Source organism: Osmerus eperlanus, chromosome 1 (genome assembly GCF_963692335.1).
Source record: "Osmerus eperlanus chromosome 1, fOsmEpe2.1, whole genome shotgun sequence".
Classification (NCBI taxonomy): domain Eukaryota; kingdom Metazoa; phylum Chordata; class Actinopteri; order Osmeriformes; family Osmeridae; genus Osmerus; species Osmerus eperlanus.
The window spans coordinates 24,471,155-24,680,860 of NC_085018.1; the positions used below are offsets into that span (position 1 = coordinate 24,471,155).

Genomic DNA, 209,706 nt, shown 5'->3' on the forward strand with positions numbered 1-209,706 from the left:
ACCCAGCAGAGCGGAAGAACAAGGGTCTTCACACAAGATACAGGTCTTCACGTCCTGGATGGTCTGCAGATCCTGATGAGACAGCCCTGACAACACGCAGCGATCAATAGGGATGTTTAAGAGGGCACTCATGCTGTCAGCCGAGGCCAAGGCCAGACCAGCGAACCTGAAGTGACGTCCTAAAAGGTTATACCCCAGAGAGCCTGCCTGCCCCGGGTACCCTCTCTCTCTCTCTCTCTCTCTCTCTCTCTCTCTCTCTCTCTCTCTCTCTCTCTCTCCTGCAGTAATTAAATCCCTCTCCTTCTCACCTGGCTGGAGCTCGACCTAGCCTGAGAGAAGAACACACCCACCCACCCCCCCTCCCTCCACCCCCTCCATCCACCTCCTCCCCTCTCTCCCCTCCCCACCCCCCTCCCTCGACTCCACCCCCCCTCCCTCCACACCCGACTCCCCTCCCTCTACCTCTTCCCTCCCTCCACCTCCTCCCTCCCCCCCCTCCCTCCACATCCCCCTCCCTCCACACCCCACTCCCCTCCCTCTACCTCTTCCCTCCCTCCCTCCTTCCCTCCACCTCCTCCCTCCCCTCTCTCCCTCCCCACCCCCCTCCCTCCACTCCACCCCCCCTCCCTCCACACCCCCTCCCCCTCCCTCCACACCCGACTCCCCTCCCTCTACCTCTTCCCTCCCTCCCTCCACCTCCTCCCTCCCCTCCCTCTCTCCACACCCCCCTCCCTCCACCTCCTCCCTCCCCACCCCCTCCCACCCTCCCCTCCACCTCTCCTCAATCCCACTCCCACCCTCCCCTCCACCCCCACCCTCACTTTTTCTGCTGTCCAACTGCGGACACTGTGGAGGAGAGAGCATTTATCTAGTAATGACTCTCTCCCTGTGGGGAGTGTGGGGCTCCAGCTGTGCGGGGTGACCTCTATCAGCCAGACAGGAAGTCAGCTGAGCTGGAGGCCCTGTCGGGAGGGGCTGGAAGGAGAACCAGTGTCAGGGTCAGACTGGGACTGTAAACATCCCGGGACTTTGAAACAAAGACTGACCCTCGACCCCCAGCATTTCTCAAACATGTTTTCTTTTTGTGCAGCCGGTTTAAACGTGAACACTAGGATGACGCTGTGCCATGGATGGTCACGATAAACTGTCAAATTTAGGAAGTGAGGACTTAACATTGCAATTTCCATTCATTCGTTTCATTATTAAATCCAGAATCAGGCAAAAATGCTCGAGGTGCTGGGGAGATTACCCTGGTCCATTCTGAAGAGAGAGGAGAGGTAGAACAGAACCCCCCTCCCGAGAGGGGGAAATAGGGGAGAGTGAGACATGGAGGGAGAGAGACAGAGAGAGAGAGAGAGAGAGAGAGAGAGAGACAGAACAGGGAGAGGAGGGGCGGAAAAGTAGGAGAGGGAGGAGAGAGAGAGAGATGACTAAGTCAAAATAAGAGGGGAGTGTAGGTTGTCTCAACCCCTCCCTCCTCTCCCCTCCCTCCTCTCCCCTCCCTCCTCTCCCTCCTCTCCCCCTCCCTCCTCTCCCCTCCCTCCTCTCCTCTCCCTCCTCTCCCCCCTCCCTCCTCTCCCCTCCCTCCCTCCTATCCCCCTCCCTCCTCTCCCTTCTCCCCTCCCTCCTCTCCCCTCCCTCCTCTCCCCTCCCTCCTCTCTCCCCCTCCCTCCTCTCCTCTCCCTCCTCTCCTCTCCCCCTCCCTCCTCTCCCCTCCCTCCCCTCCCCTCCCTCCTCTCCTCTCCCTCCTCTCCCCCTCCCTCCTCTCCCCTCCCTCCTCTCCTCTCCCCTCTCCCCTCTCCCCCCTCCCTCCTCTCCTCTCCCTCCTCTCCTCTCCCCCCTCCCTCCTCTCCCCTCCCTCCCTCCTATCCCCCTCCTCTCCCCTCTCCCCTCCCTCCTCTCCCCTCCCTCCTCTCCCCTCTCCCCATCCCTCCTCTCCTCTCCCCCCTCCCTCCCTCCTCTCCCCTCCCTCCTCTCCTCTCCCCCCTCCCTCCTCTCCCTCCTCTCCTCTCCCCTCCCTCCTCTCCCCTCCATCCTCTCCCCTCCCTCCCTCCTCTCCCCTCCCTCCTCTCCCCTCTTTCCTCTCCTCTCCCTCACTCCTCTCCCCTCCCTCCTCTCCCCTCTTTCCTCTCCCTCTCCCCTCTCCCCACCCTCCTCTCCTCTCCCTCCTCTCCCCTCCCCCTCTCTCCCCCTCCCTCCTCTCCCCTCCCTCCTCTCCCCTCCCTCCTTCCTATCCCCCTCTCCCCTCCCTCCTCTCCCCTCCCTCCTCTCCCCTCCCTCCTCTCCCCTCCCTCCCCTCCCTCCCTCCTATCCCCCTCCCTGCCCCTGCTCTGTCCTCTTGGTTATTCACCTGGAAAGGACATCACTCAGTACAGACCTCCCAGCATGCGATGTCCCAGCTGAAGTTTCACACCAGATCAGAACTAGACCAGACCACACCAGACCAGAACCAACTAGACTAGACCAGACCACAGCAGACCAGAACCAACTAGACTAGACCAGACCAGACCACACCACACCAGACCAGAACAGACCAGAACAAACTAGACCAGACCACACCAGACCAGAACCAACTAGACTAGACCAAACCACAACAGACCAGAACAGACCAGAACAAACTAGACCAGACCACAACAGACCAGAACAGACCAGAACAAACCAGACCAAACCAGACAACGACAGATCGCACCAGACCAAAGTTCGGGCGGACAAATACAGGGGTGGTTTGGGTTCTGACACAAATCAGAGGGTGTTCTTTTTTGGGGAGCAGGGAGGGAGGAGAGCGGGCACTAATGGAGCTGGGGTGAAGTGGAGCCGCCACCCAGACATGGTGAACCGCTACCCGGAGGAAGAGAGGGAGGAGAGAGGGAGGGAGGGAGAGAAGGGGAGTAGGGAGGATAGAGGAACGGAGGGCCGTGAGGTAAAGAGGGGGGAGAACAGTGGGAGACAGAGAGATAGAGATATATAGAGGAGAGAGAGAAGAAGGGAGAGATTTCTTTTTCGTGATTTATTTTTCTATGGGTCTCTCGATGCTCTCTTTCATGCTCCGTCTTTCAATCTCTCTTTCACTCTCCCCCTTTCACTCCCTCTTTCACTCTCTCTTTCACTCTCCCTCTTTCACTTTCTCTTTCACTCTCTCTTTCACTCTTTCACTTTCTCTTTCACTCTCCCCCTTTCACTCCCTCTTTCGCTCCCTCTTTCACTCTCTCTGTTTCACTCTCTCTCTTTCACTCTCCCTCTTTCACTCCCTCTTTCACTCTCCGTCTTTCACTCTCTCTGTTTCACTCTCTCTCTCTCTTTTAATCTCTCTTTCCCTCCCTCGTTCACACTCTCACAAACATTTATCAGCATCTTTCACATCTGCAGAGTGTGTGAATGTCAGCCTCACCTCCAGCTGAGATATTCTATTACATTTACCCCGAGCCCACCAGGCCCCTGTGTCTGTGTCTGGATCTCCCCCCTGTCTCTCAGCCAGCAATCACAGTGCAAGGTTAAAGACATTACTCTCACCTTGGACTATTGAAAAGCACTTTAGACTGGAGCTCCTCTCTAGTGGTCCACGCCTCTTCCTCCAATATCCTCCACAATCATTTAAATGTATTCTTTACATTCAGACAACACTCTGAGGGGAGGCTGAGAGAGCAGGTTAAAGCACTCTGTGGCCGGACACGTATAGTCCAAACACTGACTGACTAACTAGATAAGCAACTAACTAACTAGATACTGTGCATACGTACTTAACTAGCTAATGTTACTAGGCTAACTAATCACATAGCCAAACTAATTTAGATAAGTAACTAATCTGACAGCACCATTCATCACTGCATCGGCACAATTTACACTAAGAGTAGTTCGATAGTTGTAGATTTACAGCACTTCTCTCTTTCTCTCTCTCTGTCTCTTTCTCTCTCTCTCTTTCTCTCCCTCTCTTTCTCTCTCTCTCTGTCTCTTTCTCTCCCCATCAAATTCTCATTAGTCTCCTTTCTCTAATTGCTTTCTAGTTGATCGTGTTAGTCCCTGTTACTCTCATCATGGCCCTCACAGGAAACATCAACCATGCTCTCATCACTCACAAGTCCACCAACGACACAATCGTCAAACTCAAGTAGGCCCAGATGCTTAACAACACAGAGTCGGCTCCTTTAATGGAAATACCAAATTAATGCAAATGAAGGTCAAGGCAGTCAAAGCTACTATGTATATATGATGTTATTAATATTCCATTAAGTTGTAGGAGCATCCTAACATGGAAACTGAGCGTAGGAGAGAGAAAAGAACAGAACACTTTGGGTGTAAGAGGTGACAGAAGGAGGGAGGTAAGGAGAGAGAGGTGAAAGAAGGAGGGAGGTAAGGAGAGAGAGGTGAAAGAAGGAGGGAGGTAAGGAGAGAGAGGTGAAAGAAGGAGGGAGGTAAGGAGAGAGAGGTGAAAGAAGGAGCGAGGTAACAAACGATGAGGCAGCACCCTCTCGATATTAGAAGAGGCGTTACTCATCACTCTCTCTCTGTCTGTACATTCTCTCTCTCTGTCTCTCATCTCTGTCTCTGTACATTCTCTCTCTTCTCTCTTTTCTCTCGCTCATCTCTTTCTCTGTCTGTACATTCTCTCTCTCATCTCTCTCTCTCTCATCTAATCTCTCATTCTCTGTCTCTGTACAATTCTCTCTTTTCTTTCTCTCTCCCTCTCCATCTCATCTCAGTCTGACCTTTGACCTTCTGCCCACACAGAAAGCCCGGTTGGCCAGGATAAGAATAGCCAAGACAGGCAGCTCCAACGCCTATCTGCAGACCAAGAGGAATGGCCTTTTCAACGAGCAGCTGGAGCTCACGGTAAGATGACCCCTGACCCAGCCCTGACCCCTGACCCAGCCCTGACAGGCTACAGCGTGATCATAAAGTGTACCGTTTGTGTCATCAATAAGTCCTGGATCATGATTGGCTGGTCACAGGGAGGGAAGTAAGGAAGGAGATAAGGAAGCTGAGAAGAAAGGGAAAGGAGGTTGTCTGACAACTGTCACAGGTTTGATTGACAGCTCATCTTGAATGCTAAGCTATCCAATCGGAACAGGAGGCGGGAGCGAGGAAGGGCGCTCTCTGTTGGTCAGTCTGTGCATGGGCAGCGATTCAGGCAGCAGGGTGAATGACCCCCTTACTTTCCTCTTTCTCACCTCAGGCAGAAAAGGCACAGAAAGGACAAATGACATCAGACAGGGACAGAAAAATACACTTTCAGAGTCGCTTGTCACATGATGAGACACTAGGACGTTTCCTAGTCTGGAGAAGGATGTGAAGTGATCATTTTTACGTATGTCCTTGTGTGTTAAATGAACCTGTACGAGCAGGTTGAACTCTTTTATGCTCTCTCTCCTGTTTAATCCCTTTTTCTCTCTGGTGTTCTCTCTCCTCTCTCGTTCTCTCTCTCTTGTTCTCTCTCTCTTGTTCTCTCTTCTCTCCTGTTCAATCTCCTGCTCTCTCTCCTTTTCTCGGTCTCTCCTTTTTGCTCTTTCTTCGCTTCTGTTCTCTCTCTCTTTTTTTCTCTATCTCCTTCTCTCTCTATCTTTCTGTCTCTCTCTTCTCTCTCTCTCTGTTCCCTCTCTCTCCTTTTTTCTCTCCTGCTCTCTCTCCTTCTCTCTTTCTCCTTCTCTCTCTCTCCTTTTCCCTCTCTCTCTGCTTCTCTCTCTCCTTCTCTCTCTCCTTTTCCCCCTCTTTTTCTCTCTCTCTCTCTCTCTCTCTCTCTCTCTCTCTCTCTCTCTCTGTCTCTCTCTCTCTCTCTCTCTCTCTCTCTCTCTCTCTCTCTCTCTCTCTCTCTCTCTCTCCTTCTTCCTCCATGTTCTCGTCTGTCATACGTCTGTGCGAGGAGGAGCCCGGCCAGATTCACTCCCATGTGAGGAGGTTCTCACAGCTAATGAGTCATTAGTCATCGTTGAAATGGCCTGAGAACAGCAACCACAATCTGCCTCTCTCCGCTCCTCTCTGGGGCCGCCTTGCTCTGCTGTCCAATCACGTGTTAGACGCTCGCAGGGCCGAGGGGCCCCCAACGCTCATCACCCGTGCTGTCAGAGACGCTCACTGCAAAGCCAGTAGATCAAGGTCCCTCTGTGTGTTTCTCATTACTGGGTTGTAGTTTAGAAACGGAAAATTCCAAACTATTCCCACGTTCATGTTAGCCAACTGTTTTTGCGGCCGGTTTGCGGCTGCTCTGACTGAAATCCCCTGGCGTCTGCCGGCGTCTGGCTGCGGTCCAGGGAAGCAGCGTGTGAGCGCTGGTGGTGACAGGTTCTTCACGGATCCTCTGGTTAGGGTGGCTTTAGCAAATTATAACCCTGTCACAGCCGTCAATCAGACAATTAGCCAGTCAGTCAGCAAGTTAGTCATCTAGATCCACAAGACAGGTTCAGATCCACAGGTTCAGACTCATGTTCACATGCAGAGATGGCAAAAGGACAAACATGCTTCACTCAAGTAGGAGTTCGGATACTCATGTTTTAAAAGACTCTGGTAAAAGTTGAAGTACTGACTACACTTTTTCACTCAAGTTAAAGGAAAGAAGTATGGACTCTGACAGGTACTTATGTAAAAAGTAGCCATTACTATTGAATTACTGCTACCTGTTTTAGTAAAAAGTACTTTTGTACTTTGTTACTTCCCATCTCTGCAACAGTCTAATGATCGTGTTTTTGTTTAGATTTTCCCAAAATTGGCTTATTAGATGAACAGCAGGAAGTTGTTATATTTATATGTATGTGTTATATTTACTGTTTGTCAGCTAGTCTGTTTGCTAGGTTGTTCAATTGTTACATTAGTTTGAGTAGTTTCCTGGGACAGAAGGTCTTGTGGAAATATCTCCAATTTCTGTTGGTAGATCAAAGCCTGCTGAATTGGAAAGACCAAACAATTTTCTTTGACTTCACAAGTCACTCGTGATGACTAAAATGATTCATAAAAGAAGTGTAACGATTCTTTTCCTGTTATTATTTTCCTGTCTCCTTCTTCCTTCCATTCTTCTGAAACAGCCACCATGCAAGCAAAACCATTTTCTGGAGGTATTTAAGCAACTGCCACATACAAACATAAAATCTAAAATTTTAAGTTCTGCATAATCTACATTCTGTAAACAAACTGTCCCAAGCGGGAAGACTTAAATCTAATTTAAACGTATTAAATGGGAGGTTCATTCATTTTCACTATGTTTTCTTTCTTATCTTTTTATATCTTTTTCAAGACAATTGGAAGTGTACTTAAAATGTATCGATTTTTATATTCAGATACTTGTTCACATCTTTAATATATGTAAGTATTTTATTTATTTTGCTATATAAATAAAGTGCCTTGCCTTATACATCATAAGTATTCTTTAGTTCAAAATGTTTTCACTTGGGACCTCAGTTCTGTCAGACTGTGTGACACTAGACTAAGTCACATGCTTTTTGATTGTACTGGGACTGGGAAAAAAAACACACAAAATAACTAGATTTGACTACAGATTAAACAGATCACCCCTGCGACTAACATGCGTGTTTTACATATGTGTATCTTTATGTGTGTGTGTGTGTGTGTATGCCTGCATACTTGTGTATGTATGTGTTTACGTGTGTCTTTGTGCCTGTGCACGCACGTGTGTGTGTGTGTGCACGTGTATGTATGTATGTATGTATGTATGTATGTATGTATGTATGTATGTATGTGTGTGTGTGTGTGTGTGTGCGTGCCTGCCTGCCTGCCTGCCTGCCTATCTGTCTGTCTGTCTGTCTGTCTGTCTGTCTGTGTGTCTGTGTGTGTGTGTGCCTGCCTGCCTGTCTGCCTGCCTGCCTGCCTGTCTGTGTGTGTATCTGCCTGCCTGCCTGCCTGCCTGCCTGCCTGTCTGTCTGCTTGCCTGCCTGCCTGCCTGCCTGCCTGCCTGCCTGCCTGCCTGTCTGTCTGTCTGTCTGTCTGTGTGTGTGTGTCAGGACTCAGGGCAGGACGACAACCAGAAGCTGAGCCAGACATCGTCGTGGCTGGAGAGCCAGCACCACCTGCTGCTGTGTCTGGAGAAGACCACGGTGAGTCCAGGCCTCTGCTCAGCCTCTGCTCACTGTAAACACCCTGCTGTGAGTCCAGGCATCTGCTCACTGTAAACACCCTGCTGTGAGTCCAGACCTCTGCTCACTGTAAACACCCTGCTGTGAGTCCAGACCTCTGCTCACTGTAAACACCCTGCTGTGAGTCCAGACCTCTGCTCACTGTAAACACCCTGCTGTGAGTCCAGACCTCTGCTCACTGTAAACACCCTGCTGTGAGTCCAGACCTCTGCTCACTGTAAACACGCTGCACAGAATGATAAGGTCAAGATGGATATTACAGCAAGTGCTGTAACTACGGTAACCATGTATTGTGTATGAGGATGTGTTATATGGCATCAATGCACTGTACTTTTGAGATGATTCAAATACAAACATGTTTTGACCGCTGACCACACCCTCCCCACCCTCCCCACCCTCCCCACCCTCCCCACCCTCCCCACCCTCCACATCTCCAGGCTCATGAGTTTGTGGACGAACAGGCGTACGAGCAGAACTTCCTGGAGACCGCGCTCCAGAACTACCCCCCTGCCTCGCGGAGCCCCTCCCTCTCCAGCCAGGAGAGCACCTGCTGCTCCCACAGGAGGAGCAAGAGGGCACTGCCTAACGCCTCCCCCTCGCCCTCCCTGGCCCTGCAGGTCACCCCCCTGGCCCCCCAGGCCCCCCTCCAGGAGCTGAGTGCCAGCCACATCCAGCAGAGAGGAGAGCAGCAGCTCCACTCCTCCAGGTCAGCCTCACAGAGCCAGGACGGCCCCCCCCTACAGTGGTGGTGCTCTTGCGTGCAGTTCTCAAAGCAGCCTCTAGAGTGCGCTGTAGTGTTATTGTTGTTTACATGTGGTTCTGTTGCGACAAGTGTGGAGGCCGTAGTGAAGATTTCTTCTTCTCTGTTTAGATCTCTGGTTGTCGTGCGTACAGACTATAAAGTGCACGCACATTGAAGTTAGTTTAAAGACTTTAATAGATTTTCTCTTGCTCTCTCTTTTTCGGTCTCTCCTCCTTCCATCCTCAGTCGTTCCAGCCTCAACATGAAGCCAGGGGAAGTGGGCAGGATCAACTGCAAGGGAGGTCAGATCACCACGGCGATCATAAGCATCCCCACCCCCACCGCCCTGACCCCAGATGGAGACGGCCTCCACGGGCCCGCCCAGCGCCAGCCCCCCCGCCCCGCCCCCAGCGCCCCCCGGCCCCCTGGAATCCCCCAGCCCCCCAGCGTTCAGACCACCAGCTCCAACATCGTCAAAGTGTCTGCTCTGTGACTGACTGACTGACTGACTGACTGGCTGGCTGAATACCTCACTGGATGTGACTGGCTGGCTGATTGACTGACTGGCTGGAAGGCTGGTTAACTGGCTGGATGACTGGCTGGCTGGCAGGATGATTGTTGTGAGCAGCAGACCAGAAGGAGAACCTGCTCTGATTTGAAGAACTCTTGACTGTCCCTGGCTGTGTGAATAGGACTTCACTTCCTGTTGACAACAAGGTCAGGAAGCACTTCCTGTTAGCAACCTATTAGGAAGCACTTCCTGTTAGCAACCGGTTAGGAAGCAGACAATAGGATGATCCTAGAACGCGAGTTCAGGCCGGCAGAAGTGCATCATGGGAACAAGGAAGTGAGACTGTGGATGTAGACGTTGTGTACTGTTTCCTGTAGACTTGGTCACGGCGTGGATATGTGTGGATCTTTATAACTCTGGAGAGGAGAGGGAAGTGGACTATCTAGCTTGACGTCACTTTGTGGTTCTAATTTGTGTTATGTGTTGTTTTGTCTTAAATAGTTATTACACGTATGGATTCGATTTGGGAATTTTAGTTTTTGGACATCTGAACGTGTGTGTGTGTGTGTGTAGGCTTGATGTTTTGGATCACAATGGTTCCTTCACTGTTGTTCCCAACCTTCATAGAGTGTTGAACCACTATCGCCTGACTTTTTCCCCCTCTTATTTCTTTCTACCTATTCTCTCACATTCTCCCTCTTCTCTCTCTCATTCTCTTTATAGTTCCCCCTCCTCTCTTTCCTCCCTCTTTACCTCCCACCTTCTAACCCTCCCTTGTATCTGTCTGTCCCCTCTCTATCTCTCCCTCATTTTCTCCACCCCCACACTCTCTCTCCCTCTCATCTTCCTCTCCCTCTCTCTCTCCCTCTCTCCCTCTCATCTTCCTCTCTATCCCTACCTCTCTCACCCCCTCCCTCCCTCTCTCTCTCTCTCTCTCTCTCTCCCTTTCTATATCTCTCCTTTTCTATTGATCGACTTAGTCAAGGTCCATAGCTTGTGACCTCAACGTGTTCAGTAAAACAATAACAACAAAAGAACGTAGTTTTTAAATGTAAATTATTCATTTTTATCTGTATGTTTCAATATGATATATTTTGCGTTGGCTTTTATGTTTAGTGTGTGTTCGACCAGGTATTAAATAGAGCTGAGGTTGTTTTGAAAAGGATGCGATGAACCTGTGCTCAAATGTAACTGTGGATGTCCAACCTGTCACGTGACACATCACATGATATTTAATATCACATGGCAGCTCTCGTCGCACAACATATATCACATGATGTATCAGGTCACATGACATATCACGTGACATTTCACATCCCATGAGGTACGAGCAGGACAATAGCAACGTGACACACTATCGTACTAAACTCACTGTCCATGTTAGCCAAGATTCTCTCAACACACCTGGTTTGTTCTTAAGAAACAACTAGTAGTTTTTAACCTTTTAAGGAGTTCTAAATATTACCGACGCTTCCACCAGAGTGAGTTATTTTTCCAAAACGGAAGCTAGCTAGTTTTAGTTAGCTTCCGTTACCTAGCAACCTAGCATAATACTCGTAGCAATGCTACTACCTGCTAGTGTTACTTGTTAGCCTCCTAATTGTAAATTTTGAAGCCGTACTATAGCGTTTGTCATATAGTTTTTGTCTATCGGAAAATAGTCGGTTGGAATGTTCAGAATCACACGTGTGACGCTACTCCTTAACGGGTTAAAGACTGCTACTGGTCCACTTGGTTTACATGATACCGGGATGCCATTTTTATACTCACTGAAGTAACTGTAAGTATGAGAGGGAAGTCATCTCTCACTCTGCACAATGGGGGCTGTGGCATTAGTTTCGTTGTACCAGGTGAATCATATGAATCAAGTGCTAGCCCTCATATTTCACAATGCTGCGTTCATGAGAAAATTAGGTTCTCTTTTCTTAACCCTTGTGCTGCCTTCGGGTCACATGACCCGAAGGTTCGCAACGAACCATCGTTGTGTTTACCTAATTTTACCCAATACAAAACAAATAAAAAGCATTTTCTTTTAACCTTCGCGATGTGGGGGGTCTGAGACAGCCCGACGGTTAAAAGAAAATGCTTCACTTTGTTTTTGTATGCGGTAAAGTTGACGCAATACGACGGTGGGTCACAATGACTGATGGGTCACAATGACCCGAAGATAACACACAGGTTCAAGAGCACTTACTGTCCTCTGGCTTGGGAGAGCAGCCTAGCAATCTAGGATGTTTCTATGTAAGGTATTTATTTAGCAGACGCTTTTTTCCAAAGCAATGTGCAGTGGGGGAATTTAGCCTGCAACCTTTTGATTTACAGCCGAATGCTCTAACCGCCGAGCTTCTCATCCCATTCCTCCTCCTGCATTGTGGGATACCATGGGGCAGCTGGTTCTACGCACTTCCTTCAAGTGGGGGTCGAAAACGGTGACTTCCTGTGCTCTGTGTGTTTATTTGTTGACTTCGTCCCTGTTGACTTTCACCTTCTTGTTCTTTGTAATCTAGCTTTTGCGTCCGCGGTGTGTATTATGTCATGTGGATGTGTCTGTTTGCAGTCTGGTGTCATTTCCTGTTCTGTTTGCAGTCTGGTGTCATTTCCTGTGGCGTGTAAAGAGATAAAGACAGTAGAAACAGCTGGCCTGGTTTTCCTTCAGAGGCTGATACAGACCTCTACAGTGTGAATGAGAAATGTAAAACACAATCATTTCCTCACACACACACACCCACAAAAACATGACAATGACTCACACACGTACAGCACATGCAGCTCAGACAGTCTGCCAGGTAGTGGCAAGAAGGTGCAGGGTTCGATTCCTGCCTGGGGTGTTCCTGTTCGATTCTCAGGTGGGACATCTCCAGGCTCCGTGCTCACCTCTGCAAAGACCCCCAGTTAAAACATGCAGAACCAATCTCTCCTCTGTCCATGTCGGTGGCCTGAGGTGAACACTTGGACGTGTGTCCCCTGGTCACATGACCCCCGGTCTCATGACCTGGCAGATCGCTGCTCCTGGCTTCCCCTCAGGGGAAGGGTTGGAAACTGTCATCAGGTCACACCTGTGCGTGTGTCGTTACTGAGTGATAAATATACGTCTCTTCTTCATTTACATTTTAGTCATTTAGCAGACGCTCTTATCTAGAGCGACTTACAGTAAGTACAGGGACATTCCCCCGAGGCAAGTAGGGTGAAGTGCCTTGCCCAAGGACACAACGTCATTTGTCACAGCCAGGAATCGAACCGGCAACCTTCTGATTACTAGCCTGATTCCCTAACTGCTCAGCCACCTGACTCTTCAGATTGAACCTGTTAGAAAGACTGAGAATCATGGAGGGGTTGGTCAAGGGTGAAAGTGAATATTCAAAAGCATTCCATTATAATGAGTTTGATACACACAACAACCAAAGCAAAGCTATAATATGCAGTAATCTAATAAATACGCAGTATATAAATGTGCAGTTATACATTCAACAGCATACAACACAGTTAAAATATAAATAACATATAAATATGCAGCTTCAATGATAAATAATTGATATGAATATGCAATTGAAGCCTGGATCAAAAGGAATGCTGGCTTAGAGCTTTCTGACACAGCTGAATCCAGCAGTGATGAAACTGAAGCTGAGATGAACAGTGACTCGTCTTGTCTGTCACGCACTAACAACCAAGACCTTAAATACCCTTTTGATCTATGATGTCCTCTCGGTTTCTGTCTCTCTCTGTCTGCCTTTCTGTCTTTCTCACACACAAACATGCACACACTCTTAGTCACACACACAAACACACATTCTCACACACAGTGGTGGTTCTAGACAAATTTTACTGGGGGGCCAAGGGGGAGCCAGTGTTTAATCAGAGGGGCACATTAAAAAACGGAAACATATGATATTTAAACATTAAATACTTTAATTTTGCTTTACATTAAAATCATACAAACGGCTCTGGCTCTCCCTCTTCCAGCTCCTCAGCTCTCTCAATACCTTGATATTTCTCACTCTCACTTGTTTGTTTACTGGGGCAAAAAAGGCTGCAATGTCTCTTCCTCGTTTCATGATGACTACTAGAAGAAGAAAAAGTCAGGTCAGGGGGGCCACAGGGGGGCCAGGGACATTTTTACGGGGGCACTGGTTCTACACTAGGCCCCCGTGTAGAACCGCCCCTGTTCACACGCAAACTCATTCACGCATTTACAGACACACACTCTTTATGACTCAGACACACACACTATTTTTGACTCAGACACACACACTCTTTCTGACGCAGACACACACAATCTTTCAAACTCAGACACACACACTCTTTATGACTCAGACACACACACTCTTTCTGACACAGACATTCATCAACACCTCCTCTGTGACCCACAGTGCCATGCACTGTGCTGACACTCCTGGTGGCCAAGGGGGACTGTGTGTGTGTGTGTGTGTGTGTGTATTGTGTATGTGTGTGAGTGTGTGTGTGTGTGTATGGTGTATGTGTGAGTGTGTGTGTGTGTGTGTGTGTGTGTGTGTGTGTGTGTGTGTGTGTGTGTGTGAGTGTGCATCTGTGACACTTGTCTAAGGTAACACGTTCCTCGGCTGTTAAACGTAACAGTGCAGTTACATGCATCCACCTATAGGTGTCAGTGTGGCTACATTTGACGCTTGAGCAAAAAGGGATGCTTGCAAGCAGGTAAGGTCCTAAATAACACCCCATATAGGTCAACACACACAGTCCATACATACACACAAACGCACCCACACACAAACACACCCACACAACAAACCATGCACACACACATTCTACCAGGTATTAAGACACACTTGGCCTCTGTTATGCTAAATAATAGTGTAAGCTTAAAGGATAACAGCTTGAACATCCAAAAACCCAAACATCGTTCACTCCTCCTGCACTGATCTATAATCTCCTGAACTGAAGTGTTGATCTTCTCTGAGCTCTGTGTTGCTCCTCAGGGGCCAGAGCTCTCCCTTCATTCCACATGACTTCCTGATTCCTCACTGATTGGATGAATTGCCCAGTGCACCAATCAGGAGGCAGTGGCTGTACCGTGCTTCCTGGTCCGATCCGATTGGAGGATCGAACCAGCAAGGGCGCTGGGAAGGAGGGAGGGAGAGAGACTGAAGAGAGAGATTTAAGGAGAGAAGAAGGGATTGCCTAGCAAACCTACAGATCCTCTTTGATCTAACCCTTCCTGCCCATGGGAGATCTTCACCTCTGATGTGTGTCTGAACGGATTCACCAAGCAGGAGCTTCCTGCCAAAGCGGCGTATGAAGGGAGGTTTTGAACCTGGGATGTCTTGATCAGAGAGCAGTCAAATGCCCTAACCACTGAGCTATACCTATCTCCTTTGATCTTGGATCGCTCCTGCTAGACTGATGACTATATCACTTAGAAGACGTGCTACACACCAAGCAACAGACAGCATGTGAGTAATAGAATATCAAGGATCAACCGTGCCTAAGCTCTAACCGTATTTCAATAATCAGGTAGTGAAGGACGAGTCAGTATTTACCAGCAACATAACCACATCTCAGCTACCAGACACAGTGAACAAGTTTCTCAACTAAAGTACTACATAGTACAGTTCAGCAAAAACAGCCTCATATCTTACAGCAGACAACAGCAGCTGCTTTATAAATACATTTACATTAACAACACTCTGCCTAATAAAGACATGTACAGTAACAGATGCATTATTAATAAAGACATGAGCAGAACTGCATTTTGTCCTGATCCCAGACTGGCGTAGTCTGTTCCCAGGTGACGGATGGTAAACAGTTGGTTCTGTGTGTGTGTGTGTGTGTGTGTGTGTGTGTGTGTGTGTGTGTGTGTGTGTGTGTGTGTGTGTGTGTGTGGTCTGGACAGTAGACATTTCCTCAGGCCACTGTAGTCATGACGACAGCTGAAGGGAAGTGGGCCCAGGCAGCTGCAGGTTGGAGGTCAAAGGTGGAGCGAGATTCCCTCCACCAGCCTCCAGACAACTGGACATTACTCACTAATATGAACATGTCATCACTTTATCCCTCTCTTTTCTCCTTGTCTTCTTTTTAAATATCATTCTCACTCTTTACCTCTCTTTGCCTGTCTTTTTCTCTCTCCACCTCTCTCAATATCTCCCTCTCTCTTTGTCCTTCTTTCTCCCTCCTTCTCCTTCTTTCTACTTCTCCCTCCTCTTTATCTCTCTAGGGAGTCAGGTGGCTGAGCGGTTAGAGAATCGGGCTAGTAATCAGAAGGTCGCTTGTTCGATTTCCGGCCGTCTCAAATGACGTTGTGTCCTTGGGCAAGGCACTTCACCCTACTTGCCTCGGGGGAATGTCCCTGTACTTACTGTAAGTCGCTCTGGATAAGAGCGTCTGCTAAATGACTAAATGTAAATACAGCAGAGAAGATGGGGGGAGGGAATGGAGAACAGGGGGGAGACAGGAGGGGGGAGGAATCTCTCTCCCCTCTCCTTCTTCTCTCTCACAACAAAAGCCTGCTGCTCAGGTGCTTCCTGCCCTGACCTCACTTCGGCTGCGTCCCAACACTCTCACAATGCCTGTCCTGACCTCACTTCGGCTGCGTCTCAACACTCTCACAATGCCTGTCCTGACCTCACTTCGGCTGCGTCTCAACACTCACAATGCCTGTCCTGACCTCACTTCGGCTGCATCTCAACACTCACAATGCCTGTCCTGACCTCACTTTGGCTGCGTCTCAACACTCTCACAATGCCTACTTCCTTCCTCCCTTATTTCCTTGCTACCTTGCTCTCTAAATCAAGCAGCTGGTCACATGACGTTCCCTACCACACAGTTACACTAATCTAGACCATCCAGATCATGGAACACACATGCAAACACCCCCACACACAAACACACACACACTAGTAGTTTTAACACACCCTGTTATAAAAGCAGTAAGAGTGAAAACGAGTTCAGGAACGTGGCTTTTGCTGACCCTTTTGAAAAGAATCAAAATTAATCTTAGATGTAATCTTACTTCATTGTTGCTGTGACATTACCATTGAGGGAGTAATCGTTGATTTAATTGGCTACATTGTTGGCCTACACCTTTTCATGACCCGCTGTAACTTAATCTTAGAAAAGGTCCAGAGACATGAATATTTCATTTCGGTTCAAACAGGGTCTACAGTGGGCAACGCTGGGTTCAGAGAGCAGTTCATTGGACGAAATTGAGTGTTCAGCGTAAGCGCTTTCACTGAATGGGGAAAAAACCCGCATGCACACTGAGCAGCGAGGAAGAGTGACAAGTCACGTTACCGACTGCCTAGCGTGCAGACCACAGAAATCAGGATTTGAAATGATCTAAAATCTTAGAAAACATTTTTTGGGGATGAAGCGGTAAAGAGAAGAGTTGAAAGGTTGCGTCGAGCTTTCACGTCCTGACGAGACGCGCGCATTCCAGAACAACATCCGCGAGTTTTTTCTCTCTCTCTCAAACCGTCACATCACAATGAAAGTGATGTGTTCCGTTTGACAATTTAATGGCAAGTGGGGTCATTTAGTTAAAAAAAAAGAAGAGAAACACGTTTTAACAGTGAACAACTAGACTGACTACTTTAATTGAAAGACGAGATGGAGCGACCGCATCTCTCCAAATCAGAGCGCAAGAATATGGATACTTGCTTGAGACGATTGAAGCAGGAATTGGTATGTTTTTATCATTATGATTATTAACTTTACGCCAATGTAACAGTAACGTAACGCGTGTAGATTTTGTAAACTCCTGTATGGGCTTACGTGCATGCACCTGGTGATCCAGTCGACTGCACGTTTTGGGGAAACTTGAGCTTGATCTGGAGCAGACAAAGAAGTAGACATATAAAATAAAAATATAAAAATACAGATATTCCACCGTCATCGATTTACGTCGAAGATACGAACGGTAGACACATTTCACATCAGTGAATTAACTAATAAAGCACGAACGTGATAACCCACTGTCTCCGATTTTAATAGAAACGATTGAATAGTATTAATTGTATGAATTAATATTTATAAATTACAGTTATTTTACACAAATAATGGTTATATTTTAATCGCTAAGCATGGAAGTGCTTCCTCGCAAACCCCACCCCCACCCGCACATCTGTGACAGACGTTCATTTAAGCTTAATGGCTCAAACTAATGAACGTTTTCTTTAATCTCTCATGGCAATTCTTGTCTTTTGGTGTGTGTGACTGTGTGTGTGTGTGGGGGGGGGGGGGGGGGTGTCTTTATCTTGAATGAACTAAAGTTTTTTCTCCGAACAGTGCAGCATTTTATGGACTCTATTTTGGACTTCAATAATCAATAATTCTGGATGTTGGTTTAATGTTCACCATAGTCTCCAGGAATCAATCTTACCTCCTTAAAAAAAGAGCAGTCTAGTGCCTTTAGGTTTATTGGTCTCTCGTTCTCAATGTTCTTAAATACAGCTTCCTGTCCTAACGGTTTAGGTTTGACAATAACAAACGGAGAGATCCAGAGTTGGTCTCCACGTTTGAAATGTTCGAACACAATCCTACAGGGAGCTTCGCTGTCACATCCTAATCTTTTGGCAGCTGGCCGAACCGTGTTCAATGACTGCCGCAGATTCTTCTGGAACGATCTTCAAAGGCACGTTCGTTCGCCAGTCGCTACGGGGGCTATGCAACATGAGGACTGCTGGTTGTGGGCTGGGCTGTCGGCGCCGAATTAGCTTCGCGTCTGTCGGTTGGCACTGGTTACCAGGTACGGCCGTGGAGGGGCTGCATGGTGTCGTCGTTTTGCCATCTAAGAAGCTCTGAGAGCTGAGAAACATCCAGAGAGCAGATGCCTTTTTATTTCTGCTTCCCTCTCTTTCTTTCTCTTTCTCACTTCTACCTCTCCCTCTCTCTCTTCTCCCTCTCATTTCCCCCTCTTCTATTTCTCTTTGTCTACCTCTTTTTCACCCCCTTTTTTCCACTCTTTCTAATTCTCTTTCCCTCTCTACTTCTACTTCGTAAGTCGCTCTGGATAAGAGCGTCTGCTAAATGACTAAATGTACTTGTTTCTGTCTCTCTTTACCTCCCTCTCCCCTCTCTCTTTCTCTCCCCCTCTTCCTGGCTCTCTCTCTGTCACCCCCCAATCCACGTTCGGTGCCATGTGGAGCCCAGTCTGTTGGGTTCAGCGTTGCCAACGCAGTCACACATCCCCTAACCTTGCGTCTTGAGTCTTCCTGGAAGGAAGTTGGCAGTGGTCTCTTCAGACAGGAGGAACCCGGTCAGGAAGACTGGGGTCACACAGGGCTCTTTTGGAGGGTTTTCCTCATCGGTTCAGACTGAGATCTGGAAGAGAAGGAAGGTTGTGAAGGAAGAAAATCAAGATACATTTTTACAGTCTGACATGGTTTGCTATCTGGTGATGTCGTATCATGTAGAAATGTGAAACTGATGTGAGGGAGGGGTATGTTCTCATAGTTTAGGAGAAAACTCGTTACTATAGATGTTCTGCCAGATTACCAGCCAGCATAGATCCATCATATGGGGCTTCCCCTCCCTGATCTCCCCTCCTCCTCCCCTCTCCCTTCTCACCCTCCTCTCCTCCATTCTCCTCTATTCTCCTCCCCTCTATTCCCCTCCCCTCCCCCCATGGTAGTGCTGTGGGGAGGTGCAAACAGTCTGGAGTCAGGAGGCTCTGTCTGTGTGGGGCAGGGTCAGGTTAGGCCGAACAGTGAACTTTGACCCCTAGTCTATATCTATTACTGCTGTGCACTGCTGCTCAGCACAGTCCCAACACAGTCCCAGTCTGGTGTGTTTTCACGACCTGCATTTCTCCGTTCATGGGCCGGAAGTTGATACAGACGGTGAAATAGCGAACACTTTGTAGACTGAGGCTGAAGATTCGGGTCAGTGTTCGATTTCGGGTGAATTCCGGGCACAAAGAAATGAGTGGAGTGTCGGATGCAAGTAAACGCGTTGTAGTTGAACGCAGTGAAATGCTGTTTAAGAAAGTGCGTTCACATTGTAGACGCCGGACTTGAGTCCAAAGTCTTGTTATCTCTACGTGAAATATGTTGAATTGGCTGCTATGTCCTGCTCTCAACACGATTTCAAATCCCACACAGATGACTGAACATGTTTAGGACTCGCTACATTAAGGATGTACATTTTACCCAGGCCTCAACCAACCTCAGCTCCATCTGACTCTATTTTGTGCCTTGTGACGAATGGAACATTTCTTATATCCAAACCCACCATCCACATGCTTTAACATGTGCATGACCCCCCAGGGAAAACGATGACCCCCCCCAGGCAAAGTGGGAGAGAGAGAGACTATAAAAATGTCATATAACCGACCTCGGTTGAATCATTGCTACCACCCTAGAACATGAGTCAAAGCTGAGTGAAAATGTAAATAGCAATGCCCTCTGCCATCTCTCCCCTTCCCCCCTTCTGCTATCTGTTCTAGAAGGTTCCAGACCACATTGATGTATACGTGAGGGCACACCTCTGGGATCCGAACATGACACGATCGTTTGATAGTGATACTGGTGCTTATTTCACTATTGTGCCCTTCTATCTTTCTAATGCCTGAAGTCATGTACACATAACTGTCATCTTGGAATGCTTTTCAAAAGCCACTGTGCATGAGCTCATAGAACGCTGGGAAATATTTGAAATTGTAACTGCCACTGTGGTTTCTGTCCTCAGAGCTCTGTGTGGTGGTGCCGTGAAGAGCAGCTCTTCTTCAACTTTCAGTGTCATGTCGCCAAACAAATCTCACCAGAAGTTGCTATTGGCTGTCAGAAAAATTGCTAAAAGTCGCTAGATTACGTGATGATGTAAATCCATTATTTGTTGCTAGGGAAGGTGAAAAATCACAAAATCTAGCGACAAAGTTGTTAAATTGGTAACACTGCTAACTTTCTCCACACTTTGACAGTGAAGACAGGAAACATTTCTGGTGTAATTTTCTCCTGTGTGTGTGTGCTGTGTGTGTGTGGTGTCAGTGAGTGTGTATGTTGTGTGTGTGTGCTGTGTGTGTGGTGTCAGTGAGTGTGTATGTTGTGTACGTGTGTGTGTATGGTGTGTGTAGACCCCCACGGCTCCATTCTCCAGCCCCCGATCCTTCCTTCCTGCCTGCTGGAACCAGCCTGGCTCAGCCTGGCAGCTGTGTGGGGGAGCTGGGAGGCTGTGATGACCTCACACACTGTCTCTGTTTACGCCTCGCAGATAGAGCATGCACAGGAGACTGGATGAAAGAGAGTCCCAGTGCGCACCTTCCTACTGAACACACACTCACCATGTTCTGCCTTCACGCTAATCGACGCGCTAATAAAAGATCTTGGATCGGCTCGAGCTCTCGTCGTGTAGCAGTTCGGTGAAAGAGCGCTCGGTGATTAGCTAAGTAGCGTCGGTCTGGAGTGCTGACGTCTGACGAGGAGTTTCATCAAGCGTATGACGGGTTCTGGGAGTCTCTGGAAGAGGAGAGTAGGCTGGTGGGAGGAAAGAGGAGAGGAGAGGAGGAAAGGATTTACTATTTGTACTGGGTAAACAAAATTAAGGGCAATATTTGCAAATAGTGTTTGTGTGACACAAACGCAGCCTGTATCCCCCGGACACAGAGCGTGATTCTGCCCTTGGACGACACAGGCCAGCATTCATACTTAATGAGCAGAAGAGGTAGGGTGGGAGTGGGTTGTGCACACACAACCCTCTCTCACACACACACACCCCTCACACACACACACAACCCTCTCTCACACACACACACCCCTCACACACACACACAACCCTTCTCTCCCATATACACCCTCTCCCAACACCATAACTCCCCCTCTCCTCCGACACACACACATAACCACACAACCCCGCTTCTACTACACACACACTCTCTCACACACACACTCACCCCTCACACACACCCTCTCTCACACACACACATCCCTCACACACACACACCCTCTCTCACACACACACATCCCTCACACACACACACACACCCTCTCTCTCTCACACACACGCACCCTCTCACACACACACACACACCCTCTCTCACACACACACACCCCTCACACAAACACTCTTGCACGCACACACATCCCACACACACCCTCTCTCACACACACACATCCCTCACACACACACACACCCTCTCACACACACACACTTCTTCATGGGCACAGGCTAGTGTTTGATAACCTTGGCCTCTATATTTCCTCATGCTGTGGCCAACAATAACAACAGTGAATAGGCTTTGTGTACGCCGCCTCTGTACCTCTTGTCTGGAGGAGGTCGCTGGGTTCACACCCAAAACGACCTCTGAACTCTGTATGTTTATGTTTGTTTATTATCATTTATATTATATTATTTGTGTGCGCTATTAATCCTGTTAAAGTGCCTCAACATGGTTCTCGAAAGAGAGCCTGCATTCACATTTGGAAACTCACACACACACGCATACACAAACACCTCACACACACAACACCACATACACACTCATTTTCACACACAAACTACACCCGCACACACACACGTTCTGTGTGACTACACACACACACTGTGCAGTCAGAGAGAGGGGTTTAGAGTGAGGGGCTTGTAACTCCTCCTGACTGAGAGAGACCACATTAGAGAGGCTCAATCTCAACTCACAGCAAAGATATCCTGTTGATTTATTTATGCTAAGTGGGATTTAATTCAGATTCATGCATATTAAATGATTAGCAAGAGTATTGATGCTGGTTTGATTGAATGAACACTTAGGCCTACTGGGCTTTCGTCTGCTCTGCCCTTCACTTTGACTCTGTCGGGGTAAGACATAACATCTCAGTCCAAGGAACAGAACTTTTAATGCTCACTTTTAATAACCCTTCATTTAAAATTGATTGAAGACAGCGAATGTATTAATCTCCAACCTTGACGTTTTCGAGTCTGAAGTGTGTCACCGATGAAGATAGATGGGTTGTCTTTTAATAACGTATTCATCCAGCTTCCTCTCGAGCATTTCTTTGTTCTTGCGTGTTACGTTAAGAAAAAAACGTAACACGCAAGAATGTGGCAAGGCCTACTTGTCTGCACTTGGGAGAGGTCGGAAAATCAATCCTTTAATAGCAGATAGCCTAAAATGTTGTGCATTTTTACAATAAACTTTAACTTGATGTGTAACAGCTTAGCTTAATAGCAAATATCAAATTGGAAACATCCTAGCTACGTTCAGTAACATACAGAATAACCAGTGACTGATAATTTACTGTAGCCTACTGAAGTTACTGTAATATCCAGTCTGATTTAACTGGAATAAACTGCAGTATCCAGAGCAGTCCAAGACCAGATTCTCTTAGGAACCGAACGTTTTGTCTAATCTTTTTCACCAGATTAAACTGAACCAATTCCCTTAAAAGACGTTAATCAAAATCATTATAAAAATATGTTCTTCCTTCGTTGCAAGACCAGAGGATTTGGCGTAGCCTACTGCAAAGCATGTCTGTTACATCTCCTGTCACGTGTTAACGGTGACTGTCAGCTAATAGCGGGGGATCTAATTAGCAAGTTTAGTTTAGTTAGTTTATAGCCACCTCCGAAAAATAGCGCAGCTGCGTGAGATGCTGGTGTGTCGAGTCTGGCAAGGCTTGACATATTTAGGCCAGCGAGTTTTAGAGGCTAGGCAGTGACGACGGCAAATGGGTCTAGATAGCTAGCACAGTCAGGTCAACAATATGACTAGGCTCATTTCTTCGGGGCATGTTATGAATTATTAATATCTGTAGAGACTGGGAAGTGGGGTGAATACTGCTTTTGTACTGTAGCCTATCGTTTGGTTGGAGATTCATGTATTTTGGATGAGAGGAGAGATTGCGAGTCGAGGTTTGCGTGTTTGAACGAAGCAAGACACCGAAACTATAAGGTGGAAAATGTAGGATATTTCGAAACAACAGGATATAAAGCAGTCTTTGGAACAACGTTATTCCCAAAAAACCTCCTTGCCCGAGGCGTCAAGCATGTCACGGCCTTGTCGACAGCAGCCAAGCTATGCGCCTCTGACGGTGCGATATTGTAGCTCAACTCTTTGAACTTGTCCGTGGTTGAAAGTAAACAGTAATTACTCGCGGTTTCCCAGACCGTAAAGTCAGCCAATTACACCTAATGAAGTCAGCCGTATGTGTGTGAGACGGGAAAGTAGAGACAAGCTGATGGTGCTTAATTACCTAGCCGGCGTGTTATCACGAAATACCAGACAATGGCCTTTTGTCTTGCAGAGTATGCATGGCCAGGCTTATTAGTATGACCTCGCAACCGGCTATTAAGATCTCCACCGTTCCATATGCTAAGCTACAGGCTTGTCTGATCTCAGCTCTACTTTCTATTGGAGATTTCGACTGCGTATGGGTGAACATATTTAACATGCGGGATTGTGTGCTCTTAATAGGATTAATGCACACCGCTGCCAGCGGCTGTTTGGAAAGGTGGACGGGAGCTCATGCACTAGTTTCACTAATACAACATTAATAACTACCTTAAATAAAAACAACATGAATGCATTATTTGTATGTCGATGTAGATCAGTGTCTGCAAAATGAATACAAACTTCAAATAGGCCTACTCTCTAAAATACAAAGGTGACGTGTTAGAATTGAAAGGATATCTTTCACCCATGTCCCGTGTGTTTTAGCAGTCGCCATCAGGACAAGTTCTCTAGGAGATTATAATTACATCTGAGCTAAACTTCAGATAAACCGTTCCCACGGCATTAGCGTGTTTTGTGTGACGCTACTGTCAGACACAGTTGCTGAACGTGAACCTTTCCCATCTTGTGTGGTGTCAGTCTGTGATTGAGCTGGGGGTGTAGGAGGAGGAGGAGGAGTGCGGGGGTACTTTCCAGTATTACTGTCGCCCTCCCTCCTTCCATCCTCCATGTGTTCTAATGGTGTAATCCTTAATTGAATCCATCAAGAGTCCATCTATCTATCAGCCATCTAGACATATGGCATGACCCCCCTCCAGCCCCCCCTCCTCCCCCTGCACACTGCTGTCACCCCCTCCACCCTATCCCCATCCCACCAACACTGCTGTGACTCTTACTAACTCTCCCTCCTCAATCCCCTTCTCCCTTTTTTTTTATCCATCTCCCTTTCTCTCTCTCTATCTCTCCATCATTTCACTTCTTTCTCTCTATATAACTGTTTTTCATCCTCCCTGTCTTTTCTCTCTACCTCCACCCTCTCTGTCTCCCTCTTTCCCTCATTACCCTCATTACCCCTCTCTCTCTTTCCCTCCTTCACCCCCCCCCCTCCCCCTCTTTCATTGTCATTACTGTGAGCTTGACTGAGCAAACGCCCACCGTTAGGGATTAGTCTAGACACATCTGATTGGCTGCCAACTCACAGAGGCCCCCACTCATTGGTGAGCGCCTCATATAAGGGTTGTCAGTCTTCTGGGTTCGAAAGGTGACTGCCGTCAATCTCAGCCTGACAGGACACGGAAGAGCAGAGAGCCCTGGATCTGTTAACACAGCAAGGAGGTGAGCTGGTTCTCTCAACTCGGTGGAGGTGGGGTAGAGGGGTGGAGGTGAGGTGGGGTAGAGGGGTGGAGGTGGGGTGGGGTAGAGGGGTGGAGGTTAGGTGGGGTAGAGGGGTGGAGGTGGGGTAGAGGGGTGGAGGTGAGGTGGGGTAGAGGGGTGGAGGTGAGGTGGGGTAGAGGGGTGGAGGTGGGGTGGAGGTGAGGTGGGGTTGGTAACGGTCAAGGTTCTCATTGCCTCCAGTGTTACTGTACAGACTGTAGTGTTGCCTCCAGTGTTACTGTACAGACTGTAGTGTTGCCTCTAGTGTTACTGTACAGACTGTAGTGTTGCCTCCAGTGTTACTGTACAGACTGTAGTGTTGTGAAGCAGAGGTGACAGTTGACATCCAGTTTAGTGGATCAAGGAGATTGAAAGCTGATCAGTAGTTCTGTACTTCCTCAGTGTGTGTCTGGTTGTGGTGGCAGGGATGCTGCTGAGAGCTTCATCTCTGTGGGGCTACGTTAGATGTCCTTGGGCCCTCCTCAGAAATATCTAGACGACTTTTATCTTTTTTACCTCTTCCTGGTTTAAAGAAGCGAGAGGAGGGCTGTCTCCTGGGTGACACGTTGTCACGGGTGACACGTTGTCATGGGTACCACGTTGTCACAGGTGACGTGCTGTCATGGGTAACGTGTGTTTTTATATGAAGTGAAAAGTGTCTGGAGGAAGGACAGGAGGTCAAGTTGTTCCCTTAGGGTTACTGCCTGCTGGTTACAAGACCATGATTTGTAGAGAGGAATGACTGAAGAGAGGGAGGAAGAGTAGAAATGGGAGAGAAAGATTGATAGAAAAGGTGAAAAGAAAAAAGATAGACCAAAGAGGAGAATGGGAGAGGGAGGGGAAGAGAGAGTGTGCATGTGTGTGTGTGGGGGGGGGAGAGAGGGTGTGTGGGGGGAGAGAGAGAGTCGGGGGAGAGCCCCCCCCCCATCTGTCCTGGTCCCAGATCCTCTCTCACACGCAGCACATATGGGGGGAGCTGTCACTCAAAACTGATCACGTGACCTAAAACAAAACATGGAAAGCCTCGCGGCACAACGGCCAACGGTGCATCAAAGTAACGACATGTGGTCATCACAGTACTATAGACAGACATGTGGTCATCACAGTACTATAGACAGACATGTGGTCATCACAGTACTATAGACAGACATGTGGTCATCACAGTACTATAGACAGACATGTGGTCATCACAGTACTATAGACAGACATGTGGTCATCACAGTACTATAGACAGACAGTGAATAAACGGATTCCTTTGTGTTTTCCTCAGTCCTGATGTTGGCATGTTATTGTACTAAGCAATGCTGTGCTGTTGTTGTGACAGGCCTGAATGTAAAAGATTACGTGGTTGAATTGATGAGTTTAGTTAAACTAACTGTATATTTCCTCACCTTCTTTCTGTATTTTCCTCCCCACCACCTCCTCTCCCTCCTCCCTCCTCCTCCCCTCTTCACCTCCTCCTCATCCTTGGCCTCCTCACTTCTCTCCTCCTCCAGCTGTCTATGAAGGAGGCAGGTGATGGCCTCCATGCACAGATGAACTCCATGATGGGGGCTCTTCAGGAACTCAAGCTCCTCCAGGTCCAGACAGCGTTAGAGCAGCTAGACGTCTCAGGCCGGCCTGTCCCAGCAGCCCCAGCCCCCCCGGCTCCCCAGCCCCCTCCCCCAGCAGCAGCACCCATCTCCGGCCTCCTCCCCAGCCTCCAGACCCCCAGCCCCCGGCCTCCTCTGGTCCGGACCACAAGCAGAGAGTCCCAGTCCCAGAGCCAGTGGCAGAGCTGGGCTGACCAACACAGGAGCAGTTTGGACACCTCTCCCTCCTCCTCCAGCCTGGAGAGTGAGACCCTGAGCCTCCCCAACCCCAACCTCCACCTCGACCTCCACCCCCAGCCCAGGCCTCTCCCCAGGAGGGTGTCAGGCTACACCGCCCCCCAGGTGGACTTCTGCGGCCCCCGGCTCAGCCCCCCTCCCCCGGCCCCCGCCCAGGCCCCCCCCCAGCCCCTGGACCTCCCAGGTATCCTGTACAGTCTCTCCAGAGAGGGCCCCTCCCTGGACAACGACTTCTCCCAGGACAGCATGGACGATTCCAGCGACTGGACCTCCTCGCTCATGAGCCGCTGTCGCAACCGTCAGCCCCTGGTCCTGGGGGACAACGTGTTCGCAGACCTGGTGGGGAACTGGCTGGACCTTCCCGAGCTGGAGAGGGAGGGCCGGGGGGAGGGAGGGGAGGCGGGTGGGCGGGGCTCCGACAGGCCTGACTCCCCCGCCCACCCTCTCCGTCTGAGCCGCTCGCAGGAGATCTGCAGGAAGTTCTCCCTCACCACCAACATCTTCAAGAAGTTCCTGCGGGGGGTGCGTCCGGACCGGGACAAGCTGCTGAAGGAGCGTCCAGGCTGGGCGGCGGCCCCGGAGACAGGGCCCGAGGGCGGGCTCTCCAAGAGGCCCAGGAAGGCCCCGGCCTCCAAGGCCAGAGGCAGCTTCTACCTGCCCTTCTGGGCAGCGGGGGCCCCTCAGGGGAAGGGTCGGCCGGGGATGCCTGCCCTCGCGGAGCCAGGGAACCCCAGGCCCCTGTTCTCTGGGATCCTCCTAGACCGGAGGCTGACTGAGGGCAGAGTGGAGAGGACACAGCCCTTGTTTGACTATAACACGGCAGTGTGGGTCTGACAGGCCTCCTCATCCTCTCCATCCTCCTCCTCCTCTCCTCCTCTTGTCCCCTTCCTCCTCCTCCTCCTCCTCCATGAACACTGCCAGCCTGGAGACAGGTGCTGCGGATTTGAACAGAGCTCAGTGTGTGTGTGTGTGTGTGTGTGTGTGTGTGTGTATCAGACTATGAACTGCGAGATGAACAGAGCAGCCAGACTTTTTCCCGGCACGGGGGAGGGGGGTGGGGATTATCAGGGCGACTATTTGTTCGACAATCCTGAAGATCTGTCTGTGAGAAAGAGACAGAGAGGGAGAGGGAGAGAGAGACAGAGAGAGGGAGAGGGAGAGGGAGAGACTTCTCCAGACGGCTCTGCCTCAGCGACCTGCGATCTTTCTCTCTCTCAACGTCACGTGCCCTGGACTACACGACAGATGGTACCTCCATACGGACTCACGCACAACCACAGATTCTCCTCCGACTGAGGTGTCATAAGTTTGTTTATTTTTAAACGTTATGGGATTATTATAGACATTTGTTGTCTATAATAATGTTGTTAATGATGTTTCTGGTGTGTATTCTGCACTGTCGTACGGACCACAGTGAGTGTTCTTACTCTAGTGATGAACAGAGCTGGTCAACTGCATGGACACAAACCCTTTCTACTACTACCTTCACAAAAACAGTTGTCACTGAACTGACACAAATAATAGTTACTGTATGCTGTTTAATCAGCCACATAGTAAATTCACATATACAAGGATTTACTCTGTTGATGTCCGGGGTTTAGCTCGCGGGTTAACGCATCTTGGGAACGTGGGTTGGATCCTGTGGTCTGTACAGGCTGCTAACATCATTCCATCGCCTCGCTCAGGAAATGTCCGGTTCTTGGTCACCATCACAGACAAAAAACTGCCAGGAGACAAAATAAAAAAAAGATAAACACACTGTATTTTATGTATGTTATGTTATCTAATGCGGTTTAATTAATTTTTACTGTTATCTTTTCGAGGGCGATGTGTGTGTTTCTTTGTGGGAGGGTGAGGACAGGGAAGGGGCAGGGGTACCGCTAAGAATTTTGGTCCCTGCGAAGGCCATAACCCATGGTAGTTAGTCCTACTTCCCCCCCCCACACTTTACTGCCCCTGCAAAGGGGTAAGTCCCCCCCATGGAGACTCATGGTGGTGCTGTTTAAGACAAACCACCGCTAACCTGCGTAATCAGGTCACACCCACGGGTACATGATGGCCCTCAGGATCCACAGGTTCACATACAGAACTGAGAAGAAAATTGAGGTTCACACTTGAAATACGATGATGTCAGCCAAGTTGAGCAGCAATAACAAAAGCAAAAACCAACATCTTCAGGAGCTAACTGACGTCTCTTTTATTTATTTTTATCAATTAATTTACTGAAACCAAAATTTACAAAATAAAAAATGAATAAAACGTACTTTCTAGCCATAACAGTTAAATTGAGTATCTTTAATTTGAATCTGTTGTCAGACTAATCGGGGGCCGATTGGATTATGGAGATATCTCTCCTGGTGTTTGGGGGACGGTTACTTCATTAAAACGAGCCAGAGAAGGTCAAAGGTCAACTCAGTGGATCTGAGTCTGGTCCTCTAGAGTTTGACAAAAAGGAATATGTGAAAAATGACAGGCTGGTCCAGAACCTGCCTAACGATTCCAACAGTCTCCTGCAACAAGCTACTTCTTGAGGGAGAATCAAGTATATAACCTGGTCTGACAAATACAGCATCACTTCACTATTTCTGTACTTCTGAGGGAATTTTTTTTTAAATTAAAATAAAAACATGTTGTACAGATGTTACAAAACTACCAAATAAAAAATAAAACCTTGTTATGCAAGTACAATCTTCTGCTCTCTCTAACTAGAGATACCTATCAGGAAGTTGAATTAATGTGAGACAACAAGTCGGTTGATCCATGCAGGGATCAGGAGAACTGGCTGGCTTCACCCTCCAGCCTGCCTGGCCATCTGGTGCTGCATATTCAGGTCACATCAGATCCAGGGAGGGGAGATGGCCTGTCACACACACCCTGACAGGACTTTGTAGATTTGAGTTTACTTTTTACTTTGTTTTGTTTGGGTTTCTGTGACTCTTAAGTGGAATTCTAGCAGGTTTTGTTGTTTTGTTGGTTCTGCGAACCACCGTGGTTTTGAGTTTGTCTACGTGCACCGTAAATCTGTGACAGATTCTGTACGTTAATAATAAATAAATAAATAAATAAGAAAGCCATCACATCTCTGCCTTTGTTCTGGTCTGAGAATCATTTAGTGCGCATCCACTTTCTCCTTCACTAGACACAAGTTCACTTGCTTCCTGTGATCATTACAGTTGTTTCATGTTTCGTCTGTTCATTGCGGTTCAGTACGTTAGCAGTCTTCTCTGCGTCTCCAGCCTGGTTTAGAAAGCTGATGGAAAACAGGGAAGCTCAAAGAGCTAACCCAGCCCAACAACAGGGTCTCGCTTCTACCTGACTGGAAATAGCTGTTTGTAAATCAGATCTGCCTGCCAGACTCCCGTGCTCAGCCCTGAGTCTCTCTAAGTGCTGCACCCAGAGAGGCTGAGAGGAGGGCGTCAGGACGAGAGGATCTGGGGCTGTGAGAGTGTCTCCGCTGAAGCCAGAGTGACTCTAAATCTGGATGGGAGCTCCACTCCTCGTCTTTAATAAGTAAACACGTAAGTGTGACGGTAAGTAACAGACGTAGCCACGCTCCGTCACAACAAGTTGTCGTTCCCCACTCGCTGGGCTCGAACGCACAACCTCTGACTTGCCAAGCGCGACCACTACCAGCTACGCCAAAGAAAAGCTAGCTATTTGTTGACGCGGGTGGCCTTTTACATACCTGAGGAGTGAGTTTCACAGGTTCACACCCGTTACATAAGCAGCAGTCTCTGGGGCCTGGCAGGGTGAGGAACTCTGCTGCCTCCACTCACAGCGTGACGAGGCAGTGAGTTAACTCACAGTGTGTGAATTAGTGTGTGTGTGTGTGTGTGAGTAGGTAAATAAGGGAGAGAGAGGGTCCTGTAGCCTTGTTTGGGTGATGGAGGTGTGTGTGACTTTTAGTATTCTCCCATGTTGCATTCTGGGAAGGGAAGCATGTTGAAATATTACACAACACTCTAAACAGGCCAGTGAGCATTCCATATTCAAAACACCAGGGTGCCCAGAGGCAGGCTAATGTAATCTCTGTGTGTAGAAACCCCAGGAAGGAGGGAAGGAAGGAAGGAGAGAGGGTGGAGGGAGGGGATAGAGGAAGGTAGGATTTAGGGAGGGAAGGAGAGAGGGTGGAGGGAGGGAGAGAGGATGGGGGGTGGGAGTGAGAGAGCGAGGCAGAGAGAGGGAGAGTGGAAGTAAGGTGGGAAGGCAGGAAGAAGGGTTGAAAGACAGAGGATGGAGAAAGGCAGCAGTCTACAGGGGAGAAAGGAGAGAGGGAGGATGGAGTTTAGAAGGAAGGGAGAACATGAGGTAAGGTAAGAGGAAGAATAGAGGAAGGAGGGAGGGAGGGAAGGGAGGACTGAATTCTGGAGGGAGAGATGAAGTGAAGAAGAGATTATAGTGGTGCTGTTACCAGGTGCAATGCTGTCTTGGAAGAGAAAGGCTCCATGTGTGTATGCATGTGTGCGCGTGCATACGCGTGCGTGTTAGTCAGAGGACAGCTGCAACTGTGTTCCCTTTCTCCCGGCTCAGTTTCCCTCCGGGAGGGAAATAGATGCTGGCTTTGACCACTCCCTCCACACACACACACACACACACACACACACACACACACACACACATACACACACACACACACACACCCTCCTACCCTCATCTCTCCTGCTCCAGCTAGGCAGCTGTTGTTCTCTCACAGACCAGGCAGGGCTGCACAGGCCTTAATCCTTTCAGACTGCTGCCTCTCCTGCCTCTGCTGCCTCTCCTGCCTCTCCTGCCTCTCCTGCCTCTCCTGTCTTTCCTGCCTCTGAGACGCTCCCTCAGGTAGACTCTGGGGGAGGTTAAGTCATTGGGAAAGAAGGAAGGAGGGAAGTTAGGGGGGGAGTGACTGGGGAGAGAGGAAGTGATGGTCCTCTTCCTCCTCCTCCTCCTCCTCCTCCTCCTCCTCCTCCTCCTCCTCCTCCTCCTCCTCCTCCTCCTCCTCCTCCTCCTCCTCCTCCTCCTCCTCTTCCTCTTCCTCCTCTTCCTCTGTGTTTCAGCCCCTCAGCTGTGCTGGTAGGAATGGGCTCCTCTTTCACTTCCACCAGCTCAAAACCACCAATGCTGCTGCTCTGCTCCACACCCACATGAAATCTGAGACACACACACACGCATACGCAAACACTCACACACACACACACTGTGCACACACACTGTGCACACACTCATAACACTGTGCACACACATGCACACATACTGTGCACGAACAGACACAAACACACACATACGCAAACACTCACACATAAACTCACACACTGTGCAAACCCACACACACATGCTGAGCCTGGTAAAGTATAGGTCATTCATAACAGCATGTCAAACATCCATCCCACTCCTAAACATGAAAGCCTTGAGCTGTGGCCACAAAGACAAATTTAGGGGGGACAGAATCTCGGGTTAAATCTAGGTCAGATTATTTAGGATTGAACATCTGCCTTTAATGTCCACAGTGCTCCTGTTACAACAAAATACGCTAAGAGCTGCTGAAGCCCATATGTAAATCCTCATGGACATTTCCAAACATGTCAACATGATTTAGTAGCTCCTTAGTTTGTTTTCTGGGTTACTGGTGTCTGGTAGAGGAAACACAAATGCAGGAATTTAAATGGGGTCAAAGTTCAGATTAGGAACATGAGGTCAGATCAGGGATCTCACCCGGGTCTTTCCCAACATCAAAGGACTACCTTCAGACCAAGAGGAAAGCCCTGTGACTATAACTGCTGTGTCACATCAGCAGGCTGGCCCGAGGACGGCCATGGGGACAGCGTCACATCCGAGGACGTTGACGAAGACCGTATTACTGAGCCGTGAGGTATTTATAATGTCTGAACGCAATGAATGGAAGAACATGGTTTGAATCCAATTCAGTTCACTAACAGCTTTTCCAGAGTGTCTCTATCTGGAACAGAGTTCCCCAGCCTCCCTTGTCTGGTGCCGGCGAAACACACGTCTACGTGAAGCAACGTTGGCGTTTTTGATTTGTGTCATCAGAGCTGCTTCCTGATCACCTGATCCTTCTCGAATACAAGCAAGTGCACAGTCGGGTTCGAATCCTGTTAGTCGCTTTGGATCAAAGCACTCGAATGAAGACACAAACTGCACCATTTTAATTTGACTGTCGCATATTTTGGGGTGTGCTAACCCTAACCCTGACGCCGTGCGATGAAATCAAACGGTGGCCAGCAAATGTACCAGAAGCCGAACCTGCGACATAAATCAAACGTGCCTCAAATACAGTAAAAACTCAGAACCTCACAGCACCAAGCCTGACCCACGGTGGCAGAGACCAGGTGATCTGTTTTCACGGTGACGGGGGAGGTCATGGAGGTCAGCAGGTGGCCGGTAGACAGGAGGCGTTCCAGGCATGTGCAGGTGCTTTGATCTGCTCTCGTCTCTCTGGAGCGGAATGACAGGAATCCTGCTGGTGTTTGCACACATGCGGGGTGGGCGTCAGTTCTGCTGGAGGTGTGTCTGGTCAGGAGTGGGCTCTTGCAACTCCCGCTGGTTCCTCCTCTTATTGAAGTCATCTCTTACGTGTACCAGAGAGAAAACAGAGAGTCCTCTGTTGTGCTGGACGTCTGAAATCACGTTAACTTGGGGGGGGGGGGGGGGGGGGGGGGGCAATCATGGATGTTGTAACTGTGAAAATACATTTGCTCAAGTGGTTTTCTTTCAGTGTTTTGGATTTTCTTTATACTGTTTCTAAATTATATTTGTCATTTGAATCCTCTTGCATCACACACAAACACACACACACAAACACACACACACAAACACACAGATTAGAGGTGCCCTCTGTGTGGCAGCTCAGTGGAGTCAGTTCAAAGCTGCCCTGTTGCACCAAAGCACCAGTTAACACTACACCCCCCACAATGCACCTCCCATTCTATTCATCCCCACCAAAGCAGAACCCTAATTGAGCTTCGTACTTAGCCAGTCTTATCTCTGTAGGATGTGAAGCCTCTCTGAAGAGGCACTTACACACTGACACACTCAGACACAAATGCACTCTCTCTCTGTCACACACACACACACACACACAAATACAATGTGCACACTAATCCTCTCTCTCTTATTTCACACACAGACAGACACACTTACCCTAACACTAACACACAAATACACTCTCTCACTCATGTGCACACACACACATACACACACACACTTATACACACCAAAACACACTCTCTCTACATCTCTATCTCACACACACACCTCCCATTGGACCTGGTGGGGTATAGTGACCCTGCCTGGCTCTGGAACAATAGATGATCTTCTTCCTGGTTGCCAGTATAATCCAGGACCCAGGATCCACATCTCCATTGTTGGCTCTCATTCTCCACCATGCCCTCTCGGCCCTCTCACCTCTTCGCCCTCCTCCTCCCATTCCTCCTCCTCTTTCTCTCTCCCTCTTCCGGCATCCTGTATCCTGTCTAGGGAGGCTTTTAGAGGATGTAACTGGAGAGGCAGAAATGGGTGATGAGGGGGGTTTATTGAACTTGATGACGTGGTTGTGGTTTATTTCCAGATTGACGCTAAGTGCTCCAGCAGAGGAAACAGGCAGAGTGGAGGCTGGAGGCTGGGGGCTGGAAGCTGGAGGCTGGGGGCGGGGGCTGGGGGCTGGAGGCTGGAGGATGGAGGATGGGGGGCTGGATGCTGGGGGATGGAGGCTGGGGGCTGGAGCCTGGAGGCTGGGGACTGGGGCAGGAGACTGGGGGCTGGAGGCTGGGGGCTGGAGCCTGGGGCTGGGGGCTGGAGACTGGGGGCTGGAGGCTGGGGGCTGGAGGCTGGGGGCTGGGGGCTGGAGACTGGGGGCTGGAGGCTGGGGGCTGGGGGCTGGAGACTGGGGGCTGGAGGCTGGGGGCTGGAGGCTGGGGCTGGAGACTGGAGATTGGGGGCTGGGGGCTGGAGGCTGGGGGCAGGGGGCTGCTGTATGGCAGCAAATGCTAGTGTTGTTGGTTAAACTTGACATTTGGTGCTGAGGAAATGTAGGCCACGAAGGCTGATTGGGAGCTCTCTCTCCCTCTCTATCTTTCTCTCCATCTCTCCCTCTCTCCCTCCTCCTCACTCTCTCCTCTTCTGACTCAGCTTGTCCTGAGGCCTCAGCTGTGGCCGTTTGGAGAATCTGACCTTCTCTCTCTCTATTTAGTTGTTTTCTTTTGCCTCTCTCTTTATCCTCTCCTATTTCCTCTCTCTCCTCTTTTTTCTCCTCTCCTCATGTCCTCCTCGCTCTTCCTCTCTCTCCACTCTCCTTCTCTTCTCCTCATGTCTTCCTCTCTCTTCCTCTCTCTCCACTCCTGCTCAACTCTCCTCCTCTCCCATCCTCTCCCATCCTCTCCCCTCTGATTTCTTATCTCCTCTCCTCTTTTCTCCAGTCCTCTCTCCTCTCCTCCTCTCCTCCATTCCTCTCCCCAATGGGGGAGGTCTTTCTAATCCTGTCCCAGATCTAAATGGTGTCACTTCCTCCAAGCTGCAGAGCGTAATCCTCACGCATGCAGCAGCACGCAGGAGTGTGTGTGTGTATCTGTGTGTGTGTGTGACGTACATACAGCAGGCATGGCTGGCATTTTGGGCAGTGTGTGTGTGCCTCGCTTGTCCCGCTGGCTCACGGGGAACAGGATGGATTCCTCCACATCCCACATCACTGACCAGTCAACCGCTACGGGTTCACAAGTGGTGGAGGAGGAGGGGGAGGAGGAGGGGGGAGGGTGGGGGAGGAGGGGAGAGGGGGGTGGGGGTGGAGTGGGGAGGAGGAGGGGGTGGGGTGAGACTGCAGGCTGGACAGGGTAATGAAAGGGAGTCAGACTACATCAGTGTGCCAGTCTGTCATTAGCCCCCCTGACAGAGTCAGATTAGAGATGGAGATTCAGCCTTCAGACCCCAGCAGGGCAAGGCTGGGGGAGGAGAGGGGGAGGAGGAGGTGAAGAGGGGGGAGACTGCGGGAGGCTGATGATGTGGTACCTTTCCCTTCCTCCTCCTCCTCCTCCTCTCCTCCCCTCCTCATGTTGTACCATGTCCTGTTCTCCGTTTCCATGCTGCACTCTCATTATCTGGAGCGCTCTCGTCTCTCTCTCTCTCTCTCTCTCTCTCTCTCCTTCTTGTGTAGTCACTCTCTCTCTCTCTCTCTCTCTCTCCTTCTTGTGTAGTCACTCGCCCTCGGCTCTCAGCTCAGAAGCTGCCATCATTAAACATTTAACTGCTGACTTTCACTAGTTTCTCTGAGCAACAAACTCCTGTTCCCTCCGCACATGAATATGAAAGGAGTCTGCCCTTGCATGCAGGCAGGAGGTAGGAGGGTATTCTTATTCTTATATATATTTTAGTTTATATTTAAATTGTTTTATTCTTAGATTGTTTAGTTCTTAGGAATAGTTAAACTTCTGTACCTTTACTTAATTTAAGATTCGTATATGTTTAGTGTTTGCACCTCCCTGCCACAGTAAATTCCGTGTTTGTATAACATACATGGCGAATAAACCGAATTCTGATTCTGAAGAGAGTAGTAGGTAGGAGAGAGGAGGAAGGAGACAGGAAAAAGGAGGTAGGACACAGGAAACAAGAGGGAGGAGGTAGTAGTGGATCAGAATGGTGACCAGAATACAAAGAGAAGCACAGATGTGGCTCAACATTGAGCTGAAGCAAGCAGACCACTCACCCCAGATGGAATCCCTGAAGGGTTTAACCATGATTGAAAGCTGTGGCCTTGGTGTTGATGGGAGGGAGGGGAGGAGCTTGGAGGGAGGGGAGGAGCTTGGAGGGAGGAGGGGGGCGGGGGGGTGTTGAGGGAGGGGCAGTTGTTTCCCAGGGTCAGACACAGAGAGTCCATGATGATATAATTACAGACTACCTTGGGTAGTCACAGTCCCTCTGGGTAGACCACTCACTCACACACACACACACACACACACCCAGCCCTCAGCAACCAAGACACTCTTCACAACCCCTCACCAACCAAGACCCCACTCCCCCCCCCCCCCCCCACACACACACACACAGTGGGGGGGGCAGGGGTGTGTGTGTGTTCTTCAGGGTGAGACCATGCTCTAGTAAGCACTGTGTGGAACTCTGTACAGACGTATGTAGTGCAGCTGGGGATCTCTCTCTGCTCCTCCCCTCTCTTCCTCCCCTCTCCTCTCCTCCTCCCCTCTCTTCCTCCCCCCTCTCCTCTCCCCTCTCCTCTCCTCCTCCCCTCTCTTTCTCCCCTCTCCTCTCTTCCTCCCCTCTCCTCTCTGCCCCTCTCCTCTCTTTCTCCCCTCTCCTCTCTTCCTCCCCTCTCCTCTCCTCCTCTCCTCTCTTTCTCCCCTCTCCTCTCTTCCTCCCCTCTCCTCTCCTCCTCCCCTCTCTTTCTCCCCTCTCCTCTCCCTCTCCTCTCCTCCTCCCCTCTCTTTCTCCCCTCTCCTCTCTTCCTCCCCTCCCCTCTCCTCTCCTCCTCCCCTCTCTTTCTCCCCTCTCCTCTCTTCCTCCCCTCTCCTCCTCCCCTCTCTTCCTCCCCTCTCCTCTCCTCCTCCCCTATCCTTCTCTTCTCTCCTCTCTCCTCCCTCCTCCTTTCACTCTCTGCTCTCTGCTTTCTCTCTCTCTCTCCTGTAAAGAGAAACTTGGGGGGAGAGGAGATTCTCTGTGATCAAATGCCAGTTGGACAAGATCCTCCCTGCAGCCCCCCCCCCCCCACACACACACACGCACACACAAGCGCACACACACAAGAACACATACACAAACACACACATGCCTGTCTACATGAAGTCAAGTCTATTCTCTGACAGAACGTGCTGAACATGTGAAACAGCTGAAACATCAATAAACCTTGATTGGAATGAAGATACTTGAGAGGGAGAGTAAATTGCTGTGTGTGTGTGTGTACATATTTGTACACATGCATTTGTTTGTGTGCGTAGCAGGTATAGGGTAGAAGGTAATAGGCAGAACTTCACGGTTCAAGCTGCTTCCTCTCTTTTCAAGAGAGGCCTGCCCCCACCCCTCTCCCCCAACTGTCCTTCCACTAATTTAGCGTCGGTCCACAAACGTGACTCCACACACTCCTATCTGTCTGTCCCAGAGGACTGTCTACTTGGGGCACACACACACTCACGCACACACACACTCACACACACTCACGCACACACACACTCACACACACTCACGCACACACACTCACACACACACACACACACACACACTCCTATAGTTTCATCCCTCCAGAGGAGAGCGTCTACTGGGGAAAATACCACAGGGATAGGATTTCCTCTGATGAAAGTGTGAGTGTGTGTGGGGAGGGTGGTCAGTGTGTGTGTGAAGTGTGCCAGCTCAGACAAGGAGGAGGAAGGAGGAGGAGAGAGGCAAGGAGGGATTGAGGAAGGGGTAGAGGGTGGGAGGGACAGAACCAGGGTTGGAGGGAGGGAGGGAATAAGGGGTGGCAGGAGGTGGAGGGAGAGAGGTGAAAAGAGGGTGGGGGGGGGATGGCCAGAGGGAGGGAAAGATGAAAAGAGGGATGGACCTGTCCGTCACCCCAACGCTGCACACTTTCACACTTACACAAAAGAACAGACATCCTGTACACACCACACACACACACACACACACATAAACACACATCTAGAAAACAAATACAGGAAATCAGAAAGAGCGTGAATGTTCCACAATGTCTCTGGTTGGGCGGCAGATATACCACAGTGTGTGTGTTTGTGTGTGTGTGTGAGAGAGAGAGAGAGAGAGAGAGAGAGAGAGAGAGACAGAGAGAGAGAGAGAGAGAGAGAGAGGAGAGGGAAAGGATGGATGCAGAGGGGAAGGAAGGAGGGATAAAGGGAGGGAGGGGTGAGGCAGTCTTCAGAGTGGACCAGGCACCAGGCCTTGAAGGTGATGAAACCCCGGTAGCATCACCACACACACACACACACACGTCCACACACACACATATATGTTCATAAACACACACTCACATTCATGTTCTCACTCTGGTCTACTATGCAGTGTGCTGTGGGGGAGAGTCAGAAGTTCACGATGGGTGAGATGCAGTCTAATGAGCTATTGACATTTAGAGAGAGAGGAGGAGGGACACGGCCACATCTGCATGCATCCCCAAGGTCCTAGTGCTCGACAGAACAAGCACTCACTCACACACACTCACACACACACACACACACACAAACACCCACCCACGCACACCATGAGATTGCCTCAATAATGAAGGGTATGCTCAATTATTTTTTTTATTATTATTGATTATCATTAGCGGTATTTATGAACATTATTGTATTAAATATGAAGTCAGTTGTGATTCTGCATGTAAAACACAAGGCTGTTGACATACTATTTGATTGTATTCGATAATATTAACAGGAAGGGGCCTGGTGTGTGTTATTGATGGGTGCCACTAACAACAGAGCAAAGAGAGACTTTGGATGAATGCATCTGCTAAATGAGTACAATGTAGAGAGAGGGGGGAGGGGGAGAGAGGGTGGAGAGGAAGAGAGAGAGGGAGGGAGGGGGAGAGAGAAGGAGGGAGGGGTACAGAGAAGGAGGGAGGGGTAGAGAGGGGGAAAGAGAGGAGGGGGAAAGAGAGGGCAAAAGAGGACAGGGATTGGATGGCATAAATGGGTATCGGTCGATGTCACATCACTCCGGGAGGGCAGTTCACCCAGAGGTGGCAGGGTAACCAGCAAGGGTGAGGGAGGTAACTGATGGGGACGAAGGTAAGGTGTGGATGAAGGTGAGGGGGAAAGGGGGTGGGGGTGAGGCATGGGGGTAGAAGGACGTGGTTAGGCTGGGTGCTGTCACACACACATTGGAGGCTGGGGCTGGAGGTTGGAGCATGAACACCACCTTAGAGGGCCAGAGGCTACTGAGAGGCCAACACCAGCCCAGCACCCCTCCCCCCCACCCCGTCAGAGGCTGAGACAAACTGCAATTAGCTCCGTTTAGATGGTGTTGAACGCTCTTGAGGAGTAATGGACTGGAATGTGAAGGAGGAAGACCAGGGGCGCCGGACACAGCTCAGTCTGCTGACTCCTGAAGACATTAGCATCGATTATTCTACACTCTGCTTTCAAATACCACAGCTGTGAAACAGGAAGCCAGGGTGCAGGGAGCGGGAAACCAGAGACGGATCGTGTAACAGCAGCATTGCGGCTCCATAACGTGGCGTCTCGTGTTCGTTTGGCATTTGAACCGGGGATTTTTCTGATCCAATCTTCATCATCGTCATCATCATCCGCTTATTCAGGGTCGGGTCGCGGTGGCAGCAGGCTAGGCAGGGTATTCCCCCACGTCCATCTCCCCGGCAACCCTTTCCAGATCCTCCAGGGGGCTCCCGAGGCATCCCCCAGGCCAGATGATCCCTCCAGCGAGGTCTGGGTCCACCCCGAGGTCTCCTCCCAGCTGGACGTGCCCGGAAAACCGATAGCGTTGCCTTCTGGCTCAGCGCCCAATTCGTCTCTGCTTGCGCAGGTCACCCAGATCCACCCGTCCATCTCACACTCCTTCCTGCCGTCACCTCGTGAACGAGATCTCGAGATCCTTGGACTCCTTCCCTTGGGGCAGCAGCTCCCCTCCCAGGGAGCGCCACCGTATCCCGGCAGAGAGCCACGACCTCAGACTTGGAGGTGCCGTCCCTCATCCCGGCTGATTCACACCCGGATGCTAACCGCCCCAGTGCGGCTGAAAGTCCCAGTCTGATGTAGCCAACAGAATCACATCACCTGCAAAAAAGTCAGATTGTTGATCTGTGGTGAAACGCTCCACCACTGAGGTATGCTAATCACTGCTGTGATTAAAGTCCTGGTTGTTTAATCAAGCTGGCGTTCCGTTAACTAGGTACGTGAACACCTTCACTATCTGTGGGGGGAGAGGGGGGGAGGGAGGGAGAGCAGGAAAGACAGAGACAGAGAGACAGAGAGAGAGAGAGAGAGAGAGAGAGAGAGAGAGAGAGAGAGAGAGAGAGAGAGAGAGAGAGAGAGAGAGAGAGAGAGGGACTTCACACCTACTGCAGAAGCATTAAACACACACACACCTACTGCACAAGCATTCCACACACTTCCACCTCCATCCATTCAACACACATCTGTAGGTTTGTTTCTCCCGATGAGGCAGCACTGGTATGGGGTACAGATTCTGCTAGCTCCTGTACTGTCACCGGTCTCTACTGCTGGACAGAACGGACCTCCACGAGCTGTTAGACCTCAAAGATTAATAAATTCCAACAGTAAAGATATATAAACAGTAAAATAACTAGGAAGTTGTAGTCTAGTATTTAGTTAGACCACACAGGTTGAATATGTTGTAGAATTATGTGCTAATAGATCTGTGTATGAGGCGTTTTAATAAAACTATTCTTTAACAGAGTAGCCTGATTGAGCTTGCTAAAGATGGCGCAGAGGGTGGAGATTAAACTAGCCCTAAAGCTATTTATACATCCCGAGAGAGCGTTAGCGTTGGATGTGAACGGTTCAAAACAGCAGATGTGGTTTTACCTGCTTCTCACGACTAAAACGATTAAAGGCTGATCAAGGCTGGTGTCAGGATAATATATAAATCCCCTAAATAAGCTTGCTGTCAATCATACATCACAGAGACTGGCCTGGCAAATTAGCCTCCTCCTATCTCTCACACACAAACACACTCCAAACAAAGACATAACTAAGGCGCTATGATGAGAGGAAATTAGGATGCGGAGGAGGTAATGCGTTCAGCACCTTTCGGAAACTTCTAAGTAAACACTTTGAATTCATTCCTCGGTGTGAAACAGAATGTTGGCTAGCCTTTTTATATTTCAGCAACCAGTTTTATAAACACACGAAAAAAATTGACTCATTCATTTGAAGTAGGAAGAATATTTTATAAGTTGCGTGCACTAACTCTGAAACTAGCGCTAGTGTCAAAGACCCAGACCAGCATCACCAAAAAAAACTTTAATGGAGTTTCTCCATTAAAGGGGAACAGCGTTGTAATCGAGTCTGTTTGATCAGTAGGCAATATGAGGACAAAAATACACAGCCTACATAAATCAGTAAGGGTTAGGCTATTTTGGAATCTTCGGGCTTGTCTACTATACTTTTTGGCCGCGTCACTGACAGCGCACGAGGATCTATTGAACAGTTGTGATGGAAACCACAGACTTTTGAGAACAGTTTGTCTCGTGGAAGGAGAGCATGTTAATTTTATCCACATTATATAATATTCTTTGGGGTATCCAAGTGTGATGTTGTCGAGAAAGCCTGTCTCCAATTTACTTCTATTAAACTAAATCATACTGTCCCCTGGTGGACGCTCCCTGCACTTGACATAATACAGAACTAGTCTCCAGTTTAAGCGAATCTTATATAACATTTAAGTAATAATCTTTGCAACGGTGTCACCTTGACAACAAAAAATCACTAAGTAAAAAAAAGAATAGAAAAAAAAGAAACTACATTGATCGATTGACTCAGGACGACAGGAAATTAAAATAAAAATCAAGCGGCGTGTTCCCCGTTTTTTATAATACATGCAGCTAACCGTCAGATGTAGAAATATTATATAACATCCCATTATGATGGGAACTATGTTCTCTCTCAACCTTCTGTAACTGTTAATACTTTTTATTTGACTCGTTTCCCCTTTTCTTAGAAGCTAGTTTCACTTGTAATGTTACTGTCATCCAATGGTGTTTACTTCTTCTTCAGGAGACAAGACAAGAAAAAAAGATTATTCAAAAGCGCTAGAAACCGGAAGCAGAAGGAACATCACCAACTGCTACTGGATTCCAAGGAAGGTTCAGGGTTCACCATCACGGCCGCATGTGCGCCAGAAGTTAAACACACAAAATACAAATGACCAAAATAATGAAAATGTACTAAAATTTAATAATCCATAAAAGCTGGAACATCATTTGACAGAAAAACACAAGAAGCATTATTAGAGTTGGTTTAGTATAATATATTTCAGCTTCAAGAGCCATAGAAATCAATCCTATTTTCCCCATATTCGTTCTATAAAAGACCAATTTTTTTCTGAAGCATTGTTATGCAAAAAAATGGCATTAGAATATATTGTGGGCACTATGAAATCCCAGTGACTGATTATAAAATTAAGTCACATTTGAGAAACTTACAGGAGAGTAAGGTCCATGAACATTGGGAAAACAAAAATACACAAGGACCTTGATCTACCACCACAGACATGACTGGTGTTTCCACTAGTGAAGGGCTTTTAAAAACAGCGCTTACTTCCACACGATTTCACTTGAAACATCTACGCTCAATAACTGCTGTGGCCATGCTTGGTTGGAGACATGTAGAATCATACAACTAAAGTAGCCTCTCGTCTTCATATACGCTAGATGGCAAAGATGGAAAATACTGTGGTTTTGTTTTTTGTTTTTTTTAAACCTTTTTTGGATTTTTTTAAGATCCTTTCTTAAATTGTTTTTGTTGTGTTTTTCGATTACTTTCAAAAGGAGCACTCTGACAGATGATGAGACAGAGTTCTTGGTGGAGGGGAGGGAGGGGGGGGACAGTCCCCTCGGTGGGAGGGGACAGTCCCCTGGGGGGAGGGGTTAACTCGAAGTCCAAAGAGAAGGAAGATACGAGTCTTCTCACTGGACATGCTGATCTTGATGGTAGCCAATCGGATCATCCATTTCACTGTTAATGGTTGCTGCTGGGGGAGGGGGGCGGGGACATCGGAATGCTGGCACGGTCCAATCAGAGCAACAGTTCTTCATTACAGCATTCTGAGAGAGAGAGCGAGCGAGATAACAGGGAAACCAAATGAGTTCAGCTACATTCCTGCTGAACTATGATTAGATGTATACTGCTCTCTTGTGGCTTGCCGGTGCAAACACACACACACAAATCACTCCCCCCTCCCCTCCCCCCCCCCCCACACACACACACACACACACACACTCACCTGGCTCAGAGCTGCTGCGGCAGGGAGGGGAGGGGGGGGGGGCGGAGGGGGGGGGGGGCTTAGAGGACGACACAATTCGATTTCTTTTTAGCCTTTTTCTTTTCCACAGGTGTTTTCCTATTGATCTGTCTGACCAGGTCATAGAAGATCTACAATGCAGAGACAGCAGATGGATGAGCTGACCTGGCCAGCACAACTGTTACAGACACTCAACACAGACGCAAGATTGACTCTCTACTTTAAAAAAAGCGGGACAGCAGTAAAACATTTTGAGGCTTCACATCCCTCAACCTCCACAATCTTCCACAATCTGACGAGTAGTAACTCACACACCTGCCATTCAGAGTATTCAGAGACTCGTGGGAGGAGAGAGGAGTGAGGAGAGAGGAGTGAGGAGGGGTGAGGAGAGAGGAGTGAGGAGAGAGGAGAGAGGAGGGGTGAGGAGAGGAGTGAGGAGAGAGGAGAGAGGAGGGGTGAGGAGAGGGATGAGGAGAGAGGAGGGGTGAGGAGAGAGGGGTGAGGAGAGAGGGGTGAGGAGAGAGGGGTGAAGAGAGGGGTGAGGAGAGAGGGGTGAGGAGAGGGGTGAGGAGAGAGGGGTGAGGAGAGGGGTGAGGAGAGAGGGGTGAGGAGAGGGGTGAGGGGTGAGGAGAGGGGTGAGGAGAGGGGAGAGGGGTGAGGAGAGGGGAGAGGGGTGAGGAGAGGGGAGAGGGGTGAGGAGAGGGGTGAGGAGTGAGGAGAGGGGTGAGGAGAGAGGGGTGAGGAGAGGGGTGAGGAGAAGGGTGAGGAGAGGGGTGAGGAGAGAGGGGTGAGGAGAGAGGGGTGAGGAGAGAGGGGTGAGGAGAGAGGGGTGAGGAGAGAGGGGTGAGGAGAGAGGGGTGAGGAGAGAGGGCTGAGGAGAGAGGGCTGAGGAGAGAGGGCTGAGGAGAGAGGAGTGAGGAGAGAGGGGTGAGGAGAGAGGGGTGAGGAGAGAGGGGTGAGGAGAGAGGGCTGAGGAGAGAGGGCTGAGGAGAGAGGGCTGAGGAGAGAGGGGTGAGGAGAGAGGGGTGAGGAGAGAGGGGTGAGGAGAGAGGGGTGAGGAGAGAGGGGTGAGGAGAGGGGTGAGGAGAAGGGTGAGGAGAGGGGTGAGGAGAGGGGTGAGAGGTGAGGAGAGAGGGGTGAGGAGAGAGGGGTGAGGAGAGAGGGGTGAGGAGAGAGGGGTGAGGAGAGAGGGGTGAGGAGAGAGGGGTGAGGAGAGAGGGGTGAGGAGAGAGGGCTGAGGAGAGAGGGCTGAGGAGAGAGGGCTGAGGAGAGAGGGCTGAGGAGAGAGGAGTGAGGAGAGAGGGGTGAGGAGAGAGGGGTGAGGAGAGAGGGGTGAGGAGAGAGGGGTGAGGAGAGAGGGGTGAGGAGAGAGGGCTGAGGAGAGAGGGCTGAGGAGAGAGGGGTGAGGAGAGAGGGGTGAGGAGAGAGGGGTGAGGAGAGAGGGGTGAGGAGAGAGGGGTGAGGAGAGAGGGGTGAGGAGAGAGGGGTGAGGAGAGAGGGGTGAGGAGAGAGGGCTGAGGAGAGAGGGGTGAGGAGAGAGGGGTGAGGAGAGAGGGGTGAGGAGAGAGGGGTGAGGAGAGAGGGGTGAGGAGAGAGGGCTGAGGAGAGAGGGCTGAGGAGAGAGGGGTGAGGAGAGAGGGCTGAGGAGAGAGGGGTGAGGAGAGAGGGGTGAGGAGAGAGGGGTGAGGAGAGAGGGGTGAGGAGAGAGGGGTGAGGAGAGAGGGGTGAGGAGAGAGGGGTGAGGAGAGAGGGGTGAGGAGAGAGGGGTGAGGAGAGAGGGGTGAGGAGGAGTGACTCTTCGGTACTCACGTCGAGCACGTTGATCTTGGACTTGGCCGAGGACTCTAGAAAGGCACAGTGGTTCCACTGGCGGGCCAGGTTCTGGCCCTGCTCCATCCCCACCACGCGCTCCTCCTCCAGGTCACACTTGTTCCCCACCAGGATCATCGGCACCTGGGGGGGGGTGGGGGGGGGGGGGTGGAGACATTTAGTCATTTAGCAGACGCTCTTATCCAGACCGACTTACAGTAAGTACAGGGACATTCCCCCCCGAGGCAAGTAGGGTGAAGTGCCTTGCCCAAGCACACAACGTCATTTTGCACGGTCGGGAATCGAACCAGCAACCTTCTGATTAATAGCCCGATTCCCTAACCACTCAGCCATCTGACCCCCCAGATGGCTGGAGAGAGAAAGAGAGAGAGAAGGAAAGCGAAAGAAGAAGTGGAGAGAAAGAGAACGGGCGGGGAGATGACTGGAGGGCGCACTGAGCCAGCGAGAACAGAGCCATGAGAGTGTGTGTTTAAGACGAGAGAGAGAGAGAGGGGAGGGGGAGGAGAGAGGGAAGTAGAGGGAGAGAGACAGGGGGAAGGGAGAGAGGGAGTTGCGTGTGTGTGTGTGTTGTAGACAAGAGAGAAAAGCGTGTGTCTCAGCATCACCACATCATATCTAACTCTGACAGACTTTCTGCCCAGTCAGTCCTGTTGAGGTTGGAAAACCACTTTTTATGGCTGGGGTGGGGTGGGGGTTGGGGGGGCAGGGGCTGCGGTGAAGACGACAGGAAGCTGAGATGTTTGGTCGAGCTCCACAGAGCTCCACACTGCGGGTTTGATCTCCACACACCTCAAGGACGGAGGCATGGAGGTATAGTTGGAGGGATGGATGGAGTGATGAAAGCCATATCTCCCCTCCATCCACCCCCCCCTCCTCCCTCCCTCTCTCTCCCTCCCTCTCTCCCTCCCTCCATGTAAATGGTGCGTGGCATTCCTACACCATCAAACCCCCATCCAGTAGATTAATCTACAACATCTAACTCTTGCGTTCCACTTTCCCTGATAACCAGACATAAAGTATTTCCTGGGGGGGGGGTCCAGCCAGAGCCCCGGGGTTAGGGTGAGGGGGATCACAGCAGGCGTCACCAAGAAGCTGGCCCTGGTGGTCACATCATACCGTGAGTGAGGAGGAACTGCATCACTGGAAGAGACAGTTGCCCCCCCCCCCCACACACACACACACACACAGCCCAACTTGTCTTCTTTTGAGGTTTTAAGTTGGTTATAGTTCAGACTGGTTAGTTAGTATAGTTGGATCCAAACATGTTTTTGTGCGGTCTAAACGCTTTCCAGGCCATGGTGAAAGCTGCTGCTTCTCTCACAGCTTTCCAACATGGCTCTGTGAACTGAATTTTGTTCCTTGTCTGTTGTGCTAGCACAGGGTGCCCCGCAGGGCGGCCCATGCATGTTGAGCTCCAGAGAGCTGCTTGTTGACGGCTGAAGGCGAGAGCGAGCGAGCGAGTGAGCGAGCGCGAGAGAGCGAGAGAGCGAGAGAGAGAGAGAGAGAGAAGGGTTTCTGATGAGCTTGGACTTTCACTGCAGATCATCCCTGACTGTCCAATCAACCACATTCACTGTGCCAAACCACACACACACACTGCCAGACTACCCCCCTCACACACACACACACACACACTGCCAGACTACCCCCCTCACACACTGCCAGACTACCCCCTCACACACACACACACACACACACAATGTCAGACTAACCACACACACACACACACAATGGGACTGGCCAGTGAGGGGACAGAGTGACAGACACTGAAAGGCCAATGAAAACAAAGTCCAAAGAACCTATTGGCAGTCAGACAGACAGCTTAGCCCCGCCCTCACATAGGGAGAGGCTGCTGGGTCAGAACTAAGAAGAGCTGGCGAGAGAGGGGGGGGAGGGAGAGAGAGAGGCTAGAGGGAGGAGTTACACTAACTTTCTCTCCAGAGATCACCAAAAAAGGGCATGGTCCTTACTGCCGGGGACTACGAGTTCACTCAGGACAGGGAGGAGGAGGGAGGAGGAGAGATGATGGAGGAGGAGGGAGGGAGGGAGGGGGAGAGATGATGGAGGAGGAGGAGGGAGGGGGAGAGATGAAGAAGGAGGAGGAGGGAGGGGGAGAGATGAAGGAGGAGGAGGGAAGAGGGAGGAGGAGGAGAGATGATGGAGGGGGAGAAGGAGGAGGAGGGAAGAGGGGGAGGAGGAGAGATGGAGCAGGAGGAGATTAAGAGGAGCGAGAGAGTGAGAAAGGGACGAGAAGGAAGACAGGGATGAGGAGGGAAGGTGTCTGATCATGAGAGGGTGATCTGTGCTTGGCTGAAGGTGTCTGATCATGAGAGGGTGATCTGTGCTCGGCTGAAGGTGTCTGATCATGAGAGGGTGATCTGTGCTCGGCTGAGTTGGTCTACTCACGTCCTCTGTGTCCTTGACTCGGAGGATCTGCTCTCGGAGGTCCTGCAGATCGTTGAAGGTGGACTGAGCCGTGATGGAGTAGACCAGAGCGAAGCCCTGACCGTTCTTCATGTACAGGTCTCTCATCGCTGTGAACTGCTCCTGGAGGGGGGGGAACACACACACACGCAGACACACACACACACACACACACAGCATGAACTCTGCCCTGGCTCTGAGGAGGGCTACTCCAGTGGATACATCCTCACGCTCAAAAGGTCAGATTAATCTGTTAGATTACATTCTGACTCAATCCTAATCTGACTGTATTCTCATGATGTTATGACTGGGTTGTGAAATCCTGTTGGCGACCAGACTTGACATGAGTCACCAGTAAACTCCACTCAGACAGAACACGGCAGGCTGGAGTGTCTGGGAGTGTAAGGAGACGAGCAGAGGGACTTACTGTGCCTGCCGTGTCCAGAATCTCCAGCATACACTGCTGACCATCTACCTCCACTTGCTGCAGGAGAGAGACATGACAGGGTGTTAGAACCACAGAGAGGAGAGGGGGATAGAGGAGGGAGGAGAGATGAGGGAGGAAAAGGGGGAGGGAAGAGAGGGGAGGAGACGGAATAAAATAGTAAGTAGGGAGAGTAAGAAAGAAACTGAGACAGCGAGAGATGAGTGGTGAGAGAAATCACATACAGAGAGAGAGAGCGAACGAGCGAGAGCGACAGAGGGAATGAGGAACCAGAGCAGCTGTTGTTCCCTTGCTCAGTACGGAAGGCCAGCTCTCCTCACCAGGGAACACCCACCTTTCTGTACGAATCCTCTATTGTGGGGTCGTATTTTTCCACGAAGATTCCCTGGACGAACTGAACTGTCTGGGGGGAGGGAGAGAAAAACAGTACCACCGGGTCAGAACAGCACATATACTCAGGAAATAACCAGGTGGACCATCTCAGAGGAACGTCTCATGACGTAGGCAAACAGGGCTTATTATGAGAAGCTAGAGAATGTTCTGGTGTTGCTGAGGAAGAACTGTTTGTACGTTGCTTGTAAATGAATACATGTTATATGTAGTAAGTGGTGATGCCACGGAAACACCGTGGAACTGATGCTAGGTCTTCTGCTGTACATTCTACATGCACTTATGTCGCTTTGGAGAAAAGTGTCTGCTAAATGAATAAAGTATAAATAATGATAAGATAACAAGAAGACATCGGATAACCCTCGTTTAGTACATTTAGTCATTTGGATAGAAGAGTGTAGTTTCTATCCGAGGGCCATCAGGCTTCTGAATAGACACTGATACATTTCTCACTGGTCACTTTACACACTGTCACTTTCAGTTCATTATTGCACTAACTTACCCCACTTGTCTTAGGTTACTATAGGTCTTGTCTTAGGTTAGTTTGGTCTATAAGGTTAGTATAGGTCATTATGTGTATTAGAGGTCTATTATATAGTATATTGCATACTATTTTGTATATTTATTATTATTTTATTTATATTATATTTTAGCTTATCATAGATGTAATCTATGTTCTTAGTACTTATATGTTATGTTATGCCAGGTTGCTTGCGTTGTCTTGTTCCAAGAATTTCAGTGCCCAGTCTGACCTTGTGTTGTTCTGTGCACCTGACAATAAAAACTTGAAACAGGTGAAGATGAAGGAGGGAGAGGAAGTGAGGAAGAGGAAAGAGAGGAGGAGGAATGAAAGGAGGAAGAAGAGGAGGAATGAGAGGAGGAAGGAATGAGAGGAGGAAGGAAAGGAGGAAAGAGAGGAGGAAGGAGAGGAAGAGGAGGAAGGAGAGGAAGAGGAGGAAGGAGAGGAAGAGGAGGAAAGAGGAGGAGGAAAGAGAGGAGGAGAAAGGAGAGGAGGAAGGAGAGGAAGAGGAGGAATGAGAGGAAGAGGAGAGGAGGAGGAAGGAGAGGAGGAATGAGAGGAAGAGGAGGAAGGAGAAGAGGAAGAAGGAGAGGAGGAATGAGAGGAAGAGGAGGAAGGAGAAGAGGAATGAGAGGAAGAGGAGGAAGGAGAGGAGGAGGAGGGACACTCACCAGGGCTGACTTGCCCACGCCTCCCGAGCCGAGCACTACGAGCTTGTATTCACGCATGGCGGAATTTCTTCACCGGACAGCCCAACAGTCTGCACCCAGAAACAGGAGGAGAGGTGGAGAGAGCGAGACAGAGCGTTAACAGGAGAGAAGGAGAAAGGAAGTAAAAGGAGAGACAAAATAAGCTCATTGTTTTGTTTTCTTCAGACTCCTGTGAGAACTTTCAGGATCGTAGCGAGCCAGGCTCCATGTCCTTCCCCCGGACAGGGAGCAGCCCGATAGTGAACACCCAGGCCTGAAGCTCCAGGGTGGGGCAGGTGAGGGGTGCACGACCCCTCTCTCTAAACACGAACCAGCTGTGCGGTTACAATGGAGATGCATGGTTTTTGGCTGCTTGTGCCATGACACCATCCCTCTGGCGTCCTGCACACAGAACACCATGTCAGAACCACTCTGCAACGCTGCTGAATGTGAAAACTAGGCTCCAGTTTAACCCTTGTGCTGCCTTCGGGTCACATGACCAAAAGGTTCATAACGAACCATCGTTGTGTTTACCCAATTTTACACAATACAAAAACAAATAAAAATAATTTTCTTTTAACCTTTGCAATGTGGGGGTCTGAGACAGCCCAACGGTTAAAAGAAAATGCTTCACTTTGTTTTTGTATGCAGTAAATTTGTCGCAATACGACGGTGGGTCACAATGACTGATGGGTCAGAATGACCCGAAGATAACACAAGGGTTAATGCAGTGAGATCTGGTTTGAGATCTGGTTTGGGAGAAGCCCTAGAAGAAATGAAATTGGCTTGACCACCACAACCCCCAACTCTAACCGATGCACAGCACAAACAAGGGTGTTTTGTGATGTATGATGTGGTCCAGTTGACCAACATAGCTCTAGTTACAGGTGTGATAGCTGTGCACTGAAATTAACCTTGTCTGTGCATCAGGAGAGTTAGGGTGGAGGAGGGGAAGCTATCTGGGTATAGAGGAGGAGGAGGGGTAGTTTTCTGGGTATGAGGCAGCTCAACTTGACTGGTACAGTGCTACATCAGCTAAGATGAGAGGTTCTCATGCACAGAGCAGTCTGGAGGTCTGTCTGAGGTCAACACCAGCCCTGACACCAGACCCCAAGTCCCCATATCAAGACCCACAGGTCCCTACATCGGTTAAAAAAAACAACTTGTTCTTGAAATAATGCTCTGCTCCAAATATTAAAATGTCCCAGAACTATGATTTATCTCCATCTGTGCCTGGAGCTCTCTAGAAGTGAAGCCCCAGGTCACAGGCTGGGCCAACACGATGCAGAACATCGCTGGTTGGGTCGGATCCCCCATGGTCACAGATCACAAGCTGACCTTTCCTGCACATGTCTATCTGATGTCGACGTCCAGATCTATAGCTGACCTGAAGCCCCTCCCATCCCAGAAGGCCCATGGAGAGGACCCATCACAGGGCACGCCAGCAATGGAAAAAAGTTAACGAGCGATGAGATCTACACACACACACACACACGCTCCTCACACACGCACACTTCTCACACACACACACAGCCATGTAAGGACATCTGTTTGAGGGGGGGGGGGGGGAATCTAAGAAACTTGCTGGCTCTGGCTCCGCCACCCATTTAACAACAGTGTCTTTCCTGACAAAACAAACTAGCCTTAAACACCCCCCATCACTCTCAATCCTGCCAACAAATAAGGAGACACGCATCGCAAACGGGCCTGCCATTATGACATCACTCACCCACTAAGGACGGAGGTATGTCTCCATGTAAGGCAGGAGAGAAGCAGGAGAGGACCGCAAAAGAAGCCACACAGCCCAGACCCCGGCCAAGACACAAACTAAGCAGCACTGAGGAGAGACAGGAGAGGGAAAGAGGGAGGGAGAAAGAGAGGAGGAGACACAGCGAGAAAGAACAAGCGAGCGAGCGAGCGAGAGAGAGAGAGAGACAAACGACCCAACAACCGGGGTCAACCTCACCATCAAGACTACGTAGATAGGGTTTAATACAGAGCCGATACGGATGATATGCTCTGGTCTCCATCCAGGGACAGTCATCATCACTCAGCCATCACCCGGCCTGAGTCAGCAAAGCTTTGAGTGACAGGCTGCCTATCTCCCTGGCTCAGTGTTGCCAGCAGGAAGCCACAGCCTTGTCAAGCAGGCAGTACTTATGCCATCCTCTCCATTTCCCTTACGAGTCATACAAAACGAGGGGCATTCCACTTTCTTCACCAAACCGCCTGCAGTCTAGGTTTTGAGAAAAGGGTGTGAAACCAGTGAACATTTGGGGCGAGTCAAATTGATACTTGCTCACCCAAGCAGGATGTGTGGTTCAACACTGGTCTCGTGTAGTGTCCCACAGTGTCACTCAATCAAATATCTTTCAGGAAGTCTTTCAGAGTAATTACACAGTTGAAAACCAGGTGAAGGATTCTATCAAATCTATAAAGACTACAAGTCAGCATCTAAATATGATCTAATTATTAGCACTATTTTTGTATTACTGCATATCTATCTGGTTCGCAGACTATTCATTTTAGCTGTTTATATCACTGACAACACTCTTGCTCAGGACTGTTTATTCAAAATCTATCAACTTATTAGTAGGGCCTACAATTGTACACAAATCTTGATTCAGGTGTCCAAAGAGCGCCAATTTGCAGCACTAAAACTGTAAATTAGGTTGTATGATGACCTATAGACACGACTACTGAAACTAGTTGAGAAAGATGCTAACGACACCAGTTAGAAGAGAGGAAAAGATTCCCAACTGTCAGAAAAAGATGTAATCGCTTCCTCTTTCCTGACTACCAATAATCAGGCTGGTATGACGGAAAAGTATGCCTAAAAAAAGATCCCAGACCGCATGCTTGCTGTGAAGGGTAGTGGATTATAATATCTGAGTTTGCCTACATCTCATCACCATGAAAAGATATTTTGGACACATGGATATAACATGGGCCTCAGACAGGGGTGGAAAGTGGAAGCCGTTACACCTACAACCATAACAATTATTAAAAACTTGCTGGCGTGACACTAGTTTAACCTTTCTTTGAAGTGACTGTCCTGTTATCTAGTGAAAAAGCTAGCACCGACTAAATTCAGATGAGCAACACTCCATCCGTACAGTAGAAACCTGAACTGTTACCCTGATTAAGTAACGTTATATGTCTAAAACGCTGGCTACACCTGGTTTGAATAGCTCTAGGCTACATAGCCACGAAGCAACTGACCCAATCACCACAACCACAACATTGAACAACGAAACAGCACTCGAAGCTAGGCTAATCGATCGAAACGACTGCCTAGCCAAGTAGTGTAGGCTGGCTAGGCAGCAAAATAAATATTATTGTAACTTCTTAGCTACCTAACTACAAGCTTGATGCTCAGGAATAACATCAGTGCTAGCTAGCTACAGACAGTACCAGGCCACTTCTGGTCATGTAGACTAGCAAGGCTAATTAATTGATCTTTGCTAGCACGCTAGCAATCTCGCCTCGCCCAAACTACCTCCGCCACCCCCCCCCCCCCCCCTTATTAAAAAAAAAAACTAAAAACGTAGCTAATATAATAAAAAGCATATTCCACTCAAAACATTGTATTGTATAGCTAGCTAAGACAAAGTAGTTGGCTAGCTAATAAGGATAGCAAGATAACCTCAGTGGATACCCTAATAGTTTAATTAGCTGGCTAGCTAGCATGTAAGCTAGTGCTACATTAAGTTATAGTTAGCAACCCAAGTTAGCTAGTAGCTACCTAGTTAGCGACCTAGCCAAAAATGTGAAGGGAAATTACCTTTTATGAACAAAAATGAAATAATACTGGAACGTAAATGAAGGTTCGTATGTTTTTAAAGGTCTTCTTGGATATAAGCTCCACAGAACCATTTCATTTGTATGATTTCATCGTTTCATGGCATGGAACTTATTTCCCAACAATTACACGGAGCCCAAACACTTCACAAGCTACGAAGCCGACACATTCTTGCGCTTCCATGTACGATTGTAACAGGCAGCAACATACATTTCTGACCAGACAGTAACATCAGTTATTTTGCTATTGGCAACACAAGGGTACATTTAGAAAACGGACTTACCTGCCAGTCGTTCTAAATTTGCTAAAGCATTAGCCTGCCCTTCCGTCTGGCCTTGACTAAAAATGGGAGTGCATACACACATACACACACAGTGCTTCAAACGCTTACTAGGAACGCATTCCTTTATAAACTGGTCAAACAAACCATCACACATACTGCATTTCTTCCAAGGTAATACCAATACGCTTCTCTGTTCATTTTATCGCAGGCGACTCTTTTTTTTTTTTTTAAGACAAATTAAGTTTACTTGCTTGCCATTTCTACTCACCGTTTGTCGCTCTCACTCCACACTCCGCCAGTGTCAATTCACCCCCCCACCCCGGGTACACGGTGCGCTGTAGACGTCACCTCCAACTTTTTCTTATTCTTAAAAGGGCACAGACACATTTGGCGTTTTATCATTGTACAGGGACAAAAATAATTAAAACGCGAATAAATTAAAAAGGGAACTGATAAGGTTGAGTTCATTCACAGATTAGCCTACTTAGTTCACTTATTAGTATTACGTGTGAAAGGACTTATAACACACGTATTGGTTCCTCATTACAGCAACGGTGACAACAGCTCTGGTAGGTGTAGGTAGCCTATTAATAAACATTTCAGTGAATGTTTCAAAGTTCACGGCAAATGATAAAGGTGTCCACCATTTTAAAACTTATCAGTTCACCTGATGGACAACGCCTACGGCACTACGGGTGTGTTGCTGCTGCAAATATTGCTCTTAGACGTTGAATGTTATCTCTTACCACAAACTCTTACTCTTACTTAGTAATAGGCCTTGCAGTATATAAATTCTAAAACTAATACATATTCTTTAGCCTAGCATTTAATATTAAAAGATCGAATTAATATTATAAATGTGAGCTAGCAAAGATATCCTATTGATTACAGCTAGGTTATGTCAAGAGTAAGCCTACCCATTCTTTTTTAACATTTCTGGCCCCTTATACAGAGTCGACTTTTATGAACGAAGACAGAATCACTGCAGTCAAGGTTGTCCTTTTAAAAGTGGATAGCATTCAGACGACTACACTATTAATGATTTTCAAGCGATTAAATCATGACGAGCAATTTCGGAACATTTTCACACACAGCATACCACTAACGAGGCATAAGTGGTTTATTATAGACCTACAAACAGGTGTTTGTGTTCCTCCAAGAAGTCTATAAAAGTTACGCTGACGGCTCAACACCTACAACCGCAGTTAATTACTCACAACAAAAAACCGGAGTCAATTAAGAGAAGTCTTTCAGGGTAGTTATCAGGTGAGCGGCGCCCCTTAGTGGACACAAGCCGTCTGTTATAGCCATAACCCTATCCCTAAATCTAACCTAACCCTAAATTTAAACATTAGGTTTGGGAAAACGGCTGACCTTAACCATAAGCCAACGACATGGTTACGTTGAGGTGAGGTATAGCAGAACCAAGATCAGGATTAGTTATAGCAGGGACGTGCACAGACATTTGGAGGGGCTATTCCTCTAACATGAAAAAACAACAGCTCATACCTGTGCACGTCCCTGGTCTGTTCCTACAGTGATTGACGTGAGTTAAAGATGCGTTACATTAATCGATTAATGAAACATACAATCTAACATCTAATTCCAAACAAGAACTTCAATATAAACATGGGACATTGTTTTATTCTTATATAATCCAATCTGTTATACAGATTATAATGTATATCAATCCCTTGCAAAACAGCTGTTGAGGTTCGAGCAAAAGATCGCTACTTTCCACTTCATTCAAATTATTTGCCAATACCAATTTTCTTCTTCATCAAACACATCCAGTTTACCCAGCCAACAATACCAAATAAATAACCCACTATAAAACTAAATATTGTAGGGACAGCATTTAATATTTTCTTTCACCTTTGAAACCATTAAATAAAATGGATCATAAAAATGCCAGCCAGTTTTACTGTAATTTACAAAATGGCCAGCACAAGCAGATTTTACCGTAAATATTAAGGCAAATAAGCAATACATAGTGTATACATGCGAAAAGCCTTTTACTGTATATACACAAAGACAAATGATACATCAGATGGGTGTTGTATGCTTGAATCAACTTTTGCCTCAATTTAATTGTCTATCCTGCAGTTCAACTCGAGTGTGTATGTATGATCATAGACACTCCACACATACATACACAACTCCACAAGCCAACAAATGACAATATTGTGATCTGATCTCTTTCTAACCAATTAGGGGTCAACTAGATGTAACTGACAGGTTGATGATGGCAAAAAGGCAACTCAGCATATGGTTCTGGCGTGGGGGAAACAAAGTTGCTCTGCCCTCTAGTTCAGTCCATGACGTTAGGAGCAACTGCAGCTGCTTGTTGTGTAGTTCTCTTGTCCCTTTCCCCAGTGTAACTTCTGCAAGGAATTCAAAAGGCCTAGTGGACGAGAGAGTCCTCTCACTGGTACTGCCGGTAGTCTCCGAAGGATGGGGCTGGCATGGGGGCGGGTTCCTCAGCAAACTGGGGCCCTGGAAGGAAGGGGAGGGAGGAGTTGAAACATGTTTATCGCACTGGTCAGCCATAAATCCTTCCAGTGCTCCGACACAGTTGTGATCAGTCTCTGTCTCTCCATAGTATTAATTAGCAAATACAAGGCTTCAGGCGTTTAAAATGAGCACTCACACAAGCATACCGTGTAACCCTATGTCTCACAAAGAACCCCACTGCCCCCCACCAGCCTGATCCCAGGTTAGAATTAGAGCCTGACCGATAAAGAATTTTTAAGGCCGATACCGATACAAATATTTTGTGATTTAAAAATCCAATCTTCCGATATCGGACGATATTTTTGGTTATTTTAAAAATCCAGAACCGCATAACAAAACAAACTGATTTCCCTAACAGTAGTTATTTTTAGTTTACATTTAGTCACTTTCAGCAGAAGTTCTTATCCAGAGCCGATAATATCGGCCCGCCGATAATATCGGCCCGCCAATATATCGGCCGGGCTGTAGTTAGAATCCCAAATTATCATCATGGTAATGATTATCATTATTATATGGTAGTGCAGCTATCAGGGACCAAGCTGAAGCCATTGGCATCTATGACAACTCAGATCAAGAGGCCCCAGCACAGAGCTGCACCAGGGGGACACAGATCAAGAGGCCTCAGCACAGAGCTTCACCAGGGGGACACAGATCAAGTGGCCCTAGCACAGAGCTGCACCAGGGGGACACACGTACCAGTAGGAAACTGCGATGAAGCGAATCTTGTGAGCAGGATGCCGGCACCTTCTATCAAAGCCAGCAGTATGCCTCCCATCGCTGCAGAGCCCACCATGGCCACTGGGCCGTCTGCCGGGACAGAAGAAGACATCACAACATGAGTACAGCATGAACTGACAGCAGAAGAAGAAACACAGTAGATTAACTTATGTGAAGACAGTATTAAATGTACTTTGAAAGTAGAGTAGAACACGAGTAAATAGAGGATCAGTGATGCCATTACAAACTCACTGGTCACAGCTCAAATAAGAGTGTTGACAGACAGGTGATCACTGTGTTTATGTTATATTACCACCAGTCTACTGATAAACAGACTAGTATAGACACTGATTCAGATCAGAGAAACAGTGAGAGTCACAGAGAGGGGGAGAGACAGGCAGAAAGTGTGATACAGAGAGCGACAAGAGAAAAAGTGATACAGAGAGTGAGTGAGGCAAAAAGAGTGATACAGAGAGAGACAGAGAGTGAGACATAGTGATACAGAGAGAGGGGGGGGGGGTTCTGAGTAAGACAGACAGCATAAGAAACAAAGTGAGAGAAGTTAAGAGAGACATGGTAAGAGAGAGAGAGACAGTGTGTGAGAGGCTGACAAAGCCACAGAGAGAGAGAAGACCCATCCTCCCCAGCAGGCTCCTGCCAGTCAGGGATCCAGTACTCACTCCTGGCTGCCAGGATAGCTCCAGTCATGGCCCCACTGGTGATGGAGTTCCAAGGATCCTCCTTCCCTCTCACCTTCACCAGGCCACAGTCGATCATGGAGAACAGCCCGCCCCATACTGCAAAGCTGCCTGCCACACAAACACCGCAACACATCACATACAGCTACCTAGCAACAACAGCCTTCTGATTCCATACCAAGACGATCACATTATTAAGCGTGTAATCTGCTTACCTCCTAACTGTGGGGCTCTGGTTTTGATGGCCGTCATGCTACCTTTCAATCTGTGGTTCATCCCCTGAAAGAGGAGAGAGGGTTAGAGGGTAGGCTACAGTCCCCAATCCCTGCATGTCTCTCTGGCGCTCTGTACCACACGCCAGGACGCTAATCAACAGTCATGACATTTGTGAGCGGTGGAGAGGAAATACAGGATGATTTCATCGGGTAAGAACATTGTTTCAGGCCGACTGGAGCATGGCGCATTAGCGGTGTTGCTTGACTTACTGCCGGTGAATTTCTGAATCCTTTCACTGCCTGGAAGATGCCTCCTCCGATGGCGCCCATAGTGAAAGCGCCCCCACAGTCATCCACTATCCTCCATGGGCTAATTAAATCAAGTTCAGATAAAATGTTTACATTTCCTGCAGTTCAATAACAATCACTGGTATTGATTTTTTTTATTTTATATATATATGCTTCTGTTTACAAGTCACAAGTTGGTAGAAATGACGTATAATTTCGTTGTATACAATATAACTAGTCTTATGATTATAGATACTTTGTGTGCATTTAAACATGGTCATAAGAACATGTCAACCATGTAGATCTTATCTGACTGAGTTTGAGAAACTCTTCCACAGACCACCTGGCTTGTTATCTCTGTTTATCCAAATTAAGTGAAGGACTGACTGATGACAGCTAATAATCAGGTATGCTAAGCTAACATTAGCCAAATTGGATGTTTAGGCAGGCGCTTGTGACCATAAGATAGTAAGCAACTGGTGAAAACTGCCTGTGGCCATAAACAGCTAGACAACGAAACATTTGAGACAGCGTGGCTAGCTATCAAATCCAACATTATGGGAACAAGAGTCAGATGAGTCAGACAAGAGCCTTCTAGAAGTATAACTCGCTCGATGGCTTCTTGCAACAAAATCGATACTTCTGGCCGACTGGTATAATTTATTAAACGTAGGAAAGTGTAGTCTAACTTAAAACTATTGTCCGTGAGTAAACATGTCTGTAATAAAAACATTCACGTCCTAAAAAGCATAGACGATTGCTTAACAAGGTCACTAGCTAGCAGCGTGAGCTAGCAACGAAGGGCATCTCTGGGCCGGGTACAGCAGGCACACGCTGCTGCTAGTAGCAGGCATGCTAGCTTGGCAGCCAGGACGAGTTAGCTTTAAAGCTAGCCGGCTAGCTAGCTAAAACGATCTGTCAGGACGAGGGACAGCATGATAACGATGTTGGTTGGGAAAAAACATCGAATCAATTCTACAGCATTGTGAATCGTGTTTAACTCCTTTAACTGACTTGATTGTTGAATACAATATTTGTTAAGGCTTACCATGGTTCCCTGGCATATTCCTCCATTTTGTTCTCTCACTGTTCCTTCTTCCCCTGACGTAACATGCTTGAGCAACACTTTACGTGATGACGTTTGACATCCAAAGCGTTTCCTATGTGAGAATAAAATAAATAAAGATTATGAAACCTTTTTATTTTTTTATTTTTTTTACACCTCAACAAATCCATCTGTGCGATCAACTATATATCACAAAAACACAGAAGGTAACTAAAGCTTTCGGAAAATAAGACAATGAAACGTATGTAAACATTTACTTGAAATGGAAATGTGTGAGGTTTTGAGAAGTACAATTTCTCCACGTGTTTAGAAAAGAAAACAAAAAATAAAGTGATAAAAATTATAATCAATCCCTACCCCTACCACTCCCACCCACCCCCTCTCTCTTCATCTCTCTCTCTCTCTCTCTCTCTCTCTCTCTCTCTCTCTCTCTCTCTCTCTCTCTCTCTCTCTCTTTCTCCCTCTCTCTCTCGCTCTCTCTCGCTCTCCGTCTAAAGATCGTCCTGAGTTCTTGGTCAGAGCCAGACAGACTCCTGGCACCCTTCCCATTATTAGGAACAGGAAAGGAATGAATTGCAGTGCAAGTCTTCATTGAGAAATGACCAAATATAGGCATTTTGTAGATGCAGAGTCCGAGGCTGAGCAGAAGAAAACATAAACGACCCTGGCTGTTAGTAACCACTCTTTCCCCCGAAGTCTCCAACGCTTTTCAAAAGCCTTGAACAAGATGTATCTTAGTTCAACAACGTTACGTAAACACACACCACTCTCATCTCCGGTTGCACTCTGAAGCTTGGCCTCCTAAAAGCAAACCTCTTAAACTCGCACTCACTCTCGAGAGACAACACTGTTTCATTTGTTGCAAATTAGCTTATTTTGTGTCCCCAACTGTGGATACTTATAACAATGGTCTTTGCATACACTATACGTTATTATCAGAGTGACTGCTGGGATTAGACAGCCAGCCTAGTTACCTGGGGCTGATCACTATGCTGAGACAAACCAGATCGATTACTTAGCAACTAGCAAGCAATAACCTATTAACCAGCCATCAATCAGCTGTTTACTACTTATCAACTAGCTGTTCATCCTCTCTGATCCTCTATGGCACAGGCGATTCCACAGTAACATCATTCTGCTGACCTTGCCGACTGTGACCCTGACCTAGCCTAACCCTAACCCTGAAACAGGGTGTTTTTGGGGTTAGGGTTAGAGTTATCTGGGACCCTAAACTTAACCCTAACCCTGCTACCATACCTCACTATATCCTTCTTGTAGGATTAGGGTTAAGGTCAGCTGTAACCCTAACCCTATAAACATTAACCCTGTATCTAGGGTTAGGGTTAACTAGCTTCTTCATTGGTTTCAAAATAGTGAACATCTATTTAAGTATTATGTAGGCTGTCATATTTGATAGGTTTTAGCATTAAATTTCATGTTTTTGTATTTTCCCCTGAGGTCCAGAAAGATGCATCTTGCCTTCGCATTTGAAAAGATGTATATAATTTGTCACGCTGCTGTTGATCTCTCTGTTGGCCTCGATGAGTCAGTATCCTATGCTCCTGTTGACGTCTCACAGCAGTTTCTAAACAATCCAAACAAGCAAAGAACATTCTCTACAGATATAGTTTCATACCATGTCTGAGGAATTACAACTCAAAGCATATTTTAGTTTGAACTTGAATAAAAGTTATGGAAATTACAGTTAGATAAAGTAGATTTCCCTTTATTCTTGCATTATATTTAACAATTCAACTAATACATTTCAACAAATATAATCAATACGATCATATTACATATGCCATTGCAAACATACCAGTCAAATATCTTTATAAAAACGTATACAGGCTTTGTATAAAAGCCTTGTGTTATTCAACAGAAACCAACGATACGCATCAATTTATAGTCACTTTAAAGCAGAGGGCCACTTGTAGAATATAGCTGATCACATTAAGATATTCAGAGTTCAGAAATTATATGTATTTGTAGGATGACAAGGTTGTTAATAAAAAGTCTGGGATCTCCTGTAGGGATAAGCCATAAAGTTTGACATGATGCTGTAGGCTACCATTGAACATTGCAATGGACCACCCAGCATATTATAGTAAATCACATCTAAACAGGCCTCATGAAGCCATTACTGCCTGGCAATGGTGGTTCGAGACCCTTTCAACTAGGAGGGCCAAGCTGGGGCCAGTTGTACTGCTACAGGGGCCAGTTACATTAAACATGAATGTTGTCATGTCGTTTTTGTCACTGCATTAAAGGCACGAACAGGCAAAAGACCATGTGTACAACGATTCAGACTCAACATTTAAGGGGGACACAAGGGGGTCCAAGCTTGTTGTCACGGGGGCACTGGCCCCCCCTGCCCCCCCCCCCCTAGAACCGCCCCTGCTGCCTGGTAGGCCTGGATTAGCATTCTCTCTGAGCCTGTTTATAAAGACTGGGATTCTAGGTTGCTCTTTATGTGGTAAACCTTGCCTGAGATGTCAGTTGAGATTTGGCAATAACACACTTAGTTACAAACCACTTCCCTCCATCCTTATTATTTTGTTGTTGTTGATTGATTAAGTCAAAACCAAATTTTAATCCCTGATATTATGTCAAAGAGAATTCTGTACAAGGACAAAACTCCAAGTGACCAGCGTGAAGCGGATTCCTTCTTCACAGAAAATAAATAAGATGTCGAATTGCATTGTTCAATACTGCATTACTGATCATATCGTTTTACATACTTTTTTTCTCTGTTACAAAGAGCTACTTTCTGAATTTGCTTCCACGCACTCCCACACTTACATAATACCTACATACACTTGCCAACATACCATATGGACAGCCTTGTAGAAATCTAGTGCAAATGACAGGCGAAGCATCAATATGGACTAAAGACAGACAAGCAGAGACTTGCTACAGACCCCAGGACCTGCCCCTCCTCCCTGTGTGCCTTTGGTCAAGTGTAGAGGGCGAGGAGAGGAGGGCGAGGAGAGGAGGGCGAGGAGAGGAGGGTGAGGAGAGGAGACAGAGGAGGGCGAGGAGAGGAGGAAGAGGAGAGGAGGGAGAGGAGGGTGAGGAGGCTGAGGAGAGGAGGGCGAGGAGAGGAGAGAGAGGAGGGAGAGGGGAGAGAGGAGAGGAGTGCGAGGAGAGAGAGGAGGGCGAGGAGAGGAGAGAGAGGAGGGCGAGGAGAGGAGGGAGAGGAGGGCGAGGAGAGGAGGGAGAGGAGGGCGAGGAGAGGAGGGCGAGGCGAGAAGGGAGAGGAGGGCGAGGAGAGAGAGGAGGGCGAGGAGAGGAAGGAGAGGAGGGGAGGGCGAGGAGAGAGAGGAGGGCGAGGAGAGGAGAGAGAGGAGGGCGAGGAGAGGAGGGAGAGGAGGGGAGGGCGAGGAGGGCGAGGAGGGCGAGTAGAGGAGGGAGAGGAGGGCGAGGAGAAGAGGGAGAGGAGAGGAGGGCGAGGAGAGGAGACCGGGGGCTAGGGGTTCCTCTGGGAATCTCTCGTTTCACTCTGCAGCCTCCCTCTCCTCCTAGCACAGTAGTTACAGTTAGACTGTGTGTGTGTGTGTGTGTGGGATGTCCAGGGCTTTGATCCTCCTCAACACCTGTGAGATGTCCGACCCCCTCCTCCTCTTCCTCCTCTTCCTCCTCTTCCTCGCGGGCCACCAGAGGGTTACTGCAGTAGCTTCGGCACAGCGACCTACGGGGGAGAGAAAGGAAGAGTCTCTGGAGATGTGCAAATATGTAAACAAACATAATCTTCTATGTGGGAGTGTGTATATACAAACATAATCTTCTATAGGGAGTGTATATTAATAAACACAACCTTCTATATGTTGGAGTGTATATATACAAACATAAACTTCTATATATGTGAGTGTATGTTAAAACACATAATCTTCTGTAGGGAGTGTATATCAATAAACATAATCTTCCATATATTAGAGGACTAAACTAGTTGTGCGTAACCATGTGGAAAGCCTACCTACTCAGATATACCTACTGTTCACAAAATAATCCAATCAGTTCAACTACATTCAATTCAATTCTATAGTATTTTATTCAGCTCAACTCAACTGACTACATCCATATGTAAAATGTGAAATGTGAATAATATGAAATAGGTAAAAATCCAAAGTTAAAACTCACCTTTTTGAGTTTCATCTTCGTGCTGTCCCTGATGGAGGCTAGCAGCTGGTCCCTGGAGTTCCTCCCCCCAGCTGCGCCCCCTGCCTTCCCCTCCACCCTCCTCTGGGACACGGGGGTCAGGGAGTTCTTCAGGGAATCCATGTCCAGCAGGGGGGCAGGGGGTGGGGGTGGCGGCGGGGGCCCCCCCCCAGGGGGCGGGGGCGGGGGTGGGGGCCCCCTTCCTCTACTGGTCCTCTTGGGGGTCAGTTTGGGCGACGGCATGGGGGAGGCCAGAGGCGAGGGTTTGGGGGAGGGCATGGGGGAGCCCCTGAGAGAGCCTGCTCCACCTGTTTTGGGGACCTCCAACGTGCCCTTCTTGTCCCCGTTGGCCTGGGCTAGCTTCTGCTCCTGCAGGCGGCGCTGGCGCTGACGGTCCATGTTCCGGCTCAGGATGTTGGTCATGGTCATGCGAGGGCCGGCCAGCTCAAACTGATAGCCCAGCTTCAGCAGGGTGGTGTTTTCCTTCAGCACCTTGTTTCAAAGTCATAATAACAATAAAAACTATACTAATAATAATAACAACAATAATAATAATAAAGTGACGCTTTTAACAAAAATAACATACATAGGGGGATTTGAACCTGCAACCTCTAAATCCATGGTCTTACTGTAGCGTTCCAATCTAAACCTTAGGTTAAACCTACAATATATGCAATAAAAAAAGATGAAACAATGAATGATACTCGACCTAACAACTAAGAATAACCTAAGGCAAGCATAACCACTGAGAGCTCAGAACTGAACGACAATAAAGTGGGGCTAGATGGCTGAGCGGTTAGGGAGTCGGACTATTAATCAGAAGGTTGTTGGTTCAATTCCCGGCCGTGCAAAATGACGTTGTGTCCTTGGGCAAGGCACTTCACTCTACTTGCTTCGGGGGGAATGTCCCTGTACTTACTGTAAGTCGCTCTGGATAAGAGCGTCTGCTAAATGACTAAATGTAAATGTAAATAACGAGGGTCACCTTTGTCATCTCCATCTCGGTCTTCCCCCCGCAGATGTGCCTCTGGTTGTGGAACCGCAGCTCCGTCAGCGTATCGTTGTGCTGCAGGGCGTGGATCAGAGCGATGATGCCCTTGCCAGTGAGATGGTTGGAGTCCAGGTTGATGCTCGTAAGGGTCTTGTTGGTGCGCAGGGCGCCCGCGATGGCGTAGGCTACGTGGTCGTCGGCGCGGCAGTTGGCCAAAGCGAACGCCTTGATGTGGGTGTTGCCGTGCAAGGCCTCCGCGAACTGGATGAGCGTTTGGGTCTTGATGACTTCGGAGTTGTTGACGTTGATCTCCGACACCGAGGGGTCGTTGTTGCGGACTTGCTCCATGAGCTCGTCGAACATGCTGGAGTCCTCCTCGTCCTCGTCTTCTTCTTTGGTTTTGCTGTTGGAGTTCTTGTTATCCACACAGTTCTGGCCTTCCTCCTCCATGGCTGACCCAGGACCGGCCTTCTGGCCTGTTCCTCTGCTCTGCTCGTTTGTCTTCCTCTCTTCTGGATCTTTCTCCTGCACCCTCTTCCTCCCCTGCTTCAGTTCAGTATCCTTAACCTTCTTTTTGCTCTCCTCGTCATTTTCTCTCTCCTTCCCTTTCTCCTTATCTTCCTCCTTCTCTTCCTCCTTCCCTTTCTCCTTCTCCTTTTCCCCTTCCTCCTTCTCTCTCTCCTTGCTGCATTTCTTATCCACCTGCACGTCGCTCTTACCTTTCTCGAGAGCCGTCTGTCTCTGCAATTGTTCGTCCGTCTGGTCCTTCTCCTCCTCCTTCGTCTTCTTGTTCTCTGCTTTGCACTCCTCCACCTGGCTTTGTCTTTCCAGCATCTTGGACACAAGTCCTTTGGTCTTAAGGTCTTCTTTTCTGTCTTTCTTCCCATCCTTGCTCTGTTGGAGTTTGGAGATGAGCTCCTTGGTTTTGCTGTCATCCCTCCTCCTGCTCTCCTCCTTCCTCTCCTTCTCTCTCGCCTCGTCGTTTTTCCCCTGCAACTTGGAGATCATGTCTTTGGTCTTACTGTTCATGCTCTCCCTGTTCTCTCTCCTCTCCTTCATCTTGACGTCCTCCTGTTTGTCTGTCGTCTCCGCTGGCACTCTGATGTCTGATCTTCTGTGGCTGCTGGAGACCCCGGGCCTCTCCTCCTTAACACCGTCTGATCTGTCGCTCGTTCTTCCCCCCGGCCGGGTGTCCTGGTCGCTGGAGACGCTGGCCTGTCTCTGCATGGGGCCGTCCCGACCCTCCTGACTGAGGCCCATCTTCCTCAGATACTCCTGCTTGCGGCTCTCCTTCTTTGGTTCCTGCAGGAGGACGGACGTGTAGCGTCAGAGTCATGGCACTGTGCACGTCAAGCCTGAACTCTCACTGCCTCACGCTGTAGAGCAACTTAGAACATCTAACATGAAGTCCTCACTGCCTCACGCTGTAGAGCAACTTAAAACATCTAACATGAAGTCCTCACTGCCTCACGCTGTAGAGCAACTTAAAACATCTAACATGAAGTCCTCACTGCCTCACGCTGTAGAGCAACTTAAAACATCTAACATGAAGTCCTCACTGCCTCACGCTGTAGAGCAACTTAAAACATCTAACATGAAGTCCTCACTGCCTCACGCTGTAGAGCAACTTAAAACATCTAACATGAAGTCCTCACTGCCTCACGCTGTAGAGCAACTTAAAACATCTAACATGAAGTCCTCACTGCCTCACACTGTAGAGCAACTTAGAACATCTAACATGAAGTCCTCACTGCCTCACGCTGTAGAGCAACTTAGAACATCTAACATGAAGTCCTCACTGCCTCACACTGTAGAGCAACTTAGAACATCTAACATGAAGTCCTCACTGCCTCACGCTGTAGAGCAACTTAGAACATCTAACATGAAGTCCTCACTGCCTCACGCTGTAGAGCAACTTAGAACATCTAACATGAAGTCCTCACTGCCTCACGCTGTAGAGCAACTTAAAACATCTAACATGAAGTCCTCACTGCCTCACGCTGTAGAGCAACTTAAAACATCTAACATGAAGTCCTCACTGCCTCACACTGTAGAGCAACTTAGAACATCTAACATGAAGTCCTCACTGCCTCACACTGTAGAGCAACTTAAAACATCTAACATGAAGTCCTCACTGCCTCACACTGTAGAGCAACTTAGAACATCTAACATGAAGTCCTCACTGCCTCACACTGTAGAGCAACTTAAAACATCTAACATGAAGTCCTCACTGCCTCACACTGTAGAGCAACTTAGAACATCTAACATGAAGTCCTCACTGCCTCACACTGTAGAGCAACTTAGAACATCTAACATGAAGTCCTCACTACCTCACACTGTAGAGCAACTTAGAACATCTAACATGAAGTCCTCACTACCTCATGCTCAGGAAACTAAGAGAATACCTACAATGTGGTATATAATAACATGTATAACATAACATGCTTGCATATTATATATTTTTGGTGCAGAGCATAGTAATGACTTTGTTTTGAAGCTTTATAGATCGTTTCAGTTAAGGAAAACACTCTATCCCTCCTGCTGCACCGACCACATCCATCGAACACACAAGCATGTAAATATAAACTTGACATTAGATACTGTGTGTTTACACAGAGCATTGAAGCACAGGGGAGACCATTTTATAGGCCAGAAATACATAAGCAGTGCTGCTAAGTGTTTGATTTGTAATCCCCCATCTGTTTCACCGTGTACGGAGGAGGCCCTGGCAGACGTGGCCTTAAAAGGCAGCGAGTGAAGAAGCAATCAACCAAAGAATTCCATCAGGCCAGGATTAAGACTCCACAGGGCCTAGTCTCGATCATGTGAAGTGGCTTCCTATGAACATGGACAACTGCACACTCTCTGGATGGCTGGATAGCCTTTCATCGACCAGGGCGGGCCGTACAGTAAAAGTAAGATGTGAATTGCGTAATGTACAGGGCTGTGTATGTGTATATATATATAAAAAAAAAGCTTTCCTCGGTTTGTGAGGTGGAGAGGTATGAGGAAATGAATCGTCTGTAGGAATGTCCTGGGGGGGACAAGCGTTATTAACTGCACTGATACAGTTAATAACGCTTCAACAATACCAAGATGGACCACATTCATGTTTGTCAAGCAGTATTTGTGTTGTGTTGACCCTTATGGCCGCCGTGTTACTCGACAGGCACATCAAATGGGGAGGCTAGACGTGAGAAAGACACTTTAAACCTGTCGCTATGAAACCTCCGTCAGGGAAACATCCCTAAAAACAAGCACATTACAACACCAGAAGCAAGCACAGGTAGGTAACTGATTAACTCAGGGACCCCACTGAGACTGACAGTTAGTTCCTCTTTAGAAAACGCTTCATCAAAGACGCGAACGGGTGACTCACGGAAGAAACAAAAGAGTGACGTTAGAGGTATTTCTGGGACTCGATCATCGTACCTCAGAACAACTTTCTCTCTGGCTCGGTCTCTTGATCTCCCGCTCTCTGCTGCTGCTAGCATCCTGGATGTTGTTGGCGGCTGGAGGTGCCTTCTCATGCGCCTCCGCTCCCAGGACCAGGAGCCGGCCCTCACCAGGGTCTATGTCCGGGACGGTCATCACCTCCTTCTCCAGTTCCTCCATCTCCTCCGGGGACAGGTTGGACAGCAGGTTGTCCAGGTCGGGGTCCTCGCTCACCTGACGCCCGGTCCGGGTCAGCCCACGCACCTTCCTCCGAGACATCCCGATTCCTGACGGAGACACTCACGCCTCGAACATGTGAAGCCTCTCGAAAACCAGACCCAGATTCGTTTTTTGTAATTGTCAAATGATTTATTTTTCAAAATATTATTATTTTCTTCTTCTCTTTTTGTCTGAGTGCCACCTCTCCTCAGATTGACCTTATTCCGTGTCCCTCGGGGGGTTTATTCCCAGAAGATGCTCTCCGAAACCCCGCCAGAAGCTTCAGCCCTGACGCAGAGATGGTAGAGGAGCCTGGCTTGCAGTACGGGGCACCAGCGGGGAGCGAGTGTCTCTGCCTCTCATCCCAGGCGTCTTGTGAGGCAAGGGCATTCTTCGAAATCTTTAGAAACTGCATGTCCATATTTAGTCCAGTGTACACAGTCCTTTCAAGGCAATGGGATGGGCTGAGGTTTACAAAATGCCAAAGTACACTCTCTCAGTTCCTTTTATCACGTTCACGGTTATTTCTTTAAGTTAATGCAAAAAAAGAATTATGTATTTGAACTTTGCTGAAAGCTAACTTTGAAAACTTTTATATGTCGAATTAACTGTGGAATTATATGCTTTTATCTTTTGCTGGTCTGGTGAAAAACATCTTAACAGAAAACAAAAATACAAATTTGTAATGTTAAGATAACCATGATAGAAAGGAAAGAGAACCATAGGTATGGTTAAAGTCACAGGATGATTCTAGGTTTGGAGCGATATAAGAGCAGTAGTCTTTTACATTCCAAAGTTATACTTTATTGTTATTAGAAAAGAAGACTTCACATACTATATATTACAGCGTCATACTAACCAGCCGATGACAGACAACCATGAAACCAGTTCCAAAAACAGTTATATCCTGTTATGAGATAGATCTTTAGTTGAAAGAAAAACATTTGAGCAAATATATGTTCAAATCTGTCAGCAGTTCAAAAAATTCCAGTTTTCAACTTCTTATACTGTACATACAGGGATCATAATTCTGTACATATGGACAGTTAACATGACCAATTCAAGTTCAGGACTACAGCCGTAAAATTTTACAAAGATAGCTCTTTCACTGCTGAACCAATTTGTGCTTAAAAACATACCGTGGTTGCCTGTAAGGACTGTAGAACTGATTCAGAACATCATTATTTTATTTAAAATCTCTTTGAACAGCTCTCGGAATCCCTTTAAACATCAGTGTAATCTCAGTTGACCAGACTTGAACCTTTTGCAACACATTGCACTATAAAGTATCAGAATCAGAAAAAAGTGCTTCTCAGGTCACCTACAAGAAGTAACTACTGTACAACACATGCTGAACACAGAAGAATTCAAACTTCTTACAAAGTTAGCTTGCAGTTGCAACAATGAGTCTAAACAGTCATAACAGCAAACTTAAGTTCTAAATAAAGTTTTTATGGTTGTGGTAAAGTTCTGAAACGTATTCCAGTATTCCAACATTTCAACAATTTTAATATTGTTAAAATTGTAAACTCTTACAATATAGTAAAACATTAATCTGTATTCCTTTACAAAATAGGTGAAAAGGGTTTCCACAATGAGATAAGGCAGGATATGCTCTGTAAAATGGGACAGCCATTGGTTTGAGACAGGAAATGAGGTCATGTATTCGGAGAATAAACTTCCTTATGACAGCTAGACACAATGACAGAGCTACCTGACAAAGATATCAAGAGATGCTCCTGACCTTGGTTTCACGATTAAAGTTAATGGCGGTTTGTTACAACGTACAGACTAAGCTGAGCTAAGTCGCTTACCTCAGTGTGTTAACTTGCAGTGAGTATTGCAAGCTGAAAGGTACATGTATTTATATTGTGTGTGGCATGAGGGAGGTACTGTCTACAGAGACTATGCATCATATTCCATCTCCATGGTGATGTGACACACAATGCCACTGTGACATCACACACCTACACGTCTTAACTCCTGTCCTTCACCACCACTCAGGTGTAAACGAACAAAAAGATAAATAGTCACATTTTATGAGGCTGTCACATTGTGTTGAGGGAGGTGTCGAGTGAGACAGCTAGAAGCTGTACCTTGGAGCCCCCTGTTGGTGATGTAATGCTGCTGGCTCACTCACTTAGGATACCTGGGGTGTTTGTGTGTGTCTGTGTGTGTATGGGTCGGTGTGTGTAGTTTGGTGAGTGTGTGTGGGTCGGGGTGTGTGTGTGTAGGTTGGTGAGTGTTCCGATATCCACATGAAAGAGTCAGTATGAACCAAACGTCCGAGGGAGTCATTTAACCGACGCGCAGCTCTCTCTGAAGAACATCAAAATAAAACATGGATTGTTTAACCACAATTGTTGCTTGTGGTTAACCTCCTCAGACCCAGCCCACCGGACACACAGAGCTAACGCCTTCAGGTGCAGTCCCTCCTCTTCCTCTCTCGGGCCTCGTCGCGTGGAGGCCTTCCCGTCAGTGCCCAGGGTACTGGGGGGGAGAGTAAGGCGGGGGAGCTGCGACAGGAGGGAGGGAGGGACGGACAGACAGACACAGAAAAAGCTTGCATCATTACAGTAATTTAAAGTGAGGAACGCTTGTCCCATGAAATCTAAATTTCCTTGTTGTGACAACGTTGTAGCCTCAACCTTCATATTTCCAACCAGTAGACGCCCGAATGCACTACACGTTCGACCATGCTGATATACTCAACCTAGACTAGGGTGACGATGTTGTCGCCTTGTCACTCAGAGACACGCGTCGGCCATCTTACCTCCTTGGTTGTAACCAGGGTCTGCAACTGGATACGGAGGGTAGGGCCCAGGGTGCATCATGGGATACGGCTGGGCCATGCCGGGGTACTGAGGGGCCATTGGGTATCCATGGTGTGTGTAGTCGGGCCGCATGACCAGGGGCTTGCCGTAGGCATCGTACAGGGGCTCCACCGGGTAGCTGGCCATGGGGATCTGGTGGGCTGAGAGACAGGGTGTTAACCAGGGGTGGAGGAGGGAAACAAGATGGCTGCCGTGCCCAGGAGATAACATATGTGGACAATGTGTGCATATGTCAGGTGGCTGAGCGGTTAGGGAATCGGGCTGGTAATCAGAAGGTTGCCGGTTCGATTCCTGGTCGTGCATAAAAAAATGAATGTGTCCTTGGGCAAGGCACTTCACCCTACTTGCCTCGGGGGAATGTCCCTGTACTTACTGTAAGTTGCTCTGGATAAGATGACTAAATGTAATATGTGTGCTTGTGTGTGTGTGTGCTTGTCTGTGTGTGTGCTTGTGTGTGTGTGTGTTACCATCGTAGGGCGTCCGTCCCCGAGGCTGACGGCGCTGGTACAGGTAGCAGCAGGAGCAGAGGAAGCAGCACACCATGGTGGCGATGACGGCCACGAACAGCAGGATGGACGAGGCGATGCCCGCGATGGTGGTGGGGCTGGGGGCACACCGTCACACACACACCACATACATCACACACACACACACACATGCAACATGTCACACACAACACACTCTTTGCTATGTTTAAATTTAAACTCAATCCAATCTGTTAAACCAAAGACAAATTTCCAGAACTGGATGATAAAACCGCAGTGTCGATTAGTCTAAAATAGACATACAGACACTAGACAAGCATCTGTCTCCTAACAGACATACAGCAACCAGACAGGTGAAACAGGCTCGAAATAGACACTTATTTTTAGTTTTCCTATAATTGAACAACAAAAACATTACCATTATGGTTATCTAGTCCATTTCCATGGTTACGTGAGGTCTCCAGACAGAAGTCTTCCCATCCAGGACATACTAAGTATCAGATCCCACTTTCTTAACATCTCTGTAACTGCCTCTCCACCCTGTGTCTCTCTCCAGGTACAATAACCATCAGAAGTATAATCATCTACAATATTAAACCAGGGACGAGCCGTGTCCCTTCTGATCATCGTTTCACTGTGATCCAGTCCACCCCCCTGAACTGTTCCATACCCTAGGTACTGTTCTACTAGCCTGGTCCTAACCAGACCCTCGTACATTTCATTTGTACAGAGGGTCTGGGATTGCTCCATTGACAAGCGTTAACTTCCTTGAAGGCGGGTACTCTGTCGCTAGCGTTCGCCTTAGCCAACTCCTTCACCACTACTGTAACAGAGCTAGCTGCCATAGCTGGAAAATCAAACTTTTCCCGAACCCTGTGGGGAGGAGGGCCACAACATCATGGCCACCAACAAAACTCAGTAAGGATTGTTCTTGCTCCAGCTTTAACTTAAGGATATTCGGCAGCGTTGCCACAACAGACCGAATAGCTTCGCTCACATCTTTCTCCACCGCCATTACTGAACTACAACTCAAACTAGTGCACGACATCAACGTCATCGTTCTCAGCCACTCCCTCTGTTCGCTGATTGGACCTACAATTTTTTTTTTCCGGAAAACCGACTAATACACCGAAATCCCAGACCTAGTACAGAAGCAAAAACAAAATTGAGCGGAAGTACGTAGGAGGGCAGAGCCAGGCTACTGTTCTACACCCCCATAATTGAAGTACACCCCCCCAAACCCTTCTACACCCCCCTGAACAGTTCTACCCCCCCCCCCGTCCCGTTATCCCGTTACCGTCCCGTTATCCCGTTACCGTCCAGTGCCTACCTGAACTGGAAGAGCATGCATCTCTTCTGCTCCCTCTCCGTGATCATCTTGAAGGCGTCCAGGCAGCAGTAGCGCCGGTGGCAGTTCCCACAGCAGAAGGTGATGAGCGGGCAGTCGAAGCCGTTGTGCCACGTGCCATTCTTGTCCACATACCACAGGCAGTCCTCGTTAGCACTCGCTGCAGATTTCAGAGCACATACACTGATACAGCATATTACACACACACACACACACACACACACACACACACACACTGATACAGCATATTACACACACACACACACACACTGATACAGCATATTACACACACACACATACACACTGATACAGCATATTACACACACACACACACACACACACTAATAGTGTAGACTCACACACAGAAGTATATCCAAAGACTCACACACAAGATGCATTAATTATACACACACACACAATGGTATGTTATGTTCACTGAACAACAGGAGATTCACCAATGGTTTAACTTTATAGAAAGCAGAACAAACCACAATAAAAAAAGGCCTAGGCTATGTTGGACAATAGATTATAGTCAAGTTTCAATCATGATAGCCTACAAATCGTCAAGGTGACTGACCAAACATCGGACAAGGCTGAGGCAGGTACGGTGTTAACGGTGTATTTACATTTCACAGCTCACTGGGTTAACGGGCCTTCTGTTCAGGTGAGCACTGAACAGCTCCAGTCAAACTAATATTTACATGGCGAGTTGTAAATATTATTCATGGAACGTTTGCTTGTTGACGCTGTTCTTCAACAACTGTCTGTTTTAGATCATTTTACGTGAAATACATTCGTTCTGGACATTCAGATACACCGCTTGAACGGGTATAGTGCTAGCACACATGGGCTATGTTACCAATAGCTAATCTTGACCCTCTTCGAATTAGTCCTATACAGTTACATTCAAATATTTAACGTGGTCGTATCAGATATCTCTTACTATCCGGGCGAACATGAGATTTGCTGCCCTGAAAACTAGACAACTAAACGTTGCCAATGGATTTTGCTGGAATAGCTTTTGTTAAATATAGCTAACAAACCGTGGGAAAGGTTATATAATTGTACCTATCATCTATTCGTAAACGCATAATCAAATTGTATGACTCGAACGTTGTAACTGTGATTTCAGCTACAGTCTATGTAACATACAATTTTACATATGGGTAAATGTAGCGATACACTTATTCCTACTGAAGTGGTGCGGCCTACTCCAATGGGAATTTTTCGCTGCAATCTTACCCTGCCAGGCGGAGAGAAGGATGACCAGCACCGGCAAAGCCATGGCGACGAGAGACATTTTACCTCCTTTAATAAACATGGCCTAACTATTCAAAAAAACGATTTAAATATAAATAAATGATGCTTGGGAAAGGGACTGTATTTTTCTGTTCTACGACCGAGTAGAAATGGTATTCGATGTCGTCGAAGTCATACTCCATCCGAGCGTGGAACTACATGCCAAGCGGGAACCGGGTTCGTGATCAACAGGATCTGTGGAGAATGACACATCGCTTGTGACGATGTTCACCGGGGGTCGGATGAGACAAATAACGGTTTCCTAGCACCGCCCGTGCACCGCGACGGGAAGCGGAACGTTACATACCCCAGATTCTAACGGGCACTTGGTAGAATGTTTTTTCGTCTTTTTTTTCTGGACAGGTTTACGCCTAGTCTACGTGTGTCAGAGACGAGATAAAATAAAATGACAAAACCCTGTCTTTAAATGGAATACCAAGGTTTTTTTTTTTAATCCTTCGAATTCTGTTCAACAGATTTCTGGCATATATTGTAGCACACATTCAACTCCCACACAGCAACTGTCATCTTCATCGGCCTGATATATGCTAAAGAAACGACACTGAAATATCTGCTGCACATAGAATAACACACACTGAAGGATCGAGACAGTGGGTTATCAATCTCCTGTTAACTTGTTTTTATTTATTTTTTATCCAAAAGCGACATAGCCTAGAGGGGAGGATTTGTAGCTGCGTCAACTCCAAAATAGACAAATGCTCCAACCAGAGACACTCCCATTCCCCAGACGGAAGAATACAAAAATGAGAGAATCGGAAAATGGTGTCCTACAAGGGCTTTTATTTATATTTCATCCAAAAACTCCAGCAGGTACAAGGAAATGACGAGGCTGTGTGAGTCACCATGACAACAGTGTGAATCCTTCATACCCACCTAGAAACCGCTGAAGTAAAAGTCCTCCTTCCAATCCGAAAAGTCAACTCTTTCGTAAAATAAGGCCCCCAATGTTTCTCCTCAGCTCGGAGAGTCAAGATTCTCCAATCGTCCATCAACATGGTCTCTTTTTGCCTCTTGGTGGAAGTTTGTCTTTTTCGTGTAGTTATTTTTTCACAGAAGCACAAAAATAATGGGCCAAGATACAAATGGGACACAGAAAGTCATCGTTGGTGGTTCGTGTCCCACAGCAGATCTCCAAACCCTTAACAGTGCTCCTCAGGTTTGAGGAGACACACGCCACAATGCCCTCGTCCTCTAAGAGCAACATGGATCTCCCTCCTTCTCCACCTTCACCTCCTTCACCTCCTCTCCTGTCTTTCCACCCTCCTTGTTCAAGCTAGGTGGAGGAGATGGGAGGAGGTGGATAAGTGCTTGTCTGCCTCTTTCACATTTACTCCTCTGTCACCCCCTTTCAGCAGTCAGTCAGAATCTCAAGGTTCGGAAATTCATTGGCAGGAGAGACTTAGGGATAGGGTGTGTGTGAGAGAGAGCGAGAAAGGATCTGGGTGGGTGAGGGATAGGGTGGGGGTCTGGGAGGTCAAAGGTTAGATGCCGATGGACTGCAGGACTCTCCTCTCAGACTCGTTGAGATGACCTGAGAACATGCTGTAGCAGGGCTGCTGGGCAAACTGGGTCAGGAAGTCTGTCAGGTAGGCCTAGAACACAGCGACAACAAGAACATCAGGTCTATCTGGTATATGGAGTCCTACCTGGAGGTCTATCTGGTATGTAGAGTCCTACCTGGTATATAGAGTCCTACCTGGAAGTATATCTGGTATATGGGGTCCTACCTGGAGGTCTATCTGGTATATGGAGTCCTACCTGGAGGTCTATCTGGTATATAGAGTCCTACCTGGAGGTCTATCTGGTATATGGAGTCCTACCTGGAGGTCTATCTGGTATATGGAGTCCTACCTGGAGGTCTATCTGGTATATAGAGTCCTACCTGGAGGTCTATCTGGTATATGGAGTCCTACCTGGAGGTCTATCTGGTATATGGGGTCCTTTAGAGCATCTGGATCTTCTTCATCATCATCTTCATAGTAGTCCTCATCTAAGGAGACAGTACTGGAGGTCAGGTGACAGTTGTTCAGTGCAGGGCTTCTAAAACTTTAGTTTTCATCAAGTCAGAGCCCTCCCCCTCCTCCATCCAACCCTCTTTCGAAAGCAAAATACTTCCTGCCTTTCCTCTGCTCCCCCTATCATACTGCTCATCGCCAATCTCTCAACATCTCACCATGATTGTTGCTATATACAACGGTCCAAATATCCTTTCCCCTCCTCCCCCTCTCCATGCGGTGTTTGTAAGTTCATCAGCTCACCATACTTGTTGGAGGCGATGAGATCCGACAGCAGCTGTCCACTCAAACCTTGATCTTCCTCATCCTCCTCCTCATCTTCCTCTTCCTCCTCCTGGTCCTGCTCCTCCCACATGCCACCGGACTCTAAAAACCCAAACATTCGTCATTAGTCATGTGAACCGTTCCAGGGTAGCAAAGCCCATTTTCACAAGGTCAGAGGTCGACAGGTTCAGAGGTCGACAGATTCAGGAGGTCAGGGTACCTTGACTCCAGTCTGCTGCTGCGCTCCTGGTTGCGTTGGCCTCGACGACGGACGACAGCTCGTTGACAATGAGCTTGAACACCTTCACCAGCAGCGGAATGTTGGTCCAGCGCTCGGGATCTGGGAGGGTGAGGAACATCGTCACTGTTGGTCTCGAGCATAGATATATATAAAGGGTAGATGTCTCGTCCGCGTTACCGGACAACGGAGTCGAACGTTCGCACATGGCGGCCATCTTGCTACAGTCAACTCGCTCACCCATAACATTGTGTTGATGCTACATGTACTTTTTAAATGACCATAACTTGCTCAATTTTCAACCGATTTTTAAACGGTTTGGTTTGTTATCAACGTCAGAGTTGCCACTGCATACTTATGAATAATTATTATTTTTTTTTTAAATATAGAATAGAAGTATGCAGTGGCATAACGACATCTCTGACGTTGAAAACAAACCAAACCGTTTAAAAATCGGTTGAAAATTGAGCAAGTTATGGTCATTTAAAAAGTCTAGACTCCGCCATAAGACATCTAGTCTTTATATATATATATATGGTCTCGAGCTTCAGAGATGGGAAGTAACAAATACTTTGTTACTGTACTTTACATACATTTTTCTGGAAACTTTTTAGTTACACTTAACATTTTTACACAAATATCTGTACTTTCTACTTGTTACATTTTCAAGCCAGGCTCATTACTTTAGTTTGGCTTGGCGGCTTGATCAATATTATTTCTTGTCATTGCACTTATTTTTTCATTTCCTCGCTATCATCACGCACAACTAACGTAAGCTAGTCTACGAAGGCAGAAGGCCTCATATTTCCCCCCCCAAATTTAGAATCTTTATTGTGTCTTTATGTGTGGGTGAAAAAGTTTATTTTGAAAAAACCCCGTTTTGAACTCTTTTTTTAAACTGGTTTAAAAAAAACTAATCGAAAAAAAAGTTTCTAAAAGGTAGAAAATATATTTTCGAAAAAAGGATTTACAAAAAAAGTTTGTAAAGGCAGCACATTGGGGAAAAAACTTTTGAAACAAACTCCTCTCCTTTCACTGTGTGTGAAAAAAAAGTTCTGAACTGTTTTTTTGGAACTGGTTGAAAAACATATTTTCGAAAAAAAAAAGTTTCTAAAGGTTGAAAATATATTTTTGAAAAAAAATCCTGTCCTCTCCTTTCACTGTGTGTGAAAAAATAAGTTTTCAACTGTTTTTTCTAAAGGTAGAATTTGTTTTTGTGAAAGAAAGTTGCTAAAGGTAAAAAAAAAAACTTGATGAGGACTCTACTACACAGCCAGGAATCGAACTGGCAACCGTAAGATTACTAGCCCGATTGCCTAACCGCTCAGCCACCTGACTCCTAGAATCTCTGATCTTCCTAAACTCCTCAACTATCTTGTCTTCCTAAACTCTCTGGTCTTCCTAAACTCTCTGGTCTTCCTAAACTCTCTGGTCTTCCTAAACTCTCTGGTCTTCCTAAACTCTCTGGTCTTCCTAAACTCTCTGGTCTTCCTAAACTCTCTGGTCTTCCTAAACTCTCTGGTCTTCCTAAACTCTCTGGTCTTCCTAAACTCTCTGGTCTTCCTAAACTCTCTGGTCTTCCTAAACTCTCTGGTCTTCCTAAACTCTCTGGTCTTCCTAGACTCTCTGGTCCTCCTAGACTCTCTGGTCCTCCTAGACTCTCTGGTCCTCCTAGACTCTCTGGTCCTCCTAGACTCTCTGGTCCTCCTAGACTCTCTGGTCCTCCTAGACTCTCTGGTCCTCCTACACTCCTAGACTCTCTGGTCTTCATAAACTCTTTGGTCTTTCTAAACTCCTAGACTCTCTGGTCTTGCTAAACTCCTACACTCTCTGGTCTTGGTAAGCCCCTAGTCTCTGGTCTTACTCTTGGCAGACTTGGATCGTGTGCGTATGCCCTCCTCTGCGGTGAAGATCTCCTCTCCCTTCACCATGATATCCTGGAGCCGCTTGTCGTTGGTGTTGAGGCCGTGCTGCAGAAGCTTGCACAGCGCCACCGTGCTGCCGGAGGACCACACGGCAGTCAGAGGGAACAACATACTACACACACACTATGTATAAATACATACACTTTGTTATAGAACAGGCTACATACATATGACAGCTTTTAGCAGGAATAGTAAAAAAGCTTGAGATATATAATATACACTCAGTTATATACTTATCTAAATACTAGTCATTGGATTCAAACATACATACACTATCCATATTTCTATCCATCTATCCACTACCTATGAAAAGGTTGGTCCAGACACATGAGGAGGAGGCAGAGGAGGAGGAAACAGCAAAACACATTCAGCTAACCCAGCTGCAGGTGTGGTTTCTGGGCCAGGCTGCAGCTCACCTGACTTTGCCCTCGTACTGGCCATAGAACAGGTGCTGGCGGCCCATCCACTCAGCCATGACGAACTCCAGCGCAGGCTTCCCTGTGGGGCCGGGGAGGCTGCTCAGAAACTCCAGCAGAGGATCCAGCTGGGAGTGGACCAGGTGGGCAAACACCATGATCAGAGACTGGAGGGAGGAGGAGAGGGGAGGGAGGAGGGGAGAGGGGAGGGAGGGAAGGGAGGGAGTGGAAGATGGGAGGGGAGAGGGAGGGGAGGGGAGAGGGGGGAGGGAGGGAAGGAAGGGGAGAGGGGGCAAGGGAGTGGGAGAGGAAGAGGGGAGGGGAGAGGGAGGGAGTGGGAGAGGAAGAAGGGAGGGAGGAGGAAGAGTGGAGGTGAGAGGGAGGGAGGGAAGGGAGGGCAGAGGAGAGGGAAAGGAGAGGTGGGAGGGAAGGGTGAGGGAGAGAGAGGAGAGGGGGAGGGATGGAGAGGAGGTAGAAAGAGTTAGAGAGACACAGACAGTTTCACTAGACTTTCATTGAAGGAGTAAAAACATACCATGAAGGAGTAAAAAAAAAAAAAAAAAAAAAAAAAAGAATTAGGAGAAGGGGGGAAAAAAGCAGGAAGAAGAAAGAGAAGAAAAGAGGAGTATGAGTGTGTCAGGAGGAAGAGGAGAGCAGGGAGCGGCGGACGCCTGTCTCCACCTGCATGACGCTGAGAGTCTCGGCCTGCTGCATCTTGCTGAGCACGGCTCTCAGGATCTGGTCCAGCTGCTCCCCCAGCTCCGTCCCGGCCCGCCAGATCAGCGTGGACACCAGCCGGCCCACGAACGCCGCCGTGAACTCGGAGGTGCGCGGGTCCAGCAGCTGGCTGACCACCTGCATGACGTACCACAGCCCGCTGTGGCCCTGCTCGTCACGCCAGCCCCCCACCTGCTCCAGGGCCACCGACACGTACGCACGGAGACACTCCCCGCCGTTCTGGAGGGAGGCACACACAGACACACAGGGAGGGAGGGACATGCGCACACACACACACAGGGAGGGAGGGACATGCGCACACACACACACAGGGAGGGAGGGACATGCGCACACACACACACACACAGACACACAGGGAGGGAGGGACATGCGCACACACACACACACACACACACAGGGAGGGAGGGACATGCGCACACACACACACAGGAAGATTTCTTCAGGACCATAAAGTCTACCGACTGATATTGACCAGATAAACCAGTATTACTAATAATTTCTTTCTATTTGTCTTTCTGTCCTAAATCCATCCCTCTCTCCCCTCCACCCTCCCTCCCCCCCTACCTGCATGGTGGTGTTCCCTCCCCCCTCCCTACCTGCATGGTGGTGTTCCCTCCCCCCTCCCTACCTGCATGGTGGTGTTCCCTCCCCCCTCCCTACCTGCATGGTGGTGTTCCCTCCCCCCCTCCCTACCTGCATGGTGGTGTTCCCTCCCCCCTCCCTACCTGCATGGTGGTGTTCCCTCCCCCCTCCCTACCTGCATGGTGGTGTTCCCTCCCCCCTCCCTACCTGCATGGTGGTGTTCCCTCCCCCCTCCCTACCTGCATGGTGGTGTTCCCTCCCCCCTCCCTACCTGCATGGTGGTGTTGTCGTCGGTGCGCAGGGTGCACTGGGCCACCACAGGGAAGGCCTGGCAGACCAGCAGCTCTGACAGGGGCGGCTTGGAGTGACGCACCACCGTGGTCAGGATGTCTATGGCCGTCTGTGGACCAGCACAGGTATGAAGGGTGTGTGTGTGTGTGGGTGGGTGTGTGAGTGTGCGGAGGGGTAAGGGTGTGTGTGTGGGTGTGTGTGGGGGGGGGGGGGGTAAGGGTGTGTGTGTGTGTGTGTGTGTGTGTGTGTGTGAGTGAGTGTTTGTGGGGGGTAAGTGTGTGTGTGTGTGTGGGGGGGGTAAGTGTGAAGTGTGGGTGTGTGTGTGTGGGGGGAGTAAGTGTGTGTGTATGTGTGTGAGACTCACGGAGCAGAGTCCAGCAGGGATCTTGTCGGCCGGGGCCTGCATGATGCTGACCAGCGTGGGGATGAGTCGGAGCTGCATGGGGCCCTGGCAGCCCTCGATCTGAGCCAGCTCCTTGAAGATGTCCTGGGCCAGGGACGCCACCACCGGGTCTGGGGGGGGAGGGGAGAGAGATGGAGGGGGAGGGGGGAGGAAGAGATGGAGGTTTTAGAGATAGAGAAGGGGAGAGAAGGAGGGGGAGAGATGGAGTGGTGTGAGAGAAGGAGGGGAGAGAGATGTAGAGAGGTAAGAGGAGAGATCCACCTTGGAACTAAACAGCCTGACTCAGAGAAGGGGAGAAGGAAGAGGAGGAAGGAGGAGAAAAAGGAAGAGTTACCGTTGTTGTATTTGAGCAGGATGGCGATGGTGAGGGGGCAGATCTTGTTCTCGGCGCTGGTGGTGAAGGCGGGGTCGACGGTGCAGACGATGCAGAGAGTCTCCAGCACCAGGGTGAGCACCTCGGAGCTGAACTGGGCCGCCAGCTGCACCAGCCCCTCCAGCACGCTGGGGAGGAACGGCTGCAGCACGTGGGTGCTGTCAGACAGCTTCAGCTGGTCACAGTACCTGCAGCACACACACAGAGGAAGACACACACACACACACACAGAGGAAGACACACACACAGTCAGTCCTGCTACCTGAACTGCCCTCCTATTATAGTCAGCAGTAGAGAAAAGTAGAATATAGCAGATAGAATAGACTAGAGAACAGAAGAGCAGAGTATAGCAGAGAAAACTAGAGTACATATTAGAGAGTGTAGCAGAGTACAGTAGTGTTTTACAGAGTGTAGTCAAGCAGGGCAGAGTGCAGTGGAGTACAGCAGAGTTGGTCTCACCCCCAGATTGCCCTGACGGCAGAGATTCGTACGGAGGGGGGCTGGGAGGTGTGCAGCCCGCTGACCGTGGCCTGGAGGAACTGCTGGATGAGCTCAGGAGACATGGCCGCCGTGAAGCGACTTGCCGCCCACAACGCCCGGCCCAGCAGAAAGGGGGAGGCCGCTGGGGGCAGGAGGGGGACAGTGAGGGCAGTAAAAAAATAAAAAAAAGGTTTAATGAATAGCCTGGATTTTTTTTCTCAAATAAAATCATAAATACATTGCATGGGATCTATGGGATTTATCAGCCATTCTGATCATGCATTGTGTCGGATCAAGCCCTCGTAAAATCATGTGACTGCCTCATCCACATGCTCAGGGGATGAGTCTCAGGGAGGTGGATGATAGACTCACCGGGCAGGTTGAGGTCTGCGAGGATGACTCCGGCTAGGAAGCCGTGCATGTCGACTGGATCCTCCCAGTCTTCACGTTCTCCGTGATGACGGTCTTAACGGAGCCCAGCGCCAGCATGCACGCCTCGTGCACCTTCCACCTGGGGGGGTTACAACCATTCTTAGGCGTGTGTGTGGTGTGTGTGTGTGTGTGTGTGTGTGGGGGAACTCATGAATGTGTTTATATGTGTGTAGGTGTGTCCCTGATGAGAGTGTGTAGGCGTGTGTCTGGTGTGTGTGTGTCTGGTGTGTGTGTGTCTGGTGTGTGTGTCTGGTGTGTGTGTCTGGTGTTGTGTGTCTGGTGTGTGTGTCTGGTGTGTGTGTTGGTGTGTCTTGTGGTGTGTGTGTGTCTGGTGTGTGTGTGTCTGGTGTGTGTGTGTCTGGTGTGTGTGTGTCTGGTGTGTGTGTCTGGTGTGTGTGTGTCTGGTGTGTGTGTCTGGTGTGTGTGTCTGGTGTGTGTGTGTCTGGTGTGTGTGTGTCTGGTGTGTGTGTCTGGTGTGTGTGTGTCTGGTGTATGCGTGTGTGTGTGTGTACCAGTGCTCGTTGCCAGTGCTCCTGGCCTGCTCTGCCTCCTGCAGGTGTCTGGTGGCGGCTGCAGCGAGAGCTGCTGCACTCTCATTCTGGAACTCTGTAGCAACCGCCTGGCAACCACACCAGGAGGCGGAGGAGGGGGGAGGGAGAGGAGGAGGAAGAGGAGGCGGAGGAGGAAGTGGAGGGGGGAGGGAGAGGAGGAGGAAGAGGAGGCGGAGGAGGAAGTGGAGGGGGGAGGGAGAGGAGGAGGAAGAGGAGGCGGAGGAGGAAGTGGAGGGGGGAGGGAGAGGAGGAGGAAGAGGAGGCGGAGGAGGAAGTGGAGGGGGGAGGGAGAGGAGGAGGAAGAGGAGGCGGAGGAGGAAGTGGAGGGGGGAGGGAGAGGAGGAGGAAGAGGAGGCGGAGGAGGAAGTGGAGGGGGGAGGGAGAGGAGGAGGAAGAGGAGGCGGAGGAGGAAGTGGAGGGGGGAGGGAGAGGAGGAGGAAGAGGAGGCGGAGGAGGAAGTGGAGGGGGGAGGGAGAGGAGGAGGAAGAGGAGGCGGAGGAGGAAGTGGAGGGGGGAGGGAGAGGAGGAGGAAGAGGAGGCGGAGGAGGAAGTGGAGGGGGAGGGAGAGGAGGAGGAAGAGGAGGCGGAGGAGGAAGTGGAGGGGGGAGGAGGAGGAAGAGGAGGCGGAGGAGGAAGTGGAGGGGGGAGGAGGAGGAAGAGGAGGAAACATTCAGGTTAAACCCATGCACCAGAGGGGTATTCCAGAAAGCAGGTTATGTGACATACACGGGTAAGTTAACTCCCCAGTGACACCCAGCGTTGTAGCAACATTGCCAGTAGGTTGCTGCAACATTGTGAATCAGCTGGTGGGTTAACTTACACAGTTATGTTGCATAACCTGCTTTCTGGAATACCCCCCAGAAGCCAAGAGCACCATTCAGGAGAAACAAGCCTGGGACACTGTAGCTCAGCGGTTAGAGCATTTGACAGATGATCACAAGATCATTTACAGAAGATTTAGGATTATAAAGGATTATGAGCATTTATATATGACTTAAATCCAGATCAGTTATATCAACTTGTTAACATCAAACACCAGTCTGCTGGGTAGTGTTATGCAGACATCGATACCCAGGACCAACTAATTCTCTAACTCTGACTGCCTCCACTTCACAAGCAAAGTCAGCTAGCGTCAGTGACTAAATCAGTTCGACTGCCTTGTTTCTATCGGAATTAGGGATGCTCATTTTGGAGAAAAAAATTCCGATAACCGACACTCGTTAACGACCGGTAACCAACACGATTCAAAATGTAGAATGGAAGAGTGTCTGTGACCCATAAAAAAAAAATAGCATACAACAAATGTTGTAAAAACAAATGTTTTTTTCAGCACAAATGAACAAAAGTAAACCATTGAATCCAAGAGCGTGGCTGTGCCAACATGATTGGTGGTTATAACAACAGGGAAATAAAATTACATTTATTTTGCTGCTGCTCAACAACTAAAACAGATTTCCAAAGTAGCAGAAACTCGTTAGATATGATTTCTTGTCACTATGGAAGGTGAAAAGTTGCTAAATCTAGCAACATTGTCGCTAAATGTGAACCGTTTACCGTACTTGTCGGACGCTGTTCCTATTTATTTGTTGTCGCTCGCGGTGAAAGCACAACATGCCTGAGGAACATGGTTAGTTTACACAACGTAACAAAAGGAAATATGACAGGTTGAGTTTGGAGCGAAACCATTCAGGACACCAAGCCCCATAGCAGCAGCGACGCCACACACAACTGAATGTTTTTAATGTTTGGTTTTTCTGTGACGTGTAATGCTGTGATTTCTTAGGTGTCTGTAGACTGACCAGCAGCAGGTCCTGGGCGGAGATCCTGACAGAGTAAGAGAAGGTGTCGTCATCCTCATCCTCCACAAACTGCTGGGGGTTCGCTGTCCACGCCTTGATCTGCTCACACACACACACAGGATGAGGAACTCATGCTAAAGGGCACATGCACACACGCTCAAAACCTCAGACACACATACACCCCCCCCCCCCCACACACACACACACACACACTCAGACTCTCACACACACACTCTCAGACCCCCCCTCCCCTTGGGGTGCAGTGTGTACCTGGTCCTCTGTGATCTGCATGTACAGGATGATGTAGTAGATGAGGTCAGGAAGGGCTTTCTTCACTGTGCTCTTGAACTTGCTGTTCTCCAGCAGGGTGTGAACAAACTCAAAGATGCTGAACACCAGGTTCTCAAAGCCCAGAACCTCACCTGGAACACAAACACGTCAGGTCAGACCCTTGGAGGGAAGGGGGGGGTGGACAGGGGGGGTGGACAGGGGGGGTGGACAGGGGGGGTGGAGAGGGGGGGTGGAGAGGGGGGGTGGACAGGGGGGGTGGAGAGGGGGGGTGGAGAGGGGGGGTGGACAGGGGGGGTGGACAGGGGGGTGGAGAGGACAGAGGATCTGCAGGATGAATGAAACATAAACATGTCCATACCATCAGAGTCCACAGGATCGTCCACCTCCTCTGTGTAGTTGACCTCTGTCCTCACATAGGTAACACCGGGTTAAGGTCATCCCAGACAATACCACATCAACAAGCTGGCTTCCATCCATCCTGGCCTTCAGTACTGAATGGATAAAGTTTTAAAACTAAAACAGGCTTTGTGAAAAGCCTCAAAAAGGTTTTCAGTTCTAAATGAGCACAACTCCAGCTCTGGGTTTTTCTGCTTCCTGATGGTTTCTTATCAGACTGGGTGACACAGACGTGAGGGAGGGAGAACAAGAACAATAGGGAATGGGAGAGAAAGAGAGAAAGAAAGAGAGAGACAGAGAAAGAGAGACAGAGAAAGAGGGAGGGAGATAAAGAGATAAAGAGAGAGGGAGGAAAAGCGAACCAAGGGACAAGAGGGAGGAGTCAGAAGGATATAAGGCGGCGCTCTCCGTCAGGGTGTTCCAGACGATGGGCAGAATCTGCTGCATAGACGACACCATGGGCCTGGGGAAGTTCTTCACTAGAGCCGTCACTGCCTGGGGGGGGAAGGGAGTGGGAGAGGAGAGAAAGAACGAGGAGAGGGAAGGAAGCAGGGAGGAGAGATCAGGATTATGAGTATCACAATTTTCCCCCCTCCCATCTACACACCCAGCCCCTCGCACACACGTCAAACACTCCCAGACAGGCCCCAGGCTCTGCTAACCAGACAGATAGCCTTCTAGGACTCCATCTCCCAGGATTCCCTGCGGCTCACCTTCAGCACCTCCATCTTGAGGCCGCTGTCGGAGGAAGCTCCATCGGGCATCTGCAGCGCCTGGATGAAGGCCTGCGTGAACTGCTGCACCACAGGGAAGATCAGTGCCTTGGCTGCCCCCTGAACACACACACACACACACACAACAGTTTAGTTATAAAGACAATCCCTCAGATTCATAGAGTGTGTGTGTGATGAAGTGAGACAGTGTGTGTGTGTGTGTGTGTGTGTGTGTGTGTGTGTGTGTGACATCACCTTCTCCAGCTCCTCGATAGCACAGATAAGGTTGGCACAGGTGGTGAAGATCTCCACGGCCCTGGCACGCGTACGGATACTGTAGACCTACAACACACACACGGCAGGGATGACATCACACACGGCAGGGATGACATCACACACGGCAGGGATGACATCACACACGGCAGGGATGACATCACACACGGCAGGGATGACATCACACACGGCAGGGATGACATCACACACGGCAGGGATGACATCACACACGGCAGGGATGACTTCACACACAAAACACCATTTTCCTCCACACACACAGCTCTGGACCACCTACATCAACACAGTATCACTACACACATACAAAACACAGTATCACTACACACACACACACACACACACACAGATCTGGACCCGCACCTCAGCCATGGTGAAGATCTTGTACATCTCTGGCAGTATCACCGGGGCAACCAGGGGCATCTGCGTGTCTGTGACCTCTCGGGTGAACTCTGCAGAGACAGGTGTCACTCAGAACTTAAAACTACTTATTTACTCCCATGTGTGTGCACCTATGAGGATGTGAGTGTGTGTATACCTGTGTGTATACCTGTGAGGACCTGTGTGTGTGTGTGTGTGTGTGAGGACCAGTGTGTGTGTTTGAGGACCAGTGTGTGTGTATGAGGACCAGTGTGTGTGTGTACCTGTGAGGACCAGTGTGTGTGTGTGTACCTGTGAGGACCAGTGTGTGTGTGTGTACCTGTGAGGACCAGTGTGTGTGTGTGTACCTGTGAGGACCAGTGTGTGTGTGTGTGTACCTGTGAGGACCAGTGTGTGTGTGTGTACCTGTGAGGACCAGTGTGTGTGTGTGTACCTGTGAGGACCAGTGTGTGTGTGTGTGTGTGTACCTGTGAGGACCCTCATGGCCCCGTGCACGGCGTGCACGTCCCCGCTGACCAGCATGTCCATGAGCAGAGTGAAGAGCTGAGGCCAGGCCTCTGGCCAGTCCCAGTGGGCGATGGCCGACACGGCGTAGGCCACGCTGGAGCGCACCTTACTGATGGCCTCCCTCAGACCCCCGGGGAGCAGGTCCCTGATCGCTGCCTTGGCCTGGAGGGGGGGTGGGAGGGCAGTATTACAGTGGAGCAGGGTGAGAGGGTGGGAGGGCAGTATTACAGTGGAGCAGGGTGAGAGGGTGGGAGGGCAGTATTACAGTGGAGCAGGGTGAGAGGGTGGGAGGGCAGTATTACAGTGGAGCAGGGTGAGGGGGTGGGAGGGCAGTATTACAGTGGAGCAGGGTGAGAGGGTGGGAGGGCAGTATTACAGTGGAGCAGGGTGAGAGGGTGGGAGGGCAGTATTACAGTGGAGCAGGGTGAGGGGGTGGGAGGGCAGTATTACAGTGGAGCAGGGTGAGAGGGTGGGAGGGCAGTATTACAGTGGAGCAGGGTGAGAGGGTGGGAGGGCAGTATTACAGTGGAGCAGGGTGAGGGGGTGGGAGGGCAGTATTACAGTGGAGCAGGGTGAGAGGGTGGGAGGGCAGTATTACAGTGGAGCAGGGTGAGAGGGTGGGAGGGCAGTATTACAGTGGAGCAGGGTGAGAGGGTGGGAGGGCAGTATTACAGTGGAGCAGGGTAAGAGGGTGGGAGGGCAGTATTACAGTGGAGCAGGGTGAGAGGGTGGGAGGGCAGTATTACAGTGGAGCAGGGTGAGGGGGTGGGAGGGCAGTATTACAGTGGAGCAGGCTGAGAGGGTGGGAGGGCAGTATTACAGTGGAGCAGGGTGAGAGGGTGGGAGGGCAGTATTACAGTGGAGCAGGGTGAGAGGGTGGGAGGGCAGTATTACAGTGGAGCAGGGTGAGAGGGTGGGAGGGCAGTATTACAGTGGAGCAGGGTGAGAGGGTGGTAGGGCAGTATTACAGTGGAGCAGGGTGAGAGGGTGGGAGGGCAGTATTACAGTGGAGCAGGGTGAGGGGGTGGGAGGGCAGTATTACAGTGGAGCAGGGTGAGAGGGTGGGAGGGCAGTATTACAGTGGAGCAGGGTGAGAGGGTGGGAGGGCAGTATTACAGTGGAGCAGGGTGAGAGGGTGGTAGGGCAGTATTACAGTGGAGCAGGGTGAGAGGGTGGTAGGGCAGTATTACAGTGGAGCAGGGTGAGAGGGTGGGAGGGCAGTATTACAGTGGAGCAGGGTGAGAGGGTGGTAGGGCAGTATTACAGTGGAGCAGGGTGAGAGGGTGGGAGGGCAGTATTACAGTGGAGCAGGGTGAGAGGGTGGTAGGGCAATATTACAGTGGAGCAGGGTGAGAGGGTGGTAGGGCAGTATTACAGTGGAGCAGGGTGAGAGGGTGGGAGGGCAGTATTACAGTGGAGCAGGGTGAGGGGGTGGGAGGGCAGTATTACAGTGGAGCAGGGTGAGAGGGCAGTATTACAGTGGAGCAGGGTGAGAGGGTGGGAGGGCAGTATTACAGTGGAGCAGGGTGAGAGGGTGGGAGGGCAGTATTACAGTGGAGCAGGGTGAGAGGGTGGGAGGGCAGTATTACAGTGGAGCAGGGTGAGAGGGTGGGAGGGCAGTATTACAGTGGAGCAGGGTGAGAGGGTGGGAGGGCAGTATTACAGTGGAGCAGGGTGAGAGGGTGGGAGGGCAGTATTACAGTGGAGCAGGGTGAGAGGGTGGGAGGGCAGTATTACAGTGGAGCAGGGTGAGAGGGTGGGAGGGCAGTATTACAGTGGAGCAGGGTGAGGGGGTGGGAGGGCAGTATTACAGTGGAGCAGGGTGAGAGGGTGGGAGGGCAGTATTACAGTGGAGCAGGGTGAGAGGGTGGTAGGGCAGTATTACAGTGGAGCAGGGTGAGAGGGTGGTAGGGCAGTATTACAGTGGAGCAGGGTGAGAGGGTGGTAGGGCAGTATTACAGTGGAGCAGGGTGAGAGGGTGGTAGGGCAGTATTACAGTGGAGCAGGGTGAGAGGGTGGTAGGGCAGTATTACAGTGGAGCAGGGTGAGAGGGTGGTAGGGCAGTATTACAGTGGAGCAGGGTGAGAGGGTGGTAGGGCAGTATTACAGTGGAGCAGGGTGAGAGGGTGGTAGGGCAGTATTACAGTGGAGCAGGGTGAGAGGGTGGGAGGGCAGTATTACAGTGGAGCAGGGTGAGAGGGTGGTAGGGCAGTATTACAGTGGAGCAAGGTGAGAGGGTGGTAGGGCAGTATTACAGTGGAGCAGGGTGAGAGGGTGGTAGGGCAGTATTACAGTGGAGCAGGGTGAGAGGGTGGTAGGGCAGTATTACAGTGGAGCAGGGTGAGAGGGTGGTAGGGCAGTATTACAGTGGAGCAGGGTGAGAGGGTGGTAGGGCAGTATTACAGTGGAGCAGGGTGAGGGGGTGGTAGGGCAGTATTACAGTGGAGCAGGGTGAGGGGGGTGGTAGGGCAGTATTACAGTGGGTGAGAGGGTGGTATTTGTTGTGTATTTGTTGTTTGTTGACGTAAGGACAGCTGCTGGTCTCTTACCCTGTCTGACGTCTCTGGTGGACGGTACTTCTCAGACTGGGAGCACCAGTGAGTTTCCACATACTGCTTCAGGATGACCGAGGCCAGCTGAAGAGGAGGTAGGGAGGGAGGAGAGGGATAGAGAGAGGGGAGGGAGGAGGAGAGGGATAGAGAGAGGGGAGGGAGGAGGAGAGGGATAGAAGAGGAGAGGGGAGGGAGGAGGAGAGGGATAGAAGAGGAGAGGGGAGGGAGGAGGAGAGGGATAGAGAGAGGGGGAAGAGAAGGAGAGAGAGAGAGAGAGAGAGAGAGAGAGAGAGAGAGAGAGAGAGAGAGAGAGAGAGAGAGAGAGAGAGAGAGAGAGAGAGAGAGAGAGAGAGAGGATAGAGAAAAAGAATATTTGAGACAAGGGTGTCATGGCGTCGCTCGTCAGTATCACTTCCTCCACTTGCCCACACCTGGGTTCGAACTAGGGTCCTCTGACTCGCACGCAACGACCACAGACCTGCAGTGATGTTGCGCTCGCCTGAAGGATAGCTAGCGCTAGCAGGTAAGGTTATGCTGCGCTCACCTGAAGGATAGCTAGCGCCAGCAGGTAAGGTTATGCTGCGCTCACCTGAAGGATAGCTAGCGCTAGCAGCTAAGGTTATGCTGCGCTCACCTGAAGGATAGCTAGCGCTAGCAGCTAAGGTTATGTTGTCCTCACCTGACGGATAGCAAGAGCTCCCTGCGGATCCACAGTCAACTCCGCTAGGTGGACTCCAAACTCTGCAACACATTAACCATGGCAACAGAATCAGCACAGTGTCAGTGATGGAGAGATGAGACTGTAGAGTACACACACACACACCAAACAGGACAGAGGTGCCATCGCCCTGCCCAGGCATTTAAAACAAGTGTCCAAGTTTTATCATGGTCCAGCCACACAGATGTAAATCACGGCTTTGGGACATTTCTATAGTCAAGAGAGCAGGGGGAGAGAGCAGGGGGAGAGAGAAGGGGGAGAGAGCAGGGGGAGAGAGCAAGGGGAGAGAGAAGGGGGAGAGAGCAGGGGGAGAGAGCAGGGGGAGAGAGAAGGGGGAGAGAGCAGGGGGAGAGAGCAGGGGGAGAGAGCAGGGGGAGAGAGCAGGGGGAGAGAGCAGGGGGAGAGAGCAGTGGGAGAGAGCAGTGGGAGAGAGCAGGGGGAGAGAGCAGGGGGAGAGAGCAGGGGGGGAGAGCAAGGGGAGAAAGCAGGGGGAGAGAGCATGGGGAGAGAGCAGGGGGAGAGAGCAGGGGGAGAGAGCAGGGGGAGAGAGCAGGGGGAGAGAGCAGGGGGGGAGAGCAGGGGGAGAGAGCAGGGGGAGAGAGCAGGGGGAGAGAGCAGGGGGAGAGAGCAGGGGGAGAGAGCAGGGGGGGAGAGCAGGGGGAGAGAGCAGGGGGAGAGAGCAGGGGGAGAGAGCAGGGGGAGGGAGCAGGGGGAGGGAGCAGGGGGAGGGAGCAGGGGGAGGGAGTGGGGGGTAACAGAGGGGAAGGGGGCTGAGAGACAGAGGGGCGAGACAGAACAGGGAGAAGGACAGTGAGATTCATCCCTGTGCCATTACTCTCAGTCAGTGGATTAAAGAGAAGGTGACATCACAGCCAGGGAGACAATGCTAATGCTGACGACCCCATACATCCTTCCTCTGAAAGAGACCAGGGGACACCCCAGTATAACCAGACAGCATGCACAATCAGCCGTTTAGCAGCACCAGAGAAAAGTTTGGGACAAAAGCACTGCATACTGTCCTTATGGCCATGCCATAGGCCATATTATACAAGGATGTATTGCGTGACTGAATGACTACACACACGATCGAGACGAGCTGGCTAACCTATGACTATACAGCTAAGCCGACGGTTCTTGAGCGGCCACAAATGAATTAATTCATTGATTCGTACTGGATTTAATGTGGGTAATAATCAGACAATAGACATGTCATCCCAAGTTCAGTGTGGTGCCGTCTGCAAGGCAGTAGGCTGGAAAGCCACCCACGAGGACAGCGGGAGCCGTCTTCGCGGGAAAAGTGTCCATCCTAATTTAGTGGTTGTCATGACGACAGTATTTCTGACCTCGCACGAGCGACGCTAGCAGCCACTGTTTTTAAAAAGCGTACAAGAATGGTCCTGTTTTAATTTTAATAAAACGTCCAGGTTTGCTGGGAGCAAGTGAGCCAGCACACATTCAACTGTGAGGGTGTAGCCAGCAGTTTCAGTGAGTGGGATCCGCATGGATGGTAGCTAGCTAGTTAGCCAACCAAGCTAGCCGTACTGTTGCTTGAAGTTACAGTACTAGTAGCTAGCTAGCCAATATAACAATTACTGGACAAACTCCTGTACACAACACACACTAACCAGCTGTCCAATAAGCCAGGTAGCTAGATAGGGTAATGATGACGGCGTCAGTCAACTTGCATTAGCTACTTGGCTAGCTGTGGAGCATAATCACATAAGAGCGAGCTAGTTATCTACAGTATTAGTTTGAGTTGTACTAGTGGTAGTTATCCATATAGTTAGACTACAATAGTGGCTAGAATATAGCCAATTAAATAAAAACGATCACGCATGAAAGTATTTATATGTGTCGCCATTCCTAAGGCCACAATGTACATGCGAAGCTTGCTGCTGTCATCCTACCCTCTCGCTGAAGTTAGCTCGCTCTTACCCTCTGTCACTTCCAACACTTTAATTTGTTCTTCTGCTGCGGCTCGCGCTTCTTGCACAGGCGACAAAATAGCCGTCAGGGTCTCGATTAAAGCTTCCTTCAGTCCTTGTTGGACCGGTCCAGAAGCCGAACCCGGCCTAGGACCCGCCGCACTCATGCCTGCCATATTGTCACCCGTACAACCTGGGCAGCCCGTTTCGGTCTACCGGGGAGGGGAGCAGTAAACTGGAGCGCGCCAATGGATGGAAGTTTGCAGAGGGGAAGACCAACGGAAGAGGATGTTCCGTCGGTCTCGTGCATCTGCTTCACAGATTAGCTCCATCTTCTGGGTTGGGGGGGCTTTAAAAAAACACTTAATATTTTCTAAATATGGCCAAACACCCCGGCCTTCTCTATCTGAAGCTGTCTCGCCAATGTTGCATTATCTAAATAAAAGCAATATCCAGCCCGTCAGGCGTGCAATGAGGCAAGTCCGTTTTGTTATTGATTCAGACTTATTTGTTTGTTTTAATGTCATGTTATTGATGTGTTTCTATGTAGGCTACATTTCTTTGCATTTTTTGCGTTTTTGCTAAATTGACCTTGATAAAGCTATCTTCTGTCGATGTTGCCACACGTTGCCAGATATCCAGCACGTTTTAATAAAAGTTAGACGTTTCCCCTAAATGGCCTAAACATAAAACAGTACAATAACTTTCTAATAGCTAAAAAGCCGCTCATTCTGGAGAGTACCGGGACACAGACGGCATTTGACCCGTAGAAAAATGCCGTATCTCCTTAAGATTCTTCGATGGCCTTCTCTCTGTAGGGCGACTCGAAGCACAGTCAATGAAAGCACTGTGGTGTATAATGACGCACTTACACGGTGTGTAATATAGGAATGTTGCTAGCTGGCACAAAGACAATCTTATATTTGTATTACCTTTCCTATTGTTTCACCTGGTCAAATTCGTAATCTCAATTAGCATACTCAGACAGTGTTACACTCTGCTTTTATAGCTGTTATTTGAGTCTTTGTACAAAATGTACAGGAGTTGTTAGACAAATGGAAAAAGCAACAAACATTTAAAAAACAAAAAACACAATGCAAAAATAGAAAGAAAAAAAAAGGTGTTTTTTGGTGCTAAAATTACACTCACTTATTGCTGCAGCGAGTTTGGCCAGGACAACAGGAGAGCGAGACAGGTGTTTTAAACAAATAGTTCTCCGTCAAATCTGTTTTTTTCCAACGTAAATATTTTGAAAACGGAAACACCCTTCATGCAGTTCACTACACCGTAAGAGTTAGGACCTGGTTTGCTCTCTGTTATCCAAAACGGATTTTTTTTCAGGACACATAAATATATAAATATCTGGATTTTTGAATTAAATTGTCATTACGTGACACAAACGCCTGTGCAGAAGCAGGTGACACAGGCTGATGTCTAAAGAGAGAGGAGGAGGGAGGGGGGTTGTAAAGTTATCATCTGCATGGTGATGAAACTGGTTCAGTTGGAATTTGGAAAGTGGGTGAGCCCAATTATTAAAGGGGTAAATCAACTCTGTCTGGGTCTATAAGATACATGAACCCACAGTACCCACCCCCATACAAGCCCAGATGGTGTAAACCTAATGGTATAACTAGCCTCCATGATTCAATTCCAGTCCGACATGGAAGTGATTAGTAGCATGGAGGTGATTGCTAGGTGCGTGGAGGTAATGAGTGACATGGTGGTGATTAGGGGCATGGAGGTGATTAGGGGCATGGAGGTGATTAGGGGCATGGAGGTGATTAGGGGCATGGAGGTGATTAGGGGCATGGAGGTGATTTGGGGCATGGAGGTGATTAGGGGCATGGAGGTGATTAGGGGCATGGAGGTGATTTGGGGCATGTAGGTGATTAGGGGCATGGAGGTGATTTGGGGCATGGAGGTGATTAGGGGCATGGAGGTGATTAGGGGCATGGAGGTGATTAGGGGCATGGAGGTGATTAGGGGCATGGAGGTGATTTGGGGCATGGAGGTGATTAGGGGCATGGAGGTGATTAGGGGCATGGAGGTGAGCACATAGTTGGAGGTGTGAACCACGGGAAGGAGACACTGAGCCACACAGCACAGGATGAAAGAACCTAACACTTCAGAGTCCAAATTATTTTTCCTCAATTGTTTGTTGTATGTGGAAACAAGGCATGTTTTGCATATGGATATTTGCCCCCAGTCTTTAAAGAGTTCAAATTAAGATGTGAATGAGAGAGTACTCCCTCTCTCTCCTGGAGGTGACAAACTGCAAAGAAAATCTGAGGAGAACTCCCAGGTGAGATATATATACGTGAAATCGTGTGAGGGTTCAATACCTTCAACTACACAGATTATGGGTGTGTGTCCGCTTTTGTATTTTTTTTTTTCATATTTCTTTTTTAAAATCTTCAAACCCTATTTTTCATGAACCAGAGGAGACTCAACCAATGAGTCAATGGACGAACTAAAGAAGGAAAATGAAAACTTAGCAACAGACGGCCACCCTGACCCCAGCTGGGGCTGGCATGGTGGGGAGGATACAGCGCAGTGAAACATACCTCACATCTTAGCTCATTTTACACGTACAGTCGTGATCAAGGCACAGGGGATCTTCTACAAGTTTTTTTTTTTTTTTCGATAAAGTTGTACAAAATAAAACATTTTACAGTCTGTACAGGAATAACAATCCAGCAGTAAAATAAAGACAGACATGTTGAAAGCCAGGAAGGGATTGAGGAGCGGTTTGGGAGAGGAGGGGGAGGTGAGGGGGGGGAGGTGAGGGTGGGGGAGGAGGCGGAGGTGAGGGAGGTGAGGTTGGGGGAGGTGAGGTGAGGTGAGGGGGGGAGGCGGAGGTGAGGGGGGGGGGAGGTGAGGGGGGGGAGGCGGAGGTGAGGGTGGGGGAGGTGAGGGGGAGGTGGGGGTGGGGGGGAGGCGGAGGTGAGGGTGGGGGAGGTGAGGGGGAGGAGGAGGTGGGGGTGGGGGGGAGGCGGAGGTGAGGGTGGGGGAGGTGAGGTTGGGGGAGGTGAGGTTGAGAGTGTGGGGGGGTTGTATGAATCCAGACGCGTTCATAGTAAATTTTTGCATCATCCACCTTTTTACGTTTCATTTTTTTCTTATTAAATAAAGCAGCTTTCATAATCTGCCTGTTCTGGAGTTGATGTTTACTGGTCTGGAGTTGATGTTTACTGGTCTGGAGTTTGGCGAGGGAGGGAGGGAGGGATGGTGCACATAGGCCAATCACACACACAGTGTACACCACCACACAAGAAGGGGGGACAAAACTTAAAAGTTGACTTGTGTTATTACAGGAATATAGAATATTTATATATATTTATATATATATATATACACATATTTATATACACACATATATAAATATCTATATATATAGCTTGGATTTTTTTTGCACTGCATTAAGTTCACTGTCTGCATCAACGTATGCATTTGCTCGTGGATGATTGAAGAGCCGGTGGTGTTTCATGTTCCGAGTCCGTCAGTTCTGCATGCATCTGTCCTTAGGCAGAATAGGCTCACGTCTCTCTCCTCCGGACTGATGACATTCCCCGTCTCTCCTCTCCCAGTGTCTGTCGCCTGCCTGCCAGGGTCCCTCTTCACAACGCCTGCCTGCCAGGGTCTCTTCCCCTCAACGCCTGCCTGCCAGGGTCTCTTCCCCTCAACGCCCTGCGAACCCTTCCAGGACCGTGAAGCAGCCCGAGCCAGGGCACCGGCACTTTAGCTTTCCAAGATTGAAAACAGTGGAACGTGTTTACGTAGGCATATCTGTGTGTGTGTGTGTGTGTGTGCGTGTACAGTATGTGTGTGAGACTGCGCACTGATAATGAAAGTGGGTTGTGTGTGTGTGTGTGTCTCGGAGGAAGAGGAGGGCCTGTGCTGTTAAACGGATTCGAGTCCAGAGCACAGGTACCATGTGCTGTGGATATCAGCACTGCAGCCTGGCTGAAGGTGAACCTGGGTGCACTAGCAGCAGGTCAGGCCTTCGATACCCACAACAGTGTCCTCAGAACGGAGTCTTCTGGTCGGGATGAAAGGGGAGCTGGGTTGATTGGCTGTCTGGTTGAGGAGAGGGCTAACTGGTCACCGATTGGCTTAACACGGGGAGTCTTTTTTTCCCTCCTCCAATCACAAGAGCTCGTACTGGCGGAGATGCATCCTCTGGATGATGTCTCGACAGTCGTTGAAGACGCGCCGGATGTTCTCCGTGTCGACGGCGCAGGTGAAGTGAGGGTAACAGTAATGTCTCCCGTCTCCACTCGCTGTGCTGATCCTCTGTGAGGGAGGAAACAGGACGTGACATCACTAAAACAGGATGTGACATCACTAAAGCTCACGAACATCGACTTCCAACACTCCGCCCTGCGCCTGGTAAATACTAACTTGACTCTGCATAGCTCTACCAAATGGTAGAGCTATGCACTCCTCATTTACATTTAGTCATTTAGCAGACGCTCTTATCCAGAGCGACTTACAGTAAGTACAGGGACATTCCCCCTGAGGCAAGTAGGGTGAAGTGCCTTGCCCAAGGACACAAGTCATTTGACGCGGCCGGGAATCGAACCAACAACCATCTGATTAATAGCCCGATTCCCTAACCGCTCAGCCACCTGACCTCCAAAAACCTGACCTCCTCATCCTCGATGTTGTGCATATTCACTACTTGTAGGCTGCTTTGGATGAAAGTGTTTGTTGCACATGACATACATGGTCAAATTAATCCTGTGTTTACAGTTCTAATAACTATAGTCGGATAGGCAGAGCCGTAGATCAAGCAGGTTTAAATCCCTTCCCCTGTACGTGTCTTTGGCTAAGAGTCTGATAAAGCACTGCCTCACAATAGGTAACGGCAAGCGAATGTCACAGCCTTGCACCAGGACGGAGAATAAAGCATGTTTAGAGATTCAGGTAATGGTACCTACCAAGAACTCGTCTCGTATGAAGTACTTTGCTCTTGTGACACGAGAGTCTTCCCCAGGCTCTGGTGTTGCTGAAGGAGAAAGACAGAAGTCTTAAAACGAGAGCATTCCTTGACTTTAAAGACTAACAACACAATTTCAGTCTCAACCCACCCACCCATTCCTATATATATATGTATATTAATTTGGGGTCTTTCTCAAACTAAGTGATGGGGGGGGTCAGACACAACCCTGTGAGAGCTCAGGGAACCTGGAACAGACACTCACACATCACAAACTGCTCACAAAGTGCTCTTCTAGTCCTTGATTATCAGCCGCACTTTCCATGAGCCCTTTCCTTACATCGCTTTGGACAAAAGTACAACAAGAACCCTAACCACTGTTTGTCCACATTTAACATGTGACTGTTGATGCTGACACAAACACTTATCATGGTGCCGTCTGTACGAGGACCAGCCTAAGCGCTTCTCACCGTCGTCAGGCGTGGTGTAGCGGGCGAACTCTGGGAAGTATTCCTCTATCTTCGACTTCCCCGCCAGCACCTTCTCTGCTAGCAGATCCTGCTTGTTGAGGAAAAGGATCACCGATATGGTGCGTAGCCACCTGGAAGAATGTAGCACACAGGAGGTTAGGAGACAAGGTTAGGAGATAGGGACAGGGTTAGGAAACAAGAACAGGGTTAGGAGACAAGCACAGGGTTAGGAGACAGGGTAAGGAGACAGGATTAGGAGACAGGGTTAGGAGATGGGGACAGCGTTAGGAGACAAAGTTAGGAGACAGGGACAGGGTTAGGAGACAGGGTTAGAAGACAGGGACAGGGTTAGGAGACAGGGACAAGGTTAGGAGACAGGGTTAGAAGACAGGGACAGGGTTAGGAGACAGGGTTAGGAGACAGGGTTAGGAGACAGGGTTAGAAGACAGGGACATGGTTAGGAGACAGGGACAAGGTTAGGAGACAGGGTTAGAAGACAGGGACAGGGTTAGGAGACAGGGTTAGGAGACAGGGTTAGGAGACAGGGTTAGAAGACAGGGACATGGTTTAGGGCCAGAGACAGCAGCACACCTGTTGTTCCAGATGTTCTTGAAGAGGTTTAGCGCCTCCTGCAGGCGGTTGGTGTGGTTGTCCTCTCGGATCACCATGTTGTAGCTGCTGCTGGCCACCACAAAGATGATGGCCGTGACGTCTGGGGGCAGGAGGAGGGCAGGTTACAGGGGGGACACGCGAGGACAACATAGCTGTCTCTCACAGGGATGGGTATAGCTTAGTGGTTAGAACATTTGGCTGTGGATCGAATAGTCTAGGCTAGCTAGCTAAGTAGCTTCAGGTTGCCTGAGTTTTCCGACTTTGCACTATCAGTGTTTTTGTCAATCAGGTAATGTCTGTTGTATTTATACTGCTGCAGTTGGACAGTAAATGACTTCAAACTTTATCATCGTTATTTCCAAAAGAGCTACTGCACTTGTACCTTATATTACCCACATTAAATCCTTTCATTTTGTAGCAGTCTGTTATTTTATTTATAAATGTATCTGTAGTCCTGTGGGGAAAAAAGCTAGCCATGCTAGAATGCAAAATATTTTAAGGGATGTCTCGAAAATTACTCAACTGATGTGTGTACCTTCTTGCAGCAGGTTAGTCGTGTGCAAGCCCTGTAGTACACCTACATTTAGTAGACGCTCTTATCCAGAGCGACTTACAGTAAGGACATTCCCCCTGAGGCAAGTAGGGTGAAGTGCCTTGTCCAAGGACACGTCATTTTGCATGGCCGGGAATCGAACTGGCAACCTTCAGATTACTAGCCCGATTCCCTAACCGCTCAGCCACCTGACTCCTGGGTAGTACTGACAGAAACTTACCATTGAAACACTGAATCCATTTCCGCCGTTCGTCCCGCTGTCCTCCCACATCGAACATGCTGGGAGAAGAAAACAGAGATGAGGTTCTGCTCTGGGCAATGGTGAGACAACAAGATCACTCAGAGCTAGCATCGGGGTTAGCATTGGGGTTAGCATCCAGTTTAGCATTAGGGTTAGCATCCAGTTTAGCATTGGGGTTAGCATCCAGTTTAGCATTAGGGCTAGTCTCCAGTTTAGCATTAGGGCTAGAATCCAGTTTAACATCTGGGCTAGCATTGGGGTTAGCATCCAGGTTAGCATTAGGGCTAGCATCCATTTTAACATCAGGGTTAGCATCAGGGATAGTATTTGTATGTCGCTTTGGACGAAAGCATCTGCTAAATTAACAAAATGTCAAGTCTTCGTATAGTTATGCCGGTTTTGTTTTTTTTACTCACTGAAAATTGACTTTATCCACTTGAAATCTGGTTTCAAAGATGCCAGAGGTCAATACTCGGCATCGTAACAAGTCCTAGGGGAAAGACAGGAAGGAATGTGAGAGAGAGTATCTGTTATGAAAGATCAAATAAAACACTCAACAGAGAGACAAACCTCCTTTCTCCTCCGTGTACCTACCTGATCAGAAGGGCTGTAGTCATTCTGTTTCACCATGTCGATCTTGTCTAGAAAACTACAATAAAAACAACAACAAAAGCAGGTGTTTAGCAATGATGCTCCATTTCCAGTGCTCGGAGGCGCACTTCCACCGACCGCCACCGGAGGGAGTGCCTGCTAGTTGTGAGGTGCACTGGAGAGCCAGGCTGTGAGTCATCGCCAGACAGCTCAGCCTGGCGCTGGGCTGTAGTCAATGGGGCCGCTGTAGTAGTAGTTAGAGGGGGCGGAGGGGAGGGGGGGAGAGGAGAAAGGATGAGGGAGGGTGAGGTAGAGGGAGAAAGCGAGGCAAGGCTGAGGGTGAGGGAGAGGAGTCGTGAGGGAGAGGGAGGGGTGAGGCAGAGGGTGAGGTAGAGGGGGGCAGGGCAGAGGGAAAGGGTGAGGGTTTCACAATAAGACAAAGACCTGCTTCTTTAATCTGACTCGCACCTCGCAGGCCACACAGGTCAGAGACAATGGGGGCTGGAGACTACGGAGGGGGCCGACCCAACACACCCAGAGAGCCAGCCTCCTCCTCCAGCCCAGGGGCCCGGACGCCCGGACTGGGTGGGGAGTCAGAGCTCACAGCAGGTCTAGGGGTCAGTGCTGATCCACTGGGTCAGACACGGCTTAGACACGTAGCTAGGGCTGCACTATGATGGAGAGAGTGATGAGGTCTGTATGTAGGTGGGTAGACTGTATAGAGAGGTAGTTATGGCTCTGTAGAGAAGTGTCTATCTGTCCGAATAACCAACCCTCAAAATGGAGCAGAGCGCTGGCTGGCTGTGTGGCTGACTAGCTTGCTGGCTGTCTGGCTGGCTGACTGGTTCTCATGGCTTAGCTATGTACCCCCTGAGATAAGCAGGAATGTGACACGCTAGGGTGAAATGTGACAGGAGGACTGCAGGTCACACACTCTGCACAGCAATGGACAGGCAGACAGATAGACAGACAGACAGACAGATAGACAGACAGACAGACAGACAGGCAGGCAGGCAGGCAGGCAGGCAGGCAGGCAAGCAGACAGGCTAATAGAACTGTTCTAACCAACCATTATTTCAGTGTGCCCTCAGATCCAGTACAGATACATATTTAGTCCGTCTCACTATTAATAGCCCGGTCTAATAATACGTGTGCCTAGTAGTCCGACCACATAATAGAGCTTGCCCCAGTAACAGAAGGGTTATCTATAACGCCTCTATTCATAGAGAGACTAAAATACGTTGTTATGTTTAGTTTGTATTGTGTGATGATGTGGAGATGCATATAGCTCAGTGGTTAGAGCATTTGACTCCAGATCTAGAGGATGCAGCTCACTGTGAAAAGGCGTTATTCCTGTAACGATATGCGCACAACCACGCAGGTTCGAATCCCGCCCCAGGGGGTGAAGTCTGCATCTACCCTAGCCCCCCCAGCCCCCACCCCCTACAGAAAGAGAGAGAGAAGAGAGGAAAGAAAGGGAAGGATAGAGGAAGAGAGAGCAGGTTGTGTCTGACATTACAGAGCTGCTCTGAAAATAGCTTCCTGGCACCCTGGCCTCCAGCTTGGTTGTCATGGTGACAGAAGCACAGGCGCTATAAATAGAATATCAGCTCCAAGTCTTGTGTGACTGGAGTGGGGCCAGAGAGAGGGAGACAGAGGAATAAACAGGAGGAGTAGAGAGAAAGAAATGCAGAGAGTGAGAGGGAGGGAGTGAAGGGGGAGGGAGGGAGTGAAGGGGGAGGGAGGGAGTGAAGGGGGAGGGAGGGAGTGAAGGGGGAGGGAGGGAGTGAAGGGGGAGGGAAAGGTGGAGAGAGGCCAACGAAGGGAGGGTGAGAGAGAGAGAGGAAAAAAAAACTAATGTTGAGAACATGCTTAGGAATGGGACAGGGAGTTCTGCAACATCGCTAAGCATGATGGGACATGGAGTTCTACCCAACATCACTGAGCATGGCAAGAGAGGACTGGCTAACTACAGCCACCACATCACAAATACTCTCTGTATTCATTCATCAGACCCTTTCATCCAAAGCAACGTAGAAATGGTTCACGTAGAAAGTTAAGCAGAAGATCAAGGATCAAAAGTGTTTCGGTCTAACAGTATTTTGGTGTTCAGAGAGTGAGAGATGGAGGGAGAGATGGAGGGAGAAATGGAGTGAACCCAGAGTAGAGAAAAGAGGGAGAAAGAAAAGAGACAGGGGGGGAGAGAGGGGGGGGAGGAGGAGGGAGATGGGGGGGGAGGAGGAGGGAGAAAGTAGAGAAAGATTAGAGGATTTAAAAGGCTTGTGTTATGACTGTCAACACTGTTGTATCGGCACACAAGGGACACAAGCAACCTGGAGGAAAGCATGACATCCCTGTATCGCTACTGTCTCACTCCAGCATGTTAACTGAGTGCACTGGGCTTCAATGCTATTCCTTCCTACGTATAAGAGCATTTACCTGTCTACCTCTCTACCTGTCTATCTGTCTACCTCTCTACCTGTTTACCTCTCTACCTGTCTATCTGTCTACCTCTCTACCTGTCTATCTGTCTACCTCTCTACCTGTCTACCTCTCTATCTGTCTACCTCTCTACCTGTCTATCTGTCTACCTCTACCTGTCTACCTCTCTACCTGTCTATCTGTCTTCCTCTCTACCTGTCTACCTCTCTACCTGTCTATCTGTCTACCTCTCTACCTGTCTACCTGTCTATCTGTCTACCTCTCTACCTGTCTATCTGTCTACCTCTACCTGTCTACCTGTCTATCTGTCTATCTGTCTACCTCTACCTGTCTACCTCTCTATCTGTCTTCCTCTCTACCTGTCTTCCTCTCTACCTGTCTACCTCTCTACCTGTCTACCTCTCTACCTGTCTACCTGTCTTCCTCTCTACCTGTCTATCTGTCTACCTCTCTACCTCTCTATCTGTCTACCTCTCTACCTGTCTACCTGTCTACCTCTCTACCTGTCTACCTGTCTTCCTCTCTACCTGTCTACCTCTCTACCTGTCTACCTCTCTACCTGTCTACCTGTCTTCCTCTCTACCTGTCTATCTGTCTACCTCTCTACCTCTCTACCTGTCTACCTCTCTACCTGTCTACCTGTCTACCTCTCTACCTGTCTACCTGTCTACCTCTCTACCTGTCTAACTCAAACCTCATAACTGGAGCCCCCCTCCCTATCTGGGAGAAGATGTTTCCATTTGCAGCTAGCATCTTTATCAATGATACTAAAGTTCTCACTCTCTCTCTTATTCCCTCTCTCTACCTCTCTTTCTTGCGACCCCCCTGCTCTCTCTCTCTCTCTTTGTCTCCCTATCCCTATCTCTCTCTCTCTCTTTGTCTCCCTATCCCTATCCCTATCTCTCTCTCTCTCTTTGTCTCCCTATCCCTCTCTCTCTTTGTCTCCCTATCCCCATCTCTCTCTCTCTTTGTCCCCCTATCCCTATCTCTCTCTCTCTCTCTCTTTGTCTTCCCATCCATATCTCTCTCACTCTCTTTGTCCCCCTATCCCTATCTCTCTCTTTGTCCCCCTATCCCTATCTCTCTCTCTCTTTGTCCCCCTATCCCTATCTCTCTCTCTCTCTTTGTCTTCCTATCTCTCTCTCTCTTTGTCCCCCTATCCCTATCGCTCTCTCTTTGTCCCCCTATCCCTATCGCTCTCTCTTTGTCCCCCTATCCCTATCTCTCTCTCTCTCTTTGTCTTCCTATCTCTCTCTCTCTTTGTCCCCCTATCCCTATCTCTCTCTCTCTCTTTGTCTTCCTATCTCTCTCTCTCTTTGTCCCCCTATCCCTATCGCTCTCTCTTTGTCCCCCTATCCCTATCTCTCTCGTCCTTCCCCCCCTCTGTCTCCCTCTAACACTAACTCATTCTTCCTCCTTCTGCAGCTAGCCTGAGTTATAAATAGCTCTCTCCCTCTCTCCCCCCCCCTCTCTTTTTTCTCCTCTCAATCTCTTTTTGTTCCACTCTTTCTCTTTTCCTCTCTCCCTCTCTTTCATCTCTCTCTCTCCCTCTCCTTCCCCGTTTACATAAGTCGAGGGAGGGGAGAGCAGCTCTTCCGGTCTGGTCACCCAGTCGAGATCTGATCCACAACACACCCCGCAATGCAGGAGAGCCCTCTTTCTCCCTTTCTCTCTGCTCCTTCTCTTCACTCTCTCTCTCTCTTTCTGTCTCTTCTCCCACCTCAGTATTTCTCTCTTCTCCCTCTCTCCCTTTTGCTCTCTTCTCTCTCTCCCCACTCTTCCTTTCTCTCTTCTCTACCTACTCCCTCTCGTCTCTCCCTTTCTGTCTTTTCTCCCTCTTCACACCCCCTCTCTTTCTCTCCCTCTTCACCCTCTCTCTTTCTCTCCCTCTTCACCTCCCCCTCTCTCTTTCTCTCCCTCTTCACCTCCCCCTCTCTCTTTCTCCCCCTCTTCACCCCCTCTCTTTCTCTACCTCTTCACCTCCCCCTCTTTCTCCCCCTCTTCACCTCCACCCTCTCTTTCTCCCCCTCTTCACCCCCTCTCTTTCTCTCCCTCTTCACCTCCCCCTCTTTCTCTCCCTCTTCACCCCCTCTCTTTCTCTCCCTCTTCACCTCCCCCTCTCTCTTTCTCCCCCTCTTCACAGCCTCTTTCTCTCCCTCTTCACCCCCTCTTTCTCTCCCTCTTCTCCCCCTCTCTTTCTCTCCCTCTTCACAGCCTCTTTCTCTCCCTCTTCACCCCCTCTCTTTCTCTCCCTCTTCACCCCCCTCTTTCTCTCCCTCTTCACCTCCCCCTCTTTCTCTCCCTCTTCACCCCCTCTCTTTCTCCCCCTCTTCACCCCCTCTCTTTCTCCCCCTCTTCACCCCCTCTCTTTCTCCTCCTCTTCACCCCCTCTCTTTCTCTCCCTCTTCACCCCCTCTCTTTCTCTCCCTCTTCACCTCCCCCTCTCTTTCTCCCCCTCTCTCTTTCTCTCTCCCTTCACCTTCCTTCTCTAATCCTCACTCTCTTCACCTCCCCTCTCTGACAGTCTATCCATATCGATTTATCTCGATTTATCTCCATTAGTCTGTCTGTCTCTGCCTGACAGCGACATTAAGGCCCAGAAAAAAACAAAACATAATTACATTTCATTCTTCCTTCAAGGGAGGGTATTCACGATCATCTTGCTGGGAGCTTGTTTTGCACATGCGTGCACGTATACCCACACATATATACACTCACTCACTCTCACACACTCACATATACACTCACAACACATATCCACACACACATATACATTCACTCAAACATATACACACATATATACATTCACTCTCACATACACGCACACACACACACACACACACACACACACAGAGCACCACCAGGGCCTCTGCATTCCAAGAAGTGGATTCATGTGTTCATGTGTTCACTGCATGCCTTTAAACACAGGCTGATAAGCGGCTAAGAGAAGTACGCCAGAGAAGACAGAGAGGCAGCTGGGAAATGGGGAGGAGGAGAATGGGGGAGGAGGAGGGGGGGGATGGGGAGGAGGGGGAGGGGGGAGAGAGACAGAAAGAGAGAGACAGAAAGAGGAGAGAGACAGAGAGAGGAGAGGCGAAAGAGAGAGACAGAGAGAGGAGTGTGTACTCACTACTGTGCACAGTCGATGAGCTGGTACTCGTTGGACCTCTCGAAGCAAGCCTTCACACCCTCATCCTGCCAGAGGGTCTTAGCATGCTCATAAAACTCCTGCCCGAGAGAGGACACACACACATATACGCACACACACACATGCGCACACACACACATATACGCACACACACACACACACACACACACACACATGCGCACACACAGACACACACACAGACACACACACAGACACAAACACAAACACACATAGACACACATACATACAAGTAGTTTAGGGAAGGTAACAGACAGAATGACATCACTGAACAACCGTGGACCAATAATTTGTGCCCCTACTGTTTAACCGATGGGAAAAATACTTTCAATAAATTGAATGTCTTTGACTCACAGGTTGTATAGCCAACTGACTAGTAATGGCTAACTGACACGATTATTCAGCTAATTGTTATTTGGTTAGAAACAGAGAGAACATGAGAAAGCACATTCTGTTTGTTTAATTTGAAGAACTAGCAACCAGTCGCAGTCTGTAGTCAACCAAGGGCACTGCACTAGTGTAAATAAAAACATGAAAATGACAATGCCATATTTACAAAGAGCAAACACTGATCTCCTTTCCTGGTGTCTTCCCCTCACAAACTTCCTGTATCACTCCCACCCTCCAGTCTTGTCTTCTGCTGTCTCTCTCCCTCTATACATTTACATTTAGTAGACGCTCTTATCCAGAGCGACTTACAGTAAGTACAGGGACATTCCCCCCGAGGCAAGTAGGGTGAAGTGCCTTTCTCAAGGACACAACGTCATTTGGCACAGCTGGGAATCAAACCGGTAACCTTCAGATTACTAGCCCGACTCCCTAACCGCTCAGCCACCTGACATCGCCCTATACCTAAATCTCTTTCAGCCTCTCTCTTTCTCCCTCCCTCCCTTATACTGCTTCCTACCTCCTTCACAGCTACACTCCCTCTCTTTCTGCCTCTCCCTCTTCACTCTCTCATTCTGTTTTCTCTTCCGTCTTACTTTCCTCCCTCCGTTCCTCTCTATCCGTCACTCCTTCCTTCCATGCTATTCTCTCTCTCCCCCCTCCTTTTCTCTATCCCTCCCTTTCTCAATCCCTCCCTTTCTCTCTCTCGTTCCCTTTCTCTCTCCCTCCCTTTCTCTCTCTTTCTCGTTCCCTTTCTCCCTCCCTCCCTTTCTCTCTCCCTTAAAGAGAAGCAGAGTTAACCAGTCTGACTGGTTCGCAGCAGGCCCTGGGGCCTGGTGGGGGTGGGGAGGCCTGGGGGCGGTGGGAGTGGGGAGTGGGGGGGTAGACGCTAGCCTATCAGATTGTCTTCTCAACCCAAACACAGTAGCCCTCAGTGATAGCAGCTAACCGTACACTAGCCTGCGCAGCTAGGTCTTGTATATCTAGCTAGCCTGGATAGCTAGGTCTGGTATAGCTAGCTAGCCTGGGGAGCTAGATCTGGTATAGCTAGCTAGCCTGGGGAGCTAGGTTTAGCCGAAAAACATTTCACTCCATGCAGGACAGTTCAGTCTAGAAATAATTTTTTTCTTCAGTAATACCACTGACTGTGACACCAGAAGCTAAATCAATAGACAACAGCAGGCCCATCTCTAAAGCAGCCAACTAAGCCTGACACAGAAGTTTCAGGGCTGGCCAGCCAGATCCATGGGCAGGGTTAGGGCTTGGTCTAGTTTTAGGGATAGGGCTATGACTAGGACTATGGCAAAGATGGGATTAGAAGAGCCTGACCCAGGGTGAGGGATGGAGCCAGACCTAGGGCTGGAATTAGACCCAAGACTAGGGTCAAGACTAGGCTAGCCTGTCTATCTGTACGCCTGATTGCCTTCCTGTCTGTCTGTCTGCATGTCTTTGTGCCCTATTGCCTGTCTGTCTGTGTTTCTGTCTATAGTCTGCCACTAGTCCTGTAGTTAGCAGTCCCTAGAGGTCTCCCCCTTGAGGCTCCAAGTCTCTCTGTCTCAGAGGTGAAGCCCCACAGGAGCCATTATCTAGGTCATTAAAAACAATCAGAGCAAAGGGACTGACTGCATCTCTCAGGTGAGAAAACAATCAGAGTTAATAAACTGTATGTCTCAGGTGAGGGCCTGGTTGTACCTTCCCCCTACCAGGGCCTCACACCTGCTCACGACCAATCACAATGCTGGGCTCAGGGCCTCCTAGCTGACTGGCTGGCTTTCAGTCTGTAGTGCTGTCGGTCTGTAGTGCTGTCAGTCTGTAGTGCTGTCGGTCTGTGGGTTTACTTGAATTAACACTAGATGTTGCTTACACACAGGCATGTCTTCCTTCATGGGAATCCACACAACACAAAACACAGGCTGTCCCCAACAATCCCTCAGGAAGATGTGGAGCTAATCCTCTAGGTAGGCTGGAAACGGGACTGGGAGCAGGGCTGGGCGTAGCTCAGTGGTTAGAGCATTTGACTACAGATCTAGAGGTATCAGATTCAAATCCCCCTGTACATAGCTTTTGATAAAAGAGTCTGCTAAATGAGTAAGATGATACTCACCGAGGTGAACTCAAAGTCCTTCTGGTTGGCTATGTTGAGGATGTATTCGATCCTGAACTGGTGAGCTGCACATGCCAGGTGGACAGGTGGGGTTAGAGTGGTCATGGCAGCTACTATCGTCTGGAAGGAGAAATACAATCTTGTTGTTATGAAACCACAATGTTATTGTTACACTGTGCCTGATGAATACAGACCGTTCCTTCAATCGAAAGAATACACATGAAATGTAAACAAACCTTATTAAGAATGACGTTTAACAGTCTTCATTTTTAGACAGTCTGGAGTGTTTGTTAACGTGTAGCTAAACTCAAGTTCGAGGAAGCCCCACAATGAACATTCATGAAAACCCTAAACCCACAATTTTTCACTAGAAAGCGTTATTTAAGGGGTGAGATGACGCTGTAAATAGTGCGTTTTGTTACACTTTACAGCTTTTAACCTTCACAGCAAGCTAATGCACACGTGAACATCCTCCAAATGTAGACATCACCATCAGACAACAGGCCCACATACCTCTATAGCTTCTTTTATGTTGTTCTTTATGTCATGAATCTTCTGTTTTTTCTCCCTGTGGGGTAAATAAGACTAATTGAAACTCACAACGTTAGGTGAACAGGAAGACAGTCTAGAGGGCAACATCCTAATCAGCATTTTGAAGAACTGGAGAGGAACATGAAGGATTAGAGGATTTTCTTACACGGACACCGACCTCCTGTCCAACCTCCTTCTGACCTCCTCCACCCTTGTCTACATCAGTTATTTTCCCCTCATCCCCCTGTTCTCTTCCTTGACTTTACTTCTCTCCCATTCTCCTTTCCTCCTCCCCTTCTCTCCTTATCCTTCTCTTCTCTCAACCTTCATCCCATTCTCCTTCTCTTCTCCTATCCACTTCTCCTTCACCTCAGTCTAGGAGCAGTCCCTGACCTTTGACCTTCCTGCCCTCTACTCCCCTACCTCGCCCATCAGATGGAGGAGAAGTATGACTATAACTTTAACTCCTGTTTTACATTTAGTCATTTAGCAGACGCTCATATCCAGAGCGACTTGCAGTAAGTACAGGGACATTCCCCCCGAGGCAAGTAGGGTGAAGTGCATTGCCCAAGGACACGTCATTTTGCACAGCCGGGAATCGAACCGGTAACCTTCAGATTACGAGCCCGACTCCATAACCGCTCAGCCAACTGACTCCCTCCCTCGTTTTACCATACAGGTCCTGATGCACTGCATCCTCTACCAAGAACACTGTACCAGTCTGACAGTCACTCAGTAGCAGATCACTCAGAATGACATCTTATGTACTTTTTACATGCTTTTTTCCTATGTAATGTGATCTTTTAGAAGGCTTTTTTCCAAGGCAGCCTATAGGGGGAGGGGGGATTTGAACCTGCAACCTCTTGATCTGCAGTCAAATGCTCCACCACTGAGCTAGACCCATCCCCCATTTCTCAATAAGAACATCTATTTGGGGACATTCTAGATTCAATCAGTCAATACGACAACATTCCTGGTGAAGCACACAAACGGGAACATGCACTTAGTTCAGCAAATTTACGAGTTTAGATATCCTGAAACTGTGTTAGCCTTTAAACGACGTTAAACCATTTTGGATTGAGCTGCTCCGTTTTATAATATCTTACATAATGACGAGGTGAAACAAACACTGTTGTGAGTTTTCCACTGTGCTTTCTACATGCACCATTTGCACGTCGCTCTGGATAAAAGCAGATCTGCTAAATGAATACAGTGTGAATGTTGTGTGGTATGATGTGGTTTAGAAAGAGACTCACTCTGCGTTGAAGCCGTTCACATGCAGGATCCTCATCTGCTTTACTATCGTACTCTTCCCAGACTCCCCAGCTCCTGGGAGGGGAGGGGACAGATGTCAGACAGGTAGACAGACAGACAGACAGACAGGTAGACAGACAGACAGACAGGTAGACAGACAGACAGGTAGACAAACAGACAGTGCCTACAGTCAAATTTTCTAGTTCTGTTGGCAGATAATTTTGCTTATTTTAAGCAATATTCACTTAATTTTGGTACTTTTTTTCTTGTTTTTTAAGCCCGCTTTTTGCAGTGTGTAGCGTACGGTACCAGTAAGGCCTACAGTAACATACCAGTAGGGTACTAGTAGAGTACCAGTAAGGCCTACAGTAGGGTACCAGAGAGATAGCCTGGTAGTTGAGATGCGATACTTTGCACTGTGCCTGGTACAGGCCTACAGTAGGGTACCAGAGCCTGGTACATGACTACAGTAGGGTACCAGAGCCTGGTACATGACTACAGTAGGGTACCAGAGCCTGGTACAGGCCTACAGTAGGGTACCAGAGCCTGGTACAGGCCTACAGTAGGGTACCAGAGCCTGGTACAGGCCTACAGTAGGGTACCAGAGCCTGGTACATGACTACAGTAGGGTACCAGAGCCTGGTACATGACTACAGTAGGGTACCAGAGCCTGGTACATGACTACAGTAGGGTACCAGAGCCTGGTACAGGCCTACAGTAGGGTACCAGAGCCTGGTACATGACTACAGTAGGGTACCAGAGCCTGGTACAGGCCTACAGTAGGGTACCAGAGCCTGGTACATGACTACAGTAGGGTACCAGAGCCTGGTACATGACTACAGTAGGGTACCAGAGCCTGGTACAGGCCTACAGTAGGGTACCAGAGCCTGGTACATGACTACAGTAGGGTACCAGAGCCTGGTACATGACTACAGTAGGGTACCAGAGCCTGGTACAGGCCTACAGTAGGGTACCAGAGCATGGTACAGGCCTACAGTAGGGTACCAGAGCCTGGTACATGACTACAGTAGGGTACCAGAGCCTGGTACATGACTACAGTAGGGTACCAGAGCCTGGTACAGGCCTACAGTAGGGTACCAGAGCCTGGTACATGACTACAGTAGGGTACCAGAGCCTGGTACAGGCCTACAGTAGGGTACCAGAGCCTGGTACATGACTACAGTAGGGTACCAGAGCCTGGTACAGGCCTACAGTAGGGTACCAGAGCCTGGTACAGGCCTACAGTAGGGTACCAGAGTGTAGGCCTTCTCTCCTGCCCAGCCCCTGAACCCAGCCTGATGACCCAGTATGAGAACAATGCTAAGTAACGTACACGTAAACACTGTTATGCTAATAAAACAATGCTAACAACACAGTCATAATAGTGAAACAATGCTAACATGGTCATGCTAGTGAAACAAAGCAACACAGTTATGCTAGTGAAACAATGCTACTAGCACAGTCATGCTATTGAAACAATGCTATTATCACAGTAATGCTTGTGAAATAATGCTAAAATAGTTATAATGGTAAAACAATCCTAACACAGGTACACAGATAGCTTTCCATGACCTATGCAGACTTACAAATGTCAGGCATTAACATGTTTAAAGTCACACTGCCAATATACTTTGAGCATGTTATAACCTGAGTGTAATGTTTTATGAAACATTTCTTTGAAATATGGAATTGCAAGTCTTCCAAAGTGGGTTAGGAGACAATGACCAATGGTTCTGTTAAATAATACCCTTATAATGATGAGGAATGTAAGTCTGGGATGGACATCAACAGATTTTGTACAACAACGACAACCTACCTAATAATAATAGCCGGTGAGTTGCTCGGTAAATCTGCTTGTCTTTCTGTAACTGTTTCTCTATCTTCTTGTTAGCTTCTCTCTGCGACTTCTCCTCGTTCCGCTGGTCTTCGGTCTTTGTACTACCCAGACAACCCATCTTCCCAAAAACCCAATACAAGGTTCGGGGGAGGGGTGTGTGTGGGGGTTATAATAAATAAATAATTTTAGATCCCTAGATTAGCCCAAGAGGAACACACCTGGCTTTGGATAGGTGACATTTATGTTGCCAGTTGCCAGTAAAACAAAGGTGCCAACGAGAACGTGATAGAACAGCTTCCTCACTCTTTTACATTACTGCTAATTATCGATACGGTCATTCCGTGGGAGACGAGCTACAGTGCTAATGACGACACCCCGGGCCGCCCTCTAAGACTGCTGTGTGCTATAATGCTTTCACTGTAAATCCGCAATGAAGTCATCAACATTGATAAGAATGTGATTAAGAATTTTCTTCAGCGCACAATGTACATGAATGGTTTCGTGTCGGGGTTCCCACGACGTCGTTCTGTGGGAGCTAAAATCCACACAGATTCGCAATTTTTTTGCAAATGGTTCCCCAACAAGACCTAATCTGTTACACGGCTACAATTCTAATTTACGGCTAATTTACAAATCCATCAAAACATAGGCTATGTTCTCATCTTCTATTTTGCAATACGTCCTCCGCCAAACCAAGACAAGCAAGGCAGATAGAGGGTGGATGGAAAATTAAAAAATAAATATTTCCACTAAAATGACGGCATGATAGTCGCTATGCCAAGCTTCTTTCTTTGCCCAAATGTTGTTTAATCCGTCACATCACGTTTTCGTAACCTTGTCAATAAAATCCAGTTTTAAACACCGATACGTTTATTTCCTTTCCTCGTCGCAGATGTTGGATTGTTTTTGGGGGTTGACCAGACCAAAAAGGGCCTTCTCCGTCTTTTTCTTTAAGGGTGTAATTTGTATTTCTTCTCACATCAATTTTCCAGACGAACACTGAGTAGATATTCTCGTAATTTCTCCGACGTAGACTTAAACATGGAAACCGCCGTTATTTTGTTGTTTCTCGCAAGTCTTGCCTACTGTCAGTCATAGCATTGTATTCCTTTTGAAATCGTATGGTAGACAGCCTACTGTACATGTGCATATACATGAACAAACCCCGGTGTAGAATAGCACATCCAACGATGACAGTTATTTTATAATGGGCAGGCCAGACCTGCTCTTGAATAAATGCGAATAGATTGTTTTCTCTATTGTATTATTTGCTATTTTTCCCCCTTTTCTCGGAGAATTTTACATTTAGATAGATAGCGTTGAAGAGACGGGGTGGGGCCAACCGTTCTAGCTGAACCCTGGGAACGACAAGGGAGAGATCACATGATTACCCAGAACGTCATGAAGTTGCTAAGAGAAAAGGCGCCATCTTTAAAGAAATAAGTAATTAAGTGCAGTTTTAGAAATACATACAGAACTTTGTTGTCATATCAGTCTTGGCAATCAGTCATTTACTAGTGAGTTACAGTACTTATATCCACAAAATGTGTTCAAACAGCAGAAGACAGTCTGATGATTTTACAAATAGAATAAAATCGTATTTGAGGTAATGTGCTAGGCTTTGGGATCTCACAAACAGGGGACTTGACATTTGAATCTAACCCAAACACACACATACACACTAGACACACACACACACACACACACACACACACACACACACACACACTAGACACAGACACACCCACCCATGTCCAGACATCTAAGACTTTGAGGTATTGTGGTGGACAGAAGGTAACATAGGGCGTTTTTCCGTTGAGAGAGGTCTATCTCTAGACAGGGCTAGGTTAAGAGAAAGGTCTATATCTCTACATTTACATTTAGTCATTTAGCAGACGCTCTTATCCAGAGCGACTTAGACAGGCCTAGGTTAGGAGAGAGGTCTATATCTCTAGACAGGGCTAAGTTAGGAGAGAGGTCTTCGGTCTATATGGGTAAGTCTACATGTCTCAGCAGACTGGGCCAGACTGGACCTCCATAATACTGGATCTAGAACTGGATCATACTGGTGTATAACTTATAAGTCAGGTGGCTGAGCGGTTAGGGAATTGGGCTAGTAATCCAAAGGTTACTGGTTCAATTCCTGTGCCAAATTACATTGTGTCCTTGGGCAAGGCCCTTCACCCTACTTGCCTTGGGGGAATGTCCCTGTACTTACTGTAAGTCGCTCTGGAAAAGAGCGTCTGCTAAATGTAATTAGACGCAGCTATATCCTTTGTTCTGACTGAAAGATGTTTCTTTCTAAACTGCCATTCTATCTCTTCTCTGGTCTAGCACAGTTTACTTTTACATTTAGCAGACGCTCTTATCCAGAGCGACTTACAGGGACATTCCCCCGAGGCAAGTAGGGTGAAGTGCCTTGCCCAAGGACACAACATAATTTTGCATGGCCAGGATTCGAACCGGCAACATTCTGATTACTAACCCGATTCCCTAGCCGCTCAGCCACCTGACACAGTTGTGTCTCCAGCGCTGTCACACCTGGACACCTATACATCACATCTAGAGCAACTGCTTCTTAGGTATATGGAGGGATGTTTTAATAGTTTCTTGGATTGTCACCACGCCCATACCCACACCACCTTAGATCTACCCCCTACCCACCATCTTAGATCTCTACCCTCACAAGATCTCCACCCTACCCACCATTTTAGATCTCTACCCCCACCTTCCACAATCCCAGTGCTGTAGTGATATGCAGTCATACACAGTGTCACAGAGTGACCATCCAGACCTTGACATACTAGACTACTTCATACTGGACCCCATCAATGCCCCCCCCCCCCCCGGCCCTTCTCAAGTGTAAGGAAGGTGTAAGCCATGTTCATATTTCAACTTCAGTAAAATGCTTCAGGGGTATGTTCAGTTCCAAGGATCTCATGTTAAACCACCAGAAGGAGGCAGTATTTAGTCACTCATGAGCACAAGACTGTCACCCAGATAGCTGTGTGGTTCGTTTCTCCATCATAGTGAACTGATCAAGTAAACAATGACAGTTAGCAGAGATAGACCCTAAAGTATCTCTTCTAAATCCTAAATCAAGCCCTAATTGTCTCTATTGTACTCTATTGTACTCTTTTGTAGGATTATCTGTTCTCTCCTTCCCTCTCCTCCTCTCTCCTCTCCTCCTCTCTCATCTTCTCTCCTCTCCTCCTCTCTCCTCTCCTCCTCTCTCCTCATCTCTCCTCCTCTCTCCTCTCCTCCTCTCTCATCCTCTCTCCTCTCCTCCTTTCACTGTAAGTGTGAAAAAAACGTTTCTAAAGAAAGAAAAATTATTTTTCACAAAAGTTTCACATAACAGGTTTGCATCGTTGATGAGTACTTGATGAGGACCCTATTATACTCTACTGTACTCTATCGTACTCTATTGTACTCTACTGTACTCTATTGTACTGTACTCTGCTCTAATTTGATATGCTCTGTTTTAGGATTCTCTGTTCTCCCTCTCCCTGCTCCTCCTTTCTCCAATAGAGTCCAATTGCAGGACTCTCTCCTCGGGCCCCTCTAAACCGGAACTCTCTCCTCGAGCCCCTCTAAACCGGAACTCTCTCCTCGGGCCCCTCTAAACCGGAACTCTCTCCTTGGGCCTCTCTAAACCGGAACTCTCTCCTCGGGCCTCTCTAAACCGGAACTCTGTCCTCGGGCCCCTCTAAACCGGAACTCTCTCCTCGGGCCTCTCTAAACCGGAACTCTCTCCTCGGGCCTCTCTAAACCGGAACTCTCTCCTCAGGCCTCTCTAAACCGGAACTCTCTCCTCGGGCCTCTCTAAACCGGAACTCTCTCCTCAGGCCTCTCTAAACCGGAACTCTCTCCTCGGGCCTCTCTAAACCGGAACTCTCTCCTCGGGCCCCTCTAAACCGGAACTCTCTCCTCGGGCCTCTCTAAACCGGAACTCTCTCCTCGGGCCTCTCTAAACCGGAACTCTCTCCTCTGGCCCCTCTAAACCGGAACTCTCTCCTCGGGCCCCTCTAAACCGGAACTCTCTCCTCGGGCCTCTCTAAACCGGAACTCTCTCCTCGGGCCTCTCTAAACCGGAACTCTCTCCTCTGGCCCCTCTAAACCGGAACTCTCTCCTCGGGCCTCTCTAAACCGGAACTCTCTCCTCTGGCCCCTCTAAACCGGAACTCTCTCCTCGGGCCTCTCTAAACCGGAACTCTCTCCTCTGGCCCTTCTTTGCAGGTGTAGCGAAGGTATTACCGCCACCGCTAACAGTTACAGTTTTTCACAATTGCTAAAACACATTCTTGAAACAGTCACCCATTTTCTCAAAACTGTAAACACAAAACCTCATCTTCAAGCACTATTTACAAAACCTCTGAATCCTCTTGCAAAATGAACCTTTGCCTCAAAACACTTTTACCTGTGCTCAAAATCAAGCTTTCGCCTCAAAACAGATTTACCTGTGCTCAAAATCAAACACTGCTCTCAAATCATAAACAAAGTGATCAAAATGATATACACTATCAAGCAGTCAGTAAACAATACACAAAAAAATGGAAAACACATTGTTCAAAACATATAGTTCTGAAGGAGAAGTACATTTTTACGTAATCTCAAAACAAATTTCATATTTATCCGTCATTGTCTTTTGATGAACGACAACATGTTCTATCATAGTAGCTCAAAATGTATCAGAAATTACTACTCTGCTTTGCTCTTTGCAATTTTTTTTGTTCTTTCTCCATACTTGTACCCCTATACAGTACTGTACCCTGCATCTCACTACTCACAACTCACTCTTGTTCTTTGTTGATATGAACCTGCAACCAGTCAAAATCTATTGAGCAGTCAGTACTGTTACTGTAACAAATGGAAAGCACAATGTTCAGGGCCATACAATTTGTTCATTGTACAGTATACAGCCTACAATGCACTGTACTACAGTATACAATACTACAGTAAAAGGGACAAAAATCTAAGGAGTAAACATGTGATCAATATGCTTCTTCTTGTCTTTGGGCTGGGTCAGGCCAGAGCACTTCGTCGACATCACAAGCAATATTTTCCCACCTTGAACAACCTGTTTGCTCTCTGAACTGGCTTATATTGGTTGTCACATCATTTGAAACAAGTGAAATCAATTTTGAGTGGTTGTGTTTTGTCAATGACATGTTTTCTCTATTTGTATTTGATTGTTGCCATTTGTGTTTACCAGTATGGATGACATGTGCATTAGAGTGCAGAATGTGTTTTGAGAATGAGAATGTGTTTAGAGTTTTGCTGAAAAGTCTATGTGAGATCTGCAAATTGTGTTTTACCATGTGAAATGGTTTAAGGTATTGACAACGGACTGCACAATTAGCTACATGAGTTCAGGCAACTGAGAACTTTGTTCAGCCGATGGGTTTTAGTGTTTTAGCAATTTAGAAAAACTGTAATGTTGGATATTGCGGATAGCTTGGTGATTTTGATGCATCTGTCAAACAGACCTAGTTTCGCAACAGATAACCCGCTCTGTTTTGTAAATTGTGAATTAGATTTCTAAAACAAAAATCTTGCGATGCTGGGAATTATATAATAGATAAAATTATAATGACCCGAAAATGACAACCCAAATTTTAACCTAAAAGATTCAGGGCTTTTGAGAAAACATTCGGGGCTTCTGCCTGTCTGCCTGTCTGTGTCTGTCTGTTTGCCTGTCTGCTTGCCTGCCTGCCTGTCTGTGTCTGTCTGTTTGCCTGTCTGCCTGCCTGCCTGCCTGCCGCCTGTCTGTCTGTTTGCCTGTCTGCCTGTCTGCCTGTCTGTCTGTCTGTCTGTCTGTCTGCCGCCTGTCTGTGTGTCTGCGCCCCGTAGATACAAGCAGCTCTCAGCTGCTGTGTCTCTTATCTGGACCCAACCAGAGACACACACCTCAGAGTCTCTACACACACATCCTGTCCTCTCCACCCCTGTCCTCTTCAGGGAAAAAGGCTTATTTGGAAAAAAGGCGGTTCTTATAACTCTCGCGCTGTGACAGTCCCATTCACTTCCTGCTGTACTTCCTGTGTGCTGTTTGAATGTTGCTTTGGATAAAAGCTTCTACTGTGTGAATGGCATGTGAACTGCTGGATAAAGGTGCTTGTGTGTATTAGGCTGCTCTGGCTTTAGTCTGGTTGGTAGGTTTGATTCCCGGCTGTGCCAAATGACGTTGTGTCCTTGAGAAAGGCACTTCACCGTACTTGCCTCGGGAGAATGTCCCTGTACTTACTGTAAGTCGCTCTGGATAAGAGCGTCTGCTAAATGACTAAATGTAAATGTACTTCATTTATTTGTAGTTTGTATATTTCTGGAAGTTATTCCACTTGTGTCTGTGGAAATACGTCGCAAGACACATTTTATACGACAGGAGAAACAACCTACAATACAACCATAAAACCAATACAACCTACAGTTATGAATTGAGTACATAACTTTTTATATATACAATGCAACATACAGTGTGCAGTCAAACAATGTTGTTCTGTAGATAACAGTAGGAGTTATCCCGGACTGTGTGAGTGTCACAGCGTAGTGGTGTCTGGGTGACATCATCAGTGATGTCGTCAGAGCTGCCCTGGTATTTAAGCGTGGAGGGTGCAGAGGGCAGGGCAGAGAGAAGGCTGGTGAGGCCGTCATCTGGACCACCATGAGAGAGATCGTACATCTGCAGATCGGACAGTGTGGGAATCAAATCGGCTCCAAGGTAAGAAATCGTAGATCCGTTACTATTTTCTTCCTGTTTTGTCTGGATTTATTGAGTCCACTCTTGGTGGGTTGATATAATTTAGTCAGGACAGGATGCTCTAGTCTAGAACATGGGATTCTCTTTGTGGGCATTCTGGAGAAAATACTAACCCATCCTAATGCATGATGATAGTGGAACACAGTGTTTGTTGATGTCATTTACTGTGAAGAACAACACCCAGGGAAAAGGTAACCACATGGAGAGGTGTTTAAAACAACCCCGATGACCCAAACCTGACAAACTCAACTCCTGACACACAGAGAATTTACTTCATATCTATCGACAAAATATTCGGTATTTCCTTAAAAGTGATAGGTTGTATGTTCACTTCACTCCTAATATGGTTCATGTATTGGGCTGTGACTTGACACTTCTACCCTGACAGTTGTGAGTGGCAGAGGGTGTTTCCCTGCGTATGTTGTTGCTGAAAGATAAGTGCAAGACTGGCATGGGTGGGACATAGGGTTTATCATGACTTCCACAATGCCAGCCAGAGAAACAGCATGAGATATACTGTATTGAACTGCATCACCACAATGAGTACTGAAAAGAGGGGGACCTTGAGAGACAGACAGGCTGGCTGGGTTATCATCCGGAGCATCTTCGATGAATGGCCAACACGTCTGGATAACTAGAGATGGGTGGTTGTGGAGCCGTACGGGATGGAGGAATCTCTGTGGGTCTTTTTGCTGACTGTATTGTGTTTGTGTGTTTCTGGATAGACCTAGTAAGTATATTTCTGTGTGTTCAGTCACTTTGTAACGGTGTTTCTTTGTGTGTGTGTTGTGTGTGTGTGTGTAGTTTTGGGAGGTGATCAGTGAGGAACATGGGATCAACGCCACAGGAAACTACGAGGGCGACAACGTCCTCCAGCTGGAGCGCCTCAACGTTTACTTCAACGAGGCACAGGGTACGTCTCAGGTGTGTGTGTGTCAGGCGTGTGTGTGTGTCAGGTGTGTGTGTGTCAGGTGTGTGTGTCTCAGGTGTGTATCTCAGGTGTGTGTGTGTCTCAAGTGTGTGTGTGTGTGTCAGGTGTGTGTGTGTCTCAGGTGTGTATCTCAGGTGTGTGTCTCGGGTGTGTGTTTCAGGTGTGTGTGTGTCTCAGGTGTGTGTGTGTCAGGTGTGTGTCTCAAGTGTGTGTGTGTGTGTGTCAGGTGTGTGTCTCAAGTGTGTGTGTGTGTGTCAGGTGTGTGTGTGTCTCAGGTGTGTATCTCAGGTGTGTGTCTCAGGTGTGTGTGTCAGGGGTGTGTGTGTCTCGGGTGTGTATCTCAGATGTGTGTCTCAGGTTTGTGTGTCAAGTGTGTGTGTATCTCAGGTGTGTCTCAGGTATGTGTATCTCAGGTGTGTGTCTCAGGTGTGTGTGTCAGGTGTGTGTGTGTCTCAGGTGTGTGTATCTCAGGTGTGTGTTTCTGTCCCCAGGGGGTAAGTATGTCCCCAGATCTCTGCTCATTGATCTGGAGCCTGGCACGATGGACAGTGTGAGGGGCAGCAGGATCGGAAAGCTCTTCAGGCCCGACAACTTCATCCACGGTGAGAGACACCTGTCCCAATATCCTCCGTTTATAGTCTGAATTTAGAGTCTCTGTCTATGGTCACTGTCTATGGTCACTGTATCTAGTCTTTGTCTACAGTAACTGTCTATAGTCACAGTCTATAGCCACTGTCTATGGTCACTCTTTCTTTTAGCAACATACAGGAATAGGATTTGAACTTGCAACCTCTTTATCTACAGTTAAATACCCCACCACTGAGCTACACACAGAAATGTTTATTTTGTGTGTGTGTGTGTGTGTGTGTGTGGGGGGGGGGGTGTTCAGGAAACTCTGGGGCAGGAAACAACTGGGCTAAGGGTCACTACACGGAGGGTGCAGAGCTGGTGGAGCAGGTGATGGACCGTGTCCGTAGCGAGAGCGAGGGCTGCGACTGTCTGCAGGGGTTCCAGTTCGTCCACTCCCTGGGCGGTGGCACCGGCTCAGGCATGGGCACCCTCCTCATCAACAAGATCAGAGAGGAGTACCCTGACCGCATCATGAACACATTCAGTGTCATGCCCTCCCCCAAGGTGTGTACTATACTAACCTCCCTCCCCTAAAGGTAGGGAGTCAGGTGGCTGAGCGGTTAGGGAATCGGGATAGTAATCTGAAGGTTGCCAGTTCGATTCCCGGCCGTGTCAAATGACGTTGTGTCCTTGGGCAAGGCACTTCACCCTACTTGCCTCGGGGGGAATGTCCCTGTACTTACTGTAAGTCACTCTGGATAAGAGCGTCTGCTAAATGACTAAATGTAATGTAAAGGTGACTAGTGTGTACTATGCTAACAGTGTACTGTGCTGTACTGTAGCATACTAAAGGTACCTTTAACCTATTTCTCTTTCTTCCCACCCCTCCCCTCTCCTCTTCCCCTTCCCTTTCCTCCCCTTCCCCTCTCTCCTCCCCTCTCTTTCCCCTCTCTCCTCCCTTCCCACCCCCTCCCCCCCTCCCCTCCCCCCCGCAGGTGTCAGACACGGTGGTGGAGCCCTACAACGCCACCCTCTCCGTGCACCAGCTCATTGAGAGCACGGACGAAACCTTCTGCATCGACAACGAGGCGCTCTACGACATCTGCTTCCGCACGCTCAAGCTGACCACGCCCACCTACGGCGACCTCAACCACCTGGTGTCCCTGACCATGAGTGGGGTCACTACCTCCCTCCGCTTCCCCGGCCAGCTCAACGCCGACCTCCGCAAGCTGGCCGTCAACATGGTGCCCTTCCCCCGCCTGCACTTCTTCATGCCGGGCTTCGCGCCGCTCACCGCCAGGGGGAGCCAGCAGTACCACGCCCTCAGCGTGCCCGAGCTCACCCAGCAGATGTTCGACCCCCGCAACATGATGACGGCCTGCGACCCCAGGAGGGGGCGCTACCTCACCGTGGCGGGGATGTTCCGCGGCGCCATGTCCACCAAAGAGGTAGACGAGCAGATGCTGGCCGTGCAGCAGAAGAACAGCAGGTACTTCGTGGACTGGATCCCACACAACGTCAAGGTGGCCGTGTGCGACATCCCTCCCCGGGGCCTCAAGATGGCCGCCACCTTCATCGGCAACAACACGGCCATTCAGGAGATTTTCCGCCGCATCGGGGAGCAGTTCACCCTCATGTTCCGCCGCAAGGCCTTCCTCCACTGGTACACGGGCGAGGGCATGGACGAGATGGAGTTCACGGAGGCTGAGAATAACCTCAACGACCTTGTGGCGGAATACCAGCAGTACCAGGACGCAACAGCCGACTTGGAGCAGGAGGAGGAGGAGCAGGAGGAGGAGGAGGAGGAGGAGGAGGAGGAGAGACCGTCATCTAGTATTGTGACAGATCAAACAAGAATGGAAACTAAGACTGAGATGGTGACAGAGACGAGCACTGAGACTGTGACGGAGACCAGTGCTGAGACTGTGACGGAGTGAGGTGTGTTTGTGACAGAGTGAGGGTGTTTGTGACAGAGTGAGGTGTGTTTGAGACAGGTGGAGGTGATGCCTTCACTGAGCCACAAGACGGTGTCAGGAAACCTCAACTATTTTCTCTCAAAAGACTTGAATTTTAGCTTTTTTCCTTAGTCTTTTACTCATATAATTGTACAGTATAGATACATATTGCCTTATATCGCTTACTGAGTGTGCTAATAATAATCATTCACATGCTTTAAAAAAAAAATGCTGGCTGTACTGCGATTTTGTTTAATTTTTCAGTTGTGATATGAAAATAAAATGTGTACAGAATTTTTATTTACAGTTTTCTTCCTATATTACAATTATATTGTTTGACATTGTATGATTCATTTAGAACTTAATAATGTGTCATTGTACTGTTGTAAACAACATGGATGTCTTAAATTGGTTTAAATGAAGATTAACAGTATGTGTTTTCATAAAGTAATCTTCACAATTCAGTAGGATTACATTTCATTTACATAAACAAGGAGCTTGGAGGAACAAGGAGATTTTGGTCACTGTGTTTGTAAGAACATTTTTACTGAGAATTTAATAAAAAGTCGAAAACCAGACTTTTTGCATTTACATTTAGTCATTTAGCAGACGCTCTTATCCAGAGCAATTTACAGTAAGTACAGGGACATTCTCCCCGAGGCAAGTAGGGTGAAGTGCCTTGCCCAAGGACACAACGTCATTTGGCACGGCCGGGAATCGAACCAACAACCTTCTGATTAATAGCCCGACTCCCTAACCGCTCAGCCATCTGACTTTTTAATCCTTACAATATTGTATTAAACGATTAGAAGCTTTCATCAAAAAACATTTTTATCATGAAATAAATTGTATAATGTTGCTTTCACATAATTATTTATTAAGTGTTATGCGATACACTTTATTCTGACTACACAGATAAGCAGTTTTACACATGTTCGAGTCATCACATACAAAAACCTGTACTGTTCCGTTAAACATCACATACAAAAACCTGTACTGTTCCTTTAACATCACATACAAAAACCTGTACTGTTCCTTTAACATCACATACAAAAACCTGTACTGTTCCTTTAACGGTTACAGTTAACAGCCCTCAAAAGAACACCATGGTTCACAACCCCACAGCTAAACCCTACTGCTTGAACTCTGTTCTGTACTGAGTTGGTTGGATTAATGATGCCCTCCACACTGCTGTCTGTCAGGGGAAGATAACACACACCTCCTGATAAGGCCCCGAGAAGTGGCTCTGAGGTTGGCCCTTCGGCTCTGCCATATAACACCAAGCCTTGACAAAAAACTGGATCTAGACAGAGGAGGGTCAGAAGGGACAGGGATCTTTCACCTACTTGTAAAAGTGGGTTATTCCTGCATATGCCCATGTTACTGCAAATTGTAACATACATCTCTATATATATATAATATATATTGAGGTTATTTCGTTTTAATTTCAAGAGTGTCGGCTAATGCAGAAAAACCTAGAAATGTTTCATCTGATCAATCTGGAATCGGATCTGTCTTGAACACAAGCATGACAACTAAAATCGCACTTTTGTGATCCATTCGTGTAGCATAATGTCTTTCCATTCAAGCCCCTCCAATAACTGTGGATAATGTTAGGGTATTGTAGGCTAGATGTCAGGGGGGCCCACGTAGAGCGAAATCATTTTGTTGGTTGTGTATGAAACAATCATTAGAAGTCTACAGTTCTGACAGCGACATAATCGTTCAGTGGCATTGTCATATTCCTCTAAGGGCATGTTGGTTCAGCTTTGATCACAAATTCTGCAGAGGGCAAAGGACGGATTCCTACTGCTGGATTAACGACTTGCTATCCACCTCATGGAAAATCGTTGTGGATCTCGTATGAAGTATTTCGAAATGGTGTTGCGTCGTTATTTTAAACATTTTTTCACTTTGGTTATCGTTACTCTGAACTCACTGAAAATACATTCACGATTTTAGATTTTGGGACAATAAATTGATTCCAGGTACCTTAACTGCGCTGCTTTCTGCTCTGTCAATCACCGCTCTGGCACGCGGCGGATGTGCGCCAAATCCAGACTCATGTGACTCCGGTCGTAGGGGGGAGGTGATTTGCGTCAGCTCTTTAACGAATGCTGCCTGTTCATTGAGTCAGTGTGACTGCACTTGCCGGCTGGGCTGATCCACTCTCCACCTCACTACCAATACCACACACCGGTTAATATACAACAGCCAAGTCATGAAGATCTGGACCTCAGAACATATTTTCAAGTGAGTGATTTATTTAAATGTGTACGGTTTGTTATCTTTGCCAGTTCTCCCTTCCCCCCATCTGAACGAGGTAGCGGTACAAATTGTCCTTTATAGTATAGCTCGCGGTTATCGGTCTTCTTTAAAGTACCGGTATCTGTGCTTGCAGGCTAATCGGTTTGACTTTCCTTATATAGCCTTGCTTCGTTAGCTAATAATATAGCTAGCTCTAGATAACACCAGCTTAGTGCACATCTCATTGGCTATTGTAAAATTGTTTAAATGCCTTTTTAATACGTCACTGAAAGACCTAGATTAGGCTACATTGCAACACAGCCGGCTTCCGTTTAAAAAACGACACATTTAAACGAATCGGTGTTTCTACAGAATCTATTCTTGGTTATTATTATTTATTTTATCGTTAGTTTTTTCTCTCACTGTAACAGTAGTCAGGGTCTTGTGCAGAGGTTGCGTAATCAGCTAGCTAGCTTCTTTATCCAGCAACCTTTCCCCCACATTTCACCGCGCCTCCAGTCCAATGCGTCACTCGACAACCACATGGCATCTGGTCGTCTCCACGGTAACGGCCGCTGACGTCGGATTCTGGACCCAGAAGATTGTGTTGGCGCGGTTTTTTGTTGTACTGATTGTACCGTGCGAAATAACATTCATGTTCTGATATATACCCTTGTCATCAGTTTATGAATACATGCGATTGACAACAGCATCAAGTTCTGTGTACCCCGGTCAATGCTATCATGAAAACGTTTCATAACATGGCACTCTGTATTGAAACAGCTAGACTACAACTAGTCGACTTGATCTACATGTATAACATAGAGAAAAACACGTTTTTAATTAAATATACAATACACATGCTAATCACGAGATTCACACCCGGGATAGGCTAGGGTGAGACTGAAACATAACAGGATATGATCATCATTTGTAATTTAGTTTTAATTCTTTCTCCTCATCCTCCTGTTGCCCCACAGCCACCCCTGGGAGACGGTAACCAAGGCGGCCATGCAGAAGTACCCCAACCCCATGAACCCCAGTGTGTTTGGGGTAGACGTGCTGGGCCGGGCAGTGGACAGCCAGGGCCGTCTCCATAGCAACCGCCTCCTCAGCGCAGAGTGGGGCCTTCCTTCCATCGTTAAGTCTGTGAGTACCAGGCTGCTCTCTCTCTCTCTCTCTCTCTCTCTCTCGTGGTCTCTCTCTGTCGTGCTCTCTCTCTGTTGTGCTCTCTCTCTGTCTCTCTCTCGCCTGGTCTTTCTCTCAGATGGACCTGTGATAGAACAAGGTTGTGAGACGTCTACAGTAACACCCTCAAGAAACACAGCGATGCACTGTAGACACCTAGGAAGGTTTCAGCAAGCACAGTTGCTATTTTACATCTCCAAACTAACCCAGTATAGAGGTTTAACCCAGACAGGTTTGAGTAACGTATAGAGGTGAATGTGCTGAGGCCTTGTAGAATCTTGGCAGCCTGCTCTATATCATAGTACAGCATTTCCGTCACACTCTGTCAAAACAGCCCATAATAGCAGGGAACACAGCAGTAGTAGTCACTGACGACCCCCCCCCCCCCCCCCCCCCACAGGTCTATTTCTATCAGAAGATAACTACAGTCTGTCTCTGGCACATGATGTCCTGAACTTTAGTTGTACCATACCACATGCCAGTGATGTAACAGTACAAGCAACAGTGAGTGTGTGTGTGTACACATGTGCGTGTGAGAGAGATAGTGAGTGGAGGAGGCTTTTGATGTCTGCCAAAGTGCGTCAGTCAGTTCAGGGTTCTAGAGTGGTCATTCCAGGGTTCTAGAATGGTCAGTCGGTGGTTCTGGAATTGTGAAACCGTTGATTTGACCTATTTCTCCTTACCCTCGTTGCATACGCAAATCACAGCAAGATAAGAACTGTAAGGCTTTGATTTGACAGTCGTCCAGATTAGACAAGACGTCCCATGCTGTGAACCGTGACAGCACGGTATCTGGGCCCTCTCTCTGGCCCGGGGCCAGGATAACTCCTGGAGCCCAGGGTCACATGAGACCTCTCCGGCCCCTAGGGGTCAGGCCCCAATCCTGGGGGAGGTCAGGGGGAGGAGATCCTGGGAAGGTGGCCAGAGACTCCTATTAATAGCAGCCCTAAGTCCCCAGACGGCCCAGTAGCATGGCTGCTTCTCAGACAGGCTTAGTCTGTTGCTGTTAGGGATGTACCTGAATGATATTAGTTTATTAGCCAACAAGCTATCTCATTAATATATAATGAGATTGCCTCCCTTGACAATGAAGGGGGTGCTATAAATAAAAAGCATTTATTATTATATATATTCACCTGCTGTACATGCTCTTTGATATAAATATTAGTCTGACTCTGCATGTAAGTAAAATTAAAAGAGGGTTAACAGGTAACAAAAGTGTTTTAATTGACAAGGCACATCAATTCTACCTTTTTTCATAACGGTAACTAGCTATATAACAGTAAATCATAGAAACCAGAGTTATCTAGTGAAGAAACAAACTGAAGTGGGCGAGAGAGACCAGTGGTTCTAGAACACTCCGATGTTCGGAGGACATTGGAGTGTTCTAGAACAAGGTTCCAGTAGCTGACTGTGGATTCTCTCCTGTGTTCAGATCATCGGCAACTCGCGGACGTGCACCTTCATCCAGGAGCACTCGGTCGTGGACCCCAGAGAGAAGACATTTGAGCTGCAGTCCTCCAACGTAAGTACCTTCATAGCTGTGGTGTCTGACATTTGAAGGGGACTGGGGATAGCTGAGGTGTCTGAAAGGTGAAGGGGACTGGGGATAGCTGAGGTGTCTGAAAGGTGAAGGGGACTGGGGATAGCTGAGGTGTCTGAAAGGTGAAGGGGACTGGGGATAGCTGTGGTGTCTGACAGGCGAAGGGGACTGAGGATCAGTTCAGCTCACTGGTGGAGCATTTCACTACAGATAAAGACGTTGCAGGTTTGAATCCACCTGTAGTGTCTGCTAAATTTGATTTATTATTTAATATTATTATTACTAAGTACTATTATGGGAGTTCTGATGGGTTCTCCAGTCTTTATGCTACAGATTGAGTCTTCAGTTTGCAAATAAAAGATGAGTTTTGTAAGAGGCGTTTGGGTTATAAAACCCATGACTCTTTACTAAACATGTTGCCCAGATCTTCTCAGCAGGCATGTCTGCACAAGAAAGACATTTGTAAACAGTGTGTTGGGTGTGGGAGAAACGCTTATGGAATGATGCTGAACCGGTTCTTGAGGCCCAGTGTGTCAAGTGTGAATATGAAAAGCTGAACAAGCCGGTTGTCTCTCCCTCTTTCTCACAGTCTGTCTCTCTCCCGCCCTCTTCTGTCTCTCTCACCCCTGCAGATCACCTTCACTAACCTGGTATCAGTGGACGAGAAGCTGACATACAAACCACACCCTCAAGACCCAGACAAGTAAGACAGATGGCTGAGTCGGGCTAGTAATCAGAAGGTTGCTAGTTCGATTCCCGGCTATGCCAACCGAATGACGTTGTGTCCTTGGGCAAGGCACTTCACCCTAGTTGCCTCGGGGGAATGTCCCTGTACTTACTGTAAGTCGCTCTGGATAAGAGCGTCTGCTAAATGACTAAATGTAAATGTAAGACATGAAACAGCAAAATACACCATCACATCAAATCATCCCTTTTCACTGCCCCTCAACCAACCCAAACCCTCAAGGAATCATAACTCAGTATGCTGCAACCTGTGTTCTGCAGGACGGTTCTGACCCAGGAGGCCATCATCTCTGTGAAGGGGGTGAGTCTTAGCAGCTACCTGGAGGGGGTCATGGCCAGCAGCATCTCTAGCAACGCAGGCAAGGTGAGTCACCTGCACCCTGGGTGGGTGGGTGGATGGATATATGAATGAATACATGCATGGATGGATGGCAGGATAGATTAATCGATGGATACCAGCCCTGTTCCAGGAAACCTACAGGATGATTCAGTAGCTATTCATTCCAGCCCTAATGCAGGACACATGCTTCTAATAATGAATAATGTTGAGCTTAATAAGATAGATGTGGTTAGGTTTAGCACAGGAGGGCACCTCTCCAGGAACAGGGTTCGACAGCCTTAAAAATAATTCAATAGTCTGTTTAAAAGTCAGTTTTTTTATAAGACTTATTTGGTGTTGTCAGTGCCTAGCTACTTTACAAACAGGGCAGCCTTTGTTTTCGCTGCCTAATTCCAAGGTCTGTTTGTTTTTCACTCCAGGGCCGCGAGGCGATGGAGTGGGTGATCCGAAGGCTGAACGCAGAGATCGAGGAGCTGGCGGCCACAGCCAGGGGAACGATACGAACGCCCATGGCCGCCGCAGTCACAGAGAAATGACACCACCCACCCTCAAACCTTCTCTCCCTACCTCCATCTCATCCCCTGTTCAGAGGGCAGGGGATCCCCTTGGTTTTTATTGCCTCTTAATAACATGTACGGTGCCAGCCCAGATTCCCTTCACGTTGCTCTGCTCTTCCTCCTCTCCTCTAATTCATGGGTGCATTCCCTCCATATCTTGTTTGAAAGTCTATCTACATTAGATACCTCATGGCGGACTGCAACCTAAAGGGATTCTGGGTAGTGGTTTCAGGAGGCTTCTAGGCTGACCGCTTGTAGTGAGAGGTTGGAATACTCTGGCTCCACGCCAGCAGAGACGCGGGCGGCGGGGTGACAAGGCGAACAGTGCCAAACATCTTATCGAGCCCTTCGATGATTTGTGTTCGCCGGCAGAGACTCTGCCCTGCTAGAGACTCTCCCCTCCTCTGGGTCATAGCCCGTGGGACACCTGGGAGGGAGGGAGAAAGACTGGTGAAGGCATGATGTCCACCTTAGCGTCGCTGCTTTAGCGACAGGGCCAGTCAGGTGTGACCACGTGTGACCAGGTGTCTGTAAGACAGAGACGGCAGCGTCTCAGAAAGCCGGACGTTTGTGGAGGGAGAGTGGTCTTCTCTAGCAGGCTGGTTGGATGAGTCACACCGTCCGTCTCCTCTGCAGCCTCAATAGCTGGAAGAACTAAAGCTGAGCAACACGTCAGAGCTGGAACTCAAGTACTGTATTTATTACTATGAGATATAATTATTATTATTATGATTTAAGCTTTAACTGAAAGGGAACAAGGTAATGTAGACGTCTCAAATGCAGTGTGGCTGTAGAGTTTCTCTGTGGAGATGAAGCGTCGCACCACTTCCGCAAGGAGCTGCATGTGTAACCAGCGTTTCATTCGAAACAATGAATACATCAGCACTCACCTAGCCTCTGACCAGCTAGACCAGAGAGCTGGAGGCGAGCAGGGTTCTATGAATATCACCCGTGTTGGTGGAATAGTGACACGAGCAACAGAGAGGAATAAATACTGTAGTTTATGACCACAGATGGAACACACTCGGCACTTGCATTTGATACAGTTTTCCTTCATGAGTTAGAGGTGGCACCTGCCATGTTCTTGGTGAAAATTGTGCAGGCTTATTGCATTGTTACCTCAAAACAGTTATTTATTTGCATATTTATTGTGAAATACTATTAACTCGATGGACTTTAATGGGTACTTACAGAGAACCTTTATATTACAAACACACGCCAACACATATATACATAATACAACCTGCTGTTATGTGCTGTGTCAATGTTACTTTTTGGTTTTATTTGGGATGTGAACATACAAACTCTTACTAACAGGATGAACTGAATGTAGACTCTCAGGCGGCCGATGCCAAGGTGATGCCCTGGTGATTTTTAACGCACAATGATGAGCTTCCGAGAACAAAGCAAGCTGTGCTTAAAAGCCTCACTTTACTTTTCTCCGATTCCAGAACCTCTGTTGTTACAGTGGGGAATGTTTGTGTGTGTGTGTGTGTGTGACCCTGAGTGTTTAGGGGTATTTGTACAATGTTAGAAATACAAAAGGAATTATTTATTTTCTTATTTATAAAGATGTCTTTTATTTTGTTCATTGTCAACACACAGTGCTTCAGTCACTTCCGTCTGATGATGTGGTTATGTGGTTATCTTTTATGTCTAAACCCACCTGAGGTTGGCAACTTTCCCCAACAGCCAAAATGATAGTTTGGTACATTATGTAAGCTTGTGTTGTTCATAGTCTCGCTGCGACTGAGATGAATGCATTCCAAATGCCTCCGGCTCTCAGGTTGCTACGCTGTTGCTTGTTGGAACATTGTTTATGCATTAATGGCCAAATATCCAAATTCGTTTTTTTGTTATGTTCCTTCCGGCTGAATCTGATATGGAGGTGACGTCACTTGGTTTAACTTGGTTTCTTGGTAACCTGGTTTTTCTCTAAACAAAAAGAAACAACAGAATGTTTTTTTATTTAAATAGTTTTTTGTTGTTGCACTGACAAGAACTGTCCAAATCTGGTTATTTTTCTAATTATTCAAAAGTTGGAACTGCGTTGATGGTTGGAAAGCTGCTGTACTGACAAAATAGAAGACTGGTCGAATGAAAAAGAATAAAGTCATTTGAAAGCTTTTGCTTGTTTCAATGTGTGCTCAAATGTTCAATAAAATGATTTTAGCAAAATGTCCGCATAAATAAACAGTCACTTCGCTTACAACACAAATCGTACCTCAAGGGAATGAGAGCTTTTTCAGGACAGATACCTTTATTTTGAAGACCTCGTTCACCGTAAAATCCTCTGCCTGAGATATTTACTTGCCCCATCTAGTGTTCTGGAGTGTATTAATTATATGTGACGTCAGGGTCAGAATTGTGTATCATCCAATAGCTGGGGAAGAAAGCATGGCCCGTCAGCCAACCGTGCACAGAGGAGGTTTTTAAAAGGATATTTGAAATCAAACAGCTAGAAAAATTTGCCAGGCTGTATTCACGTCAGCATAGTGAAGTGCGAACCAACGAACTAGTGGTAAAGTGGAAGAATTCGTTCTAATCAATAGCTATCTAGTGTGTTTCTGTATGCTTTTGAAACCTTGCTAGCCCTACTGGTAGCTAACAATATCCCAGAAGATTAGAAATCGCAATTTAACTGTTTATTGGAACTGGTCCTCAAGCCAAATACAGGACGAAAGTCGCCCTTCCCAGCTTGTTAGCTAGTTAATGTTAACTTGCTGTCTTTTCTATGTAGCATTAGTTAGCTAGCTAGCTACTAGCTGGATTCTTATTGGATCGTTTTTTTTCTTCGCGGTGCGTGGATTCAAGTTTTTATTTCAGCCTCCACACATTATTGGTAAGCGTTACATTTTAATGTTATCTACTAGTAACCTGTCACTTCCTTTGATATCTATCTAAACGAAATGAAATGTGCAGACAAGGAAGAATTGTCGCGGGCTTGTCCGATGCCACGCTAGCGAAGAAATGCTTTCTTTCTAGGTCAGGGTGTAAAGCAAATTTCCACGAGATAAATCAACAATAATTGTCTCTCCCTTCAGATTATGGATGCTGCTGAAATTAAAGCCAAGATGTCAAATGATATTAAGCCTCAACGGCCTGAACAGAAGGTACGTGTAGCTCGCTACTGTAGCTACTCATTTACGCATCACAATTAACGGGGGTCTCTTCAGAATCTAGTATTAGTTATTTGCACATTTATCTTGAGACCAGCTGTCTTTGTCTTTTGTGGATGTGTGTTGTAATAACGTTGCTGGTTTTTTCTCTCCAAAATGTCCTTGGCTACAACTCAAGTTTCGTAAGACTTCCAAGCCACTTATCTAGCTAACCCTGACCTTGCAAGATTAGGTTTTCCTATTTAGAAATGTATCTTACATTTACTAATGTACATTTACTAATGTAGGCTAAGCTCGTGTCCGCTGTTTTGCTACTGCGCCTGGGGACATGTCTTTGTCACAGATTACGGACACTCGCGTTGTCTTGTTTTCAGCCGAGCATCGAAGGTCCAAAACGAGTTCCGGTGTCCCAGACGAGCTGCAAGCCAGTGTGGACTCCAAAGCCAACCCAACGCGTGCTGGGGGTGTCGAACGGGCCCCAGCGCATCCCGAAGCCCCCAGGCCAACAACAGAAGCCTGCAACGCAAGGCCAGACGCCCAAAACCATGAACCAGCCCAAAACTGTGAACCATGGCAACCAGAACGTCAACCCTGTCCACCAGGCCCAACCCAAGCCCTGTAGCTACCCCAAGAACAACCATGCACCTCAAAACATTCCCACTCTGCCCCAGAGCCAACCCAAGGTGCACCCTGCCCCCCAGCACACACCAGCACAGGGCCAGCCCAAGTTAAACCCTGCTCCACAACAAAAGCAGCTCCAGGGTCAGGCTAAGACCAGCCAGGCCCCTCATCCAACACCCACACAGGGCCAGCCCAAGACGGATTTAGAGGGTCCCAAATCGACGGGTCCATCTAAACCTGGAAAGTAAGTATAGGCAAATTAGAGATGGATGGGTGGATACACAGCATATAAGAGTCATTAACATGAAAATATGAGACCTAATAAACATGAATAATCGTGCCATATTTTGACTGGCGTTCAGGAAGCGCTGGAGCCTGGAGAACTTTGACATCGGCCGTCCGCTGGGGAAGGGCAAGTTTGGTAACGTGTACCTGGCCAGGGAGCGGCAGTCTATGTTCATCCTGGCCCTGAAGGTGCTGTTCAAGAAGCAGCTGGAGAAGGCAGGGGTGGAGCACCAGCTGCGGAGGGAGGTGGAGATCCAGTCTCACCTCAGGTACACACAGACGCACACACGTGCACACAGACGCACGCACAACCCATGTACGAACACATGCACACACAACCCGTGTAGACACACACGTGCACACATGTAGACACGCGCACACACACACACATATGAAGACATGCACGCACACACAACCCAAGTACGAACACACGTAGACACACACAACCCACGCACAGCCCCCCCCCAACCTGCCTGTGTAGACACACACTACCTGAGTAGACACACGCCCCCCACCCTACCTGTGTAGACACACACACACACCCCCCACCCTACCTGTGTAGACACACACACACCACGTAGAGACACACAGCCCCTGTGTAATGGGTGTCCATGTCTCCTCAGACACCCCAACATCCTGCGTCTGTACGGATACTTCCACGACGCGGCGCGCGTCTACCTCATCCTGGAGTTCGCCCCCAAGGGGGAGCTGTACGGCGAGCTGCAGCGATGCGGCCGCTTCGACGAGGCCCGCAGCGCCACGGTCAGTCTGCCTAGCAACCTCACAGAGAAGGGAGTTTACTTCTCGCTCTCGCTCTGCTGGCAGGTTTAAACTAGCAACGCACTCCTCCAGCATGGAGCTGCGTAGATAACTTGCCTTTCTCGTTGTGTTTGTACTGTTGATGGAACATCTGGTGACTTGTGGAATCTCTGTGGTTCTGTACTGACTGGGCTCCTCTCCCCTGTTCCGACCCCCTCCTCCTCTACCCATCATCTCCTCCTCTCCCTTCCTCCCCCCTCCTCCTCCCCCATCCTCCTCTACCCTCATCCCCCCCCTCTCCACCTCTGCCCTTCCCCTCCTCTCCCCTCCTCCCCCCCTTTCCTCTCCCCTCTTCCTTGGTCTCCTCCTCTCCTCCTCCTCTGCCCTTCCTTGGTCTCCTCCTCCCTCACCTCTCACTTCCCTCCTCCTCTGTGGTTTCATCCCTCCCCTCCTCAGTACATCATGGAGCTTACAGATGCTCTGAACTACTGCCACTCTAAGAAGGTGATCCACCGGGACATCAAGCCAGAGAACCTGCTGCTGGGTTCCAACGGGGAGCTGAAGATCGCAGACTTCGGCTGGTCTGTCCACACACCCTCCTCCAGGTCAACACACACACACTCTCCACACACACACACACTCTCCACACACACACACACTCTCCACACACACACACACTCTCCACACACACACACACACACACTCTCCACACTCACACACACACGCCCTCCTCCAGGTGCACACACCCTCCTCACACACACACGCTCTCCTCACACACACACATGCCCTCCTCCGGGTGCTTGTTCCATCCATCTCTATAAACATGATCTAACGTGTGTGTGTGTCCAGGAGGTCGACCCTTTGCGGCACGCTGGACTACCTCCCTCCAGAGATGATCGAGGGCCGCACCCACGACGAGAAGGTGGACCTGTGGAGTCTGGGCGTGCTCTGCTACGAGTTCCTAGTGGGACGGCCCCCCTTCGAAACCAAGAGTCACGAGGAGACCTACCGCAAGATCTCCAGGGTAACCACCACGGGGGGGGGGGGGGGGGCAGCAGCATAGATTTGACATTTAGTCATTTAGCAGACGCTCTTTTCCAGATCGACTTACAGTAAGTACAGGGACGTTCCCCCCGAGGCATGTAGGGTGAAGTGCCTTGCCCAAGGACACAACATCATTTTGCACGGCCGGGAATCGAACTGGCAACCTTCAGATTACTAGCCCGATTCCCTAACCGCTCAGCCACCTGACTCACCTGTTGAGCTGCCAAATATGATCTCTCACCGATGCTTGCAATACTACATTTTACTCAGTTAATCTCACACTGTTGTCCAAAGTGACACAAGGTGATATAAATGACGTTTGCTACAGCAGATCTGGGATCTTCTGTTGTACTTTGGGTTTTGCTTTGGATCAAAGTGGCTGCTGAATGCTAAGCTCATCTGTGGTTGCCCCGTAGGTGGAGTTCACGTTCCCTGATCATGTGACCGCTGGAGGCCGCGACCTGATTGGCAGGCTGCTGAAACACAACCCCCTCCATCGCCTCCCCATCCAGGAAGTCCTCACTCACCCCTGGGTGGTGCAGAACTCCACCAAGACCCCCACCAACTCATGACCTGAACACAAACGCACACCCTGGTCCCCAGCCCGGGCCCCCGCACATGAGCACACACACCCTCGCTGGGCTCACGGGAACACACACACTTGCCCAGACACATGCATACACAACCTTGCTGGGATGCACACACACACAGGTGCCATGCTTTAACAGATGCCTGGCTGAACCACTGCTCTCTGAGGAGGATGGATGACTGATGTGGATGTTTGTCAGTTGGGATGTTGTGCCCTCTGTGTGGTTGTTTTGAAATGACTTTTACATGTTTCCTGTCATTCTACTTTCATGTAAGAAATATACTTGTTTTTTTGTTTTTTTTACCGATTATGAAAGTTTTATGAAAACGCCTATTACTTGAAGCTAATAAATGTGATTTAATTGACATCTGTTGATTTTAGGTAATATATTGTGATGTTTTGGCTCTGATAAATGTTTCAAATGTATAAGGCCATTGAAAAAATTGTATAAAATAACAGCCACAATGCAGTTGACGTTAACGCTGATGGGATGTATTGTTGGCTACGTGTTTCTCCACCAGGTGGCGCTCTAGTCATTGTCATGTGGCAACGTAGCATTATGGTTTTGGCTTAAGTGTTTTTGTCAGTTCGCCAATATTATGATACAATAAAGTACAAATGCCAAAATACCGCGTAGGCTATGTAGTGAGCAAGTTTAATTGCGTGGGACTTGTGAATAGTTGAGCGTGTCTTCTGCAAGCCTTACCTTAAGCCTAATCCTTAAGCAAATTAATTTCTGAGACAGATGGTCGGCGAGCGATAAGAGGTCGATAAGAAAACACAAGTGGGACTCATGGGTTCTGTTTGCTGAATATAGTCCATTTTGCTTATTTTAATGTATGGCAGTGAAACCCAAGAGTATAGGCCAAAAAAATAGTCTACAACATAGACTTACGGGAAGGGGACGATGATCGTCTATTGTCATATCCCACAGCGTAGCTAAAATGATCTCAATTTATTCTAAATCATTTCACAAAAATTGGCGTGAACCAGTTATCCGTAACCGAATACCTGTTGGTCCTCTTGGCAACGTGGGGGTTTCACCTATACCTTCACCAACCTTAGATGTTTTTATTAAATTAAAATTCGTTATTTTTGTCAGGCCCTATGTCTACGGTGTTTATAGGCCAAACTAGGCCGTGAAGGGTCCATCGTGTGGAATTAGCCTACAGACCGACTGGATATTTGCTTAAATTCGTTTGCATCAGGTGGACTTAAAAGTAGACATCAGCAACAGACTCGAAACCATATGGAGGCTGGCAACTCAGGTCGTTTCGAATTACAAATAATTTGGCCAGATGTCTTCAAACGCACAGGCCTCATGTTGAGCAGGTAATATGGGCCTATTTTTTGCCTCGCCAATAGCGAAAAATCTGGCGTAAAAGCCAGTCTGTTAATGTAAGATTCTGTTCGTAATTTCAAACATGCACGAAAAGGCAAATGAGCAACAATTATAGAACAAAAGAATATGTCATGCATGGCACGAGACAACCCCTCCCCCCCCCTTTCTCTCTCACACACCTGTCTTTCTCGTTCGTCTATCTTTTTTCTCCACACACACACAATCTAGAAAAAATGCCTTCATGTTCATGCAATAATTCTCTGAAAGATTTCTCTACATTTCTTTCATATTTTATTGAAAGAAATGAACATGAAAAAATACGTTTCTCACGGTTTCTTACTTCATTACATAAAATCACACACATTTTTACAATATAATTTCACTTATTTCTTTATTCTTTAATATTCATTTTCACGATATATGATAACGATTTTTGAGATATACATTCCATCTTTTTGAAACCACAATAACACTACACATACGGTTTTAACATTTCCACAGAACCCGTTGGAATGCACAGAATGCTAAGAATGTTCTTTATGCACATTTTCTTCTTTAATGATCTCTTATTATCTTATGTTTCAAACAGTAGAATTCCCGACATTGAATCATCATTAAATCAATGCCAATTTAGAAGACTTCAGATCAAATGCTTAAATACGGAACTCATTTTGAAGAAAGGCTTCAATTGAATGCGGCAGAGTTAAGTGATGCTGAGCATCTGTTGATGAGGCAATATTTCCAAATCCCTATTTACTGGGAAAAGGATTATTAAGGTTTGCGACGTGTCACCTCGTGTTAAGGACGCCGTCTCAAAAATCCTACTATCGGTCAAACTGTGTTTGGTTCAAGAGCAGCAGCTCGTGATTTTTCTCTGCACCTACCATTTAGAGGTTGTGTATTTATTGTGTCTGGATATATTACATTCAATGCATAGTTTTTGTATTTTTTTATAATTATACCATCATATTTGCATCCAATCCTAATTAATGCTTGGGTGGGTTGTTCATATCTGGTCCAAGGTCTTTTGTTAGACAATCGGCTAATAAACGTCTACATTTTTGACGCTTGTCCCTTTCACAAATACATTATGTTCTCCTGTTGTTTATTGCCATCATGTTAGTTGCCATTATTGTAGTCCACAATAAAATTATGTGTTAACCATCACATTCATTGCCCGTTAAAATGTTGCAAATCATCGAGAAGAAGAAAGTGGCATCAAATAAATATCTTATTTACGATTTCATCACATTATACCGTCGAATTGTTGTCCAAAATCACAAACTTGAATGTCAAATGAAATGACTCCCACAAGAGCGATGAACAGATAAATTGCGCATTTTGCAATTTAATTTAAGGTCGATCTATGTTGTAAACCTTCACTCCACAGAAAAATATGGAAAATGCAATTAGTTGTCATATGCGTGCGTGCACATCTTGAATAGTCCATCTTGTGTAAGACACTCTCTAGCTCTTTCTCTCGTGTGTGTGTGTGTGTGTGTGTGTGTGTGTGTGTGTGTATGTGTGTGTGTGTGTGTGTGTGTGTGTGTGTGTGCGTGTGTGCAAGAGTGAGCGCGCGAATGTATGCTGCGTTCGGTGCGCGCGCCATTTATTACGTATGGATTCTGTAAGCATGGGAGCTGAGCTCATTGGGGTTGAATTAATCACTATAAGGGTGTGCAGTAACATCTATTTCCGGCAGACGTTTAGAGCGTCTAATCATGTATGTTATACTTATAGGCCTCTATAAGCCCCTCCATGGAATGAATGAAACCGGATATGCTGCATATTCCTCCTATTACAAATATGGCGACATCAAAGAACACGTGGTGCCAAAGCAGCTTTCTCCATAAGAGCCGGAGGTGGAAGAGGCTGGGGAGGAGGAAACACAGCCCCGCGCCCGTCAGGCTGCCCGTGAGACCCATGAGAAGGGCAAAATGCGGCACATAAATCGCCATCAGCAGAGTGAAAACCACGAGGCCACAGCGCAAGCTGAGGCCCCATGATTTCAGGCGTCCATCGCCGCCGTAGCAATCGGGGAAAACCGCGCGTCCACCATCCTGGAAAAAAGACTTCTCCAGCACCTCGACTGCAGCAAAGAATGGCAAAGGGTATGACAGCAAAGCTTTGGCCACTAAGAAAATATTTACGACAGCTCGGATGGTGGACGGTAGGTTGTCAGTGATGACCTCCTTGGTTGCGTCTGCCCAGGTCAGGTAAGCCACGAGAGCGAACAGGCCTTTGAGGATGCACGCGGAGATGTGGGTCCAGTTCATCATGCAGTGGAACTCGCTGGGTTTATTCATGTTTCCCTCCAGAGAGGGCAAGAAGATCTGAGACGTGTAGCTGAACACGATGATACCGATAGAAATGGGGAACTTCTTGACGTCGATGTAAAACTTGACTTTGTCCCAAGCCCAATCTCTTGCTCTAGAAAGGCAGTAGGCTATTACGAGGATGTTAATGACAAAATGGGCCATTGTGCAGAGCAAGCTGAATTTAGACACTGCTTTCAGGTTCTTGAGGAAGGCGCAGGGTAGCAGGGCAGCGGTGGCCATGATGGCCCAAGACTTCTGTGAGATCGGCATGTTTGGGAAGCTGTTGTACATGAGGTTACCACTAACAACAACGTAAAGGATACAGGTCATCACGAGCTCTATGATTTGGGCTACATTCACAATATGACCGCCTAGTGCTGGAAATCTTGGCGCACAACAGGCGTTGGCAATGTCCACGTATGAGTCTCTCACGCGCACGAGCTGGCCGTCTTCGTTTTCCTCGTACAGGCAAGCGATGAGGATTTTCCCGGTGTAACAACACACCACAGCGGCGAAAATGATGAGAAACAGTCCAAGGTACCCCCCGTGCAGAATAGCGTACGGTAAACCGAGAACAAACATCCCCTGTGAAAACAAAAAAACCGTTAGGAAATAGTTCGGCACAAGTAGTAATAATTCCCAACATTTCAGTTAACAATTAAGAAGTAAATCGATTGTAATATTCCTGTTAATGAAGAAGCCTTTAATGGATTAAACTGAGGGGGGGGGGGGGGGGTAAACGTTGCTTGGTTGTTGGTGTGGGTATTCCATTTCGCTTTGAGCATGAGCCTAGCCGGACTCATCGTGTCGTCATCAGAGGGATGAAGGAGACTCGGAGTGACGCAATGGTGTATGTCTCCGTAAAACGCACAAGGGCTTTGGCGCTGGGGGAGCTTTTGGTCACATATACAGACACTGTCCAGGGGGGGGGGGGGGGGGGGTATAATGTGCACTTTTATCACGATGTGTTTTGGCATTGTAGTTGAGCACACTTAATTAGTTATTGACTTCACTCAGTGTATATTTAGGCTACAAATTGAAGCACATTATCGTTCCGTCCGCTTTTGCTGGTGACCTTGCGGGCATTTCTAACCCAGAAGGTCACCTGCACACCTGAGCAGAATATTTCTGCAGTGTTGGAACGTGCAGTGATGCATTCCGTATCCACGTAGCATCAGCTTCGATCGTGCGTAAACATGGACAGCCCACTCCATCTCTGCAACCCTGCATATTTTGGTGAGAACCCGTCCTCTCGTGCTCCATGGTGTCTCTCAAATGTATGGAATGCATCTTTTATCATGTTTGACATTGACTAAATGTTGTCTTATGCAGGCCTATATATAGTCCATCTTGTTATGTAGTGTCCATAGCCCTACCAACACCTATTTACCTGTGAAATCTAATCATTGGGTCTGTCTGTATCTACACTGCGACACACAATCAATGACTAACACAGGAGGGCTTCAAAATGACAGTCACGTATTTAGAGACTGGGAGAAACAGCCTCAGCCTAAGAAGCGGGGACAAATGTATCAGAAATCAAAGAGGGGCACATTAATAATGTAATGTAAGCCACTGAGCTATAATCAATCCGCAGTCAAATGTATTTTTAACTATGTTTTCGTACTTAAAAAAAAAAAAAAAGTTTTTTACCTGGATTGCATTTGTGACGTTCCATCCTGCCTCCCAAACGGTGATTTTTGGTCTATCGTCTGCTAACTCCTTACAAAGATCACCATCTTTAGATGCTGAAGGTGGGGGTCCAGTGCCATCTCTCTGGTATCGGGTGTCCCCATCCACTCCATCTAAACCCATCTCCCCGCTCCCCTCACCCATCTCATCATTGGTCATGATGTCCATTTGCATCCCTTGCCGGTGATCGTAGTCCAGATCATCGCACGCGGCGAAGCCCACCGCCTCTTCGTTGGTAGCGGCCTGGAAGCCCATCCTCGCGAACATCCCGCTCACCTTCGCCTGAGATTTGTTCGACACCGTGGTTGCGGCATTGGACAGTTTATTGGAAATTTTGCTTTTGATTAAAGTAGCCATTTTGCTTTGTTTTATGTAACTTTTTTCTTCAGAACTATAATATTATTCCAAAGTAATGACTTATTTAGAATCAAACTCCTTCCTTCTTTACATAGACTAAACTACGAAAGTTGCGAGTTCAAAGCCACGATGGTCTTCAGTTGCTATCTCCACTTCTTGTTCAAGGTACGCCTGCTGTACTTGTTAATCCTCAGGTTCATGTCACCTTCAGACGTCGGCGCCTGCTCTCTGCATCTTGCTATCGCAGCCTCTTGTTTGGTTGACGAAACGCCCGAGAACGATTTGGACAATCGACAACGGTTGCGCAAAGCTTTACGCAAATGCTCAGGCGCACTTTCCAATATTAATAATCGGACGGTTTGTTTCGAAAGGTAGCGGCAGCGCTTCCACAGTTGGTTTTCCGTCACCGTTACTGATGCCAATGCGGTACGGTGAAGCCTGGGGGTGGCGAGGAGGAGGCACGTGTCACCATCAGCCTGCCAATGCAAGGACTCTGCTTTGCAAAGCGCGTCTCCAGCACCCAGCGCGCGAGCCACCCAACACAATAAAATGGGCGAGATTTGCTGCATTTCTGGGGGAGGCGCTTGCGCTACCCCGTCTCCTCCCCAACCCATTATCTATAATGCTTCATTCTAACGTCCAATGACATTCTGGGGGCTTCGAAACTTGCATAACTTTACGTGTATATAAGTGTTCACAGCTGAAGAACACCCCAACAACTCTTTGGACTAGGTTATGTAACTTTGAGACTAGTATTTGTTTATTTTGTGAATGATCAACACATGTGTTTTGTGTCTATTAACAAGAGGACGCAGTTCTTTCAAAGCAACTAAGTTGATATGTCTACAGGAATTATATGGATCGAATTTGTTTTTCCGTTTATTTTTGAGGAAAATTATTGTTTTTGCGATGGTAAGGTGGAACTTGATTCCAGTTAAGGTAGACATGCGAAAAACAGCTGCAAAGATTACATCAACTCTCATTTAGAGCCATTTTTATTTGAGTTGGGCTTCAAGTCTTTTGTTTCAACGTTTCAATTCGTTAATTGCTTTGCAACTGGATGTGACTTAACCTATAATAATAACCTAAATTGATTCTTAAATTTATTTTATTCGTTTTTAGCATTCGTTCAATAGAAAATATATACAAGTTTTGATATATTTTTATAGGCACATTTCAGACCGAAAATACATTTAATCTAAAGGCTTCTCTGGAATAGGCTGTTTTAAACCATCGAGGACTGCTTTCTACGGCATAGGCTATTCTAAGCAGCAAGACACATTTAGTCAAATATGGATATGGAGTGGAAAGAGGGTCTAAAGACGTCTGTCCCATAGACTTCCCGCTTCATCCATAAATACCTTTATTTATATCACAGACAGTAATCTAAGATATATGCACATGTCTAACAAATAACAAATTTGAATTCGAAATATAGATTACGGATAGCCTATTTTGACGTTCACACTCCAAGGATGTGTTCATCTTCTGTCCTGCAAGCGAGCGTCCCCCTGCCCCGTAGGCCGCGCGTGGCTGCGTCCCTGCAAACAGCTGCTCGGTTCTCATGTCACTAAGCGTTTGCGCGCGCCGACCTCAATGTTTCCTCGAGCAGGAATAGAGTTCATCACCAAAGCGTGACTCACAACGTCTGCCAACACCATGACACCGGAGTTGTGTTTGTGTTCATATAAGACTGTACTAGTTCTTACACAGCTCGGGGAGATACTCTTACAGGTTCGTATTGATGACTACACCTGACCTCCAGTAGCTACGCGTCCTTTTTTTTTTTTAAGAAAAAATACATTTACAACTGTCCAGAGGACCAGTGCCGGAATTGAGTGGCTGGTTTTCGTTGCCATGTCCTGGGGGGATCTGTGGTCGAGAAGATAAATCAGATCGTGGGCACACGTGGGTATTCAAGTCAGCGGCTGACACGAGGCATCACAGCACCACTTTAGCCTAAATTGGCTCTTTGTTTATAACGCCAGTAGAGGTTCTGAACTGCAGCTAGACACAGCGACGGACCAGACGTCACCCTGCGGTTTCACCTCAACGAGAGAAACAGCAATGAGTCATAACCGTACCGATCCGTTCATGTTGTTGTTCTGACGGTGAACCGAAGAAAACCTTAAAGAGGGTGAAGAAAATATTAAGCTAGGATTTTTATTTCATTTTCAAAAACGAAATAATTATTTCAGGCATACAATTTCACTGAGTAAAAACACGAGACAATTATTGTAATCATTTCTCGGGTGAATCCCCCTCCCAGACGAACACAATTCTGAAGGACCACATCAGAGATTCTGGACTCGCGTGTGTGAAAGGCTTTTTGCTCCTCAGAAGACTGAACTGTCTGCTATCCCCAGGGCGCGTGAAAGGGTTAATGGCAGCCCGCCTTATCAGCGCGCTGCAGACCTCTCTCTGTACTTAGGACTGTCTGATTTAATGTTGAGCGCAGATGACAAGAACATCACTGACACAGGAAGCGACGAGGTTACAGCCTGAATCTGAGACCGATTTATTTCTAGGTTGTAGATAAGCATGACATTGACTTAAAAAATAACAATAGCCATAAAAATAATAAAAACAACAAAATAATTCAATACGACTACTATGTGAATTAGAATATCAACAAAACGTATTGTATCCATAAAATACGAATAGCCTATATTCACATTTAAATAAATATTTTATTTATTAACACTTTAATAGACATTTTCTTCATTTATGTCGAATAGGCCTATTCATGGGCTGCTATTTCATGACGGCATGCTGCACAATTGCACGGGCTTCTTTCCCCCCGAATAGCCTATAAGGCTTTTTTATTATCGACAATGCTAGTCAATATAAAGTATAGGCTATATATAAATATAGATTAAGTAGCTAGGCCTATACTATTTTATCATGTAAGATAATAATAAGAAAAAGAAGAAATTAAAGACAGTTAGTACCTCGAAAGGGCAGCGTAGCCATAGCCTAGTTTTATTTGTGGACACGTCATACATTAAGCGTGGAACCGTATTGACAACCTGTGAAATGGAAACCGCACGTGCAGGTGCAACCCCCTAAAACTCATCAGCGCACGTTGATGGAATTTGACAATAGATTGTTCGGTTGTCAGAACTGCGGTGGTCGACCGGCTGCATTTCTATGCCAGAGTGATGGCTATCACTTGTCGGTCCCGGTCATTTATGAAATATGACCGTAGTATTCAGAACTATTTCTCTACGTATTTGGTTTTAATTTATAATCGGGGCTCGATGTTTTATCTGACTTTCTGTCTTTGTGAGATGTATAGTCTTCCAGATTTGAAGGGAATTTTCTGCTTATTACACACAGTTTATCACCCATCACGAGAGGCGACGAGGTCAGAAACCCGCGGGTCCGTAGAGGATTCCCTCAAACCGGCGCTGGATTAACGTGGCACGACGATGCTAATCAAGTTCATCCCTCTATCATGAATGCCCACTACCCTTTTTAATAATCCAACAAAGAACACACAAAACAGCCTAATTCACAGAGGAGAGCGAGGTTTCTTTACGGTTTATTTCGCTGTCTCCTTGAATCCGTTCACCGGTTCTCCCTCCCCCCCCCCCCCCCCCCCACACACCCTTCTCGTTTTTTACCCCCGGCTCGTGCAGTCTGCTCTCTCCTCTTTTCCCATTTCGCACTTGGCTGCGCACGCACAAGGTCCCCGGGTTTGGTGTCAGCTCTCTCCAAAACACAAAATGATGAATTAGCTCAATAAATGGATTATTCACTCTTGGAATCTAGGCTCGAATATCCTGGCAATGAGAGACGAATTACGAAATATGTGATTGGGTAATATGTGATTTGTTTCGCAAGTCCAGTAGCCTATGTTTCTTAATCTATTATGTTTCTTCAAAATCAACAAACGAAATATGATCAAATAGTCCACACGATTTGGAAAGTGAAATAAATATTGGATTAATTTTACGATTAGAATCAGAAACCATTGTAAAGGATATTTCCTAAAGAGTCTATTCAGCGTTTTTGTCTATCTATACAATCTAGACTACGTTTCTTTTGTCATTTAGGCCTATCTGTCTGTCAGTCTTCGTATTTCTGGCGGGGCTTAGAGGCAGAAAATGACGCTAACACACTTCAATTAATAAGGGAACGTGAAAAGACACACGGCGTCTCGAGGGACTGCGATGGAGGTAAATTAGCCTCCACCGGCTAATAGACCGCCCCCCCCTCCGTCCTCCCCTCGCCAGAACACAGCAATATTAGCATCACAATCACAGGTATGGCACGCTGGGTTGAATACATTATGAATGTAGCCCATCTTATAGGCCTATTGAATATATCGCACATTTAATCTGGCTCATACCGGTGCTTCTGATTTACAGTTTTTTCTCTACAGACAAAACACCTGCCTAAATTAAAATGAGCCAATCGTCCAACAAGCGGAGAGCCTCTTCTCTGCACCCTGCACAATAGTTAAGAATGTTGCCTTGTTCTACAGAATAACAAAAATACAATTAGCCATTTAAAAAAAAAACTGAATCTAAAGCGAGTAAATGAGACGTACGTGACAAACAAAATGCAAGGAAATTGCTGACAAATTCGGTACACACAAGCCTGTTGATGGCTCGGACTGCATCCTAAACATACACTCTTTCAAATCATATATTCTTTGATTTTCCCCCTCTTTTTGGTATTTTACCCCCCCTCACAATTTGTTATTTTGTCCTCCTCTCACAATCAAAGGTAAAGCTGTCCCGCTTCAGGCAGTCACAGCGGCCACCTCCCCCAGAGAAACATCCAGGTGGCCTGCTGGAAAACGGCTAAGAGCCTTTTCATTACTCTTAATGCGCCTGTTTAATGGGTTATTATGAGGCCCCGGGAGGGCAGCGGAGAGTGGTTTATATTATCCCGGCCAGATAGGCGTTGCTGCCGTAAAGGAACCCTGTATAGCCCAAAGAACAATAATCCCAACAAAAATATATTTTCTTTGATAGGCTAAGGACTTTTGTATGTTTTCATGTGTATCACAAACAGGTTTGTCTTGCCTGTAGGCTATTGTTTTTACATCAGTTGGCCGGTTAAGACACTATTAAACGTTATTTTAAATTCTTGTCAAAAAATATTGCTGCAGAGTTTAACCCATTCCTGCGTTATTTCGTTTATGTAGAACAAAGAATAGTCCGGTTTTAAAACCCTCTCTCTTGCGCGCGTGATGGTGTCTCCATGTTTTTCCCCGCCGGTAAGTGGCTGTTTTGTTCCCGGGGTTTAGCCTTGCTCCCCAGACGCCGTTTGCCGTTAACCTGGAGTGACTCCGTTCACTCCATCACCCTTGAAGTTCTCCCCCCCCCCCCCCCCCCCTCGCGCTAGAGCGAGATCACTTCCCCCGCTGCGTTACATTAACATTGTAATTGCTTCTCTTTGAACACAATACACTCCGCGAGCCCGGTGGGACATGTAGCCCGAGGCGGGCACAGTGAGCTGTGCCATCGATTTTCACACCGCCAGCTAACATAACCAACATCAGCTACGACCTCTACCTACTGTAGGAGAACAATAATGTTTCTAGTGTTATTGTTCAACCTCAGTGTAAACTTCCATATGTGTGATATTTGTCTACCTCGTGGCGAAGTCATTATAACGTTTTGTTACTGTTGATTTTGACAACTCTGAGGGGCACACATGGATAGCGTTGAAGATTTTTGTTTGGTCGTGACTGTTTGGCAGTCAATAGAAAATAATCAATTGGTGTCACTGCTCAACTAATCCAGTAGGGATCTCTGGAGCCTCGGGGAAACATTTGTTTGACTGTTTCAGTGTGTGTGTTTGTGTTTATGAGTTTGTATGGGAGGGATGTGTGTGTGAAGTGTGTGTGTGATGTGTATGTGTGTGTGTTGGATTTGTGAATGAATGTGACCTGTGTGTGGTGGTGATAGCTTGTGAGGATGTGTGAGTCAATACCATCACCAGTGACCCCTGACCAACAGCTAATAGTTTAGTACTCATGCATGTTTAATGGTAGAAGACTAGTTTCTACATCAGCCCTGAGACAGAGGAAGAGAAGGAGAGAGGGAGGGAGGGAGGGAGAGAGGGAGGGAGGGAGAGAGGGAGAGAAGGAGAGAGGGAGGGAGGGAGAGAGGGAGGGAGAGAGGGAGAGAAGGAGAGAAGGAGGGAGGGAGAGAGGGAGAGAGGGAGGGAGGGATGGAGGGAGAGAGGGAGGGAGAGAAGGAGAGAAGGAGGGAGGGAGGGAGAGAGGGAGAGAAGGAGAGAGGGAGGGATGGAGGGAGAGAGGGAGAGAGGGAGGGAGAGAGAGAGAGAAGGAGTTCACTTTCTGAAATCAGTGAACTGCTCTCTCTCTTCCGTACATCTGTGTGTGGTTTTTACATTAAAACATGTTAAACAAAGTATTCATCTGGCAGTCTCTTCTATTCAAAACCACACACAAATAGTGCATAGAAAAGAAAAAAAATGCATAGTTCTTCTAATTTCATTTCGTTCTGTTTTCAGGCACAGTCCTAAGTAACCAAGTGTAAGCTTTCAGGACCAGGCACGATGAACAACAGTAACAATAACTATAATATTTTACAGTGCAACAAGAACATCTCAACTATAATATTATTTAGTGCAGAGCAGCTTGGAGTTAAATAGGTTCTCACTCACTCAGTATAATAACCGCCCTCCCACGTCATCTCCCCAATGTAGCTACTTGTCACATGGTGTTTATAGAGGTGGGAGCTGCGTTCTTACAGAGGGTCCGAGTTCGAATCCTGGTGTGGGCAAGTTTGAAAGCAAGCAATACTGACAGGTGAAGTGACTAGGAGTCAGGTGGCTGAGTGGTTAGGGAATCGGGATAGTAATCAGAAGGTTGCTGGTTCGAATCCCGGCTGTACAAAATGACGTTGTGTCCCTGGGCAAGGCACTTCACCCTACTTGTCTCGGGGGGAATGTCCCTGTACTTACTGTAAGTCACTCTGGATAAGAGTGTCTGCTAAATGACTAAATGTAAATGTACACCTGTTACAGGTGACGTGACTACACCTGTAACAGCCAGACACGCCCCACACACGTCACAGGGCTTCCCTCAGGACACTTCAAACAACAACGTTCACTTTTATGTGGATTAGAAAAGTAGACTGCAGGAAGCCAGCACCTGACATGGTCGCATTTGTCCGAAGGAACTAAAGGCTGTTTAGATCAGGGTTAAATATTGACCGTTTTCTGTTTGCGAAGAATGACTCATTGAAATGCGCACCTTGTCTCCAAAGTGGGCCGCATTCAAAACCTGTGGAAGCGATTTATTCATCCCTGTGATGTATTCCGGGATTCCAAGCCTTTGATTGAACTGAAACAAGCGTCGCCGTGGAGACCGGGAAGAGAGTACTTCATATTATGGGCTACTCACAGCTCTTGGGTATCTTTTTGAATACATAAAAAAAAAAAAAAAAAAAAAAAACACAATTTCCCACCGATCTCATAAAAGAAAAAAAACGTCCTTTAGAGCGTGCGCTCGCCCCCTCCCCCACGCCCTCTCGCAGGTCATTATCTGCTTTTATCAGAGCTGCAATCACCCTCAACAACTGCTGCACTTATCACCGGCCACCAGACACACATCCCCAGAGGAGACACACAAGTATTGATCCCTGGGCGAGAGAGAGAGGGAAGGAAAGAGAGAGAGAGAGAGGGAGAGAGAGGGAGGGAAAGAGGGAAAGAGATATAGAGAGGGAAAGAAAGAGGGAGGGAAAGAGGGAAAGAGATATAGAGAGGGAAAGAGAGAGAGGGAGCGAGGGACAGAAAGAGAGAGAACGAAAGAGAGAGGGATATAAGAGAGAGAGAGAGAGAGAGAGAGAGAGAGAGAGGGAAAGAGAGAGATATAGGACAGAGCGATAGAGATAGGAGGTTTTCACCAGATAAGGTGTTGTGTTGTTTTCCAGGGGTGAAAATTAACCTCTGGCAGACAGACAGACAGACAGACAGGCAGGCAGGCAGGCAGGCAGAGGCAGGCAGGCAGGCAGGCAGGCAGGCAGGCAGGCAGGCAGGCAGGCAGGCAGACAGGCAGACAGGCAGACAGGCAGACAGGCAGAGGCAGACAGACAGACAGACAGACAGACAGACAGACAGACAGGCAGGCAGGCAGGCAGGCAGACAGGCAGGCAGAGACAGGCAGACAGACAGGCAGAGGCAGGCAGGCAGGCAGGCAGGCAGGCAGGCAGGGGCAGGCAGGCAGGGGCAGACAGACAAACAGACAAACAGACAGACAGGCAGGCAGGCAGGCAGGCAGGCAGGCAGGCAGGGAAACAGGCAGACAGGCAGACAGACAGACAGACAGACAGACAGACAGACAGGCAGGCAGACAGACAGGCAGGCAGGCAGGGAAACAGGCAGACAGGCAGACAGACAGACAGACAGACAGACAGACAGGCAGGCAGGCAGGCAGGCAGGCAGGGCCCTGAGCAGCACCAGCAGTGCTCTCCTCAGTCTCAGAGGGAAGACCCGGCACAAAGGTCAAGTATCTCCTTTCAGAAACACACAGTGTTACTGCAGCCGGCCCCGTGGAATCAGAGAGACATCGCTGGCACACGGGGACCTGGACGGGTGTTCGCTCAGGCAGAGGCTTGGTGTTTAGGAACATTTCATGGATGAAACTAATGCTCTAACAGGAGAACACCCCAACTCTAGCCTGCAACAGAAATACATACACACACGTACACACATACCCAACCCATACACGCATCCATACAAACAGCCTCAACCAGACACTCCCATGTTGATTGTATATTGTTTATGACAGACATGAATTATGGGTGTGTGTGTGTTTGTGTGGGAGAGATAGTGAGAGTCATGGCTGGGGATAGATGAGGGGAGGATACCAGCAGAGAGACCAAGGCTGTTTGTCTCTGTCAGGCTTCTGGATCATCAACATCGTTCTCCGACAGAGGAGGAGAATGATCTACAGGGTTTTATTTTTCATTTCACGCCTTTAGCAGACGCTGTCATCCAAAGCGACATGCAAAGGGATCAGGGGTGGAAGGTTCTGGGTTCCCCCGATGGCTCACTGAGTGGAGCGTGTATCACCAAGGCCTTAATGCAGGGACCTGGGTTCAAATCCTGCCCTGGGCCCTTACCTGCCAGTCTTTCCCTCTCTGTCACATTTTCACAGTCTCAATCAAATAAGAAAAGACCCCCCAAAAATCTTTAAAAACAGAAGTGTATAGATCTAACAGTGTTCCTGTGGTTATGGTCAGGCCTGTATTGTGCAGGTCCAGATTAAAGTAATCACATCTCAACTACCAGGAAGTACGGCGGCCAGGGTTAAGGTTGACAAAGGTTGAGGCCTCAACCCGCGTGATGCACGCACTTATCCAGTGACCTGCCGGGGCACCCCCTTAAACACTAAAACATTTACATTTTACATTTACATTTAGTCATTTAGCAGACACTCTTATCCAGAGCGACTTACAGTAAGTACAGGGACATTCCCCCGAGGCAAGTAGGGTGAAGTGCCTTGCCCAAGGACACAACGTCAGTTGGCATGACTGGGAATCGAACTGGCAACCTTTGGATTACTAGCCCGACTCCCTCACCACTCAGCCAACTGACAAAATGCTACAAATGCTACAATCTCAGGAAAAAATGGGAATATCTACACAAAAGGCCACAGTGAGTCAAGCCACCAGGGAGGTTTATATCCCTCTATCAAGATGATGAGAGATTACCTCGACAAGTTACTGCCTTGTTTGAAACAGCCATCACAAGGAGGAGGTGACTGTTTGAGTGTATGTTTGTAAGTCTGTGTGTTTGTGAGTGTGTGTGAGTAGGTAGGTAGGTACTTAATTGATCCCAAAGAGTGTGTATGTGTGTGTGTGTGTGTTTCTGTGTGTGGTGCGGCAGAGCAATAAGCACAGCGATCTGTATCACGCCGCTCTGCAACAGCATGTGGAGATGAACAATAAATAATATGAAACAGCATATCTGACTTCTCTCTCTCCCTCCCTGCCTTCCCCTTTCCTCCACCCCTCCCCTCTCCCCTCCATCTCTCTTCTCTCTCTCCTTCCCCTCTTTCTTCTCCTTCTCCTTCCTCGTTCTCCCCTCTCTTCTCCATCTCTCTCTCTCCTCTCCTACCTCTCCCTCCTCTTTCCTCTCCTCCCTCAACCTGATCTGCATCCTCTTCCACCTCAGTCTCAAAGGGATTCCCTCACTCTGAAAAATGAGTCCATGTAGAACCTGGAGGGGTAGTAGAACCTCATCCGAACCCTTCAAGAACCGAAATCAGGTTCCCAGTTAGAACCATTCAATCACACAAACGTTCTAGCTGGAACCTACTCTGGAACCAATAATAATAATAATAATAAAAGACGTTTTCTGAGGAAAACATAAAGGAGTCTTTGAGAAGGATCTTCTTGGTTGTGCCTTAATCTCTCCACATAATCATTGATAATACTCACCCTTTAGTTTCCACACAGCAGCCGGCTCCCTCCTTCCTTCGTCTGTGTGCTGAATGCCAGGCCGCTGTCACAGCCACCCCTTCAGCACTGCCTCCATGTCATCTCAAGCTATTAAACCTTCTGCCTCTCCAGTCCTTTCACATCAGCCTCCCAGCTCCCATCTCCTCCTCCTCCTCCCCTCTTCTCCTCCTCCTCCACCCTTTTTGTCCCCTCCCTCCCTCCCCTCTCTCTCTCCAGCATCGGATGGGCAATCCCGCTCTCTTTTATCTGCTGTTACAGCTGCAATTCATTACATCAATGAAAAGAGGGAAATTAATAGTAACCCCCCCACCAACTATGTCTCCCTCTTCCACTCCCTGTCTCGTTCTCTCTCTCCCTCTTCCACTCCCTGTCTCGTTCTCTCTCTCTCTCATTCCACCACTGACTCTATCCCCCTTTTCCTCTCTCTGTCTTTCTCTCCCCCCACTTCTCTCTTTCTCTCTTTCATTCTACCACTCTCACGCTCTCCCTCCCTCCCTCGCTCTCTCTCTCTCTCTCTCCCTCTCTCCCTCCCTTTCTCTCTCTCTCTCTCTCTCTCTCTCTCTCTCTCTCTCTCTCTCTCTCCGATCAATCCTTCCACAGCTGCTGCCATTGAAGGATGAAAACTCGACAAAAAAAACTCACTTGAATGAACTCAACAGTGGTTCAGCTGGAACATTGTCAGACGGGTTTGATTCAAAATAACAGGATGATCGCAGGCTACTCTCGTGAAGGAGTCCCGTCTGTGTGCCCTCGTCCCGTCTGTGTGCCCTCGTCCAACTTCTCCAGTTCCGTTTCTTTGAACTTAATCTGAACTCTGAATGGGAACTCCCTGAATGGGAGTCGGGTGGCTGAGCGGTTAGGGAATCGGACTAGTAATCAGAAGGTTGCAGGTTCGATTCCTGGCCGTGTCAATTGACGTTGTGTCCTTGGGCAAGGCACTTCACCCTACTTGCCTCGGGGGGAATGTCCCTGTACTTACTGTAAGTCTGCTAAATGACTAAATGTAAACTCTGAACACCACTTTCGAACGCTAACTTACTGCGAGCTAACGCGCTGACTTTGAAACTAGCCGCTGTGCAACGTCACGGCTGCTGACGAGAGCTGGAGCTCCTCATGGGAACGAGAGAGCGTTGAACAGTCAACAAAACAGGTGCCAGCAATTACTGTGTGGCCCACTCACCTGCATACTCACCCTCCAGATCATTCAGAGGGCAGAAACTGAGGACTTGTAGCTGAATATTGGTCCATGGCTGAGATATGAGAAATAGATGTAGCACAGGCTGAATCTGATAAACAGATGTAGAATCTGTAGAATGCCAGTGAAGAGGGTGTTTTCAGTCTAGAGGGTGTTCTATCTTTCTCTGTCGCTTTCTCTCCATCTCTCCCCCCCCCCTCTCTCTCTCTCTCTCTCTCTCTCTCTCCATCTCTCCCCCCCCTCTCTCTTTCTCTCTCTCTCAGTCTCTCTCTCCCCCTCTCTTTGTGTTTCTTCTCTGTCTTTCCCTCACTCCTCTCTCTATCTTTCTCTCTTTGCTGTCTCCCTCTCCGTCTCTCTGTCTCTCAGTTTAAATCTGTCTCTGTCTTTTTCTCTCCCCATGCCCCCCCCACACACTCTTTCTCTCTGTTCGTCTCAGCTTGTGTTATTGGAGAGGAAGGCTGCTGGGTGGTCAGGGTCTGGGGAGGTGTGTGTAAATGACAGGCAGGCTGAGTAAACAGCAAGGCAGGCCAGCTACAGTGTAGAACAACCTCTTACAACGTCTTCTGATTCCTGTGTTCGGACTGTCTTCTGAAGAAACTGACACACTGCCAGAATAAAGCACAGAATAGAGACTGAAATAGAAATATTAATAGAGACCACGTCTGAATAGTGGAAAACCTCAGCAGGGATATCAGAAATGTCTGTTATATTTTTACGTTTTTTTTTTACTTCTTTCAATTATGTGTTATATATTTTTTCTCAAACCATGGCAACATTTTCCTTTCTCAGCCTAGACACAAAGGGAAACTGAATGCTTTCTACTTTTCTACAGAGATAATTTAGGCTGCGGCTAATTCCTGTTATTACTGAAATGGCCTAAAATTGGTTGCCATGGTTATCTTTTTAGCTTAATGCCTCAGTGGCAGATGATGTGAGTGGACAAGACCTGGAAAGAGATGGTGTGTGTGTGTGTGTGCGAGTGTGTGTGGGGGAGGTTACTGTGTGTATGTGTGTGTGTGTGGATGGGGCACTGTGTGTGTGTGTGTGTGGAGGATACTGTGTGTGTGAATGATGGGCGATAGTGACTGAGTGGGTATTTGATGGGGGTAGTGGGTATGGGTATGGGTGTGTGGTAGCAATGACTGTGTTGTAGTGGGATTGACAGAGAGGGAGAGAGAAAACGTGAGTGAGGGAGAGAGACAGGGGGAGGAGGTGAGAGGGAGGGTGAGAGAGAGAGAAGGAAAGAGAGAGATGAAGAGAGAGTAAGAGTGAGATAAAGAGAGAGGGAGAGGGAGAGAGAAGAGAAGAGAAAGAGAGAGGGAGGGCTGGAAGGCAGTGACCTGATAATAGTAAATCTGTCCAGAGGCCATATTCCCAGATAGTTGCCATGGTCACAATAATTGGGAGTGCGAGAATAGGGCAGAGAAGTAAGAGGAGGAGGGGGAACGGGGGGGAGGAGCGAGGAGGGGGGAGAAGCTGGAGCAGGGGATGATCTGTCTGGATGGAGAGAGATGGAGGAAGAGAGAGATGACTGGATGCAACAGCGCCCCCTGGCAGTGAAGAAAGGTACTGCCAGGGCAGAGTCTGGTGTGTGTGTGGTGGGAGGGAGGGCAGAGAGAGATGGAGGGAGAGAGTGTGTGAGTGTTTGTGAGTGTGTGTGTGTCTCAGTCGCAAAAACAGCTGACTGGAGTGAGCTGTCAACACATCATCATATGACATCATGAGTGACCTCACCCAGGGAATCCTACTGTCCCTGCAGCCTGAACTCCCCCTCTCATGAGTGACCTCACCCAGGGAATCCTACTGTCCCTGCAGCCTGAACTCCCCCTCCCTCCCTCCCTCCCTCCCTCCCTCCCTCCCTGTGTGTGTGTGTCTGTGTGTCTGTGTGTGTGCGGTCGTGCGTCCAGTCAGAGAAGGGAGGCTCAGTCTGTCACCACCATTCCTTCTCTGCAGCGAGGATCCCCCATGCCCCCTCCCTCCCCCATGGCCCCTCCCTCCCCCACGCCCCCCTCCCTGGGCTCCCACGATGCATTGCGTCTGTGTCTGTGACTCCAGATAAGCTTTCTCTGCTGCTGTGACCTCTATTTCACACACACACACACACACACACGCCTGGACGCACACACAAACATACGCAGACTTTCTCCATACAAAGACATGCATACAAAGACATGTCAGTATTATGTTGACACAAACACACACCCAACACATACACACCCAACACATGCACACACTCGCCATGTGAAAGCCCCTGGCAGCCCAAGGGAGAGAGTGTCTAGTACGACATGACAGACTCCTGGAAAACACACAAACACACACACTGGAGACTGCACACACACACACTCACACTCAAACACACAGACACATGCACAGATACACACAAACACACACCTAATGCACACATACACACAAACTGGAGACAGACACACACACAATCAAACACACACACCAGATACACACAAACAAATACACACACACACCTGCACACACACACTGACGTACAAAGCAGTGTTTCCTTACACTAACCCAGCACTGTCAGCATGGCTGCAGTCAGATTCCAGTGAAACGCCTGTAACCCTAACCCTGTGATTCCCTCTCACCTACTTAAATAAGCCTGATGTCATTTAAACAAGATAGGGGCGCTTTTTAGCATATCTGCTCTCCTGTTGATAAAGACTCTTTTCATCTCAGCCTGTAATTATGTGTTACATTAATGGGGCTTTTTATATGGAAATGTCATTTGGGCAACATCCAGGTTTCCTGCATATTGAATGTGTATTCATATCCCGTATTTTTTAATCAAATGTTTTTCCTTAAAAAAGGAAAAATAGATATTTGAATATCTTTGAAGTTCCTTTGAGCGTGTGGTTGGATTTCCTGCAGCAGAGGATCTAGAGAGGGGAGACATGAGTGTGTGTGTGTGTGTGTTAGTGTGTCTGTGTGAGTGTGCCAGGAGATAGCTCGTTCTTCATTACACGCTTCATTTGTTTAAATGCTAATTGATTCTGCAGGAGGCAGAGAGATGGATGGAGAGAGAGAGAGAGAGGGAAATGGAGAGAGCGATGGGTAGAGAGAGAGAGAGAGATAGACTGAGGGAGATGGCGAGAGACCGATGGAGAGAGAAATGGAGAGAGCGATGGGGAGAGAGAGACAGAGAGAGATTGTTTCACCTGAACATTCATGCCAATAAAGCATATTGAATTGAATTGAGAGAGAGACTGAGAGAGAGAGAAAGACAGAGAGTGATAAAGAGAGATTGAGAGAGAGATTGAGAGAGACTGAGAGAGTGAGAGAGACTACGAGAGTGAGACAGAGAGAGAGTGAGAGGTACGAGCATGCTCTTGTGGCTGTCTGCTCTCCTTGAGTGTGTGTTGATATGGTGAGTGTGTGTTGATATGGTGAGTGTGTGTTGAGTGTGTGTTGATATGGTGAGTGTGTGTTGATATGGTGAGTGTGTGTTGATATGGTGAGTGTGTGTTGATATGGTGAGTGTGTGTTGATATGGTGAGTGTGTGTTGATATGCTGAGTGTGTGTTGATATGGTGAGTGTGTGTTGATATGGTGAGTGTGTGTTGATATGCTGAGTGTGTGTTGATATGGTGAGTGTGTGTTGATATGGTGAGTGTGTGGTGAGTGTGTGTTGATATGGTGAGTGTGTGTTGATATGGTGAGTGTGTGGTGAGTGTGTGTTGATATGGTGAGTGTGTGTTGATATGGTGAGTGTGTGTTGATATGGTGAGTGTGTGTGTGTGTGTGTGTGTGTGTGTGTGTGTGTGTGTGTGTGAATTGACATGACTGAGTATGACAAGCCTGAGACGAACAGGTAAAGAAGCATGCATTACCGGCATGGAGAATAAAACACACACACACACACATATACACACACACAAACACACACGGAAGCAGAATGAAGGCAGTTGGCACAGGGACAACCCAGAGAGCAGACTGCCAAATGATCCGTACCACGTTGCTAGGAAACGCCAGGGCTGGATTCTACAGATAAACGCTTGAATTCCAACCCCTGGCTGGGCACTGAGCGAGAGAGAGAAGAGGGAAGAGGAGGAGGGGGAGGGAGGATTAGGGAGCAGGTGGGAGGAGGTAAGATGGAGTCACATGATCACCAAAATATTTTCTATTGAATCACCTTGTCCTCCCCCCTCCCTCCCTCTCTCCTCACTCCTCTCCCTTTCCTTCCTCCTCTTCCCCCTCCTACCTCCTCTCTCCTCCCCTTTTCTCCTCTTTCCGACAGCTCTGTGTCTCCTCCACTCAGTAAACGTGTCCACTTCCTGTCCTGAGGACGCAGACAGGAAGCGGAGGCCTCAGGGAGAGATGAAACGGCAACACTCCTCGTCCAGAAGCATCCTCCACTTCCTCCTCTTCTCCAGCCAACAACATCATAAAGAGAACAATATCTGAACATACCATCATTGGTTCTGTTGCTCTCCCTCTCTCCCTGTCACCTGCCTCTTTGTCCCACAAGCCTTTAATGTGCCATTGTGGAGCTGTTAGGCTAAGAGTACGAGTGTGATGGTACCAGCTCGTTCTGACAGAAGGGAGGGCAACGGCCTTGCCAGCCTATCCCAGAATGCATCAGCCAACACAAAGAAGGGGTCCGTTTCCTGTGCGGAGGGCAGCGAGAGAGAGAGACAGACGACCGTAATTAGCCGTGAATAGAAGGTGGGGACGTGTGATTGGCTGAGAGGCAGGGGGTGGTGCTCTTCCCCAGCCTGCTCATACAAAGATGCTGATTACCATTCATACTCTGATTACTGCCATTCACACACAGGCCCACTGACTGGCAAGATGGGAGGGAGACAGAGAGAGAGGGAGACAGAGAGTGAGGGAGGGGGAGGGAGGGAGAGAGGGGGGGAGGGAGACAGAGAGGGGGGGGTAGGGAGAGGGAGGGAGGGGGAGGGAGGGAGAGAGGGGGGGAGGGAGACAGAGAGGGGGGGGTAGGGAGAGGGAGGGAGGGGGAGGGAGGGAGAGAGGGGGGGTAGGGAGAGGGAGGGTGAAGGAGAGAGAGGGGGGGAGGGGGAGAATGACAGTGAGATAGAGAGGGAGAAAGAGGAGGAGAGTGATAATTACAGTGCAAGAGAGAGGGGTAGAGAGATAATGACAGTGAGAGACAGGGAGAGACAGAATGACAGTAAGAGAGAGAGGGAAAGGGAGAGTGGGGGAGAGAGATTGGCAGTGAGAGAGAGGGAAAGGGAGAGGGAAAGAGAGAGAGGGAAAGGGAGAGTGGGAGAGAGATAACAGAGGGAGAGACATTGTAAATCTTTGAATAATTACAGTTGATGATCCAGTTAAGACTGTTTTTCAGGGCCTGATGTGTAGATTAATTAAGCAGCACAGGGCACTTAGGTCGTATAAGGTTAATCAATCAGTTGATTAACCTGGTGGGAAACCATTATTCTGTTATAGATTTCCTCTCTGCTGTGTGTGAGGTGTGTTTGTGTGTGAGAGGGTCTAGAGTGAATACATGAATACAACTCCCCTGTGCATACAGAAAACAAAGCCACAGTATACATCTCTGTGAATACATGATCATCATAGGATTACCATGAACACTCAACCATCCATATCAACATATTATCGCCCCCGGGTGTGTGTGAGGTCAGTATGTGTGTATGGTACATGTGTGTGTGAGGTCGGTGTGTGTGAGGTCAGTATGTGTGTATGTGTGTGTGTGTGTGTGTGTGTGTGGAGGGAGCCCTCCACACATGTGTGCTAGCAGCCCTCCAGGGTGACCCAGTTCTGGGTATTCAGCAGGGTCGGCCTGGTCTTTGTCCCTGGCCACTGAGCTGTGTCTGGAACTGTGTGACAGCTGAGTCAGGCCTGGGTAATGAAGCCCAAGACCCCACTCACACCCCAGCCCCAACACACACACACACCCCAGCCCCAACACACACACACACCCCAGCCCCAACACACACACACACCCCAGCCCCAACACACACACCCCTGCCCCAACACACACACACACACACACACCCCTGCCCCAACATTCACACACACACTCAAACAAAATCCCCCTCCAAACCCACCCCCACATCACAGAGCAGCAGTTTGTATCTCTCATTTATCACCTTCCTCCTCCTCCTCCTTTTCCTCCTCACCCTTTACCTCCTCATCTTTTACCTCCTCCTCTTCCTCTTTCTCCTCCTCCGCAGGCATGATGGTCTCTCAGTCCTGCTTCCAGAGGAAGAAGGAGTGACGCAGAGAAAGAGAGGGAGGGGGAAAGGGGAAGGGAGAAGGAGAGAGAGGGATAGAGAGAGAGGGAAGGAGAGAGAGGGATAGAGGAGAGGGAAGGAGAGAGAGGGGGAGAGGGAAGGAGAGAGAGGGATAGAGAGGGAAGGAGAGAGAGGGGGAGAGGGAAGGAGAGAGTGGGAGAGGGAAGGAGAGAGAGGGGGAGAGGGAGAGGGAAGGAGAGAGGGGGGAGAGGGAAGGAGAGAGAGGGGGAGAGGGAGAGGGAAGGAGAGAGAGGGGGAGATGGAAGGAGAGAGAGGGGGAGAGGGAGAGGGAAGGAGAGAGAGGGGGAGATGGAAGGAGAGAGAGGGAGAGGGAGAGGGAAGGAGAAACAGGGGGAGTGGGAGAGGGAAGGAGAGAGAGGAGAGGGAGAGGGAAGGAGAGAGAGGGGGACAGGGAGAGGGAAGGAGAGAGGGAAGGAGAGAGAGGGGGACAGGGAGAGGGAAGGAGAGAGAGGAGGAGAGGGAGAGGGAAGGAGAGAGGGAAGGAGAGAGGGAAGGAGAGCGAGGAGGAGAGGGAGGCCATGATGGATGCAGCGTCATTATCCAGGCTCCGTGTCAAGCTACCAAAATTGCACCTACGGCGGCGGCCAGCGCGTTACCGGCCTGGTCTCAGGAAGCTAGCACTGAGGAATCCAGCTAGCGATACAGACCAGCTAGCAGGAGATTTGCCCGGCTAGTGGAGATTAGCCCCGCTATTAGCTAGGGTGACCAGTGTGCGAATTATACAATGAAAATCGGGGGGGTCAACTCAGTGCCCCCCCCCCCCCCCCCCCCCCCCCCCCCCCCCGCCTCCGGAACGACGTTCACCCCTGCCGCCGCCCCAACCAAGTAAACGGCAATGGCACACACACACGCACTACTAAAACTACAAACACTATTGTAGTCATTTCTTCCTGAAATAAAAAAGTTGATCTTTACAAAACTACCAGAGGAACATATCTGACTGTTCCATCACAAAATACGGTAGTTGGAAATCTCTCCAGATTCTGACAACCAATGAGACAGATAAATTAAGCTATCTTGCTTGATACAGAGCTAGCGATAGCTACCTTTTAAGTTGGTGGGTGGTTAACCATGTTTCTATCATTAACATTCTTGTGAATATTATACAGCTAATTGCCATTACAAATACATTCGTGACAGATTTTTGGGGGGTATTAGATAACTTGCCTTTCTTGGACTTTCTCACGACGCGGAACGTACCGCTACGTAGCTACACTGAGGTGATTGAACCAGCAGTGTACACTGCCTGGTCACTCGCGCTGTTTCTTGAGTCGTATTGGGCACTCGTCACTCCGCTGTGTTTATTGAGTGAATTTTGACTAAATGGCAGTCAGTGTAATACTGTGTGTGATATTCCCTGCCATAAAGTCAACATTTCTGTGTATCGCCAACCTGTTACTGAATGAATATGGTAAATATATTGTAATATTTACGATTACAGGTAAGAACGAAATGTATCGACCCCCCCGACCTGTGGTTTTTACCTCTTTTGGGGGGTCCGAGCCTTAATCGGGGGGGGGGGAGGTCATACCCCTCCAAACCCCCCCGTAATTCGCACACTGAGGGTGACCAGATTTGAGTTTGTGAAAAAGAGAACACTTTGTCGTGGCGGGGGTGGGAGGGGGGTCACCTTAACAAAATTGCAGTGTAAATGTAAAACAAATCTTTTTGTGGCATTTGGTCTTGTCCATGTATTAAAGCAATAATGATAACAAATCAAAAAATTCTAAATAATAAATGTTTTATATGGAAACATAAAATAGAAAATTAGACACTTTTCAGTCCAGATTGGAAATGGCGAAGTATCGTATACCAAAGGCTCAAAATGATCGTATTTGGAGGATAATTATCGTGCATCTGGCAACACTGAGAAGGTGGTCGACCAATGACAGTTCCCTCTACAGTCAGAGCTTGCGCAAGAAGGGAGATACCCTTTCCAAAACTTGTAAGGGCGTAATAACTAGTTTGTGAAAGACCCAGAGAAACACAAATATCCGACGAGACAAAATCCCGGAAGATTTTGGAATCCCTACCGGACACATTTTTTAGGTCTCGAAAAGAGGACATGTCCGGGTAAAAGAGGAAGTCTGGTCACCCTCATAAAGTTAATATTACGGGTCACCCTAGATTAGCTAGCAGGAGATTAGCCCAGCTAGCAGCACATGGCTAACGCTCCCAGGATACAGGAGGACTGGGAACCAGAGATGGCACAAGTACACACATCTTCACTGAAGTATAAGTACAGATACTCATGTTTAAAAATGATCTGGTAAAAGTTTTTCCCGAATCTTTTTTTCCCTAACAACACCCAAAACCTTTTTCAAAAACTTGTTTTTCTACCTTTCAAAACCTTTTGTGGAAAAAATATTTGTTCAACCTTTCAAACTTTTACAACTATTTTTTCAACCTTTCAAAACTTGTTTTATAAACCTTTTCTCACACAACACAAAACATTAAATAAAAATGTAAACCCTTTTGAAAATATCTTTTCAACCTTTTAAAACGTTTTTTTTTTTTTTACTGTTTTTCAAAACTTTCTTTGAAGGAGAGAGAGATCATGCCACCAAATACAGATTAAAACTAAAGTAACGAGCCTGGCTTGAAATGTAAGAAATATAAAGTACAGGATATTGTGTAAAAACAGTGAACATTAAATAAATTGTCAAGTAAAGTACTGATTCCAGAAAAATCAAGTTAAGTACAGTTACTAAGTAGTTTGTTACTTCCCATCTCTGCTGGGAACACAGTAGGCTACTACGTCCCAGGAACAATCAGTTGGACACAGTCCAGCCCTCGGTAACACGGCAACAACAGGACGACGAAGATCCAGAAACCTGGTTGGATGTTTTCATTAGATGTCATGGTTACAGAGAGGAAATCCCAAAAGAAGGGATGCAGAGAGAAGTGGATGAATGATGGATGAAATGAAACAAGGGAATACACTCAATAGAGAAAAGAGAGAATTTTCGGAAGAAAAATTCAGAAAAATCCAGAAATGGATGAGAGCACATCCGTCGCTTCACGTTACTACATTCTGTACATTCTAGAATCATCCTAAGAACATTCATGTTTTACAGACATCTTCATCATCATCATAATCACTGACATCATAAATACCACATCCATCGACAGCATCAATACTTGTAATACTCAATACAAACAACAACAAAAAAACTACAACAAAAAGAAATCGCATTGAAAAATGCTTTAAAAAAATGTAACAGAAGTCCAGCTTCATTCAGTCTTTTCAGCTGCCCCTTCCGGGTGCAACAGTAAATGTTCTCGAGGTCAGAGAGAGAGGGAGAGAGAAGGAGAGTCCTTCCAGACCCCTAGACCTCCACATCCCCAGTTCATTAGGTCCCCAAGGCCCCTGACCTCCAGTTAGGTCCCCAAGGCCCCTGACCTCCAGTTAGGTCCCCAAGGCCCCTGACCTCCAGTCCTCCTGAGCTTCAGGGGCTGCTAGCCTGTCAGGGAACCCAGGGCAGGGCAGGGGGTCCCTGGGGAGCCAGCTTAGTTCATCTGGTCCCTCTGATAAAGACTCAGAGATATGAGGCAGAGGGGAACCACACATACACACGCAAGCCCACACACAAACATGCATACACACTGCCATTCCTTTGTAATCTTAATGTCTGAACAGATGGGAATGGACTGGAAAACTGAGGGAGAGATGGATAAAGGAACAGAGGGAGAGAGAGAAGGAGAGGGAGAGATGGATGGATTGTGGTGGTTGCAGCCAGAGGTGCTCTCCATCTCCAGCTGTTCTCGTTGCAGCTGAGCACCCGCGAGTCAAGGCTGGCTCATCTCCAGCTGTTCTCGTTGCAGCTGAGCACCCGCGAGTCAAGGCTGGCTGATTGGCCAGAAGGCTTTACACGCCTCCCCTCCTATTGGTTGGCAGGGGGAGTCACGTGACCAATGCGGCAGCAGACCCCCCACAGAGGCCAGGGGGAGTGGGGGGGAGAGGGGGAGTAAATGAAAAGAGGGAAGAGAGGAGGTGATGTCAGCAGAGTCTCACATCACTCTTCTCATCCCTGACTTCTCTCCTCTTTCTCCATCATCCTCTCCACTCCTTTCCTCTCTATCTCTTCTTCTCTCCTCTTCCCCTCTCTCCTCTGGTCCCCCTCTCCTCTGGTTCCCCTCTCCTCTGGTCCCCCTCGCCTCTTGTCCCCCTTTCCTCTGGTCCCCCTCTCCTCTCCTCTGGTCCCCCTCTCCTCTCTCCTCTGGTCCCCCTCTCCTCTGGTCCCCCTCTCCTCTCTCCTCTGGTCCCCCTCTCCTCTGGTCCCCCTCTCCTCTCTCCTCCGGTCCCCCTCTCCTCTGTTCCCCCTCTCCTCTCTCCTCTGGTCCCCCTCTCCTCTGGTCCCCCTCTCCTCTGGTCCCCCTCTCCTCTCTCCTCTGGTCCCCCTCTCCTCTCTCCTCTGGTCCCCCTCTCCTCTGGTCCCCCTCTCCTCTCTCCTCTGGTCCCCCTCTCCTCGTCCCTGGCCTGGCCAGCTCTACAGCCCCCGGCTGGATCCAGGTTTCAGCTTGATCACCCACTCTCCTCCCGGGTTGTTGTTGAACAGGTCCAAGAGATGGGTGTCCGGGTCCAGACAGTGCTCACCTACAACACACACACACAAGGCTGTAAGTCACGTGACTATGAGTGTGTGTGTGAGAGAGAGAGAGTAGGCCGAGCTATTGCATGTGTGTGTGTGTGTATGTATGTGTGTGTCGGTGCGTGTGTGTGTATGCGTGTGGTTGAGAGACTGATTTGTCTGCTCTGATAAGTGCAGATGCAGTGCGAGGGCCGTGGCTACGTGGCTGGTTGCGTAAGACCTCGCCAGTCTCATCAGTCCAATCAACAGAAAGACACGCAAACGTCAGAATCACTCCCATGTGTAGGAGCTCAGAGATCGTCTAGTCTGGGAGCTCAGGGATCGTCTAGTCTGGTCTGGGAGCTGCACCCACCTATGTTTCCTCCCACTTCGTAGATGGCACAGTCTGGATAGGACACAGATCCATTTCTGTGGTAGGACACAAACAAAACATGTTAATCAATCGCTTGAAATAAGATGGTTTGGATTTCAATGGATCTGTCAATTTGATGCTGTTGATCATATGGCATGTGTGTGTCCGTGTGTGTACAGTATATGTGTGTACAGTGTGTATGTACAGTGTGTGTTAAGTGTGTGTGTGTACAGTATGTGTGTGTGTACAGTGTGTGTGTGTGTGTGTGCGAGAGGTACCTCCTCAGCAGCCCCTTGCTGTTGTCAGCGCTGGAGAGGAACTGATGGTGGAACTGAGCCAGCAGGTCAGAAGCTGTGCAGCTCACAGTGACCGTCACCTGCATGCTGCTCCTCAGCTTCTCCCCCAGCTGGACCTTCACCGTCCGACACGGCTGGGGGGGAGGAGAGGGGGAGGGGGAGAGGGGTGAGGAGGGGGAGAGGTCAGTTCTACCCAGTTAAGGTCCAAACAAGATCACCTTTTTCATTACACTCACCCACTGGCGAGGGTCTCACACACACACACACTCTCTCACCCCTCCACACAAACACACTTACCCCTCCACACACACACACTCACCTCAGAGGAGTTCTTGTCGGGTTTGTCCCGGCTGTCGGTGCTGATCTTCTTCAGCAGGTTCTTGATGCGCCGGTCGTAGAACTGGTACCTGCGGCTGCTGTCGTTCAGCCTCCTCACCTGGGTTAGCAGAAAGCAGGGGATCTGCAGACACACCGCCGCACATCATCAGCCCTCACCTCAGCGCTGGTCACCGTGGTTACTACTCAGCAGGGGGTATTTACATTCAACGTCTAATGTAGTCTAATCTTATGTAAGTAAGAGGAGAGCATAACCACATATTATGGAGAGCACGACCAAACTCTATATTTAAGTCTACATATACGTATATATTATTTATATAGCCGTATCACTCAAATCAAATGTATTTGTATATCCCTTTTTAAAAGCAATGTCACAGACGGCTTCACATACGCCCACAGTACTCCAGTACTACGTATGGTCTAGTAGTTCTTTCACTACTCTGGTCTAGATCTATCTGTGCTCCACTACTCTGGTCTAGATATATCATTCTGTGCTCCACTCCACTGATCTGGTCTTCATCGATCGCCCTGTGCTTCACTGATCTGGATCAATCACTCTGTGCTCCACTCCTCTGGTCTGGATCTATCACTCTGTGCTCCACTCCTCTAGTCTGTCTCCAGCAGCCCAGCTGATCTCTTAGGTGCTGACCGTCCAGAGCAGGTCCTGGTAGCGGATCAGGAGCCTCATGATGTCGGCTGCCCTCTCCGCCTGGCCCTTCTCCGCCCCCTCCGTCAGCCGGCTGGGCACCGCCTTGTGGAGGAAGAAGTTGGGGGCCATGATGGTGGCCACCGCCCACAGGTTCATCCTGTTCCTCTTCTCCCTGGAGACAACCTTGCTGAGGAACTCCAGCAGAGCCTGGGTGGGGGGGGGGGGGAGGGAGGGAAGGGGGGGTGGAGGGAGGGAGGGAGGGGAGAAGAGAGGAGGAGGGAGGGGAGAAGAGAGGAGAGGGGGAGGAGGGAAGGAGGGAGGGGAGAAGAGAGGAGGAGAGGGGGAGGAGGGAAGGAGGGAGGGGAGAAGAGAGGAGGAGAGGGGGAGGAGGGAGGGGAGAAGAGAGGAGGAGGAGGGAAGGAGGGAGGGGAGAAGAGAGGAGGAGAGGGGGAGGAGGGAAGGAGGGAGGGGAGAAGAGAGGAGAGGGGGAGGAGGGAAGGAGGGAGGGGAGAAGAGAGGAGGAGAGGGGGAGGAGGGAAGGAGGGAGGGGAGAAGAGAGGAGGAGAGGGAGAGGGGATAGGGAAGAGGATGAGGAGGTGGATGGCAGGGAGGTGAGAAGAGAGGAGGGGGGAGGAGGGGAGGAGACAGTAGGGGAATCGAAATAGAACACACCTTTGCTTCAACCTCTAAATGAGGGCACAGACAAACGACCATTATCCTGGAGACACATGGTACAATTTCAAAGACTCCTTAGTTCAAATCCAGCAAGTGATGAAACCAACTGACTACATGAATTTTGTCTAACTTTACCTAACGTGTTTGACCAACATGAAGGTTTCTGTGTCCAGAAGTAGGTAGCATGAGTCAATTATATAACTACCTCACACACACACACCCACACACACAGACACACGGTTGGCTGTAGTGTGTGGTACCTTCAGGGTGTTCCTGTTTGGCTCAGGCAGTAGCAGGATCAGCAGGTTCAGCATGTGCAGCTTCTGCTTCAGGTCAGGGATGTCTGGGGGGCAAAACAAACATACACACAAGGTGAACACACATAACGGGCGATCATGCACACACCCACACATGTGTGTGTACACAGGCATGCACACACACACGCACACACACTCATTTCCGTTGCTTATGGGTGAAAATGATGCGATCTCCTGAGATGAATGGTTGGGTGACAGGCTGGCGTGCTGTCTGGTTAACGCCTGACCAGCACAGTCACACAGTCATCCCTCACTCCCCGTGTCTCCCAGCGTGGGCAGAGCTCAGTGGGAGAGAGCTGGACTGCAGATAAAGGTCGCAGGTTCAAATCCCCCTTTGATCTATACGTCTTGTCTGCTAAATGAGTGTAATTTAATGGGACACACAACTAGAGACACACACACACACACTACTAGACACACATACATTTACATTTAGTCATTTAGCAGACGCTCTTATCCAGAGTGACTTACAGTAAGTACAGGGACATTCCCCCCCGAGGCAAGTAGGGTGAAGTGCCTTGCCCAAGGACACAGCGTCAGTTGGCATGACCGGGAATCGAACTGGCAACCTTCGGATTACTAGCCCGATTCCCTCACCGCTCAGCCACCTGACTCCCTTACACTCCCACACACTCCCACACACTACTAGACACACACACACACACACAGGGGCTCACCCTTCACAGCGCTGAAGGTGTTGAGGTGTTCTGCGGTCAGCAGGGGGGAGGGCAGCTCCCGGATGAACTTCTTGAGGAGCGCGGCGGCGTCGTTCGGGCTAACCTCCTCCCAGCTCACCTGGCGACAGTAGAAGCTGCTCTCCAGGCTCTGCTGGAGCAGCTGGGGAACAGGCAGCGACAGGTGAGGACAGGCGGTTACACCAGGTGGGCAGCAACAGTCAGTCAGACTGCTGAGAATGTCTTGTGTGTGTGTTAGTGCTTCAGGAAGGGTGTGGTCTTCAGGAGGAGAAAGATGGGTATTATGGTGTTGGGTTATAACCGTGTTGGGTTATAGCAATGTTGGGTTATAGCAGTGTTGGGTTATAACCGTGTTGGGTTATAGCAATGTTGGGTTATAGCAGTGTTGGGTTATAACAGTGTTGGAGAGGAAGGTACCTTGATTCTGGACTGAGACCCAGGGACTCTCAGGATGCCTTCCGAGTCCACGCCCCTCTTCTCCAGGAAGGAGAGCAGCTGCAGGGGGGGGGGGGGGAGGAGAGGGAGGGGGGAGGAGAGGGAGGGGGCAGGAGAGAGGGAAGGAAGGAAAGAGGGAGGGAGATGGGGAGGGGGAGGGAGAAAGGGAGGGAGAAAGAAAGAACGAAGAAAAGAAGAGAGAGAGAGGGAGGGAGAGTTGTAAAGAGAATATGTTTTGAGCAGTGCCAGATGGAGCACTACTGCCCCTAGTGGTTGTACTGGGTCACTGCAGGTGTAATTCTGGGTGTGGTGCAAGGTTCCTCAGATAATATAGCACACATGACAATGTGTTCTGTTTAGAACAGTATATTTCTCTATGTACTTTCACACAATGACATTGAATAAACCCTCAAATCCCTATGTTAAAGATTGATCTTTTATGTTTGTGTGTGTAAATGTGTATCTGTGTATGTATATATATATGTGTGTGTGTGTCTGAGTGTGCATGTGTGTGTGTGTGAGTCCTTACTGCCTGCAGGATCAGGGGAATGGTGGTCGTGGGTTTGATCTTCTGGTCGTGCTCCAGCAGGGAGGCGAGGGGAACTCCGAAGAGAGGGCTCTCTGTCACAGAACACACAGGACATGCGTTAGCATAGCATAGCACCATTAGCACATACAGGGCACAGTTTAGTATCATAGTGTATAGCATAGCATGGCATAGTCAGACCTGGTATCTTCCTCTTGCTGGTCTTGTGTCTCTTGGTGTCCAGCCCCAGCAGGTCACACAGGGCCGTCATGTCTATCAGAGCAAGCTGACGAACCTTCTTCATGTCCGGGAGAGACAGATCCTGGACCCGGGTCACACCCAGACGACTGTGGGGACTGGTCACTCTCTGGGGAGGAAGAAGGAGAGGACAGAGGAGAGGAGGAGTTAGGAGAGGAGGAGTTAGGAGAGGAGGAGTTAGGAGAGGAGAGGGAGAGGAGGAGTTAGGAGAGGAGGAGTTAGGAGAGGAGAGGGAGAAGAGAGGAGAGAGGAGGAGTTAGGAGAGGAGGAGTCAGGAGAGGAGAGAGGAGGAGTTAGGAGAGGAGGAGTTAGGAGAGGGAGAGGAGAGGAGAGAGGAGGAGTTAGAAGAGGAGGAGTCAAGAGAGGAGGAGTTAGGAGAGGAGAGAGGAGGAGTTAGGAGAGAAGAGGAGAGAGGAGTTAGGAGAGGAGAGAGGAGAGGGAGAGGAGAGGGGGATGGAGAGGAGAGAGGGAGGGAGAGGAAGGGGAGAGGGTCTCACTGGCAGGGTCCCGTCCTCTCTCCGTGCTGTCTTGGTGTTCTGCAGCTTGGCTTGTTTGAGGAAGAGGACGGCCTGTTCACAGTACGCCACGTCAGTGATGAACATCTCCTCTCTGGGCGTCGCACATCCACTCTGCTTCTCTGGGATCCCAGCTGTCACACACACACACACACAAACGCACACTGCTGGTTAATACCGGTGATCTAGCTCATCTGTGAGTGTCTGTGTGCGTATCCATTTATATCTTTATTATATTTATTGATCTAGTTTTCATCTGTAAGAGAAGCTGTGTAGCTGTGACTCGCCCAGGCTAGCATGGCCCCTCCCCCAAGGCCATTACATCCAATCAATTAGCAGGGATAAGCTGCTAGGGGTCGGGAGCTAAACCAATTAAATCTGACCCCAGATCAGGTCCTGTCATCTCTGATCTGGGATCTAGATCTGACCACAGATCTCCTCTAGATCTCCAGTCTGACATGGTTGTCTCCTCTGTAGATCACTGGCTGCATCTACATACTAGACTGCTATCCCTGCAGTACCCAAGAATGCAGACAGACAGACACACAGAGAGACAGACAGGCAGACAGACAGGTTATACCTGTTAGAGATGTTTTGGTGAGAGCGTCCATGCTGTCCTCGATAGAGTCCTGACGTTCTGGCAGAGAGGTCTGTGAACACACAACCACACATCTGAAACACAGCCATGAAAGTAGAAAGGAGATGGAGAAGGGAGAGAAGGGAGGAGCGAGGGGAGGGAGGAGAGGAGCAGGGAGGGAGGAGAGGAGCAGGGAGGGGATGGAAGAGGAGTGGGAAGGGAGGAGTGGAGGAGGGAGAGAAGAAAGGAGCCCGGATCCTGAGGGAGGTGATAGGATCAGAGACATGGCATCATGGATGTCACAGGAGAGGGGACATGCTCAGAGCACAAAGCATGACCTTTAGCTGGGCTGTACCTTCACTGTGACAGGTCAGAGCTGGTCTCTGCAGGGAGGGAGGGAGGGAGGGAGGGAGGGAGGGAGGGAGGGAGGGAGAGAGAGAGAGAGGGAGAGAGGGAGGGAGGGAGGGAGGGAGAGAGAGAGAGAGAGAGAGAGAGAGAGGGAGGGAGGGAGGGAGGGATGGATGGAGGGATGGAGGGAGGGAGGGAGGGAGGGAGGGAGGGAGGGATGGAGGGAGGGAGGGAGGGAGGGAGGGATGGATGGATGGATGGATGGAGGGATGGAGGGAGGGAGGGAGGGAGGGAGGGAGGGATGGATGGAGGGATGGAGGGAGGGAGGGAGGGATGGAGGGAGGGAGGGAGGGAGGGAGGGATGGATGGAGGGAGGGATGGAGGGAGGGAGGGATGGAGGGAGAGTGGGTGGAGAGTTGTGGTGTTCTGTCTCACTTCCAAACACTCACACACACACAGGGTCGTTACCTGGGTGATCGGGGGGCACAGGGTCGTTACCTGGGTGATCGGGGGGCACAGGGTCGTTACCTGGGTGATCGGGGGGTCAAAAACGTCTCTGACGTCCCTGGGAGGGGGCTTGTTCCTCTTGCGGAGGGACAGCGTGTAGGAGTCCAGCCTGCGCTGCACGGTGGCTGCCTGGGTCCTGGTGAGGGTGGACAACAGGATGCTGCTGTGTGCTTCCTGTCCTACTTCCTGTCCTACTTCCTGTCTGCCAGCTTCCTGTTGGCCCTCGCTGATCAGGGTGGACAGACCTGCATCCTGCAACCACTGCTCCTCCTGGTCTCCCTCTAAAACACACACACACAAACACACACACACACACACAAACACACAGTCAAGAGTTACACACCATTATGAAACAATCTGATTCCTTAACTTTCTCTTTCTGTTCCTCCTCTATCCTGAGTGTCTGCTACTGCTACTGTAGACCTACCCCACTACTTCCTGTAGACCTACCCCACTACTTCCTGTAGGCCTACCTTGCTACTTCCTGTGGAACTCGCAGCTACTTCCTGTGGAACTCGCAGCTACTTCCTGTGGAACTCGCAGCTACTTCCTGTGGAACTCGCAGCTACTTCCTGTGACCGTACCTTCAGAGTGGCGGGAGTCTCTCCGGGTGCCGGCCGGCTCGCTGCAGCTCTGCTGGCGGATGTTTTCCACCTCGTTCCAGAAGGAGTCCACACACACCTGGTCAGGCTGCTCTCCACACTGCTCTGCTGCCTGGTCCTGAGAGCCCAGCCAGGACCCCACACTCATCTCGGAGGAACTGGGGCTTCTGCTCACACACACACACACACACACACACAGGGAGGACACACACACAGGGAGGACACACACACAGGGAGGACACACACACACAGGGAGGACACACACACACACACACAGGGAGGACACACACACACAGGGAGGACACACACACACACACACAGGGAGGACACACACACAGGGAGGACACACACACACACACACAGGGAGGACACAAACACACACACAGGGAGGACACACACACACACACAGGGAGGACACACACACACAGGGAGGACACACACACACACAGGGAGGACACACACACACACTCACACACACACAGGGAGGACACACACAGGGAGGACACACACACAGGGAGGACACACACACAGGGAGGACACACACAGGGAGGACACACAGAGAGAGAGAGAACACACCGTGAGAAGGGAGGAAAAGAGCAGTGATATTCACAGAGAGAGAGAGAGAGAGAGAGAGAGAGAGGGAGAGAGAGAGAGGGAGAGAGAGGTAGAGAGAGAGAGGGAGAGAGAGGTAGAGAGAGAGGTAGAGAGGGAGAGAGGGAGAGAGGGAGGGAGAGAGGTAGAGAGAGAGAGAGAGAGAGAGAGAGAGAGAGAGAGAGAGAGAGGGAGAGAGAGGTAGAGAGAGAGAGAGAGAGAGGTAGAGAGGGAGAGAGGGAGGGAGAGAGAGAGAGAGGGAGAGAGAGGTAGAGAGGGAGAGAGGAAGAGAGGGAGGGAGAGAGAGAGGTAGAGAGAGAGAGAGGGAGAGAGAGAGAGGGAGAGAGAGAGAGGGAGAGGTAGAGAGGGAGAGAGGAAGAGAGGGAGGGAGAGAGAGAGGTAGAGAGAGAGAGAGGGAGAGAGAGAGAGGGAGAGAGAGAGGGAGAGAGAGAGCACGTGGGCGTGGGCCCAAAGGGTCTATCCATTGTTCTAAAACAAAAGGTGTCCCGAAGGCATTTCTCCATCCTCACCACTAGATGTCACTGTGACACAATCATCTTCCTTTACAATCATATTCCTTCACTAGCGCATTGTATTATAGTCCCAAACTACAAAGATCACATTCTACTCATACATGACGTTTTAGCTGCACTACACACTATGAAGTGCTGTACTTATCCCTTGTGCTGCTTTCAGGTCACATGACCCAAAGGTTCATAACGAACCATCGTTGTGTTTACCCAATTATACCCAATACAAAAACAAATAAAAATAATTTTCTTTTAACCTTCGCAATGTGGGGGTCTGAGACAGCCCAACGGTTAAAAGAAAATTCTTTAATTCGTTTTTGTATGCGGTAAAGTTGTCGCAATACGACGGTGGGTCACAACGACTGATGGGTCAGGATGACCCGAAGATAACACAAGGGTTAAGAAGTTCTCGTCGCACTGGAGCTGAGATGTTATCGTGGTGGCATCGTGCCTGGTAGCTGAGAGGAGATTGCTTTGCACAAAGCCTGGCAAATAAGGCCGTTTCTTGACTGCCAAAATACTAATAGCATCTAAGAATTTTTGCTGCTCTTTTACATGCACAATATGTATGTTGCTTTGACGGTGTCTGCTCAGTGAATACCACGTCTAAAGTGATGCATTATCATCACACCCCATCATGATCACATTTTGTTGTTCCAGGACACCGGCAAACACATACCCGACATACCTCACTTCCCTAATCACTGCATCTCACTGTGCGTGCCTGAGTGTGTGTGTGTGAGTGCGTACTTCCCTGTGTGTGTGTGTGAGTGTGTAGCTGTGTGTGTGTGTGTGTAGGCGTGTGTGTGTGTGTCTTCCTCATGCTTTACCATATTAGCTCCTTCATGTTCCAGGTCACTAAGCATCCCCATCGATACAATGCTTCCTGTCCTGCTGAACTGGTTCGGCAGCCCACCAACACACACACACACACACACACACACACACACACACTCACTCACTCACACACTCACACACACATGTACACACACACGCACACACACTTTAACCTGCTGGATTCTCCCACACCTCCTCTACCTGTTCACCTCACCCCTCTGATGAGTCTGTCACTGAGGAACGCGCCGGGAGACAAATCAAACATCCCTTGAAAACGTCACAATCTGTCCAAGTACCTGGTCTGTGTACCTGTGCCAGGTCAGAGAGCTGGTCTGTGTACCTGTGCCAGGTCAGAGAGCTGGTCTGTGTACCTGTGCCAGGTCAGAGAGCTGGTCTGTGTACCTGTGCCAGGTCAGAGAGCTGGTCTGTGTACCTGTGCCAGGTCAGAGAGCTGGTCTGTGTACCTGTGCCAGGTCAGAGAGCTGGTCTGTGTACCTGTGCCAGGTCAGAGACCTACAGAACAATGCAGTGTTCTAAATAACGACAGCGGCGCTGTTGACAGGCGTGTCTCAGGTGATCAGGGTGGATCCAGGTGACCCAGGAAACACACCTTTGATTCAGGACCAGATGATCCACGCACACACACATGCTGACACAAACACACACAGTTTAGCCTGGTCCAGAACAGCTGTGAATAGCTAGTCTACCCCAGCACAAATCAGTCTAGTTAGCCTTGGCTAGCACAACTCAACCTGCCACAGCCAGGTCCTGGCCAGCTCAGCCTAGCCTAGCCTAGCCTAGCCTAGGAGCCCCCCCAAACCTACCTGGCAGAGCTGGTGCTAGCGTGGGCTTGCTTGCTGCGTCGTCTGCCCAGAGGACTGAGGTTGAACCTGGTCCGCAGCCTGTGGGGGGACAACCAGCCGGCTCTCTGCTCCCTGCCGCCCCCCATCCCCTCTCCCTGCTGGGACGCCACGGCAGAGAGACTGTCTGCCGGGCTCCAGATCCTGCACTCCCCTCACACACACACACACACACACACACACACACACACACACCCCTCACACACACACACACTCTCCCCTCACACACACTCTAATGCAGACGCCTAACGCTCTAGGGTCTAGCTGAGGGGAGAGGGGGAGAGGAGTTTAGGGGAGTTCTGCAGTGTGCTCTCCAGGTCCAGGCTAGTTTACTGGCTGCTTCTTGCCCTCAGTCCAGTCCAGTCCAGAGTGAGCATGTGTCTCCTTGTCTCTGTGTCCCTGTCCTGTGTCTTCTCTCGCAGGCTAAATCTTACAGCAACATGTGGTTGAGTAGTGCAATCCTGTGTATGTTCCTGTTCCTCGCAGTCTAGAACAGCTCTGGTGTGCTTGTGTGTGTGTGTGTGTGTGCGTGTGTAGGACTGGGTGTGTGCGTGAGATAGGGGTTAGCCACGCCTCCTCTTCTTATTCACTCCTAGCCCCGCCCTCTGAGAACACACCTTTACCAGTCCTCCTACACAAACACACACACACACACACACACCTGCTCCTTCACCTCTCCCATACCTCAAATGACACAACACATACTTTCACTGAAACAGAATATGGAATTGTAGCTCTCCCTAGCCAGGGTTGGGTCTAACCATGTTAGGTTAGTGGAGAGTCCTGATAAGGCAACTAAGTCAAATTACCATTGGATAAAAGATCAACGAATGCATCATGTAAATAAAGAATCTGAGTGTTCATTCATTTGATGAATAAATGCTGTCAAGGAAGTGACAAGGTGTTGTTTGAGAGAACCAGAATGTCGTTGATCAACTTAAGATCTTTCCTTGTTTCCAATTTAAGACTAACACACACACACCTTCACACCCGCACACCAATGCAGACACACACACACACAAACTCACACCCACACATGTTCCCATGCACACAGCATCTCTCTTCTCTTCTCCTCATTCACTCAAAGTGTTTCTGTGCGTGTGTGTGTGTGTATGACAACTCATTCACAAACAGAAGAGGAAAAACCGAACCAGAGCCAGATGAGAATTAGCAGGACGCAGCTCACGTTCCTTCCCCACTCTCACCTCTGCTACTGTACTGATCACACACACGCCTGGACACACACACACACACACACACAGCAGCCTGGACACACGTGCACACAGCAGCCTGGACACACGTGCACACACACACACCAGCCTGGACACACATGCACACACACACACACACACACACAGCAGCCTGGACACACACACACACACAGACAGAAGAATGAGGAAATTTGGACGTCAATGAGTGACTTTTTGGACGTCATGGTTCGCCCTAAATGGAAACACAGCCTAAATATGTATAAACCTGTCCTCCCCCTTCACCTCCCCCAACACCTCCACCTCCCCTCTCCACTTCCTCTATACCCCTCCCCCTCCCCCTCCAGTACAGATGGACTACAGCAAACTCGATACAGAACACGAGATGTTCGTCAGTCGTTCTATTATCGTTCTGTAGATAGGACAATACAAAACTGGTATTTCTCTCCCCTTCCAACTCAAGACAAAACAAAAACAGGATCCATCTTGCCTCTCTTGCCTCGCAGACCAACACACACATGTGGCCCCAGAGCGCCAGCGACAAGGAAACTACCGTGATCAGTGAACACATCTCCACCTCCACTCTCAACCCCACACAGGTTACACACTCCATCGCTCTCCATCTCTCTCCCACTCTCTCCACCTCCACGCTCTATCCTCTCAGGTCAAAGTTCACAGCTCCTGTAGTCATGCCGACCTGGCATAGCTCCACACCGAGATAGAGAACACATGTTTCATCCACAGAAAGAAGGAGGCGAGAGATGGAGAGAGGACAGAGATGGAGAGAAGGAGAGATAGAGAGAGGAGAAAGGTGGAGAGAGATAGAGAGAGATAGGGAGTTGGTGGGAGGTAGAGAAAGAAGAGGTAGAGAGAGGAGGTGAGAGAAAGGCAGAGCGAGAGATGTAGTGAGAGGAGGAGAGAGACAGATAGCGACAGAGTTACCTCAAAAGATCCTCCAACTGTCAAGATTGAATTCCCCCCAAACTCACATCCACTACTCACGGCAGAGTCGTGTGTGACCAGAGAGTAAACGGTTGGACAGAAGTTAATAGCTTTTTCCAAGGAACCTACGCTAGTTCTAGTCTCTCCTGCCTCCTGACGTAGGAACGACAGAGAAAAGGAAAGAACAAGGGACCGACAGGCAGACAGAGAGAGACAGACAGGCAGACAGAGAGCGGCCAACAGGCAGACAGAGAGAGACAGACAGGCAGACAGAGAGAGACAGGCAGACAGAGAGAGACAGACAGGCAGACAGAGAGCGGCCAACAGGCAGACAGAGAGAGACAGACAGGCAGACAGAGAGAGACAGACAGGCAGACAGAGAGACCGACAGGCAGACAGAGAGAGACAGGCAGACAGAGAGAGACAGACAGACAGAGAGAGAGAGACCGACAGGCAGACAGGCAGAGACCGACAGGCAGAGAGACAGAGAGAGACAGGCAGAGAGACAGAAAGGCAGACAGACAGGGAGAGAGAGAGAAAGAGCGAAAGATAGACAGAGAGATAGACAGTAAGAGGGGTCCTAATCGTACCTGGCCTTGGGGCGTCCCCAGGGTTTGCCTGATCCGAGCAGGTGCTCCTGGGTGCCACGTCTGCCCCACGGCATGCTGGTCCAGCGGGCCACACGGACACTAACGTAGCAAACAGCAGCTGCCCTCCGGCAAGCTGCTTCCTGCTAATCTCCTCAGCGCGTAAACACATTAGAGCAAGGACGCCTGCACTGGTACGTCACGGCTCTGCATCCTGGGGCAGGAAGAAGGCAGGAGTCTGGCTCTCTCTTTCTCTGTGGTGTGTGTGTGTGTGGGGGAGAGAGAGTAAGAAATAGAAAGAGACAGGGAGTGAGAGAGAGAGAATGTGTGTGTGTGTGTGTATGTGTGTGTGACTGAGATGAGGGTCATTCCTGACCTTGTATAGCTGGGCCAACATTCCATCTCTTCCAAACAAGTACGCAAGTTTACAAGTAGATGCACCACACGTACACATTACACTACGGGACCACACTACATGTACACAACAGACCTACAACACTAGAACCTGTTAGACACACACTCACACACGCAGGGGGATCCATGACTTCTTCTATACAATGAAGTTGTTGACCTTCAGATCATGTTACTACCCACAAACACCTCCTCTCTCCTCCCACAAATACCATTGTCTCCCATTCTCCTACCCACCCTTCCTCCCCCTCCCCCCTTCCCCTCCCCCCTCAGATTTCCCTGCTCTCCCACAGTGCTGTTCGGATCACCTGCTGCCCAGCTCTCAAGTTCAAGTTCCAGTTCAGGTTTTTGTCAAACACATCCTAACAGAGTTATTTGTAATGAGAAGCTTGTGTCAAGGGTCTCCCCCCCTCCTCCTCACCCCTCATGGAGGATTACAGGGGAGAACCTCGGTTCCACCATGTCGTCATAATCGGCCACTCCGATTAGCTCATTCCAGTTAGTGTGATGGTGGGGGGACTTCTGGAGAAAGTCTTTCTAAACATGTGTGTGTGAGTGTGTGTGCACCTTGCCGTGGTCTAGTACACCAGTCTATAAAATAACTTGTGTAAAATCACTGCCATGCATGTGTGTGTTAGGCTGATGAAAGAGTACAAGAGAGGAAAGAAAGCAAGAAGCAAGGAGAGGAAGAGATGAGAGGGTAGATGGGAGGAAAGGCAAAATAGAAGGAAGATGAGGAGAGAGGAGAGGAGGAGAGAGAGGAGAGATGAGGAGAGAGAGGAGAGATGAGGAGATGAGGAGAGATGAGGAGAGAGAGGAGAGATGAGGAGAGGAGGAGAGATGAGGAGAGAGGAGAGATGATGAGAGAGGAGAGATGAGGAGAGAGGAGGAGAGACGAGAGATGAAGAGAGAGGAGAGATGAGGAGAGAGGAGAGATGAGGAGAGATGAGGAGAGAGGAGAGATGAGGAGAGATGAGGAGAGATGAAGAGAAAGGAGAGATGAGGAGAGAGGAGAGATGAGGAGAGCGGAGAGAGAGGAGAGATGAGAGATGAGGAGAGAGGAGAGATGAGGAGAGATGAGGAGAGAGGAGAGATGAGGAGAGATGAGGAGAGAGGAGAGATGAGGAGAGAGGAGAGATGAGGAGAGCGATAGAAGGATAGAAAGGAAGAGAGAGAGATAAACAGAAATGGAGGAGTCAAAGAAAGAGAGGGGGAGGGAGAAGGAAGGGAGAGACAGAAAGGGAGAGGAAGGGATAGGGACCCACTCTGGGTCAATACCAGGCACTTTCTCATCCTGTCATGCAAACTTGCTAAGTCTTCCTGGCAACACATTGGTAACTCTGGACCGAACGTGAGACCTGTCACCCAGTTACCCTGTCACCCTGTAATCCAGTCACCAAGTCACCCTGTAATCCTGTCACACAGCAACCCTGTCACCCAGCCACCCTGGCAACCAGCCACCCTCTCACCCTCCCACCCTGTCACCCAGCAGGAGAGCCGGCCCTAGGGTTTTGGGGGCCCTAAACAAAAATAGTGTATGGGGCCCTTAGTCAAAAAGTCAATCGCGGGGCCCTAAACAAATGTTTAGTTTGTTTATTGGGTCGGGCCGGCCCTGAGGAGAGGGCAGAGTACTGTGCCATATGGGGGATCTGATGAGAGATTACTGGCTCACCTGTTACTATAGGAGACAGGACAGGTGTAGCTCAGAGTGTTAAACGGCAGATCAAGAGGGTGCAGGTCAGAATACCCCCCCCCCGCCCTTGCAGGTTGATTTGGATTAAAAGCATCTCCACTGACTGACAAGCTCAGTGCCAAGCCAATACAGCCAGGTGATTACATTTTTCATTCAATTTGTTCATACTAAGATACCTCGAGCTGAAATGCCTACTTCTACACACACATATCACTCTCTCTCTGTGTGTGATAATGTACAAGGGCGGGTCCAAAAGCTGGTTCAGTTTGGTCTGGAATATGATTTAAATACAGCATATAGCACGCCCTTCATCCTAATCATATTTGAGATCATATTCGTTTTGAGAAATCGTGTTAATGCATGACAGAACTGAGATATATATGTATTTTCTTCGTTAAACGATTTTTTAAAATCATATTACTAATACTCAATTGCTTCTCTATTCCAACAAAAGCGCAGGCTACTACTGCACCGCGGCACAAAGACACTATAGGACTGATCTGCAGACACGCGCGAGAAGGCGCTCTTAGCAACAGGTCTGGACACCCTAGCAACCAGAAACGCTTCGCGAACCTGGCACTGATAGCCTACAACAGCGTAACATTCAATAGACTACACCAATTGTATAAACTCTGAATATTTAGAGCAACATATCATCGTTGTTAATCAATGGCTAGTTATTTGTCTCCGGTAAAATTCAGAAGTAACACATAATAAAACGCCAATGTTGATGTAGGCGGATCGATGTCTCCTTCACGTGAAAAGAACAATAGAATCCAAACGTTCTTACCTGTGAAAAGAGCATCCGACCCCCGGCGCGTGCAGGCTCGGCTGTACTGGAAAGGTGAGAGTGTGTGTGTATGTGTGTGTGTGTACGGGTGAGAGAAGAGGGATCGACAACAACTCGCGCGACACCGGAGCAGAGAAACGCGGTGGTATTACCGACAGATGGTGAGGAGCTGCCATCCACGTTATCCCTCACCTTACGACGTCACTCTCTACGGCAAGCACAACATTGCCAAATAACAGCCTATTGCCGGGGAGCGCCCGTCTCTCCTTACCCAGACCCGGCGCTAGGAAAACGTGGTATTACGGGACTATAATATTACCAGTCCGATTGTTAAACGACCAGACTATACTGAGATTACGGATATGCAAATAGATAGACTGCTGGGATGTCGGTGATAAAAAAAATTGTAGTGTGCGTGTATCTCTGTGTGTTTGTCTTTGTGTGTGTTTCTCCAGTATGTGCGTTTACACCCATACAATAACCCAGTATGGGCTTCTTGCTATGAACTCTGACGAATTAACAGAACACAATATCAATATTTCTACCGGATAGATACAATCCAGTGTGGTTTCCTGTTGTCAATGTCATCTATGTATTTCTCCCAGTGTCCTCAGTCTGGTACTGGTACAGCCCACTATCTTCCTGCCATTGTTCCTGCACAGACCCACACGAGGCTCCGCCCCCCGCCCAGCTGTCAGTGTTGCCGTGGTAACTGTGAGTAGCCTGCAGATGACTGCTAGGCTGCTCGCGTTCTGCTAAAATGGAGAACGGTGAGAGCAGGGATGGAGAGAGAGAAAGAGAGAAATAGTGAATGAGATAATGATAGATTAAGAGAAAGCAACAGGGAGATTAGCAGACAGAGAAAAACAGGGAGACACGGACAGAGAACTGACAAATAAAGAGAGAAAGAGAGAGAGGAGCAGCAATAGTATCTGAAATATTAAGCTGCATGAACAGTCTCAGTAGCGCCCACAATCTGACTCATCTGAGCGTCTATCCAACACCCACCTCCCCCAACACTCTTACGTTCTACATGCACTCAAGACTTCATGTCGCTTTGGTTAAAAGCATCTACTAAATACGTAAATGTATCTCTCCTCACCCTCTCCCTCTCTCACCCTGTCCTTCTCTCACCCTCTCCCTTTATCACCCTCTCTCACCCTCTCCCTTTCTCTCCTTCTCTCACCCTCTCCCTTTATCACCCTCTCTCACCCTCTCCCTTTCTCTCCTTCTCTCACCCTCTCCTTCTCTCACCCTCTCCTTCTCTCACCCTCTCCCTTTCTCTCCGTCTCTCACCCTCTCCTTCTCCTTCTCTCACCCTCTCCTTCTCCCACCCTGTCCCTTTCTCTCCTTCTCTCACCCTCTCCTTCTCTCACCCTCTCCTTCTCTCACCCTCTCCTTTTCTCTTCTTCTCTCACCTTCTCCTTTCTCTCCTTCTCCCTCTCTATCCCACACATTACTTTCTCATAGAGAGGTCTAGTTAAGATGGCATCCACAGCTGTCACCTGTTCCAACTGGCACCTGCAGTAAGTGTTGGCTTGCATCAGATTGGCCTAATTCCTGTTTACCTTTCCCTTTCTCGATCTCAGAGAAACTGTTTGGTTTCAAAGATGGCGCCTGCTGCTGTCACTTGGGTCAGCCCCAACCGAAACAGAGAGTTTGACATCAGAGGTGACAGGTTCAGGGCTGTAGAGCGACCTCAGAGGTCACAGGTCAGGGCTGTAGAGCGACCTCAAAGGTGACAGGTTCAGGGGTGTAGAGGCGACCTCAGAGGTGACAGGTCAGGGCTGTAGAGCGACCTCAGAGGTGACAGGTCAGGGCTGTAGAGCGACCTCAGAGGTGACAGGCTCAGGGCTGTAGAGCGACCTCAGAGGTCACAGGTCAGGGCTGTAGAGCGACCTCAGAGGTGACAGGCTCAGGGGTGTAGAGCGACCTCAGAGGTGACAGGCTCAGGGCTGTAGAGCGACCTCAGAGGTGACAGGCTCAGGGCTGTAGTGCGACCTCAGAGGTGACAGGCTCAGGGGTGTAGAGCGACCTCAGAGGTGACAGGTTCAGGGATGTAGAGCGACCTCAGAGGTGACAGGTTCAGGGGTGTAGAGCGACCTCAGAGGTGACAGGTCAGGGCTGCTCTATAAAAAAATAAATACAAAATATATATTTTTTTACATTTGTGAATCGATGTGAATCGCTAGAAGACTGAATCGCGATTCAAATGTGAATAAAAAAAAATCCCCACCCCTACTATTTAGCTCAGTATAATAATAATAATATTAGTAATACAGTTTTTCTCGATTGGTTACACACATTTTCTGAATGCATACCTCATACTCTCAGAACTCTACACACAAATCAAAAAAACACACACACAATGGGCAAAACCCCTCACTTCTCCTGCAAAATTAAACTTAACATTCAAAACAATGTTATTTAATCTCAAAATTGTATTTTGTTTTCAAATGACAAACACAAACCATCATATGAATAGACATTTATAAGAACCATTTGAACACTGATGTGCTCAATGTAAAACACTATGATGAATGGAAAACACTTCTTCTTCATTCATCATAGTGAGTTAGGCCTTTTTTGTTCAATGTTACATTTACTACAGACAGTACATACATAAGTGTGTTGTAAAATATTTGAGAATATTGTTTTTATACTCTGAACACAGAATTACACGGTAACAAATATATTTTACATATATGTACACAGTGTACATCCCAACCAACACAAAGTTGCACATACAGCGGTTTACATACAAAACAACAGAATAATTTACTGTATAGTGTATACAGTTACATTATTATTATTTTTCTTTGTATTTGCCGTAATGTTATGGCGTTATTTTCTAGGACCATGTTCATGATATCAGTTTCCTGTTCAGGAGACAGAAGACGTTCCCGACCACCTTGTGTTGGTAATCTTTCAGTTATGCCAAACATATAGTAAAATACTGTAAATACTGTGTAGGAATACAAAGTAGGAATACATTTTCCAAATACTTGAAACATACTTTATTTTTACAGTCCTACAGAACAGTCCACAGGCAATACTTTACTACTGTACTCATTGAGTACTGTATTGATATGCAGTAGGCCTACTGCAATTTTGTAGTGAGAGTAGATTTCTTACCTATTCTCATTTCGGAAAGTCCCAATGATGGATGCTACAGTGTACCTGCTCAAATTTGGCTGTACTCTTTGCCCATGCCTCCATCATTGTTAGACCATGGTTGACTACATGGTTAACCAAAGCGGCTTGGATCTCATCAGAGATTATGGTCCTTGGCCTTCCTCATCCTCGTCCTCCCTGTCCTCCTCCTCTTACTCTCACTCCTCTGCCTCTGTTTCCAATGTTGGCATCCATTGCTCAAAAACAAAAAAGGTCACCTGTTGCCCTTTTATTCTAAAGCTCTGATTGCTAATTGTAAAACTGTGTGACAGGTGTTTGTCCATGCGATGAGTCAGTGTGCGTATTTGAATGGCAGTGTGTTCTTTGTGAAAACAAAAGATTTTCTTCATGAAAATTGTGCCAAATGCAGAGAATTGTGTGTAGTGTTTTGAAAAAAGTGTGTGTTAGAACTGCAATTTGAGTGTAAAGCAGGAATTGTGCTTGTAGTTTAGCACAATTGGTTCATGGGGTTGGTGCATGAGTTACATGTTGTGGTCATTGTGTCTCAAGTACCAGTATTTGTGTGTAAACAATTGAGAAAAACTGTAATAACAACTAGAGAGGATGCATAGATTAAAAAGCATACAGCCTACATTTGTTACTTCTTATTTACTCTTCAAAATAGAAAGCGTGAAAGTGTAGAGTGAAACACGGTTCTCTTGTTTTCCTTAGCGAGAGGTAGGCTAACGGTGAGGTGGGAGCCTCACAGTTTTTCAACTAGGCGAAGAAAAAAAGGCCAATCCTGTGTAAAAATTTTCCTCAACTATATTGTGATTTGAAATTCCCCTTCTACTGATATTTTAAAGCATTAACTACTACTAGTTGCAGGGTCACTAAAGGCTTGGCATTTACAAGTTCACATCATTAGTGCATGGCTTTGATGCAGAGAGGTGGAATTCACAAGCTGTTATGTAAAATGATCCACAATAGCAGCTATTGAGACAGGATCAAATCCAGTGCTATTTTTAACCAGTTCTTGTGACATTCATCCATACTTATATCCTTCTCAGAGATTACCCGTGATCTAAGCGTGGCCACACTCAGCCATCACAGGAGGGCTGTGTAGTGGATGAGGTCTGAAGTCAGGAGGGTTGTGTTGTGGATGAGGTCTGAAGTCAGGAGGGTTGTGTTGTGGATGAGGTCTGAAGTCAGGAGGGTTGTGTTGTGGATGAGGTCTGAAGTCAGGAGGGTTGTGTAGTGGATGAGGTCTGAAGTCAGGAGGGTTGTGTTGTGGATGAGGTCTGAAGTCAGGAGGGTTGTGTTGTGGATGAGGTCTGAAGTCAGGAGGGTTGTGTAGTGGGTGAGGTCTGAAGTCAGGAGGGTTGTGTAGTGGATGAGGTCTGAAGTCAGGAGGGTTGTGTTGTGGATGAGGTCTGGTCACAGGAGGGTTGTGTAGTGGATGAGGTCTGAAGTCAGGAGGGTTGTGTTGTGGATGAGGTCTGAAGTCAGGAGGGTTGTGTTGTGGATGAGGTCTGGTCACAGGAGGGTTGTGTAGTGGATGAGGTCTGAAGTCAGGAGGGTTGTGTAGTGGATGAGGTCTGAAGTCAGGAGGGTTGTGTTGTGGATGAGGTCTGGTCACAGGAGGGTTGTGTAGTGGATGAGGTCTGAAGTCAGGAGGGTTGTGTAGTGGATGAGGTCTGGTCACAGGAGGGTTGTGTAGTGGATGAGGTCTGAAGTCAGGAGGGTTGTGTTGTGGATGAGGTCTGAAGTCAGGAGGGTTGTGTTGTGGATGAGGTCTGGTCACAGGAGGGTTGTGTAGTGGATGAGGTCTGGACACAGGAGGGTTGTGTAGTGGATGAGGTCTGAAGTCAGGAGGGTTGTGTTGTGGATGAGGTCTGAAGTCAGGAGGGTTGTGTTGTGGATGAGGTCTGAAGTCAGGAGGGTTGTGTAGTGGATGAGGTCTGGTCACAGGAGGGTTGTGTAGTGGATGAGGTCTGGACACAGGAGGGTTGTGTAGTGGATGAGGTCTGAAGTCAGGAGGGTTGTGTAGTGGATGATGTCTGGACACAGGAGGGTTGTGTTGTGGATGAGGTCTGGTCACAGGAGGGTTGGGGATGAGGTCTGAAGTCAGAAGGGTTGTGTAGTGGATGATGTCTGGACACAGGAGGGTTGTGTTGTGGATGAGGTCTGAAGTCAGGAGGGCTGTGTTGTGGATGAGGTCTCAAGTCAGGAGGGCTGTGTAGTGGATGAGGTCTGAAGTCAGGAGGGTTGTGTTGTGGATGAGGTCTTGACACACGAGGGTTGTGTTGTGGATGAGGTCTGAAGTCAGGAGGGTTGTGAAGTGGATGAGGTCTGAAGTCAGGAGGGTTGTGAAGTGGATGAGGTCTGAAGTCAGGAGGGTTGTGAAGTGGATGAGGTCTGAAATCAGGAGGGTTGTGTTGTGGATGAGGTCTTGACACACGAGGGTTGTGTTGTGGATGAGGTCTGAAGTCAGGACGGTTGTGAAGTGGATGAGGTCTAAAATTATTGCTGGACCTCATCTCCTAACCCAGCGTAAAATTTTACTTTTAATTAATATATCAGATGATTTTATCCAAAGCAAGATACTAATAGCACAACAGCAGATCATAATCAATGCATCATTCTAACGGTATTTCGGTAGTAAAGGCAGGTAATTTACTCACCACACAAACAAAGTTAACACATCTCAGCTAACAGGCGCGGTGCCACAACAATAGTATGAGCCACAGTGTGGCTGCAGGAGACTTTAGTAACCTGAACAAAGCAACATTGTTTGGGCAGGGAGCTGACCTTTGCCCCTACAAGGCTATTTTAAGGAATAAACTGAAAGTCTGTTTAACAGCTGCAGTGTTGTAGGGTTAGGTAGAGAGTGAGACTTGCAATCAAGGGTTTAATGTATACTGGGGATGTTTAAACAGCCCCGGATTGAGTCGTTTTCAATCCCAGAAGTTAGGAGAAAGATACCTGTCCCTATGTCAAAGTGTGGTTTTACCTGTCCAGTTCTGTCTCCGAGCTGCAGTACAGGAAATGAAATAGATTTCCACAAACAGCAGAAGGCTGCCAGTAGCAACACACACCTAACTCAAACACTTCCCCAAGAGGCCATTCTACATCAAATGTTTCATGAATCAAAAAAAATCCCCTCCAGTTAAAACAACATAAATAGTCAAATGCGGGTGGAACAGCATTCCAGTGCTATTTACAGGAGAGGAATGCCTCTCCGTGCAGGCTGTGGCTTCTCATTGGAGTCTCAGTAGGGAGGAAGGAAGACAGGGTGAGGAGGAGGGTGAGGATGGGGGGGGGGGGGTGAGCGTTATTTCTTTTGAGACACCGGCACCACGAGACTGCGCCAGAGAATCAGCTCTCCACCGCCACCCTGTGGTCAACCTTAAACAACGCCATTTTATCGCAAACCGAGGCGAGCACCCCCCCCCAATGGTCAACCACAAGACGGACATATGACGTGCCGCGGTTGTCGCCCTCTGCTGGTATTGCGTTTGAAACTCAAGGACAGCGGGAAGGTTAATTTAAATGGATGCACTTGGGAAATTGCCGCTGCCCTAGGCGGCTGCCTATGTCGCCTATAGGAAAACCGGCACTGCCTGACAAAACGATTTCCGAGCTCCCTTCTCCCATTTCGGCACGCCCATTGAACAGATCACTTCTCAAATCCGCTGCCAGGTGGCGCTGTTTAGCTGCCATGCAGCAAGACCGCGACACGCAGCATCGCAGCATCACTCCTCACCCGCGGACCGCGTCCCCTGACCGCTCCAAGACTGACGCAGGCCTGTCATGTGCATCTGATGCGGGTGTCCGCTCAAAGCACTTCTGTTCTGCTGATCACGGTGGCACAGATGGAGGCAGAGAAGCACACACACACACACACACACAGGGCTACATGCGAACAGGCACCAGGGCAACCATTGTTGATTGACAAAACACTGTCACAGAAACACCTCTTTCTAAAGTTTTTATGGTTAACCGTGTGGTATTTGTTGGACCGAGCATAGCTCCGTCTGTCTGTCCGTCTGTCTGTCTCTCTGCCTGTCTGCCTGTCTGTCTGTCTGTCTGTGGTGGGTGAGGTGGCAGGCACACTGCTTACAGAGGTCCACACATCAAGAGATCACATCTCTCAGTCCCACTGTCACTTCGGGTTCACTTCCTGGCATTTCCTGTTTGCTTATCAAACCTCGGCTGACAGGTGTGAGGGGAACCCAGTGATCTGGGATTGATTAACACAGCCTGACAGACATCTGACGACAACAGCACATTATCAGCATCGCCTCATCTCAACATCCTGTCACTTCCTGTCCTCCTGTAACACATCACAGACACACGTCACTGTCCTTCCTGTCACGACAAAACTGAGAAAATCAGCATTTAATCAGTGAGAAAGACGGATGTGTGTGTGGTTTTGAAGGTGGCTCATGGAGACTGTCCGTGTTCTGACATCTCTGTCGAGGCCTGGCCTTGCTGAGGCCCTGCTGAGGCCCTGCTGAGGCCCTGCTGAGGCCCTGCTGAGGCCTTGCTGAGGCCTTGCTGAGGCCTTGCTGAGGCCTTGCTGAGGCCTTGCTGAGGCCTTGCTGAGGCCCTGCTGAGGCCTTGGTGAGGCCTTGCTGAGGCCTTGCTGAGGCCCTGCTGAGGCCTTGCTGAGGCCTTGCTGAGGCCCTGCTGAGGCCTTGCTGAGGCCTTGCTGAGGCCTTGGTGAGGCCCTGCTGAGGCCTTGCTGAGGCCTTGGTGAGGCCCTGCTGAGGCCTTGCTGAGGCCCTGCTGAGGCCTTGCTGAGGCTTTGGTGAGGCCTTGGTGAGGCCTTGCTGAGGCCCTGCTGAGGCCTTGCTGAGGCCTTGCTGAGGCCTTGGTGTGTCGGTTGGGCTTCAGTGATTTAGATATCCATCTAACACAGGAAGTTGTTTGGCAAAGACTCATTAAGAGGAACTGTGCAGATGGTTTCTTCATGTCTCCAGTCAGCTCTGACATCCCCGCTATGCTAACAACCTGATACTGATGATCTGTACCTAAGCTGCTGTGACTGGGCTCATCTCCATCTCTATCTCATATTCTCTCTCTCTCTCTCTCTCTCTCTCTCTCTCTCTCTCTCTCTCTCATATTCTCTCTCTCTCCGTTTCTCATATTCTCTCTCTCTCTCTCTCTCTCTCTCTCTCTCTCTCTCTCTCTCTCTCTCTCTCCGTTTCTCATATTCTCTCTCTCTCTCTCTCTCTCTCTCTCCGTTTCTCATATTCTCTCTCTCTCTCTCTCTCTCTCTCTCTCTCTCTCTCTCTCTCTCTCCATCTGCCTCTCTCGTATTCTCTCTCTCTCTCTCTCCATCTGCCTCTCTCGTATTCTCTCTCTACCCTCCATCTCTCTCTTTCTCAATCTCTCTATTTCCCTCTCTCTCCTCTAATCTCTCTCACTCACTCTCTCCCTCTCTCTTTCTCACCCTTCATGTCTGTGACTCTACAGCCTGTCTAATCAACACAAACGGATGTGAGACAGCCTAACATGGATCATTTTAACACTAGCTGTGCGTCTTGTGCGGTAAGTTCCATTTTCAGGTGTCTTGTCGTGAACATGCCTCTCAGCCCAGGGTGGGTCTCTGATCGTGAACACAGCAGAACTGGATGTAGCCTGCCGCATCTTGTTCCTGATCCAGGACCGCCCTCGCCCCCTCCTTCCACGATTCAGTCCCAGGCTCCACTTCATGTAATATTAAATCCTTTAAGACTGCCTTTTTTTTTTGCAAAATATCGCCTGCCCCCGCAGCGACCCCCCCCTCCCCCCTCTCTTTCTCTTCCTGTCTGGGTGCTAAAACAAGCCTGTCCTGGCCTCTCTACAGCTCTGGCTGACAGAAGCACCTGTCACATCTGCATGATGTTTCCCTGCCTCTGTTTCACTGCCTCTGTTTCCCTGCCTCTGTCCCTGCCTATGTTTCCCTGCCTCTGTTTCCCTGCCTGTTTCCCTGCCCCTGTTTCACTGCCTCTGTTTCCCTGCCTCTGTCCCTGCCTCTGTTTCCCTGCCTCTGTTTCAATGCCTGTTTCCCTGCCTCTGTTTCCCTGCCTGTTTCCCTGCGTCTGTCACTGCCTCTGTTTCCCTGCCTCTGTCACTGTCTCTGTTTCCCTGCCTCTGTCACTGTCTCTGTTTCCCTGCCTCTGTTTCACTACCTCTGTATCCTTGCTTCTGTATCACTGCCTCTACCACTGCCTGGAACCTGGGTCAGCGCATCAGCCACCCCACACACACACATCAGGACACAGGTGAGAGCTGTGATTGGCTGTGTGGTCCCTAACAGGGGATCAGGGGGTCAGATGGCTGAGCGGTTAGGGAATCGGGCTACCAATCATAAGGTTGCTGGTTCGATCCCCAGCCATGCAAAATGATGTTGTGTCCCTTGACAAGGCACTTTACCCTACTTGCCTCGGGGGGAATGTCCCTGTACTTACTGTAAGTCGCTCTGGATAAGAGCGTGTGCTAAATGTAAATGTAACAGGGATTGATGTCAGTGGGTCTTCAGTGAGCAGACTGGTTGTCCTGACAAACATGGATGGGTTATGAAGTGACTTGCTTGGCTGAATAAATATGTTCAAGTTTTGCTTTCCATTGCTGATGTATTCATTAACGGTTCGTGGTGAACTCTGTTCTTTGAACCTCTTCTACGTAGAAAAGTCTAGAAAGCACCCGCGGGTGACTGTGGCTGGCATGTGACCGCTGGACTCTCTTGCGTGTCGAAGGTCTCGTTCCCCCGCTTCGCTCGTCTCCCCCAGGACCCGTTGTCGTGGCAGCCGGCCTTTCTCACCACGGACCACCTCTCACAAGCACAGCTTCAGCTGTGGACGGTGTGTGTGTGGGGGGGGGGAAGTGATGATCTGTTGTACTTGGTTGTGTTGTGTTTGTTGTGTTTTGTTCTATTCTGTTGTGTTCTATTCTGTTGTGTTCTATTCTGTTGTGTTCCATTCTGTTGTGTTCTATTCTGTTGTGTTCTATTATGTTGTGTTCTATTCTGTTGTGTTCTATTCTATTATGTTCTATTGTATTGTGTTGTTTTCTAGTGTGTTATATTCTATTCCATTGTGGTGTGTTATATTTTAGTGTGTTCTATTCAGTTCTACTGTGCAGTGTTATCTTCACCAGGGGTCTGATTTATAGATACACACACAGAGCAGTACCAGTATCCAGCCCTCTCAGAGAAACCAGAGGACTCTTCATCACTGAGAGATCTCTTATATGCTTCGCCCTGGAAATGCAAGGTCAAAACAAAAGAAACGACACACACAACACACACACTCACACACGTACACACACACACATGCTGTACTCAGCATTAAGCACATTACTCTGCCTTCAATAATGTTTAATTGATTGCAGAAAACGTTACAAGTGTGTGTTGGTGATGCCGGTCGATGCGGAGGGCCGTAGATCAGAGAGATGTGGTGAGGCGGAGTCCGTCTGCCCAGAGAGACGAGCAGGGGTCGATACTGACGACCAGCTTTACTCAGATCTCCATCCACGCATCCATCTATGGAGCTCCAACACCACACACAGCGACAGGGTGATGAACATCAAGGGGATTTCGTAAAGGATTTTGTCTGGATGCTTGTCTGTGTCTGTCTATCTACCTGTCTGAGTGTCTGGCTTGGTATTATACAGTAGAAACATAGCATCTGATCTCGTGGCATACTCACCAGTCATCTTAAAAACTAGGTCAGACTGCCTCCCCCCACACACACACACATACACACACACACTCTCTAAACCTTAGACTCCCCCCCACACACACACACTCAGACTCTCTCCTCCCTACACAGCCACCCCCCCCCCCCCCAACACACACACTCCCTCTCAAAGCTGACATAGTGACTAGGGAGGGGGGGGCTACCTGTTTTATTGCAGTAGACTTGTCCTCTTCCATATTTAATGAAATCATTTCTGCTCCATTTTCCTGCTTGGAGTCACGTTGTGTTGTCGTGTTGTCGTGTTGTTCCTCCGTAAACAACTCTTCACCATGCTAGCACCAGGCTACTCCACCATGCTAGCACCAGGCTACTACACCATGCTAGCACCAGGCTACTCCACCATGCTAGCACCAGGCTACTCCACCATGCTAGCACCAGGCTACTCCACCATGCTAGCACCAGGCTACTCCACCATGCTAGCACCAGGCTACTACACCATGCTAGCACCAGGCTACTACACCATGCTAGCTAGCGCCAGGCCACTCTCCACCATGCTAGCTAGCGCCAGGCCACTCTCCACCATGCTAGCTAGCGCCAGGCCACTCTCCACCATGCTAGCTAGCGCCAGGCCACTCTCCACCATGCTAGCTAGCGCCAGGCCACTCTCCACCATGCTAGCTAGCGCCAGGCCACTCTCCACCATGCTAGCTAGCGCCAGGCCACTCTCCACCATGCTAGCTAGCGCCAGGCCACTCTCCACCATGCTAGCTAGCGCCAGGCCACTCTCCACCATGCTAGCTAATGCCAGGCCACTTTCCACCATGCTAGCTAGCGCCAGGCCACTCTCCACCATGCTAGCTAGCGCCAGGCCACTCTCCACCATGCTAGCGCCAGGCTAGTCTTCCATCATGCTAGCTAGCGTAAGGCTAACCAGCATCATCACACATTAAAGACATATGACATGGTTGGCCAGGTCACCTGAATATGCTGAACAGGCTATGCTGCCTTCAGCTGGTCTGAAAATGAATAACGAAACTATTAAGAATTAAGATTAAGTTAAAAATTACCATGTTTTGCAAGTAGCTGAATTGTCAGACAGACAGAAGGGGATGACAGACAGGCAGGCAGGCAGGGTCCCCCCCCCACTTCCACACCCACCCACCTCCAGACATACACACACACCCCAGCACGCACACACACCTCCACATACACACACACCCCAGCACGCACACACACCTCCACATACACACACACCCCAGCACGCACACACACCTCCACATACACACACACCCCAGCACGCACACACACCTCCACATACACACACACCCCAGCACGCACACACACCTCCACATACACACACACCCCAGCACGCACACACACCTCCACATACACACACACCCCAGCACGCACACACACCTCCACATACACACACACCCCAGCACGCACACACACCTCCACATACACACACACCCCAGCACGCACACACACCTCCACATACACACACACCCCAGCACGCACACACACCTCCACACACACACACACACACCCCACCACACACAGACCACCACATTGAGTGACAAACATTAACTTTTTAAACATCTGCATTCAGCAGGATAAAGACAGCGTTGATAAAGGTGCCCCCCACTCCCTGAAACATGTTCTGACTACAGCTATACCCCTGGTAAGAATCCTGGAGAATGGCCCTTACCTCCACATTCCCATCTACTGGTGTGCTGACCTCATCACAGAGCAGGAGATATTGCATGACCCCGAAACGGGGCTTTGAAACATTGTTGGCATTCCGGAATCCTTAATGAAACATGCTTCTGAACAGGATTGTTCACCCCCCGTCCACACACACACACACACACACACACACACACACACACACACACACACACACACACACACACACACACACTGACTGCCAGAGCTTATTGTATTGGCATGTTCCCGTGTCTGAGGGAGAGGTGAGATGAGGAAGGTGTGTGTGTGTGTGTGTGGGGGGGGACCCTAACTGGTTGGACTGTATATTAATATGTTGGCCTGGCCACGTAGGAGTGCACATTGCATCTGCTTTGCAAGTATTTCTGTGGGATTATCGGTGTTGATGTTGTCGGATTTGACACTATACAACACGCTAGCTTTGCATGTCCTGATACAGTCTCCTCCCTCTGCCAGCTCCGCCTCCAAGGAGTGACTTGTAGTTGAGGGACAGTCTGCAGAGACAGAGGGAGGGAGAGAGCGAGAGGGAGATACAGCTTTTCTTGTCAACCTAATAGAGCTTTACGGGACAAGACAAACCTGCAAAGCTTCGGAACATGTCCGTCTTTCTGGTTTTCTTATACTACGGTGAATACAGTCACAGTATCTAGCTACGTGTTACGGTAAGTGTAAAAAACAAGTATGTTCCTTATTTTTTGTAAACTGATGGGCGAGTTTTCAATGTAGTCTGCTCAGATCACCGACAAATTCAAATGAAACAGGGGTTGGGGAATTTTCTCCGCGGTGGAAATAGCGGCACAAGCATGTCGTAGCCTACTTCATTATCACCACAGTTTGCCGATACTTTACCGTTATGTCGCCGTTACCGTCAAAACAGCAGCAATTCTTACTGTTCACCGTCCTGGCGACTAAAATGTACAGACAAAATAAGGAATCAAATAGTCGGCTTTCAGGCTTGCTGCGGCTATGTTGTATCTATCGCAAAAATGTTTCGGCATGGCTACAATACTTGATGTTGGCTACTTAGCTAAACGTGGAGAAGCAATTGAGTAGGACAGTTACCCGTGTTGTGCCAGACAAGGCATCTTAACTGATGGGAACGTTCTGAAGAGAGTTCTTGTTGAAATATATTAACTTGTGAAGTCAATTCTACAAATGTAGAAAGGTAATGTTGAGACATGGGCCTCATGCATGTATTTAGCATCATCTCCCACATTATCTCCCACATTCTCCCAATTCCATATTCTCTCTCCCATTCTCCTCTCCTATCTCTCTCTCTCTCACACATACACACACAGACAGATTTTCAAACGTGACCATCCTACTGATAAAGTTTGCTTTCATATTGAAACTTTGAAGGAAAACAACATGAAACATGAAAGTTTTCCTTTGGTAATTAGTGATATGATCTGACACTTGAAATGAAGAGAAGTAGAAAGCCAACTGTCTCCTCGTGACCGCACTGCAGAGTGAGAGAAACTGACTGGCCTACAGTCTGAAGAGGTGAAGTGTTGCATCCCTGGTGATGTCATCCAGTGATCCAAACCACTTTACTCACAGTTGTTCTCTCTGTACCTTGATGTATGTGTGGGGATGTTTAGTATAAAGTAGTCTAGTATGTTGTCGTGTATTCCAGAATACAGAATAGTGTAAGGAGAGTCTAGTATGAAGTTGTGTGGACTATTATGTATTATTGTAGTCTAGTATGAGGTAGTGTCAGGGTCGGGCGGGCCGTCGGGAGATCTCCCGAACGGCCGGTCAAACGGACGTGGCATAGGTAATGCCAAAAAAATAAAATATAATAATAATACACGGTCGTGGGCCGGTCTCCGTTTGAAAGTCCCGGGCCGTTTTTCAGTACCAGTCCAGACCTGGGTAGTGTAGTCTAGTATGAAGTAGGCTAGTATGATGTAGATTATTATGAGTTAGTGGGCATGTTGTCAGTTTACCCAGCCCCCCTCTCCCAGTGCCCCCCCTTTACCCACCCACATATCACAGCTCATCTGAGGGCCAACAGGAAATCCTGGCGGGCAGAGTTTATGGCTGGCTGTCACGTACTCTACCCCACCAGCCCCTAAAGGCTTCTAGTCTGTGGGCAACAAAACCCTATCCTGCAATATTCTTATGTCGTCAAAGAACATTACATTTACATTTAGTCATTTAGCAGACGCTCTTATCCAGAGCGACTTACAGTAAGTACAGGGACATTCTCCCCGAGGCAAGTAGGGTGAAGTGCCTTGCCCAAGGACACAACGTCATTTGGCACAGCCGGGGAATCGAACTGGCAACCTTCAGATTACTAGCCCGCTTCCCTAACCGCTCAGCCACCTGACTCCCTAGGTGTTTCTTCTGTCTTTCTGGACCAAGAGGTCCCTGGATGCTGCTGTCCTGTTGCTAGGTAGCTCTTTTATTTTAAATGTTTGATGTGTGCAGACAAGCTGGGAAGTGTCTCCAGCTGTGCCTTCCGGACACTCATCTGACTGTCAGATACACTTAGACATGGGGCATGAGAGAGACGGTTTAACACATACACATACACAGACACACTCTCTCTATAACACATACTATACACACATACACATAACCATACACACACTATATACACACACACAAACCATACATAAACACACACACAATACATATAAATCATACACACACCATACATACAAACGATACACACACACTATACTTACACACAAATGCACAAACCATACACACACACATAAATATTTCATATTTTGGTAAAAGAATATCTGAAGAAACAAAAATGATTACAGCTGAATGTGTAACATATCTACTTTCTTTTATAGTATAAACTGCCATTATAGTATCAACAAATACTTCAGACACATAAGAGGCTGAACTATGCTAGGGTATGTTGATAGTTGTTTGGCTGTTGTGTGATTGATTGAAAACCCTTGTCATTAGATGAACCGTTTTATGTTTTGATGGATGTTGGTGATTTTGTGTATTTTTTTTAGTTTGAGGTTCTATGTTCCACTTTGGAACTATTTAAAAGCTAATTCTGTTTGTAAAATCCAGGCTGAATAACTATGGAGCTGCTTTTGTAGCCTAAATATTAAGATCACATGAATGATAACAGCCACCAGAAGGTTGTCCCAGTCCAAGATCAAGCTTGTTGACGACGAGTGCGATTGACATCAAAACGACAGACGAGCAAAGCTGCTCATCTCCTTTTCTTGATTCCTTTCTTACAAGTAAACAGAACCCTTCAATCAAGCTCTCCACATTACCATTGGACCTGTGGATCATCACCCCGCCCACTGGCAGTGCTTAAAATATCTCCTCTAAACCCATCCCAAGGCATCCTAGACCTGTTGTTAGTATTGACCTGTGATTATGCTAAATCAGAGTTATCTGATTAGAACATGCATCTAAGTGCCAGCTCTCTGGTAATCTGCAGGTTCACTGATGCAGGCAGGTCCCTGGCGATCTACAGCTAACTGGCTAGCATGGCTACTACAGCTAAGTGGCTAGCATGGCTACTACAGCTAACTGGCAAGCATGGCTACTACAGCTAACTGGCTAGCATGGCTACTACAGCTAACTGGCAAGCATGGCTACTACAGCTAACTGGCTAGCATGGCTACTACAGCTAACTGGCAAGCATGGCTACTACAGCTAACTGGCTAGCATGGCTACTACAGCAAACTGGCAAGCATGGCTACTACAGCTAAGTGGCTAGCATGGCTACTACAGCTAACTGGCAAGCATGGCTACTACAGCTAACTGGCAAGCATGGCTACTACAGCTAAGTGGCCAGCATGGCTACTACAGCTAAGTGGCTAGCATGGCTACTACAGCTAACTGGCAAGCATGGCTACTACAGCTAACTGGCTAGCATGGCTACTACAGCTAACTGGCAAGCATGGCTACTACAGCTAACTGGCTAGCATGGCTACTACAGCTAACTGGCAAGCATGGCTACTACAGCTAACTGGCAAGCATGGCTACTACAGCTAAGTGGCTAGCATGGCTACTACAGCTAACTGGCAAGCATGGCTACTACAGCTAACTGGCTAGCATGGCTACTACAGCTAACTGGCAAGCATGGCTACTACAGCTAACTGGCAAGCATGGCTACTACTGCTAGGATATTTCAACTAACTACCTAGCATTGCTACTACTACTAGGATATTTCAGCTATCTAGCAAGTATGGCTACTACTGCGTGCTACGGTATTCCAACTAGCTGGCACAGCTATAATAGCTAGCTTGGCTATTACAAGCTACAATGGCTACAATAGCTAACAAACACTGATATCACAGCTAGCTGACAGGACTATAACATCAAGCTAGCATGCTACCACAGCTAGTCCTGGTCTCAGGTTGGGTAGCAGGGTTCCTTGGTTCCATTGCAGGGGATTAAGGTGATCTGGAGCCATCATCCCTGGCCAGCTGGGGTGACCCTGGAGGTTTCGGAAGGCCCCTGGGCAGTCAGCCATTACCTGCTGCACTGGACCTCACCCCTCCGTACTGTGTGTGAAGAGTCTGTTTGGCTTGGCTCAGACTTTCCACCCGGGATTGAGTGTGTGTGTGTAGAGGTTGCAGGGTCGAGTCCACCCCTGTACGTCGCTGTGGATGAAAGTGTGAGCAAAATGAACACATTAGAAAGATTAGGTTGTTTTAGCTGCCCAGACTTGCCACCCCTGTGATACTGTGTGTGTGAGTAAAGGCTAGCATTTCCTACTTGCATACGCTAGCAAGCAAGCAGAAATGGTTGAGAAATGGTCCGCTGTCACGGTGATGCGTCGCCCACATCGCATGGTTCTGATCGCCCCCAGGCGCCGCAGACGAACAGCGCTGCCTGGCTCCGCCCAGCACAGGAAGTGACCTCACAGTGTTTACAGCCAGAGCTCCAATGCCAGGAAGGCGTTTGACCCATGGGGCCAGCGAGAGTGTTCTTCCCCTTCATTGTTGTGGAGAGCAGAGTGAGTTTAAGCAGACCCTGCCCAGACCTGGCCTGGCTGTGGCCCCACCATAACCTGATTATATCAACGTTCGTTTCAGCAGATGCTTTCATGCCAAGTGACATGCACAGGGTGCATATACAGTAGGAAGTGACATACACATGCTGCATATACAGTAGGAAGTGACATACACATGCTGCATATACAGTAGGAAGTGACATACACATGGTGTATATGTAGCCGGTGTGGTGTGAATCGGTGAAACTCACTCCTGTATGTAACAGGCCACCCGCGTCAATGAATAGCTAGCTTTTCTTTGGCTTAGCAGCTACGCCGTAGCTGGTAGTGGTGGCGCTTGGGAAGTCAGAGATGGCGTGTTCGATCCTCGGTGAAGGATGAACACGGTCCGGAAAACTCTGACAGAATTTGCAAGGACACGTCTGTTGCATTCCTTAACCACTCAGCCATCTGACTCCCCTCCAGTACCAAGTATTCTGGTGCTGAAGGTGAAGGAGCGGTCTGTATTTACCAGACACGTTGCAAAGTAACCACATCTCAGCTACCAGGCACTACGCAACATTAATAATATCTACAGTACAACAAATCACAACTACAATATAATAGTACAGTACAGCCCAGTAGTGTGTCTACGTAGTCTGCAGTGTGTGTTGTAATCAACACACAGCTCCGGCATTGCTAGGTTACAACATTTGACTGCCGATCAAGAGGTTGCAGCATCAGATCCCCCCCGCGTTTGTCATTTTGGATAATCTGCAAAATTAATACGTTATTACATGACATCATTACATGATGCATCCTCCCAGCCTCAAGGGAGAAGCAGATCCCAGATGGGATCTAACATTCACAGCTGTCGCTCCTGTTAGCAGCAGAAGAGAGATATGCAGATCCCAGATCAGTTTAAACCTTAAGATCTGTGGCTCCTGTTAGCAGCAGAAGAGAGATATGCAGATCCCAGATCAGTTTAAACCTTCAGATCTGTGGCTCCTGTTAGCAGCAGAAGAGAGATATGCAGATCCCAGATCAGTTTAAACCTTCAGATCTGTGGCTCCTGTTAGCAGCAGAAGAGAGATATGCAGATCCCAGATCAGTTTAAACCTTCAGATCTGTGGCTCCTGTTAGCAGCAGAAGAGAGATATGCAGATCCCAGATCAGTTTAAACCTTCAGATCTGTGGCTCCTGTTAGCAGCAGAAGAGAGATATGCAGATCCCAGATCAGTTTAAACCTTCAGATCTGTGGCTCCTGTTAGCAGCAGAAGAGAGATATGCAGATCCCAGATCAGTTTAAACCTTAAGATCTGTGGCTCCTGTTAGCAGCAGAAGAGAGATATGCAGATCCCAGATCAGTTTAAACCTTCAGATCTGTGGCTCCTGTTAGCAGCAGAAGAGAGATATGCAGATCCCAGATCAGTTTAAACCTTAAGATCTGTGGCTCCTGTTAGCAGCAGAAGAGAGATATGCAGATCCCAGATCAGTTTAAACCTTCAGATCTGTGGCTCCTGTTAGCAGCAGTGTCTGCTAAACCAAAAAGGCACGCGTGTGTGGCTTTGTGGAGCTTTTAAAATCTCCTTCCTGTTCTTCAAACTACTTCTGTCATGTTCTGTCTACTGTGTGTGTCTTCCTACTGTGTGTGTGTGTGTGTCTCCCTGCTGTGTGTGTGTTCTCTACTGTGTGTGTCTCCCTACTGTGTGTGTGCTCTACTGTGTGTGTCTTCCTACTGTGTGTGTGTGTCTCCCTGCTGTGTGTGTGTTCTCTACTGTGTGTGTCTCCCTACTGTGTGTGTGTGTCTCCCTACTGTGTGTGTGTCTCCCTACTGTGCGTGTGGGTCTCCCTACTGTGCGTGTGGGTCTCCCTACTGTGTGTGTGTCTCCCTACTGTGTGTGTGGGTCTCCCTACACACTCCAGTCTCCCTACTGTGTGTGTGTGTGTCTGCTGTGCTGTACTGTGTACAGACAGCGTGCTCCGGTGCCTGCTCGTACCATGCTTGGTGTAGCTTGGTGTGTGTGTGTGCGTGTGTCGGCTCTGCTGTACTGTGTGTGTGTGTGTGTCGGCTCTGCTGTACTGTGTGTGTGTGTGTGCGTGCGTGAGCATTTATACTTTTGTATCTGTGAGTTTGTGTATTTATATGATGTGCGAGTGTGTCTCAGTGTGTATTTGTGTTTATGTGTGTGTCTGAGTGTGTATTCGTGTTTATGTGTGCGTTTGAGGGTGTGTGTTTGAGCGTTCGTGTGAGACCGAGCTCTGCTCGCCGTCAATGTAGTTCACAATGGCAGACTGTCCTCATTACTCACACACAGATTCTCAGCAGACTCCTGTGTGTGTGTGTGTGTGTCGTGCCAGGCACAGTGCTGGTCAGTCCCTCACCACTACCTCTTGCAGCGCATGTGAGCTACATCATTTTTTATACGTTTTTATGTCGACATCTGTAAACTGTGAAATATTGATGAGTGAACAGCAGACTGTCTGAAAGCCTCTTTTTTGGAATCCTCAGAAGAGGGCAAGTAGTGTGGCTGTGTGTGTGGCTGGGTGTGTGTGTGGCTGGGTGTATGGCTGGGTGTGTGGCTGGGTGTGTGGCTGGGTGTGTGTGTGGCTGGGTGTGTGTGTGGCTGGGTGTGTGGCTGGGTGTGTGGCTGGGTGTGTGGCTGTGTGTGTGGCTGTGTGTGTGACTGTGTGTGTGTGACTGGGTGTGTGTGTGGCTGGGTGTGTGTGGCTGTGTGTGTGTGTGGCTGGTTGTGTGGCTGGTTGTGTGGCTGGTTGTGTGGCTGGTTGTGTGGCTGTGTGTGTGTGTTAAATCTAGGTTGGACCAAGTGTGGTGTATGTGCGTGTGAGTTTGTGTATAATATACACATACATAATTCAGCCTCCTGGGACTTCCTTGCTCTGATGTTTTTCTGTAGAACTTTCTGGATGGTTTATGTGAGAGAATTTAAGATGAGCGATTATACTGTAGAGAAGTTAGCAGTTAGCACACAAGTACGTACTATTGTAGAGTTTAGAAGTAAATAGCTAGCACAGAGATGTGCTGTTAAAGATAAGTTTGGGGTTGACAGAGAAGTTCTATAGAAGTTAGCCACTATCACCATACTTCTGCTGTTATAGAGAAGTTATCAGGTAACAGATATGTGCTACTATGGAGATTAGGAGTTAGCACTAGTAGCTAACAGTGACACCTGTGACATCAGCACATCTTTACTGACAGGGCACAAAAGAGGCTTTGAGCTCTCTCCACCATAGAGAAGAGCGGGAAGTTTCCAGAAAGGGGTTGTGAGAGACATGACAGCACAGCAGTTTCCTAGCCTAGCCTGCACAGCAGAGGTTGGAGTTTCACTGTTAGTCCAACCCTCTTAAAAATAAACCCTGAAAACGTTCCAAAATACGCAAGATTATGTCAGGGAACAGCATGAAGCAGATGGCAGGTCCCACCCTGTCCTGTAAGCCCCGCCCTGTCCTGTAAGCCCCGCCCTGTCCTGTAAGCCCCGCCCTCTCCTGGAAGCAACCAGAGGAAGCCAGAGAAAAATATATAAACGTTTTAAAGAGCTTTTCAAATTCACGGTTCGGTGATGTGGAAACACAGCCCTGCTTGTGTGACAGAAAGGTCTTTGGTGTCATGGGGTCAATGCTGCCATTGCGACAGAAGGTTTAGCATAGATGTGCACGCCACAGAGAAAGTTCCTTTCTAAGTAAAGGGTAAAACCCTTGTTCTTGGGGAGGATTATCAGGCAGCATCTCATCCTCCTCCTCCTTCCTCTTCCACAGAACAAGGAGTGTGCCAACCTGACAGTCCCACTGCCCCTCTCTGCCCCCTTCTCTACTCCCCCCTCTGCCCCCCCCTAGACCCCCTCTCTCCCGCCCCCCTTCCCAGCGTCCTCCAGGAGGGTCGTTCTATTCTCTGTGTTCTATTCTCCGTCCTAGTTGGCTGGTGGGAGAGTTTATTTCCTCTGCTGGTGTCTTGATTTAAAGCACTCAGGTCAAATTGATTCTGGGTCATTGTGTCCCCTGTCGTACTAGGAAACCAGGCCAGCAGAAGCACTCAGTTAGACTACCGTACTAGGATATAGGTACTAGGATACAGGTACTAGGATACAGGTACTAGGATACAGGTACTATGATACTGGTACTAGAATACAGGTACTAGGATACAGGTACTAGGATACAGATACTGGAATTACGAGTCAGTCAGACAGTCAGTAGTGTGTGCTAGCAGTCAGTAAACCAGTCAGTCAACCTGCATCTGGCAGGACTGTTGTGGCTGGCTGGTGTGCGTTCTCAGGATGATGTGAAAAGGGAAACAGCTCCCTGAAGTCATCTAGTAAAACCACAACGTTTGCATCCTTCACAGACGTGAAATGTGAAAGCTACGTCTGTGGACATGAATCATCAGTTATTTATTCCAGTCATAAAGGGCTTTTCTCTCCAGAGACGGTTTCAAAGAGTTCATCTTGCTGCGACTTGGTATAGAACCTCACTGACAGACAGAACCAGCCCCATTAAGGACCCAGATCCCAGACCTTGGACCTAGAACCAAGATCCAGACCTAGAACCCTGGGCGTAGAACCCAGACTCAAGGGTATGGTGAGAGGGAGAGCTGACAGAGGCTGCTTGGGGAGGGGAGCTGAAGGGCTTCAGTCACAGACACGGCCATTGTGTGTGTGACAGTGCAGTCACTGTGGCCCCCCCACCCTGCAGTCACTGTGTCTCTCTCCATGCCCCCCCTGACACAGCACACACCCCCTCACTGGGAAATGTCACCGACTGAAAAAGCATCATTATGTGGGGGGGGGGGGGGGCCCTCTTCACTTGTGTTCACAGTGCTCCAGATGTGTGTGTGTGAGCGGGGAAGAACAGTGCTTGTCAGTGTAACTCAGGCTGATGAACAGTCAACCTTGAGGGAGAAGAAGTCTAGAACACTGGATTCATTTGTACTGTTAATACCTGGTACTGTAATGGACACACACACTCTCATACACACACACACACACACACACTCTCACACACACCTTTCCATCTTGATGGGTCCTCACTTTCTGACTGATGGGGTCATGACCTTGGTGGAAGGAGGTTTGGTTTGTCGGCCTCCCTCTCTGAGTCTAGGGGCTGTCTGGCTGGAGGCTGAGGACCGGAGGCTGGAAGCTGATGACTGGAGGCTGAGGGGCTGGAGGCTGAGGGGCTGGAGGCTGAGGGACTGGAGGCTGAGGGGCTGGAGGCTGAGGGGCTGGAGGCTGAGGGGCTGGAGGCTGAGGGACTGGAGGCTGAGGGGCTGGAGGCTGAGGGGCTGGAGGCTGAGGGGCTGGAGGCTGAGGGGCTGGAGGCTGAGGGACTGGAGGCTGAGGGGCTGGAGGCTGAGGGGCTGGAGGCTGAGGGGCTGGAGGCTGAGGGGCTGGAGGCCTGGCTGGACTGTGTGGTGGTTGGGGAAGAGGGTAAGGTAGAGGAGATGAACGGAAGGCCTTGTGAACCAGTTGACCAGTCCCTCGAGTCACATGCTGATGACCTGGGTTTCAGTATAATACGAACACCCTAAAATCGACGAAAACCCCCTTGGTGTTGGTGTGATCAAGTGTATTGTGTGAGCGTGCAGGGATGCTGTGGAGTAGGCGGACCACTGGGCAGGATGTGGTCTCTGCTCTGACTGCCTGCAACAGGATACCAGAGATGGAACAACTGTTTAACTCTCAAGTGGAAAGTTAAAGTGTATGCGCACACACACACCTACACAGAAGCACACATGCACTCACAGACACACACACACACACACACACAGCTGAGATTAAATAACTTTCCAGCCTGGTTAATGTGTTGTGTTTTCAGTTCAACAGAGGAGACCAGATGAGGTCTAATGGGCTCCCAGCGACTCACAGCATGTTTCAGTTCGGTTTACGTTTGACATTTTATTCATTTAGCAGAAAATTTTATCCATATAATTATGCATGTAGTTAAAGTGTGTAGTTCCAACGGTGTTTTGGTGGTCAGAGTTAAGGGACGTGTATTTACCAGGCACTGCACAACATAACAACACATCACTATAACAACAGAGAGAGAGAGGGGAGAGAGAGAAAGAGAGGGGGGAGAGAGAGAAAGAGAGGGGGGGAAAGAGAGGGGGGGAGAGAGAGAAAGAGAGGGGGGGAGAGAGAGAAAGAGAGGGGGGGGGAGAGAAAGAGAGGGGGGGAACAGGGAGAAAGAGAGGGGGGGGGGGAGAGAAGAGAGGGGGGGAGAGAGAGAGGGAGAAAGAGAGTAAGAAATGCAATAAATGGCCCAGGCTGGACTTGAACCCAATAATATTAGCTAGATATAATATGTAGCTTTCAACTGTGTTAATGGTGGGAACACAACTTAAGATAGCTCAGCTCTTCTGATCGTGAAAAGAAAATCAATGATGTCACACTCTCTTTCTCCACCTCCATCACAGACACCTAGCAGGTTATCACTGGGCTCGAAATTACTGTTTTACTTGTAAAATTTAGGAGCACCAGCAAAAATGTAAGAGCACCCACTGAACATTTTCATATTGGCTGTTTATCAATCCGAAGAACGCTAAGAACATTTACATTTAGTCATTTAGCAGACGCTCTTATCCAGAGCGACTTACAGTAAGTACAGGGACATTCCCCCGAGGCAAGTAGGGTGAAGTGCCTTGCCCAAGGACACAACGTCATTTGACACGGCCGGGAATCGAAGTGACAACCTTCAGATTACGAGCCCGACTCCCTAACCGCTCAGCCACCTGACTCAAAGCGTCTCTGCGAGAACGGTCTTGCAAGACCGCGAGGACGGAGAACGATTTGAGACGTGTGTTCTTGGCTATTATCTCGCAATGACTTCTGGGAAATAAGATGCGTTCTCGCTGGCCAAGTCAACAACCGAAGCATCCTCATTAATATTAACCAATCCGGAATCTGCATTAAAGTTAAGAACTTGACCGGTCCATAATGATTATTTGCATTTGCACAAATACTCCCAAATATATTTTGAGGTCGCTTAGATATAATTTCGGGAGCATATGCGACCACAACGGTCGCAATTTCAGCCTCCACAACGTGGCTAGCAAGATTTAACGTGGCTAGTAAGTTAACGTGGCTAACAAGAGCTAAGGTTGCCTGCATGGCGAGCTAGCTATAATAAATTAAGCATTTCACAATTGGTTGTGTCATGTTGGGGCGGCTAGACAAAAAAAAATCAACGCTCTCCTCCATCTTTGCGATACTGGTTGATGCAGAAGACTGATTGCGATGTTTGCGTTAATGAATTTTATGTGTAATTTTCGTGTTGTGATCAAGGCTTCATCCCAGGGGCGTGTCTACAGCGGCTCGTAAGCAAAATCAAGCTCCAGCTCAGTTTAACAGGAGTATACATGCACAGGTCGGTGACTGCAGTACAAGGGTGTCTGCGTTTGACGAATCTGGATTTGTGTTGAAATGGTACAATGGCTTATCTTCGTTATGAACTGTTAATGTCAATCGATTGAGACGTGTTAAACTTTCTGTCCTCTTTCTCCCTTCTTTTTCCTCCCTCTCCTCCCTCTCTCTCCTCCCCCTCCCTCTCTCCTCCTCTCCCTCTCTCTCCTCCCCCTCCCTCTCTCCTCCTCTCCCTCTCTCTCCTCCCCCTCCCTCTCTCCTCCACTCCCTCTCTCTCCTCCCCCTCTCTTTCGCCTCTCTCCTCCCTCTTCCTCTCTCTCCTCCCCCTCCCTCTGTCCTCCCCCTCCCTCTCTCTTCCCCCTCCCTCCCTCTCTCTCCTCCCCCTCCCTCTCTCCTCCCCCTCCCTCTCTCTCCTCCCCCTCCCTCTCTCTCCCTCTCTCTCCTCCCTGTCTCTCCCCTTCCTACAGACGGACACAGCAGGGCCACTAAGCATGATGGGAGGAGGACACGGCCGACGCTGCAGCCCACGCTAGGACTCCTCCCCCCTCCCTCACCTAACTCCCCCTCCCTCCCTTCCCCCTCCCTCACCTAACTCCCCCTCCCTCCCTTCCCCCTCCCTCACCTAACCCCGCATCCCCCCTGTCCCCCTCCCTCTCCCCCATCCTTACCTAACTCCCCCCCCCCCCTCCTGCCCCCACCCCCCCCCCCTCCTTCCTCCCCTAGCGCCCCGCCCCCCCCGGCACCATGGCCAGCCACCAGGAGCTGCTGTCTGAGCTGCAGCAGCTGGACAAGGCTCCCAGCCTGGAGCGTCTCCGCGCGGCGCAGAAGAGGCGGAGCCAGCAGCTGAAGAGGTGGGCGCTGTACGAGAAGGACATGCAGAGCAGGAAGCGGCGCGCGGACAGGAAGAGGAACCAGGCGCCGGCCCAGGAAGAGGAACCAGGCGCCGGCCGAGCGGAGGAAACACGTGTCGTTCGCCGCCAGCGTGGCGTTGCTGGAGGCCTCGGCACGCAACGACCCGGAGGAGGGTAGGGGACACACACACACACACACACACATGCAGACATACGCATGGCAACCACACACACACACACATGGTCATGCACACATGCAGATATACACAAGCAGACACCCGTACACACTTTCTCTCTCATGCGTGCACACACACACACACACACACAGTCTCACCAACACCTCCATGTGGTCCTCCCTTCGCTCACCTGTTTCCATGTTAATCATAACAATGCTTCTTCCTGTATGTGTGTGTGTCTATGATCATGTGTCTCTGTGTGCATGTATGGCTGCGTAGGCCTGTGTGTGTGTGTGTGTACTATGTTGTTGTTGTTGCAGAGTCTGCAGGGGGAGATAACATGGGAAGGAGAGAGAGAGAGAGGGGGGGGGAGAGGGTGAGAGAGGGAGTGATGGATAAATAAACAGAGATATACAGTGAGGTCTAGAGGCAGCTGGCTAGATCAGGATTCTCTTAATCTCTCCTCTGCCCCCAAAATCTACTGAACAGACCTCGGGGGTGGGGGGAGGAGAGGTGGGGGGGGGGGGGGGAGAGGTGGTCAGGGGAGGAGGGAGGAGAGGTGGTCAGGAGAGGAGGGGAGGAGAGGTGGTCAGAGAGGAGAGGTGGTTAGAGGAGAAGAGGAAAAGATAAGAATTAACTTGACCTCAGTCTGACTCCTTCCAGAATCTGATTGGTGCTCTCCTCTCCTCTCTCGCTGCGTTTGATTGGCTTCCGAGGGACAGTTCCTGTAATTCATTCAGGCGTTGTTAAATCTGTTCATAGGCTGGCTGCAGGGCTGCGTGTGTGTGTGCGTGCGTGTGTGTATACCTTCTTGGCATCACAGTAGTCATTACGGAATTTGAGCGTTTAACTTCTGTGGCAGACAAGCTTAATCAATCACAGAGTTCCTGCATCTCTCAAGAGTCATTACACTAGACTGTGTAATATTGTATTTATATGTTATTGTTGCACCATGCCTGGTATCCCTGTATGTCTGTTGCTTTGTGTAAATGTGTCTTTTCACAAATACTCATTTAGCAGATGCTTTTATCCAGAGTGATGTTCGGGTTGTGTGTGTGTGTGTGGGGGCGGGGGGAGCAGGTGTTCTGGAGGCCCTGCTTCCTGTGTGCTGACTGTGATTATGGGCCAGTCTACGTCAGGGGAGGGCTGTGTCCTGGGAGAGAGGCTGTGTCCTGGGAGAGAGGCTGGGTCCTGGGAGAGAGGCTGTGTCCTGGGAGAGAGGCTGTGTCCTGGGAGAGAGGCTGTGTCCTGGGAGAGAGGCTGTGTCCTGGGAGAGAGGCTGTGTCCTGGGAGAGAGGCTGTGTCCTGGGAGAGAGGCTGTGTCCTGGGAGAGAGGCTGTGTCCTGGGAGAGAGGCTGGGTCCTGGGAGAGAGGCTGGGACCTGGGAGAGAGGCTGTGTCCTGGGAGAGAGGCTGTGTCCTGGGAGAGAGGCTGGGTCCTGGGAGAGAGGCTGTGTCCTGGGAGAGAGGCTGTGTCCTGGGAGAGAGGCTGGGTCCTGGGAGAGAGGCTGGGACCTGGGAGAGAGGCTGTGTCCTGGGAGAGAGGCTGTGTCCTGGGAGAGAGGCTGTGTCCTGGGAGAGAGGCTGGGTCCTGGGAGAGAGGCTGTGTCCTGGGAGAGAGGCTGTGTCCTGGGAGAGAGGCTGGGTCCTGGGAGAGAGGCTGGGTCCTGGGAGAGAGGCTGGGTCCTGGGAGAGAGGCTGTGTCCTGGGAGAGAGGCTGTGTCCTGGGAGAGAGGCTGTGTCCTGGGAGAGAGGCTGTGTCCTGGGAGAGAGGCTGTGTCCTGGGAGAGAGGCTGGGTCCTGGGAGAGAGGCTGGGTCCTGGGAGAGAGGCTGTGTCCTGGGAGAGAGGCTGGGTCCTGGGAGAGAGGCTGTGTCCTGGGAGAGAGGCTGTGTCCTGGGAGAGAGGCTGTGTCCTGGGAGAGAGGCTGTGTCCTGGGAGAGAGGCTGGGTCGGGAGAGAGGCTGTGTCCTGGGAGAGAGGCTGGGTCCTGGAGAGAGGCTGGGTCCTGGGAGAGAGGCTGTGTCCTGGGAGAGAGGCTGGGTCCTGGGAGAGAGGCTGGGACCTGGGAGAGAGGCTGTGTCCTGGGAGAGAGGCTGTGTCCTGGGAGAGAGGCTGTGTCCTGGAGAGAGGCTGTGTCCTGGTAGAGAGGCTGTGTCCTGGGAGAGAGGCTGTGTCCTGGGAGAGAGGCTGGGTCCTGGGAGAGAGGCTGTGTCCTGGGAGAGAGGCTGGGTCCTGGGAGAGAGGCTGTGTCCTGGGAGAGAGGCTGGGTCCTGGGAGAGAGGCTGGGTCCTGGGAGAGAGGCTGGGTCCTGGGAGAGAAGCTGGGTCCTGGGAGAGAGGCTGTGTCCTGGGAGAGAGGCTGGGTCCTGGGAGAGAGGCTGTGTCCTGGGAGAGAGGCTGGGTCCTGGGAGAGAGGCTGGGTCCTGGGAGAGAGGCTGGGTCCTGGGAGAGAAGCTGGGTCCTGGGAGAGAGGCTGGGTCCTGGGAGAGAGGCTGGGTCCTGGGAGAGAGGCTGTGTCCTGGGAGAGAGGCTGGGTCCTGGGAGAGAGGCTGGGTCCTGGGAGAGAGGCTGGGTCCTGGGAGAGAGGCTGTGTCCTGGGAGAGAGGCTGGGTCCTGGGAGAGAGGCTGGGTCCTGGGAGAGAGGCTGGGTCCTGGGAGAGAAGCTGGGTCCTGGGAGAGAGGCTGGGTCCTGGGAGAGAGGCTGTGTCCTGGGAGAGAGGCTGTGTCCTGGGAGAGAGGCTGGGTCCTGGGAGAGAGGCTGTGTCCTGGGAGAGAGGCTGGGTCCTGGGAGAGAGGCTGTGTCCTGGGAGAGAGGCTGTGTCCTGGGAGAGAGGCTGGGTCCTGGGAGAGAGGCTGTGTCCTGGGAGAGAGGCTGTGTCCTGGGAGAGAGGCTGTGTCCTGGGAGAGAGGCTGTGTCCTGGGAGAGAGGCTGTGTCCTGGGAGAGAGGCTGGGACCTGGGAGAGAGGCTGTGTCCTGGGAGAGAGGCTGTGTCCTGGGAGAGAGGCTGGGTCCTGGGAGAGAGGCTGGGTCCTGGGAGAGAGGCTGGGTCCTGGGAGAGAGGCTGTGTCCTGGGAGAGAGGCTGGGTCCTGGGAGAGAGGCTGTGTCCTGGGAGAGAGGCTGGGTCCTGGGAGAGAGGCTGTGTCCTGGGAGAGAGGCTGGGTCCTGGGAGAGAGGCTGTGTCCTGGGAGAGAGGCTGTGTCCTGGGAGAGAGGCTGTGTCCTGGGAGAGAGGCTGTGTCCTGGGAGAGAGGCTGGGTCCTGGGAGAGAGGCTGTGTCCTGGGAGAGAGGCTGGGTCCTGGGAGAGAGGCTGGGTCCTGGAGAGAGGCTGTGTCCTGGGAGAGAGGCTGGGTCCTGGGAGAGAGGCTGGGACCTGGGAGAGAGGCTGTGTCCTGGGAGAGAGGCTGTGTCCTGGGAGAGAGGCTGTGTCCTGGGAGAGAGGCTGTGTCCTGGGAGAGAGGCTGGGTCCTGGGAGAGAGGCTGTGTCCTGGGAGAGAGGCTGTGTCCTGGGAGAGAGGCTGGGTCCTGGGAGAGAGGCTGTGTCCTGGGAGAGAGGCTGGGTCCTGGGAGAGAGGCTGGGTCCTGGGAGAGAGGCTGGGTCCTGGGAGAGAAGCTGGGTCCTGGGAGAGAGGCTGTGTCCTGGGAGAGAGGCTGGGTCCTGGGAGAGAGGCTGTGTCCTGGAGAGAGGCTGGGTCCTGGGAGAGAGGCTGGGTCCTGGAGAGAGGCTGGGTCCTGGGAGAGAAGCTGGGTCCTGGGAGAGAGGCTGTGTCCTGGGAGAGAGGCTGGGACCTGGGAGAGAGGCTGGGTCCTGGGAGAGAGGCTGGGTCCTGGGAGAGAGGCTGGGTCCTGGGAGAGAGGCTGGGTCCTGGGAGAGAGGCTGTGTCCTGGGAGAGAGGCTGTGTCCTGGGAGAGAGGCTGGGTCCTGGAGAGAGGCTGGGTCCTGGGAGAGAGGCTGTGTCCTGGGAGAGAGGCTGGGTCTGGGAGAGAGGCTGGGTCCTGGGAGAGAGGCTGGGTCCTGGAGAGAGGCTGTGTCCTGGGAGAGAGGCTGGGTCCTGGGAGAGAGGCTGGGTCCTGGGAGAGAGGCTGGGTCCTGGGAGAGAAGCTGGGTCCTGGGAGAGAGGCTGGGTCCTGGGAGAGAGGCTGTGTCCTGGGAGAGAGGCTGTGTCCTGGGAGAGAGGCTGTGTCCTGGGAGAGAGGCTGGGTCCTGGGAGAGAGGCTGTGTCCTGGGAGAGAGGCTGGGTCCTGGGAGAGAGGCTGTGTCCTGGGAGAGAGGCTGTGTCCTGGGAGAGAGGCTGGGTCCTGGGAGAGAGGCTGTGTCCTGGGAGAGAGGCTGGGTCCTGGGAGAGAGGCTGGGTCCTGGAGAGAGGCTGGGTCCTGGGAGAGAGGCTGGGTCCTGGGAGAGAGGCTGTGTCCTGGGAGAGAGGCTGTGTCCTTTGAGAGAGGCTGGGTCCTGGGAGAGAGGCTGGGTCCTGGGAGAGAGGCTGGGTCCTGGGAGAGAGGCTGGGTCCTGGGAGAGAGGCTGGGTCCTGGGAGAGAGGCTGTCATCTCCGGTATCTCCGTTTCTCTCACTCTCTCTATCTTTCCAATGCTCGGTCTGTCCCCCCCTGCCTCCTGTTTATTTATCTTTTGTCTAGCTCTGTCTATCCATCTCTCTCTTTCTCCTGCACTCCCTCCCTGTCCCTCCCTCCTCCTCCTTGTCTCCCTCCCTCCCTCCCTGTCTCCCTCCCTGTCTCCCTCCCTGTCTCTCTCATTGAGACTGATGTGTTCTCATTCCTTCTCAGTGCCTCATCATCTGAGAGAGAAGCATGACGTGTGTGTGTCTTGAGTGTGTGTGTGTGTGTGTGTGTGTAGCAGGCTCCCATCAGTCATCATGCCTCCCACACTGCCCCAGAGGATTCGATTCTGGAAAAGACCAGTTTCAGTTTCCACAGACACGCTGTCGTTGTGTAGGACATGCAGATACAAGGGACGCTTTAATCCAAAACAACATTCAGATGACTGTGAATATAGAAAAAGATTTAGCCGAAGATCAAAGATGCAGAGTCATTTCAGTAGTTTGGTCCACACATGGTTACGATTTAGCAAAGTAACCGCATCTCAGCTAGCTACGACGGTGCAGCGATAGCTAATAATGAAGTAAAGTGCAACAATAACATCTCAACTACAGTATTACATAGTAGAGTGCAGCAGAAACCACGTC

The 209,706-nt window shown here is 48.8% G+C and overlaps 14 protein-coding genes across 20 annotated transcripts in view; 6 read left to right on the plus strand and 8 right to left on the minus strand.

Annotated features, from left to right (window-relative positions):
- Positions 1 to 4,031: 4,031 nt before the first annotated feature.
- On the plus strand, positions 4,032 to 10,784 carry LOC134020282 (potassium voltage-gated channel subfamily D member 3-like). Its single transcript, XM_062460625.1, has 7 exons — positions 4,032 to 4,105; positions 4,482 to 4,562; positions 4,680 to 4,827; positions 7,011 to 7,040; positions 7,944 to 8,036; positions 8,513 to 8,781; positions 9,064 to 10,784. The coding sequence occupies exons 1-7, from the start codon at positions 4,032 to 4,034 to the stop codon at positions 9,308 to 9,310; spliced, it is 942 nt and encodes a 313-aa protein (XP_062316609.1). The 3' UTR covers positions 9,311 to 10,784.
- A 5,786-nt stretch (positions 10,785 to 16,570) lies between these two features.
- Positions 16,571 to 29,721, plus strand: inka2 (inka box actin regulator 2). Its single transcript, XM_062472163.1, has 2 exons — positions 16,571 to 16,981; positions 26,327 to 29,721. The coding sequence occupies exons 1-2, from the start codon at positions 16,907 to 16,909 to the stop codon at positions 27,491 to 27,493; spliced, it is 1,242 nt and encodes a 413-aa protein (XP_062328147.1). The 5' UTR covers positions 16,571 to 16,906; the 3' UTR covers positions 27,494 to 29,721.
- A 13,539-nt stretch (positions 29,722 to 43,260) lies between these two features.
- LOC134028549 (ras-related protein Rap-1A-like) lies at positions 43,261 to 54,391 on the minus strand. Of its 3 annotated transcripts, none has more exons than XM_062472174.1 (8): positions 54,246 to 54,391; positions 49,875 to 49,963; positions 48,628 to 48,696; positions 48,276 to 48,332; positions 47,831 to 47,971; positions 45,404 to 45,547; positions 43,577 to 43,725; positions 43,261 to 43,397 (listed from the first exon to the last, which is right to left on the minus strand). In XM_062472174.1, the coding sequence occupies exons 2-7, from the start codon at positions 49,929 to 49,931 to the stop codon at positions 43,636 to 43,638; spliced, it is 558 nt and encodes a 185-aa protein (XP_062328158.1). In that variant the 5' UTR covers positions 49,932 to 49,963; positions 54,246 to 54,391; the 3' UTR covers positions 43,261 to 43,397; positions 43,577 to 43,635. The 3 variants fall into 3 exon arrangements, with proteins under 3 accessions (XP_062328158.1, XP_062328169.1, XP_062328178.1); XM_062472185.1 differs by lacking the exon at positions 54,246 to 54,391 and adding an exon at positions 53,978 to 54,128; XM_062472194.1 differs by lacking the exon at positions 54,246 to 54,391 and adding an exon at positions 51,622 to 51,724.
- A 1,210-nt stretch (positions 54,392 to 55,601) lies between these two features.
- On the minus strand, positions 55,602 to 59,571 carry timm17a (translocase of inner mitochondrial membrane 17 homolog A (yeast)). The gene is made up of 6 exons (XM_062472207.1): positions 59,458 to 59,571; positions 58,392 to 58,491; positions 58,122 to 58,185; positions 57,889 to 58,017; positions 57,188 to 57,298; positions 55,602 to 56,473 (listed from the first exon to the last, which is right to left on the minus strand). Exons 1-6 carry the CDS (start codon positions 59,481 to 59,483, stop codon positions 56,403 to 56,405), a joined length of 501 nt encoding a protein of 166 aa, XP_062328191.1. The 5' UTR covers positions 59,484 to 59,571; the 3' UTR covers positions 55,602 to 56,402.
- Positions 59,572 to 62,858: 3,287 nt separating this feature from the next.
- On the minus strand, positions 62,859 to 68,752 carry lmod1b (leiomodin 1b (smooth muscle)). Its single transcript, XM_062472212.1, has 4 exons — positions 68,054 to 68,752; positions 64,616 to 65,923; positions 63,613 to 64,122; positions 62,859 to 63,163 (listed from the first exon to the last, which is right to left on the minus strand). Exons 1-4 carry the CDS (start codon positions 68,333 to 68,335, stop codon positions 63,137 to 63,139), a joined length of 2,127 nt encoding a protein of 708 aa, XP_062328196.1. The 5' UTR covers positions 68,336 to 68,752; the 3' UTR covers positions 62,859 to 63,136.
- Positions 68,753 to 69,062: 310 nt separating this feature from the next.
- shisa4 (shisa family member 4) lies at positions 69,063 to 74,578 on the minus strand. Its single transcript, XM_062472214.1, has 5 exons — positions 74,185 to 74,578; positions 72,925 to 73,102; positions 71,577 to 71,713; positions 71,049 to 71,249; positions 69,063 to 70,791 (listed from the first exon to the last, which is right to left on the minus strand). Exons 1-5 carry the CDS (start codon positions 74,261 to 74,263, stop codon positions 70,751 to 70,753), a joined length of 636 nt encoding a protein of 211 aa, XP_062328198.1. The 5' UTR covers positions 74,264 to 74,578; the 3' UTR covers positions 69,063 to 70,750.
- A 444-nt stretch (positions 74,579 to 75,022) lies between these two features.
- ipo9 (importin 9) lies at positions 75,023 to 92,853 on the minus strand. The gene is given in 25 exon segments (XM_062472328.1): positions 75,023 to 75,854; positions 76,176 to 76,252; positions 76,521 to 76,643; positions 76,762 to 76,881; positions 78,644 to 78,777; positions 79,121 to 79,287; positions 79,802 to 80,077; positions 80,712 to 80,840; positions 81,096 to 81,244; positions 81,469 to 81,695; positions 81,967 to 82,129; positions 82,360 to 82,413; positions 82,416 to 82,498; positions 82,932 to 83,038; positions 84,770 to 84,868; positions 85,040 to 85,191; positions 85,419 to 85,477; positions 85,851 to 85,951; positions 86,170 to 86,289; positions 86,425 to 86,511; positions 86,821 to 86,909; positions 87,306 to 87,507; positions 89,895 to 89,981; positions 90,577 to 90,638; positions 92,551 to 92,853. Coding segments are annotated over 25 exon segments (3,144 nt in total). The 5' UTR covers positions 92,717 to 92,853; the 3' UTR covers positions 75,023 to 75,743.
- Positions 92,854 to 96,553: 3,700 nt separating this feature from the next.
- On the minus strand, positions 96,554 to 113,022 carry LOC134028671 (guanine nucleotide-binding protein G(s) subunit alpha-like). Its single transcript, XM_062472357.1, has 12 exons — positions 111,647 to 113,022; positions 109,833 to 109,905; positions 108,559 to 108,613; positions 108,046 to 108,165; positions 105,519 to 105,616; positions 99,950 to 100,004; positions 99,772 to 99,845; positions 99,335 to 99,393; positions 98,541 to 98,661; positions 97,950 to 98,080; positions 97,481 to 97,548; positions 96,554 to 96,833 (listed from the first exon to the last, which is right to left on the minus strand). The coding sequence occupies exons 1-12, from the start codon at positions 111,783 to 111,785 to the stop codon at positions 96,687 to 96,689; spliced, it is 1,140 nt and encodes a 379-aa protein (XP_062328341.1). The 5' UTR covers positions 111,786 to 113,022; the 3' UTR covers positions 96,554 to 96,686.
- Positions 113,023 to 118,267: 5,245 nt separating this feature from the next.
- On the plus strand, positions 118,268 to 122,461 carry tubb1 (tubulin, beta 1 class VI). Of its 3 annotated transcripts, XM_062472224.1 has the most exons (5): positions 118,268 to 118,388; positions 119,232 to 119,340; positions 119,850 to 119,960; positions 120,248 to 120,492; positions 120,924 to 122,461. In XM_062472224.1, the coding sequence occupies exons 1-5, from the start codon at positions 118,332 to 118,334 to the stop codon at positions 121,863 to 121,865; spliced, it is 1,464 nt and encodes a 487-aa protein (XP_062328208.1). In that variant the 5' UTR covers positions 118,268 to 118,331; the 3' UTR covers positions 121,866 to 122,461. The 3 variants fall into 3 exon arrangements, with proteins under 3 accessions (XP_062328208.1, XP_062328217.1, XP_062328225.1); XM_062472233.1 differs by lacking the exons at positions 118,268 to 118,388; positions 119,232 to 119,340 and adding an exon at positions 119,459 to 119,784 and having other exon boundaries at positions 119,830 to 119,960; XM_062472241.1 differs by lacking the exons at positions 118,268 to 118,388; positions 119,232 to 119,340 and adding an exon at positions 119,459 to 119,715 and having other exon boundaries at positions 119,830 to 119,960.
- Positions 122,462 to 123,978: 1,517 nt separating this feature from the next.
- prelid3b (PRELI domain containing 3) lies at positions 123,979 to 130,629 on the plus strand. Its single transcript, XM_062472252.1, has 6 exons — positions 123,979 to 124,136; positions 125,111 to 125,279; positions 126,754 to 126,843; positions 127,494 to 127,564; positions 127,867 to 127,969; positions 128,365 to 130,629. The coding sequence occupies exons 1-6, from the start codon at positions 124,105 to 124,107 to the stop codon at positions 128,479 to 128,481; spliced, it is 582 nt and encodes a 193-aa protein (XP_062328236.1). The 5' UTR covers positions 123,979 to 124,104; the 3' UTR covers positions 128,482 to 130,629.
- A 291-nt stretch (positions 130,630 to 130,920) lies between these two features.
- Positions 130,921 to 135,284, plus strand: aurka (aurora kinase A). Its single transcript, XM_062472275.1, has 8 exons — positions 130,921 to 131,344; positions 131,547 to 131,615; positions 131,996 to 132,486; positions 132,605 to 132,796; positions 133,151 to 133,289; positions 133,743 to 133,891; positions 134,136 to 134,310; positions 134,747 to 135,284. The coding sequence occupies exons 2-8, from the start codon at positions 131,550 to 131,552 to the stop codon at positions 134,900 to 134,902; spliced, it is 1,368 nt and encodes a 455-aa protein (XP_062328259.1). The 5' UTR covers positions 130,921 to 131,344; positions 131,547 to 131,549; the 3' UTR covers positions 134,903 to 135,284.
- A 1,351-nt stretch (positions 135,285 to 136,635) lies between these two features.
- Positions 136,636 to 141,359, minus strand: slc32a1 (solute carrier family 32 member 1). The gene is made up of 2 exons (XM_062472265.1): positions 140,233 to 141,359; positions 136,636 to 139,164 (listed from the first exon to the last, which is right to left on the minus strand). Exons 1-2 carry the CDS (start codon positions 140,626 to 140,628, stop codon positions 137,977 to 137,979), a joined length of 1,584 nt encoding a protein of 527 aa, XP_062328249.1. The 5' UTR covers positions 140,629 to 141,359; the 3' UTR covers positions 136,636 to 137,976.
- A 21,553-nt stretch (positions 141,360 to 162,912) lies between these two features.
- On the minus strand, positions 162,913 to 179,009 carry LOC134028638 (rho GTPase-activating protein 40). Of its 3 annotated transcripts, none has more exons than XM_062472298.1 (15): positions 172,991 to 173,554; positions 170,191 to 170,375; positions 169,628 to 169,887; positions 168,755 to 168,824; positions 168,157 to 168,308; positions 167,603 to 167,768; positions 167,405 to 167,496; positions 166,858 to 166,935; positions 166,423 to 166,582; positions 165,689 to 165,771; positions 164,754 to 164,960; positions 164,085 to 164,225; positions 163,748 to 163,899; positions 163,470 to 163,525; positions 162,913 to 163,122 (listed from the first exon to the last, which is right to left on the minus strand). In XM_062472298.1, the coding sequence occupies exons 1-15, from the start codon at positions 173,113 to 173,115 to the stop codon at positions 163,016 to 163,018; spliced, it is 2,034 nt and encodes a 677-aa protein (XP_062328282.1). In that variant the 5' UTR covers positions 173,116 to 173,554; the 3' UTR covers positions 162,913 to 163,015. The 3 variants fall into 3 exon arrangements, with proteins under 3 accessions (XP_062328282.1, XP_062328289.1, XP_062328272.1); XM_062472305.1 differs by lacking the exon at positions 172,991 to 173,554 and adding an exon at positions 175,767 to 175,932 and having other exon boundaries at positions 162,914 to 163,122; XM_062472288.1 differs by lacking the exon at positions 172,991 to 173,554 and adding an exon at positions 178,658 to 179,009 and having other exon boundaries at positions 162,915 to 163,122.
- A 25,172-nt stretch (positions 179,010 to 204,181) lies between these two features.
- The window catches only part of ppp1r16b (protein phosphatase 1, regulatory subunit 16B), a 12,001-nt gene continuing 6,476 nt past the window's right edge, over positions 204,182 to 209,706 (plus strand). The window contains exons 1-2 of the mRNA XM_062460640.1: positions 204,182 to 204,402; positions 204,434 to 204,506. Of these exons, the coding sequence (XP_062316624.1) occupies positions 204,226 to 204,402; positions 204,434 to 204,506 (250 nt within the window). The 5' untranslated portion in view covers positions 204,182 to 204,225. The remainder of the gene's footprint in view (positions 204,403 to 204,433; positions 204,507 to 209,706) is intronic.

What these genes read in the sequence shown, in the direction of transcription:
- LOC134020282 (XM_062460625.1), top strand. Translation starts at nt 4,032, where the DNA reads ATGGCCCTCACAGGAAACATCAACCATGCTCTCATCACTCACAAGTCC. An exon ending in GACACAATCGTCAAACTCAA is followed by an intron (nt 4,106 to 4,481) that starts GTAGGCCCAGAT and finishes ATATTAGAAGAG; the next exon opens with GCGTTACTCATCACTCTCTC. An exon ending in CAGCAGCTCCACTCCTCCAG is followed by an intron (nt 8,782 to 9,063) that starts GTCAGCCTCACA and finishes TTCCATCCTCAG; the next exon opens with TCGTTCCAGCCTCAACATGA.
- inka2 (XM_062472163.1), top strand. Translation starts at nt 16,907, where the DNA reads ATGGAGCGACCGCATCTCTCCAAATCAGAGCGCAAGAATATGGATACT. An exon ending in GACGATTGAAGCAGGAATTG is followed by an intron (nt 16,982 to 26,326) that starts GTATGTTTTTAT and finishes CTCCTCCTCCAG; the next exon opens with CTGTCTATGAAGGAGGCAGG.
- LOC134028549 (XM_062472174.1), bottom strand. Translation starts at nt 49,931, where the DNA reads ATGCGTGAATACAAGCTCGTAGTGCTCGGCTCGGGAGGCGTGGGCAAG. An exon ending in GCGTGGGCAAGTCAGCCCTG is followed by an intron (nt 48,697 to 49,874) that starts GTGAGTGTCCCT and finishes CCCTCCCCCCAG; the next exon opens with ACAGTTCAGTTCGTCCAGGG. An exon ending in CCAAGATCAACGTGCTCGAC is followed by an intron (nt 43,726 to 45,403) that starts GTGAGTACCGAA and finishes TCTGCATTGTAG; the next exon opens with ATCTTCTATGACCTGGTCAG.
- timm17a (XM_062472207.1), bottom strand. Translation starts at nt 59,483, where the DNA reads ATGGAGGAATATGCCAGGGAACCATG. An exon ending in GAATATGCCAGGGAACCATG is followed by an intron (nt 58,492 to 59,457) that starts GTAAGCCTTAAC and finishes TGATTTAATTAG; the next exon opens with CCCATGGAGGATAGTGGATG. An exon ending in AGCTATCCTGGCAGCCAGGA is followed by an intron (nt 57,299 to 57,888) that starts GTGAGTACTGGA and finishes CTGTCCCGGCAG; the next exon opens with ACGGCCCAGTGGCCATGGTG.
- lmod1b (XM_062472212.1), bottom strand. Translation starts at nt 68,335, where the DNA reads ATGTCTCGGAGGAAGGTGCGTGGGCTGACCCGGACCGGGCGTCAGGTG. An exon ending in AGAGAGAAAGTTGTTCTGAG is followed by an intron (nt 65,924 to 68,053) that starts GTACGATGATCG and finishes GTCCTCCTGCAG; the next exon opens with GAACCAAAGAAGGAGAGCCG. An exon ending in CGAAGATGAAACTCAAAAAG is followed by an intron (nt 63,164 to 63,612) that starts GTGAGTTTTAAC and finishes TCTCCCCCGTAG; the next exon opens with GTCGCTGTGCCGAAGCTACT.
- shisa4 (XM_062472214.1), bottom strand. Translation starts at nt 74,263, where the DNA reads ATGTTTATTAAAGGAGGTAAAATGTCTCTCGTCGCCATGGCTTTGCCG. An exon ending in TGCATGCTCTTCCAGTTCAG is followed by an intron (nt 71,714 to 72,924) that starts GTAGGCACTGGA and finishes GTGTGCCCCCAG; the next exon opens with CCCCACCACCATCGCGGGCA. An exon ending in GGGACGGACGCCCTACGATG is followed by an intron (nt 71,250 to 71,576) that starts GTAACACACACA and finishes CCTGTCTCTCAG; the next exon opens with CCCACCAGATCCCCATGGCC.
- LOC134028671 (XM_062472357.1), bottom strand. Translation starts at nt 111,785, where the DNA reads ATGGGTTGTCTGGGTAGTACAAAGACCGAAGACCAGCGGAACGAGGAG. An exon ending in ACTACAGCCCTTCTGATCAG is followed by an intron (nt 99,846 to 99,949) that starts GTAGGTACACGG and finishes TCTTTCCCCTAG; the next exon opens with GACTTGTTACGATGCCGAGT. An exon ending in AAGAACATCTGGAACAACAG is followed by an intron (nt 98,081 to 98,540) that starts GTGTGCTGCTGT and finishes ACATTCTTCCAG; the next exon opens with GTGGCTACGCACCATATCGG.
- tubb1 (XM_062472224.1), top strand. Translation starts at nt 118,332, where the DNA reads ATGAGAGAGATCGTACATCTGCAGATCGGACAGTGTGGGAATCAAATC. An exon ending in GGAATCAAATCGGCTCCAAG is followed by an intron (nt 118,389 to 119,231) that starts GTAAGAAATCGT and finishes GTGTGTGTGTAG; the next exon opens with TTTTGGGAGGTGATCAGTGA. An exon ending in GCCCGACAACTTCATCCACG is followed by an intron (nt 119,961 to 120,247) that starts GTGAGAGACACC and finishes GGGGGTGTTCAG; the next exon opens with GAAACTCTGGGGCAGGAAAC.
- prelid3b (XM_062472252.1), top strand. Translation starts at nt 124,105, where the DNA reads ATGAAGATCTGGACCTCAGAACATATTTTCAA. An exon ending in TTGAGCTGCAGTCCTCCAAC is followed by an intron (nt 126,844 to 127,493) that starts GTAAGTACCTTC and finishes TCACCCCTGCAG; the next exon opens with ATCACCTTCACTAACCTGGT. An exon ending in TCTCTAGCAACGCAGGCAAG is followed by an intron (nt 127,970 to 128,364) that starts GTGAGTCACCTG and finishes TTTTCACTCCAG; the next exon opens with GGCCGCGAGGCGATGGAGTG.
- aurka (XM_062472275.1), top strand. Translation starts at nt 131,550, where the DNA reads ATGGATGCTGCTGAAATTAAAGCCAAGATGTCAAATGATATTAAGCCT. An exon ending in GTCCACACACCCTCCTCCAG is followed by an intron (nt 133,892 to 134,135) that starts GTCAACACACAC and finishes GTGTGTGTCCAG; the next exon opens with GAGGTCGACCCTTTGCGGCA. An exon ending in CCTACCGCAAGATCTCCAGG is followed by an intron (nt 134,311 to 134,746) that starts GTAACCACCACG and finishes GTTGCCCCGTAG; the next exon opens with GTGGAGTTCACGTTCCCTGA.
- slc32a1 (XM_062472265.1), bottom strand. Translation starts at nt 140,628, where the DNA reads ATGGCTACTTTAATCAAAAGCAAAATTTCCAATAAACTGTCCAATGCC. An exon ending in ACGTCACAAATGCAATCCAG is followed by an intron (nt 139,165 to 140,232) that starts GTAAAAAACTTT and finishes TTGTTTTCACAG; the next exon opens with GGGATGTTTGTTCTCGGTTT.
- LOC134028638 (XM_062472288.1), bottom strand. Translation starts at nt 178,833, where the DNA reads ATGGCAGCTCCTCACCATCTGTCGGTAATACCACCGCGTTTCTCTGCT. An exon ending in GGTCTCAGTCCAGAATCAAG is followed by an intron (nt 166,583 to 166,857) that starts GTACCTTCCTCT and finishes CCTGTTCCCCAG; the next exon opens with CTGCTCCAGCAGAGCCTGGA. An exon ending in CGAAGTGGGAGGAAACATAG is followed by an intron (nt 163,123 to 163,469) that starts GTGGGTGCAGCT and finishes TGTGTGTTGTAG; the next exon opens with GTGAGCACTGTCTGGACCCG.